At 41.7% G+C, this 225587-nt stretch overlaps 18 protein-coding genes across 30 annotated transcripts; 11 read left to right on the top strand and 7 right to left on the bottom strand.

Moving 5' to 3' along the window:
- Positions 1-700: 700 nt before the first annotated feature.
- ephx4 (epoxide hydrolase 4) lies at positions 701-11050 on the top strand. The gene is made up of 7 exons (XM_028404364.1): positions 701-943; positions 3166-3251; positions 5221-5378; positions 7497-7625; positions 8051-8154; positions 9313-9461; positions 10810-11050. Exons 1-7 carry the CDS (start codon positions 701-703, stop codon positions 11048-11050), a joined length of 1110 nt encoding a protein of 369 aa, XP_028260165.1.
- A 1854-nt stretch (positions 11051-12904) lies between these two features.
- On the top strand, positions 12905-32484 carry btbd8 (BTB domain containing 8). 2 transcript variants are annotated; one of them, XM_028403618.1, is made up of 19 exons: positions 12905-12986; positions 13709-13827; positions 14951-15130; positions 16562-16686; positions 17025-17142; positions 18010-18099; positions 18735-18815; positions 18908-19004; positions 19307-19395; positions 20622-20724; positions 21195-21377; positions 21462-21629; positions 23369-23498; positions 24369-24430; positions 25029-25572; positions 26144-26231; positions 27430-27554; positions 27847-29733; positions 31681-32484. In XM_028403618.1, exons 2-19 carry the CDS (start codon positions 13724-13726, stop codon positions 32178-32180), a joined length of 4674 nt encoding a protein of 1557 aa, XP_028259419.1. In that variant the 5' UTR covers positions 12905-12986; positions 13709-13723; the 3' UTR covers positions 32181-32484. The 2 variants fall into 2 exon arrangements, with proteins under 2 accessions (XP_028259419.1, XP_028259420.1); XM_028403619.1 differs by lacking the exon at positions 12905-12986 and adding an exon at positions 13060-13229.
- Positions 32485-32800: 316 nt separating this feature from the next.
- Positions 32801-60844, top strand: c4h1orf146 (chromosome 4 C1orf146 homolog). Of its 2 annotated transcripts, XR_003670470.1 has the most exons (7): positions 32801-32896; positions 33140-33233; positions 33381-33552; positions 33665-33743; positions 33901-34018; positions 60042-60104; positions 60806-60844. XR_003670470.1 is itself a non-coding variant. In XM_028403076.1 (5 exons), the coding sequence occupies exons 1-5, from the start codon at positions 32831-32833 to the stop codon at positions 34006-34008; spliced, it is 519 nt and encodes a 172-aa protein (XP_028258877.1). In that variant the 5' UTR covers positions 32801-32830; the 3' UTR covers positions 34009-34050. The 2 variants fall into 2 exon arrangements, 1 of the variants encoding a protein (XP_028258877.1); XM_028403076.1 differs by lacking the exons at positions 60042-60104; positions 60806-60844 and having other exon boundaries at positions 33901-34050.
- LOC114434116 (glomulin-like) lies at positions 34207-39211 on the bottom strand. Its single transcript, XM_028403074.1, has 18 exons — positions 39170-39211; positions 38919-39044; positions 37799-37909; positions 37609-37717; positions 36916-37165; positions 36721-36811; positions 36475-36641; positions 36320-36373; positions 36203-36233; positions 36014-36103; positions 35752-35793; positions 35581-35654; positions 35395-35479; positions 35177-35286; positions 34828-34891; positions 34615-34750; positions 34407-34501; positions 34207-34324 (listed from the first exon to the last, which is right to left on the bottom strand). The coding sequence occupies exons 1-18, from the start codon at positions 39209-39211 to the stop codon at positions 34229-34231; spliced, it is 1773 nt and encodes a 590-aa protein (XP_028258875.1). The 3' UTR covers positions 34207-34228.
- gfi1ab (growth factor independent 1A transcription repressor b) lies at positions 49062-54256 on the bottom strand. The gene is made up of 7 exons (XM_028403075.1): positions 54198-54256; positions 51816-51929; positions 51231-51419; positions 50470-50846; positions 50201-50338; positions 49892-50057; positions 49062-49773 (listed from the first exon to the last, which is right to left on the bottom strand). The coding sequence occupies exons 2-7, from the start codon at positions 51925-51927 to the stop codon at positions 49595-49597; spliced, it is 1161 nt and encodes a 386-aa protein (XP_028258876.1). The 5' UTR covers positions 51928-51929; positions 54198-54256; the 3' UTR covers positions 49062-49594.
- On the bottom strand, positions 54413-80226 carry evi5b (ecotropic viral integration site 5b). Of its 4 annotated transcripts, none has more exons than XM_028403071.1 (21): positions 80041-80226; positions 74778-75010; positions 71075-71264; positions 68358-68582; positions 68075-68149; positions 67837-67962; positions 67611-67754; positions 67181-67270; positions 66859-66956; positions 66507-66567; positions 66365-66418; positions 65360-65392; positions 64808-64960; positions 63907-64038; positions 63667-63807; positions 63358-63516; positions 62934-63080; positions 62660-62755; positions 58028-58123; positions 55899-56167; positions 54413-55717 (listed from the first exon to the last, which is right to left on the bottom strand). In XM_028403071.1, exons 2-21 carry the CDS (start codon positions 74927-74929, stop codon positions 55684-55686), a joined length of 2475 nt encoding a protein of 824 aa, XP_028258872.1. In that variant the 5' UTR covers positions 74930-75010; positions 80041-80226; the 3' UTR covers positions 54413-55683. The 4 variants fall into 4 exon arrangements, with proteins under 4 accessions (XP_028258872.1, XP_028258871.1, XP_028258873.1 ...); XM_028403070.1 differs by lacking the exon at positions 80041-80226 and adding an exon at positions 79353-79570; XM_028403072.1 differs by lacking the exons at positions 74778-75010; positions 80041-80226 and adding an exon at positions 72757-72908.
- A 3108-nt stretch (positions 80227-83334) lies between these two features.
- Positions 83335-88073, top strand: rpl5b (ribosomal protein L5b). Its single transcript, XM_028404162.1, has 8 exons — positions 83335-83435; positions 83915-83984; positions 84076-84191; positions 84272-84406; positions 84518-84720; positions 87117-87294; positions 87672-87760; positions 87918-88073. Exons 1-8 carry the CDS (start codon positions 83433-83435, stop codon positions 88015-88017), a joined length of 894 nt encoding a protein of 297 aa, XP_028259963.1. The 5' UTR covers positions 83335-83432; the 3' UTR covers positions 88018-88073.
- A 345-nt stretch (positions 88074-88418) lies between these two features.
- Positions 88419-95909, bottom strand: dipk1ab (divergent protein kinase domain 1Ab). 4 transcript variants are annotated; one of them, XM_028404173.1, is made up of 5 exons: positions 95736-95909; positions 89761-89898; positions 89568-89675; positions 89308-89484; positions 88419-89233 (listed from the first exon to the last, which is right to left on the bottom strand). In XM_028404173.1, exons 1-5 carry the CDS (start codon positions 95787-95789, stop codon positions 88421-88423), a joined length of 1290 nt encoding a protein of 429 aa, XP_028259974.1. In that variant the 5' UTR covers positions 95790-95909; the 3' UTR covers positions 88419-88420. The 4 variants fall into 4 exon arrangements, with proteins under 4 accessions (XP_028259974.1, XP_028259975.1, XP_028259977.1 ...); XM_028404174.1 differs by having other exon boundaries at positions 89761-89895; XM_028404176.1 differs by lacking the exon at positions 89308-89484 and having other exon boundaries at positions 89761-89895.
- A 5178-nt stretch (positions 95910-101087) lies between these two features.
- Positions 101088-102632, top strand: LOC114434525 (coiled-coil domain-containing protein 18). Its single transcript, XM_028403836.1, has 2 exons — positions 101088-101418; positions 101491-102632. The coding sequence occupies exons 1-2, from the start codon at positions 101238-101240 to the stop codon at positions 101706-101708; spliced, it is 399 nt and encodes a 132-aa protein (XP_028259637.1). The 5' UTR covers positions 101088-101237; the 3' UTR covers positions 101709-102632.
- Positions 102633-106240: 3608 nt separating this feature from the next.
- On the top strand, positions 106241-111384 carry scinla (scinderin like a). Its single transcript, XM_028403835.1, has 17 exons — positions 106241-106375; positions 107105-107294; positions 107385-107539; positions 107896-108057; positions 108143-108292; positions 108366-108452; positions 108536-108668; positions 108751-108839; positions 108923-109135; positions 109235-109368; positions 109445-109535; positions 109880-110050; positions 110137-110311; positions 110384-110499; positions 110594-110671; positions 110746-110806; positions 110888-111384. Exons 2-17 carry the CDS (start codon positions 107117-107119, stop codon positions 111058-111060), a joined length of 2166 nt encoding a protein of 721 aa, XP_028259636.1. The 5' UTR covers positions 106241-106375; positions 107105-107116; the 3' UTR covers positions 111061-111384.
- A 306-nt stretch (positions 111385-111690) lies between these two features.
- LOC114434728 (retinol dehydrogenase 8) lies at positions 111691-113892 on the top strand. The gene is made up of 6 exons (XM_028404092.1): positions 111691-111787; positions 112494-112655; positions 112734-112913; positions 112988-113081; positions 113288-113471; positions 113565-113892. The coding sequence occupies exons 1-6, from the start codon at positions 111691-111693 to the stop codon at positions 113799-113801; spliced, it is 954 nt and encodes a 317-aa protein (XP_028259893.1). The 3' UTR covers positions 113802-113892.
- A 537-nt stretch (positions 113893-114429) lies between these two features.
- Positions 114430-117913, top strand: dr1 (down-regulator of transcription 1). Its single transcript, XM_028404793.1, has 3 exons — positions 114430-115310; positions 115437-115600; positions 117159-117913. The coding sequence occupies exons 1-3, from the start codon at positions 115091-115093 to the stop codon at positions 117303-117305; spliced, it is 531 nt and encodes a 176-aa protein (XP_028260594.1). The 5' UTR covers positions 114430-115090; the 3' UTR covers positions 117306-117913.
- Positions 117914-118491: 578 nt separating this feature from the next.
- LOC114434795 (protein wntless homolog) lies at positions 118492-121703 on the top strand. Its single transcript, XM_028404198.1, has 12 exons — positions 118492-118597; positions 118701-118964; positions 119057-119181; positions 119247-119402; positions 119486-119622; positions 120003-120171; positions 120240-120337; positions 120411-120474; positions 120551-120694; positions 120780-120863; positions 121143-121308; positions 121418-121703. Exons 1-12 carry the CDS (start codon positions 118492-118494, stop codon positions 121516-121518), a joined length of 1614 nt encoding a protein of 537 aa, XP_028259999.1. The 3' UTR covers positions 121519-121703.
- A 628-nt stretch (positions 121704-122331) lies between these two features.
- gng12b (guanine nucleotide binding protein (G protein), gamma 12b) lies at positions 122332-143701 on the top strand. Of its 2 annotated transcripts, XM_028404677.1 has the most exons (4): positions 122332-122537; positions 125866-125920; positions 141930-142050; positions 142139-143701. In XM_028404677.1, the coding sequence occupies exons 3-4, from the start codon at positions 141958-141960 to the stop codon at positions 142262-142264; spliced, it is 219 nt and encodes a 72-aa protein (XP_028260478.1). In that variant the 5' UTR covers positions 122332-122537; positions 125866-125920; positions 141930-141957; the 3' UTR covers positions 142265-143701. The 2 variants fall into 2 exon arrangements, with proteins under 2 accessions (XP_028260478.1, XP_028260479.1); XM_028404678.1 differs by lacking the exons at positions 122332-122537; positions 125866-125920 and adding an exon at positions 141641-141761.
- A 2456-nt stretch (positions 143702-146157) lies between these two features.
- gadd45ab (growth arrest and DNA-damage-inducible, alpha, b) lies at positions 146158-147635 on the bottom strand. Its single transcript, XM_028403603.1, has 4 exons — positions 147483-147635; positions 146894-146995; positions 146566-146773; positions 146158-146371 (listed from the first exon to the last, which is right to left on the bottom strand). The coding sequence occupies exons 1-4, from the start codon at positions 147530-147532 to the stop codon at positions 146258-146260; spliced, it is 474 nt and encodes a 157-aa protein (XP_028259404.1). The 5' UTR covers positions 147533-147635; the 3' UTR covers positions 146158-146257.
- A 692-nt stretch (positions 147636-148327) lies between these two features.
- On the top strand, positions 148328-172003 carry sec16b (SEC16 homolog B, endoplasmic reticulum export factor). 3 transcript variants are annotated; one of them, XR_003670531.1, is made up of 25 exons: positions 148328-149247; positions 149429-149511; positions 149594-149696; positions 150366-150568; positions 150658-150809; positions 151230-151291; positions 151419-151557; positions 151645-151875; positions 151996-152093; positions 152610-152691; positions 152769-152886; positions 152975-153086; positions 153201-153306; positions 153384-153521; positions 153597-153710; positions 155268-155352; positions 155444-155594; positions 155700-155863; positions 155953-155981; positions 156104-156169; positions 156250-156342; positions 156415-156529; positions 156841-156871; positions 165994-166056; positions 166790-172003. XR_003670531.1 is itself a non-coding variant. In XM_028404562.1 (24 exons), exons 1-23 carry the CDS (start codon positions 148979-148981, stop codon positions 156855-156857), a joined length of 2730 nt encoding a protein of 909 aa, XP_028260363.1. In that variant the 5' UTR covers positions 148328-148978; the 3' UTR covers positions 156858-156871; positions 165994-172003. The 3 variants fall into 3 exon arrangements, 2 of the variants coding, with proteins under 2 accessions (XP_028260363.1, XP_028260362.1); XM_028404562.1 differs by having other exon boundaries at positions 165994-172003; XM_028404561.1 differs by lacking the exons at positions 165994-166056; positions 166790-172003 and adding an exon at positions 157027-158031 and having other exon boundaries at positions 148329-149247.
- znf648 (zinc finger protein 648) lies at positions 158410-161238 on the bottom strand. Of its 2 annotated transcripts, none has more exons than XM_028404564.1 (2): positions 161046-161238; positions 158410-160957 (listed from the first exon to the last, which is right to left on the bottom strand). In XM_028404564.1, exon 2 carries the CDS (start codon positions 160858-160860, stop codon positions 159400-159402), a length of 1461 nt encoding a protein of 486 aa, XP_028260365.1. In that variant the 5' UTR covers positions 160861-160957; positions 161046-161238; the 3' UTR covers positions 158410-159399. The 2 variants fall into 2 exon arrangements, with proteins under 2 accessions (XP_028260365.1, XP_028260364.1); XM_028404563.1 differs by having other exon boundaries at positions 158410-160860.
- Positions 169195-171714, bottom strand: LOC114435049 (glutamine synthetase-like). The gene is made up of 7 exons (XM_028404565.1): positions 171423-171714; positions 170975-171157; positions 170734-170895; positions 170505-170651; positions 170296-170423; positions 170019-170218; positions 169195-169942 (listed from the first exon to the last, which is right to left on the bottom strand). Exons 2-7 carry the CDS (start codon positions 171138-171140, stop codon positions 169624-169626), a joined length of 1122 nt encoding a protein of 373 aa, XP_028260366.1. The 5' UTR covers positions 171141-171157; positions 171423-171714; the 3' UTR covers positions 169195-169623.
- Positions 172004-225587: the final 53584 nt, after the last annotated feature.

Genomic DNA, 225587 nt, shown 5'->3' with positions numbered 1-225587 from the left:
ATTTCTGCCCATTGAGGGGGAAGCTCCCAATCTGCTCTGGCTACATACGGGATTACAGTAATCTGTCATTACTGGCTCCTGTGTGTTATCTCGGCTTCTGTGTTTCCTAACAGAATAATTGACCTGCTCGGCTTTGTGTTGTTTACGTGACCTGACAGTCTCACACCTGTGACCGCATTACAGCTGATAATAAACATATCAGTGCGCAGTCACACCTGCTTATTAAATCCCGTAACCACCACTTATATGGTTAAAGAGGCTGCTCCATGAGATGATTTCAGATAACTATAATTATTCCACTGATGAAGTGAATGGTGTTTCCGCTGCGGTGTCGTTGCCATAACAGCAGCGTGAAGCCGCGGAGGTGCCTTTGCAGTGATCGGTATCAGCAGCGCCTCTTAGCTGCGCTCAAATCTCTGTAAAGCTTTATTATTGCTCCATTTCGGACTTGCCTTGTATAGTCAACAACGCCGTCTACTGCTAAACAAGCACTGCTGTCACACGCAAGCGTGAAATCTGACGTGATGCTCTTGCCACCGTCCCATTCAGCCGTTTGTTGGGATCCTCCCTTCAGACAGTCGTGCGTATGCGCTGGTAGCGAGACAACGGCATTGTCAGAGCGCTGTTTAAACAGACACGGCCAATTAACAGAAAGAAATCAATAACGTGATCTGGATTGATTTCCTGCGGCAATGTAAAGATGGCGAGAGTGATCCACAACTTGCTGTTATTTGTAATCAGACTTGCGCTGAAAATCAGAGTTTTGGGGTATTGGTCATTGATATACGCGTATTGTGCTCTCTGCACCATCGTAGCCCTGCTGAAACTTTGGTGGAACATCGTCTTGAGGCCGACAGCAACCTTCCAATGGGTGATCCGTGAAACTCCCCCAGCTTGTCTGAATGACACGTCCTTGGGAACCCACTGTTATGTTAGGATCAAGGTAAGACACGCACACAGACAGACACACATGCACTTGGACATGAAAGGTGTCTGTTCCCTGTAAAGGGGAAAACCCATTGTGTGTGTGTGAGAGAGAGAGAAAGGCACAGCCTCTGTCCTACAGGCTCCGGTGTTCACATGTTTTTATTTATTTTATTTTTTCCACACCTTTTTTTCTGTCATCGTAAAAAAAAAAATCCATAAACCAGGGCCCGATGTTGTCTGTTTATGTTGGATATTTATTTATTTGTGAGTGAGGCGGTGTTTCGGCGGAGTCACGGTTTGCTGGCGCGGAGCTCAGGTGGTGCTGAAAGAACAGCTCCTCCGCCTCGTGTATCTGCAGCCTCTAACTACCAACCTACTGTGTGTGTGTGTGTGTGTGTGTGTGTGTGTGTGTGTTCATCGTTATGTAATTAAATACCAAGGCAAGTCTGTCACTAAAAGCACAGCTCTAATGTGAGGGGTGGGAGAATCCTTCACTACAGCAGAAGTCCTGCACCTATAACAGGCAGCAAATGTGCTTAAAGTAGGCTGCCATGTAATGTAGTAACATGCTACTGAACAAACTGTGTGCATCATGTTGAACAGGTAAATCACCTGTTTTGTATCAGATCTATTATAAACGTTTTTGTGCAGGGAAATATAAGCATACATGAACACGAAACTAATAATGATAATTATAACTTTATTTACCATTAGAAACAAGGCTTGCAGGGGGTAAGAGCCAGATAACACATATAAAGCAAACATGAATAAATGGTTAAAGATAATTAAGATTCAATATATTTAAAGAAGAAAACATCATAAAAGCTTTTCTGTAAAAAAAAAAATGATTCTCAGAAGTGATGTGAAAGACGTGGAGCCTCACCCCCTTCAGATGGGTTAATTCCAAAGTTTAGGGGTTTCACTATGGATCTGTAAAACACCACAGGTAATCCATCACCTCATCATTAATAAGCACTTACTTGACCTATTGTTATGCCAACTTCACATTTATGGTAGTGGACATAAGTGAGAGAGTTATTAAAACATTAGCTTCATTATGTTATGTTGTAGACACAGCAACTCCATGCAAGTACCAGAGAGTTGTTTTTTAAAAAATAAAAGCCTGTACAAATATATATGTATGAATTATATGCATTTAATATGATTTTTATTCCACTGTATTCAACTATTCAGCAGCATTTTTTTGAACAAGATGCAGCTCCTGGTGTTCAGCCCTGAGCTGTATGCCGGCAGCTGTCCTGCACCTCTGAATTCTTAATGTACTGTATCCATTACTGCTGATGTGTTTATTTTGCTTCACCTGCAGTTTCATCCTACATTTAGCTGCCTAATCAAAGTGACAGCGTATCAAGGATGACACAAAAAAAATGTTCAGCCCACTAATGTATGTTTTTGCTAATGTGCGGACACCTGATATTCGCACTAGCAACTATGCACAGTCAGGTGCTATATACAGCTTAAACATATGTATAGGACCTCCACATACAGTATATAGTGAATAGACTTTTCAGGGAAGTAGGAGACATTATGTGTCCTCATTATCAGGTTTTTTCTGATAACTGTGTGTAACTAAGGTTGTAACATCATCTTCTGGTCACATCTTATCTGTGTTTGTTATCAATATGTCAGCCAGTGTTTATACTTGTTATATTTAGGCCACTTTTATCTATATATATAGATTGACAAAATAGCTACCTTGCTGAATGATGGTGCCAATGGTGACCAGTGTCATGAGATGCAGAGATAATTGCTTACAATAAAGTTGTAGCATGCACACACAGGGCAATGGCATCATATCTAAAACACCGAAAGTATCTTTTTTACATGTGCTATACTAAAATAGATATCTTTATAAGCTGATATCAGCAAACAGGCACTGCTTTAAAGGTCTTGTTTACCTGACAACCCCTCTCTATTCAGCCTGTCATGTGACACATTCAAGCCTCCACTTCCTCCATCAGGAACATTTAATTTGATCTTCTATATGTCACCATTTTCTGTCATTTTTTCCATTCAGCCTGAGGTGCCCTGGCCACTGCTTGTTAGGGATGGGGAACTTGCATATCAGACACACATCAGTATTCAATATACAACAAGGTGTCCCTGTTTTGTTTTTCTGTATCCCTCTGTACTTATTAGCTCCATTAATAGTCATTCTGCAGTGCTGACTTGCTGTTTGTGTTTAAAGGTGTTCATGTGTGTCGTTTCCCTGTGCAGGAGTCTGGCCTCAGGTTCCACTATGTTGCTGCTGGAGAGAGAGGAAAGCCACTCATGCTGTTTTTGCACGGCTTCCCCGAGTTCTGGTAGGTCAAGGGGAAATCAGGGTTGTGTGAACAGCGGGAGCTCGTCTGCACTCGCAGTGTAAGATTTAGTTTTATGTGCAATTGCCTGAATTATGCCTGAACTGTAACATTTTTTGCAGCATTCTGCAAAAGCAAATCCATCAGCAGCAGAGGAGTCCTCATTCACAGATATGATTTGCGGTCAGGGAGGAGGGGAAATAGGTCTAAAGCAGTCAAGATCTCTTCCTCCTGATATGAAATGAAAAATGATGCCGATTGTTGCGCCTGGATTGGGGCCAAAGAGGCTGTCAAGAGCTGTAAGCCTGTCCATATCTCTCACATACTCTCCACACTGCGGACAGGACAGGGATTAATTAACAGTAGACGGTAGCTCTTTCTGCCTGACTTGCCATTATTCTTCACAAGAATGATGAACCGTGCAGAGTGAGATGGTTGGAAGGAATGTTTAACGCTTTCTTAATATGTGCTAATTCCCTCTTAGAAATGAGAAAGAGGAAAGTGTGTATGTGTCAAAGGAGAGGATATGGGGTCCAAAGGGCTTACTAAATTTCAAACCTCATCTATATTCTAAGTTCGGAGGGATCAGTGCTGGTATCTTATCCTGACTCATCAGAATCACAGGCAGGGAGGCCCATCATTCAGCCAAGGAGCAGGAGGAGGAGGAGGAAGAGGAGGAAGAAGGGAGATTCAGCCCTTGATGTATCTACAGTACTGCAGAAAAGATCTTCAATTATGAGGTCACCCTAGTTTACATGATCAGTGGGTGGATTAGAATCTAAATCAGCTCCTATTATCCAGAGGTGACCTTCACTCAACCAGAAAGAAAGCTGAGCTTTAAGGGAAAAAAAAAGTTGGGGAACTTGCCGTCTTAAATTTGAGCAGACTAATGAGCATTCTAACGGAGCACGCCACCAATTTTGTTTTGGGTGCTAGTCAGCCTGTGAAAAACAGTTGCATAATGTCATATGTTCGACAGAGCCTGTGTTACAAACTGAGAAACAAAACGGATATAGAGGAATTAAAGTTAATATGCTTTTTCATTGCATCATGGGAAATGTAGGAATCTGTGTTTTGGGGTTTAAAGTCATAGATGGACCATTGGGTTTTTAATATGACTCTAGCAAGACTCCCAACTATATTGAAGAGTAGTATTGTAATGTTACTGAAAATGTTTAGATGTGTCCATTTACACAGCTGGTTGCATCCTTTGCAGCCCAACTTATCCCAGGAATCATTACACAGTGTTGATGGTCGGATTATTATAACATTACATACAATACAGTAACAGACTCCACAAACTAACCTGATGGCTGAGGAGTAAACTTCTGTGTAAAAAAAGTGTCATCTGCAGGAAGTCTTCCTAGGAGCAGATCATCAGATGTGACTGGTTGGATTGTGCTTTTTTGGCATGACTGCTGCCACCATGAAACCATGAAGACCATAATAATCATAGTAAAACATGAACATCTATCCTTCTATGCAGCTACATTTGTGTTACCGTACTTAAGTCTATCTGTGACCCCTAAGGGTCACATCAGCAGACTGACTGGATAAGATGGGTACAGTAAGAGATTGCACCTACATGAGTATAGAAGTGTACAGCATCTGGTTCAGGGGCTCTCCCACTGTCAGTCTCTGACTATGACTGCAACCTTGGGATGACACAGCTGTCACTGCGAGTGTGTTGCTGCAGCCATGGCTGTGTTCTGGTTGTTATGGCTGTGGCTTTAATGTGGTTTTTAATGAGCTTAACACTGATGACATAAAGGGCATTCCTAAAGCATTGCAGGTCTATATAATGCAATATGTGGGTATATCCACAGCACGCTTCACCACCTGGGTACTATTGCTCCTTCCTGCAGTATCTGCAGAGTGAAGTGTATAAAACCTGAAAAGTACAGACTAAGATTTAATATTGTTTAGTGTGTTGTTGTTAAGTGAATTTCTCCAATCTGTTTGTGTGCCTCAGGTTTTCATGGCGCTACCAGCTGCGAGAGTTTAAAAGTGAATTCCGCGTGGTGGCCATCGACATGAGGGGCTACGGTGAGTCCGACTTGCCCCTTTCCACTGAGTGTTACCGCTTTGATTACCTGGTCACTGACGTCAAAGACATCGTGGAGTACCTAGGTGAGAATATCTGTAATCTTATAATTAGAGTCCAGGATTGGACGGTGTTTTGACATTGTCGTGGGTCAAAAATAAACTTGTTTATCAGTCTTAAAGCTGTGGACAGCCCTCAGGCCTGCAGCACAGCATGACAAACTTCCTGTGACTCATTCTGAGTGAATACAGGACATTGTGCAGATACAGAGACTGTAGCCTGCTGACTGCATGCTCTAACACTAGCAGGGAGCCTGCCTGAGGCTTCCTGCACATACCAGTTAATGATTATCTGGCCAGAATTACATTTCTTGCTCCTTTCCTGGCCAACACCTCAGTTATGCTCACATGTTCTATAAGAACATGCTCTATATTTCACATCTGTCACCTTGTCATTACATTTGTTGTAGAAGCTGCTTTAGTGCCAATTGTTTTAGTGTCGTTTTTTTAAAGGTGATGTTGTACTTGGTTAAAACATGCTATTTATGGGCATGACATTTGATTGGTCAGATGTTTGCGCATCTCCAGATTATGGAGGACAATGGCTAAATTACTGTAACAGCTGCAAAATAATCCAAATGCTGATAATACAACAATCTTATTTCTACCACGAACGATGATTAGCAGACTTCAATAATAAGACAGCAGGTCCGTCACTTTTTAATGTCCCCAGAAACAGCTGTGAGCATTTGTAATTATGTATTTCAGCATCTGTGCTATTATCATAGCCAGGAGGGGCTGGGCAGGAAGGAGAACAGTATTAACAGTGCAGCGTAACTCATTGTGTGTAAGTGTTCATTAAGACCTGCCTTTAATACATATGGTTTACTCACTAATGAATATTATGCTGCACTGTTCAAGAAGGTCTGCAAGAGAGCCAGTAAATATGAATATGATGCTCCAAGTCAGGCAACATTCGAATAAAAATGTGTCACATTAATAAGTTCATTGTTTTTCTTTAATAAAATCACCTGTGTGGAATAAGTATCCACTTAGATCCGGACCGATCCTGTCTTTGTGTGTGGGAGAACTAATAAACTTCCTGCTCTTCTACCGCTGTCTCTTTGGAGACTTCTTGCAACACGATGTGTTTATGAAATATTCCTAAAGTAAGAATAAAATTGTGCATCAGTATGCCCCTCATATCTATGTGTGTGAGCTTTGACCATGCATCCTTGAAAATTCTCTGAATGAAGGACTTCGGTAGTCTTTGGTACGACTTCGCTGTTCCCTAGGCACAGGATCAGTCCTTCAGTGGGACATAGCATCCTAGAAATGTAGCCTAGAACACATCTTTGACTTTGAGAAACACTCATTATCTCTTTTATTAGGAAACTGACGTTTTGTTTTATTAACATTATTGAATGATAGTCCAATTTCTTTCGATCCCAAGTCTGTTTTTGCTCTCCTGAGGGACATGTTTGATTCTCAGGCTGCTAATTTGTACTTGAGAAGAGGTCAAGAGAGAGGTAACACCAAAACACACACTCTGTGCCTTTATCACAATTTAACAGACAGATTGTAAATATCAAATGAACACCTTCCTTATAAAACATTGATATTCTCTCAGAAAGTGCTCTTCAGATCTCAGTTGATGTTTGGTAGTTTCTTATGATGCTTTAGCTGTCATAGAAAATTTCTTAACAGGCTTTCAGGAGCTGAGCGCTCAATAATGGATATTGCTGAGCAAATGGTTCACTTAATGGTCATTTCAGTGGAGGGAGGCCTGCACTGATTGCATGTTAACTGCTGTTCTGTGAGCTGACGTCTCAGAGCCCACATGGTCCACAGGTTGCAGTTGTCTGTGATTTTTCTAAATATGACTGTTCCTCTTTAAGAACAGCAGGGCCTGCTGGGTGGATATAAATGGTGCTTCCACAGGTAAAAAGGGATTAGTTTAAAGTGACAGTAATGTTATCAGACTGATGCCTGACCTTGATGTATTTGGCTGTATGTCATGATATACATCCATTTGATAGGTGTAAATGTCCTCTGAAGGAGAAAACCTGCAATAAAGAAATGAGAAGATTATTGATTTTTCTGGCAGTGACATGTTGAAACATCAGCAAGGACATCTAGATTCTTCTTCTTTGTCGTTTGTGACAGTGACGGTGTTTTATGTGTGTTTGCTTTTTTTCCTCTAAGGATACAACAGATGCTGCCTTGTTGGCCACGACTGGGGCGGGACCATCGCGTGGCTGTTTGCCATTCATTACCCAGAGATGGTGACCAAACTCATCGTCCTAAACTGTCCCCACCCCTCCGTCTTCACAGGTAGGAATTCACTCCTCAGACAGTCGTTGTGAAGGCAAACCAATTTTCTGCATGTTAATTAAAGAAGCTCTGGTTTACCTCTTGGGTTATTACCATAATTATTATCATTAATTAGGAAGTATTATTACTTCAATTCAATGTTTTCATCCATCTGGTAAATCCTCTTCTGCCTTAAGGAGATGATGATGAGAAGCTAATTACAGGAGGCTAATGTGAAGCTGGAACAGCTGGTTTAACTGGTGCAGGCAGACAGGCAAAGTCAGTGAGAGCTGTCACGTCGACGACCTCACGGTGTGTGCAAACTTGCCTTCTAATTACTGTTGGGAAACTGATCTCTCCTCTCCTCTCCTCTCCTCTCCTCTCCTCTCCTCTCCTCTCCTCTCCTCTCCTCTCCTCTCCTCTCCTCTCCTCTCCTCTCCCCTCAGATTATGCTCTGCGCCATCCGAGCCAGCTGCTGAAGTCCAGTCACTTCTTCTTCTTCCAGCTGCCCCGCTTCCCGGAGCTCATGCTCTCCATCAATGATTTCAAGGTGGCGTGCTGTGTGTGCATGAGCGTTTTCAAGGTCAAGGTTGTTTGTGTGTACGTGCGTGTTCGCACAGTATTCATGTGCATTGGTGTATGTTTCACATCAGGCTATTTTTAGCATGTGCATCAGGGTTATCTCTAAAAATAGCCAGCTTGAAAAGGGATATTTATAGTATAAAACACAGCCAATCCCACGGGAAATGGACAGATTCTTTTGTCAACAATCAAATAGTAATTCATGATCACCATTTTTACAAATCTGACTGAAATTTTACAAATTTTGACTGTAGTATTTTGCATCAATGAATATAAGATGCTCTTCGCAATTTTTAACCTTGTTAGCTTAAATATGTTTCAAATAATAATAATACAGTAATATCAAGCTAATAACAAACAACAAATCATCATTGACATCTAATAATATTTCTCCTCTCAGTAGCTGGACATGTTCTGCCTCAGTCTTTTGATCTATGCCGATATATAGTAAAATATGCCATTATCAATGGACCAATATTCTTTCAAAAAAAAAACTGTATTTACAGCATATGGACAAATTATAGCCGCTGCTGGTAGTTGTCAGGGACAGGGTTATCTTAAAAAGGAAAATGTGTCTGTGTGTAGTCAAACTACTACAAGCTACTTATCATGAAGACATCATGTGACTCAGGGCACCACCATCTGCTCAGCTGTGATGCTGCTTCATCAACAGAACTGAGGCAACTCAAATGACGTGATCATGCATAAATATATCTTTCTTATATTTATATTATATTATATATATTATATTTTTCTGCATTGTGTTCCGCGAAAATGTTCGGCAATTTATGTACAGTGAAAATTCACTGATACTGATGTGATAGGCCTATACTGGGGGTTTGTTTAGACCTCCCTGTAAAATCCAATATTTCTTTACACCAAGTAGGCTCTTGGCTTTTAAGATTTAAGTTGCAACATTCTTGCTGAAGAGTTGTCTAGTATTTCCGACTTTTGCTAGTGACACAGAATGTTGCTGTAAGTCAAAGAGGCTGAGCTGTGTCTGGAGGTCATCAGAGTAGATTTCTTCACTAAAGAGCCTTTTGTGACTCATGTAACAGTGACATGGACGTCCTTTTGTGAATGTTTTCACAGACTAGCTCAGGGTTTGTTTCTGTGTCTGCTGCAGGCTCTGAAGGCGTTATTCACCAGCCGCAGCACGGGCATCGGGAGGAAGGGCCGATGGCTGACTGCAGAGGACCTGGAGGCCTATCTGTATGCACTCTCACAGCCGGGGGCTCTGACAGGAGCCCTCAACTATTACAGGAATGTCTTTAGGTGGGGAAGATTTTTTTTATATATATATATTCTATAAAGGGACTGAGAAATACCAGGTGGAAGTTATACTTTGCAAACTAGAAGTCAGAGCTGTTGTGTTCCTGTACAATTCAGAGTTTCCCTATCTTAACAATACCGCCAATGCACTACATCATCATCATCATACGTAGCACTACCATCCACATGTGTATATATTGGGCCGCACTGTGTACCATTAACTAAATGAGATGAGTAGACCTAAGTGCTACAGTGTAACACTAGCGTTCTTACCCATAGCAGCCATCTTGAATTTTGAAGTCAGGGTTGTTGAGGAAAATTTGACTCACGGAGACGTTCCTTTACAACTTCATGTCAAGTAAAAGCATAATGTTATGTAAACAGCTGTGATACAAACAGTCAGAGAAAACATCTAGTCACTGATGGAGGAGGGATGCTGTTGCCATAGGAAACAATTAGTTTGTGGATAATGTAGGTTAATGTATGATTACAGTCACTTTTAATTGTGTAGTATAGGATACAAATATAGTAGCGCCATCTACTGTCAGAGCTCTGATGGGACAGAGAACCAGAACCATAATACTATCAATTATTTATATTCACTTACTGTTCATTCTTACATGTACAATTGGCCAGCTGGCCAACGGTGATTGGCACAAATCGGATCAAAGAAAAATAGTTTTGACATGTGAACTGTGCACACATGACCGAGCACACCATCTGCTCCACTCTCAAGCAATGGTTCATATCTCGGAATAGCTTTTATTCGCTTATATAAAAGGAATCTCACTGACCCATGTCCAATTAGTCTCTCAGTGCATACTGTACCTACGTACCGGGGACGCAGGGATACATACACATGCACATACACAACAGCCATCCATCCATCTGGTTATTTCATATATATATATGCACTCACCCTGTTTGAGACATGGGGATGTTCACGTGATTTTATTAAAAGCTCTTAAGTTCTTCATTTTAGTTGGACAGCAGAGAGACAACTTGTGTTTTTTTAGATTTAAAATTGGGGCATCCGAAAAATACTTTTTTTTTTATTATTCTCCACTGAGGGAGAGAAAACAAAAAAATGATGCAATAGACGTAGGCAGAAACAGATTCCTCAAATAGTGGATGTCTCAGAGCCCAGTCTTGCTACTTCTCCTGTTAATAAGACATACATGTCACGCTGGCTCTCACCATGACATGTCCTTTCTTGGAGGAAAGAAGCACAAACAACACCACAGTGTCCAACAAGAGAGAGCACTGATGCCATTTTAGGTTGCTGAGTTCCAGACATTTCTTCATTATCTTTACTTTAAAAAGTTTTCTCTTTACTGTTTCCTGTTCCTAGCTCACTCCCTCTGAGCCACAATCATGTCAGGTCGCCGGTGCTGCTGCTGTGGGGAGAGCGTGATGCGTTCTTGGAACAAGAAATGGCTGAGGCCTGCCGCCTCTACATCAGGAATCATTTCCGTCTCAACATTATTTCTGGGGCCAGCCACTGGCTTCAACAGGACCAGCCCGATATTGTCAACACCCTCATATGGACCTTCCTGAAGGAGGGAGAGGGACGTAAAAGCTACAGGAACTAAATCCACAGCGAGGCCTCCTCCTCCTCCAGCACTCCCTCCTCACTCTTTCCGTCTCGCACCCGCCTCTCCCGGAAGCCTGGAATATGCCTGTGATACCAAGCGACATAGTGATAATGCAATTATTCTTTAAATCTTTCACATTTCAGATATTTTTTAAAGGAGTGAGCCGTAAAGGAAAGAATTAAAGCACACTTCTCTGGAGAGGACACTGGAGAGGACACTGGACAGTACGTATGACACATACACAAGATATTTTTTGCACATTGACATCCGCCTTAAAAGTTTGTCGGTTACAGCGTTACAAATGTGTGGCAAAATCTCCTTGTGACTTGTATTGTGTGGTGCCTTTTTGACTTTTTGAGTTGTCGCCGTGTAAAGATGTCCAGACAGACTGGGATGTGGAGTTGTCTGCTATACTTGTGTGTCTCACTGGGTCGCTCCACTCTACTTTGGGCACAGTCCTCTGAGAGCCATAACTCTCCCACTTCCCTTTATCAGGTGATGTTGTCAAAAGGAGCTTTCTGTTTTGTATTTGACTCGCTCAAAGGTAGAGAATGTTGTTCTTTCTGTAGAGAAATGTCAGTGATGGTTGACTATTGTACTATTTTGTATCTCTTCCTACACACTGCATTTTGAAATTCACTGAGCCAGGTCTACACCATTTGATTTTATAAATAAACTGAGTAAGTGTCAATCTGTTGGACCTCACTTTCCGGCCTGTTTTAAGATAATAATAATAACGTGTTTGAAGCTTTAAGCAGAGAGCATCATGCCCCCATGTGTTTGGCGCTGTCTCAACCAACAGTCACTCTGTGCTTTTACACAGAGGAGATGAAAAACACCCAGAAATAGCAAGAGATGTCCTGATAAATATAGCACAGCACTGAGTGACACAGCAGTAAGTTTACATCTTCTCTCTTAAATAACAAGATGCTTTTCAGTTTCATATTTCTATTTTCACTAAATAGTTACATGCATATATGCATGCATATAGAGAGGATGATAAGGTGTGTGTTATAAAAACAGGTTTGAATGCTGTGGCAGCACACACACACAAACACACATTGCTAATTAACAAACCCTTGATCAGCGCAGCAGTCAGATTTGCACATCCTTTGTGTTTCTGGCACTTATCTTTGCTGATTCAAACCTTCACAGTCACATTTGCACTGACCTCATAGGATAAGATTAATACTAAAGGTTGGGACAATGATGTCACCTCTGCTGCCTTCAGGGCTAGTCAGAAATATGATAATACATTTAATGAAAGAATTTAAGCAACAACAATAATTATGGACACATTTTTACTGACTTGTGTGATCTATTGATACACAATTTTACAACTTTTGTTGTTGCTATTGTTTTGTATAGATTGTTTGAATACAGCTAGAAAGGTTTGTCCTTTTTTAGTGATCTGTATTCATGCATATGTTTAAATATTATGCCATGTGCCCATCCCATTCTTCCCTGCTTCTCATTTTGTGATCCTGCAGCAAAAACATAGTTAATTTCCCTCCAGGTTTTGTCACCTGAGCCTTCCAAAACAATGTGGAAATATATTTCTATCTTCACTTTAAATCTCTTGAGTAGATGAGATGCTTTCCTTTGTTCATCATAATGTTTGAAACCCTCCCTTTTTGAAATGCTATTTTTAAAAATATCAAGTTTATTGGAAACGTTTACTGCAAAAACAAGAAGGGGAGACAGTGACACCACTAGAGGGCGCTTATAATATATCATCATGAAACCCAACGTGTATAGCAACTGATCGTTAGAATTCCGAGTATCACGTGAAAGCCTCAGAGGTCTGGCCGTCCTGCTTATACTGCGCATGCGTCGCCACTTCCTGGCTGTGACGGCTGGTCTGCTCCTTCGTTTGGCCAACCGCGTCCAAGTGGGTGGTGAACAGCGTGCAGCAGTGATGTCAACAACAACGGTCAGTGGGTCAGCCCGTTTTTATTGTTATTTTTTTACCATGTCTCTTTAATATCAGCCGCAGCTAACGTACACAGGTCTGTTCTTCAACACGTTTAGGTTCCTAAGAAATAAGTGACTGTTAGCAGTAACTCATCTTAGCTAGAGCTAGCATGCTAGCTGCGAGAGGAAAAAGAGTGATAGTGACTATCAGCTTACATCACTGACCGAGCCGAACCAGACGGAAATATATCTATCAGTGAAGGTATGCTCTTTGTGTGTCGTCTTTTGGACAGCTGGTAATGGAATTTAATGCACTTAAAATAGGGAGACGTGATGATAGTGATGCTATCTGTTATTGAAAACCATAGTAAGCAGGTGTGTTATTACCGTGTGTAGTAATGGTAAATAATTGTATTTTTCCGTCACGAAACACAATGACTATGTGCGGTTGCCGTGTGTACATATTCCCATTTTCATTGATTTGGCTCAAGGCGGTTAAACAGCGCCACTCTGGAGCACAATGGCAGGTAACGCCAAGTCAGTGTGAGTGGAGGAAGATGGTGACAGCAGAGGTCACTCAGAGAAGACAGGTGAAGTTAGCAGCGTTGTGTATTGTAAAGGGAAACGTGCAGGCACATTGGTCATTTTTTGAGATACTTGGCTGACTCATTGTTGAGACAGAGAGAGCATGCATTTGGTATAGATGTTATCTAATGTCTGTCTGTCTTACCTCTGTCTTAGAAAACATAGTAAAACATGATCACCACCGAGGCTGCAAGAGAGTTCCAGGCCAAAGAGCGCAAATACAAAGAACAACTAAAGAGATGTTTATCGTCAGCTTTGTCTGCAGATCTTCACAGGTAAGCCATGTGACAGTATCCACTGACCTACTAAGGCCAACAGGGGGAATACTGATTTTTGACAAAATATCTTTCAAACAAAACAAATGTTTTGCAAAGCTTGCCTTTTCTTTTCTTATTAAAACACTTGAAGGACCTGTCATCACCAAGCCATATTAAAGCAGCGTACACTATGTGATTGCACATACCTGTAGCCTTTTTTCAATAATCTGCAATATTTGTATATAATCTATATAAAAAAATGAATTGTGGTCAGGCTCTTCCTTGAAAACTCCTAATGACCAGTGTCCACCTCTCCCAACCTGAGTGCAGCTGGGACTTGGACCATACTTGCTGTTTCTGAGTCTAGCTTTACTGTAGTTACTGTCATTTTTAAAATGTTTTAAAGTATTCAACTTATGTTGAAATGTTTTATGGATGACCGGTTTGATGTTGCTTTTCCCTGGGATATTGTTCAGCCTTTCAGCAATCGAATCTAGGATTTTAAACTGTTGAAGAAATGCCATACACTTACATTTGACAAAACATTCTTGTCTGTTTTTGGGGAACATGTTATTTCAATGATTGTTAAAAGGACACAAAGAAAATAAGAGATTTTGGAATTAATGGATAAAAAGCTGCCCTAATTACTAAACAACCTCGGATAACAGGATCAGTGGATCTGAAATAGAAAACTTTGCTCACAGCAAATTCACACTTAGCTCACAAGTTTCAAGTTCACATGGATTTGAGCAGTTCATGGGTGTGATTCTCACTTTCGCACGAGTGACTCATCAGTTTCCCACTCTTCATCACAGAGTAACACAAAAGGACACAGCAGCAGCATTTGAACTCTTAGAACCCAGTTGGCCGTAAGCTGACTGGATTCTGGGTCACCCAGATCAGTCAATGAGGCGGGGCGAGATGCAAGGATGGTAAAGAAGTAATGTACTGCCCCAGGACTTTGCTTCTGTTCTAAAGTGGAAAAATAGGCCATCAGATTAATCTGTGACGATCTGGCCTTTCTTTATCATCTATATTCTGTGTTGGCTTTGAGGAAAACACAAACAACAGTTTATTGTTCAGTTGTTCAAGGGTTTTGGTTGAAGTGCCCCTGATAAAGTTTGGTAATGTATGTCCTCAGGTTGCTGCAGGAGGAACTGGAGGCCGATGTTTCTCTGTACGCTGGCTCGGGCTCAGTCCGAGCACACAGGGCTGTACTGTTGGCCAGAGCTCCTCACATCCTTGGTGGACAGACGCACAAAGATCCCATCATCATCCATCTGCCTAGCTTTGAGCTGTCTGCACTAAAAGATTTCCTCAGGTAAGTGCCAGACACTACTTTTCTTATTTATTTAGCCAACTGATACAAACACTACTTTGTAGTTTTACCTAAAACCTTTACACAGACTTACACTTGTAGTGTCTGACTGACAGGGGGCGCCATGTGCACCATGTTTTATTTGTGTTGGTGTTGAGATATACACGTCCCACATTATCAGTATTTATAATCATCTGCTCCAAGTACAGTACTGAGTAACAGTGCAGTCTTTGTGGCATTTATTTATGTTTTTGTCTTATAAGCAAACTTTAATCAGGACAAGAGAAAAAAGGCATCTTTGTTTGGTCTTAATACTGTGGAGATAAACTTCATTTGCTAGATCACATGGAGTGCATGCAGCACTGCTGGTTGAAGGTTAGATTAGTTTTTGTCAAAGAATATTTAAACATTGGTCCTAGAAAAGTATTATAAATTTTAAACTCTGCTTCTTCATATTAACTGACCTGAAGGATTGAAGAGTTTTCAAATTCGATGATGGGTCATGTCCTTGCCTCAGTTTTGGAATCAACACCAGAATTATGCCTTATACATTCCCCCAATTCTGAGGACTATACATGTGAAAATGTTTTTGGTTTTGCTTTAGGTTGTTGTTGTTGCTCCTTTTCTTACTAAAGAGTTCTATGTAATGTGTTAATAATTTAAGTAAAGTGGAAGAAAGTAGGTCTTGTATAAAAAGAGCTTATCGCTTTAGGATACGTTATTTAAATCTATTTTTTAGCTTTCAATTTCTGTGGATCATCTTCTAGAGGGGAGGGGGAGAACAGCCAGTGCCAAGTGGTATACATTTGGCCCCAGTTACTTGCTGTGCTGCTATTAAACACCCATTGTAGGCTCTTCGCCTCTCTTCTCGGGTCTGTTATTATTTCTTCAGTGTTCGTTGTGCTAATGTCTAGGTTTTTATGTTGTGTCTGTGAATTTCAAGATGGTTGAATGGGTACAGGCAGCAGCACTGTGAAGAGGGGAGGAAGCTGTAAGGGTTAACCTTCTCGCCCTTTTGCTCATGTAGTGCCACAGGAATGAAGTCTAAAACCTACAAAAGCATTAGAATTTTACCATTTCTGGTGCTATGGAAAAAAAACTCTCATTGGCTTGGATCCCATGAGGAGGCGACCTACATAAATACCATCCCTGCTGCACTTTCATTTGACTGTGACCTCAACAACATGTATGTATAGGAAATTAGTGTCCAGTGCTAAATAAGTCATTTTTTAGAAGCAATCAGACCTATACCTGGAGGCCTCCTATACAGAATCACCAGTCACTTATCAAAAAGCTTCACTGAGCAGAAACCTGCACATGTCAGGCTGTGGTCAGCTGTGTCACTGAAGTCACGGTGCATCCACTGAGCCTGTGATTTTAAAAATGGATGAAACAACCAGATATAATTAACTTTCAGTCTCCCCCTCCCTGCAGGCGGCTGTACACAGCAGACCAGAGCATGCACTCAACTGAAATAATCCCAGATGTGGAGGGCTCATTGCCAGAAAGTGTTCTGCCTGTTCTCGACGAAGCAGACCTTCATAGTTCCACTGACTCAGGTAAACAGATCAACATGCTCGCATCTGGATGGTTTGTTCTAGGTTATGTGATGTTTTAGTGCCCCCCTCCCTCCACTTTCCTCTCATCATGTTATCTCTGCCATAATCCAATTAAAAGCTAATCACATTGGGATCCATGTTGTTGTTACTGTTAATTACAGCAAGGCAATTCTGCAGAGCTGCTTTTTTACATATATATTTATATATTTACAATATTGTGAATAAATGTTTTTGTTATTTTACACAAACACACACAAACACACACAATACCCATAGGGGCTTCCACAGGTTAATGTATACTGTAAGCCTCTGTCTTCTTCACTCTTCCTTCTGTTCAGGCGCTGTTGTTCTTGACCCAGCCTCTGGTCTTGGTGCTGACTTGCTGGGTCTGTATCAAAGGGGTGAACAGTGCGACATCACCATCCAAGTAGCAGAGCAACTCTTCTCCTGCCACAGGTGTGTGTTTATTGTCTTATTGTAGGCTCTATTCAGTGCGTTACAGCCACATTTCAACACTACAGAGTTGGCACATATGCTCTTTGGTGGTCATTCAGTGATGCAGAGGTAGTAGTAGCAGCTGGTAACCATGGAGACAGGTTTCTCCAGGCTTCTGCTCAGGGGAGAAGCCAGTCAGCCAGTGAATGCTTATCAGAGAGAAGTGGGACTGTGTTTGTTTTTGTATGTTTGTTTCGCTACTCGCCAGCAGTGATGTGTATGACAGCAAAGTGTGAGCTGCAGAAGCTGGGCTTCACAACCCATCACTTATACTTGTACTTTGCTATATTATTTGTCATTATTCCTTTACAAAAGATAATGAGTGTAGGTACTATACTCTGTACCGTAGTATCACAGTCACAATCCTATCACAATAGGTTACGATGGATGCTTTTCCATTTCAAAGATTGAAAAACATAATGTGTTTCAAAAGTGGACATTGAAGGTTTAGAAACTCTTGATGATCAGTGGAATTTAGCTGATAGCACTTTGTGAGAGGGGAGACAGGAAGATTACACAGAAGGGCCTTTTAAGATGGAAATGTATATACTTTATGGTTATTATATTTTCAATCAGATCCATCCTGTGAAAACACATCACAGTACAGCAATGTCATATACTGTAGTTTCCATATCAGTAACAGCACAATCAGGTCAGAGAGAATAAAAATACAGCCTCCAGAGATAAAAAAACACACAGTGTAATTTATGTCCTCCTTGCTTGTCACTTCAAAGCCACTTAAGTACACCCAGTCCCAGCAGATGACAAGTGAAATATTAAACGGTGGGTGGATCTGACATGCAACTGCCTGCTTTACTGGTTTTCTAGGGCAATCCTGTGTGCGCGGTCTCAGTACTTCCGAGCCATGCTTAGCGGGAGTTGGATGGAGAGCTCCAGACAGTGCATCACTCTGCAAGGGTAAGACTTGTACATAAATGTCATTACACGGCAGGGAATAGGGATCAATAACACACCCTCCTCCTGCTCTGACCATTCCAGACATAATTCCTGAATGCTACAGCTGTAGTTAATTATTCATGCCTCACCACAGAGGAGGATCATTACAGTATGGGGTTTCGCTGACACTGTTTGTGACTTCACATACCCAACAACACACACAGTGTAAGCTCAAATAGTTTTTGCAGATTTTTACTAGCACGATTTTTGTCTGCAAGGCACATTCATCGCCCACAATAGAGCCCCCACTACTACCCACCCCCTCACTACCACCCACAGTCTCGGTCTTTCAGATTGGCAAATGAAGCCCACTTCTTTCCTCCAGGGAGTGATGTGTCACTTGTCTTAGTATTACTGATCTGAGGGTAACAGGAGGTGACACGGCTGTCAGAATGGAGAACGCCTGAGCTGACATGTGGGGGGAAACCCTTTGAGGTCACGTGAATGGAGTGTTCTATGATACTGTATATATTTTCTTTTTATTTGTAACCCTTATGGAAATAATATGTGCTATATAGTACCCCTGCACTAACACAAAGAGCAATAGGCTGAGATAAGGCGACTAGTAAACATGTTTATTGTATTAACGTTTTAAGCTTAGGGCCAGATGAGATGGAGATATTGCTCCAGTTCATGTATGGAGCCATTGTGGACCTGCCTAGCGGAGCCAGTGCCAGGTACAGTATTAGAACAAACAGGCTTTATAAAATTAGAACACATGACTGCAAAAAAACAAGCTGAATTTTACGTGATGCCTACTCTCCTACAGTCAGGTCGTGCTGGCTGCAGACATGCTGGGTTTGGAGGGGATGAAGGATGTAGTGGAGATGGTTCTGACCCGAGACTACTGCCGCTTTTTTCCCAAGGTCAGCTATAGAGAAGTAGTGAGCTAAAGAATGGGTTTCGTGTACACTGTGGGACATGAACTATATTTGACTTTTCATTATTTATTACAACATCTTTTACATTCAAAATAATCTTTACATTATTTACTATATGGTAGCCTTTTCAATCAACAATTAACACATGTCTGTCTAGTCTCTAGCATATTTTCTTGAAGAAGTTGTTCACATGACTCTGAACAGACATGGATGTGAAGTTCCACTTAACTAGATAACCAGGCATACAGCCACAATGTGGTAATGTTGGGTTCTCCATGTGTGTGCAGTCAGCTGATGGGGTTCAGAGAACGGTCCTCGAGTGCCTGTCCCTCACACATGCCTTAGGCCTTCAAAACCTCCACATGCTGTGTAAAAGGTAAGTGGCTACAAACAGTTTTGTATTACAGCTTTGAAATGTATGCAATTACCTTTCTTGCCATTGCAAGGTACAGTGCCCCTTCACTTCATGCACTCTATACTGCAAAATCTTGTTGCTAAGTAACCAGCATGTGAATTTCTGTATAATTAAGCAGCCAGAAGCAAGGGTGATGATGCAAATTGCTCTATTGAGAAACATAACTCTTCTGAACAATATTAGTATTGGATAATATATAAATTAAATACATTTAATAAGGCACAATTATTATTTGGTTAAAGTCCTGCTTTCAAAAGAAAAGACCACTCCTCTAGAAAGTAAAAGGCCTTTCATTATACTATCTGGTTGATCTAAGATCACTGTTGCTGGTACTTTTATTTTGCATTTCATTAGAAGTTGAACCTGTCCATATCAGAATATGATATCATTTTGCTTTGTAACTTCAGGAGTTCAGGATACCTTCGGTCTATCCACATTTACCACTATCATTACTTCGTAATCAATGCTTTACTGAAAACCTAATGCCCACCTATATTTATAAGAGGTGAACAGTGCATGTATGCATTAGATTAAGCCATATGTCCATCAGATTCACCTAAATGCTGCAGTAGATGGACATGAAGATGTTTATAAGGTCAATGACACTGAAGTATCTGATGTAGAAATAGTGCAACTTTTCGGTGTGGAATTTTCTTCTGTTTTTAATGAATTCCTACTTAACAGAATAAATAACATAGCAAAATACAAGCATTTAGACCCTGCTGTAAATGCTGTCATATTTCATTGTGCTGCACATTCATTTATATACTTGCAATCTCAGATCTTCTCTTTCTGAGTTCTCCTCCACTGACTACAGTTTTGCACACTGCAGTAAATGGGCAAGAAGTGTGTGAATGTAGGTCAGGGAAATAGGATGTGTTGAGCGAAGCTGTGAGCTGGTTCTCATGGTTCTCATTTGAAGTGGTGTGTGCATGGGTGTGTGTATGTAGATGTGGTGGGGGGGTGTTGCGCTTGCCGTGTTGTCTCTGCTGAGTCTGATGAGTCACGCGACTATGATGGTGAACTGAGCAGGGCTGCTCTGTGCAGCAGTGCATCACTGAGAGTCTTAGCCTGGCTCTGCTGTTCCCTCAAGCGGAGCCAGGCTGGAGAGGCATCCAGGAGTTTGTTGCACTCTGATTGGTCAAATCAATGAACTCTCCTGTTATCTCTACTATGTGTATTTTCAGGTGGGTTGCTGAACATTTTGTGAAGGCCTGGTGTGAGAGGAACTTTTCCCTCTTGTCCCCAGAGCTCCACAGAGCCTGTCTAACTGCTGTGACTGAAACCATGGTAAGGTCCTCCCTCCCAGTATTATTCATGTAACAGCACAAATACCACAAAGCTGCTCACCAGTGTTTTTCCACAGGAAGGAAGTTTGAACATGATCTAATCAGAGATGACCTTTATTAAATTCACAGTTATTAAAGACAGTGTAATTAAGGCGTATGATGTGGCTGCAGAAAGATCCCGGCTTGTAATTGATAATTGAGTCTTGAGCATCTCATTTTTTTTTTCCGAAATAAGGTGGCAGTTTTTTTTCTCTGAATATAACAAGACTGTTGCTCAATCTTGGCAAGTGCTGCGATATAGAGCTAGCCAAGAACTATGTTCAGAGTACAGGGAATCCCTCCACTGATCAATAGGTCCTGGGCAGGAGTGAAAGGGTGATTTTTATATACAGTAGGATTGAGATCGCTTGACTCTATTTTGTGTTCTCATGTAGACACAGTCTCTTTAGACTGATAGATGTTTCCATTCAGACTGTCCAGAATGCAGTAACCATGCTCTGTGGCACTGAGCAGTTGATTGACAGTCTCCCTGAGGTCAAGTGGGCCCAGCAGGTGAAGAGCCTGGCCACAGAGTTACAGGAGGAGAGCCTGTGTGTCATTGTCCAGCACCTCTCCAAAGTCACACACACTCAGGCCTTCCAGGACCTTCGCAGGGTAAGGTGGGGATGCAGCAATAATGATGGGAATATTCAGCATGGATCCTTAGGATGGTTTCTCTCTGTCTGCATTGTGTTACAGAGGGAGGAGTTTACAACCGAGCCTGCGTTGTTGAAGAAGTTGTGTTCAGCCGTCAGGGAAGGTGTGACTGTGGATAACTGCTGTGATCTTTTCACTGCCGTTCACTCTCTGTGTGGAGATGACTTTGTGGAGGATTTCTACCTGGAGCAGCAAGGGCAAATACGAGAGGTGAAATTAAGCTGATTCTTATTACATCACACTGTGAGCATCAATTTTTTGAGGATTAAAGTGGATTCTTTAGATCAGGCTTTGTAGCCTGGTAAGCCAGACACCAGACAAACCTTCTCTGGATTGGACTGCAAACATCTTAATCTTATGGCATGTTTAAACAACGCTTTTCTTCTGATAAGATGATAACTGTCAGATTCACAGCTTGATAGTCGTGAGCTTTACTTCACTCTGAATACAGGATAGCACACAGATTCTGAAGGCCAAGGTCCTAATGCACTTGCCTTATCAAGAAAAAAAACTGGTATGTGTCTAGTGTTGGTTTGATTTAGTCAGCAATGTAATGTAGGTGTGATGCTGCTTGACTTGAGGTGGAGGGTTATAAAAATGGCTCTTTAGTCCTGTTGGTTTAGACCAGTTTTTTTGAATAGCAAATGTCTGTAGAAAAATGCATAAAGTCCACTTTACATATCACCTTAAAGGATAAGTCTGCAGAACTGATGGGACAAATCATTCATGCCTAATGCAGCGGTGTACCACCAAGACCTGGACTGAACAAGAATTCTAGAGCCCCTTTTGTATCAGTCACTAAGGTGTTAACAGACTTTAGAGAGTGTGGATCGTTGCTTGTGGGGCAACTCAAGCCTCTGTTCATAGATACTGATGGGGGTCAGCCCACATGCACACCCAATTTGGCTTCAAGTCAAGGTCTTACCTACCCGAGTACCCCTATCCCTATTGGAGTTTTTTGGACAGCAACAGCTCCTTGCTATTTGTAACTGATCATGGCTTGTTAACTCCCCTTTTATTAATGGAATAATTCAGCATATTTGGTACGACTGTTTATTACATCACCCGCATGTCTGTGCATGTGTGTTAATAGCACTAATGGAAGAAGTCCAGTAACTCTTAAGTCTTTAAGTCATGCCATGAAGCACCAAATGTACCGGTATATGAATCTGTATATGATTTTTTTTTTATTGAAAAGTTAATCCCCTCTAAATGGACAGTGTTTTCCTGCTTAGGTCACCTTTGCCAACAACTACTGTATCTAGCTGCAGCTATTTTTATTTGTATTTTTTTTAAGGCCAGGCGGCTGGTCCTACATAAACTTTGTGTGTTTTGGTCTTTTAGTGGGATTTGAAAAAGGGGTGGAATATCACTAGCTTTATGTTTTATTCTGTGTTGTAGCATCACCAAGCATAGCAGTCAATATTCAGCAGTCACAATACATACTGATAAAACCACGAGAGCAGGCCAGTTTAGCCTGCAAGATGACTTGCAGAAGAAAGTGACCTGGCTGAACAAGTTAAAGCGCATAACCCCTGTAAATACTGGACAGTATGGCAGAATGGATTAGTGTGAGGGAGACAGTGACGTGAGCCAGCAACCTTCACTAATCTGGCTGTGTATCTGCTGCTGAAGGGTGTGTGTGGTTAGGAAAGCGGAAGAGGGCAGGGATAGCTCCTCCCCACCTCCCAGCCCTGTTTTTCTAATCAGGCGTGGTAACAGGAGAATGGGCATCAGCCAGTGACATCACAGATTTCGCCCATGAGAGCTCAAGTGGATTCTGCAACACAGCCAGACGGAGAAGGGAGGGACAGAGAAAGGGAGAGCGAGGAGGAGGGAGGGGTATTTGTTGCCATGGTGAAAGGTTCTTCAAGCAGCTGCTGATTCGCTTATGCTTTAGCGCACCCCTTCCATTCTTCTCCTCCCTCTCTCCTTGGTATTATCGCCAGTCTTTCAGGCAGGAGATTTGTACTCTACGCGGGCGGCTCTGGACCTTCCTGCTTCAGACTTTTTATGCCGTTCGCCACACGCAGGGATGGGAGACTCTGTCATCCAAACACAGAGAAAGGATACTGGCAGGTAAAGAATAATATCTTAACATTTAGCCTTTTTCCAGTCAGCATGATATTCATACTGCAGTACGTGCAGATGTCTGTGATTTTTTTTTTCCTTCTGAACCCAGCCTAGTGAAGCAGTGGCTCTGCATCATTAGAAATGGACTGAAGCCATTGTAACATATGCTGTTGCCTGATTTAACATTCAGCTTCTTCCTTCACAGCCACTACTAACCCATTTATTGTCCACTGGCTCGCATTTTGTCTGAGCTATTTTGTCTCGGGCAGATGACTGCACACCAACATGGCAATTGCACCAGATGCGACATGCTTGTTTTTAATGGGTGGGAGTGAGCGGCTGGATTGCTGTTTTTATGCACTTGCTCTGCACTTTTTAAACCTTCACAGATACAAATGTACAGCTTTCTTACTGTTGAACTAGTAATGTGTTGAAATGCACTGCATGAATAATTTATTTGCCTGGTATCAGTGTGTGCATGTGTGTATTCTGATTTCAGACCATACATGAGAACATAACATACCTTTCAGCAAACAGAGTCAATTTTACCACATTTCTTTTAAATTAGATGAGATCAAGTGTTAGCTTTAGTATAGAAAGGAGCTTGCTTTGTTTGCCAGAGTGTTTACCAGAAATGATTGATCAATCCATTGATTTCAATGTTTGTTTCCTTACGGTCAGCGGGTAAACACAGGGTGGGGGGGAATAGGAATTTTGTGAATGAAAAGAATGACTACTCTGTTTCTGATAATGAAGGACTCAAGTAGCAGCTTGAGGCATAATGCTGCTGCTCTTTTTGTGTTGGCTCAGATTGGAATAACTTGATTTGCAAGGAAAACACAAAGAGTTCATATTGCTTTTATCCTGTTTTATCAGATGCTATTGATAAAGGGGACAACCGAAGACTTGGGAAAAAGCCTGTATTCAGTAGCTCACAGGTAATATTCGACCGCTTTATTTATTTCTTATTTAATGTTTGAAAAAAAAATACACTTGGAGATTTATTTGTTAATCAGTACTTATAATTTTGACCCAATTGATGATGTGAACTTGATTCCAAGGCTGTTTTAGGCCAGAGAAATGTATGTAAATTGTGATCCCTCTCAGTCAGTCATTACAGTCTGTGGCCATCAGATGCCATATGTCACAGTTGCCCAACTCTCACAGATAAGAGCTATAGTATGAAATGAACAGCAGGACCTCTCTAAACAGGGGCATAGCTAAGATAATCCTGGCTGACATGATCACATGGGGATTGCAAAGATATTAGGCCTGAGTGGTTCAGAGCAGAGAAGCTCCTGCAAAAGAGGAATTCTATGCTTTCTCTAAACCTGCAAGGTAATTTCTTCATGTCATTGTTCCTCTGACACTTAAGGATAATTAGAACAAGGAAAGTAAAGGAGGCGAGGAAAGAAGCACAATTTCTTTTTCCCATTAATATCAACTGTTAGGCAGTCAAGATGGGTTTAGTAGCTTTGCTGGTTAATCCAGGAAAATTATACTGCTTCTTGACTAATGTAGTTTTTCTTCCTGCAGCCAAAGGCTGTAAAATGCCCTTCATCTGCACCTGAGAGTCCTCCTGTGCAAAGGGCGCTGAGGCTGTCTGAAAACAGAAATTCCTTCTCCCGCACTTCTACGTCAGCCATGAAGTCTGATGGACTGGGGACGGCTAACAAAACAGGAGATGGTCACGCATCTAAGTCCAAGACTGTAAAGAAAGTAGGAGACAGAAGTGTAGCAGCGAAAGCTAAGACAGCATCAGCTGCCGCACCAGTTGTCAATGGCACAGGGGCTGCAGGGACCAGACGGGATACAGCCAGCGCCAATGGCCCCAGAAGCCCTCATGGGGCAAAAGAGCAAGAAAGGAAGCCAAACCCAGGTGCAAGGCCTAAAACGTCTCCTGCGAGCTGCACAGCTACAAGCCAGGCAGTGGTAATGAAGGCTCAGAAAAGCTCAGCAGGAAAGGCTGACAACACTGCTGGCACCACCCAGGCCCAGCCCGCTGCTTCATCCACATCAGGCAGTGCCTCGCCAGAGAACGGTGCCAGCAGCCCTCGCAATGACACTCACTCTATTCCAGGTTTATGCTCTTTATTGATTTCTTTACATTTGGTTATTGTGACTGACAGCGATTACAATGTAGTGCATCACTGCAGCCAAGAAGAAGTGTCAGCGAGAGGGATCGAGGGATCACTGTAGCTGAAATATGGAAGGACCTGCAAGCTAATTAGTGTGATGAATGTTGTGTTGTGGCCAAGAGGGTTTTTTTTTTGGAAGACAAGGGTAGTGTCATGTATGAATATTGATTTATCAGGAAACAAACCACATGGGGCTGTCCTTGGCAGCCTGCTGGTATCAAACAGTGAAACGGCAGAGGTCATAGCCCTGTACAGCTGTCACATAGGGTGGTGTGACTGATCACCTTTGTGTTTAGTGTAGCTTTAGAAAAGTAGAGTTTACGGCTCGAGTGGGCCTCAGCTGTCTGTTGTGCTGGCACAAGAGCAGCAGGTGTCCATGTGCTCCACCCAGAAAGTGACTAACGACTGTAATGTGAGCACACACTGAGAACACAGCATATGAAAAAGTACTCCACAGTGATTGCTCTCAGATCCAATTGAGTTTCAGCAGTTGGTTTATGTTGTGTATTTTAGGTGCAAAGCCCAAACAGCAGGCCAAGGCAGTGAACAAATCCCCACTGACAAAACCTCCTCAGAGATCCGATACAACAAAGACCAGCAGGTGAGATTTACTTCCTAACATCACAGTGTTATCAATTTAGTTATTCAGTCAAGGGCAATAACTTGACTCTTGGGTGAAAAAGCCATACTATCTCTAATACCGTTTGCAAAATGGTGAACACTTGGCAGGCATTAGAAACCTTTTGATAAAAATAGCTGTTGTATAACCCACATTTCTCAAATCTCTGTTTTGCTACAGTAGCATATATTTCTGGGACGTTTGCCTTGCTACAGTAAGGGAGCACTAGAAATAGTTGTGTAAAATGAAAAGGAGCAACTTTCAGAGTATTGAAGATGTGACAGAAGACACAAACACTTTAATATCCAGGCTTATAACAGACAACACTAATACTGTGAGTTAAGGAAACCATTCAAGAAAAAAAAGAACTAAATTGAAGATTGAACTTTGATTTATTCACAAAACAAATATGTACAATTGAATGTTTAATAATGTAAATGCAAGGCAAATACGAAATATGATGCAACACGGTATCACCTGTCATTTTTTTTAGGTTGCATGTGGTTGTCAGACAGGATGAAATCGGCTGTGTAGCTGACAAGCCTCTTATGTGTCTTTCAAAGATGTTAAAAATACCTGTTTCACAGTCAGTATCCATCCTGGGAACACATTATTATTAAATTGTTTCGCCAAAAAGGATGCTTGTAAGTTAGCCAATAAATAGCTGGTAGAGTAAATAATTAGACAAAACTCTTTTTAATGAAATAGGGTACAGATAAGAATTCATCTATGCAGTGTATACATTTAACTGTTCTGGATGTCTATCAATGGCCATGACAATCTAAGGTAGATAAAACTCCAATTTTAAGAGTTTTTTTCAAACTCTTTTGACCTTGAGCACACAGCAAGTCTCACGCTGTTAGAATGTACTCTCTGGTTTCTTGAAGTTGGCTTATTTAAAACACAAGGGAAGAACATCCTCAGCAAGGACACAAGTAACAATTTGAAATTCTTTGCATTGATAAACAGCTCAAGCCTTAGAAGCTTGCCCTTGTCAAACTGATAGGGGGAAAACCATTGCTGCCCCCCACTGGTGTTAAACTGAATTATTTCACTTTCCCTGCAACTCTTCTCATAATTATTATGATGATGTGAGTCCGTTGTTTTAATTACCCGGGCAAATCATTTGTGGTTACTTTATTGTCTTTGTGGTTTTTGCCCATCTGTGTCACTGTTACAGTCCTACCAATAAACCAAGTGTCAGAGAAACTGGCAAAGCCAAGACTGCTGCATCAGACAGACCTGCAGCCGGGGTGACGACAGCAAGAGCAGACGCCAAGGGAAGAAGCACACCAGACCACCATGGTGAGATGCCCAATACAGAGGGTACCACTGGAGTGGGTTTTTCCACACCATCCCCAGAAGAATTGATCCAATTTTTGTGTTAGAATACAAAAGATAACAGAATAACTCATGCTGAAATTGAATGAAATAGTGAGCTATTGTTATTGTTCCTCTCCTACCCGTTACCATTGTCATTAAGTGAAATCCAATGACCGAATTTCTGTGATGACAGGATTCTAAACAAAACTTCGTACCTCCACAGTCAATATGTTGCATAGTAATAATGTTTCGTTCTGTTTTTGCCTTGGTTTAGTCTCCAAACATGGATCGTCCATGAAAAAGCCAGCTTCCCCCAGGAAAGAAGACAGCAAGGATGGGTTGAAATCAGCCTCAGCAGCAGACAAAGCAGCCAGTGAAGCTCCAAAAAAGAAACCCACAAAACCTGTATCCACGACTGGAGTCTCAGCTAAATCCAGTGCTAAACCTGGGAAAGCCTCTTTGGCCCCCTCCAAGCAATCCTCAGTAGTAGCTGCCAAGTCTGGACCAAAGCCAAAAAGTACTACTGAATTATCTACAGAGAAAGCCTCACCAAAAGCTGGAGGAGCATCCAGACCTTCTGCTGCTTCCAAGAAGTCAGAAACTAAAGCAAGAGAGGCAGTGGATGGTAAAAAATCACATTGTAAAACTGAGTCTGGTGCAGAGCAAAAAGATCTTGCAGAACAAGCGCCCTCTGACCAGCCTGCATCGCTAAATACACAGCCAGCAAACCAGGGCAGAGGAGACTCACTTCATCTGGAATCAAGCCCGAAACCAACGACTGAAAGCCTGTCAAGAAACACTGGTGCAGGAGATGAGGGCAGCGACACACCAGCAATTAGCAATATCCCCCAAGTCAAAGCTTCTAAAATAGACTCTTGCAAACCAACTGAAGGGACTAAAGTGAAACCGCCTCAAAGTGGTGTCATCCCTGCTCATATTAGTGGTGGACAAGCTCATGAGGTCAGTTCACCAAATTCCCCAAGAGACACTGAACACCCCATAGACACTCCCTGCAGCATTGGAAGCACTGATACTCCTGTAGAAGACTCCTGGAGTGGCATTCACCATCAGGTCAGCCCAGAGTCTGAGACTGGCAGCACACACACCACTTCCTCTGATGACATCAAGCCACGCTCAGAGGACTATGACGCAGGAGGCTCCCAAGATGATGACTGCTCCAACGACAGAGGAGTGTCCAAGTGCGGTACCATGCGCTGTCATGACTTTTTGGGTCGCAGTAGCAGTGACACCAGCACCCCAGAGGAGTTGAAGATGTACGAAGGTGGGGCAGGGTTAAGAGTGGAGGTGCGGCTGCGCGGGAGAGAGGCAGAAACCACCAGTGAGGAAGAGGGGGTAAGACAGCGCCCACGCTCCTGGTTGCAGAGAGATGAAGTTCCAGTGGAGGAGGAGCACTCAGAGGTTGAAGCCACTGTGACTGTAAAAAGTGTCCCTGACCACCAGCTCTTCTCTTCTGAGGAGGAAGACGATGATGAGGAGGAGACAGAAGATGAGAGATCAGAAGTTGAGGTGATTCCAAGTCAGGGTCAAGCGCCGCCAACAGAACCCTCGCCACACTTTCAGGGAATCGTCAACCTAGCGTTTGATGATGACGGTGTAGACCAGGAGAATGACCAGCCTGACTACCAGTCCAGTTCCAACTTCCGTCGGTCAGTGCTGCTCTCTGTTGACGAATGTGAGGAGCTGGGCTCAGAAGAGGGCGGCATCCAAACTCCACCTCAGCAGCAAGATGATGCTTTGACTCCCTGCGATGTTTTCGAGTCTGACACTACAGCAGAACACAATCACCTGCCCCGCCATCTTGAAAATACAGATATAAGGCACAAAAAACCGGCAGAGGAAAGAGACGAAAAATCCTCCGTATTCCTCACAGAGATCCAAGAGCCCATGCAGGAGGAGAGTAATCACATCCAGATGGATGGAGTGAAGTCCAGCTGTCCTACCCTGGACCCTGATACTAGAGACCAGCCCCCCCAAGAGCGGCCCTGCCACCTGGATCTGCGGCACACTGAACAGTACAACGGAGGGATGAGCAAAAATCACTCCAATCCCTCCGAACGCAAGAAAGCTGATTTACATCTAGACTTAAATGAGCCTCAGCTGACAGGGGACTCTCCTGTACATACAGCACAGTCTCCAGCAGGTAATGTATGATCTACAGACCCCAAACCCATTTTATCTCCCCAAACTCCATCAGTGAAGGTAGACTTTACCTTGCAAGATTCATGCTCCTTTTATTCCTACACCTTTCCCTCTACCAAGAAACACCCATCCCTTCCTTAGAAAAAAGGATATCATTGAGCATACTAGTTTTATAACTAGTTACAGTTCAAATTCAAACCGATCCTGCGCTCATATCCTCACATAGCTTTCTTCTTCTCTGCCCATTGATTATGTAGCTGTTATAAATTTGAATTTGCAACATGAATATCCTTTTAAAGATGGAGATTGGTCTCACCAAAACTACATTTTAAACAACTGAACTACCTTTCAATCAATCAATCAGAGGCATTTAGTAACTCAGTTTACACACAAAAAGGGAAAGCAGTGTACATTTCGATATTAATCCATCTAATCTGCCTTGTGACAAGGCCTGTGACATAGTTATACCAATGCACTTTTATGTACATAAAAAAAAAAATAGGATTTTTGATTACTTTGTCATTTATTTTATGCAGTGGCGTCTCTGGCATTTTAAAGCCATAGATTATTTGACAATGGTGCTATAAACAGTATGTTAACATTGATGTATCATTACTAAATTCATTTGAATGTGTTAGTAGAATTACTAGGACTGTCAGGCCATTTCTGACGTAAACACATCACACTACTGATCGTCATATTCTTCTTTCTGTTGCCTTTTCATTCCCTACACTCCACAGACTCAGATTCTCAGCGAAGTTGTTTCTTTACAGTGATTTTACTAACATTTAAAAATGATTTGTTGATGTTAAGATGCTGTAGATCTGTAGCACCTTTAAATTCGTTCAGGTAAATTACAAGACACCAAACTACCACTGCACATTTCTCAGAAAAAAAAAATGTTATACTGGGGAATTTTTCCCAAGCATCACCTTGCAGTTTCTTTTTGTTTCTATTCAAGAATGTACCTGTTCCTATGTTTTTTGTTTTATTTTTGCACTGCACACATGCATGCTATTATTGCTTTGTCACCCCATACCATCCTTTATTTATGTCTACGTTTTTGATTTTTTTTTCCCCCATTACCTCCTGTCACACCCAGTAGACTTGTGTCTAGATACATAGATGTCCACCTTTTTTTAAGAAAAGTGTTATGTTTTGTTCAGTAGGTTTTGTGTAGTGTCAGTAGCCTCCTCTGTAAAGTATCTGATATGTGTCTAGAGCAGCTGTCATGGTTCTGCCATGTCTCTCTTTCTTCACGGTCATATTTAGAAACAGAAATCCTGCTGCACCATTACCCAAACATGTGAATTCTTTTCTTTTTCACATCAAACATCACACAGTGATTAGTCGTTTGCCATGTTATAAGTAGAAAAAAAAAGAGAGAAAAAAGAGAATGTTAAAAGAAACATGGTAGTGTGCCATCTTCTGTGCTAAAGCACTGTTGCTTGCTTTTAGGTTTTTTTTTGTGATAGTATTTGAGTCTGTTAGGTCTGCCTGTTCAAAGACCTGCACGTAAAGCTACAAACATATCACTGTTACTTTACTGACAAATGCAAAGTTCACTGGTGCTGGCAATGCATGGCTTACTCTGTTTGAACAGGTGGATAAAGAGATGCATTCAGAAGAGCATTTCTCTGTACATTACCTTTAAAGCAGCTGTCTGCCCTTTCATACACACATTAAGGAGTGATGGATGCATTTTGAACCGATGACTTTTAACATTGTTGTGGCTAATGGTATTGCCATTTAACTGATCATGATGTGATCATCAGTGTCGCCTCCTACTCACTGAGTTGGCGTCACTGGTATTGTTTAAAGGGCACAGCTGCATTAATGGTAAACCTTCAGTTATCTCTGTTTTAATTTAATAGCCTCTACAATGAGGAAAAGAACTGCAGAGAAGTTATTCAGTTTGTCATTTTGCAGTATTGTCAATTGTTTTTAGGGGACAATGGTTGTGACAGATTGGATCAAACCTGCAAACATGACCGCCGACCATCCAAAGCCCTCTCTCCCATTTACGAGATGGATGTGGGAGAAGCCTTTGAACACTGTTCGGACAAGGACAGGATTGTTAGACTGCAGGCAGAGGAGGAAAAGCAACGAGGGGACGAGGACAGTAGCAGTGAGTTTGCAGAGCGGGACTGGAGCCTGCTCCGGCAGCTCCTATCAGAACACGAGTCCAATCTGGGCATCATAAACCCCGTGCCCGAGGAGCTTAACCTGGCCCAGTACCTTATCAAGCAGACACTGTCCCTGTCACGTGACTGCCTAGACTCGCAGGCTTTCCTGTCCCCAGAGAAGGAGACCTTCAAACGCTGGGCGGAGCTCATCTCGCCCATGGAGGACTCTTCCACCAGCATCACTGTGACCAGCTTCTCCCCAGAAGACGCTGCATCTCCACAGGGTGAGTGGACCATCGTGGAACTGGAAACGCATCACTGACGACACAGGGGAGAGCCTGCGGGACAGTCCGAGCCTTCTGTTTGAACTTTGAATGTTGCTACATGGAATTTGTCTTAATTTATTATAATTTATGATCACATCTGGTCTTTGTGGCGTCCTTTTTTTCCCCCCTGGACTCTGCAGAACTCTGGACTTTGCAGCAGTTTATTTGCATTCCCCATTACGCCCTTAGTGGACTGTTTCTTGTCACAAACGGGCTGTTGTGCATGCTGATATTTTTGTATGTCTGACTGTTTAATTGGTGTTGCTTCTGAAGCTGTAGAGAAAGCTCAAGATTCAGAAAAAAAAACATAATTTCTTTCTCAGAAATTTTCTCTTTTGACAGTCTCCTAATTAGTTGGTTGACTGAAGTTTCTTAAACAAAAATTACATTAGCCTATTGGCTTGCATTTAGTGTGATACTGAAAATAAAGTTTTGTGTTTCTGAAATAAGTTTGTCACCATTTTCTCGTCAAAACGGTAAATAAAATATGTATCAGGACTTGTACTCAGAAATCTGCTTCGTGGTGCTGTAGCGCCCTCTGGCGGCTTCATGTTACCACATCTGGCGCTGGAGCCGGGCCCCGCGAGCCTGAGTGATTAACAAGTGTGAGGGTCTTTGTAACTGCGTCATCAACCACCAGCAGAAAATGGAAACACACAAAGAAAGCACTCCTCAGTGGAAAACAACGATTATAGTCAGCACATCACTCCGGGTAAGTTACGATAAACACGTGTACTACATTTTGACGCTTCATTTTGTGTTGTCTGTGAGGGAATTAACCAAAAAAAGATGCTAATCATTTAGCTAACGCCCGTTCAGCCAGTTCGTGGGTAATAGTAATTATTTAAGTTGGTAAATACTAGCTACTCAAGCAAATTGTTGGTCTATTTACTGGGTTAAAGCTGGGTTCATATAAATTTACTTTGTTTTGCGTTCTTTGGTTTTATTTGACCAGAACCATGAAACACACAGGATGCTAAGCGCTCAGCAGCACCGCATTAGATGTTCAGACAGCCTGGAGTCCGGAACCTTTATCTTCCCCCTGTCAGGTAAAACCAAATCCCTCGGGGCTTCCGTAGTCCGTAATATTGTTTTCAATAGGAAACAACTTGGGAGGTGCCAGAAGCTGTTGTTGAAATGTTAAATACTTTTCAGGCTGAATATAAAATAACAGTTTTTATGGCTGACTTGTCTAGGTACTGCATTTCTGTTGGTTGACCCAGAGGACCTCCCAGAACCTCTTGAAGGATCAGGACTCATTGAAAGAATAAACAAGTTTGTGCAAGTCCACAGGAACTCCTTCCTTCTCCTGTATGCCCCCTTTAACAGGCAAAAAGAACTGGAAGTATTGGCTCTTATTCAGAACAGGTATATAAATGAAAGGACTTGTGCTATGTCTTTACAAAAGACAGTTTTTTCCATGCTGTGTACCTTTTTTGTTTTGTTGGACTCTGATTTTTTTTTTTATCCATCCTTCCAGATTCTTTGGCAGCAATCTGAAGATCCTGCCCGTACGGAGCAATGCTGAATTAGTCAAAGGAATTTTGACAATTGCCAAGGTAAATTCAGAGGCAGTGCACAGGAGGCGTTGTTTTACACAATACATTTGATATTCTGTTGGTCTGCCATGTAAAATAAAAACTCAAAGTAAGCTCATTTATTTCATTCCCCCTGGGATTAATAAAGTATTTCTGATTCATTCTGATTTCTTCACAGGCCACCAGTAAACCCCATGTGGATAAAATCCGGGACCGGATGTCTCTGGCTCGAGCTCACATTATTGAAAGCAGTCCTGTGTGGGAGATGTTAAGAGACATGCTGTAAAGCTCAGCAGGTGATCCAGCATGTTTCTTTTTATTTAATGCAAACCACCACATTCCGTATTAAATGCATGTACAAAAGCAGAGGTGAAGGACATGTTTAAACATATTTCACAGTGTGAATTCCATAGTCCTCACCTTTTTTTTTAAATAGTCAAACAAAGAAAATAAAACAAAGCTGTATTTTTTTTAAAAAGTAGCGGTCAGGGATGGCATGAACTGCCTCAGGTTGATTTACTCAGCTTTTCATCTGTGATTTCTTCAATACGGACTATGAGACTCTCCATCAGGTCAAATGTCACCAATGCACTCTGCAGCACCTGACAGACATAAGAACAGTCAACTTCCCTGCAAGACAGACTCCAATCTCAAACTAAGAATTAATAGGATTTTTTTCAGTACCTGGTGCTGGACTTCTGGGGACATATTGGAGACATTCTCATGTTTTACTGTTATGCTTTTGATTAATCTGGTAGATCTTGCAGCATCTCTGGCTTCTGAGGAAAGGACAACAGAGAGGGTTGACAATATAAAATCAAACTGTGTGCCATCTGTGCAATGTTATTATTTCAGTGTAATTTAGTCGCACAGATTAAAGGTTGTTTCTTACCTTTTGCCTTCAGCTTTTGATCCTCCTTCAGTGCTTTCAGTTCAGCAGAATAATACGCTCGTGATATGCTGATACACACACGCAGCATTTTTAGATATTCGTCTTTGATCTTGCACAGCTCTTCCCACACATTTGCCTGTGCCGACGAAGAGTGGATCATTAGCTTTCTGCATTAACTAGCGAGCTGTCAGACAAGTGAGAGTGTTGACTTACATTGTTCCTCAGCTCTTTGTCTCTGATCAGCATATAGCGTAAAAGATTCAGACTCTCCATTATCCTGGATAACAAAGACAGCAAGTCTCAGTCTGGATGAAGCAGACCTTTGTCTGGGAGTAAGCATTATTATCTTTACATCTTACTTTAATTTAGCCCTATATTTTAACAAATACAGCCCAAAATATCTATATAGACATGTGTGAAAAGGTTGTATTATCTTACATGAGAGAATTGGTCAGGTTCACCTCAGTCTATAAAATCCATATGTTGAAATATCTCTTTTGTCTTGAGGCATAAACGTAACAACTAAGCAGGCAACTCTGTACTATTTATTGTTGTTACTCACTTGTCCATACTGTTGAGTAAATCTGTCGCTGTGCCTTGTGGTAGACGTAGCACCAGCCCCAACAATGAGAGGAGCTCCATTCCCATGAACCATTTATTAGTATTCTCTGGCTGTAAAGCAGTTTTTATACATTAAACATATTGGGATAAAAGTGTACAGGCACAGGTCAAATACAGAGGCAGAAGGCTTGGTCCCACATCTGTTCTCCCTGGACTCACCTTCATGGAAAATTCAATTTGATTCCTGATGTTTTTGATTATGTAACTTTCTACTCCTGTGTGATTGCTTGTTTTTAACATGCACCTGCAAAAGAAGACTTTTATGTCAGTTTTATTTTGTTGCTCGGTGAAAGATAAAAACAGAAGACTCTGAAAGAATATAAAAGAATTTGTGACAATTCTCACCTGAAAAACTTGTGCTTTGCTTCAGCATCTAATTTATTGATAAATAGCTGGAAAACCTGCAGGCCTGATTCTCTCTGGAGCAGCAGTGATCACACAAATTTAACAAAAATTTATTAAAATCATGCCTTTTATAGAATCACAGATTACAATTCTCTAACAAAGCATACTCACCAAATGGTGTATTGGGCAATCCGTGAGAAGTTGCCTCAGATTCTGTGAAATTCAGAGAGAAACGGTCACTCTCACTGATGACGTAAACATTTCTCAGCTCTACAAGTACTTGTTTTTGATCATGTTGTACAGATAAACACCAGACAGGTGCTGTTGCACAGGTAGAATTTAGTTTTAAAACACCTACAGCTGAAAGCAGACTGATAATAGCAGTCAGACCCTTATTTTCACATAATCATTGTTACTTTTACACTGGTCTTACCTGTGGTACACTGTAGAAGCTCTTAAGTTCCAATAGATTCACAGGAAGACTGTTGTCCTGCACACACTCCAAACTTTTTGCAAACAGTTCCTGAGTAAACACACACAATTTGAACCTTGGTTTACTGATTTTATTGTATTTTTTTTGCATTAACCACTGAAGTTTTTCTGCACAAAGAATGGGCCTTACCAGTCCTTTGAGCAAGTGTGATTCCTTTTTGCTACAGAAGAAACAAAACAGCATCATACTATCTTAAATCATTTTCAAACAAATAATACAATCACTTCATAGTGTTGGATGGCATACCTACTGAGGAGTTGATTAATGTATTCCATGTTGCACTGAAGAACAAATACAGGACTGCAGGGAATGTGAGAAGTTGATGTACATTTCCAACATACACTGCATAGTATAAATATGAATAAACACCTCGACAGTTTGATTAGATTGTGACCTCTCACCTGAACACTGCTGGGAAACTGTCTATAGTTATGAGCTGGACAAACAGCAGATAGGCCAGACATGCTCGTGACTCCTTGGACTGACTGTTGTTCATCACAGTGCTTCTTCTCAGTGAACTGAAGAACAGCAGCCCTGACAGAGATTCTTTGATGGCAGGTAGAGTGACCTGCAGGACAAGCGTGTGACTTGGGGCACTCTCAAAGTCTTCTTGGTGAAAAATACCAAATTGAGATTTTTTTTCTTACCATTATCTCCACTGCAAAGAGCCACAGTGGTGATTGTCTGTCTTTGTGTAGTTCAGCCTCGAGCAACGGCTCTCTCAAGCTCCTCATGCAGCTGGATAAGGAAAGAGGAAAGTACAGTTTCAGTCATCCTGAACATGTCCAAACACACAGTAAAGCCAAATGTAATTTAAACGTAATGTTAGGACAGAAACATACAACTTCAGAAGCTCAGTCTTCAGCTCCTCATCTTCAGTGTTACAAACACCATTTGCATCTTTTCTCTTCACCTCCTCTATAAAAGGCTTTGTAAACACAGCCAAGGCAGTGCAGCAGCGGCACAGTCCGTACGCATCAGCATCCTCCTGCTTCTGGGTGTAAGGTACAGGGAGCCGGGACAGCTGCTTATGCACGGCTGACAGAGCCATGCCCACACAGGCCGCCTTCTTCTCATCCAGCCGGAGCAGGACTTTTAAAGAAACGTGTTATCTGTTAATGTTATCGAACAGCAGGGGGAGCCAAATACTCGTGGATGTAATGCAACTTACTGTCTATTATTTTATATTTCGGTTTATATTATATTTCGGTGTAAACCTCTGGTTTACTAACTGCATTGGTTTCCATGCACCCATTGAGCCCCATGAAGGTTTATGTTTTTAGACCTAGCAATTTTTAAAGCACTTTCATTACACTATAGATTTATATACAGTGCATGAAAGTGTGTGAAATTGCAAGTAAAAGTGTAGTGTAATGTGTAATAGTTAAACATTTGTTATCGGATATTGGCATTGTTATTTTAATATTTAAACATCTTGGAGAGGTATCTAAGCATCATAGATATTACAGAAAGTGTCTTCTTGCAGATTTATAGCATATTAGTTTGTAGTATTATTATATATTATAACATATTACCTGTTTGAAGATGTGGAAGCAGGGTCAGTATGGTCTCAGAAATGGCACCTGGATCAGTGTCTTCAATTAGTTCATGTAAGCTACACAGGAGTTCATTTGGCCTGCAAGTCTATAGACATAAGAGAAGAGATGAAGCTATAAATACAACAAATGTATATCTCATAATATGTAGTAGACAAATAGTACCTGCCTTGGTCAGATGTGTGATGGCAGCCTGGCAATGATCAAGACTCTTGTCTTTTTTAATCACTTCTTTTACAAGAGGTGCCAAGAGAACACATCCCATAGACTTCACAATCCCCTATGTGCAAAAGAAACAATCAATAGTAACCACACAAATGGACTGGCATGGACAAGCCTGGCATTTCCTATCCATTTGCATGAGTTGTTGCATAAACGGATGCATGCAGCACATGAAGTTTCACACTTGTGCTTTGCATCTGTACAATCAGCAGCAGCTTATAGTGTGACTGAAAATAAACATTTGATATAAGTGTCACTTATCATCACTTGATAAGTGATAGCATCGGCAGGCCTGCGTACCTCCAAGATGGAGAGAGATGTGGCGTGTATATTTAGCCTAATAATGTTGAGCCAATATTTTATTGAAAAGAATTCATCTTGCTTTTTTCTATTTTCCTCTAGTCATGTACTGTCTACTTAATGGAAATCCCTGCAGGTTTTTGTTTGACAATTAGTATCTAATGTCTGATATTATAAGCGTGGGTAGTTCTTTTTGACAGTAGTTTGTGTAGTACTAATCAGTTTACCAAAATTATATGTTCCTCTACAGATCACATTTCTTTAAAACTTGTTATTTGTATATGTTGAAAGCCTGGAATTTTTCATTTAATAATCAATCATTGGAACCTCTTGAGATTGTTTTTGCCCTAGAAAGAGGAAGGAGTAGGATGACACGTGCTTCTAAAAGTATACTACACACAGCTGCATGAAGCGTGGAGAGATGGGACAACCAAGGGCACTTAGAGGAGTGCCGTATTGAAGACGGTTATCAGTGGAGCGAGAAATCTGACTGAATATCTGCTTGTTTTCCCTCCACACCTCCAGGTCAAGAGGCCAGCAGGCAGCCAGTAGCAGCTGCACCTTTATGTTTAGCATCGTTGGGTAGCAGGGAAGTGACTACTCCTATTCGCTCCAGTAGATATGTGGCTGTTGTTGCTAATGAGGCTGCAATGTGAGTTGGTGCTATATGACAGATTAACACTGTCAATATGTTGTCACTTCATATCTGTAAGGTTCACTACAGTGCTAGTGGGGACAGAGGATAGAGCTGCAGGAAGAAACAATACCTGGTTTTTCTCATCCTGTATGAATTTCAGGAGTTGTTCACTGTCACACTCAGAGAGACAGGTGGATCCCAAATTCTGGAACTGCTTGTAGTCCTCTGGCTTCAAATCTTCTTCTTGAGTATCTCGCTAAATACAGGATGGAGGATGATCTCATATAGTTGCACATCTCGAACATACCTCTCCCTTCAAAATGCCCCCTAAATCTTACCTCAGATACACTCTATTATAGTGACAGAATCGTGTCCACTTACCCATGTCTGGATAATGGCATTCACCTGATCTTCATTCATCATTAGCATCTTCCTCAGACTCACAGAAAATCCTATTAACGATATGTCTGTTTTTCCAGTGCGCCACAATAGAAGCTGTGACAGCAGTGTCAGTCGCAAAATGACCAAATGTGTAATGCTCCTGATGTGTCGACTGACAGAGTAAGAGAGATTCAGTCTGTAAGGAACCCAAACATAAACCTCTTATCTCCCTTGTGCTTCACATGTAATAGGATTAAACCAGAGCAGTTCTATGTGGTCATAGAAAAGGTGGAAGTCTCTGGAAGGATCAGTCATGTTGATTCTGCAATAGACATTGAATTCAACCATTAGTGAATTGATTATGATCTCACTCACTTGACTATTCATTAGCTTCCTGCAGTGTAGGTGGGGATGTGCCACTTGAGCGTAGTCTGTGACTAAAATAACTTTCAATAAACACATGCACACAGGCTAGTTACTTCTGAATTGTAGGTGCATTTGTAGCAGCGAGCTCATTGTTTCTGAGCTCAAGGAACATCTATTATCTCTGTGTTATATATTATATATATATTGAGTGATTGCTAAATCATGTTTTCCAGCACCATTTTTCTGCCCCCATACTTGAGTATGTAGCTCCATTTAAAAGTAGCTAGACACATATAATATGTAATACCAAATTTGTAGATTTGGACTAAAAAACTGGCCGTGTAATTTGACAGTATATTAGACCAATAAATCCGCCCTGGTGCTCCAGGCTTTTCTATATAATTAGAGCAGGCTGTTGTATACAGAAGCATGGGGATTAAGAATGCTTTTCCTTGATTGATTAATGACAACATATTGCTCCTCTGTGTAAACACAAAGGCTTTGATCCCCTTTCCCTCCGGCCGTCGTGAGTGTATGCGTGTAATATAATAGAAGAACAATCACTGACTTCCTGCTCAAGGCTGACAGCTTTAGCTAGAGGAGCAGCTCAAGTCCTGATTTCAGATGAATAGGTAGAGAAGTGTGTTTGAACGGTTGGATTTAGCTGACATCTGCCATTCAGGGTTTCAGTCCATATTGCCATGTGATGAAAGCCTTAGACAAAAGCCACAAAGCAAATACAGTACACAGACTGCCGCTCACTCCATGTTTGTCCTTGATTTTGTCATTCTTAATTGCTGGTTGTTGAGGTTTTGTTTTGACAGTGCTCCTGGTGAATGGAATACTCCATCCAGGATTATGATCAGTCTGTGTTTATGATTTTTTTAGACTGCTGTGTCAAGGAAAGACATTTACCACTTTACGTTTATATAAGTGAAGTTACTATATTTTATTTCCAGATTCCCAGATTTGTATTTTTCAGAGCAAAAAATGTAGAGTGAGTCAAAGCAGTGATCAATTTCCAACTGAGGAGGGCACTGTTTGTCTGGAAGGCCAGACTGAAGGTGTGGATACAATAGTTTATGGTTACAAATGGACTTCTGTGTTCAGAAGTACAAATACAAAAAATGTATAGATATTTTACTACAAATAAAGGTCTTGCATTCGGAATGCTAAAACTAAAGCAAGTAAAAGTCTAATTATTTAAGGTCTTAAAAACGAGGCTCAGTCGATTCATGGTCATATACAGAACTAATATTATTCATTAGAATATTAATGAAGGTTATCAGTGTAGTTTGGTCAATTTTAAATAACAATGACAACTACCCTGATTGTCACATCCTTCAGTAGTTGGATCAGACTGATGCATGTCACTTCCCTTTGCCCACTTCAATCAGTTAATTAAATATATGTAATGCACATATTTTGTCATCTCTCACAGCGTGGGGGAAGACTGTGATTCTGAAGTCAGTGTTCCGCACAATTGTATGAAGAACAGTTGTTCAATAGATAAATGCAGTGCAGACAATTTCAGCCTATACCACTTCTCAGGATGTATTTGTTAGTGTAGTGTAAGTGTTTTCCTGGCAAAGTCTTCATGTTAGATTTAGTTTGATTGGAAAGACAGCGGTTCAGACTGATCATTTCTTCAAAGGATCTCTGAGTGTATGTAGTTGAGTTTGATTTGTGCTTACGGTAATTTGCCAGGAAATAATAGGTGGATTAATTATGTTTCTATAAATGTGTATAGCCCATATGACTGTATCAGGAAGTGTGCTACGCCAAGTGACAAATGAATTTATTTGGATGCCTCAAAGTATCCGTTAACATCAGGTACTTAGGTACTGTATGCAGTCTGTGTACTGTCAAGGCATGTGGGGAGCGTTCAGCAGTGTTCAGAGGCATATCTCAGGTCACTGATATCACATATCCATGTATATTTAATTTGCTGGACGACAGCAATGGCAGTTGTGTAACAAGATGTGCAGAGCCTTAATCCAGTACGGGCAGACTAGTTCAGGCACATAGTCTAATGTTTATTTGTACTTTTCTGCTATGAAAATTGGAGGTATGTTTTTTGAGGACTGAGTAGATTCCTAAATGAGCAGGATTGAGCGTATCATTGCAGTGGTGCAGCAGATGCGTGCAGTATTTATGGAGCAGTTTGGTATACAAACAGGCAGCAATCCTATGAGAGTGGGATAAAGCCTCTCTATTTTCCCTTTCCATTCCATATTTCCTTGGTGACCTCTTACAGAGTGAGAGGTACTAAGTGAACTATTTATCCAGCCGCCTTCCCCTGGAGGCCTCTGCAGACTGCTTCAAGCTCTTGTGTCTGCCCCAAACCTCCCCGGGCCCCGCTGTGCTTGTCAAGAAAAACTGGCATGTTTAGGGTCTCTCCCACGAGTCCTGCCTCAGCTACACTGCTGCTTTCTGAGTCACAAAGTTGTGTTTGATTTCAAGATATTTTTCATATGGTCCAGATTTGCGTTTGTGATTTCTGCTTCACTGTTTGATCCGAAGATTCTTGTGTGCTTTTAAAGGTTTTAAAAGGTGTAGTTCACTCATATTACACAAATTTACAGTAAGTGACCAAGGTATCAACATTCAATGCTAGTCTTTTTTAGCAAACATAAGGAAATTAGGGTAATATAAATACACCTTTGGTGCTGTAGGCAGTATTTTTAGCATTCATTTTTTTGGCTTGTGGGACTACACTTTATAATGAATATGCGTTTCAATCAGTATGGCTCAATTAAATACGATGTAATATATGTATGTAGTGTGAGTCTTGGTAATGTATAGGTGAGACATTATCATTGAATTCCTTTCCTTATTATTCTGTTACCGATGGCACTGTTTAAAAGTGAAGTCAGTGTACTAAGAGCTAATGGAGATGGTGGCCTCACCAGGGAGAATCTTGACCTTGGCCCCTTTTTGTAAAAGCTTTGTCCCTGTAGCAAACAATCGCAGGGAGTGGCTGTGCGGGCGCAGTCTGAGTGTGTTTAGTGAACATCTGTTTGTGCTCTGGCATAGGCTGTTGTTGTAGTGTAGTTGAGTCTTTTTCACGTCATTCAACAAGCCATGAAGCCGCTCCATCTACCAGTGTACTGTGAGCTGAAAGCTCCCAAGGTGAGACAAAGGCCCATGCAGGCCAGACGCCTCCGTCTTTCCTGAGCTGTAGCATCTGTCTGGTATCGAGCGATGCCTTCGGAGCTGCATCGACTAATCCATACCGCCTGGACCATGCATGTGGACTTCATCACCGCCTGCTCAACCTTTTGTAAAGCGGCATTTTGATGACAATTCCCTGTGTTGAGTTGTTGCTAATCAATACACACAGAACGGACAACCTTAATAGACACAGATAGCTGCCGCTTGCCCACTGTATCTCTGGGCTGTGGAGACTGACACCCTGTCCGACTCTAATCAATAAGTGCTGCGTGGCAACATGCACAAGCTCGACCCTGCCCATTCTACTACAACACATGGGGCCCGGTTTCCCCCGGCAGCGGAGTAAAACTGCCCAGCAACTCCCCAAGGTGGATGAATCGGAGATGTTACATGTGAACTGGCTGTCAAAATGATTTTGTCATCTCCTCTTCTCTCCTGTGTTTAAAGATGCTGACACTGTGTTTTGGGTACCAATGTCTTGTTGGAAGTGGTGGAGGCTTTTAGCCTTTTTTCCAAACTCCCTTTATCCATTTAAGTGTTCACTCAAGTGTTAGAATTTCTGTTTCACCTGCCACAGATGTCTCCTGGCACCTCCTGCCCACTCATGGCTTCCTTTCAGGTCATCTGATCTGGACCCTTCTTTACTGGCATCACAATTTCATTTTGAGTCCTTTATTTTATTATGATTTTTGTTTGTAAATTAAGTATTATTTATTAGTGTCTTAGTGTATTAGTTTTCTTCCTAAAGTTACATCAATTTTTCACAGATAGTAATATTTAGGATCATGTTATGTTTTCTTGGGCAGACTGCTCTGGGTTCAGATAAAACACTGAGTAAAGAAGGCCAGATCAGATTCAGCTTGGGGTCATTAATGTTTCAGAGGATGCCAGAGGGAAAATGGGAGAGTCAGTGCACTGCTGGGATCCATTTCCTTTATCTGTGACTTTGTCAATTTGGATCAGTCCCACCTTACTCAGTTCTTTTTTTTCCATGTAAAGTGATGGGCAACATACTGGTGCAATGCATGATAAAAAGACCTGGAGATCTTAGGTTTGTGATCAGTGTCAGTGGCAGGTGGACTATGAGCCTGAATGATTTTAATTTAATTTAATTTAATTTATAGATTTAAAAAAAATAAACACTACCTAGAAACAGTGGCTTAGTGTAGACCTCTGGGGCTGTGGAGGTACTTACCATCCTACTCTTCTAAGCTGTGATCCCCACACTGCCGTTCTCTACTTTGATCCTGCTGCAGTCTGACACATGACCACACAGACCCCTGAATGGGCATTAGTGCAGGCTTCAGCAAACCCAACATCTGTGCCTCCCAGCACTGCCACTGCTCAAATCATTCATTAAATCAGAACACAAAAAGTAACTTTACTTGAATGCCTCAGCATAAATATTTGATTATGGCTGAGAATAAATCTTTGTCATTTTGTTCTCCTTGCTCAGACTGCTCTTATAGATCTACCTCGTATTGCTCTCTCCTTGCTATTTAGATACAGGCACATGCTCGGCTTGGTCATTTGTGAAATGGATCTTATGAATTTTTTAGAAAGATTCATAGCTACAATCAGGCCTGGTTAAGGGGATGGCAGTATCACAAAGTAACATCTTATGCTGCCATGCTCGCTCACAAATCATATTCTGTTTGCATAGGTTGGAAGAGTTTCCTTTATTATTACATGCCTTACTATTTAGTTAACATTTTGGTTACACAGTCTGTCATAGTTTGTACAGGAGAGTGCTTGTAAATGTACTTTCGCTTTTATTTAGAAGTTTCAGTGTTTTATTGTTTTGCATTTAAATGTGAGAACAGATCTTTACAAACCCAATCAATTAGTTAAAGAATGCAACTTGGGTGGCAATTTCAGCCGTGAGTCTGAATTAATACGTCTCTATCCCATCTCTTTTTATTATTCAAACTGCTGAACCTCTCTATGTATCCCTTAGAATGGGTTTATGGGAATCTTAGAGCTATTACAGCTAGCTAAGAAAACATTCATTAATTTAATTTTTATACATTTATATATGTATTTATTTATTTATTTATTACAGCTGGAAAAAGTATGTATGTAGTATGTGGTTAGAAATGCTGGTCTCAAAGTGGTGGAGATGGTGCTGGTCTAAATATAAATTTGTGTGAATTCAATTAACAACACACACAGAACAAACAGATAAACTTAATGTCATTGTTTAAAAAGGGTCCATCATGGACAGGTTTACAAAATCTTTTGATTCTGTCCTAAAAACAAATCACTGCAGAATTTCTGTTAAGAGAACATGACTCAAATTAAGAGAGGCATTTTACATTTATCAATATTACCCACCAAACGAGATTTTGAAAGACAGACCCCACTTACATTATAAAAGCTGCAGCCAGCATAACTAAAGCATTATTTTTGGCATGGCTGAATCCGTCTTTCGCTATCAAAACATGGTGGCTGATCCTTTCATAGGAATTGTACGTCGGAGGTGCATGTCCTCGAAATTACTTTTTACTAGGGGGGTCATGGTTGTTCCTCCACTGCTGTATCACACACACTCACACACAGCAGTATTATTCTCTCTTATTTAAGTGTAGCATGCAAAGATTTGTGCATGTATCTTACTGCTTTGTGCTTCCATTTCAAATTCTCGGTCATGTAAAACCCTTTCTGAGTGAACATGAGTATCACCTACTAAAAGGCTGCAGCGCTCTCTGCCTTGTCACTTATATGTTCAGAAGATTTCTTTTTCTTGTGTTTTCTCTCCCCCCAAAGAGAAGAGAATGTTTTGTCATCAAGCCTTTTACCTAGAGTGAATCCTTTTAATGTCACCTTCAGGATTCATATGTGATTAGACGCGGCCTCGGGTATAGACGACAAAACCAGGCCAAGAGGTAAAAGCATGTTGTAGCAGCAGATACAGTAAAAGGATTAACACAGGTTCACTTTGTACAGGTACAGAATATGAAATCAAATGTGTAAAACTGCCCAGAGAGGAGGGGGCTTTCGACAGAGCAGCATGAGCGGCGCCTTCAGTTGAGTGACAGCTCATATCCAAATAGTCTAGTGATATATAATGCTAAATGAACCGGATAAACATGTCTTTAAATGAGTGGGCAGCCTCACCAACCTTCCTGCCCTTTCACCCCCCCAACACACACACACATGCTCACCCATCTACCCCTCCCCAGTCACCCACCCCCAGGACTCATGCTGTTCAGGGCCTCAGACCCTCAGAACAGAGCCCAGCTAATGGAAAGCTTTCAAGGCAGCCGGAGAAAAATGTCGGCTCTCATTTGGCCTCCACCATTTTCTGATGCCAGTGGTGTGTGTGTGTGTGTGGCCTTAAGCATCACGCTCAAAACACCTTGGGACATGCCATTATAAACAGTCCTGAAAACAGCAACACTGTCCACACCCTTAATCCCCTGCATGATGTGTCAAAAAAAGTCATCACTGTCTGTTTCAGTTTTCTCAAAACTTAGTCCATGTCACAATACTACCTTAATATCACGATGACAAAAAGTTAAAATGTGTTAAAACGAAGCCTATTACAGTAAAATTACCTGGACTAGAAAACTAAAAAGAATCGCTGTCCTGTGCAGGTTTTCTTGATTTTTTTTTTCTCCAATTATTAGTGGTGGAAATCATTGTCAACATGATTTCTTGTTCTTGTCACTCTATAAAAGTCTTCAGTGTATAAAAGCAGTCTAGTGGAAGTGTGGCGTAGCAGCGGCTGGCACTCCAGGAGGAACCTTGTAAGCCTGAAGAGGTCGGTGGCTCTCCCTGCACGTGTTTAGCCTGTCAGCTGCCTCGCTGATGTCTCTTGTTATTATTTTCCTCTCATTTTGCTGCCTTTTCTTTGCCGAGTCATGAATAATTTGTGTCTACGCCTTGTTGCTTGATGACAGCTGTGCAGTTGGTTTGCAGTCTGTTTTTCAGATCAGGTGAATAATGAATAAGCCTGTGCAACAAAAGAGCTGTGTCCTATATGAGCCCTGCCTCTCTTCATCTTTCCCAGCTTAGTTTGCGTGTCAACCACCGGGGAGAGGACAGGTGAGCAGGGGAGTCTCTCTAATGCAGGAACTTTTCTTTATTAAAAGCACAAACAGAAAGTACGAAAGCAGTTTTTTATCTCTTCATCTTCCAAGAAACTTCTGCCCCCCCCCCCTCCTATCCCAACATATTAATCAGTGCTTTTTCTTCAGAGCCGTGTGGAAGAAATCCTGCATCTCTGTCGGGTTATCTCACTTTGTAACTTGTCAAACCTGTGGAAAATCTGCTGAACGCAGCATGAGAGCAAATACTGCATTATTATTACAATACACACAACAGGTCTGCTCACCCTCAGGGAAATAATCACATTAGCTCTCTCTCTGTCTACTGCCATGAAAATAAACCACCATACACTAGATATTTTCCAGATATTGACATCTGTCAGCCTTTTTTTGTAATCTACGATGTATGTTATACATTATACTTTTTTCTGCATATCACAGTGGTAAATGTTCATAGTGTCTAGTTTAAAAAGCTGTTGTCGAGCTAATTTTAAAGGAAGATTCTGCTTATAAGTGTTTCTACATTTATTGAAATCTGTACCCATAACTGTTAATGTGCGCTTTGTCCATTTCCTACTGCTTTTTTTTTTGCAAAAAATCAGAATCCAGCTCCAAAGTGTGTCTCTAAAATCTCTCTTTTATTATTCATGTTTAATTTGAGATTAATAATAGATCACTCAAAACCACAAGGACCAGACTCTGAACTTTCTAATTGCGCAACTATGTCTGTCAGGAGCAATTAATGCAGCCATACCTCCACATGTATACACTTTGCATGTGTGGTTGTGTGCGACCGTCTCCACCATATGCACATACAGGCCAGGATGCAGGCCTAGATTTGAACCTCAGACTGCAGTGTTCTGATTACTCGCCCACTCCAATCGATCCAGCCGTATTCTATTCATATTTGATATGCCTTGGGGCAGTGGGGTAAAGCTTTAAAAAAAAAAAAATCCACCCGTGCCCTTGGAGGAAATCTGGTCAGTCTAATGGCTCGTTTGAAAGTTTTTGCTTGAAAAGCTCCTCTCTGAGATTGCACTTGAAGAGCTCCTCTCTAAGGGAATCATGCAATACCTGGTGGTGAAATCACCAAGTATTGCATGTTGGTAAATAACTGCTAGTGTTAAACAAAGTTATGAAAAGAAGCTGGATATCATGAGTTGAGCTTAAGTTTCTACCTTTCTGTGTCGCACCTGAAACAACCGCCTGGCTGGCTCGCTCTGAGGGTCGTGGTCAGGCTGGTGGCTTGAGGCTGCCTCAGAGTGTTAAAGGCACTTAAAGGAGAACTCAGCTTCATTCCAACAGAAATAGGTTCCCCAGTGACCAGATTCAACATCACTCAGTCTGAACAGGGAGTGTGCCCTTTTCATACAGCAGCATCTGTCTCAGTAATTTATCTGACGCTTAGGAATTTCATTTAGAAGCCGCCCTTACATGGGAAATTGTTTGCTAAAATCATATTTAATTGTAGATTTTTAATGTTTTGCTAAAAGAATATGACTCAGTCTGTACCTGAAGGTGCACAGCTCTGGCTTGCTGTTAAATGAGCAGGCCTTTTCCTGTTCTCCTTTAGTCTGTTCGTCTTGGGGTTTAAAATATTCATTATTTTCGCAGGCCTGGATGTTGTACAATTTTGGGGGAAGTGAGGCATAGAAAATCCTTGTGAGTCAGTGATTTCAATCAATGTTCAGAGAAGGCGACTAAGTGATTGTTCTTTTTTATCTCTTGTAGATGGAAAAGATGAGATAGTACAAGAATCAGGTTTTAATAAGACAGGGTGAGAATCAAAGATAAATCCACTGCCTCAAAGTCATCCTGTGTGTATAGGGTTAATCTCGCCTTTCTAATCATTTGTTTAGTCATTTATACACTTAAGCCAAGCACCAATTTTTTTTTCTCAGGACTCCAGCTGCCACATGTGATACCTCCTCTGACAAAACTGGTTTCCCCCCTCCCTAAAATAACAGCCATAAGGGTTAAAGGCATTTTGTTAACGGTTAAATCTGCTCAGATTGTTTAAGGTCCAAACACATGGCTGCAGTGTCAAAACAAACAGTCGCCTCTGGGCAATCGCAATCACAGCAGCAAGATGGTTAAACGTCCTGACGCTTCACTGGGAAAAAACAAACAAATAAACAGAAAAAGAAAAACTTCAAACTTTAAAAAACGTTGTCTTTGGGTAGAGTATCAAAAACAAACAAACAGCCTTTAGAGAAAAATCTTCTTTTAAGAAAATAAATCACATTAAACCATTATTTTTTATTATTATAAAGACTTTTATTGTAATCTTATCGAAGGCCTACATTTAGATACTATTCAATTAAAATCCGGTACAATGGGAGGAAATATTCATTTTGTAAACTTTTATTCGACATGAAAATGTGCAAAATAAAGTGATATAAGATGTCCGTGAGTGGAGCAGGGACCCTCCTGTTTATGAGATCCCACGGTCTGAGGAGGCTCTGCTTTGCCAGCATCGCTGCCAGCTAAAAAAAAATAAAAATAAATAAAAATAATAGTTCCGTTCTTTGGAGAAGCGCAAATTTCCATCTCCCCGGTGGCCTCACTGAAGTGTGAACACAAGTATCTGGAGTTTCAGACACACAATCTTATGAATATATCAGCATTTATTTTACAGCTTATCTCTGGTTGTCTGTACTTATGGGATGGTGTAATTAGTGTTTGTCGATGCACTTTTACAAAGCTTTATCTTGATTCAAGAAATGTCCTCAGGCTGATTAACGGGACATGCCTCATGTCTGAAATGTCCGATTTGACTCGCTGATCGTTGTAAGGCAGAGTACATTAGATAAGATGTGCAGTGCGCCGTTCTGCTTCATTTCAGTCCGTGCTGCGTCTCCTTGTGTCTCCTCAGGTCCACCTTTCTTTGGAAACCTTTGCCGCAGAGGTCGCACCCGAAAGGTTTGTACCCGGTGTGCTTCCTGCTGTGTGTGATGAGGTTGGAGCTCTGGCTGAACGCTTTCCCGCAAACCTGACATTTGTGCGGCTTCTCCCCTGGAAGATAAATACAAAAAATATATCAAGTTGTAGTAAGTTAAATTAAATGTTATAAGTAAAATCCTGACTTTTGCGCACAGGATCAGTCCGTATTTTCTGCCCATTCTCTCCTCACCTGTGTGGATGAAGGTGTGTTTCTTCATGTCTGACTTCTGGTGGAACCTTTTGCCGCAGTACTGGCAGGGGTACGGCCGCGTGTCGGAGTGGATGAGCAGATGAGTGGACAGTGTGGACGACCTCTTAAAACTTTTGCCGCATATTTTGCAGTCAAAGCTTCTTTCCTGAAACGTGAGCAGAGGCAAGATTTCGAATCAGCGCATCCACGTTGACAGGAAGGTTAAAAACGAGGTGCAAAAAATCACACAACCAAAAAAAAAAAAGGTGAGAAGTACGGGATGTGGTTTCGAAGTTAAAATGTGTTTACCTGAGAATGCACGGCTTTGTGTTGCTCCAGGCTGACTGCATGTCCGAATGTTTTGCCGCATATTTCACAAGCGAACGGTCTGGTGCCACTGTGCGATCTGCGGACGTGGACTTCCAAACCATGCGGGGTGGAAAACACCTGATGGGTAGACGACAAACTATTTTTTAGAATTAAAAAAATGCAAAGAAAAACACCTTGGATTAACCGGAGGTGGGAGGTACATTCATCTTCCCTACACAGATGCAGTTGTGTATAATCTCCCTCCTCACCTTACTGCACTTGACACACTTGTAGGCCCCGTTAAGGATGAGACTGGAGCACAGCAGGTCAGACTGGGCCTTCACGTCGTGGGTCTTTCCGTGCAGGCCTGTCTCTGGGAACAGCAGAGCAGCAGCGTGCCTCCTGTAGTCACCATACGTGTCCTCTGCCAGAGCGCGGTCTGCGTACAGCGCAGAATGGACACCACCATCCCCATAAAAAGCCATTGCTGCCTGGTCTCTGCCAACCTCCACGCTGGGACGCATGCTCTGCTGAACCATGGGCCTTAGCCCCGGACCCGGGTAGCTGCTCCAGGCGTACGGCCGGAATGGAACGGTAAAGGGCTGGGTCTCATCCACCAGAGGAGACAGGGATTTCTCCGAATCCACTGCAGAGGGGAAACGGATGAAATGTTAATGGCAGCTGTGACATGGGCCAAACGGAGCGTCCCCAGGCCCCCGCAGGGCCTCAGGGGGTTGGTGTTAAGGAGTCATGCAGTGTTCTTTAGATAATCCCCAAATGATGATTGGTGGAGAAACCAGGTATGTAGAGGTTAAATCTGCTTCAAGTCTCAAAACATATATGTATATAAACATAGGAAATCACAGAGAGGCTTCATAATTCAAATGGCAACTGTGACAAGTTCTCATTTTAAACGTTTCACCAAATTATAATCTCGCAGATTAAGAACTTCAAAATATTAGAGCCGTGTCATATCATGGATAATGTAATTCCACTACAGGATCAGGAGTGGTGGTGTGTCTGGTCATACCTGGAGACGCAGAGGGGGACGGAGGCCTCCAGAAGTCCTCGTAGTCCGGGGAGCGACCGCACAGACTGTGGGCGCAACTCAGAGGAGACTTGGGGGAGAAGTCAACAGCGTCGCCTAGGTGGGAATCCGGAGAGAGGCCGTACCTGTCCACTGACACATCGGGGTCTTCTTCTGTGAGTTTATCCGTTTCTGATAGGACAATGGACAGACAGGACTCGTCAGCCCACTTTGATGTTATTTTAATACTAAATGACCAACTTATGAATTGTCAAAATATATAGCAGGATATTACAATGAGCCCGTTATTAGTAACAGAAATCCAATATTGCAATAAAGAAAAAAACATTCATCAAAGTTGAATCGTTTTTTAGGGAAAAGTTTCAGGCCTTTAAAAAAAGCTTCAGTTTCTTTTTTGTTTCCAATACTTTAATAATCCTTTTATCAATAACATGATGTCGCTTCTATGCGTTCTGCGATCAAACATGTAGTTTACAGTTTGAAAAAAAAAAATCATTTTCCACCAAAAAGAGGCGCAAACGTGTCAATAAATGCGCACGGAATAATATAATAATGATTTTCACCTACCTGAGCAAATGTGCGCCAGGATCGTGTCCAGCTTGCTGTAGTCATCCTCGAAGCTCCGGGGCTGGTGGTAACTGTGCGCCTTCTTACTCTTCACCAAGAAGGAGCGAGGCATCTCTGGAGTGAGAGGCACAGATCAGGGATGATGGGATAATCCAGCTGCAGGAAGAAAGTCGCTTCTACACACGGCGTTGCTCGCTCAAAGGTTTGATCTCCACTGATGGGAGAGACGCGCGTCCCAAGTGCTTTAAGAGAGTTCAACCTGGCGACGGAGCATGCGCGCACTGTCCGTCCCGCCTGCCAGGTGTTGCTCTGACAGGTGTCCCAGCAGCTCTGCTCTGTAGCTCAGGGCGCCGCAGTGAAGGTCTGCCCTGCGGTGCGTTAGTCTTCAGTCTGCGCGGAGTGCGGTTACAGGTAATGGGAAACAAGTCTGCAGCGGGGGCGACTTCTTGTCACAGCTCGTCAATGCAAATGAATTCATCTCACAAGTTTACCTATGACGGAGGGGTTCACCTCTGTCCTGCTTCTGACACAGACGCGCGCTTGGAAACAGCGGCAGGGACTTTTGCTTTTAAAAATAAAACTTGGACAGTGAGTCTGCAGACTTTTCTCCCCCCTCTCAGATCAGACTGCAGCTCGTGTCTCCTGAGGAGCCAATAGCAATCAGGAAAAGTGATACGCGCGGCACCGGCGTCTCATTTAATCTTTTAAAGGGTGATGGGCGAGAGGAAGCGCGGGGGCGCACTCCAGGGTGTTATACTGATGCTGAACTATACCACGCAGTGGTAAAAATAAAGGGGTGGAGGAAACGGAACGAATTAGGCCTGTGGTATGAGCCTTATAATAGCGACAAGGTCGTCGGATGCTGCAGATTGTTAAGGTCGAATTAACCTTAGAAAATAAATTAGGTACAAACTCACAATAATTGCATTGTGGTCAAAGCGTGTTTCGGAACTTTGTGCCGGACTGCTGTCAGACCACACACTGTTATTATGTGACAGACACTCGCCGTCGTCACGCCTGCGGTGACAGTTTCACATTACCGTGCGCATTGTGCCCCATAGGAAACAGCGCACGGCGGCAACAGTCGCCCTCTGTTCTCTCCGAGCGCCCTGAATGCGCCTTTTATCCACAGCAGGTGTAACATGTGAATCTTGAAGCTAATTTAACGCGAGAGTGGATGAACTTTGATTGGCAGCAATAGGCTAAGCAGCCCGCGTGACATCACAGCACGTGAGTTAGAACGTTTAATAATATCGATAAATAGATTAAAAAAAAAAAAAAACATTTTAAAGCGCGAGTGGTCACAATTATCTCGCTTCACGTCTTAACATCCGCCCGTGGGTAAAAAAAAAACAAACCAAAAACATGCGGGAATTACCGTAACTCACGAATGGTTTGCGCTATTGACAAAATTAAAAAACCGCAGGAGCACTTACTCACAGGACATTTTCGTATCCTGTTAAAGACGAAATAAGCTGATTTATCCAGGCGGAAATTGAATCAAATCATTTATTTTAGGTCTAAAATATGGTTCAGTTGAATTTGTTCGGTCAGTTTGTGGCAGACTGTTATCAGTGATTGAAGGACAGGAAATCAAAGGGCCACATGTCCCGACTCGATTAGACGCCTCACGGCAGCAGCATCCGGATACCGTTGCAGTGCAGATACGAAGCCCGGACCGATAAAAGCAGCAGGTCCGGCTGTCCGCAGGCCGGTTTCGTAACGCTGCACAACACCCGCTGTGGCGACCTGGCGTCACAGCGGGATTAGACAGATTATTTAAAAAAAAATATGTGTATACTTATTTTATTCATAAATGAAGCAATACAAATAATAAAATACTGAGAAAGAATGCATCATTCAATGTTCTTGAAAGATGTTTTTATTTATCTAATGGTTGCTCTCAGTTAATACCGGATTTATTCTTTATTTTTTGCTGAATTTATTTTAAATGTTTTTTCTGCACTGGTGAAAGTGAGCCTTAAAAACAGAGCCAAATATGTAAGAAGCAAATGATTCACGTCCTCAACGCCACACAGCACAGCCTCACATTTGCATGAACACTTCAATAGCCTATCAGGACGCACTTTCTACTCTGGTCAGATGTAAGAGTCACAAATATTAAATATAGCCTGTAGGCCGTATTAAAACTAAGCCTGTGCTCTAGGCCTAGAAATGCATAAATCTGAATATGTGCTGCAAGGCAGCCACCAAAATTTTCATTTTATTTATCTGTATATCTAGTTTATATATGTATAGGCTATATATTCATTTTATTTATCTATATATATATATATTGGGAATGATTTCTACAGCACATGGACACACAAGGTCTAATAGTCTCACCTTCATTCCAGCATTTATATAATAATAATCACCTACCTGGTAATGGTTGTGTCCGAAGAGATGCTCCTTTAAATGTGTATGCAATGATTAGTAGCTGAGGCTCATCTCTGAAAAGAAATCACTTCCTGAAAGCTGTCAATCTATGCAAGAATCTACAAAGGAAGGCAGCCCGAGACCAAAAACACACCACGTCACAGTCATCTCTGCACATTCAAAAGACACTCTGCTGCCCTTTAAAAAGACACAAGGTGAAGAGTTTATCAAACATTTTATTGTGAACTCATCTGTCCCACACACACACACACACAACAATCTCATTTAGTTTTCAGAGTATGCTGACTGCTCCATAGTGTTGCCATGTGTGTCCTTACTGCATCACAGATTTTAAAAAGTGCCATAACATGTTCCTCTCCCATTAAACAACACCTTCAGTGAAAGGACATTACCACCACTTATAATCGTTTCTGTTTTTTTGGGCATGACACATGGAATTAGTGTTCAATGTGGACAGTCGGAGGAATTCAGGTTTACACATCCAGGTCCTTGCCTGTGAAATGGAGTGGAAGTGGCTCATGGTTGAGCACACTTCAGAAATTAGTGCTTGCTTTGGTAACACCTGGCCACTGATTACCGGCATCCTGATTCATCTCCAGATTTTTTTTTTTTTAAATTTGTCAGCTTTTATCTCCCAGTTCATGTTTCGTCAGACTGACATACATTTGTGTGCAAAACATGAAAAACGTGACTCATACGTGACTCATCAACAAATGTGCTGACTTTCTCCTCTTTAAAGTAAAGTCAAGATGATTCTAGAAAACAGCAACAGTAGCTCAGAAACACACCTGCCCTCTTCAATTCATGTTAGCTGCTGAATGATGGAGACTAGTTATTCACCTCAGGATCCATGTTACCATATTCAACTAACTTACATATCCCTTTTTTTGTACAATTGTACAATATACTGTCGACATCAGATATGCAATACATACACATTTTCAAGTTCAAAAGGAAAAAAAAAACATAATACACATTTACATATCTACATATATGCAGATGTCACACCGACCTGGTGAAAGGTGTGTGTCATTTGCTAAGGCCAAAAAGTCATCGCTGGCTGATAGGAGCGGCTTTGATACCAGGCTCTGACCAAGCTCATCAAGACAATAGATATATATAATATTTATATTTACATACATACACACGCGCACACACTCGCTCATACAATTCTGTCTCTGCATGATGGACACTTAGTAGTAACGGCATCAATACCTTTTTAATGCTAATTTATAAAACGCTTTAAAAATATAAAAAGTCATTGAATGAAGTGTGTAATATAGCATAAAATGTTTTATTGCACAGTCTCTTTCTCTGTGTTGTACCAACTGGAGGGGTCAGAGGGGTGACCCCTTTAAAGCCTTCATCCTCCTCGTCTGGTCTCAGTGGCCCAGTAGAGTTTGATACACCCCACATTATTTAATTCTCTGCTGCGGTCCGTGCCGACCTGTACTCCTGTCAGTCGAGCTTAGACAGACTGCTGCTTGCTGCCACCGAACAAACTACAAAACGGAGGTAAACAAAAAAAAAACCAGAATCTATAAGCATGATATGAAATGATGATGCATTTCCTTTCTGAAGATTTGAACTCCCAAGTCCAGGTCTTCTAGTCTGAAATGGCTGCAGGAGACACCCTCTCTTCATTAGCGAGTGCCGACAGCCTGTTTCAACCCTGCTGCTTACACAGTGGTTGTCTTATGGCTGCTGCTCTGAGGCACAGAGAGCCGCAGGGCCTCGCCATCCTCTTCCTCGCTGTCAGTGTCTCCGAGGTTCGGGTGCAGTTTTATACGGCCTCCACTCCTCTGCTGTGTAGCCTGGAGGGTGGGGTCCTTGGCTGCATCGTCGTCTGAAGACTGGTAAGACTCATCATCCCCCACATAGTGATTGACAATGTGGACCCCATCAAAAGTGGCCTGACTGGCCAAGCTCCTCTGCCCTTTCAAACAACGAATCTGGGAAGGTAAGCAACACACACTCAGATTTGTAAAGGCTGAACACACACACACACACACACACTTTCTGCACCTCTGCCTTTGTTTACTGCCGACTGTCTTGGCCAGATCTCTCATTAAAAAAGTGGAACTTTTACAAAAAAAAACAAACAAGTGCAACAAGGACAGACTATTTTAGTCTTCCCACCTACAGTATATAGATTTGACTTCTGGTTTTCAAATCATGAATTGAAAATATAGACAACCACGCACAACATTAGTCATTTCTGGCATAGTAACACAATCTGATAGACAGGACCGTCTGTGTCTGTTAAAAATCTATTATACAGGTAATCAAAAAATAAAAGAGTACAATACAATGTGAGCCTTTTCCACACTGCACTGTAATACACATTTAGTTAATATGTAATTTGACATTCTGAACAGTTGTATCAAGGAACTCAGTGTACACTGTATTCCTTGTATGTTGGAAAACAAAATGTTTCAACAACCTTTTGTTTTCTGACATTTATATGGAGCTATTCACCACCATCCACAGTCACCTTGTATTGTTTAACTAGCTGAAGCCCCTGCATCTCCAATTGTACATTTTAGGTAAATATAGTTTTTCCGGTGTAGGTGCACAAAATATGGAAAACTGAGAAAGTTTGTAGAATAAATCTGGGACAACCCACTGTAGGATTCTGTGTGTGATGATTGTTTGCTCCATATAAGGGGAGATGGTCACAGATGATTCCTGTTGCAAAATTCAGGGAAGTGGCTAATGATTGAAGATGAGCATTATTTTGTTTCCTCCCACTAAATAAAGTTCTAATAAGTAATTTCCGGCCCCATTAGGCACACCAGGGAGCAGGAAAACCAATCTGAATACATTCAAAAAGACCTACAGCTACTCTTAAGTATGTACTAACAAAATTATTTCAGTTTTCATTTCATTTTAATTTCATAGCTGTGGTCTAATCTGGCAGGCTAACTTCACCTTCCCTGACTTTTTTTATAGAAGCATTCAGGACAATCTCCTTACGCCATGGATAACACAGGCCCACACAGGGCAACACAACCAGTGAGGTGAGGGTCAACACAAGATGAGATCTGAAGTAATGGGAGTTTTTTCTTGGCACATCTGAAACGACTCACCTGTGTTTGCCTGCCATGCAACAGACATGTAGAAAAAGGCATATTTAGAGGCCAATTCAAAGCACAGTGAGCACAATAAGCCTACATTTACCTGCACATGTCTAAATTTGGCAGCTTGCCTTCCTGTTGCCATGTAAAAAGGAAATCGTGTTCAAATCAACATCTGAGTGATAGCAGTCAAAATTTCCAGCAATATGATGCAGGTTTATGTAAAGGGAAGAGGTGGGCCTTAGTGAGCCACTCTACTTTCAGGTTTACTCACCGAAGACACATAAATAACCAGGATTAAAAAAAAACAAAATAAAATGACCACTGGGCCATTTTGAGAAATGCTTTTTGATAAACTGCCTTTTTTTCTAATTAACTAGGCATAAACTAAAGTGTGAGGTTATGAGGCTTTCATTTAATTCATTAATTTGTGACAGTCATTGGGTGAATCCGTCTTGGCTGGTATCTTGGCTCTATGCTGTGATTAGCTCTCTTCAGTCCTGGTGTTCTGCACATTTCATTTGTAAGGGTATCTGCAGGCGGCGTGTATGTCAACTCCGCACAGGAAGTCTCTGGGTGTAGTTAACACTTCGACTAATCTGTAAGCCTCAAAGTAAAACCATATCTGAAGGAATGTTGAGAAATCGTGTCAAAGGCTAGATCAAAGAGTTGACAACAACAAAATCTGAACTTCTAGAAGAAATAAGGCAGTGTGATTCGTGGTGGATCTGTTACCTCATGTTTTAGCTCTGCTATCTGGTCTTTGAGGTCACGGATGTACTGACTCGAGTCTGTGTGGTTTAGCTGGCCTTGGACCTTTCCCTCTTCTTTCTGTAGAGAGATGAGATGGGACACAAAGTGGCTTTTTAAATACTAACGTTTTGAGCTTGCATATACATCATTGTGAACTGTTGTACAAGCAGGACTAACAGATAACGGAGCACGCTGCTGAAAAAGTAGCATTGCAAAATGCCTCGCATGTGTGGCGGGTGACCAAAGTGACAGATGTGTGGGGAAACACCAAAGAGTGTCATTTGTGCTTGATTTCCTCAAAGGGCCCTGGGGATGAGGCTGGTTGTTAGCTCCAACAGTTAAAACAGCCCATGTGATGTTTACCTTCCTGAGACAAGACATCTGCAGGAATCAGAGACAAACATATCATTCTATTTCAAACCTCAATCACACCCTTCAACCTACCAGTTCTATATGTGACCGGTGACAGGAACGCTGAAGAGTTCAGAAAACAAATGCAGACCAAAAATGGAAGTGTGTGTTCAGCATACAGCGAGGGGTGGGGTGTTGAACTAAAGAGGTGAGACTGAGACTGGCTGGCCAACAACCCAAAATACAGATAGGCTTAAAGATCCCTGTGGTAAATTTGGCAGGTCCCAGTAGACTTTTTCTTTTTTTGACAATGAGGTGTCTAAACAAGTGGGATTAATCCAAGGATGTGTTGTTTTTGAGGTTTTGCTACTCCAAAACACAGTAGCCCTAAGGGCAGACAGTTAATCAGACTTCCTCGTGTTCAGCTGTGTGAATCAGCAGGTGTCAGGTTGTGGCCGGACGTCAAACAAACAGAAATGTTGTCTCTTCACTCACAGATTACTGGCTCTTTGCTTAGTTCTAGCAGTGGAGCAGTGGTGGAGAGTTCTGTCTGTAAAAATTATACTTCTTTATGACTACAAATGAGATGTTTTTACTGTGTAGACAGCGATGAACTGAGCATCTGATAATCTGACAGCACATCCTTTCATTGGAACAGATGTTGTCATCACATCATGAGCACAATCACAGCTCAGAGAAGAGGCTGATATGAATAGCAGGAGAGTTTCATTTGCAGTGTGTGTTATTTCAGGCAGCACATTTTTTTAATGCATGTCTATTGTTGTAGCAATGACGTATTGGTTAAATCTAAAAAAAAATGTGTGAAAATTCAGTGGTAGCATGAAGAAATCTTGTCATTAAAGATTTAAACATTTGACTACAACCCAGCTGTTTCTTAGTAATAAACAGATATTTCTCCAAATGCCAGGGGCAAAGGTTGAACTGTAGTGCTGGTGCAGGTCATCCAAAAAATAAAATAAAGAAAAACAAAACTCTGGACTTTCCTTTTTCCCCATTGTGATAAAGACCAGCAAAATACCAAAAGTTCTCTTTTTATAAAGGTGGTCAGACTCAAGTTGTAATCAATTAATCAAGGGTGTCTCATTAGCAGCATCTCATTGCTACTTAACCTGTTAATTCCTATGGAAGCAGGAGTGTACTCAATTTTTCAATGCTCCTCCAGGCCATGTGTAATGTCATGGCTGTTGTTCAGGACCTGCTAAAGACAATGACTTTATTGTAAAACCTCAGAATTCAAAGAGGTTTTCTTTTTTGCATTGTTGTGGTTGGCTTTTTTTAGGATATTTAAAGTGCGAGATGTTAAATATACTAATTTATTGCCTACATTAATGAAACAAACAAAAACAGAATGAACAACAGGGATGTATTTCAACAGACTAAAACATTTAGTATAAATCTCTGAGCAGAGAAACCTCAAAATAAACCATGCATGTCACCTTTGGTATAGTCTCTGCTTCAAGATGAGAAACCACTTCCTATCAGGCCCAGAGACAGTGAAGCTGTGGCAGCCATGACTGTGATAGTGAAAGAGTCCTTCACAGAAACCTTTCTAGACATCATAGTTTCACAGAAAAAAATTCCAACATTACTTAGTGGTTGTTATCATCTTTATGTGTCTCTACAGGATTATCGGGGTGCATGCTGTTGAAAATGACTGACACTTGATTGGTATCTGCTACTGCTCTGAGTAAGTATGGAAAGTCAGACAACATGTGTCGTCATCTCTGACAAGAAAGCCAAGAAACAGATTTTTTTTTCTCTATTTGAAACACAATTTTCACCCACAGTAGGTATGGCCTGGTAACCAAACCACAGACCAAGAAGCCAAATCTGTTACAGTGATTTATTACACAGATCCTCCTGACACCAAAAACGAACCCACAAGAACCTTCTTCTAAAGAACATCCTTTAACAAATACAGAAATATAATGTGCAAGGCTTTTTCATGTTATCGACATACTCGATTCAGCTCACTACGAAGATTCTGAACAGCATGAGGGCGGGAGTGGTGAATTCTCGGTGCAGCATGTTTTTGCTCTATCACTTAGTAACCACACCTCAGACCACACTGTGCGATTGAGTTTGCCTGTGAGGGGATTTTTTTTTGTAGGTGTTATATAAATAGCCTGTGTTACAGCTTAAATTAGGTAAAATGCTTTAAACTCAAAGGTAAATTCTAGACAGTGCTTTGAAAAGTCTACACAGTCAGACGTCTTTACAGGTAGCCTCTCCAGCATAACCATGATTACAATAAATCCATGAGAGTAACCCATTTAGCAAGTAGAGAACGTATACATGTAGTAGGGTGGCATCCTCATTGTTTAATAATGTACATTATTTGTCAGTATTCTAACTTGTTTTATTACTACTTTTACTTTTTAAAAGCAGAATCCAAGGATTGCTGGACACTCACCCTACACTACAGCCCAAATGTTTGGAACAAATCTGTACTCTTGTTTCTTTCTAGTCATTTCTATGGTAGTTTGCATGGACACAGATTTATTGGGATTTTTGTATGCAAACTCTCAAAAGCTTAAGTGAATAATGCAAACTGTGATTTGTGTTTTACTCTTGCACTTTTGGCCTGTAGTGTAAAAACCTGCAGCAAACACATTAAAAAGGTCAATTCTTCCAAAATTGGTCAATGCAGTGCTGACGGAAAAACCTAAAAACAATGAAAGAATGTTTGAAAGAGTAATGAAAGTGCTTCCAGCTTGGTATTTCCAATGATTAAAATGTCAAAGAAAGGAAACTTTCAAATAAAACTGCTGCAGGCGGAGCTGCAAGAACATCACTGTACTGTTCCACTGCGCAGTGTTAATACACATTATCTTTACATCTTTACAGGTTTACATGGAAGAGTTATCAGCAGGATGTTCTGCCACCGCTTTAAAGGCAAAGAACTGAATTTAAGACAAAGACCTGAAACTCAAGAGAGGCAGCTAAAAAGATAAAAACAAATCATTCTTAGATAGATATTTCAGCTTAAAGATTTCTGAGACTTCTGATTAGCACAGACAACTAAGACAACTTAAGACAACTAAAACCATTGTACTGTTGTGTACAGCAGATACACACAATGTGGACTTTATGGATGTGACTGCATTGTGATGTGACTTTATTTCCAGTTAGCAGCAGTACTAACTGGAAAAAAGTACCAGTGCTACTGCACCGCAGATATATTTTTCACTACTCAGTCAGCACCGAGTCTAACTCAGATTTTCCCATATTACTAGATGCAATAAGTCATGAACTCTCCTAAATATTACTATGTCATAAACAGATAGTATGTGGGTGCATTGCCAGGTACGTAAGTGTCAGACTCTTACTCGCTTATGACTAAAAAACAAAGCCTCAGAAAATAATCAGAAAATAAATCTATTTTCTGATTATTTTTGTTGCTTCTAAAGAAACCATAATAGATCCATAGGGTGCTGCCTGTATGCACAACTACAACAGTATTTTTGACATGCTGCATGTCAAAGCCATTAATCCTCTGTTTGCACACAGCGTTATCTGCCTGTTGGTATACTCACAGTTCATCGGTTAGCTTTACTCATATGAAAAGTATGTGAAGAGTGTTGAGCCCACAATCAAGCCTCAACTGAATCAAAACTGTTGTGCACACTGTCTTGGTTCAGTAGCCTGTATTTGTTTTGGTCACCCTTGTTGTTGTGCAGCATGTTACATTTGTTTAGGGATAAATACAGCTTCCTGCTTGTTTAGACTTGTTCATTTTGAATTTAAACAGTGTTTGTATTGAGAGTTCGCACCTAAATGCAAAGTAGCTCCACATTACATAATCAAGAATTTTATTCTCTTAAGAGCAGCGGACTACATTTAGTTAGGGCAGATTTACATATTTATGACTAAATATGCAACAGTGAGTCAAAGTGAGCTTCATCAATAAAAGGATGAGGCCATATTTAAACCAGATTGACTGACGCCAGTGTCTCCTTGGCAACACAAGAAAACAAACACATCAACTGTGATCACATACACAGATTTGTTTTCCTGCCAGTTTTAAACCAGAAAACTACTATAGATAGTGTGTCCATATAGTCGTCCATATAGCCGACATCTCGTCATCAATAAATATAAGAAAATCAGCTTTGCCATAACCATATTATACAGCCTGGTATGGGGTATTTCCCTCTGTGGCTGAAGAAAGTTTGCATGTTTTTTATGAGTTTTTGAGGGAGTTGAGAACATCAAATGCTTGAATGTGAGTTGGGACTTTACCTGAATCTCTAGCTCAGAGATCTGTTGCTGGAGTTCAGCCATAGCAGCAATATTGTCAGCTTCCCTCAGCCTCACAGCCATCACCTCTTCCTTACTCTGCAGTAAACAGAGAAGAGCTCTCAGGCTAAACAAGTTCAAGTCTCCAAGTTGTGAAATCAAACTTTGACATTGTTTTGAAGGTCTGGGGGGTGTACTTAACAGTTAATGCCACAACAGAGCAGTGGTGGTTACCCCAGCAGTGCTAGGTGCTGCAGATAAACAACACAGTTTGTACCTTGCATTCAATCTCAGCTTGTCTCCGCTTGATCTCTTGCAGCTGCACATGCAAATCTTTATTTTGCACTGTCAGGGTTTGTACACGCTCGTGGAGACACCGGCTCTCCTGCTCCGCCCGCCGCAGCTGGTTACTGTGAATTTGATTCTGAAAGAGAAAGTTGCATAAATAAATAAGATAGAAGGATTATCAGTAAGTGTCCAGTGGTGAGGCTAGATAGATAAATAGAATGAACAACTGCTGCCCTCTAAAGGCTACTGTGTGACAATACAGATTATTACAGATACTGTATATTCACTGTACTTACAGATATCACCATTCATAGTGTACTCAATTACTTATAACCGATGGCATTGTAGACACATACAAAGTCTGATTTTAAATGAAGGATAAACAATAACAGGAACATGATGTAACCTCTGACCTGTGTCTCCAGCTCCAGCATTCTCTGTCGTGTTTCTCGGAGCTCAGCCTGAGCCTCAGCCTCACGCAGCCTCACGCTCATAAGCTCATCCTGCAGCTCACTCAAAGTGTTTTTCTTGGGGCTGTCCTTCCAGCGACCAGCAGTGCGTGCCAAGTGACGCTGGGAAGAGAGTGTACAGTCAGTCCCCTTTACCTTAAATAAATAAACACTTCTAGTATGACGTGTGCGTGCAGTATTTGCATCCTGAGACAAGTCTTTCCTAGTCAAGATAATAATCAGATGTTTGATCTTTGATATGTTTATGCTCACCTGCCAGTGCTCTTCCAGATCCCTGACCTGCTGTCTTAACTCTTTCAGTCCAGTCAGAGCCTCAGCCTCCCTCAGCTTCACCCCAATTAGCTCTTCTTGAAGCCGGGCCACATTGGTATCATCTGGTAGTGATGTGTTCCTCTGGTGTGTGAGAAAGATACATTTTAAATCCAGTTCGCAGGGGAGGCAGTGTGCATCACATGATAATTGTGTAATCAATAAGTGTAGGGAGTCTCTCACCTTCTCTATATCAAGGATCTTATCTTGCATTTCCTTGAGGGCACACTGGGACTCTGCCTCCTTTAGCCGGGCCTGCACAAGCTCTCTCTCCAGCTGCAGGACCGACTCCTCAGAGAAACGAGGAACCCCCTTCTACAACCAACAGGAAGTGTGAGTGAATAGAAGCAGCAATGTGGCAGCATTTACTGAATCCTCGTTGTACTTGATGTGAAATTCAAGTCTATTAAAAACTGTAGTCCTAGTAAATTCCTATGGTTTCTATAGAGATAGAACAGACTTTATTTTCTCTCCACACCCCTCTTCAAAGAATTGAACCTTAATCCCAGCTGAGGTAATCCATTTAGCTTTTTACTTTCACATAAATCATTCAGGAGCACTCACAGTAAAGCAAGACAACAAATTATGTAAAACATGGTGATGCCTGCATATTATCATCTGGAATCCAACCATCAATAATTAAGAACGTTAGGTCGACAGATACGCAAGGAGAGGGTTCTGTGAACAGTGGCCATGTGTGAGATCTACCAGCTTGTAAAACAACTGCTTACAAATTCATGAATGCATTTCAGAGAATGCAGAAGACTGCAAATGGTGGCAGAAACTGTGTAGTACTCTGTGTCCCGATTTGCATTCATGCATACCAAAAGAGATCATTACCCAACGCTGATGTGCAAAGTGAGAAAAGCCCTGCTCATATGTTGTTGCTAGGTGATAATATGAAGGAGAAGATGGATACCTATCAGTTCTGCTGAAAACAGATTCTTATGATGCGTCATTTGTAACACACCTCATGGCCAGGGTCTTCCTGATGTTTTAAGCACTGGGAGATATGCCACTCTTACTGTCAGTCGGCAGGATCTGAACTGCACCTGCCAGCCGGGAACTCTGTGGCCCTCCTTACCGCTTGTGGCTGCTGCTGCTGCTCGAGTTCCCTGATGGTTTTCTTGGCCTGCTCCAGCTGAGCAGTGACCTCCTCGCTCTGTTGTTTGACTGTGGCCAACTCCCGCTTGACCAGGTAGTTTTCCTCCGCCTCTTGAGCTCGAGTCACTTGTCCCTTTGGACATAACCAACCGATGAGGGGTGGAGTGAGCACGACAAGAAGTGAAACGAAAAGGGCGGAATGGGTGGGCAAATCAGAGAAGATGAAGGATTGGGTTTTCTAAGGACATGCTGGTTTGAATTCTATTGATCTGTGGTTTGTATTTTAAGTTCTAATTTTTGATTCTCTTACTTTGTCTAACATGCCACAATGTAGAATTCCATGCATGTATTAGACACTGTGATCAGCTACCATGGACTAGTTCTTGATTCATTAGTGTCCATTGCTATATTATTACTTCTACTATCCTTCACTCTGATAATCATAAGCATGCAATGCTAAAGAGACAGAGAGAGGTGGAAGGAGAAAGGTGCAATATAAGTTATAAGGGCAGAGAGAAAATAAGGAATATACCTGGATCAATCTATCTGCCAAGGAAGCACTTTCCTACAAAACAGAAATATCAACAAGAGACAGCAGAGAGAGAGAGAGACAATCCAGAGGACAGTTTAAAGTACATAAAAGAACAACTGATTGACTTAAAGAGGAAAAGCAATGTTCATTTTCCCTCCAGAAATGGTTGTTAACTGTTCACATTCAGAGGTTGAAAAGGAACATTGCATGCACATGTGGTGAAAAGGGTGCAAATAGCTGGTGACAAAGAGAAGAGTTAGGTGGTGCTGATAACACAAACAGGTGTCAGACAGGAAAAAGCACAGAATAGGCCTAGTAAAGCTGAGCTGAGTGAACAACAGCATAATGACGTTAAAGGGCAATGTGACTTTCACTGAACAGAAGCTTTGGGCTTCGATGGTTTATCCAAGCTTGCACATGGTTTCAGTTAGTGAAGAGTTAAAAGGTCCATGGAGTTATGTGATAGATGCATAACAGAGCAGCAGCCTCGAGCTGGTTTCAAGTAATGAACTGTTTAGACCACAGCGTTCCGCAGGCAACATGTTTAGCGGACACCATTGCTAGATCTCATGCATGGTGCCTTCACCTGGCAGCAGAAGGGCCCATTCAGAGAGACACAGTACAGTGCAGAATGATACAAACAGTGCAACCTGGCATGCAGTGCTTTGTATCGACATCAAGCAGCCCCCTTCGCATTCCTGCTACGGTCTTTGCTTCAGTCGGTGATGTCCACTAAATTTTTAAACTCTACATCCAAGTACTGAAGCCACAGAGGCGGTCACCATGACAACCTGATACCCAGGAATGTTTCTGACATCAGAACATTCCCCATACAGGTCATCAACAGTTTATCATATAAACGGGCGACCACTAACACAGCACAGTAGGTGAAAGACAAGCTTCCATTAGGAGAGATGCATAATGTATTGACAGCTGGATGGGTTAATGTATGGTTGATGAGCTGAGCCTGATTGGCGCACCTGTTACAAACATTCATGCACTCACTTTTTCTAGTGTGTCTATCCTCTGCTTCAGAAGCCTGTTCTCTGTCCGCAGTCTCTGCAAAACAAGGAATTATAAAAATCACAACAAGTAAAAAACAGACAGCAGCTTTGGAGCCTTTAAAACACTTTTTCAAACGCCCAACCTTTATCTCCACCTGCTCCTCCATCTCTTTTGTTTTGATTGTAGTGTATTCTTTCTCTAACCTGTTAAAAAAAAAAATCACAAAAATCAGAATCAAAGCCAAACATATTACTGTGACACAGTAAAGATAATATTAAAAATAGCAGTAGGTTGATGTACTGAAGAAATGGCAACAATCAACTTATTTAAAAAACACTTTTTTAAATACTTTTTTAAAAGTCCACCTGCAGTGTAATTTTCAGATAATTCCAAACTGATTTCTCAGAAAGGCCTTAGACTGTAAATAGGAAATAAACAGGAGAGGTTGCCCTATAGTGTGTCCTGTAATGTAATGACATGACAGGTGTACCTACTTTTTCATCTTCTTGGCGTTGTATTTAACTTGATAAGCAGCCTGAATGACCTTATCTGGTCCACTGTCAAGCTGGTGTGGGATGACCTTCTGAAAATGCTGAAGCACAGTAAAGAAAGAGGGGCCGTGTAAGTGCCACACATCAACCTCCCTGACCTCAAAGCACTACATCAAATGTCAGCATGTCCACGGGTACAAACTGGGAGACAGCATGTATAAATTAACTAGGTGTGGTGGAGGCTTTTCTCTTGATGTTGCTCTGACATTCACCAGAAGACGGAGCTTTCTGAATGACAAGTTATGTGGAGGCTATGGTGATATACCTGTAACATTCCCTCCATGTCGAGCTGAATAAGTTCTGCCTGGTTCATCTGAAGGATGGCCAGTCCTACACGAAAAACAATCTCCAGACCCTAAAGAAAGGAAGTGGTATTAGGGTAAAAAAAAATGATGGCACCACTCACAGTACCTGCTATATTCCAACAGGTGGCACTAATGCATAATGTTTCCATCTGAGTTACCTTTATTTAAACTAAAACAGTTTTTTACATGTCGTCTTAAGTAAAGCAGTAGAAATGTCAAATCTTTTCACATTCCTTTTCTATTGTGAGGAAAATGAAAGTAATAGCAGCAGTATGCCAAAACACAAAGATACTTTCTTCTTTTTAGAATGACACATTTACAGTATGTGGCACATTTAAGCTGATGTTTCTCATTCAAAGCAGGTGAGAGCAATGATTCCCTGTAACTGACCTCACACATGAAGATATCGAAGATCCTTGTGGCAACAGGCAAAGGAAAGGATGTGAGGAAGACGGTGAGGAACCAAGAGGAGGCATACATGGAGGTATGAAAGCTCTGAGCCTGGAAATGCATATGCAGCTCCGGGAGATGCTCCTGTTAGGTGGAAACATTTAACATTACTACTGTGAAGAACAACATTTTGACAAACCGTTGTCACAATATATAATCTGTTTACCTGGATCATGCATTCAAACTGGTACATGCAAAGTCCCAGCTCAGCCATACTGGGTTTGAAGAGCTCTCGTAATCTGTAGTCCTGCATCAGCTTTACAAACACACAGAATGCTTCCTCTTCAGGCATCTAGAAAAATAATAATTAATGAAATGTCACTCAATTATACAGCACATACCCTGCTACTTGGTTAAAGCAGCAGAATTGTAGTTTGTTTGCAGCCATGTGTTGTGATTATTACCTGCATAAGTAGGAGTCCCACAATGAACGCACTCCCCTGACAATAGCCAACCTCCCGGTCCACCAGAGAATATGCCTAAGGAGGCAGAAATTTACAGGACTTTTACTGAGGGTCAAGAGTTTCTCAGGTTCAGTGTTATTAGGGACCATTGTGACTTTACTCAACTCAGTTTACACCTTGCAACTTTTGTTGAAGGCAAATACCAGTTTTGTTATCTGAACATACGACTGGCAGCTTATCTGCAATCTGCAAACTGTTTCCTTAGACACAAAAGGAGACATACCTTCATCACGTTGAAGAGCACTTCCTGGCCCAAGCTGTCCTTCTCCTTGAAGAACTCATGTTCAGGATAAGTACGAGCAATGTCCCGGCGAATCAGCTTCTCACATGGTGATGTCATCTTCAGGAGTTCAGAGTACTGATCCTTGATGGGCATATTCTGGGCATTGCAAAGCAGCTGCCACACTATTGCCCTGAAGTGGTGAGGAATCCCTTTTCTGACAAGATCCTGCAGAAAAAAAGGGTCTTTTAGGGTCAAGAAGAAGTATAATGTCCTGAAACAGTCCTCAGATAGTTTCTATTGATTGCACAGTACATGACACAAAACAGTATTACTGGTAGCGCTGGGTGATAGAACAATTTTTAATTTTTATTCGCATTTGCTTTTTAGAATGATGAGTTTTTCATGAAAATCGATTTAACATCCACCGCCGACACACCCCGCTGTGCTCCCGTACCTCAAAGTGGATTCAGCCCTTCCTCACCTGTATCCTACAGAGACGCACTTAAACAATATGGCAGCCGGCAGAGAAGAGCTTGCCCCTAAAATAGGCAGTTTGGAAGCAGAGTCAGAGCCAGAAGCAAGTGTGCCTTTCAAAAATGTTTCTATCATCTATCCTCACAGTGCTGCAAAGATCTTTAATAACACAGATGTCCCACTCTCTCCAAATCGCCCACGTCACTGTGTGTTTGTGTGTGTATGTAGTGGCATGAATGAATGAATGAATGAAATAAAACCATAAATCGGGTTTCATGTGGAGAACGCTGAGATTTTTTTTTTAAGTCATATCGCCCAGCCTTAATTGCTAGAACAAGGCTTACAGTTACTGGATTACTGGATTATAATAGTAACATTTATCAATGTGCTAAATTGTTACACACACAGCAAATGTGTGTCCAGCCCACTGCAGGTGTAGGAGCACTTCAGTTTCCATAACTGTAACTAATTTATCTTTATTTAAAGACTTCAGATGCCAGCTTTCTCTGCTTCATCTGAATGAGGACAATGGGGAATATAAAGGCCTTCATGGAAATATAAAAGCAGACAGTTGACAATTTCTGGATAAAGCCATGCCAAGGTATGCTTCATGCTGTAACAATGTAATAACTTTCTGTCATTTCAGCACAGTGTAAATCTCATAATAACACAATTTCCATTGCCAAATATAATCCTGTCTGTGAGGCACTTTGTAGAAGGATTTGTTTTCATATATTACTGCTGATACTATTTGATTAGGCAATTTCCTGTGCTGACAGGGAACATTGGTCTTTCCTGCTGTGATGAGTGTGTGTGTGCATCTGGTCAGTCCAGGGTGCATCTGGAGCAAAGGTCCACCCACACAGGCTTTCAGCAGGGGATCCCTCTCCCCACTCAGAGGTTAGACCAGACAAGCTGTGCTTTGTTCTGGACTGGAACAATGCACCATCTCATATCATGAATAAAAAGCCAGTGAGCTACACCACTGCTTTAACCATTTTCTGTTCCCACCAGTAATTAAATTGATATAAACTAATCAAAAATGCATTTAAACATTTTTCTAAACTAGATGTCAATTATACAGCATAGCACTGTTTGTGGTTAATTTCATGGGAAATATTGAAAAGATGGACACATCAACGTTTCGCTGACAACACAGAAAATCAAGGTTCCTTCCTTCATGCAACAGAAACTGGATTTCTCTGTAAGCCGAGGGGAAGAAAACATCAATTTTGTGGAGGCCTCAGCAGTTATGATTAATATCCCAGGCTGGCTGCACCCATCTGCTGATTACTACTTCTGTTAAATTACATAATAACACCATGCATGTTCACAGGTCCTTTGCAACACTTCTCCATTTACACACCAGAACAACAGAATCCCTGCACACCCCTGCTATTTACATGAGCAACTTCATCAACCTTAATGCCACATGCATGTTTTTGTACCAGTTCCAGTACCAGTACCAGTGTATCAGTTGTGTGAATAACAACAAATGCAATGAAATAATGTTAAAAGCTGAAGCAGAAAGAGTGTCTAACCTTTACATCTGCACCAAGCAGGGTGCACATCATGAAAATGCAGCCTGCCTGCTGCGTCAGTGCCATGACTTGCTGGTCCACCACTGTGCTGACAAGGTTTTATAGTGATCATTGTGTTTACACAAATGTCCACCTTTCCTATGCAGTTTATATCAGACCACAACAGACAGTGGCTGGGCATAGGGTTATCTTCAGAGCACAACTGTAGAAACAAGCAAGCTAAAAATAACTTTAGGTGTCAAGAGCTAAAATAACAAGTTCAGAAACAACACCACAGGGGCACCCCTACACACAGGGGACAAAGATAAGTCTTGGAAATGATTACTAGACCATGTAAACACTCACACAGAAAGAGCCATAGTAGCATTTGAGCCAGCTCATGATACAAATCTCAGTGATTCATGCATGTATACCACAAGAGAGCACATGTAGGTAAGACATGAATAACTTAGAACCATGTCAGTTCAGAGACAATGAGTTCCTGTTTTATCTTTGGGATCGTGTGTAATTGACGCTGAATAGTATTCTTGTCAAATCAACAAAGCAGACACAAAAATCTGTCTTACAAACACGTCTGAACCTTTTCACTAACAGCTCCAGTATACTTCAGTGAGCTAATAATGCAGTCATGTTTTAGTAAGCTCTTAAGCAGGTCTGCACGAGACCTGTCACTTCACAGGTAGTCATGTGCACTAGTCTTACCTTAAGCTGCTTCTCCTTCTTCTTGCGCACCTCCTCCCACTCATTGACAATTCGTCCCCACAGGATCCATGAGTCCTCTTCCAGGTGGGAGAGGTTGGAGGAGGCGGAGGAGCTAGACACCAGGGAGGAGCCACTATTTCGCCTGGATCCATTCATGGAGCGTAGCGACTTGCTGTCAGTCTCCAGCAGCCTGTAGTGCAGGTACGAGGTGAAGTGTTAATGCCTGCTTACTGTCACTGGTGGTGCTGTGAAATGTCTGCGCTAGTACAAGGGTCAGTCAAATCCATCCCATGCAAGGATCATAAAGTCTGAAGATCAGCATGTCAATAATTGCAAAACAGGCCAAAATGTTTACTTTAGTCACAATAACATTTCTCTTTTGAAGTCTGTAGGAAAGCCATGTGTACAAATTAAACTTCACTCGTGCAATGATATGCATGCAAATTTAGCAAAAGTGGAAAACTTTTAGACACGCTGACCAAAACATGTCAGGACTCCTGAGAGAGCTGCCACACATGCGTTTAACCTAAACCAACATCATACCTCAAGAGCTACGAAAAACACACTAAAGTGAGCCTGCAAATCTTCTAGATCAACAATCATTGCCAAACAATACAGAAACTGCAATTAAAGCAAACAGACAGACTGCCCACATTCTGCAAGCAGTGCTAAAAATGAAACAGTTATTTAAAAAGTCACTTTGTCCTAAAGTAGTACAGCCAAAACATAAACCACTGCTTCACAGTGTATCAAATCCATATAATTCATAGGTAATCAGACTGAAGGATCAGACAAAAATGTCAATGCATAAAACATATCCACTAAGAAAGAGAGATGCCATCCATTTATTTTAATTCTATTAGCGAGGCTACAAGTGAAGTGAAGCAGTTTAGTGAAGGTCAGGAGAATATTTCGTGACTCATTATGCCTATATCATCAGGTGTTTTCATCAGCATTTCAGGTGGTCGAACAGCTTCAGCTATGTGTTTTTCAGCACGTTACTCTTGCATTGCATCCCTGTTATCAATGATGACTAAGCACCTGATCAAGAATCAGACATGGAGAAAAGAAGCCATGACTCCAATCCTGTGTGGCACTGAGGAGCTCATGACACACAAACAAAGGCTCAGACACCTGATCTCGGAAAAAGGCTCTGGCCTCTCCACTGGAGCCGACGACGTCACCGAGTGTGATCCCAGAATGGCTTGGGTTACAGCCCAAGTTGGGTTATGTGGGAGGGAGTGAAATGGTCGGCCTGAAAGAACAGCCTGCAATAGAGCTTCTTAGTTGTATACAGCATTGACGTGAAGCTAGAACTTCAAAACAGTGTACCTTGTAGCTAGAATTTTGCATAAATTGACAGCTTTTAGGGCATTTCAGTTAACAAATCACACAAATACTCCAAATGCTGAAACTTATACTACAAGCATTCAAGTATTCAACATGAAACCAAACAGAGCGCAGCTAATAATTCACCACTAGTCAAACACATTTCTGAACACACAACACAAAGCAACTAAAGACATATCGTTTTGATTAGACAATATTTGTAGTGATTAAAATTATATTTTGATTTAATTTTGAGCAAAAACTAAAGAAAAAAAAAGACATATTTCTCTCAAGTGTGTCATGACTTCAATTCTTCAAACAGCAGAACAAGCCATGAAATACTACCACCTTACCAAGATAAGCTCATGATGTGCTCCACATGTCTGCAGGTTTCTAGGAATTCTGAAGCGTTGTCATGTCTGATTTACAGGTTGTAGCATTCAGTGCGGGACTTCCTTGTCCGTGTGACACGAGTTAGCAAATGCTCAAACCGTTTATCTGCTCTGTAGGGTACAAAGGCCTCACCAAACACACACACTTAGTGAGCAGTATCATCAATACACACATGAATACCAAAGTCCTCCCTCTTGTTGTTGCACCTGACTTGTAAACACCTTGATTACTAAATAATAAGGTTTGTGTATTAGGTGCAGGTCAGTATGCTGTGCTAAAAGGGAGGTAAGAATGGATCAAAAGGGCAGATGAACTATGAGATCTGTGACATAGAAATGTTTCTTTGCTAGATGCATGTGCTCAGTGCTTCATGAAAGATTCTTGAAAGAATGTACCTATTTTTAATTGATATTTTTTCCATTTACTACTGAAGAAAAGCATCACAAGTGCTTAGCATTCTATAGCAGTAGCTGTTATGTGTGTGTGGTGATGAGTCAACAACCTCTGCATTTAAACAGAGCTTTGCTGTCTTCTTCACTAGAGCTAACTGTGACACAATCCCTACCTCCAAACTGCCTGGTTTCTATGCTGACACAGACAGTACGAGCCATGGGTGAGAGTGGCAACAGAGAAAGAATTCAGTAAGCTGGCAATAGAGGGGGCGTTGCATGATCCTTCAACAGTACTTTAATCTAATGTGAACAATGAGCACCTCAGGGAGATTGGACAGAAGTCTCTCTCTGATCCAACATTCAGATAAGCTAATCTACAACCAGAATTAGGGAGACCACTACTCCAAATTTACTACATACAAACTTTTAAAAGCAGTGCTAAGACTAATGTTTTAAAGAAATCAGTTCAACCATGTGTGTATTACTGATTAGCTAGTGGAGTCAGTGTCAAACAGGCTTGAGCCTTTCTTGAGCCATCACACACGTGTACATTCACCAATCTGTAAATATACAGTCTAAACTTTTTTCCTTATGAAACTACAATTTTAACAAATAGCAAATTCTCAATACATAAAAAGGTAAAAACGTTTCTTCACCAACCATCTGACTGTTAAAGACACCAAAACCTGTTAAACTGCAGTCTCTTAAATTTCCCTACCCTATGCATGTTTCAGTTAGCTACTTTGCAAGTCACAGCCTGTCACTGTGTGTGTGAGTGTGTATGGGGCTTAAGAGGGGGATGGTGGGGATTTGCAAAATGATTCCTTCCCTAATGTCACAATATTGTAGGAGTAGAGACCCAACCACAAAGTCCCAAACACAAAACAATCACAGTGAGATCATGACCATGGATTTGAAAATTTGAAATGTTTAATCAAATAATTTGATAAAGATGTATTGGTCAATCCATTAATTAAGAAGCACTGGAGGTAATAAGAATTAAAACTTCAGTCTGACACGTGGTAATATCACTGTAGCATCTGTACTTCCCGAGGAAGTTATTCAGCATCAGCTGGAAGCAAATGATCCCCTACAACTCTGAGGATTACTACCTGTCTAGTGCTTACAAAAACAAACAGAGCACACACAAAACAACATCAAAACAGTTAGTTTCCACTTATGATGCAAGACCTCATTGCCACTATTATAAGCATGGTGAGTATTCATATATACGTATACAGTCCTACCTCCTGCTCCTATTCCTGCTCCATATAAAACAAACTTTAAAATTCTACACTAATGAAGAGAGTAATGGTCAGGCTGACCGCTATTACAGTAATAAGTTGTAAAACAAAAACCTCATACTTAACCAAAGGATAGATACTACATTTACACCATAGAGTGGAAATTGATTGTACCATTGCACAGTTGGAAAACCCAAAAACACAGTCCGTCAACGAGTCAGATTATGTTCGCTACTCCGTAGCGACAGTGTACATGGTACTTGAGGAAAGTCTTCTCTGGATCATGCAACCGTAAATCACAGTGAAGTTAATGGACAGGAGAAGCTTCAGAGACAGACAGCTTACCTGTTCTGCTCTTCGAGCTTGGCAAGCAGCTCCACATCATCAGGGCTGAGCTGCACCGGTGAGGACGGTGAGAGGGCAGGCGAGGACAAAGAAGTGGAGGAGGAGGTAGCAGTGGTCTGCAAGGATGTGGGCGTGGCCACCTGGCTAGCCATTTGACTGACCGTGTGGGACACCGAGTTCTTCACCCATGAGAGAGTAGAACTCAGCTTACCAGCAACCTTGTCTGTCGCCACCTGCAGAAGACAGAGGAGGAGCAGGGTTGAGTGCCAACCTTTAGTACCAGATACAAAATCACATTATTTAACGTCTCTTTTCCACCCAGACAAAGAGCAGCCAAACTACTGCTTACCAATATTTTCAGTTTTTATTCACAGTGAATGCATTTTTACCCACTCATCTCGATCCTGCTATGTACACCAGCACCATTTTAGTACATTATTAAGATTAAGAAACCTTTATTAGTCCCACAATGGGGAAATTGCATAGTTTGCATCAGTTTTGTTGCAGCAGCACCAGCTGTCAGTATTGACTGGATCGATAGGTGCATAGTTTTCAAAGTCAGCAAATGAATTCACCCTATTCTGATACTCTAATCAATACTTCAAATGACTTCCTTTATTCAAGAGGAACTGTGTTGAGTAAGGACTGCAACACAATTAGCTTCTTTTAAAAGTCAGCTACATATTCAAAACTGTTAGCCAAGCTAAACAACATTTCTGAGCTGTTCAGTTTCACTGGATAATACTATCAACAGCATCAACACCATACTCAGCTCAGCACTTAGAAATAGAAATAGGTATAGATACTACTACACAAAGTGTTTCTAAACTCCCCCTGAAACAGCATAAAAAGTAACTTTAAGGCATCTTTTAAATATTCCTACCTGCTATTCCAAATAATCCAAGCTCTTCAGCTGCACTCCATGAGTAAATACGGTATACATTCGTTAAATAAGCAGCTTTAAAAATACATTCAATTTAACACACTTCCTCAATTTATTCCACTCATCTGAACCTTCGACCAGCCTAACGTCACACAGTCATATGCTGATCATACTCTGAGGGGTCAAAGTGCTCCACAAAAGATAGGCATTCTTCTCCTGCAGAAATCTGCATACAGCAGGAAGTCTCTGTACCTCTGTCTGTACCCAGTGGAAAGAAAACCGCCTCACACCTGAGAATCAGTCTTGCCTTTGCTTTCACCCCAACAGGAAGTCTGGATACTCCAGAAAGGAAATCGATCATTCCAAGCACTACACTGATTAAAATGACGAGGCACTTCTGTGTGTAGAAGCTCCATAAAGCACCAGACATAAAAGAGAAGGACAGAAAACAGAGGAAAAGACTGTGGGCAGTCTGGTGGTAGTACATAATGAAAATGTTTTTCCCTGTCTATACAGAGACACACCGACTGACAGCTTTCATTACCATCGTTAAACTATGTGAGGTTAGGTTTCTTACTAATTAATCACTGTTCCCAGTGTCAGATAAAATAAGTCTGACGTTTGCATTCAGAACTGTTTTAACAGCTTTTATTTATGAATCATAAAAGACACTGCATACATAGTATTACAGAGACCCCATGCCAAGGAAATTTTGCAATGGCTAGAAACAGGAAGTAGATATACACACTTTGTTATTTTTATAACAACACCCAGATCATGATCTGTGACCATGGGGGGCATTTTATTTACTGACCATCATCTACAATTTGACAATACTGCCCAACTAACAGACTCTCATCCTGTAGATCTACAATGGTGGCTGCATCAGCTTGGATGGAGCATCGTGCTGTTTATTCTACATTAAGTAACTTTAGCCTTGCTGGGAAAACATGGAAAGAGCAACAACATTCTGTCAGCACCCAGTAAGGTAGCCAGTAAGGTAAACCTTATAAAACCCATTTTATTATCCCATTGATTTAGCTGACCTACAATGCACACTAAATATTATAAGATTATATTACACTCATCATACACAAATTAAAATAAACCTGTAGTGAACACAAACACGGTTACATTGTAAACTGGCCCCAGAAAAATGTATTGCCCAGTTTTATCCTGTGTAAATGGGTCTTTTTTACCCTTTTCACCCTGAGCTTTGGGCAAAAATTAGCCAGGCTTGTATTGTCTCTTTACTATTTCCCTTTGAAAGCCAAAAAACAGAATTTAATGCCATGTGGATTTTTCAAAGACTGACTTTCAATGTAGAATACCATGCAGCACTACCTGGGGAAAGAAAAGATGGGTGTAGTGTAAACATCAGGATGATGTTTACACTACACCCAAGAGACCTTTAATATCTTTGCTATGATGATGAATGTTACTGATTTTCTAATTCATAAAACCTAAATCCTATCCACATGTATTTTATTGCAGTTATTTTTAAGGCTAAAAATGATCTTAAGCAAGATCTTAAGGCCAGAAGTAGATATGATCTGACAGATGCCAATGTCCAGGTGGCCTGAGAGAAGACATTCCTGCCAGCAAGCCACGCCAACTGAGGCAAGGCTTCCCTTTTATTCCCCAATACAGAGATTGTTGCTGCTTTTGTTTGCCAGAGAACTCAAAGGGGCCCTGAGATGCAGTGTGCATAGTTAATGAAGCCCACAGCCATGCAAGAAGAAAGCCCTGGTAAAGTAACTTCAAGGCAATTGCGGAACTGAGAAAGACCAAAGGCAGAACTGAAAAGCATTTCCTTTCTAGCCCAAAAATGCACATACTGTATTTCACAGTGCTCTAAAAAAGGCACAAACTTTAGGCAAATGTAAAACTTTGAGTTGTTTCAGATTATCCTTTTCTAGGCAAAGAATAAGAACAAACTTCTCTGGGTCAGCAGGAAAGACCATATTCATGGAAATGGAACGTCCATGTGCTGTGTGAGGGTGTTAAAATCCAGAGGCCCAACTTATAAAAACACCCTCCAGAGGTGGAAAGGCCTGTCAGTACACATGCGGAGGGAAGCTCATATTTTCCCAGTGTAAAATCAGCATTTCAATAGTCTTGCTGAAGGCTATTCCTCCACAAAGCAAAAGCTACAAATGATATATTTGAGCCCACAAGAACAAGCCCTACAGTAGCATAAGAAACTAGTGTACAGGCATATCTTCTTGCATTCTGGGCCTTGGCTTGTATATTCTGTTGGAGAAACATTGACGGTCTGCCTAAAACAACTAGTAGCTTTTGTGCCATCACTATTGTCTACATTAGCACCAGGCGTAAGATCTTCCACTCTGTGCCCCTGGCCCTGACTGATAACAACCAGGTGGAGAGCAAGTCTTCTGTTCCTCCTTACAGGTATGTTCATCAGTGTCTCTCCCCCCCACACACACACACTAAAGCTTTCTGTCCAAGCAGCAACAAGTACTGACAAGCATATACTTTGACATGGCCATCTCTAGACTCACAGATAGTGAAAAGCTGTTCAGTGCAAAACACGGAAGCATCTGGCCATGAAAGTCACACTCACAAGTGTCAAAGAAGTTGCTAATTTAGGCACAGAGATACCAGAAACAACAACATTCAAATAGATGAATTCTCAGAGGTGTAGTGAAGCTGAATATCAGATGATGAGCTAAAGTTTACTTAACCCCAATCATACACTTACAGGGCCTGAAAATAACACACACTGCACATCCTGTACTTGGCTAACACTACTTACACTTACATGACAGGTCCATCAGGTGGTCTGATGGAACATTTAATACAGTAACTTAATTGTGGTCACTGGTAGTCTGCCTCTGTTAGAAGCCCACATCCATTTTCACCCAGTTTACTAGATCAACACACCAAGCTAACATTTACTTGCACCACATCATTAAGAGTTTTGTTGGCTCTTTTAAAAGCTTACCTCACATATACTTATCAAACTGGCCCTTCCTCTATTCAGCAGAATACTGTCAGCTTGTAGAATCAAAGGTGTCCGTCCTGTACTGCATCTCTGGTGCTACTTGCATGTTGCTCATGTGCAGTTTGAGTTAAAGATAACCTTGGCTTCGACACAGCCAATGCCAGCACTGAGTAGTTTAAATCCTTTGCTTAGACTACACATTATGCCCTCGGTTTTCAAAGATACGTTGCACTTCATGCAATAAAAACAGAGGACCGACGCATTAGATACAGTCTCTTGTTTCTATTCCTTTTATGGTTAGCTACTGTAGTGAGCTGAAATGGAGACCTAGCATAAAATGCAACAGTATGCATTGTTCTGTATGTCTTCCAGAAGACTCGACGAGTTGGACGACACCACATAACGGTTAAATGTTAAACGAATTGAAATTATCTTAATAATAAGAGTTAAATTAACCAATGTTTTAGTTCCAGGTGATAGCCGGAATCTTTACAAACCAAGTTAGATGGGTTCAGTAACAAGTATTTAACAACAGCGACAACACTGACAAGCTGCAAGCTAATGATGCTACTATCTGTTAAGTAAAGGAAAGCTCTACAACTTAGATGTTGTGTCACTCTATCGCACTATTCACTTGACCAGACACAGAGGGATAATAAGAGTGGTTTATAAGTTAGTGTTGATTCCAGTGATTAGACAGAGCCCGAAAAACAGACCCATCTCTTACCGTGAAGCGTTTTTTGCCACCCGCAGCAAACGTCGCCTGCTTCCCATGCAAAAAAATATTGTCCCACTATTACAAGATAAAATGGGATATTTAAATACTTTATTAGTTTGGTTTAAATTACCAAATATAGCCTAGCTAGGTGTCCCCTTAAAAGCTAGCCAGCGTTACGTTAGCTTGTTCCCATTGACTGTCTGTCGGTCTAGCCCATGCAGCCGTAATACGTGTACACAAATGTCTGCAGAGCTCAGACACGGCGGCGGCCTACCGACTGTTTACATCGCACAGAGCATGCGCCAACCTGGAACAACACTGCCACCACGTGTTTCCGGCGTGGAACTGCATCGGCTTCATTCAGAAAGTAGAAAGACTTTTCAGAAAACAGAGGTACTTGTGATGAGATCACGGGCGAAAAATCAGTGTTTCTTGTTTACAAAAACCACCATGTCTGAATACTTAGAAAAACTATTCCTCAGGAGTCTTTGAATAGGGTCACAATACAATGTAGCCTACAATACATTAACAGTAAATGCCACTTTGTTCTTCTCACAAAAATATGAGTAGACACCACACCACTTATATTCAGGATATATTATATATTCAGGAAATTGTCACAGTTTTCTTGTGTTTCAGAGCAGCATGGTGCTTAAGTCAAAGACTACACATAGTGCTTATCTAACCAGTATCTTACCTGAAGTTCATTGATGAGGGGCTGTCTGGATGTTTGAACACTATGGTGTATTGGAGCTCTTTCACTTCAGATATGAAGGCAGATGATAAACCATAGATCCTTTACAACGTAGGTACAAATCTAATCCAAGTAAATAGTTAAAAAAAATCCTGTAATATGCTAGGCGGTCCAAGAGTGTGCTGACGAAAATGTGACTAAACCGACTGCATTGATTCACATACCAATCCGGCATGAAACCTACTTTTCAGGTTTCACATGGTAGCAGTGACTCATATCTTTTGTTGGCTTAGACACTCCTCTCATAGAGGAAGCTAAAAAAGCAGCTGACACTGTAGGCTACTCTGGCAACACCAGCTGTAGGCCTCGGATTCTGATACACTGTTACAACAATCACATCTCGACCTGTCAGACTCAAATAATTAGAAAGCTCTGAATGTCCTGCCAAAAGGTTTAAATAGATTCAGCAGAAGGCCACCAGTAGGAAGTGAGCTAGCATTTTAGGAATATGTCAACATTAAGATAAAGACATATAAAACATAAATCAATTAAGCAATTAAGATAATGGGGTACACACACACACACACATTACAGTCATTCTAATATTTTAACAGGCTCTGTGCAGGTATGTTGGCTGTATGTTGACACTAGTATCCTGCTTATTCTAGTGAGTTTTTCCTGAAGAAAATGCAAGTTTGATTGCCGCAGCTAACAAAGAAAGAGACGCTGCTGAAGACAAGAACAGTATGAAGTCATGACATTAAAGACTAGCCTGTGAATATATGAAAGGTCTGAGGCTGGAATAATACATAAACTTATAAGAAGCACAGGCTGTGTGATTTGCACAGCTGCTGCAATCAAACTTGCATTTTCTTCAGGAAATGCTTTTTCTAGTGTTACTTTCAAGTGCATGTTCAGGCAAAACCCATTGAGTTTGCTATTGTCAAATCATCATCCGTCATCAGTCAACAGCTACTAATACATATTTCTGAATGAAAACTGGTCAGAGCTGCATCTGTGGGTTATTATGACATCACAGCACATTGTTTAAAAAGAGACACTGGATATCTCAGAACATCATTTAAATTCCATTCCCCTCCTTTCTATTGTAGTGAGTTCTCTACATCTTTAACACCTCTCTGGAGTCATGCCATGTGCCAGCCTGCTTCAAATCCTCCACCATTGTTTCAGTTCCCAAGAAACCAAGGATCACTGGTCTTAATGACTACAGACCTGTGGCACTGACGTCTGTAGTCATGAAGTCCTTTGAGCGCATGGTACTGTCCCACCTCAAGACCATCACAGCCCCCCTCCTGGACCCCCTGCAGTTCGCCTACAGAGCTAACAGATCTGTGGACGATGCTGTCAACCTGGCTCTTCACTACATCCTGCAGCATCTGGACTCCCCGGGAACCTATGCTAGGATCCTGTTTGTGGACTTCAGCTCTGCTTTCAACACAATCCGCCCAGCTCTCCTCCAAGACAAGCTGTCCCTGCTGCATGTTCCAGACTCCATCTGCCGGTGGATCACTGACTTCCTGACAGACAGGAGACAGCATGTGAGGCTGGGGACGAATGTCTCGGAAACAAGGACCATCAGCACCGGTACCCCCCAAGGCTGTGTACTTTCCCCTCTGCTCTTCTCCCTGTACACCAACTGCTGCACCTCCAGCCACCAGTCTGTCAAGCTGATTAAGTTTGCTGACGACACCACCCTCATTGGACTCATCTCAGATGGGGATGAGTCTGCCTACAGGATGGAGGTGGACCGTCTGGTGTCCTGGTGTGCTGACAACAACCTGGAGCTGAATGCCCAGAAGACAGTGGAGATGACAGTAGACCTTCGGAAAGTGCCAGCTCCATCACCCCCCCTCACCCTGACAGACACCTCCATCTCCACAGTGGACTCTTTCCGCTTCCTGGGTACCACCATCACCCAGGACCTCAAGTGGGAGCTCACCATCAGCTCCCTCATCAAAAAGGCCCAGCAGAGGATGTACTTCCTGCGGCAGCTGAGGAAACTCAAGGTGCCAGCCAGGATGATGGTTCAGTTCTACATGGCCATCATTGAGTCCATCCTCACCTCCTCCATCACAGTGTGGTACGCTGGGGCCACTGCCAGGGACAGGCACAGACTGCAGCGTGTGGTGCGCTCTGCTGAGAAGGTGATCGGCTGCAGCCTGCCATCTATCGAGGACCTGTACGTCTCCAGGACTCTGAGGCGTGCAGGTCGGATCACAGCTGACCCTTCTCACCCTGGACACGGACTCCCCTCAGGCAGGAGGTTACGGTCCATTCGGACCAGAACCTCACGCCACAAGAACAGCTTCTTCCCCTCTGCTGTTGGACTGTTAAACTGTAATTAATGCACTGCTCTGCACTGTCTTCAGAAGGTCACTTTAGTATAGTCACTGCACAATGACGACTATTTGCACTGTTTACTCCATCTTGCACTACTTGCACACGAGTACCACCTCACCGATCCATGTGGTACCTGTTACATTATTACATTATTACACTGTTCCATTTGATCATATAAGGGTCTATGTTTACCATTTCATCTGCACAGTATTTTATGTTCTGTTCATTGTATGTCTGTTACGCCATGTCTGTCATGTAAATTTAGCCTTACTTTAGTTTATTTACTTAATTTTATCTTAGTTTTTATCTTATTGCATGTTAATTGTTATATGTTCTTTGTATGCACCAATCACTAAGGCAAATTCCTAGTAATGTGAACCCCCTTCACTTACATGGCAATAAACATGATTCTGATTCTGATTCTGATTCTGAGTTCAGTAGAATTAGTGGTAGATATATTTACACATCACCAATGCAACGGTCTCACATCTTTGATAGAAAGACATTAATGTCAAAGTACATAGCATATGCCTCTCCTTAACAGCTCCTACTGATTGCTAAATATAAAATATAGTATTGAGTTAAAATAATTCAAAATTTCCTAGAAAAGAGAAACTTCATTTTAACACAATATAAGACATATATGCTATGTGCAATTATTTACACCAGTACCTCTCTACTTTCAAATATCTAGGGTAAAAAATGTCTCTCTAAAGTTTTGGTTGTTGTTTTTAATATTTTTGTGCGCCCTGCAATAAACAGAGCCTATCCAGGGTGTACCCATTGACAGTGTGCCCAGTCTATTGCCAGACAGTTGAGGTAGGGACTAGCCGGAGCCGGCAATGGCCGCCCCAGCTCGGTAGGGGGCAGAGTGGTGATCCACCGCAGCATGGCGTCGCTGGTCGCTGCGGCTCATCCTGTGACGCGCTATTTACGGAGCATGCGCACGGCAATCTTCCTTTTTCCAGTGCAGCGGAGTCAAGCCACAGTCTTTGGCTCCGGGCTCCTTCATAAGGAGACAAAAAGACTGCAAAATGGTTTGTAATTTCCCCAAATATGTTTCGACATGCATACCTAAGACATATATGCTTCTCTGCGTGCTGTAAAATGTTTAAAAACATGCCGCTGGTGTTCAGATGAAGATAGATTATGTCCTGCTAATGCCTACCCTGGTCTGCTTAAACGTGGCCTAACTGCTGCCTTCACTAACTTACTGCTTCCTGCTGTCTGTCACCGGTTTTGCTGTGGTATTTGTGTTGGCGTGTGGCCAGTTAATCTCTGTCCTGACACTCCATATATTTCCATTTCAAACAACTTCATAGCTTCGTTAGCATACCGTTAACTCTATATAGCAGCTGTGCTAACCCCTCTCGTTCAATTTCATTGGCTAGGCTTGCTAACATTAGCTGAGTGTACATTTACTCTCTGACAGTGACAGCTCAGGTACCATGGACTAATGCTTAGCTAGCTTGTGTTCATTAAAGTCTGCCTCATGCCAGCTCGTGTCCTTTTTCAGGGTTTTGTTAAAGTGGTGAAGAACAAGGCCTACTTCAAGAGGTACCAGGTCAAATTCAGGAGGAGGAGAGGTGAAGCACCCCACGACATTATCCACCATTATGTCATGTGTAGATTATGAGTGTATTATGTATTCTGACGATCCGTTTTTGTACGTTACAGAGGGAAAGACTGACTTCTTTGCTCGTAAACGCCTGGTCGTTCAAGATAAGAACAAGTACAACACACCTAAGTACCGGATGATTGTCCGTTTCTCAAACAGGGATATCGTCTGTCAGGTACACTACAATCAACCTCTTTTCATCTAAATGCAGTTTATATTTGTGACCAGTGATATGCAGTCACTTTGTCGTTGCAGATTGCCTATGCCAAGATTGAGGGTGATATGATCGTGTGTGCTGCCTACTCACACGAGCTGCCAAAATATGGGGTCTCCGTTGGCTTGACAAACTACGCAGCAGCCTACTGCACTGGTCTGCTGCTGGCCCGCAGAGTATGTATAAACCTTACGTAATAGGGGCAGTATTGAAGTCAAATAAAAGAATGATTTCCATAGGCAACCATGTGGTAACCTTCTTTTTTTATGGCTTATTTTTGTCTTCAGCTTCTGAACAAGTTTGGCTTGGATAAGGTGTACGAAGGCCAGGTGGAGGTGACGGGCGATGAGTTCAACGTAGAGAGCATTGATGGTCAGCCAGGCGCTTTCACCTGCTACCTGGATGCTGGGCTTGCTAGAACCACCACAGGCAACAAGGTGTTCGGCGCTCTGAAGGGGGCTGTGGATGGAGGTCTGTCCATCCCACACAGGTAACAAATCACAGACATTGTTAGGGAAGCAGAGATTCAGTCTGTTCATGTAATACTGGTGTTTCCAATTTGACTGGTGGCCAACAAAGTCAGTTTTGCCCTGAAAGTGGAACAAGCGTATCTCTTTACTAAGCCCATTGCATCTTGCTAACAATTTCTCTAACAGTCATAATGGTTTGATTAGCAGCTACTCTCCATGACGCTTAATCAGACATGATCACTGGGGGTGTAACAATATTCAGCCCGGACCAAAAAACGGTGACACATGCCCTGCATGTTGTTGTACGTACTTATATTTGACTGACTATTTTCATTGACTTGATAGTTAATATGTGGCTGCATTTGCCAGCATTCATTATAGGAAATTTCTTATTTGCATACTTCAGTAGTTGAGTAGTTGATTTGAAACGTAGTCTGAAGTGTTAGTGTACTTGGTTACACAGTTGATGTGATGCCGGTGTTTACAACGAACGAGTCATTATCCAAAGTTAATCTAGTATTCTTTAGCATAGCTGATGCCATGCCATCAACGCTGTTCCCACAGGAAACTGACCTGTGGCTCTAACACTGATACAAACCAAACCATGACACTGGTGTGTATCTTTAGATTCTAATTTATGTCCATGAGGAACTATTGTCAGTCATTGCTAGTAATTTCTGTGGAATAACTGAAGAAAAGATGGTAAGACTAGCTGTAGTAGAGTAATCTGTAAATTCCAGGTTTATTGTTACACCACTCTACTTTTGAATGAAGGCTGAATTCCATTTAGCTTTAGTTTCAGGAACCAGGTGGTGATTGTCGTCACTGCTTTAGTAATACCTGTGAGTTAAATGCTTTCATTTTGTAGTTTACTGGAACTGATTGGCCGATACTATACCGGTACCAGAGCTCTGTTTGCTTCAATATTATCATTATATTATAACAATTATTGTTGGTTTTATATGAGGCTGTAAAACTCCTCTACAGGCAAGTATATGTACAAATGTATGCATATATTTCCCAAAAGGCAACTTGAGGTAAGTATAAGGTCAGAAAACCATGAAATCCTGGGAAAAATCCCAACCTGAAAACAAATATGCAACATTTATAAAATTCAAGACGAGAATAAAGAAAAACACATATAGCCCCAAATGGGCCCTTGAGCAGTGGTGGTTATTAGGGTAAGAGTCCCTCTCCTGATGGTTCTCTTCTTCCTCCAGCTCATTTACAACATTCAGCCTTCAGAGCATAGGTCCGGGCAACAAGAAATTCTCTTTTCTGATTGTCCGATAAGTCGCTAATTTCAGACGGCTTTGTCAGCGTAGGCTGCCGCTGACTCATTTATAGGATAGTCTATATGAATTTCTGTGCGGTGACGTTCATGTCATGTGGCGTGTGAAGACCTGGACTTTAAGTTGTGATGAAAAGTTAGTTTGCCACAGTGCTGCTAGCTCGCTGCGAGCTGTGGAATGGATTTCTAGAACGGAGGCGTGTCTCATTACTCCACTTCTCGGTGAGATATGCCGTTGAGGAAATCCATTCCACATTTTGCAGCCAGCTAGCAGAGCCGTCAGCAGGTAATCACTTGTAGAGTAATTTCAGCAGACATTAAAGCACAGACATGCATCGGAAATCCCTCCACTGAGTGAGAATTGCAGTAGTGAATGCAATTTTTGAATGAATTGGGCGTTCCATTTTAAATCTGTCCGAAAATTTTCTTAGCACGTGCCGACGAACAGGCTTTGTTAAATACTGAGCTAAATGGCTGCTAGATGTTACTCGACTTTCTGAGTTTGTAAATGGCTAATATCTTTTTAGAGTTACAAGTTAAGATTGTGCTTTTAGGCAGTGAAGGTCCCTTTTCAGGGTTCTGAGTCAGTTTGCATTTCATAATTTGCTTGTCACATCATGTGTGTCACCTCACATCATCAGGCTTGGCAGTGTAGAATTATATATGGCTGTGAATCCTGGAATAAGTAGCCCGTTGAGTTGTCTTATGCCTTTAAACCGCTTTGTAGTGTTGTAATTACCAGTAAAAGGGGAGGGAGGGCTTTTTCTCATCCATTACTGTACACTAGACAAAACCTTAACAGATTGCATATAGCATATATAGGTCTTAATGAATGAGTAACATGGTCAAGATGGCTGCCCTAACTATGATGCCCTGATGTAGTAAAGGGATGTTATGTATACAAGTAGTAACGACGTTGTAGTAAACCCATGTGTCTGATGTTTGGTTGAAAAGCTCATTTCCACATGCCAGAATACATGACAAGAATAAGTTCATACCCACTATTATGAGCCTGATGTGCTAATAGTAAAAAAAAAAAACCTTGTGTGAAAAACAAATTGATGTCATCAATGAAAAGATAACACCGGTTTGTATTTTTTTTTTTTCTCCCCACGCACTTCTCAGTACCAAGCGCTTCCCTGGGTATGATGCTGAGAGCAAGGAGTTCAATGCTGAAGTCCACCGCAAGCACATCATGGGCATCAACGTGTCCGAGTACATGAGCTACCTGATGGAGGAGGACGAGGATGCCTACAAGAAGCAGTTCTCCCGCTTCATCAAGAATGGAGTCACCCCTGACTCTGTAAGTCTGCATTATTAAACTACCACTCTGCTCTGTGTCTGTAGGGAGATGAAATAGTTTTTGAATCGATTTGGTCAGGGATGTGTGTGTACAGTGTGAATATGTAGTCATCTGTTTTATTTTTCTTTTAAAGGCATTTTCTGTAAGGTAACTTTATATAATGCAGCTGCATCATCAGAATTTGGCCTAGATGAAGTGTCCTGTGCCTTTTCATCAAAAAACTTATTCCAACCTCTGCACATGCAGTGTTTTGTTGTATCAGGACAGTACCCACACTTTTTTTTAAGTGTTTATCACAGTTGGTGTAATTTTTAACAGTACATTGCTGGATGTGAAGTCAATTTGTGGATATGAGATTTACCAGTGCCTTCTGTTAGATCGAGGAAATGTACAAAAAGGCTCATGCTTCCATTCGTGAGAATCCAGTCCATGAAAAGAAGCCTCCCAAAGAAGTCAAGAAGAAGAGGTGAGATGTCCTAATGGTTATCAATTCTTAGGTCTTTGAATTGTAATTTGGATGAGAACCCAACATGGAACAGGGTTACTCTTGACTTTAACAGTCTGGTAATTCCCGTACTCTATTACAATTACAAATGCTAACTGTGTGCCTTTCTGTGACAAAGGTGGAACCGTGCCAAGCTCTCTCTGGCCCAGAGGAAAGATCGCGTCGCCCAGAAGAAGGCCAGCTTCCTCCGGGCTCAGGAACAGGAGGCTACAGATTGAGGTGTTGGTCTACTGTGTTCCTGCAGAAATTTGTTCTAATAAATCTAATGAAAAGAGTTGGTGCTCTTGTGTAGTTTTTCCACATCATTTTTTTTAGCAACATCAGGTTCCCCAATACCATTTAGTAGTGTCTAAATGAATCTAGACTGCAGGTTCATAAGTTAAATTTATTTTTCCTAGTTTCAAAAATTGCACTTTTCTTAGTTTACTCCAGTAATGCTAATAAAGTTTGCTTGTTACATGATATAGTAAAGTGATATATCTGATAGCCTTTGAACTAAATCAAAATACAGTTATACATTTACAGTTGAATACAAGAGGTTATATCTAGTGTTTCCCCAGTGGACATGATTGTCTGTTGTACTGAAAAAGTCAGATACAGGAATGGTTTTGATGCTAACTTTTAGGAATCTTTTGTATGAGAGATCTTCTTCCATAACAAAGTCTTGATATTGTTCAGAATGAGCGAGTGCTCGATTTCCATCTGCTCTGCTGAACCTTTCAGTGCAATGCAAGCATACAGCTGCTTCTCCAGCTCCTCACTCACATCAGATGGTGCTCCCCTCAGAATGTAGTCCTTGAGTGTGTCGCAGGCTTTGGCTAAGTTTGGCCTGGTGACCTCAGGTGTACAGCGGTGCTTGGTGAGGTCACAGGAAGTGAGGCAGTCGGCACCAAAAAGACAGTCCTCGTCCACATCGCAGCGCTGCTGCCTGATTATTTCTTCAAAGATTGCTTCAGGTACAATGTACCTTGCGTCCATCACTTTCAGGTCATGACGTTCGTTGTAGCCAAAACGCACTGCGCTCACGTCACACATAAGGAAGCTGCCAAAAGTGCCATGGAAAACGTCCTCAACTAGCTCCAGCAGTCCTATGGAGATCTTGGCCTTGTGTGGCCAGGAGGGGGTGAACCATTGATCCATGCTGCGGCGTAGACCAGCAGGGATCCACACCTCAATGATCCAGGGTAGATTAATCCCATATAGAGGGGAGTACGCCACTTTCTCCATCACATACAGGTCTCCACAGAAGCCCAGTAACTTGGGCGTGTGCTCTCTGTCTTGCAAGACTAATGCTAATAGGAACTCATTGAGCTGCAGCAGTGCCCATGTGGAGCGAGCCTCTGGCAGTGAGATATGGCCATCCTTATTGGCATCTGCAATGGACAATACTTGGGTTGCCAAGTCTGCGAGGTTGGCCTGATCCCCCACTTTAGCCTGTAAAAAAAGATTTTAAGACAAATCAAGGCTTTGAATTCAGACTCCTCAGTGTTTAATGAAGTCTTCCTGACCTTTAGGTGGTTTAGGATCATCTCTCTGAACTTTTCCACTGACGTTCCTTTAGTGGGTTTGTTGAAGGCGGCAGCCTCCTTCTTTGGCTCCATCTCACCTCCAATATCGTAATGAGGAGCATCCTCCATCTGGCACTTAATGACCCCCTCCAGGTCTCCCCAGCTTCCTGAGTAAACCTAAAATAAACATGGCAGGCCTGAGGTGCCGCTGCATTAATAACAAACCCACCGGAGAGGAACATGGTTTAAAAAGGACTCACCTGGCTGTGGGGGTTGACAGTGAAGCACTTTGCCAGGTAAAGTGTGTCTTTCTCACACAGACTGCTGCAGGCGGAGCCGTCAATGACACCTTTCCTGTATTTGTCACACTGAAAATATGTCCAAAAAAGAATTAAATATAGCCACAGTAATCATCAGAAAAACGTTTATACACATGCGAAATTAAATACTTACTATTGCATTTTTGCAGTCGTGCCCTCGACACAGCTCTGTGTAGGAAGAGTACTCCACATACACAATCCAGCTCCCCACAAACACCGCCAGCCAGGAAAAGAACAGGTACTTCATGTGTAGGTAGGAGAATCTGGTCTGCTGGCAACATAACATTCACTGTCAGTGTCAACATCAGCTTTAAAACAAGACTCTTATTATCTTATTTGTGGATTTTTTTAGTGCACTAAAAACCTGGAAAGATGCTTCTTGTTCAGATGACACATAATGGAGATTAATGAGGGTCATGTTTGTAGCTGCAGGCCTGTTCATCAGTCCCCTCTTATAGTATCATGAGCACAGTGACCTTTGCATTACCCTGAATATTCTTAGAGGCAGTTGATGACAAATAACACTAGGAAATAGCAACATTTAAAGGACATTTCTGTAAAAGAATTTAGCCTGATGGTCAGCTCACTCGTTCCAATCAGTGATGGAGCAGAAAATACTATTTTAATCTTTGATCACTTGGGGGCAGCAGAAACACTTGTTATAGCACTTATACAGCAAGTTATAACAAGGATACAGATTTGGTTTTACATTGAAGCTAATCTGATTAGGGTGACTGGCACTGGACTTGAGTCCTGTGTGTCTGAGATGAGAGACATGGACATCTCAATCAGTAATAAGCGTGAAATCATGCAGTAGAGTGTGCATGTAGTTGGCAAAGCTTTGGCACATTTAATAGCCAGATGTGGCTACAGCCTCACATGCATCTGTGTACCACATTTGAGCAGATGGTAATGGACAACAGTTCTGGACAGGAGCCTGGATAATTGTAGGGAGCATCCTAAACAAGTAATATGATGAACTTGGTGCACTTTTTCACCAGCATGTTGCTAAGGCCTTGCCATGGTTTGCCATATGGTGAGGGTTGTAACACCCTGAAAAGTGCAGAAGGAGACATCAGCCGAGTGATAATTCTGTGTAGGTTTGTCACCAGGAATGACCCCTTTCACAGCACAATGATTCAATTTGTGAGAGAGATGAGAGTCAATAAAGCAATTTCTAATTTGTGTTTGTAAAACGTATTTGTTATGGGAACAAGACTGTAAGTAGAATACAAATTAGGTCCAGACTGAGTTGTATCATGGAGTGCATCATTAGTTCAATTGCCTCTAAATAGGTGCTCAGTAATTAACAGTAAACGGTGCTGTGTGGAACATTTAGAGGCTCTTCTTTTGAGTTTCTTTCTAATTTCCCAGTGGATAAAATACATGGTGTACTCAGATCCATAATGGCACAGCTCCAACTGGAGAACATTAGGGAAAAATAACAGACTTTTTAGCAGTGCTACACCCCAGTCTGTTAATGACTCGTGCACTCAGAGCTTGACAGTGATGGACTCCCCCTGCATCCACCCTCTGCTCCTTTCACTTTATTTATTGGCATAAGTCTGTGCGTCTCTGACACTTCTCTCCCCCGTTTCCTTTCAGTAAGAGTCCACTTTCCCATCTAACAGTTTAATACATTTGTCTTATCTTTTTTTCAAATGGAACTTATCTATTTGCAGCTTTGAGCACACATTATGCAGAAATGTGCACTCAGGATGCATCTATATGTTACAGTGTAATCTAAATTACCCATTGGCAGTAGCCTGTAATCCCATGTTATTTTATTTTATCCTATATCATGTCTAATAAATAGTTTCGAGGACAATTACAACAGTGACATGTAATATTACCACAGGACAATATCCTTATAATATAAATCTGTGTTGTTTTTAAGCCTCATGCTGGCAGAGTGTCAAGGCACTGTCACATAATTATGTTATAATGTTACTATGGTACATGATAGCAATCTTTGTGCAGATTTTTCGAACAGATATGGAGCAGCATTCATTTAGAGTCGTGTTTCTGGCCAGCTGACAAATGTGAGTCCACTATTCACTCTCCTTTTAGCTGCGTGGATTTCCAACAACTCTCGAGAGAAATATCTGCCTCTCAGTGTTCCATTATGTTCACCAGCTGGTTGCTAACTCTGCCTTTCTGCTGTTTGGCATTTTCAAAGTAGGTTTTATGGGAGTGTCTTGTGCGTTATCTCAAATACTGATGGCACTGAGGCGCCTGAAGGTGAACATTAGTTGTAAAAAACTGAGCTGAAGGAAGTTATGTAGCTATAATTCCTTCAGCTATCTAGCAGCTGAGTTAATGAGAGAATATTTGATTTATCCTACTGCAAAATTTGTAGCAAAACAATGGACAAATAGTAAATAAAATATATGTATTCAAGAGCAAGAGTCACATGCAATAGCCTGTTAGCGTGAATGCAAGACACTAGGCAAGTTTACCTTAGAGCTTTGTTTCCTCCTACTTCTACCTACAGCTACCCTGTTCTAGCTGATGCTTAAAGGACTAGTATGAGTATGTAAGTGCCATCTAGTGGTGAAGATGCAGATTGCTGACTGTGTATCCTGAAAATCTCCTTTCCACACAGAATAAGGAGGCGCAACCATAACAGGTATGTGTATTTCTTCAGCTGCATCTCATGTTCATGGGAGCGGGGACTCGTCCTGATGGCAGCTGAAATGGCAGCCGCAGCGTTCCTTGAAAAATGAGTTTACTGTTATAGAATTATGTGTTTTAGGATGACTTAACCCCTTACCCTGTTTTGCATGCATAACCTTAAGCAGTTGTACTTTATGGCAAATCCAGCTGTGATTAAAAACTTAAAGACTTACAGCAGGTGAAACAAAACAGCTTGCAGAGTCAGGGGGACTCGAACCTCAGACTCCTAAGTGAAAGTCTTCAACCATCCCCAGCCTTTTTTTTTACTGTTTTACATCTGTATCAGTCCAAAGGTCAGAAGATGTCAAGCAGTACAATAATATCTTCTGTTAATATATGACTATATGTCTAGCAGTACATCCATATATTCAGTTTGCATAATCATTTGTCATATCTGGAGGATCTGACATTACTTTCCTGAAGATACATAGGGTGTGACCACTTTGAAGGACAGGTGGAGGGCTGTCTCACATGTCTACCTTCTCTTAGCTCCATTCCATCACTTTGCCCACATTTGGATAGTCTTTGTGTATTTTTCCCTCCATTACAATTGTCTACCATCATTATTTTCACCTGTGTCGTGGCTCCCAGTGTATTTAGCTGAAGTGTCACTTCATCTGTTTCACCTGCTGTTTCCTCTTACTTGTGTTCAGTGTTTCTTTGAGCATTCTTCTTCTATGTCTTGTTTCTGCTCCAGGCAGACTTGGGCACTGCCAAGATGGCATCATCCAACATCACACACGGTTCATCCATCTCTCTTTAACTTCCATAAAATAGCATTTTCATGATTCCTTTCATCCATAGTTTTAGCCCTTTTTATCTTACATTCGGGGGCTGGAGCCTATTCGTGCTGCCGAAGGGCAAGTAGCAGGGGGTACACCTTGGATAGGTCACCAGTCCATTAGGGGCCACACAGTGACTTTCACACTGAGACAGTGGAATCATTATAACTGGCCTCAACATCTTCAGCTGTGATCCATTCACACCAACGTTTAAATACTAGAAATATCCTCTACATTAACACATGACGTTGTCTAATCAGGATGTTGATATTACAGCCTACAGTGCACACACAGGCCTCACAGAAACGTAAGCTGATCCTCTCATCATCCTATCATTAGAATAAGATTTCTGTTGATTTACCCATTGATCAGTTTGCTTACAAACCTGACCACACCGCCCCCCAGCAAATTTAACAACAGTGACCACACAGATAAGTGATGCATCCCTCCCATCAATGTTTCCATAGATGAAATGCATCTACAGCAAAAGCATTATGGAAATAACACTCCACAGGGAAAAACAATGTATGGTTGCCCTTTTTCTAATCGATAGTTTGTGGCTTTCATTTCAGGTTTACCCCATGTGTTTCTATCCATGGGATTATGTATCGACCCTCTGTGAGCAGAAAGAGTTACACAAACATGGCTAATGAGGCGGTATTGATTGAGGCTGCTGTGACAGCTATTAATTAGAGACTGACTGGGAACTGTGGCTATAATGCTGAGCTGGGTGGAAAGAAACGGTCTGTCTTTATCCGAGTGAACTCCGTCCTCCGCACCCGCCCACAGCACTGTATTCAAAGCACATTAACCCTGAAGGTTCTGTGAAATTGCACACAGAACAATCGAGGACAGGCTGTGCTGTAACAAAGTGCCACCTGATTTAGAAAGTGAGGACAGAGGAGCTAATCATGAGCAGCACAGTGCTGTTCTGACACTTGGTTTTTGCAGTCTGTGCACCATTCATCCATTATGTATGATTATAAAGCTATCCCTCAGAGGCTGCCATGTAATGGGCTGCAGAGCTGAGAACACACGAGCACAGGGAAACAAAAGATGGTGATGGAGAAGGATGGAGCATATCGCCGACACTGTGCAGATAAAGACTGACCCACAACCACCTGAGAGAGCGCCACTATAGATCTCCTCCTTCAAACTCCGTGAAGGAAGAAGGATGCCACACTGTCTAAAAAGATCTGACTCATCCCAGACCAGAACGCAGGCACCCCCCCCCCCCCTTCTTCTGTCACACTGACTCTATACTGCAACGTCAACCCGTGACACTTCATCAGCAATTGTTCTGTCTGTCACACAGCTGGAAAATTCAAGCACAGTCAATGCATGTGCATGGTACTTCCTCTCATATCTGGAAAATCTTGGGTGAATGTTGCTGCTCTGTGTTCTCCAGCTGCAATACGGACTGAAAAGTGTCAAGTAGTAGTAGTATCAGTAAATGGAAAAAATGTTGCCTCCAAATCAGAGCATTTCTTCATGATCTATTTCAGAGAGTGATTTTGAAAACGCTGCAGATGTATCAAAGATCAAATACACAATGAGATAAAGTGGAGATTAGGACATAACTGCAACTGACAATAAATCTGTATACAACGTCTCGAATAGTACGGCTAAAAGTGTCCTCAGACTAGACATTTGATCGTCTTTGTTCTCTAGCTTCTGTGTGTGCACAAGAGCAACATTTCAGGCTTTAGAGGACTTTAAGAGTTTTTTTGTATTTCAGTGGAAATAGCTTCTCTCCAAGGATCACTCAATGACACTTCTTAAGTTGTCACTAGAAGGCTGTGCTGGCCTAGAAAACGGAGCAATGCTGGTGGCTGTCCCCTGAGACCAACTGTCTCTTCCTCCTTTCCCCGCTCTTGACAGTTTTTTTCGTCTCTAACATGCAGGAAGCAAGTGGCAACAAACAGCTGAGATAAGACCAAAATTAGTTGAGCAGAAGCCTCCTGTTAATATCGTTGAATTAAAAAAAAATCATCAGTTACAGTATGAGGGAGGCATTTTTATTCTCAAGCTGCCAGTTTAAAGTGACAAGCGTGTGCGTTCTGCTTTTGGGTTTCTGAAACCTCCACCTGTCCTTGAGGGGCTTCCCCAGCAGTTTAATTTTACTTATGAAGAACAGTGGCCTCTGTGGACTTCACCCAGTTTCACTTACATCAAACTGTTACATAATGTTCTTCAACAGCTTCCCAGATGAGCATGATCAGAGCACCACGGTGCTGAGGCAGCCCATAATGCACACACGTACACCAAATACAGATACACGGAGAGTAAATGCCTGATATAAAACTTTTGCAGCCACAGAAACAGGCTCTTTTCCAGCGTCTGGCTGTGCCAGCTAGGTGCATGATGGAAGTGGTTGCTACAGCAACCGACATCCAGAGGATGGTTGAATCTTTTCGACTCGTCGTGCATCAAGTGACTTCGTTGTGGAAGCCCCTAAACAGCATTCTGCAAATTTCCACAAATGTTCGAGCAAAAAATATGAAGGTCAAATGATGAAACAACAAAACAGTGATCAGTCGACCCGCCGTTTATAAAGGCTACCTGTAACATCAGCAGTGCGTGCAGTCAGCCGGAGCCGGGTCCGACTGGACTTTCCAGCAGAGTGAGGAGGGATTTCCCAGAAGCTTACCTGGATGTACAGAGGCTTTCTGAAGAAGCCCCATGGAAACAGACCCCTTGCCATGGCCAATGCAGAACATCTCACACCAGCTGCCGGAGGAATCAATGATCGGCTTCACATCAGGCGACGCCTATTTGGGCGGAAAATATCCAAATATAAAACATCACTGATTCTGTCCGCGGCTCTGTGGATGCGCGTTTGGACGCAGCGAGGCAGGCACACTGAGCTGCGCCGCCGAGTGCGGAGAAGTCGGACTCATATTGGGCCATGCTCACTTCTGGGGGGGTGCGCGTTGACCAATTAGAGAGAGAGGATGGCTACCAGTTTGATTTTTATTAATAATGTACTCATATAGTGAGCATTTTTCATTTTGAGAGCATAAAATGCCCAACGACATATTTTAAAATGTGACAACATGATAGGGTCTATTTTTAAAAAATAGGATATACCATATTTAAGTGTTGTGTTGTCATAGCTGAAGCTAAGAAAATGGGAATAGCGAAAGACCTCCTTCCTTCTAGAGTTAGATGGAAGTGTAAGAAAATTCCCCTGCTACTTGGAAATGATTACACACATTGCATCAGATCCTACAGGGTAAAAACTCAGGGGAAGAATAACAAACATGATCAAAACACCCTACAGTCAGATCGCAAACCTCCCTGGTAGATGAGGCAGATCTCTGAGCTGTTCCTGAGGCACAGGTCTCCCAGCTCAGAGGGAAGTGGAGGCTTTCAGGCTGAGCAGGTGTAACAGGTGTAGATCATTTTCTATAGTTTATATTTTCACTTGAATGATTTTGCAGTAATTCTTTCCAAAAATGTGTCTGTTGTTGATTTTGCAGTGAGATGAGAGTACTCTGGATATAGCTGCGTCTGCAGGGAGCACACCTACCAGCAAAAGGTAATGGGCTCTCAGTTATATAGCACATCACAGCAGGTGCAGCGCAGGCATGATCATCCATCAACACAGTGTGTGTGATTGTGTTGCATGAAAAAGTATCAGTGTGCAAGAGCATTGAAGAGCTGTTTGTCCCTCACATGTAATTGAAAAGAAATAAAGAATTCACGCATCACAAATGAAAAATTTCTTCATAGAGATGACTTTACAGCAGACAGCTGCCATCACTGCTTGGATGCATGCACAGTTGCATGCAGTTTCTTGTTACTGTCTGTGTCAGGGAGAGAATTATGCAAACAATTGCCACAAACATAACCTTTCAGATCCTCTTTGGAAAACATCTGCAGTTCTTCTATATGTAATGATCGCTAAATGAGATTGACCAGTCATTAATGGACAGGTGTTTGCTGTTAGAGTCTCACAGCCCACACCTGCTCATTACTGCCATCAACATCCAAACCCAATAAGCAGCCTACACAGGAAGCATCATCATCATCGCCCAGGTCAATCGTCTTTGATGTTTGACATCATTAACAGACATCAGACTGGTGTTATCCTGAGCATGGACGTTCAACTGCCTTGTTAAGATAGAGCACGCACACCCCCTCATGGTGAGAGGGATGTATTACACATTCACTGCCTGGCTGCTTCACTCAGCACAAGTGCTTTTATCCTGGCAAATATCCAATTTACACAAGAAAGTGTGTGTCTAATATCTTTGCAACAGCAACACTTTTCTGACTTTTACAAAGGACCTCAGTGGGTGGGTCTGTGTTGAACTCACAAACAGTAGCTCTAAATGTCTCCATACTTCCCTGTGTTGGTCTGACTGTCTGTGCCAGGTGTGTCTAATGACTGGCTAATGACTATGAGGCTACAGGGGGGAGGAGACAATCAGACACAGGCGAAGCACATTCGGGCGGGCAGGTAATCAGCAGAAGGAGGGAGCACATGAGGAAGGAAAAGACAAGACACCTGAAACCAGAGGGGGGTTAGTACTTTCAAAATAAAACAGGAAATAAACAAAGTACTAAATAAAATGCCCTGGCCCAGAGATGGAAACCTGACAAAAACAGTCCTGAATATATGCACTTCCTCTACTACTTATTTGGTGAATGTTTCCTTTCACCAAGGAGCAATTTGGAGTTCAATGTCTTGAAGTGACTGTATGATTCAATGAAATTGTGTATTTTTCACATTTGTTAGGGTTTTGCTGACACATTTTTGTTAAGAAGAACAGTCATTATAACACTGATTACACAGTCATATAAAATGTCATCACCATGACGACAGTGACGTTAATGAAATGTTGAATGAATCTTGACCAGTCAATCAAAATACATCCTAACATGCCACATTCAAAATGCCAGATGTGATTGTCCGCCTGTTCAAAGAACATTGTTGTTCATCGGTGTGGACGATCTTTTGTCATTGCAGTGTGGACGTCCTTATTCTTTCAATGGATTGAAGTCACCCTGTGATGAACTGGTGACCCGTCCAGGGCCCCTTGTGACCCTGCACTGCAGGACAATGCAGGTTCAGATGATGGATGGACTGTTACTGTTATATTTAGGTAAGACTATTGATTCATGAGGGGAAATTAAGTCAATACAGCAGCGAACATTTAGCAATGCAAGATGGTACACAGGGTAATGAAGCAAAACTAATATAGAATAACAAAAAGTCTATCTTTAAGGTGTAACGTTATTTAATATACAGTTGCTGACCATATAGAAATTGATGTGATGTGATATCATGTTATCATTTGGTAAATGACATGAGTACAGCCCCTCGTTCATCTGCACTGACCCCAGTTAAACCTGAACACTGCAGGACAGCCTCCCTCTGAGACACACATGTCTCTATCAATTCATTCAGACTCCAGTCAGATGTGTCTGATCCTCTCCGAATATTTTATACTGCACATATGGAAACATGGATACGGATCAGCCTCTCTGGAAATGCTAGTTCTAGTTTAAAATTACATAACAGATGGTGCCCATGGCTCTGAGTGTATTTTATGTAAATGTGATGACTAATGTTTTCACAAGGAGCCTGCGAAATGTTGCTGCGCCATTTATATCACATGCTTATCCCTCTGATGTAGATTTTAGAGACTATGACATCATTAAATCAATTTATTCATAAAGCACTTTCAAACCTGTGACCCAAAGTGCTTTCCAGACAGTGATGTATCGACAAAAGATGTGTTGTTGTATGCTGAGCTGAGATGTGGGGTCGTCACCTGGTGGCCTGGTGCCTCCTGCAGGCAGAGGAGAAGCATCAGCCAGATACTGCTCTCAGAACAGGGTCAAATGTGATCAGGGTCTGTATATGTGCTTTTATGGAGTTTGTGTCATGTGGACACACAAGGACAAAAAGCTTCACTGTTCAGAAGTCACATTTAACACAGTAGGTTTTTCTTAGGTCACTTGTCTAAACGAATTGCCCTGAAGGAAGAAAACCACCATACATTTTTATCTGTCTCATTTTTCTTGAACAAGTAAATATTAATGAGAAACACTAGATATCAAGTAGGAAATGCATTTAAAATAATGGGTTTGTCAAAGGTTATATTTCCTTTCTATTCAGCGAGCTGCTGTTTTATTCAGAGCATGTCAGATCCTGATTCTCCACAGATCTTAGCTGTACTTTATTACACCATTTTCATAAGATCTGGGTTCATGTTTTTCAAAATAAATAAATGGTTTGTTTCTGCATCTGGCCTGCCCAGAGAGGAGAGGAGGTGGCTGCAGAGGAAGAACAATAAAAAGAATCCCACAGAACGCCTGGGGAGGGACATGGAGTCATGCAGGGACATGTGGCACACTAATAATAGCACAGGATAAAAAAAAAACAACTCAACACATTGAACTGGAATATTGTATTGATAATGGAGCAGTCTGCGATTATTTTTAATCAGGACAATCAGCTACTGATTAGCTCTGCTTGACACCAGAAGCATGTGTATATCTGTGCAGAGCAGCACAGGGATCACAACAACACAGTCAATGTGCATCACAGATGAGTGTGGAATATAAAGGATGATAAAAATGATAAGTTAAATAAATATGCAAGCTGCATTTCTTCATGTTTCTATGTTTATTTAATTCTTTCTAAATCATTTTTCATCCTCTGTAGCTGAGGATGTAATGGTAAACAGGCTCAAATCCCACTTCTTAATGCTGTGTGTGCTGTTACTGCTAAATTTCTGACAAACAAAAAAAGTCATTTGTTCTTAACATATCTGCACCATGACAAAAATGTCACTCATTCCTTTAAATGTTCTGCAACCAGCCTGTCCACTTCCAATGTATACCTGTATGTAGTGTGTAAACTGTATGCTCATCTACACACACTTTCTAAGTCTGCTTGACCTGCTGTTTGATCAAAAATAAATCTTATGCTTTGTTGTTCTCTAACAGTTCACTTGAACAAGCGATGTGAACAAGAATCACTGCTTAGAGCATCTCTGGGGTACAGTGTTAGATCTACAGCATTGGTGCTTGTGGTTGTGTTTCAGTGAGTGTGTGTCAGCTGCTTGGTGGTGGTAGTGGCTCAGAGCGGACTGCCATCAAGTTACACAGGCAAACATTGGACTATGTACCCTGAAACTACTGACACTGACCATGTATATCTAAATGTATTTCAATAGTAGGGAGTAGTTAAACTATTACACCAAACATTATTTTGTGATGTGATTCAATATGTTTCATAAGCACTTGTCAAGTCCTGCCAGTGACAGGTAGTCAAGCAGGGCAGGCAAACCTACAGGCCGCTTATTATTTACTGTCATTATAGAAATGTGTCTTAGCATTAGCTTACATGCTCCTGATCATCACCTAAGTCCCTGCCTCTGTCCAGGGTGCTGATCTCATTAAAAATCTACGCATTCTCCTACCATCCTTTGTGGATCTGGTTTGAAATGATAAGCTGCATCTTTTATGATTTGATGCTGAAAGACTCACATCTTACTGTGTAGCAAGAACAAACCTTTCAAAGATGCTCAGGCTGTATTTGTGTGCATAATGTCTTGCCAGTTATCCAAACAGCAAAAACAAGCTGGTGAGAAAGGTGAAGCAGCAGCATCATAAGAACTTGATAAGTACTGGTTGACAACAGCAGTTTGATACGTCATGTGAGATGCAATTAGATTTTATCTAAGTGTTCTGTATGAGGTCTAAAGAATGCCTGCAGGCCATTTGGAAGAAGCGTGAGCTGATAAGGTCCTCTATGTGTATTGATGTTGTATTGAATGAGTACACAGATGCTGTGAATATGTTTTGTTATTGTGTGAGTTCCTTCTCAACATTTAAGTTGCTTCACATATTTTGCTCCTCCTCAGAACTTTGTTAACAGTGAATAATTGTGAAAACAATCCCTTTTTCCTAAGGGGCTTTGTGGAGCCAGTCTTATGACTGGCTAATTGTAATGGTGTGTACTGAGAGATCTGTCTGCAGATGACTTCTGGGCGTGTGCTGAGGTGGTTTCATGTGCTACTCCAGCAGAAAGAGACGTCTATGCTGCTCTAGGGATTGAACCGTGGAGCTTCAGAGGCAGTGTCATCCTGCCTTATGGTTGTGTTGCAGGTCATTTAACTTTTTAACCATCGACATGAGTAAGTGTCACAGTGAGCTGACGCAGAAGGAGCAGGAGTTGCTGAAAATTCGCCGAGACAGCGACACAAAGGCCGCCGAGCTTGTTAAAATGGAGAAGATGCTGCAGCAGACTAAGAGCCTGCTGGACAAGAAGACAGAGTCTAGTTCAGACAGCATGGGCTACCAGGAGAACATGGGTCTGTATCATAAACAGCAAATCAAACCTTGGTGTGTGTGTGGTGTTATAAATGTTCTGTCTTTGGATGCAGTGGAGGACCTGGAGGAAAAGGTGCGCTCCAGCAGGCGATACAGGAGGAACTCCCTCCATCACACACAGATGCTTGAGAGTCAGATGAAGACGGTGAAGGGTGAGCTGGTGGGCACGCTGGACCACCTCCAGGAGCTGAGGAACATCCTGCGCCGCTCGCAGCAGAAAGCCGAAGAGCGTAAAGCTGCCATGGAGAAGCTGGCAGCAGAACTCAGGTGAACAACCTGCTCCTTTTCAACCAGATTGTAGCATTTCCAGCTCCAACATCCTCCATCCTGCTGCACGAGGCTGTGCGTTGAGTACAAATAGCCTCCTTTTTTGTCTTTATTTTTAGTGTTATAGATTAAAGGCCATAGCACAATGAATTTGACAGTATCTTCTTTATATAATCCTTAAATAATTTAAATAATCCAAAGATGGGAAATCACAGAACAGTCCATTTTTAATGCACCCATCCCAGTCAATGAATAATCTGTAAGTAAATCCTGAAAATCTGTACTCTCATTCAGTTATGATTTATTACATTCTTCTTATATATGAAACTTTGCTTGTAGGAGTAAAAAAAACAAGTCATGTTGCAGTGTGATAGATCAGGAAGGACACAGCTGTATTTCCTTTAGCGATATAAAAGTATGCTGAGTGTGACTCTCTCTGGGATCAATAGCCTGTTGTCTGTTTCCTGTGGTGAGTCATCTGAATGCTTTATTTGTATCTTCCCTGCGGCTGCGATGTGATCACACCTCATTCAGTCCGGCTTGTTTCACACAGTGTCACATGCTGGGGAGCTATGTGAGGGTTTCTTCCACTGACTACTGACCTATAGACATTAAACTCTAACTGGGGCAAATCTGCTGGATCTTGATCAATGCTTCCTGCTTCCTTGTCCGTTCTTTTTGTCCTCTGTAAGAGATGATTGTTGCGCCTGTATATGGAGTGTATATTTGTGATCAATAGAAAGTGAAACAAGATAGTGGGACCACAATAAACACACAAACATGCATCAATACTCCCTGACAGATTCATTGTTTTGAGAGGAACCAGTGCAGAGGCAGATGCAGGAGCTCACAGCTAATGAGTCCACAGGGGGCACTGGAGCTTCTCAGAAAGCAGTGTAGCAAAGAAAACAATCAGCAGGCTCTTCCTTTATCAGACCACACACCGCTTGGATTCATTTGATTATATATAAGCAGGTACAGGTTAATTAGGACAATTATCTTTAAAATCTTACTGTCCTTTTGAAAATGATGATAACACACTACTGGCTGTGCAATTCTCACATCTACAACAGTTAAATCAAACTCTCTTCACTGTCATGGTGACTGGGCAGTAATGCTAAAATGTGTTTGATGTATGGCAAGTTTGCTTTTTTGGACCAAAAGAAAAAAAGATAAAAAAGTGAGTATGACCTACAAATTACAGCCTGTGTGCAGTTACTTCCTGTAGTCTCTGCTGGTTGCCTGGCAACCTCACATGGATGACAAGACACCAGAAAAGAGCAGCAGCAGTACCAGAATTAGTTTTCACAGATGCATGCTTGCGTCACAAGAAAACTACATATATGTTTGTGTGTACAAAGAGATTATATATTATATACCTTACATCTCCTATATTCTATAATAGTCTATAATAATGTTTGATATTGTTTTTTACCTTTATAGATTAAAGTATAGCATGCTTAGTGCCTGTACATCTCTATCTATCTATAATATATATATATATATAGTATATATTGGTCTTTGCACCAACCAAAGTTGGGTGTTTGCAGTTTTTGTGTAAAACTAAACTAACCTGGCTCTCAGGCTGAGCTGCTATTTATGAGATTAAGCCAGTTTAAGTAATGCTGCTATTCAACTGTTCTTGTCACACATTCCCACATAAAGAAGAAAACAGGTTAATCCGCCTGCCAACAGGTCTCTTTGTTCAGGTGTAATAAGGTGTTAATAAGGACACCTGTGCCTTTAGCTACAAAACCCGTGCAGGTTAGCGACATCTGTTGAGTGACATGCTTTTTACACTTTCTAACTGACATTTATTCTGTCATCTGTTTATATGTGTAATATAATAATCCACTGTAAAATTGGGCAAGCACTGGTGAAACAACCCAGACAGATTTACTGGTGTGGATTTGTTTGTGCGAGCTGGTATTAAGTTTACTGCATGTGCACAATGAAAACAAATTGTCTAGTACGGCCATGACAAACGTTTTTGTTATGACAGTTTCGAACCATTCACTAAAACCAAATGCCCCAAACATGCATCATAACAATGAGTGTGGTGATCTCAGACATTTGCTTTGTAATCACTGAATTTTTGAAATTTTTAAGAAGTGAAAGTGCTGATCTGAGAAGGAAGGCAGTACTTATTTTCGTGACTAGCTGAGGATGAGCCACTTTTGCAAGTGAGTGTGGTAATTTGATATGTGGAGCACTGATGTGTGTTTGCAAAGTGAAGACATATTCTGATGTTTTAATAAAATCCGAATCATTCAAGTTACATTCAAGTTTTTAGAGCACATAGTTCAGAAATTTTGAATCCAGCCTCTCTTTCTTTAACTGCACCAACCACACTCCCGTTCAATTTAACCAACATGAGTTACACAACAACATGAGTTTTCACAACACATTTAATGAGACCACCTTCCATCTGCCACAAGCTACTCTGTTGTTTTCTTGGCTACCATGGTGACAAGTCTTGCCCCGACTGGTAGACTTAGTACCACTTATTTCAGTTGTCAAGAATCAGGAAATTATTGTCTGGTGAACAGAGTAGAATTTACTTGTAACACAGAACAAGACCAGTGAATGACACTCAGACCCACAGTTGTAGTCAAGGCTATTAAAAATCGTAATCTATATCTAATTCCTGTTACAGAAGTGTCTACAGCCACCGCCATGCAGTCGAAACCGTCCTTGTACCAGGCTGTAAACATGTTTACCTCTGCTCTAAAGTTGGAAATTTTAACTAGGAGGTCTTTGGGGATTGACTCACTTTTGGACCCACCCCCACAGGCCACAGGATGTTTGTGACACTTCCATGTTGGCTTCATTTCTAAGCCTCAGAAGTTACCACCACATTGTTATGGTTGAAAATGAAGCTGTGAATAAAGGGTATACAGTAGAATGCAATCTGCAGCTTCACCAGTAGGTGGCATTGAAGCCTACAAACTGGTCCTTTAAGCAGGAATAGGGAAGATAAAGAAAGCAGCAGGAGGGAATGTGGCTACCTTCAGCCTTCATTTAAAGCTAACAGACCATTGTGTGTGTGACTTTACACTGCTTACACAATACCTTTAACCATATCCTTTGGATTCAGGCTTTTCCAAACCAGCTAAAACAGATCCTCCACAAGTACTGCTGCAGGAGGGTCAACCTGGGACGCACCTCAGTGATTCATTTTGCTGCATGCTTGTTAGCCAGGAAGAAACTTTGGTAGCAGACTGTGCCATATCCCTCACAGCAGTGTTACAGCAAAATGCTTCTGAGAGCTGTTTATGTCTCTGTGTGAAACTTTGCAGCCCCTTGGGTCATGCTAGGCGCCCACATCATTTTTAACGGTTATGCAACATGAAGTGCAAGAGCTCTTCATGTCAGAACAAGTAGCCTGTAGTTGGCAGCCTCTGTGGTCAGGGATTGTGTATGTGTTTTGTCTTGTGGAGGCGAGGCGGTATGTCCCTGAAACCCACTGTGTTGAGTTGTGTGTACACTGCACAATGAGGCAGAATGTGCTGATGCAGCTCCAGTAAGTAGGAGTGATGGAGCCAGCCCTAACCTGAGGCGACTGCCGGAGCTCAGAGGAGAGATTTGTGCCTTTGCTTTCTGTCAAGCTGCCACATGGGAGTCAGAGCCGTCACAAACTGGAGCCGCTGACAGGCCTGTGGCAGACAATTGCACCCCTTACTCAAAAGGCGTGCTAAAATAACAACAATGGAATTGCCAAATCAATTGTGCAAGCAGGGGAGATAAGGGATTTATCAGAGGGAGTACAAACTAATGACTTCTAAGAGATAGGTAGCTGTTCCTGTTACCTCAGAGCCACTTCTTAGAAAAAACATCCCCACTTTAAATCCTCTGTTGAAGAAAACCTGATCAATAAATGTGCCAACAGGGTCCTTCTTAGGTTCTGAAAAGCTACAAACATACAATAACCACAAGTTTTTGACAGTGTTGCAAACTAATCACCAGCTTTAAATGGCCTTCAGCTATGGTTGGTTTTTATTGAGATAAACAGAAGCTGAAGAAACTCGCAAAAACACACAATGAATACAACAACGAGAAAGTGTTAGAGGATGGAGGAAGGACGACTCAAAGTAAATGACATTCATTCAAATCAAGCACAAGTACGTTATTATTATCTAATCACGTGGTTTGTATAAAAGCTGCATAACATGCAAATAAAAACCAGTTAAGAGGAGAGACAGTAATCCTGATGAAGGAAATGATCAAGCAGACAGCAAGTATCTAAAAACTGAAATTGTTCTTCTTTGCACTTTAATGCTGAACAAGGAATAAATAAAAATTTTTAAGCTTCATGAATGTTTTACTCTTAATCCACTGGTACAAGATTGAGGCTGAACATTTGCATATATAAATTATTAATTTATTAATTAATATATAAATTAATGCTGATTTTATAGCGTGTTGTTTAGAAGCAACGTTTCATACAACCTGAGGAATTGCCCCTGTGTACGTGTACTCAGCCAGTTGTTTCCTAATGTTTGGTATGTCGCTGGGTGGGGTCGGGATGCGGCTGGAACACGCCTCTCCTTGTGAACGCGGATGTTCGCGCGGCTTATATAGGAGCCCCGCGCGCAGGCTCCCGGTGCGGACCACTGGAAGAGCAGCTGTGCAGCTTCTTCACATCCAGCATCTGACTTCTGTTCTCATCAGGTAATGGAACACTTTCTTACACCATGCGTGCTGCGTCTTGTTTTGAAATGTCTCGTAGCGCAATTGTGAAATAGCAACAAGTCTCTGCAAGGCAGGAGACACAGAGGCAAGGGCTCTGTCTGACTTTAACTTTACATCAATGGAAAAAGAAAATAGTTGAAAGTGTAGTTGAGGGTGGTCATTGATAAGACACCAAACATTAAGTACGATGCAGAGTATTTTGTCTCATATTGTGGGCAGTTCACCTCATCACCTGAGTGATACTGCCTTTAGTCTGGCAGCACTTGTAGAGGACACACCCTGCCTACCACACTGAAATCAGTAGGAACACTTGCCTTATGCAACAGATGCTGCAGAATAAGAGAGTACAGAGAGATGTGTTCTGATGAAACTGGCATCAGTTTGAGGATCAGCAGCTTTTTTCCAGTCTGATTCTGACAATTTCAGATTTTAAACCAGCATAAAACAATAAACACATGAGTCTGACAGATACATTGCCTGATGAAAGTAAGAGTCAACATCACAGCCTATCACATATATATCAGTATATTGGATATATATTGATCAATATCAATAACTGCATTTTTTTTACCAAATTTTGGGCTCTGGTCTTTGGTCTATCGGTTGGCCTAAAGGTCAGACAGTAGACGTGTCTGAAAGTGGTCGGACAGCTCTGTTTCTAAACCCTAAGCTGAACTATACAATGTTTTTGTCTAACTGTCCTCTCAGGCCCTGAACACCATGGTACACAAAGAGTTCCAGAATGCAGGGAAGAAGCCCGGCCTGCAAGTGTGGCGGGTTGAGAAAATGGATTTGAAACCTGTCCCAGCTGAACTCAATGGAGACTTCTACGTTGGAGATGCCTACATAGTTCTCTTCACCACCCCGGCTCCGTCCTACAACGTTCATTCATGGATTGGTATATAGGATATTTTTGGTGTGTGGTCTGTTTTTATTCTAATTTCATTTACAAACTCCCATTTTTTTTCTTTGCTGTTATGTTCTCCAGGTGACGAAGCTTCCCAGGATGAGAAGGGCTGTGCTGCCATTTTCCTAACTCAGATGGATGGCCACCTGGGCGGAGTCCCAATACAGTTCAATGAGTTTCAAAATCAAGAGTCCAACACCTTTCTGGGCTACTTCAAATCAGGCATCAAATACAAGGTGAAACTGCATTTGCATGTCTTAATGTTGATACAAGAACTCAACGAGATGAATTCATTTTCAAAATAAAAGCAGCTGAATGTCTGTGGTTAGGCTGTGTGTTGGGAAGTGGACTGTGCTGCAGTGCTATTTTGGGAGCTGTTTGGAGTCATGGAACTTTTGCTCCCTCAACATTTCCGTGGAAGGTTTCCATGGAGAGTTAGAACCAGCAAACAGAGCGAGCAGAAACTTCCTCACCAAATGCCAAAAACACCGAATAGCTGTATAAGATGGTGTTTCAGTACCATACATGTCATAGACCTAGTAGGAATGTATCAAAAGAAGGAAGTTAAAGTGGTTTGTATGTGTTTTTACAGAAAGGTGGAGTCGCAACAGGCTTCCAGCATGTGGTGACCAACGACATGCCTGTCAAGCGTCTGCTGCACGTTCAAGGTCGTCGGAAGATCAGAGCCACAGAGGTGGACCTCAGCTGGAGCAGCTTCAACAAAGGGGACTGCTTCATCATTGATCTGGGAAAGGTGATCCAGAGTAACGCCTGAACCCTGTGATGGAATGTGATGGAAGTGTTTTACTGTCTCTTTCTGTCGCTCTTTCTCTGTGAAGGACATCTACCACTGGTCTGGCAGCGACAGCAATCGCTATGAGCGTCTCAGAACCACGCAGATGGCCATGGATATCCGCGACAATGAGCGAAACGGCCGCGCCACTGTGCATATGATTGAAGAAGGCTCTGAGCCACAAGCTGTCATTAATGTGAGTTTACTTATTTGGTTCAGGTGTCTCTGAGAAACAAGAAAGGGATATTAAGTGCAGTCTTTGTGTTTAGGAACTTGGACCCCTGCCCAACCTGCAACCTGGAAGCTCTGATACAGTTGCTGAGAAGACCAGTCACAACCAGGCCTCTCTGTATCTGGTAAATACACACATACAGATGGGGATTCATTTCACCATTATTAGATGGAGATGATAAATGTAGATGTCCTCTCTTCGGTTTAGATTTCTGATGCTGCCGGCTCCATGACCATGACTTTGGTGGCTGAGAAAAACCCATTCAAACAAGACATGCTCTCCCAGAGTGAATGCTACATCTTGGACAATGGAGTAGACAATCATATTTTTGTCTGGAAAGGTATTCCACTCTTCCCCCCTTCCATGTTGACCTATTGTACTGTACTGTATGTGACATCTCTAACCACACACCCACACTTCAGGGCGGAATGCAAACCCAGAAGAGCGCAAAGCAGCACTGTCAGCTGCAGAGAAGTTCATCAAAGACAAAAATTACTCCACAAAAACTCAGGTAACGATCAGGTCAAACAGTGTCATCCTTCCTTTTGTGTCTTCCTGCTTACTCTAACATCTTTGTGTTTTTGCCACGGATAGGTCCAGGTGATACCAGCAGGGAGCGAGACCACCCTGTTCAAGCAGTTTTTCTTCAAATGGTTGGAAGGGGACAAGACAGGTCCGGGTCAGGTTTACACCGTCGGCCGCATCGCCAAGGTAGAGCAGGTGCCCTTCGACCCCTCCAAACTCCACAGCAACAGCGCCATGGCTGCTCAGCATGGCATGGTGGATGACGGCTCCGGAAAAGTAAAGGTACGGACACTAGCTTGACAGAAGTGATGACGTACATTCAATACATATTAATGAATATGTGACAGAGTATGCTGTGTGTGTGTGTGTGTGTGTGTGTAGATTTGGCGTGTGGAAGGAAGCAACAAAGTGCCTGTGGACCCGTCCACCTATGGACAGTTCTTTGGAGGTGACTGTTACCTGGTGCTGTACTCCTACAATGCTGGAGGCAGGGAGAAGCATATCATCTACACCTGGTGGGTGCAAGAAGTTTAAACAACTGATTTTCAGATCTCATATGAATTCATTCTAAACACCGTGGCTTTGCTGTAGGCAAGGACGGAAGAGCACTCAGGATGAACTGGCAGCTTCGGCCTTTCTCACTGTCAACCTGGACGATTCCATGGGTGGAGTAGCTACACAGGTGAGGTGTTCAAGTATTCTTATGTTTTTCTTTAAAGCAGGACGTTTTAGGAAAAAAAACACATGTACTTGGAAACAGAAGAAGCAGGTTAGCTTGGACTCAAATGCACTCAAAGGAGCAAGATAATTACTGATTAATGCATAGATGCTTCTCTGTTTCCAGTCTTTATGCTAAGCTAAACTGACCAAATGCTAGCTGTGAATGAATAGGCAAGCGTGGTGTCAATCTTCTCATCTAACTCTTAGCAAAATGCAAAACTAGTGCTTTACAGATCCTACCATTCAAACGTCAGCAGGAATAACTATGTTAAGCATACGGGTTGAGCTGTGCTGCTGTTTCTACAGGTCCGGGTCACTCAGGGCCAAGAGCCCCCACATCTTGTGAGCTTGTTTAAGGACAAGCCTTTGGTCATCCACCTGGGTGGGACATCCCGTAAGCTTGGCGACAGCAAGCCTGGCAGCACGCGGCTCTTCCATATCCGCCAGAGCTCCACCAAAGCCACGCGAGCTGTGGAGGTCAGCCACTTTTATCACGCTGAATTTGCATGAACTGATGCTTTACAGTGAACAGCTGACTCAGTTTCCGTCTCTCTGTCAAACAGGTGGTGCCCAATGCCTCCTCCCTCAACACCAACGATGTGTTTGTGCTGAAGTCGCCCGACTCCCTGATCCTGTGGAAGGGCAAAGGAGCGACTGCAGAGGAGATGGGTGCAGCTAAGTATGTCGCCAGCCTGCTTGGTGGTGCTGCCACTGAGGTGGAGGAAACCAAGGAGCCAGGTGAGTGCTCAAAACAGCATCTTTGTCACCTGACATTTCCTTTGAGAAACTGACTCTTCTCCTTGTTGCCAGCTGGTTTCTGGACAGCACTGGGAGGAAAGAAGGCCTACCAGACCTCTAAGACCCTGCAGACAACACTCAGACTGCCGCGGCTGTTTGGCTGCTCCAACAAGACCGGCAGGCTGATTGTGAGTACTCACAATTTAACATTCATTTTTTTATTTTAACATACTTTTTTGCACTAATTAATTTTTTTAAATTCTTTAATTTGTGGATATTTAGGCAGAGGAGGTGCCTGGTGATTTCACACAGCTTGATCTGGCAACCGATGATGTGATGATCCTGGATACATGGGATCAGGTACCACTGATTTTTATCTTTCTGTTACCATCTTTCCTTGCTCTCAGTCTCCTAATGAGTACTTCTCCCCGCAGATCTTTGTGTGGATCGGAAACGATGCCAATGAGGCAGAGAAAAGTGGATCACCCAAAATCGGTGAGAAAAACAGAAATAAATAGAAATTCAGAGAAGAGATTACAGTTTACATAATCTGATGAACTCTCGTTCTCCATACAGCCCAAGACTACGTGAATTCAGACCCGTCAGGCCGCCGTGGTATCTCTGTGGCCATTGTGAAGCAGGGGGAGGAGCCCCCCTCCTTCACTGGCTGGTTCCATGCTTGGGACCCCAAAATGTGGGAAAAAGATCTTCTGAAGGTCATGCAAACCTGTGCCAAAAAGAACAAGTAGAGACCCAAAGAAGCATCACAAAACATCTGCTAAATATCTGAAATTGAGCAATGAAGACTTAAAATAGCAATATGATACAAACAGCTAATGCTCACAGTATGACAAATATATATATATATGCTTTTATTTTTTTCATGGCATTAAACTCTAAAAACCACAATGTCCTCTGAGTTAAGTGTGCCCTTTCATTTATTTTGATGTTTTATAGAGGTACTAGCATTTTAAAAGTAGAAGAATTGTCATTATATTTGTACCTAAGTGTCTCTTTTTACAGGCTAGATTGCAACATTTCTGATTATAATTTTAATAAAAATGTCAACCTTTTTTGTGCGCACATGTTTTATTCAAACAGCTTATCAGTATATTATTATTTTCTGTATCTCACAATTCACTGCAACATTTGGAGTAGCTATCATTAGCCTAAATCCTCACCACGCTGCTGGGCCATGTGTTCGCCACGCTTGTTGATAATCTTAAGGTCATGTGCACTTGGCTTCTGCTGAGTTGCAGCAATGTGGATTAAGGAGCAGGCTTTAAAAAGTGCCTTCACACAGCCTGCTTGTCTTCCCTGCCTTTGTTCTTTTTTATTTTCTGCTGCTGGAGCTGCAAGACAAACACTAACCCAGCACAATGAACCAGAAGGTGGTACTCATCACGGGCTGCTCCTCTGGGATCGGCCTCGCTTTGGCTGCACGCATCGCGAAAGATGAGAAGAAGAGGTTCATGGGTAAATTTGCTGACACTGACAAATTTTTTCATGACAGGTGCAGTTGTTTATTGTGCACGTTTTTACATGCGAACTGAAAGAATTAAACAGTATGAAGTTTATTAATAATAATATATGTGTGAAGTTATTATTACTCAAGAGGCCACAATTAAAGTGCCTTATCTATCTGTAAGAGGAAACTTAAAGGGTTAATGTCAGATTATATAATAGTGACTAATAGTAATAGTCACTATTGGTAAGCAAAAATAATCCTTGTTTATGTTTCCTTCATTAAAGAAGTTTTTAAAGAAATTTTTACTGTAAACAGAATATAGACACATTAAGTTAATGGTCCTTTTACAAAAAAAACCTTTTTCTATGCCATATAGAGTCTTTTATTTGTTTGATGTCCATTGTTTTAAAGTTTTTACCTGTAAAACATGTGCTAGTACAAACTGGACTGTAAGCTTCTGGCTATTTTAAATGGTCCTCACCCATCACTGTCAACTAGTTGTATTGTAACTACTTCCTGTGGTCATAGTCCATTAAAGTTGGTGGATTATTCTGGGGCATTCATGGGTCATGGCTTTTTTCCCTGAAAGAAGGTTGAAAGTTGGTTTTAACTTCTGCTATTTCATAAAAAAACTGCTTTACCTTCCATTTTTTTTCTTGGCTGATGATGTCCAACCTTGAGCAGCATTACTGATTCATTTACTTCTAATTACAGTCTATGCCACCATGAGGAACGTGAGTAAGGCTGAGCCTCTGGTGGAGGCAGCCGGTCGGACTTTGGGCAGGACCCTGGAGATCAAGCAGTTGGACGTCTGTGATGAGAATTCCATCAAAGCTTGTGTGGACAGCCTGCCAGAGCGCAGAGTGGACATTCTTAGTAAGTCTACAGAAGAGTCTTGTTTTGGTATCATGTCTAATTTTTCCAACATATAACAATGGTGACTTCCTCTCACAGTAAGCAATGCTGGGATGGGTCTGATTGGACCCATCGAGTGTCAGTCCATTGATGAGATGAAGACCGTCATGGACACCAACTTCTTCGGGCTGGTGCGATTACTAAAGGAGATCCTGCCTGACATGAAAAGGAGGAAAAAAGGCCATATTGTGGTGATAAGCAGTGTCATGGGCATTCAGGGTCAGCATCTGTTCTGCAGGACAGCATTTGTTTGTGAGACGGTGTGTCTTTAATGATGTCTTTTTCCATTTTAGGAATTTTATTCAATGACGTCTATGCTGCGTCTAAGTTTGCAGTGGAGGGTTTCTGTGAAAGCTTAGCAGTCCAAGCCCTGAGGTTCAGTCTGAAGTAAGATTCTTTTATTTTTACCTGCAATTCAAAGTCAAAATGTGCCGCAAAGCTGCTAATTGTGCAGTCATATTGCACAACGACTGCCTCAACATTAAGAGGAAAATATGAGGAAATAAGTGCAGCACACCCTGGTTTTAGGCAAGTTCTAACACAGCATTCAGCAACAGCCAGGTGGTATAGGTGATGTGTTTTTACTTCTTCAGCATCAGCCTGATCGAGCCAGGTCCAGTGATCACAGAGTTTGAACGGAAGGTTTATGAGGAAGGCTTGAAGATTGACCTCAGCAAAGCTGACAAAGTGACAGCTGACATGTTCACCAACATCTACTTGAAGAACTACAACCAAATTTTTGAAACCTTTGGACAGACTGCAGAGGACGTGGCAGAGGTAAAAGAACTGCTTACTCAGTCATCAAAATGCAACACAGTGTGTAATATACACTGTATATACTTTATGTTTGTCTTGTGTTTTTCCTTCTAGCATACCCTCAAGATCATCACCATGGAGAATCCTCCTTTCCGTCACCAGACAAACACTCTTTACACTCCTATGACCACGCTCAAATACGCAGACCCCAACGGTGACCTTCCTATTGACACGTTTTACAAAATGGTATTTGAGCATGATAAGGTTTTCAACGCCAGCCTGAACTTCCTCAAGCTTTTGCGCTGGAGGAGTCGAAAAAGTTTCACCTTGGAAAAGGACAAGAGTAACTGAGTGTTTTTTTAGTGAAATAAAGATAACCATGTTAGTTGTGTGGCTTTCCTTTTATGATTACATTTTCGAGCAAATAAAAAGTCATGAACAACCATGTGTTCGTGTGTCAGATCCTTCTGCAGGATATAAACCCTTGTACACTCAGCTGAATACCATATCTGTCTTAAGAAGTTAAGCCTCTATGTCCCATGTTACACAATTTGTTAAGTTGTCAAGTAAGCAAAGAGGGCAGTGACATACACAGTGATCACATCAGATAAACCAATTCAAATGCTGACTTTAAAAAATATATGTATATTTAAAATCAATTTTAAAGACTTGTTCTGTTGGTGGCATATTGTGTCTGTGACACTAGATATATATATTTATATGAAGTTTTACACATGACCTAATTCAGATGTTTTGCTCTGATCCTCACACAACGTGGAATTTAATTGTAAAAAAACTTTTGAAAAACATATTTAGAAATTCTTAATATTAAGGCTGGAACAGCAAGTATATTATATGAAATATGGTAGTAGGCCTTTAGGTATGTTATTGTACCAAGGGACCGGTAGGGGGCAGTAAACATTAGTTAGGATACTTCAAACACATCCTGGTGACAGACGGCATCCGGGTCTTTGTGTGACGTCATATCCGTACAATTATAAGCTAATGTTGCACAGAATAGAACATTGTAATTACATTTCTACTAACTTTAAGTTCATTTCAAATGCTTGTTTAATTTTTTGATGCAAGGCAGAGCACCCGGCAGCGTTTTGGTTATTTTATACTATTTGTCGGCTTAGTGCAGTTAACTATTTAGTATATACAAGGGGCACTTCATTGTTAGCCTAGCTTTAGCCATGCTCTCAGACTCCGCTTTCACTTGTGTTCTGCGTTCCGGCTTGCCAGCGACAGGGACCACGGCTACTAGCTAGCTTGGCAGCTAGCTAGCTGAGCATTTTTCCACTATTAGCGTGTCTGTGTTCTCGTATTCGTGGATTAACTTTTCTTGGACGTTTCATTTTCTGGCACATTCCGTGTAAGAGCGCCGGTGGAAACGACAGTTTCTATTTGTTTTAACACGCACAATTAGCTACTAGCTTATTAGTTAGCAAGCTAGCCAGCCGGCTAACTTCAGGAAACGTTTCATTGCTTCCATGACATTTATTTTTATGTTGTCGTCGTGTTGAACCGGGTGGAATACTTTCACTCCACTGATCCAATAAGGCCATTGTAGTTCTGATTTTTACGACTTAGTCGAAAACTCGAGTTTGAGTTTGGTTTGCGGTCATTTGCCTGTCACAATGGCTTCTTCCTCTGGAAACGACGACGACCTCACCATCCCGAGAGCAGCTATTAACAAGATGATTAAAGAGACTCTCCCTAATGTAAGAGTGGCCAATGACGCCAGAGAGCTTGTGGTGAACTGTTGCACGGAGTTCATCCACCTCATCTCCTCAGAAGCCAATGATATATGCAACAAGTCCGACAAGAAAACCATATCTCCTGAACATGTCATTAACGGTGAGTCCTGGTCACAACTCTGTTTTTAATGTATTGTTGGAACACGTAGTGGTGTGTTTATATAACTGTTGAGTTTTAAACCACAGAGAGTAATCGTCGCACTTTCTTGTCTTGTTTTTCATTAAGCCCTTGAGAGTCTCGGTTTCGCATCGTACATTACGGAAGTGAAAGACGTCCTGCAGGAGTGTAAAACTGTAGCTCTGAAGAGGAGGAAGGCCAGCTCTCGATTGGAGAACCTGGGCATCCCGGAGGAAGAGCTCCTCAGACAGCAGCAGGAGCTGTTTGCCAAGGTATGGTCTGACAGGACACTGTTGGATGTGCATGTCATAAACATAGTTCAGTTACCCATTAAAATAGTTTGACATACATACATTATAAGTTTGAAATGTGTGTAATTAAAGAGTAGAAAATACTGCTAAAGTTTACAACAACTAGCTGTTTTGTGTGCAAGCAGGAAACAAAGTGGACACTTTGAAAAAAAGTGTACCTATGATTACTGTATTGATGGTACATAAAGTTAAGTAAAATCTAAATGGAAACATTGAAACCTAAATATGCAACTGAAGTCACAGTAGTTAATTAGATGTGTTGATGTTGTAATTGTGGTGTGGATTGTTTTAAAAAGAAAAGAAAATTGCATACACTTTGAACCAGCATGGAAACCTAGTCAAAACTGTTAAATATCTGCAGTGTTTCCCACAGACCAGGTAGCAATTTGTGGTGGCGCCTTGGTGCCAGCGTGGGATAGTGTCGCGACTGTCGGTGGCGTCAGTCATTGGGGTTTATACAGAGTGTGTGCAGGAAGCGGGATTCAAACTTTCTGAAGCTACTATAGATTAAATATACACCTGTATGCTTATCAATTCTCAAAGCTAGAAGAAGCAATTTGAATTTATTCAGTTCAATCTTTATTCTTTTAAGTTAGTTCTGACGGATAAAATAAGACAAATACATTTTTACTAGAACCCTGCCTGGACCAAATACCCTTTATATTGAAGAAAGACCCGTCTTCATGTTATGTTTCATGAATTACTCACCAAATTGAAATTAAAGTTGAGTCTTTACTTGAATTTGTGCCTTTTTTAGTTCCAATCTTTAGATCCAGTGTCGTTTAAGGAATGTATTGCAAAAACAGCTGAAGCTGAAGGTTTTTTTTTATTTCGCAGTGTAAAAGTGTGAAGACTGACCTCAGCCAACATGTCAATCTGGTCTTGTGTTGTCTTCTCTGTGCAAAAATGTGTCAAATTTTCTTCAATAGGTTATAGGTATCAGGCATTGCGCATGGAGAGGAGGAGGAGCGGGCGAAGGGTTAGGGTTAGGGTTAGCTGTCAGTATCTGTGCATGCGCGTGTGTGAACGAGAATGAGAGGGAGAGAGAGTGTTGAGCGGAGATGAATGAACGGAACTATAGTTACATTGTAAAATCACAATTTGGGACAGTGGGCGTTGATAGTGTGGCAGCCCACCACACATTGATCTATGTATGGGAAACACTGATTTGTACAAATGTAAAATAATGGGAGTATGTGCCACATAAACATTGCGGTGCCTTTGGAGTTCAGTTCCTTAGCAGTGGCTGTGTTGGCTGGCTTGCAAGGGGTCTTCTTTAAAGTGAGCTGCATCACTTTGTTAGGCTTTTATGTAGAAACTCCCAGGAAACATTTGCATAATTGATTTCCAATGCTAACTATCGGCTTGCTTAAACCACATGCGTACCATAGGCATGTTATAAATGCCCAGCGCTGTCTACTGATGCATTGAGCTGATCAATCTCATTACAGCATCTCATGTTGTTATGATCCAGGCTAATCAGCCTTTTCTTGTCTCATGTCTCATCGTGTTTCTACAGGCACGGCAGCAGCAGGCAGAGCTCGCCCAACAGGAGTGGTTGCAGATGCAGCAGGCCGCCCAGCAGGCACAGATGGCAGCAGCATCTGCCAGCGCCGCCCAGCAGGCCGGTTCCTCTCAGGATGAAGATGAAGAGGACGACATGTAATCCCATGACACCATTCGACTGTCCGAATTCCTTCCCGGGGACAGTGTTGGCACGCAGATCTCCCAGCGCTGTCACCGGCAGAGACATGAGATATATGTGAGAGCTGGTTTATGACAGTGGACAGTGCACATTTGAAACGGACAATAAAGAGAAAGACGAAGGGGGATTTCAAGATGGCCACACGCTCAGCCACCTGAAAATGATTCGGATTGAAAAGGCTGTAAATGAAGTTTTGGATTAATCTCATTTCCCCCCCCTTTAAGTTGCTTAAGTTTAAGTCTTGATATTCTGTTGTAATTTGTAGATCTCTGGATGTGTTGTGGACACACTGAAAGCAGATGCTGTCTGGCATATGTTGATGAATTGCACCAGGTAGCGTGTTTATGTTATCCATAGCACTAAATCACATTCAGTGATTTGGGAGAAGTGCTCTTGAACGATTCCAGAGCATCCTATTTCTCCTTTTTGGTGTTTGACGGCCATTTTCACAGAAAAGGTTTTCTTTACTCCCCTTTACTATATTTGTTTAACAGTGGCTTGTTGGAAGGGTTGTGAATATTAAATTTGTTGTTAAGTAGACAAATAAATGGACATTTTGTTTAATTTTAGCTTAAGATACCTTATGCTGCATTTTTGTTCAACCTTAAACCACACACAGTATTGGTAATTAGCTACACCTTTGAGAAACTGAATATTTTCGTCTCTTGGAACCAAAGATAGAGAAGAGACTAGCCTAGAGCTTGTTTGTTAAAGGTGTAGGTGCTATTGTGATTCTCACTCCTGACTGCAGATCAGTGTAAACAATGTTAAGGATTACCTATAACTTTGTATGATGCTTTGATATCCAGACCCAATTTGTAATTTCTCCTTTCTCCTTGGGTGCACTGTCAGACATTTGCATTGTGACTGTGGTCAATCCTCAGTGTAAAGACAAGTAACCTAGTTGTGATACACATTCACTTGGCCTGTTCTATAAAATTGTATTCTTTAAGCAATAAAGGAAACATGTTTTTTAGACGGTAGTTCGGTGTTCTTTATAATCATCTGAACTCACGATGGCTGCGCCTCCCAACCCCCCACTGCACACGCTCTGTTTGTGATGTCTGATGTGTCCGTGAGGAGAGTCAGAGTGGGTGAGCAGGTAGAGTGAGTGACAGTGTGCTGGGATCACATATTTTCTCTCCAAATGGCAGGCGCAATCATAGAGAACATGAGCACTAAAAGGTTGATCCTTTTTGGCTTTTTTATTCTTGTCTGCCAGGTGTTTTCCATCTTAGTGGGAGCCTTGATTGGTAAGTAGTTTTTGTTGTAACAAATAGGTCATATTGTTTTGTATTTGAAGCTTTTCTGATTTCAGCCAAATGACTAAACTTTGACTGTTTCCATTTCTCATAGCTCCCAGTCCTACCAGTGCCATCCGGTACCTGGCTACCAAATGCATTAACCGCTACAGGACGCACGCCTGGCTCATGCCGTGGGGTTTGACTCGATGCCAGCAGATTCGCAGCTTTGACGAGCCTATGGCAAAAACGCTGGATGCCAATGATATTGTTTTTGCTGTGCACTTGCCTCTTCCCAACCATGAGATGAGCCCCTGGTTTCAGTACATGCTGGCTGTCCTGCAGTTTGACATTGCTTTTAAAATGATCAATCAGATCGGTGAGACAGGTTTTATGGGTTTTATGTATGTCAGAGATTTTCCAGCCCCTCTCTTGTTTTTACAGGTCTGAATTCTGTTCCTGTTTATGCAGAGGATGATGTTACCATCACTATCGATGCTCGTCTGGCATACAGGGATAATGTGCTGTCTGAGTGGACTACACAGTTTGACTCTGTGGAGCAGAGGCCACTCAGGTGTACACTTGGAGTCCCTAAGGTAAACCTGAATGACTTAATACATGCGGCCATTCACTTATCTGAGTAACCTCCATGCTTTTGCAGACGTATGAAAATGAGGGCCGCTTTTATCAGTGTGACCCTGTACCGTTTTTGGAACTGGGCAGCGTGGCCCACAAGTATTTTCTAATCAACATGCGCTTGCCTGTGAATGACACAGTGAACATTGGCATTGGGGAAATAAAGGACATCCATGTCGTGGTGAGTTTTCTTTCATTATTCTATATGAATGAAACTCCGGCAGCTGAGCGTCACATTTCACTGACATGTTTACTTTTTCAAAGGGCATCCACCAGAATGGAGGCTTCACCAAAGTGTGGATGAGTATGAAGACTGTGTTCAGCTCCTGGATGTTGGTGGCAACCGCTTGGTACTGGCACAGGGTCAGCCTAATGACGAGGCCTCCAGTCCTCCTGGAAAAGTATGTAAAAAAAAAAAAAAAAAAAAAAACATCTAACATTACTTAATCCACCTTGTTGCCTTTATAAATGTTCCATATATTTTTTAATTTTCAAATAATTGTTTCATATTTTTTGCAGCCTGAGCACAAACTAAGTTATACAACAGGTCACTTGCTTTGTAGTGCATCTCAGGCTTTTTAAGCTCTCTCAGAATACCACATAATGTCATATATTTAAGATGTATAAAAGGCTTTAGGGTAACTTGAACCCTGTTTAAAGTGCACGATTGCTTAGAACTAGGTCAGTACTCTTTCTGAGTTATCTAGCCTTTTACTGCAGATGTAAGTGCTTCCATTAGTTAGAGCACTGCTCTGGCTGTTCATGTGTCCGCCTTGCTCAGGGTGATCTTGGCTCTGGGAGTCTCGATGACCTTCCTGAATGTACCGGTGCAGTGGTTGTCTCTGGGCTTTGAGTGGACATGGATCCTTCTGTTTGAAGATGCCCAGCAGGGTGTGTTCTACTCGGTGCTTTTCTGTTTCTGGATCATCTTCTGCGGCGAACACCTCATGGTAAGCATTCCATTTGTTCACAACAGTATGTTATCTGACAGTTAAGTTTTATTTTTTTTACCGTTCAGGACCAAAGCCAGAGGAATCGGCTGTCGGCGTACTGGTGGCAGGTTGGGCTTGTGCTGTTCGGCTCTTGTATTCTACTTATTTTTGACCTGATTGAAAGGTAAATGACTTTAAGGGGTTGCTTCTCTCTGTGGTATATTTTGTATAGTGACCTGCTTTCTCTCTTTTACAAGAGGTGGTCATTTACACAATCCTTTCTACAACGTGTGGGCTTCAGAATTTGGGACAAAGGTTTTGGTATCCTTCTATGCTGCGTTATAAGAAGTAATAGGAACTGGAGTCTCTTGAGCTTTTTCTTGAACCACCCTGACAGATTACCTTCATCATTGTGGCGGGGATTTCCTCCTGTCTGTATTTCTTCTCTCTGTGCTGCATGGTGTTCTGTGTGTTCAGAACCATCGGTGGGAAAATGCAACAGCTCCCCACAATGCCTGCAGCCCGGAGGCTGCGCTACAAGGTTGGATGATCCAAATCAAAAATAAAAAAGCAAAACGCTGGCAGAAAAAAAAAATGAAATGACATCCTATCTTCTCTTTTGCCAGGGTATAATCTTTAGATTCAAGTTTTTGATGCTGGTTAGCCTTGCATGTGCAGCCATGACTGTCATCTTCTTCATCTTAAATCAAGTAAGTATCAACATCAGAGTTTTTATTGCTTGTTTTATAATAATTATTTACTTTTGATTGCTGGTAATGTGATGCTGAATCAAAGTCATAAACTGGATAAATCTGTAGAGCAACCTTTTTATTTAACCTTCAAAATAACAGTCATGTAATTTAGTGTTGACTTCATTATCTGCAGTGCTGGGAAAAAACTTGAAGCATGTGACAATCAGATGCATTTTTTTTCAGTAAACAAGATTTCTATTTTTTTTGACACATTTGTGTTCCTAATTCTAAACCTAGGTCAGTGAAGGTCACTGTTACTGGGGAGACTACACCCTTCAAGTCCACAGTGCCTTTCTCACGGGGATCTATGGCATGTGGAACCTGTACGTCTTCGCCATCATCTTCCTCTATGCCCCTTCACACAAGCACAGCAGGAACAAGTCGGCAGACAGTCAACATACAGGTGTGTAACATTGCTGCTGTTTACATAGAATCCACCTCTCGGAACAAATTGAAAGAGATATTCGCTATGTAAATATAAAACTGAAGCTTATTGTGAGGCTCTGTTACAGATTTAACGGAGAAGCCAGAATGTCAAGAGACACAGCTGACATGTGGAGAGCATGGGCCCACAGAGGCCTACAGGATCACTGGGAAGGTGGCTGAGGAATAACGTCCACGCTCAGTGAAGGGTTAATACACATTTTGATAAGCGTTATGTGTGTTCACGTTCAGCCAAATGTATCAAAACTTGCTGGACTGCATCTCATCAATTGGCAACACAACAACCCTTAACACACATGATCAAAACAATCAGAGTATTCTTAACTGATCTGAATCTGAATAATGTGAAACATTTAAAACAGGCAGGCTGCACTGAAGGCTTGCATGTATCTGTCCAATTACTTTTGAACACTAAGGTTTAGTGTTGTAACACATGTATCTCTCATTGAGCTCATTGAGTCGTGTAATCTGAGTCTGATTAAATCTGAGACTTTGCACCTTAATGTTGTCTTGTTTTATTCCTAAAACTAGTTTGTATCCATGGCACGAATGTCTCAGGCAACAACAACTGCAAGATATTTTAGCATGGCATGGCGGGTCTATTTGTACACTAGCATAGACATCCCAGGGGCAGATGTGCTCCAACCCACTATAGCGGAAAATGCAGAATAAATAACAGAACCACCTACAATAATAGTGAGCATCAATACCAATTTACAAATACTATATCTTTGGTGAATACTATTACTATACTAAGCTAAGCTTTTTTTCAATAAAGCTTTTGTTTTATGTTTCTGTTCATGAGGAATAGAAACATAAAACAAAAGCTTTATTGTTTATATACAGTTACTAAATGATCATTTCAAAAACACTTTATTTTGAAATGCATCTACACTTAATAGCTATTGTGAACGGTATGAGGAGAAATGTCCAGAGCGCCCGACAGAGGGCGCTGTTGTCCTTCCCTAAACATACAGAGGGAGCGTGAGAGAGAGAGAGAGGGGCCGGGTAGTCCAGCCCCACAGCTCAGGCGGCGTCTCCCTGTTGTCGCTGTGCTTCAGCGATACACGGCTGAATGTTTGTTTAATCCGAGGGGAAAGTTTTCAGTCGATATTTCATTGAAGTGGGAGCTATCGGGATTATTTCATGGCTAGACGTTAAAACCTGCTTTGGATCCAAAGGGGCCAAGTGAGTATCAGCACAGAGATTACATGAATAATCTTTCTTGATAAGTGTGTGTGTGTGTGTGTGTGTGGACAGTAACGCTGCCAGACGGTAAACTGTGAACTTCCAGTTCATTAACACAGCCCAAAAAGAAGGCACGGTAACACCATGTATCAGTGTGTGTGTGTGTGTTGTAATAAATGGACTGCAGCCTGTCAGAACAGCCAACAGGCAGGTTTCTTTCCTTGGCTGTGAACAGGTGCTACAGTATGACTGGCTGCTGTAAACACAGCATCTGATTCTCAGTGATGTAATTTTGAGGCATTAACAATATCATCATATTTATTTCAGGTCGCTTGTGTGTAACTAGAACTAGGCCTTTACAGCTTTCTGTGAATCATGCAGTAAATCAGCATTGAGCATAATGTTTAAACTCATGTGAAGTTTATGTGAAATCAGAGGACACTGTGCCACTTTATTGCCAGTGTGGGAACATTTTTGCTCTGTTTTACTACAAAGATAAAACACTGACCTCCATTCATGTGTTAGTTTGGAACTTGGTAGGCTAATACATGGTGCAGCAACCTTAAAATATGTAACACAACAATAAGATTTCTGTCATTTTTAGGGCCCCTGAAACATTTCTGGGGGACCTTTGCCTGTGTTGTTAGCACCGCACTGGTCCCCTTAACAAGAAACCAACAATATTTTCCCATTTGCTTTATTGCTTTTTAAATGTATGCTAGACACACTTTACTATTCATATGATATGAGCAGGGGTCACAGAGGTTTGGTGCATCCTCTGTACAGGATGTGATGTTTATTACAATGATACAAACAGGGTAACAGGTGCTAACATTTGAGATGCTGGAACCAGGCATGGTAGAATAAATAACCTCTGCAATATAACAGTATTACGTGGGAGCTGAGCAGAGACTAAACAAACAAGGCCTGACCCAACGTACAGTATACAGTCATGTTAGCCCCAAGTGGTTATTGTAGAGAGTGAACTGGTGTTTGATCTGATGACATGTCTGCATGTTGTGATTCATTTTTAATATCACTATGTCTCAAACTGGACAAGCTGATGTGCTTTTAGGAGACTTATCCTTTCATGGCTTCTGGCAGTCTGACTCCACCTGAGTGGGTTTTCGGTGCTGACGTGGGTTTGGCCTTGTTGCCTAGTTACCCCCCACACTCACTAGTGCAGACCTTGGCGCGGTTTAATCTCATGAGAGCGTTGCCCCCCCCCCTCCTCTCCTCTCTCCCTCTTCTATCCCTCGACTCAAATTCCACGCTAGGCCTCTGGGGAGCTCGTCTCTGCGTCACAGCTCTGGTCGCAAAGAGAATACTTCCAGTCAACGTAGCGGAGCCACCACCACCGGCCCCGCTCTGACTCTGTTAGTCCACAGCCATATTTGCTCTCAGCCTCCTCCTCGCTGCAGCGTGTCACAGTGATGAAGGTATTATATCTTCTCGAAGAAGAGAGTATGTCTCACAGAGGAGGGCTGCTTAGCACACAAAGCATTAACTGCTTATCCACAAGTGATGGAAGGCTTTCACAACAGGCTTTCATGGCTTCTCCCCACTGATAGTTTCCATTTTTTTAAATGGAAACTGTTGTAAACAGTGATGTTGGCAGTGCATTCACTTCTTACTTTATGAAAGCTGCTGGTATCTGAAGCTTAAAGTAACAATAACACCTGCCAATATACCTGACTCATTACTGGCCTTTGCCGTATATTCCAGAAAAACAGACACAAAACACACATAGACTATAAAACTATAAAATGGATTTATAAAGCTTGTTATTCTCTGAGTGGATGTTATGGCAAGATTTAAAAGACTTGTAATAGTGGTCTTGTCTGAGGATGCATTTTTATAAATAAAAGCAAAAGCATCTGTTTGACTGGGATGGGAAGCCGATGTCAAAAAGTGAGTGTTGCCATGGTTACCTGGCAGCAGCGAAGAGCCATAGATGAAATTAGGCCTGCATGGCTGTCCTCATCAGTGTTTATTGGTTTGCAGACTGCTACACCAGACACTGACTGCACATAAACCTGCTGTCTGACACTTTAAGGATCAGTTGCATAATGACTTCCATAAGTCTCATGAGCCTTCCTGGAAAGCCTCTTCATCAGACAGTGTGAGCACAAAGGGCCGCCTCACCGTTGTTGCAGGATGTCCCTGCAGGCAGCACCTGGGTCGTTTCCCGCTTGCAGAGTGACATGCGGGGCCCTGCATGACAGAAGCCAGATCACCTGCTGGTGTCACCCTGCGTCTGCTCTCACTGACATTGTGGAAGCTGTCATATCGTTGCTGTAGGTTATTTATAGACACGTGCCTTGTTGTGAAGTCCCGCATGATGTGCGACACAGCTGACACAATTACACAAAGCAACTCCAGGTCTCTGCGGTGCATCTGTGTAGCATCGAGGGACTGACTCACCTAATAAAGATGCTGTCGTTACATTTAATTACCTTCTCTGCTTCCTGTGGGTGAGATACTAATTGGTCAGTTGGGTCGCACTATTTACAGTATATCCCATTGTGTTTTAATTGAAACATGTGAGTACTATAAATACAAAACCAAAGTATTACATTTAAACTGATTTTAATGACGTTTGCTCCCCAGAATTGTGTCTTCCGCTATTATAGCAAGAATAAACCTTACCAGGTTTGTGTTCGACAACAAAGCAGTAAATCAGTAATGACACGCATGTGTGTGAAGAAGCGGTGTCATTACCTTGGTGACACCTTTAAATAAGTGCAGGTGATGTGTTGTTGCCAGCACAGATGTGTGAGTGCTTATCATTTAAAGGTTAATGACACTGTGTTTAGTTTCCATCACGATTTTACTGACCTGAAACCACCCTTCACTGATAATGGACAGTTCTGTAAATGATAAACCAGTCAAGGAAGTGAGTGTCTGTTTAGCCACTGAGACACGGCAGGTTATATGGTTTTATATTTTACAGTGAAAGTGCTGTAAAAATGTTGATCTTTCTTGTATTTCCATCTTATAGTTTACTGTTTTGATAAGTTCTGTCCTTTAGATCTTTTTCTCCTCTTGGAGTGTCTGCTCCCCCCCCACTCAGCTGCTTGTGACAGACACACAGGAAGTTTTCAGACCAAAGGACTGGCCATCTAACTGGTTTCACTGGAATGTGGTAATGAATGCAAATGCAGTAGAGGGGAGAGCATACCCCACCCTCAACAGATTCGGCCTGCCATTGCTCCATGTTTTTGCCTAGATGATGTGGGACTGCTCTTCATGGTACTGTAGCGTCTGCTGGAAGGAATGATTTGTAGTAGCCAGGTTCAGATTAACTGTTTTTTCTTTGTCTTTCCAGATTGAGGAAGGCAGGGACACCAAACACATGCTCCTGAAGATCTGTTCCCACACAGGTCAGTGCCTTTTGTCTGCACATTTGAAACAGCTGTTGCCGCTGGCGTCTTCAGCCTTTACAGTAATTGAAAGGTGGCTCAGATTTCAAACACTGCTCACCAATCAATCCATTATTGATCCATTATTTTCTTAGCAGTCATATCTCCAGTCAGACCATGTTGACTGACTGTGAGGTGCTGCCCTCTTGTGGTGGAAACACAGTTTACAGTGATGATGCAAATGGCACCGGCACAATTTTAAAGAGCCACCTTAGCCCTAAAGCCCACCAGCTGCTCATTATTTCACTTGGATATGTCATTACCACCACTTAATTCTACAAATCTTAATATTTGCTCAAAATAAAGTGTTTACACTTTTAAAAATTATGTTAAATATGTATTTATATATTACTATTTCAGATATAATTGTTTTAAACAGCAAGTGCATTGAGAGAACAACACTTTTATATATTAAAATGTTAAAAAAGGACGGTGATTCACCTGAAACCTGACATTTTTTTAAGTTAATAATACTTAATTTAAATAAGGCAATCGTTTGCCACCATTTTTTTAAGTTTTATGGATATGCTTTTGAGTTTTATTAAGTCAACATTTTGCAATTTTGCTTATTTTAAGTAAAATATAAAAAATATTTTAAGTTGTTGCAGTGTATAACTTGTGTGTTTACTGTCCGATCTGTGCCAGATGTCACATGTATGATCAGAGTCTGACCCTAAACACATCTATAAAACCATATTCAGAGCGCCACCTACTGGCAGCAGGAAATGTCTCTTATAAACATGTTTTGGTGTCTGTCTTGAAATGAGAGGAGACTATAATGCTGCTTTTGCATTTATTGTTGCTGATATTCTCATATTTCATTGACACCAACCCAGCGTCACTTATTGCAGCCAAAAAGGTCAAACATAAAAAATTAACGATTAAAAAACTATGTTCACAGACTCCTATGTACAGTTATCTGAATGGATCTGATGAGTTGAAAAGTGGGGTTAGGTTACAGTCTTGTCTAAAATACAGCCACCATCTTCTTTTCTTCTTCTTCTTCTTCCTCCTCTTCCTCTTCTTCTTCTTCTTCTTCCTCTTCCTCTTCCTCTTCTTCTTCTTCTTCTTCTTCTTCTTCTTCTTCTTCTTCTTCCTCTTCCTCTTCCTCTTCTTCTTCTTCTTCTTCTTCTTCCTCTTCCTCTTCTTCTTCTTCTTCTTCTTCTTCTTCCTTCTTTCTTCTTCTTCTATCCCCCCTCAGTTGGAGGATTTCATGATCTCTCTGTGCGAGTTCCTCCTTCTTTTGTGCAACCTCTTGTTGGCATTTCAGCAACTGAGATGAGGCCTCTTCTTGAAGGGACTTATTTTTTTGCCTCTCGGCCACCAGCAACTGTCTCATCTGCTCAAGTTGTTCTTTGAGGGTGCTCTCATTGTCAGCAGAGGTTTCTTCTTTGCTCTGCTTCTTGAAGTATTCGTCCCAATGACAATTCTTCAGCTTCAGCTTCTTGTTGACAGCCAACAGTCGGCTGTTTTCGTCCTCCAGATCTTTGTAGCGGCTGAAGAGGGAAGTGTTCCGGTCCTCCAGCTCACGGACGACCTCCTGGTTTTGCTGAGCTTGGACTTGCAGGTCTGTCTCAAGTTTAGCAATTTTTCTCATTGCATTTTCCTTGGCAGCTTTGCTTATGTTGAACTCCTCGGTCTGCTGCTTGGATTGTCTTTCACTTATCTCCATAATCTTCCCCAGTCTCTCAGAGAAGTTCAACAGTCTGCTGTTCTCATCCTCAAGGTGGTTGTTCCTGGCCCTCAGCTTGTCAAGCTTGCGGATGATGGAGTGTGTCTCTGGAGCCTGAAGAGGACCGTTGAATCCCACTCTTGTGTTTTGTCTCTGGGCCATGACAGCAAGAAACAAAGCCTATGTGGAACAGTAGTAAGCAATGTGTTCACAAGAGTGTAGACAGTATTGAGTCTGTAGACTAGTTTGTGCTGGTGTTTAAAGTTGTTCTGTAGACTTACGCGATGCGATGTTGATTGTCGATGTGTAGTGACTGTAGATCCGTGTGTCGCGGTGAACCGTGGATGTATAGTCAATAACTGTGTGAATGCCTCAAAGCTCCAAATATATAGCGGGAAGATCAAAGCAGCTATGACCAGCTATCACCTCTGACATCACCAGCTGTCATGACAACATCCACCAACATGTGAGCTTCAGTTTAAAAAAAGGCAAAATTTAAATTTCAACTAGAAAAGAGCATTTCCTAAAGAAAGTTTGATTGCTGCAGCTGAAGCATTGCTTTGAATGCTGATGTGAAGGATTGCTCTGAATTGCTGGAGAATCAGAGCAATTCAGAGCTTTGTATGCCTCTGTGTGTCAGCCTGTCACCATGGTAACAGCAGAGGAGACCTCAAAAACCACTCCAACTTTGAGAGCCCTGCGTGCGGAAACGATTCGGAATTAGAAAATTCTGAATACAAGTTTGATAGAGCAGCATCTAATGAGCGTTTTAAGACTAAAATGGAGTCTGTAGCTTGAAAGATGACCCTCGTTGAAGGGCTCTCTCATTGACTTCAATGTTAAAAATGACACCGAAATTGCTTAATATTTAAAAAATTATAATTTTTTGAGAAAAACTTGAAGTTGACCTGGAATGTCCTCTGTGAGATGAACATTTTGGTAGTTCAATGGCCTTGCAGCAATCAACCTAAATATAGACTGTATTCTACATTTCCTCCACATGATGGCAGTATAGCACAGTCTGTCAGTTTGTGTGCTTTCTGCCTCAGATGACACATTGCCTTTGTAAAAGGATGATCAGATATCTTTGGTGTATTATTTGAATAGCCTCTTTTCTTTCCATGTTTGGTAATGCTATCAAATATGATCATTTAAGGATATATGACAGGGTTTCACGTGTGAGCATAATTAATGTATGTGTGGTGGCACAGTGAGCCATCACTGTATTACATTAAGTAGCTGTGCAGAATGATTAACACATGCACAGAAATAAGAGCAATATAAAATAAAAGCAGTAGATCTTTTTTTGTTCCAGAGAAGGGAAAATATATATGTGTGTGTGCATGCAGTCATATTGATTAAATACAGTAAGTGAGTAAAAGAAGTGGCCCAGGTGTTAAACAAAGGCTCTTTTTCCAGTGTGCAGGTGTGTTGATAATTGGCTTCAGGGCCTCGGTTTATCCTGTGCGACAGAAACAGAAACCTGCTGGATCAGTAGCTCAGTGGAAATAATTAATATCCTTATTACCTGTTTTAATTTCCCACATTTGTCTGTAGGGATAATTGCATAACAGAGAGGTTCCAGGTAGGATGTTTCCTGAACACAGAGGACGATGGTGTAAGTGTCAGATTCAATGAAAGTCTGGGCTCGGTGCAACTTGAGCTTTTTGAGTGCCAGGGTGTGTGTTGTCTATCTGTGTGGGAGGAGGTTTACACATTTACTGCATTATTGTTGCACCCGAGGGAGATCCCAGGGCTCTTCAGGCATGTCCTCCATCCTGTTTCATAAGCAACTGTTCATATATGGGCATCTTCCTTCCTTCTGCTCGGTTGCACCGCGTCCGCTTCCTGAACAATCACCCTCTCCAGATCACACGCGCACGCATACACACACTCCTACTCATGTTGGTTAGTTATGGGCAGAGGCGGGAGTGGCTGTTCCCTGTGCAGGAAATAATGTGGTTAATACACATTTGATCACCGGTTCTGATGGCATGCCCTCATGATGAGCAACCTAGCACTGGATGAACTGGATGTTGCCTTTTTTATTGTTTGGTGGGAGCAGGTTACTCCTGCTGCCATATGTTAGGAGGAAAGTAGCTCATCTGTCTGCATGTGAAGCTGCCTCTGTCCCATAACACTCTCTTCAAGTTGCTCATGAAAGACAAGTGAAAAAAACTGTTTGATCTAGATAGAATTAAATGGATTCAAGACTTTTGTTCTCATGCAGACTCCCTCTGAACTGCTGCGTGGCTTGCAAAAATAAATCTTTGCCTGAGAAAGATTTACCTTCCTAATGTTATTTATATAGCTCTAATTCTGGGAATTCAAACCAGGATTGGTGTGGGCTGGGTGAACTCCAAGTGCCCTGGATGCATGTAGATAGCACTTGAGATTATCTGTCCTATCTGCACAGCTATAACACACACACACACACACACACACACACACAGCTTTGAGGCAGGACAAACAGCTTCATCAAGTTTTTGCCTCGGGACAGGGAAAGTATCACAGAAGGTGTACAGCTGGAGCTCCTCCAGTCACTGTGTCTACCTGTAAAAGATTTTACAATGGGAAATATGCATTAGACTGAAATCATGTGATGCTGTGTGGGAAGAAAATGGAATGTCCAACCAGTCCAATCATATGCCTGCATAAAGCCCTTGGCATGAAAGAATTATTAGTGCAGCTTCAGATGTGTAATAAATATGCCTCCCCTCCTTGTTGTGACATATCAGCCGACACAACAACTGGGTCACTGCAGATCCTGTTTCTATGGATAAGATTTTGACAGAACTGCCTGCCAGGCATTGACTTCACCTCTGTCTGTGAAGGTAGTTGCAGGTAGGCTATTATTATGTGTGCATTGTTTTTAGTCTCAAGGGATGGCAACAGTCACTTGGTGGATAGGCTTGAAACCTTGGTCCTGAGAGAAGGAGTGCTGGTCCTCTGGTGCATTCAGGAGGTTGATATTTGTGTGTTGAGTTAATTAAATGCACAGTATGCATATGTGTAAAAAATGTCACAAACCGTTGTGGCTCTGGAAGCTCCTGACTTCTGCTTGCAGCTAGAAGCTACATTAGCAGCTATGATTACATATCACAGCTATCTGTATCTGAGTTGCATGGTGTTTTTCCTTGTCTTGTCTATTTAGCAGACTAGCGATGGGTCCTGAGTGTATTGATTCCGATGGTAGAAATGAATGTGATCTCTGATTCTGAACCATTCTGTCCAAGCTCCAACCTCTGGAGCTGAGAAATATAGCTGGTGCAGAAGTGTCAAAAACTGCAGTTTTCCTCACAGCCTCTAGGGGCTGGTACCATAGACCTCCATGATAAATGTGCAACTTTACAGCAGAAATAAACATGTTCACACCCTGGTACCAAAACTTTCTTACAGGCAGATACCATCACAAGCATTTTGCTTCTGTGAATGCCCACTTTATCTCCATTGTACCTTTTTGTCTGTATTTGGATTAACTATGTGTTTAGGTGGACTCTGGTGCTGCCTGCATGACAACAGACTCAAACCTGCTCTTTGAAACTTCTGGGTGGTCACAGAAATTTCCTCCATTATCACCTAATGTTTTCTTCTTAGGGAAAGAAAAGAAACTTAATGTAAAATGACTTATATGCATAAAAAATGGTTCCTGCTGCTTACACAGCCTGCTCTGGTTTAATGCACTCAAAGTTTTTTCATGCATGCCTCTCCAGTCATTGTGTATTGACTGTCTGTGACGCCTTTACACCTCTTGTAGATGCAGGCAGCAGCTGCTTGCTGCAGTATGTTTGTGTCACTATGAATGCTGGTGTTCAGGAGGTGTTAGAAAGTGTCTCTGCACAAGCAACAGAATGTCCCCTGCTAGACAAACTCTAATCATGTCTGCAGGACCTGGACAATAAACAGTCCACACCGCTCACTTTATCTGTCTATGTGCTGCTGTGTCCACTTCGAGACACTTCTGTGCCACGTGTCTGCCAGACAAGAATTCCAGCCACCCTGATCTCTGCTGCGGGAGCCGTCCAAACATAAGGGTCTGGCAGTTGAGCGAGGAAGAGCAAGCAGCAGTCAGGATGTCACCCTGCCCAGAAAGTTTGCCCAGCCACTAGTTACATGCCTGGGATTCTTTTCTACAAGCTGCTCTTTCCTGCTTTGATGTTTTTTTTTCCTTCACCAGACAGTGGCAAAGGAAATATTTTCCAGTCCAGAAATAAGTTGCTTTTAATTGCATTGCCTTGCGAGTGTACACTTGGTGGTCTGTGCTGCAGTAAAAATGCACCTTTGATTGATGTTCATTAGGGGCGAAACAGGGTGGTATGCTGCTCGGCATTGCAGCTGCGTTCCATTGGAGTTACACTGTTCTGAAAACAAACCGCTCCAACCGGCCCGCGCATATTTTCCCTGTGAGATCCTGGTCGGTGCTTTGAATGAATACAGCATTATAACGCTCCAAAATGCATGACTGAAAAACGACTCTGTCATCATTTGACCTCTGTGCACCATGCCAGGTTTGGATATCATATTATGTAGGTTAACTGAGGTAATGCAATCCTTTTCTTTGAGAAGAAGTTCCTCATTTTGGATAATAGATGTGCAGTAGACAGCATAAAGTGGTGATTCTTGTAAAGGATTTACTGCTACATCCTCCTTTCGTACTTCCAGACAGTGACATAGATCCTTTAGCACAAACCGAGACGAACTAAGTGACATTAAAAGTCTTGCAGATCCTGTTGCTGGATTTCTAGGACTGTAGTAGCTGCTATGCATACAGACATTTGCAACGTAAATGCAAATATGCTTTGCATCATTCCTTCTTTGTAATATGCGTTTTTGACGTGTTGTCACTCGTGCTGCTGAGTGCTCTGCAGGCATGAGCCTATGTGTCTGCTGTGAATGAGTGACTGCACCACAGAAGACACAGGGTCTTGGCTCTTGCACCACACTGTCACACCCTGTTAATGATGGAGTCAGTCCCTGAGCAGTGGTCTAGACTTAACATACACACATGGTTCCACGAAGGCAGTCAGATTCTCCAACGGCTCCTTCCTGGTTTTGTGCCTCAGTGGCTCCCTCCTTCTGTGTTGCTACTTTGCCTTGTCACAAAACAAAAGTACTTTCCCTGACGCTCTGAGATTATTATTATTTTCTGTTTCATAGAAATTAAACTTTGTTACTTTGTTTGTTCTTAGAACAGGAATTTTAGAAGTACTCAGATGTATATTGGCTAAACTGATATAGAATAGAATAGAATAGAATAGAATAGAATAGAATAGAATGGAAGTACTTTATTCATCCCAAGCTGGGAAATTCCACTATTGCAGCAACAATATGCAGGCATATTCCTATAATACTGCTGCAGACTGCTCAGCATTAAAGAGCGAACTGAAATAGAGGCACATAATGGTGCATTTAGCTCCATATAACAGAGTTATAAGGCTGTAAATCTATCTAACTGATGATGTGTTACCAGATGTATTTAAGATGTAATTGATAATGCATGTATAACACCAGTCTCAGGTATGCATATATGACCATGTGGTGTAAATTTTGTAAAGAACAGATATATTGCTGCAATTGTAGCCACTAGCTGCAGGCATGTGTTGCAAAACATAAACAGAGGCTATATAGACTATGTTTCTACTGTACATCTGGCTTCTCCACAACCAGTAGCAGTACAACACATTTACAGTAAATCCTGCAGGATCACTAAGTCAAAATGTGTGTAAAAATATGACCCTGCAGCTTTGAAATGCAATTTCCTAGATCTTATCTTGGAACTAATGGCCACATTGAGCAGGAAAGAAACTCTCACGTGTGCACTTTGCCTGCAGTGACCCTTGTGCAGAGCTGGGTAAGGTGGATGTTTGGGATTCTTTCTCAGTTAATAATACCTGTTTCATTGCTGTGATTTTCCCTGTGTGTGCAGACTCTCTAGTAATAACGTTTAGGGCCAAAGGGCAGGTTGTTAATACGTCAAGACCGCAGGCTCACAATCAGGTGACTTCCAGACAGAGAGTTGTCATGAGACAAAAGCTGCAGCCACTTGTGGATCCTCCCTATAAGGAGGCACACACAGCAACAGCCTTCTCCTCCTGCCTCCCCCGTGGCTCCTCATTATGTTCAGTTTAGTGCTCGCTCAGCTCAGGGGTGCTACAAAGTTCACAGGAAGGAGGAGAGGGAGGTGGGAGAGTCATTTCTGTTGGTGAGGTCAGAGAGCTGTGTGTTTTCCCCTCCTCCTCCATTCTCTCTGTCTTTGGTTCGTCATGATAAGCAGTCATTTGGCAGCGGGGAAGAAGTCCCCTATCACCTACCACCACCTTCTCTAAATGCAGGGCTTGTGTTGATTAGATCAACCTCTTTAACCACAAGACCACTCTTGTTTTCTCCTTATAGATTCAGTGTTGCTGATGCAAATGCAACTATGAGCTTTGTGTAACAGTCACTGCCACTCCAGGAAAACCTGATTGAAAATCTCTCTTCAAACTTGGTTTGTTCATGCAGCACAAAAGACATTCAACATAATGTGTGGACCCCAGTGTCTGTCAGACTGGGTGTCCTACTGGTGTCAGTTGCATAGCGTCTAAATAGCTGATAGCTGCAACTTCAGACTCCAGCCCACCTAAACTGCTACTTTTTCTTCTTCTTCGTCATTTCACTTCATCATTCAGCCAATAACTTTAAGTAGAATTGGATGGAGTGTGCTGGCTGGAGCCTCACACTGCTGGCATCGCTTACTACTTTCCTTAACTGCTCTAGTTACTCTGTTACAAACATAATGCCTTCATAATGTCTCTGTACAAACCTAAGCCTGCTGTCAAGAGGTCACTGTGACATTTGGGACACAAACAAAAACCATTACCAGAGCTCTGCACAAAAAGTCCTTGAATCCTTTTTGACTGTTTAACAAAGTCGCTTTACTGAGTGTTCCTGTACATCAGTGCTATAAGTTAAGTGCAGGACATGACATGATGAGTAAACCTTTCATTGAGACGGTATTGATAAAAGAAAGAATACAAAGAAACATCAGCATATCTGTGAAGTGTGTGTGTGTGGGGTTCTGCTAGAAAGACGTTTGTGTGTGTGTGTGTGGAAGTGGGGAAAAGGTGAGCGCACTCTCTGTTAATAACCTTGGAGGAATGGCATGAAAGCATCAGCTATAGTATGTAATGGTTAGACTAGGGAGGAAGGGTGGCTGATGTTTATCCTTAAGCAACGGACCGTGGAAAAAAAAAGAAGAAAAAACAGCATGTTGGCCTTTTGGATGTCATTCAGTTCTCCATGCCCTTCACACATCAGACTGTCTACATCCCATATTACTGGTTTTGAAAGCAACAGGATGCAATGAGCTGTGCAGGGTGTGCTGCAGGCGGAGGTGGAATGAGAGGAATTTTCTTCAGCTCAGTTTAAGGGCTGATTTTTATGCACAGAGTGCACACTGTTAAGTAAAATGCACCAATTTCTGTTCCATCCCTGAATGACCGGGTGGTGCAGTTAGCTAGAAGTGTAAATGCTGGATTATTGTAACAATGAGAGCTGTGACTTGGTTCTTTGCTGCCATGTGAGAGGAGCAGGCTAAAGGTGGTGTGAGAAAGAGGGCTTGTGGGTTTACTGAATTCCTATCCGCTGAGCGGAGCATTGGTTTCTGTCTAGACAAAGCTCAGTTGTCGGGGAGACCCGTGCAGATCCAGGACTGCCCCAGGCTCCAGGAAGTATTGGTGGGAGAGAGAGAGTGGGTTTTTTTTCCCCATCCTCCTCACTTTTCCCTTCGGGGATTTCAACGAATGCAGTGCATAGCTGAGGGTGTTTTTGTTTGTTGTTGTTGGTGGTTGTGGGAGTTTTTCTCCCATGATAGGGTGGAGACAGCTTAGTGCATTTGTAAAGTGATATCAACGAAATACAAATCTCTCTGCTTTCATGTCTCCCACTCAGCAGGAAATAGCAGCAATGACCCACCTTGCATGCAGAACATACACAATGCCCGCCACACACACAGGTACAGTGTACTATCCCCCTCACACACCACAAATGCTGAGCTTTAGCTCTTTGCTTGTGGAGCCACTTTGTGTGGCTCTATTGTCTCTGAGTGACTGTGTGCTGCAAGATAAGGCAAAGACAGGCGGCGTGACAGTTCACACAGCGTCAGATCAGGGAGCAGACAGGGCTGACTAAGGGTCCATTAACTGTTACATTCAGCTGCACCCTGAGGGCTCTTCCTTGGAGCCGTTTGTGCCGTTCCACTGGAGCCCAGACCACTCGTCGTCTTTGGAGGATTTGTGGTGTTGACAGCAGAGTTATGAGGTGTTTCCAATATCTAAGCGAGGATAATAAAGTCTGGGGAAGACAGAAATAACACTAACACTAACCCCCACCCCCTCAAAACTTGTGCTCGGTGAACATGGCTCAGAATATACCTGAATAGCAGGATATCCAGGAGTTGTTAATGCACAGTTAATGTCACATAAAAAAGCAGTTAAAAGGCCCTTTTCAGCAATTGAATGAATTGATTTACAGATTTTAAATAAGACCTTTTGTATTTGTATACATGTGCCTGTAGAACAGGTAGAGGAAACCAAACTCCTTTGTGGATTATTAGCCTGCAGACTGAAAACACACAACAATGTCACCGTATATAGCCACTCGTAAGCTTTTCTCATAAAAATAACTAAGCTGCATTTGCATTATCCTTGCCATAGTAAACAAAACATTGTGTTTGGCTGTGCCATTAGTCATTATTATTGTCATTATTCCTCTGGGAACACTGAATATGCAGCATCTGCCATATTCAGCCTCCTGGCGTTCCAGCGAATGGCAGTTAAAATAATCCCAAAGAAGAAGAATGGTGTTTTGCATGAGAGCTGCTTACAAAGCTCTTTTTTATTACACTTCAAAGTTGGGATCTGCATGCAACAGGTTTGCACGAGAACCCCCCGCCCACATTCATCTGTATGAGTTGTGTTTGTGTATTAAAAGAAGCAGCTGGTGGCACATTGCGTTGCATCTGGCTGACCAGATTCAGCTCCGTGTCTCTGTGTCAGCCTGTTGCATCTGTGCATACATGTTATATTGAAGTAAAGCTTTGTCTTTATGGGGGGAAAAACAATCAAAGCCGGGAGGAAACTGAGCACATGCATGACGATGGTGAATATGAGAAAGCACCTGGTTCGGGGCTTTCTAGCTGCTTTGTCTTCTGCTGAATTCCAAACACATGAAAAGAAAAGTTGCCACAACTTCAAAGAGAGCCTTAATCTATGGATGTTATTCACTACACCTCTCTGCAGGGAGGATATGAAGGGCTGCAGATGAACTTATTTCTCATGGAATCAGGAGCACATTACTCACTGCTTTGAAGTGTTTAACGGCTGTGACTATCTGCAGGCTCTGTGATCGTACGCACACACACACACACAGGAACTTGTTTTTCTGCACATGGGGCCCAGGTGGGAGGAAAGGACAGGATGACAGAAACTGGAGTGAGAGACTGTTGTCCTGTCACTGACCTCACCTTTAGCAAAAGTGTTGCGAGCGGCTACAGAGCTCAGGGCAAAGGTGCACAGTGACAGAAACTCTGTCTGAGTGTGACTCAGCGCCTTGGATGCTTCATCTCCTGTTTTAGTCAGCAGGGCAAACACCAGCGCCTCCTGTGTTTCTTTTCATGGCGGCTGACTTCACACGGATTGTCTTCAAAGCATTAACACCTTCATAAAATCAGTAACCATCAAAGCTTGTTATTGCTGATGTTCCTGCACAAGTTTGAAATGTTAGTCATACAGTTTGTCTCCAGTCAGAGGAGACACTGTGTGTTTGTAACTCGTTGGGAGGCCTCTGTCTCTCTTTCCCCTGCACGCCTGACTGGACAGGCTGGCTCCCTGATAGCATCAGGCTGTCTGAGATTAACGCTCATGAGGGCGCAGTTAAACTTGTAAAAGCTCTGGAGTCCTGTCCCGGTCGCCTCTGTTCTACACAATGCACAAATAGCGTTGTGAATGTGTTACAATACTGATAGCCTGTCTGCATTGTTACCATGCCTCTCAAATGTGCCTAAGCCTCGGAGCTTATTGTAGAGGCTGCCACAGATCCCGGCCCAGGAGCGGACGGTGGGGTCCACCACTGTCGTTGCCAGGCAGTTTAGCAGTGTAACAGACAGATAACAGAGCTGCTCTGTGTCCCATGGACCAACAATTTTGGATTTCCTTTAACTGTAAAGAAACTTATGTGAGTTGTGTTTGTTAATCCAAACGGACAAAGAATAAAGATGGACAAACCTTCACCTGATAATCCTAAGCTGTCTCATGTCGTAAATCACGATAGATAGCAACCTAGGTAGTGACCTATAGCAAGGCTGCTAGCTGCAGCTTTATCCTTGGCTGACAAGGTTACTGTGTACTCTTTAAGAGAAAAAAAATCCAATGAACATAAATTTTCCCTGTTCACTAAGGCTGTGCAAACTACTTTTCCAAAACTGATTTTGAAATTTGGCAAATTAATATTAGGAATTTTTGCATGAATATTTTTGCATAATGCATTAATGCACAACCCCTTTGTGGACTTGTCTGAGATGAAATAGCTGGTGTAAAGCACACAATGTTTCAACATGCCGTACGATACAATGGTATTGCGTGTTGTCCCTATTGAACTGGTGACGTAGGAGAAGCAGATGATTTCAAAAGTTAGCTGAGCTTCCACTGCAGAAGGATTAAAAATAGCAGCAGAGATACTTGCATGTCTCTTCTACAATTTTCAAAGAGATCTTTAAACTCTTCCCTTCTTCTGCTGTGTTTTAGTGTGACTCTTCAGGACCAGTATGACAGAATAAATGCTTTAAAAGCAAATGATAATATCCTTTAAGCTTATAAACCTGAAGAATACTTCAGTAGTGTCTTCATGCTGGTGATGTGAATCCAGTACGTTATTGGAGTATTTGATCAGGCAGCAGATCTAAGCAGTGAAACGTTGCTGTCATAAACTCTGCAGGACCTCTCTGCTGGCACTGTGAGAGCCCACCTGTGCAAAGCCCTGCAGCCACATCAAAGACACATCTCTGCTGCAGCAGGACCTCAGATGTATTCCTCTGTCAGTGCTTTGAGGGTGCCACATGTTTACATTTACGCACGCTACATGCACACAGGCGCACCCAGCTGAAGGCATTGCAGACATACTTTTGGCTGGTAGGAATCTGAAGGCTCAGAATCACACACGCTGCAGCCATAAACCCTCTGCTTGTTTGTGTCAGAGCTCCTTTGACTCTGTTTAACTGAGGTCTTGTTTCAAAAATAAAAATGCAATTAGCTAATGGCTTAAGTGTATTTTTGTGCTTTCTAAAAACAGTGCCAGATTGCAGGTACTCTCATTTCTGTTTGATGTATCTAGGAGACTAGAACTAGGACAATGTTAGCATAGCTCATTTAGCTTGTGTATGTCAGTCTGATTGCTGGGATGCATTAATATAGTCTGTCTGATCCCTGCTGGCCAAATAGAGTGGACTATTTTGTAAATTCAGCACATTTGAGGCAGAGGCCTCACTGGATCAGACCTCTTCTTGAGACGAGAGTCTGTGTGTGAGAAGTGTGTGTAAACTTGTTCACCTCTGTGGCAGACGATATGCCACATCTGGCACTGCTGGCCTGAGGAAGAAAAAAAATCTCCACAGCCTCCACTTTTCTGGGACTTCTGGTGGAGCATGTCACAGCAGCTTCTGTTTCTGTGGAGCTGACAGTGCTGCAGTTTTCCTGTGATGCCAGGGATGTGTGTCACATGTGTCATTTATAAATGTTCAGTGGGGTTGAGGTGGGGAGGGGAGGGGAGGGGAGGAAAGTCCATGACAGTCAGCGCTTCTTATGTATGGATCCTTCTCTACTAAGATGCAGAGGATGATGCGTGGCGAGTACTGCTTCTCCTTGATCAGAGCATGTTGAAGTGATTCAGTGGGACCTCAGTGGATGCACTGTGGGTGGTTTCTATCTATAAATTTTTTTTTCCAGTACACTGTTAGAGAGTAATAGTAAGAAATGTAGCTCTATGACTATATTGGTTCCATTCATTTCTGTAAGTTTCTACAGGGAGCTGTATTCTGTATTTTTCAACTACTAACACACTATAGATTGTTGCTTTTGGAATCTCAAAACTCCAATAGTTTCCTCCTCTGCGCTCTGTAAGTGCCACTTTCAAGGCTTTGCAGCAGCAGTGGCGTCACATTGTGTCCGTGCAGACATCGGGGGCGTGATCTGCAGCCCTCCTGTGACGCAACTCTCTCTTTTTTTCAGCGTCCACTCATGTCTGGCTGGTGCAGCTGTGTTGACAAGACAGGCACAACATGAAGTTCCTTGGAACAATAAGTGCACTGGCCCAGAAAGCAGTTTGCAGTGAAGAAGTGCAAGTGTGGCTTGTTTTTCTGTCAGCATGCAGTGTTTAAGACCCTTAAGTCTGCAGGAGCCTTGCACTCTATATAGCAGCTACTCTTTTTCTTTTCCTTTGTTACCCCCTCCACTGTTTCTATTTTTAAAGCCTCCACCCCATATTTAATCATTTATACTTTACTGGCCGTACTGCTTCCTGTGGAGGAAGCGGATGGGAGTGGGTGGGGGATCAGAGGGGTGCACGGTCTTGTCTCCTTTCTGTAGTCAGTTCTGCAATTGACCATGTTTCATCTCCCTTCCGTTCCAGCGTGTTCCCCTCCTCTGTAATATCCTGCACCAGAGCACACAGCAAACATTTACTGCACCACATGCCAAAGATTATTTTAGTCTGCCCCACAGAGCCACTTTCTGCTGTGCTTTCCTCGTTTGTTCCTGGAACAGACGCTGCGCTGTCGTTGGCTACACAGAGGGATTCTTATGTATTTCTCAGCAGCTTCTGTGTGCACTTTAATACATAATGTCCTGTTCCTGTTGCATTAGATGTTCCTTCTAAGAAATGATGTTTATGTATAGAACAGGGCATGCTTGCTTAAAGCCTGCTTCCCTTCTTTGGTTTCTGCACTTCTCTTTGGACAGAGTGAGACTGGGCAGCCTCTCCTTTCTTCAAGCAGCCCAGGCAGTGACGTAAAAGCAAACCATTGTATCCTGGAAGAGGGAATTGTGAAACAGGAGTCCGTTAGGTGGGGTCATAGCTCTTACGTATATTGAGTCAAATCCAGATTAGGTCAACTGTCACTTCTGAGAAGTTGCACAGCTGCAGAGATCATACATGTCTTCCTTCACTCCTAGATTTACTGTCATATTGTGCAAAGATGTTCATGTGTAAACATGCTGTAATCAAAGAGTCTTTCTTAAGATGTACTAGATAGATTAGTCACCAGCATAATTAGTGATGTGCTTTTATAGCAAAAGTAATGGATTTAAAATAAATAAATATATGGATGATTTTAGCTGAACGCCCACATCATTTGCACCATGCATACATGCACCAGGCTCCATATAACCACAGATGAATGCGAGCTTTTGAAACTTCTGCATGGGCTGCTTGGCAGCCTCTGCTATTCATGTTTTGTTCAGCAGAAAGAACCTTTTCCAGGTTTTCAGCGGTATGACGCTCTAGAATTACTTTAGTCTACAGAACAGCACTCTGTGTGTCACTGCAGAGGAGTGCCTTCACTCTGCAGTGACTCTACTGTGAAAGATCTAGCCACATGCTAGCTTGAATCTAATTTATTTTTTCATACAGATCTTCTCAACAGCTGCATCGTTGTCCCAGTTAATGTTGCAGCACTCGCTCCCTCTTCTTGACCCTTTGTTGTGTACTTGCTTTGCAGACAGCCCTTTAGCGCAGTATCACAGCTTTCTAGTGATCATGATACATCAGCAGCAGAACTCATTAGACACTTTTACCTTTTGATTATTGGATCTGGGGATCAGCACAGTTTTCCCCCATTAGATGCACATAAAGTTCTAAAATACCTGCTCATATCAAATATAGATGCTGTATTACACAATAGACAATGACCGGTCACTATCACGCTGCATGCATGGCTGTGTTGTATTTGAAGGTGGGTGAGCAATGGAGATAAGGGTTGGGTGGTGCACTTTTTGCCTCACAGCAGGAACGTTCTCACGAGTGAGCGATCGCTAGTTACAGTAAAATCCAACATCAGATCTAGATCAGCTTGGTTGGTCAATATTTGGACTCTGAGTAAAGGTAGTATTAAAAACCTTGTGTGTTTTTAGCTGCTGCATGAACTTTGTTTGGTTTCTTTAATCACTCAGGAGCATCTTTTTGCCGGTCAGCATTTCAACTGAGTAATGTTTTTGTCTTCTGTGCACCTCTAATTAACATGCATGTTGCGTGTATTTTTTTTTTATACAGGTTTAAGCACCGCTGTCCTAAAACTGCAATGTCATCAAAAATGCAGAGCTCCAGCAGCATAGCTCAGGCCAGGCGGACAGTGCGGCAGCTGAGGATAGAAGCCAGCATCGAGAGGATAAAGGTGTGTGTGTGTTTTCCTGCCACTGTCAGTGTCCAATTTTTTTGTATTTTATGCATGTATTTAGATGATATTACTCTTTCATTCGCAGATCTCTAAGGCTTCATCAGACCTGATGCGCTACTGCGGAGAGCACGCCAAGAACGACCCGTTACTCATGGGCGTCCCCGCTTCAGAAAACCCTTTCAAGGACAAGAAGCCGTGCACTGTTTTGTAGAGGAACATCTAAATTGTGGCTGTGCTTCTTGTGTGTAAAAGTGCTGATATTAATGCTGTTCACATCTTGCCTTAAGGCCAGTATACCCCTTAACTTTTGCCTGCTGTGGTTTAAGAAGGAACGCAGTGCCTTCTGCCTGTCAGTCAGCTAGCAAGGACACCAAAGAAGTCTGGCACTGTGGACTAGGATCAAAGTTTTAGCTCAAACAAAGATGATTAAAAAGTTTTCGTGAGGGCTCGGTGGCAACTTTTGTTCCCTTTGCGCTGTAATCTGACAAGATCTAGAAAGGCCACAGACTGCTGTGCCATCAGTGGGAGAGCTGATGACTCTGTAATTATCACAGTATGCATAAACATACCCCCCCCCCCTCCCTCTTCTTTAGTCATTGGTCCAAACAGATTTAAGCTTTCAGCTTTCACCTCTTACTTTCATCAGGCTTGCGGAAACAGTTGTTGTAGTTTGTGTGTGGCTGATAATGAGCAGCCGAGATAATGACATCCTGTCATTGGACAAGTAAACTGCTCTGTCCATCACAGGAGAACACATGGCCACTGATGCACAGCTCTTGTAGTCAAAGCCTTTACAATCATCAGTAAAAACACAGAGGCTTCTTATCAAATCAGTTCGACTCTATGAAATATGAAACCTTGCTTCTAACCATAGCACGCTGTCATTTTTAGTGAAGGCATTCTCCAAGTGATCTAAACAGTTATTCTGCCATTACTGCAGGAGATCTGCCGTCTGTGCCATCTGATCAGATCTGTTTTCTCTGCTTCTGTCTGCAGACCAGACGCTGATGCAGGCACTGTGAAACACTCAATGACTGTTAAACCTCTGAAACATTCCAGCTGCTCTGATGCTAACTTTAAGCTTTTATCACGCGGACATGTGTGTTGTGCTCATAGAAAAAAACAAACAAACAAAAAAAAACTTCTGCATTTTTACCAGCCAGGGCCTTAATGATGAAGTGATCCTGCTTCAACCTCTTGACTACCTTTCAGTCACACAAGTGCTGTCGTCTAATACTGTGAATAATAAAGGCCCTTTAGCTAAGTTAAGGGAGTATATCTTACTTATAACTCTGTGGATAATATTTCAAAAATGATTAATTGCATTAATATATATCTCATATGCCTGTATGTGTAGCGCAGTATGTATGTCTGTGTACCACAGTATGTGCTTGCTTGGTCACTTTTAAGTGTCTGTCTTGCGACATGAATCCAGCATTTTGAATTAAAACTAATTGTTGTGGTTTATTTTTACATCTAATTTTTGTTTTTATCGCAAAAATAAATGAACGTCTGTGTGGTTTTTCACACGTGGTGAGCGTGGGTAGCAACTTGCTGGCATATTCTGCCTTTACCTGTTTGTGGTGATGATGATGATGATGATGATGTGATTGATGCTAAAAGCATTAAAGTACACATATATACTCAAGCAAAGAACTGGGATATTCTTCACAGTCAGTCACCTGATCTCCACCCAATAGAGCTGCTGCTAACTTAACTGAAGACTGAAGGTCATTGCTATTGTTTGTAATTATGGTCATTATGTATACAGTATGAGCCACCAAAATGTATGTGTATGTAAATGGCTACAATGCCTGAATGGTTACTATGGTAACCTTTGTCAAAACTCTGGACATCTGTTCTGATCACTGCAGTGTATGTCACATGTCACACTACAGTGGCATGTTTTGGCATGTTGTGTGATGATTTTAAATGCACTGTATTGTGGAAAAACTTGCAGCTCTACAACATGGCTTGTTCATTATATAATGCAATGGTTTACTCTGATTACATGTTATAAACACTTTGGGAAAAGAAGGAGCCATTCAAAGAATACTTGGCAGGTGACTGTCAGTATCACATTCAAACAAGTAAATGAGCATTTTAGGTCAGGAGGACAAACATCCTTGTTTGCTCCAATTTCCCAGCGATGGTGTGTATGTGCCCCCGAGCCACAGCCAGCATGTTATGCAACAGAAGCTGGATCTGAACGGTCCTTTCCCTCTTTTCTCAGTCTCCTCGGGTGTGATGTTACATCCACATTCAGGTCAGGCCATATTTGTTGGCCCACATTGATGTAATCCTGACTCGGGTCAGATGATGGATAGGGCTGGCTTTGTCGCTGCTTTATTCGCAGTGATTGTGTTGCACCGTCGGTGCAGTGAAGAGGCCTTGGGTTAAGCTAATAATCTAATATCTCAGTATCTCACCTACTTCCAGTGGTTCCAGTGGCCCCTCCCCGTGTGAAGCAAAACCTCTCTTTTAATTTGCTCTTAGGTATCACTTTTCCCTCGGGCATTTCTGGCATTATTGTGAGACTCCTAAGAAAAATGGCACAGCCTTTTACTAGACATGATGATTGGAATGTTCCCTGGAAAGAAAAAATTATGAAGCTGTTGAGTCAGTGAAAAATGTATCTAGGGTGTTATTTCTCTGCAGTGTGTGGGACCAATCACTGACATTATCACATTTGCTAACTGCTGCATCAGTTTAACATGACCACAAACCCTCCGGCTGCGATCACACCCTGCATTCCTCCCTAGTCTTCCCCCTGTAGTCCAGTATTTTGACCCATTTTTTTCATCCCCATCTGCTCCCCTCCACCTAATAACACCACCAGAGGAGCTTCTTGTCTTCTTGAGTTGCAATCTGGCATCTCTGCAGCAGGTCTGTGCGTAAAAGCTGCCTGTTAATTACAAGTGCTACTATTGTTAGTGGTCAGGGAGAGGGAGGGGGGCACCCTCTATTCATGGAGCTATTTTTAGCCATGAAGCTAAAGTACTGTACAGCTCTAGCAATAGACCTGAATAGCCCTGACTCATGCATCCATTGTCTCGTGACACTCATGTGTGGAAACCTTTGTCCCTCCCCACTCGACACAAGCACCAATAAGTTCTAGTTTTCTCTTTTTGCAGCCTGAAATGGGTCTTCAGCTGCTTTTTGCTATTTTTATTCCACCCAGCAGTAAATTTAGTTCTGAAGAAAACAAAAAACAGCTGTGTGGAACAGGCTCTCCGCTCACACTCAACTACAATGGGAACTCTCCTCCCCTCAGTGTAAGAAGATCTGCAAAATATGTAAAAGGTCACGTTTTACAAGAGTTCCCATGAAGCGGTAGAGGTAATTTCAAGTAACTTCAGCAGAAGAAGAAAAGGTTTCTGTTCCAAGATGGAAGAGAAAGTATGCTGACTTCCCATTGCTGTGCAAGCTGCAGCAATGTGGCAGAATGACATTTAAATCCTGTTTGGCAACGTAGTGAGCTTAAAGGCTGTAATAACTGGAAATCACTGAGGCAAAGCCAATCTGACAACTGTTAGTTATTTATTTCATTCAACTTAACAAGGTAGAATCTCATGAACTATCCACAATAAATATAATTCATTAAATTAATAACATAAAGACATCAGTTGAAGGACAGGTCGAAGCACTGCCTTAATAATATTAACAATATTTAATAGTAATAATAATATTAAAACAACTTTCCCTTTTGAGGTATCAAAGTGACACATCTTAAATACCATTAAATAAATGTGCTGTGAAACAAATGCTCAAGTTTGGTCAATTTTTTTTTTTTTTTTAGAAAGAATTCTGCGAGCTGATTGGTCCACTCCAGCATGGTCCAGCTCTCGAGGCATTTTCTGCCTGCTCTTCCTCAGTCCCTGCGCACATGCTCGCCACCGTGTGTGCTTGTCCGCTCGTCCGCTCACATGATTCAGTTTCCTCTCAAGGATTCTTTCTCGGCAGAGAAGGCCCAGTCATTTGTTGGAAATCCTGGAACCCAGACTGCTGAGTCATACTTCCTTGGCCCACAAGTTCACCCTAACCTGGCAAATTTGTTGGAACGTTTCTCCTCCTCGTGTTCTATCTCTCTCTCTCTCTCTGGGGTGCATTCCAACGAGTCCAACACAGACATTAACACAGGCCTCGTGTAGTCACTTTTTCCTCAATGCACAAAGACTTTAAGACATTAATACTCCAAACAGTTTCATCGGTCGGGGAGGTTAATAACGGGCACCCATTGATCCAAACAGCGGCTGTCTCTGCAGTATCTGTTCACTTTGTTCAGTGCAGGATCCTTCCACAGGGACGACTGAGGATTCTGCAGGAAGAGGAACAAAGCTGTTAGTGTCTACTGATTTATGAAATGTGCAAACAGACTGCAATGATTGAGCTTGCACAACCAAGTACAGTCAATGACACTGAGTAGTAAAAGTCCTGTGACATGTGACTGCTTACAGGAAATGAACAATAAACAAAAGTCTACAGTAAGTGGACATGAGTAATGACACATACGGAAACTAGAACACAGTGCAGGTCCATGGGCTCGCCTCCTGGCTTCACTCCACCAAGTATTTCTGCCAGACGCCTCATGTTGCTCACACGCAGGATGTTGATGTCATTCTCACAGCAGAATGCCTGGATCAAGGTGAAGTGAATCTGCAGAGCCACATCCTCCTCATCATCTGTGGCCAGTAGACACAACACCACATTGTCTGGATCCCTGAGAGAAACAAAGAAAAAGAGCTGTGAGGAAAAAAGGGGAGGAAACACGCAGCCATCTCAAATTTAGCAACAATTCTTTTTTAAGAGCTCAGGCTTGAGTAGAAATCTGTGAACTTACGCATTCAGTGACTTTGCTGCCTCATACACACCGACAGTGATGCAACCCTGAGGCAAAGCAGAGCTCAGGACTTCCTCCAATGCTTTAGCCACCGAGTCCATTCTAAAAGAGAAAGACAATTAGCAAAACCCATGACACAGTCAATGAGGCAGTTAGCTGCTGTTTCACAAGCCCAAGTTTTCCTGTACTCTCACTAATATGAGGTGGAGAGCAGCTAATGATGCAACGCTGCACGTATGATAGCAACTGCTACACGAACCAACACACTGCTGTACGCAGCAATAAGACAATGTTCCATCACACATACACATTTAAAGACGTTATTTATTCAAACAACACTTTAATATTAGCAAGAAACAGCTAACTAGCGTAGCACGACTACAGTATAACAGACACATTTGACGTAAGCTGAACGTAAAACGTCAAAACTGACAGTATTTTACAAAACTTCACATAAAACATGTTTAATTAAACATAAACACAAACCAGTTCTAGCCCAAAAAACACATCTGAAATTCATATCAAAAGAATTAAAATGATGTTAGGGATATTTGTGACATAAGCAGAGAGTTGAATAACATTTGCTCACCTTTCTGTTGAATTATCTCCACTGGTTTCTTCAAAAGTCATATTGCACATCCAGACGGTTCGTGTTCCTGTAATATCCAGAATGAAGTGAGTCCTGCGTGCCGACCTTCTCACTGTATGCCCGCTCACTGTGTTTCCAGTAGTAAAAGACAGGCTGCCCGCAACTCATTTACATAGACACCTCCCATTGGAGGATCCCGGTCACATGAACACACGCTCCAGATTCAGCTTCGCTCTGTGAGTATACCGCCACCCTGTGGCCAAAAACAGATACAGGTGGTCAAAATGGCCTGTTTCTGGGAACACAGAGAACCAACGTTAAGTCATTATTTTAACCAATCTTAGACTTCAATCTCATTTTCCATGAAAATATAAATGTTAATGAAGAAAAATAAATATGAAGATATTTGCCCTTAAACTTTATGCTCCTTAGATGAGTATACTTCAAATTTATACATCAGTCTTCAGACTTTTACTGGTAAGCTGTCATAAAAAATATTCGTTGCTTTTTATGGTTTGCTCCTAAAGTGAGAACACAGCAACACAGTATTTTTGTCTTTATCCATCAAGTGCTTTAAATTTTTAACACTTATTTTTCTTATTGTGTAGGCTATTATTAGGTTAACACAGTCTTCTTTCTAACTAAAATTTCAAATGCATCCTACAGTACATGTATTACTGCTCTCATGCTCATACATCTGCAAACATGGGAATGAATCAGTGACTGAGAAAGTTCCCATGGGTTAGAGCGCCTCTGGTGGTAGAATGATGAATTGTCTTTTTTCCTTCTTACTGGCAGCCAGGCAGTGATTCAGCGCTGACTCCAAACCAGTTTCCACTCACTCTTCTTCCCCCAACTCATTTGTGAAGCTGACCGGAGACCAGTCGAGTCTGAGGCACCGACTGTGACCGTCATCTGCATCCTCTCTACCGGCAACGTGGCAGGACGCAACACTTCAAAGTTTTACTTTGCTTTCAGCAAATACGAACTACAGTCCGAGGACGCGGTTAGTCATGCCAGACTGGCAACCAGGAGGATGTCACTAATATTTTTTCTTTAGCCCGAGGATGGACGTGATTTTGTCTTTTCCAGCTTTGTGGGACTGCAGCTGTCAAACTCGTTAGGGCGTGAGCCAGTGTTTACCTTCAGCTGACAGCACAATGCAAACACAGCTGCGATGAAGGAGTGCGCATGCACACGCTCAACTGTATGATTTCACTTATTTTTTAGTTAAATACTAGGTCTAATGTTTTTATTTAACAAGTTAGCCGTCCTATGTTACAGTGTTGTGCACATTGGTATGGGTCACAGCAGGATATGAACTTTACCCTCTTGTTATCATGCTGACTTGTTATCAGCTGCTGTGAGTTTTTCATGAAATGATGTGGCAGTTGTGGATGTACTTTGACTGGCATGTCTGAGCTGAAAACAAAACCTGCATGGATTGACAGTGAAGACACTTACCTTGAGTTTACCTCAGGCAGTAAGGGGTCATCATGGATCACAGAGGTCACGGCTGGCACGACTCTGGCCGCCACTCCCACAGAAACAAAAACAAAGACAGAGATGGCTTTTTGAGGCACTATCAGCACGAGCAGGACCAGACCTACACGCCGCCGGACCCAAGAGAGAGGGACAGACACTGGGGTCATCGTGATGCAAGCTACGGCGCTCAATTCTCCAGTCCTCCTCCCAGATCTGAGCAGTTTCCTTACAACGCTCAGCACTACCCATACGGCTACGGACACCAAAACCCACAGCCCAGGTGAGTGCATCTGAAGGTCTGTATAAGAAAAAGCCGTCATGCTTTCGCACTGTATAGTGTGTTGTTTTGTTGCAGGGACTGCAGGTGGTGCAAAAGCCTAGCGTCAGCCTGCTGACAGTGCATGCTGGGATATGCAAAGCATCAGAGATAAGGAGAATGCTTGTATTCTTTCTTGTTCCAGGTATGGGTATGACTATCCTCCCCACAGTCAGTGGGACAGCTACGCCTATTATGACTACTACAGAGGACAGGATGGACGACAAGGTGAGACGGGTATACAAAAGTTTTTGATTTATATTTGAAACAGTATTATGATATGATGCTGCATGTTTCTCTGTTGATTTAGATGGGGTCCAGTGGGGTGCACAAGACCCATGGAGAACAGATCAGTACCATGAAAGAACACAGCAGCAGGAACATTCAGGGAGCCACCATACAGAAGACTACAGGTGAGTCACGATACTCCACCTCAGTGTGTCTCTTTACATTATGCTATTTTTACTCTCATTCTCTGTCAAAGACTTAGAGATAGTCATCATCTGAATGCCTTAAATGTGTATTTGAAACATGACAAGAAGCCAGTGGAAGTAGGCTTCCATGTGGCAGGGACTGGGTCTATGGAAGATAGAACAAATGCTGTAGGCAGTTCAGTGTCAGTAATAATATCTAGACTCATGTGCTCTGTATTGTTGAGGTAACAGAAAGAAGCATCAAGGCCATCTGTTGGTTTTTTAATCACATGTACCCAAAGGTCACAAAGGTCACAGCAAAAGTATGAGTAGACTTCTTAACATTGGACAGCTTCCTACCATTCTTTTTTAAATCATACACAGCTTGATGTTCACACTGTTGTTAAGACTGAATGTTAAGTTGCATCCGCATAACATGAGAGATTGATATTATGCTTGTGAATGATTAAAAACCACCATGTGTGAGGTGGTCTGTGGATGACAAAACCTGCATCATTACCATAGAGGATCTGTCAGGTAGGTCGGTGTAGTCAGTGGCTATCTAACCATGCTTCGCCCACTCGGCTGGGTGCAGGGGAAAGTGTTCTTCCCTTGCTGATATTCCCAGAATGAAAGGTAACAGAAAGGTTACCAATGTCCTCCTTTCAGGTATGAGCAAAGGAGGGGCAGCTCCCAGCATTACCTCAGTGACTATGTGGATCATCGTTCCAGAGACAATGAAGAGATTTCCTCTTACAACCCTGGGACACTAGAGAGCTCCAAAAACTCAGGGTTATCATCCAGCAGCTACGAGCTGAGTCAGTACATGAATGCAACTGAACAAGCCGACCCTGCTCACACGTCTGATGACGGTGAGTGCACAGTTAAAGCTGTTTATTTTTTCATATCCACTTGACTCGGTGTTTACTGCCTGCTTCTCTTCTGCTTCACATTTTCTCAGAACTTGGACGTGCGCATCAAGTGTCAGTTCCTCTGAAGTACTCGATCCCTCATGCAGTGGTCAGCTTTGGGCCTGCGGGCCAACTGGTTCGAGTCACTCCACAGCTGTCAACACAGGAGAATGTCAGTCAGCTGGAAATTCACAGCCTGGAAGTAGGTTCAAAATTAACATGTGATGAAAAGAGATATTAATGAAGGTTTATATTTAAGGATGATACTCGTAAGCAGCAGCCAGAGCTCCAGAAAGGAATTACACAGGTACAAGGAGAGCTGAATGAAAATGTAGTCAGTCTATACACAATGTGAGGACCTGTTTTATTTTATGAACATATATGTTCACAGATTCTTCAAATGTCCTCATCATTTCAAATTTCATTTCAATTACAAATGAGATGGTATTTATCTGTAAATTACAAATATATTCTAAACATTTTAATTCCAAATATCAAGGGAGCTGCATTATAAGAACAATATGGATTTAATTTCCTCATACATAAGGTTAGCTTACATGTAATGAGTGTGTAGTTGTAATTATTATTAGCACATTGATTCCTTTGTATAACATCTGCACAGGTCATTCTGAGTGAGACAGAGGAACAGCAGGAGATGAGGAACTTCCCCGGGCCTTTAACCAGGTACTGCTCCCCCACCAATAAATCCATTCAGTTGTATGTCTAATCTGCCTGATTTATATATAAAACTTTATTATTGTTTTATATACAAAAATCCATGTTTGGCTGTGGCTTGTTCATGTTTTTGTAGAGAAGATCTGCACAAAGTAGACGCTATAGAGTTTGCCCACCAGAGGGCAGGCACCTGCCTGAGAGATGATGAGCTGCCTGATAAGAGGTCTGCTGCCCTCTTGTGGAATCTACTGATACTGCTCTGCAGACAGAATGGAGTAAGTGGATAATGCCTACCCAGCCCACAGAGATGCCACTTGCATATGTCATGGTAATTACTCAATAGTTTTCTTCCAATGTTTCAGCAAATAGTGGGGTCAGATATTGCCGAGCTGCTGATGCAGGGCTCACATGCAGATGGAAGCTTGCAGTCCGAGACTCCCACACTCATTGACTTTAATGAGGAGACAACCGCCGAAGCAGCACCTCGCAAAGGAGAGGACCTTCTTACAGGAAACTGGAGCAGCTTCACCTCAGAGACCTCGGAGAAGGCCCTTCAGAGCTACACTCAGCTGCTGCTAGCTGGAAGAAAGAAGGTCTTTAAATTGAAATTTCTTTAATTTTAGCCTGTATGAAACATTTGCCTACTTTCTATCTGCCAGACTATGTGAGATAATTTTAAACTTAGCCAGGATTTCCCCCCATGTGGTTCCCAGGAGGCCCTGGAGTCGGCTATGAACAGTGGCCTATGGGGCCATGCACTTTTTCTGGCCAGCAAAATGGACAACAGGTCGTATACCACTGTGCTGAACAGGTGAGAAAAGCCAAGGCATGTGAGACACGACAGCTGTGAGAAATCAGGACACTACTCTGCGCACGAGTGGTAATCTGTGAAGAAATGCCGCCTCTGACTAAACTTAGGCACAGGCTGTCTGAGCTGTATGCTTTAAACTCATGTTGCTAGGAAATGTGGGTTATTATTCCTCATTTATCTAAAGGATATCTGTGATGAGGAGCTGTATAAGGAGCTGTATTAAGTGTATAGAAATGTTGGTACTAAACTGCAAATTGTGTAAACCTTTTATCATGTAACCTAATCCACTTTGTAGAGACTGTTTTGGAATCAGGGATATACTGCACTGTAACATGTCAGGATGTCATTGAGTCTGATTTGAATGTGTAATTGACAACAGGGGTCAGTTTGGTATGTCATTACTTCTGTACAGGGTACACTCTTTAAATTAGATGGTTTTAGCACAGTAGTTGAGTTCCTAGCCTGTAGTAAAGCTTTGGTTAAGATGTGCAATGACAGACACTGCTTTGTTGGCAGGTTTACAAGCCAGCTAACACCTAGTGATCCCCTCCAGACTCTCTTCCAGCTGCTGTCTGGGAGAATCCCTGCTGTAGCCATGGTAAAATATGATGAACCCAATAAAAACTCATATGATTTAGTATTCTATGAGTTGTAATAGTGACATTCTGTGCTCAGTGCTGTGGAAATGAAAAATGGGGAGACTGGAGGCCCCATCTGGCTGTGATGCTCTCCAATGAGACAGGAGATCCAGCCGCCCAACAGAAGGCCATCATCACCACGGGAGACACACTCGGTAATACACACACACACACTGACTGACTGACAGGCTGTCATGCACAAACATACAAGGTGATGTTTTTGTGTTGATTGTTTCCGCACAGCCTCCAGAGGCCTCATACATGCCGCCCATGTGTGCTACCTGACAGCCAGCGTTCCCTTCGGGGTGTTTACACAGAAGGCAGAGAGACTGGTGCTTCTCAGCAGCAGCCACAGGTGAGCTGTGCCTCCAGCTTACTGCCACTCATCAGTCTAACTGCTGTTCAGGTGCTCATGCTGAGAGCAACAATTTCATTTTCAGCCAAAATGTCTTATTCTTTCAAATCACAGACAAGCTTTTGAAGACTTCGCCTCAAACTCTGCCATCCGGTGCACTGAGTTATACGAGTACTGCCAGACTCTCAGGGGCAAATGCTTTTCAATAGCATCCTTTCAGGTACTTCCAGGCACTGCCTTCAACAAAGACACTCAATGCATTTGAGTCTAAGCTGATGATCGCTGCGTTGTGCTCAGGTGTATAAGTTCCTGTATGCCACTCGGCTGTTGGACTGTGGCCTTCCCTCTCATGCCTTCCACTACTGTGAGGTCATAGCTCAGGCCATCCTTAGGCAGAGGGAGCCGTTCTTTGTGCTGACTGGAGAGGTTATTAAGGTACACACGTTTATTTTGTATATACCCAGCTGACTAATTATCAGAGTTATACATACAGTATGTTTTCTCCTGCAGCTGTCAGACAGACTCAGATTCTCAGAGGGTCAGTACAGTGAAGCAGGCCTTGGTGGTACCTACCAGGAACCAGACTGGCTGAAACACCTACGTGCCAGGCACCAGAGTCTGCAGGTGATCGGGTTTATACACATATAGTTCTATACAGTAATATATGTAATATAGTGATTTTCTTCTGCTCATGACTTGCTGTGCTGTTACTGTTGGTTTAAGTGAAAAAACATTTTTCATCCCCCACCCCAATTTCCATAATGAAGCCAAGCCCTAAACTAAAAAAAAAGAAAAAAGAAATGATCAGTCTCAAATTTCATTTGTAGGTTTATTTGAACATTGAGACATAACAATAACAAAGAAATCCAGAAAAATGCATGTCAAAAAAAAATTCATTCACATTTTCATGAATGAAATAAGTATTTGATCTCCTATCAATCAGCCAGATTTCTGCTCCCAGCTGTGTTTCATACAGGTAAGGAGCTGACACTGGGAGCCCTCTCAGCTCCTTACCTGTGTAAAAGACACCTGTCCACAGAAGCTATCAATCAATCCAGACTCCAAACTTGTGAGCATAGCAGCTGTTGCTTATGATAATTCAGTATTCTTCCAGCACAAATTTAACTTCTCAATTTATCAAGCAAATTTCCCTTTCTGTTATCTATAACCACTGTAGGTGAAAATATGTAAATACATCCATATCAGGAATTGACAACATAGCATCAAAAACTCAATATTGTGCATTTTTAAAATGTTTATTGTGATTTTGTGGACTTTAGGGTGCATATTAAACACTTATTGTCAAGGTTCAGCGGCGAGGTGAGGACACAAGTGCAGGACAGGAGTGGTTCACAGTCAACAAAGTCTTTATTTTCTCCAGGCGGAGTCAAAAAAAAACAAAGATAATTCCTGATTGTGGAGTTAAATACAATGGTTCTTCAAGGCTTGACTTAACTAAGAGTTCAAGATAAATACAAAAGTTCTTCAAGGCTTGGCTTAACTATGAGTTCTTCATAGCATGGATTTTAAGGCGGTTCCAATGAGACAAGGTTTTTCCATGGCTTGAGGATTTAAGTTGTGAAGGCTGACAAGGCACAGAGTAACTTCATGAACCCACGAAGACACAGAACACACTGACACTGAGTGAAGGGAAGACACACAAGATATACAGATGATCAGGGAAGACAATGAGACGCAGGCGGCACGCATTAGGGGGGAGCAGGTAATCACCAGGAACACAAGGGAATCGAACTCACAGGGACACAAAGGGAAACACCGACCAAGGACTTTCAAAGTAAAACAGGAAGTACGAGACACTGAAAACACAACTAAGATGAACATTACCTACAGCTAACAATGACACAATAACAGAACACAGGTACACCCAGAGACCAAACCTAAGAGGACAACATACTAGATCAACATAAAAAAAACAGAATCAATTATTTTTTGTTGTAGCCAAATGTATCATTTGTGCTAAGGCAATATGGCCAAACATGCTAACCACGTTTGTTAACACCAATACCAATATGGTGTTAATCGAGTGATGTTGGATGAACATGGACTTATCATTATCATAATGAGCATATTAGCATGCTAACACTGGCATTTCCCTTAAAGCGCCACAGTACAGTCATGTACAGGTTTTAATAGTTTGGATTTTTTTAACTTTTTGCTCAGACAGGGAATTACGACTGCACTGAAACATACCAGCCCACTCCTAGCAGCACCGCTCTCACCTATGAGGACAACAGCGTGGGCTCAGGTTAGTTTTAGTCCCCGCACTTCAAATGAGCCATTATATCGCCACTCTCTAACTAAAGAGCAGTGGGTCCTTCTCCATTGTTTCCCCACAGAATCTGATGTGAATGATGTTCACCATGACACCCACAGTCCAGAACCTGAGCTCCTGTATTACAGAGGCACTGAGGGTCAGGAGAGCTTTGAACATCTGGCTGGAGGAGACAAGGAGGAAGTGATGTGGGGTGTCAGAGGAGCTGAGGACCGGTAAAAAAAAAGTGTGGTTTTATCCATCTGTCAGTTGGACAGATGTAAAGACGAGTCCTTACAGACACTGTTATGTCACTGTTCTCTCTCTGTTGCACTGTCTAGGCCACCTGCCAGTTCTCCCTCTATGCCAGTAATGGTGGCAAGTGTTCCCCCAGCAGCCACGGTGGCTGGGAGCCAAAACTTCAGTTATCATAACACAGATAGTGCTGAGGTTAAAAGTGGCTCTGCACATTGTCCTGGGAGTTATCTGCCGTCAGCAGCAGTGGGTGAGAACCGAATGTCAGTCATGCCTGTCTCTAGTCAGATATTTACTATGACATGTTTGATTGTTTATTTGGTTTGACTACTCCTACAGGCACAGAGATGTCCTCTGGACAAAGCATGGTGAGACACAATCAGTATTCTGATGTATTTATTAGATATTCATGAATGAAAACACATTTGTAGTGCACTGATTCAGAGAGTAACCCAGATGTCTTTTTTGACCTTTACCAATGGATGCTCAGACACAGCAGCAGCACCTCCCTCCAGGTTTTGAGGCCTCTGAGCAGAGCAGCGAGCCTCCCAAGCAGGTGTGAAGAGCCTCTGTCATATCCTCCCCTGTTACAGAAGCTTGAATCATTTCACATGCTTTCTTCTGTGTTGTATGCAGAACACAAAGACGGGGTGGTTCAGTGGCTGGTTCAGATCAAAACCCAAAGACTCTCCAACGGACAATTCAGAGCAGGGAGGCCCAGCTCAGACGGTAAGATCCAATCACTACGGTCAGTGTTTTCATTTGGTGATGTAAAATACATATTTGTGTTGTGTTTCCCAGGAGCCATCACCCACTGCTAGCCTCTGCCCTCCTCCCCCACCTGCTGCTGTCCCTCCCGGCATGTTTCTATCCCAGCCGTCCTCTCCAGGGATGAATCCTTTTTCAAGGAAAGCAGGTGAGTCACGCCACGGATGACGTAATATTCAATTATCACAGTTTTAAAATTGACATCAACAATGCAAGTCATAATAGACATGTTCCACATTCTTCTGATGCTTACGTTACATACTCGCTGACCCTTGTGAATCCTCTCGCTGCCATTCACTTATTTACCGACCAGTGTGTCCGGTTTCACATTTGGCTGAAGCACATTCATGATAGCATTTTTTTAATTGCTGAAATTTAACACATTGCAGCAGTTGGCCATGTTCATTAAATATATGCAAATGTGATAGTTTTCTATAAATATCTATGTCTTCTTTACAGGTCAGCAGCTGGGGTAGAGACGCTGCCACAGGTAAATCCAATCATTGACACATTTCCACTGCATTATATACATTAACATTAATGGAATGTTGTGCAGAAGGATATCCCAGTTTGGCAGCATAACCTAAGCATGGATAGATACCAGTCAGATGCATACTGCCATGAGTGCCTGCATTTCTTTTTTAGGTATGCCCTTTGGAGCCCTGCACAGCTTTCGCACCATCATGTTGCATGTCAGATACAGAAATACCCTGGATGGACTGGCACAGCAACTCATATTGCAGTGACTGAAACAGCTGAGGTGTGTTTACTGATAGCTGACAGCAGGAAAATTACCAGTGGACATGTCTACAGAATGAAATAGCTTAATTGACCTAGATTTCATTTATACATGAAGGAGACCAATGTGACCAATGTTGCCTTTGTAACAGTGAAGCATCTTGCGTTGCCACTAGGGGACTCAGTGTGTAGTTAATTAAGGCATATAAATCTGCTGGTCACATTTCTTTACCTTGTGTAATCTTAAATCACTGCACACAGGAAAGTAATAACTGCCGAGCTCACTCTCCCTGTTTTCAATGCCGGTTTTTCCTAGGCCAGTAATTGACATCACAGTGCGGCCGGTGTTTGATTATTTTTATGATCTGCAAAGGGCAGCAGTTTTACTTTTAGTCATATAGGAGGTGTGTGGGAAATTGAAACGGGGGAACGTATACACTCGAGCTGTCACGCTGCCAAGATTGATGAGAACACCTGGTTGGTGGGGGGTGGGGGGAATTAGGGGAAGACCTCTGCCCGGCAGCCAGCCAATACTCACAACACCATGGCTTCATGTCCTCACCCAGCACAGCAGACACTTACTGGACCAAGCTGTTTATACTGTTTACGTGTTAATGGCTTCATTTCAGCTTTATTACTAATACTAGACAAAGGTCTGTGCGTCTCGAAAGCTTTATGTAAAACCACAGTAATATATGTTAAAATTTCAAAGCCACTTTTTATTGCTTTAACCTTGTAAACGTGTTTGTAATGAGATGGTTTGACTGAAGTCATTTTTGCTTAACTACAGTATTAATGTGTATATAAATGCGTTTTATTACCTCTGCACCAGCACATGACATGTATTTAGTGCCAGACGATCAGAGCTTTTTGCTTCAGAATTAGTGTTATAAAAAAGTATATCCACATTCATGGAGTTTGTTTTTTTTTAATCCTCAGAAACTCAATAGATTATAAGACTTTAGACTTTCTGACGTGACAAACACTTCTGTCAGAATGTACTACAAAACATTTCATCACCACTCCTTTTGTGCTTCAATTAAAAAGTAATGCTAAACATCTGCCACAAAAGAAAAAACTAAAATAATTCTGCACTCCATAGCACAAATTGAGCACGTTTCTCTGTACAAGATAAGTAAGACCCGCGGCACTAGGATAAACGTTTCACATACTGATGGTCATTTATTTACTGTTATATTACACAAATACATATTTGATTGATTTCGCTCTACGTCACACCATAATGGTGCTGAATTCATGATGAAAAATTAAACAGATAAACTGTATAAATACATTTGAATAAATAATTATTGAAAAAGAAATAATTGTGATTCCAAACCAGAGCTCTCACTGAGTGCAGCACAAGTGACAACACGGCAGGTGCAATCTCCTTTTACGATTAGTCTGCAAGAGCCAAGTGTGACTCAGAAACACTAGCTGGGAAACACACACACACACACAGACACACACAGTATGGGAGTCACTGCTTACTCTTACTGCCAATAATGTGTCACAGTGTAATCGCTTTGAGCTTTGATAGATTTATGAAAGAGTGTTTTGTTAACATGAACTACAGTAAAGGCATGCATAGAATTTTGTGATCATAAGTGATTTTCCTACAAAATAAAATCAACCCTTACATATCAAACACATTAATGTTAAAAAAAACTTACACAATGGATAAAAAATAATGTGCTACAGACACACTGGCAAAAAAAACAGCTGACGGATAAGCCAACATCCCTGATTTCACTAAAACTGGACTGGCCTAATAATGTGGTCAATTATGTGTCTCAGGAGCAGAGGTGTAAAGTATACCACACAGATTAGATTATGTTCCTGAGGTAAAAGTTACAGATTATAAAATGACAAACCTAATCCAGCAGCCTGGGCTGTGGGGAGTTAAAATCCCTGTGTACCTATAAACTCCGGTTGATGAAATGCCCAATATGACATGAGACAAAGTGACCTTTGACACCAGATGACCTCCAATCATGATAACACATTAGCATTTTTTAAATGCATGTGGCGTATAATTAATTAAAGTTGTGTTCTCATTTTACATTAAGTTCACTGCCCTTGTAACTAGTTTCATATCACAGCATTAAACTGTCAGCTCCAGTGTCATGCTGTGCTGGGGGTAATTTTTATCCCACCGCATATCCTGGGAGCCCAGCACTACGGTGGAAGAGGGGGCTTCTTTTACAACTCATGGTGCCAAATCATTATAAATAAATGAAAAATTTAGCATGTATAAACTGGTGCCTGATGACATTGAGCTCAGACGCTGTCGTCCCTGTGTTTCAGAACATGCTGTGCGAGCTTGGTGGCACACTGGAAAGATTTATCACACTGCACACAGACATAGATCCTCCCCGCACAGGTCTGCTCCTGGTGAAGCTTCAGTTTTGTAATTTGGCTGAAGTTCTTGCTGCAGCCGGTGCAGCTGTGTGGTTTCTCCTTATTGTGGATGAACTGGTGACGCACAAGGCGGGATGCCATTGCAAATGCCACACCACATTCGGTGCACTTGTGGGGCCGCACTCCACTGTGAATGGCCTCGTGTTCAGTCAGGTTGGAGGATTTTGTGAAACATTTGGAGCACACGGAGCAAACATAGGGACGCACTCCTTTATGGATTTTCTGGTGCTCTGCCATACGGCTGGCCAGGGCAAATGCTTTCCCACACTCAGGGCAGGAGAAAGGCCTTTCTCCCAGGTGCTTACGCTCATGACGCTTTAGTGAAAGGGGTTTATTGAAGGTCTTGCCACAGTGCGTGCAGGGGAAGGGCTTGTCATTGGTGTGTATGTTCCGCTCATGCTTTCGCAGGTCAGAGGAGCGGATGAAATCCTTACCGCAAGTGTCACAGATGTAGGGCTTTTCGCCTGTGTGTGTGCGGATATGCTTGCGGTAATCTGAGGACCAGATATAGGTTTTGTCACAGAAGGGGCAGTGATACGGTCTCTCGCCCGTGTGCAGGCGCTTGTGCTGCTGCAGCGTGCCCTGATGAGAGTAAGCCTTGCCACATATATCACACACATGTGGCTTGAGGCCTGTATGTGTTTGTAAATGACTCTGCAGGTTGCAAAGCTTCTTGAAAGCCCAGTGGCAGTGTGTGCATTTGAAGGGACGGTGCTCTGTGTCCACTCCACTGCGTTTTTTCATTGCTACTAGAATCTGAGAAAGCTTTTTGTCTTCACGTTTTCTAAGCAATTTCTTACCAGCAGGATTTTTCACATTTTTCTTTTTGGTCTTATTCTCACCAACACTTGGAGAATATTCCTCAACATTTAGCTCCTTGAGCCTAGATGTCCTCCGTTTGCCTGAGACTTCTCTTTGGCTCACCAAGTGTTTGAAGCAGTTCCTTTCTTTCTCTTGCACGTCATCTAAAAGCACTTTATTAGGATCATACGTGTCGTTGGTCTCTGTACCTTTAGTGCGCTGCGACGCTTCACGGCTGTGTTCTTGGCCATGGTTACTTTCCATTTCTTCTCCTTGTGAAAGCTCTGCAAACTTCTCCACGAGAGACCATTTTGGCGTTTGAGGGTTCAGATAAAGGATTTCCATTTCAGTGTTCTCTGTCAGGGAGCCCACACCTGCACAGACACTGCCAAATGAAGAGTCAGTCTTCACATTATGAGAGGCACCTATGATATGTGCGTCTGGAGCACAATGAGTGACATAATGTCTTTTTTGGTGTTTGTTTTTACTTCTTTTTTCACCATCTGTCCTGTTAGACATCTGCAGGACGACAGAGATGATTTGTCAAACCATATATTCCTTCTTTCTTGCTGCATTTACCAGGATCAAGCTTTTACACCTTGCAGTTATTCGACACCTGTATTCAACAATTCCACTGTATTTTACCATAAACATAAAAACACATTGTAAATTTTGCTATAAACATTTTTAATAGAGCAACTTACCCTTGAGAGCTGATCAGGTCCAGGAGATGCCTGAGAGTTAAACTGGCTCCAGGGTCTAGTATAACTGAAGGGAGATGTTCAGTGGCGTTAACAGGCGGAGTTTTGGCAGCAGCCATGTGTGGGTCAGCATCTATGCTGCAAGTCAGCAACAGCAATGATATCCTCTGAGCAGGGCTCAGCTGTCCTTGCACTGACTTAGCTTACCAGCCGTGTGCATGCTGCCTGTTGAGTAACAGTGCCACAGGCAGACACCTTCACATTTACTTTATGCTATATAAAAAACATGTTCAGCTTTTGCTAACGTTAGATTGTTTACTGTGTGTTAAAACAACTTTTAGCTTATTACAATAGTCGTTGAGAGCATTTTTCTTATTTAATAATTAAAAACTAATCTTTATAAAGCACCTCCAAAGCAAATTTATTCTCGTGTTTAAAAAATAATCATAAACTATTCCGCCATGTTGTCTGAAGCTTGATTGCGGCACGCATTGATACTTGAAAATAAATATTAGTTATAGGTCACGTGGGGAGACAGAGCCAATTAGGACATTGAAAACAATACATTGTCATTTTATAAAGAAATAGTTCATATATCCCCACCTAAAATATGTTAATTATTAAAGTAATTTCTGATTCTGATTCTGAAATATGTTAATTATAGCCTATGTTTGTAGTGTTGTTCATTTATGAACTATATTTGGCCTGGAATCAATTATTTCTACAAGAAAATAACATTATTGATACATTATGATACTATTTGAAATAAAGCAATGAAAAATAAAAGCCTTATAAATGCAGATTAAAAATGATAAAAACACATGGATGCTAAAAATTTCCTAATTTTCTCATTTCCACTGATTTATTTAGTATGACATTAGGAGATCGCATACACAAATTCAGTATCACACAAATGATGCCTTTCTTGTCCCTGGGATTCTTTTTATGTGGATTTTTGGTTGATTGTACATTCACGATTTGGCCACTAGATGTCGCTGTTTGCTCATTTTATTTTTTTCAGCTTAAACTGTGGAAAATCACCGGCTCTATTTAAATGGCAGAAACCTTATCTTAGAGCACATCTTATTGTAAACACATGTGCTGCTTGAAAATAACAGAATGTTCTCATTTTAATCTCAAAGTATAATGTTTTTAAAAAAAGGGAGCACCAACACAGGAAACAGTGCCCCCCCCCCACGTTATGCTTAAAAAAGTTAAGAATGGCTTTAATTCAGCGAGAACACTGTATCCAACATGATAAATATGTTTCAATTTTTTTCTTTAGTCCTTTACTGTAAACGAGTACAACCAATTCTTGCTGTAAGAATTTAGTGAGCAGTACGGGCCTGCACTGATGCTATAAATGATCTATAATACTTTTATACTGGAAAAAAATCCACTTATTGGACAGACATCTGTCAGTCGCTGGCCTACAGCAGGGATGGAGCTCATTCTTTTGACAGAACACTGGCTCTTTATTTGACGCAGTAGAGAGAACAGCATTGAAGCAGCCAGCCTGCGTGCATTAGGCAGTTGAAAGGTTAATTAAATGGACAGTGCTACTGTGCGCTCTGAGCCTTTTTCCCAGGAGAGCAGATCGTAATTGAACCTTCAACAAATCACCTTCACAAGGCTGCATTTTAAACTCACTTGTATCTTGTTCGTCCACGCATATCAAGTTTTTATCTGTGTGGAGTTTCTTCTCTTTGCAGTTTCCCACACATCAACATCACAATTACACTTGTAAATTGTCTTATTTAAGCGTTCAGGTTTACATTAAGTGATGTGATACCTCACAATAGGACAGTGTGACACAAACAGGTAAAACAAAAGACAACATTTGACTGACGTTATGTGTACAAATTGTTTAAAATAATTGAAGAGTCCATGAGTGCGTCTTTGTGTTTGGAAGCTGTCACAACAAAGCTGTGGTGGACAATGCGTAAGTGCCTCACAGTGACGTACATGAACCCGGATGCCGAAGCTGTACTAACAACCAGCTCAGAGAGCGTCACCCAGGAAGTCCCTGTTGGGAGTGAAAACAAGTGCTGTTTGTTAGTTTGCTTTGTGTTTGTGTTTCTTTCAGACCCTCAGTTAGGATAATGTTTGTCTCTTGTGTCCACTCCACTTGAAATGAAGACATGCTTTCTCACAATGAAGAGTGACCTTTAGAACCATCTGCGCATTTAAACAAAATGTACATGCTTCGTTCAATAGTTGAGTATTTCATTGATTTAAACCTATTTTAACTCTGCATTCTTTGGGGGGCGGGGGGGGGGGGGGTGTTTCTTCAGTTCAATGGTGGCGCAGAGTGTTCATATGGGAACTAACCAGATTAGGGAATTTTCCACCGACTTCCATCTTCTTCATCTGTAGAAATGGTTGAATATGCTTTGCTGTGACATCACATCAGCCAATATGGTGGTTCTTAAAACTGCACATGAGAAGGCTGTGTCAAACCAAACCTCCTTTACACTGGACTAAAAAACACACCAGCACCTCGGTGAACATAGGTTTGTGATGTAAACAAAATGTTTGCCTGATTATTATAAATACAAAATTACACAGGCAAACACACCAGTATGGGCTTTTGAGCGACTGCTGTACCCACGGTACAATAACAAAATAAAGCTTTAATTGCTCCCTTATCTTAAGCCTTAAACTACTCTAAATCTGAAGCTTTCAAGGTAAAAGCCTGCACATATCATGTGCCTTCACTATCAATTTGCAAATGGCAGATTAAAAAAACAAAAAACAAAAGTGAATCACAAACACGTTCGGACTTGCTCTCAACTTTGAACAGGCGTCATCAGGAGGACAGCAATGAACAAAAACAGGTAATCTGAGAATGTACAGGTGTGATAGGTACAACCTGTCCAACTGTCTTTTGTAAATACTGTAGACAAAGAGGCCACAGTACTGGCTCACACAGCCATGGTAAACAGTGCTCATATTTACAATTCTAGGACAGTGTACAGTTGTTAACTTTCTTTTAACATGAGCACATTAAAACTTTGCAACTTTGCTAAACCAAAAGGACGAGGTCAGCTAAAGGCAGGATGGTGTCAGGTAAACAGGAACATCCTACATTTGTCCAAGGCATAGAACAGCAGCTGAACCTCCCTGTGTACGCAGTTATTCCATTATATAAAAAAAAGAACAATTTATAACTATTTGAATGTATAGAATGTGTTTAAATAGTTTTACTGTACAAAGCCTGATGCAGGGCTATAGCAGTGCATGCTCCCTAACTTTTCAGAGTGGGGTGCTGGTCCTGGTTAAACCACGCCCCGCTGACCCTCTGCTTTCTTGTGTGACCTTTGTAAAATTCCATTATCTTTGACATTGGAGTGGGGGTGGTGTGGCCGTTACGCTTCCTGAAGTCTTAGAAGCCATTGTAAACATTTTTTAAACCTATCAATCCTAAACATTCACATTGATAAGTTCATTGATTAGTGCGTGTTTGATAATATTCACAAAAACAAAGATAGGCCAATCAACAAGAGGTTTATTGCTGATTAGTTTGTCCTGCAGGGCAAAGACTTGTTTGTTGTTAAGAGACAGAAGTAAAATAGTCAAATAAGGCTTTTCAATAGTATGTTGCAATTTTTTTGCAACTTTCTAAAAGAACAAAACGAGGACACGGATGAAAAAGGACTGAATGTTTGGTGCTAGCCTCCTATTAGAAACTTGATACCGGTGAATTATGTCAGGATGAGAGTGTGAAAAAACGTGTTGGGGAAGAAGTGTCGATCATGTTCTGTAAGCTAAACACTACAGAGAAAAACAGATTAACAACTGACAAAGTGTTTACCACTTCTCATGTTTTGCAATGCCTCTGCAAGCCAGGTGAGCTTACTGAGCTGCATAAAGTATATGCTGCTGAGACAAACACAACATAGTAGATACACATCTACATAATGTAAAAAGAAAAGTTTAGAAACTGACCATCTTTAATCTGCGGACAAACTGACACCTCAGCTGACGGACAATTTGCATGTCAAACTTCCACTTTAACTTCTGTAGCCTTCTGCACTGCTGTTAAACAAATATTCTAATATATCAGCTTTAGAGCAACAGATCTTACTCTCAAGATTAAGAAAAACTTAAGCTGAAGGCAAGGCAGGGCTGTTTAGTATAAAGACTGGATTTAATGGGAACTAGCTGCCAAAAAAGCTGCTGCAAACAGAAAACCCACCTCCGTTCATGCCTGCCTAATGCATGTATGTAATGTTGTAAAATACAATAAAAAATAAAAAACAATAAAATAAAAAAAAACATTAAAAAATCAATTTTATTTAAACACTCATTGAAAACTAAATGGATCCTTTATATACATCACTGTTCCAAAGTTTGGGGTCACCAGGCCAGTTCTACAGCTTCTCTGCTCAGCAACAGTTCAGCTGTGCTAACATAAAGTTTTCTAATCATCAATGAGCCTTTTTAACACGATCAGTTAACACAATGTTCCATTAGAACACAGGAGTGATGGTTGCTGTAAAGGGCCTCTGTATACCTTTGTATATATTCCATTAAAATCAGAACAAGAATAGTCATTTAGCACATTAACAATGTCTAGACTGTATGTCTGACCCCAAACTTTTGAACGGTAGTGTATATTGAACGCTAATGCACAGTTAACACATAATATTATTGTTGTTTACATTTTATATTATGTTTGTTTACATTTTATGTAAAATTGTACAATACAAATGGTGGTTTTTAGGTTTGAATATACCCTGTGATTTGTCACTTGGGCTGACAAAATAAAGTACCCTTGTGCTAAGCGAAGCATGATGTAGCAATTACAGCAATGTATACAGATATATATTCAAAAAGTATTCAAACGTATTCGCTCATCTGCCTTTACATGCATATGACTTTAAGTGACATCCCATTCTTATTCCATAGAGTTTAACATGACATCTCTGACCCTTTGCTGCTATAACAGCTCCGGCTCTTCTGGGAAGGCATTCCACGAGGTTTAGGAATGTGTCCCATTTTATGAATCAAGGTGAGTTACGCAGCATATGTATGTCACCATGCTTATTCTTGGGCTTGTCACTGGCTTTCCTCCTCTCTCATATTTCTTGTCAGCGTGTCAGCTGCAGTGCATGTGCAGCCAGACAACATCTTAATAGGACACACACGCAGGCTCATAAAGAATCTCCTGTGCAAACAGTATTGACTTTTTGTGCTATATGTGGATGCTCTGGAACTCGAATTGAGCCATGTTGCATCCCATTATCATGCTAGAGAAAGTATTTCACTATCTGCTTTAGATTGCGACAGTTAGGGGCAGTTCTGATTGTGTAACTGCCCTGTGTGTTTGTTTGGAACAACAGTGATGTTTATCACAATTGGTGGTCGTCCGTCCGTGCTCCTTCGTCCAGGGCTCTTTAACCTTTGTGTCCTGCTGTGCAGCTCTGCTTTCACAGCTGCAAACATTTTCCACTTTATGTCCCCCTAAAACCCACCTCCACAGGGGAGGAGGGTCCCTCCAGAGCAGAAAAGTCTGAAAGACTGCACTCATCATGTGACAAGATTAGACTTGGAGACTTGGATGGTGATTCTGGGGATCTGTTTAGGGGATATGATTACTAGCTCTGGACCCTGTGATTGGAAATGCAAGTCATATGTTTCTATACAATGAACAGCCTATAATAGATACTACACTTAAAAAAACAAAAAACAGAGAGCCAGTCACGCTTGGTAAACTATGAACCATACATATTCTTGACCTGCAGGTTGTTATGTAATGGCCTGGAATGGAGCCCAACCCCCACCCCTATTCCACACAACAGATTGCTTGAGCTCAGACTCCGGCTGCCATGGAAACAAGGCTGAAGGCGTTATGTTTTTCTTCATGAGACCTCCTCTCTGTCCACTTTATCTACCTAGGTTATCTAAGCTCATAATATCACAGTTAAGCTTCATATTGTTAGGGAAAAAGCTGCTTTTTACACACAGAACAATGGAGTCGGATAATACAGGAGAAACTGAGAAGGCAGCTAACGCAGCAAGAAGATTCAATACGGGTTGTGTAGCGGTAAACACGCAGTTGTAGAAGACGCGCACACACAAGCAACTGCATTTCAATCAGAGGTCCACCTCCTCAGGCACGGCTGTGGAGGAAAACATGTGAAGGAAAGGATTCCTCATGTTTTGTCTCTTTGTCAGACTGAATAGTGTATGTGTTACCAGTGCAGGAACATTTCCTGAGTTTGGCTGCAGGGCACGATGATAAGGAGTGACATTTTGGACTTCTATGCTTTCCAGTAAAATCAGGACCAAATTGAATTTGGTGTGTTCTTAAACTGATGTCAAAAAAAAAACCCTGGAAGCAAACCCCAGTACACACACTCCTATTTAAGAACATCCACATTAAAAGAAACTCAGGCTAACCAGAGCTTGTTATTTTAAATTATAGTGGATGACAGGGTCCACACTCCACAAAATCTTAGAATTAAGCCACAATTGCAAGAATTAAGTGCGACTTCATAATTCTGAGGAACAAAACAGAAATCCACATTTTCGTGGCCCTAAACCTCGTTCGTAGCAATCACATGTGACATGTCCACATGAGAACAACCTGAGTTTGATTGTAGTTGTGTCCCTATAAAGAAAACTCTCCTCAACCTGGCAGTGTGCAGGCCTATATCTGTCCCGTCCTCTTTAACCTCAGAGTAGGTACAGCAGCTCTAACAGGACACAGCACACTCCGTCATGGTATAATGTTGTACAGATCATCCAGTCAAGCTTGGCATGAAACAGCGGCGCCACCCGTCCTTACTCCGGGATGTCCAAATGCTTTGATTTTGTCCCTCATGCAGACATGTTTTTTACTATAATTTTTATACTTCACGAGCTTTACCTAGTTTTTTAGGGTAGCCTTATTTAGGGTAGACATTACCTACTAACAGGTAATGTCTAGCCCAAGGCCCCGACTAAACACAACTATGGAAAACAGAGAGAGACATACTGGTCCCACTGACACCAGTAAATGCCGGGTCACAGCCCCAGAACTAAAATACACTCATGGAAAAGTAAACAGACTCAATCCTACACAACTGTTTTTAATTAAAAAAGTATAGAATCCACAAAAGTGGATTGGAGTGTGAGCTGAAAGCCTGAGACTGACATGTTTGATGATAAAAGGATGCATATTTATCACGAGGATCTAAGCCGACATGTCGTCCTCTGTAATAAAATACCAAACTCGGGCATGTTTTCCGATCTTTGTTTCCGACTACAAAAAAAAACCTACAATCCAGCATCCTTTGAGAATCTGATGCAAAGTACAGTTACGAGTGATTTGTGGTAAACATGAAATGGACGGTTAGAGGTCGACTTGCAGAGCTGTCTTGTTTGCATTACAATTTCTGGATTTGAACCCTCAGTGGGCATCAGGTTCTCAGATTTTTGGCAGAAAAACATGTTGGGCCTGTGTGTGGAGAGTGACTCACCATGATCAGCTCAGTACATAATGTACTGTACATTTACTGTAGATGACTTGTTTTCAAATCACGTTTTTTTTGCAAAGCTTATGAAACAAATATGGATGTTTAAAGGGGTATTTCACACACTTTTTGTTACGTGATAGGTAGGTTTTTTTTAGGTAAATTGCATGACAAATGTTTAAATGGTTTTCTAAACCTTAAACTACCTAATACAATATGTAAATAGTACACGACTGTTCAAAAAAAACTCTAACCCCTGTTCCATGGGCCCTCTGGTCTTCACACATATACTTTACTGGCCTATTTCTAAAAACAGCCCATTCATTATCAATGGTAATGTCAAAACAACATACCAGAAAGGCTCCTTTTCTTTTTTTGGAATGACCTTTCTCACAGATAAGCACATCCTGAGGATCCAGCTAGTGCTCACACGCACGTTGTTACCGGCTTTACATGACAACCTGTCTTCTAAAGCGTTGCCGGCCTCTTCATTTGCCAACTCCTGCGCTCCAGCATGCTCCTTTGATTTACAGGAGGATGTCACTCATCTAAATTTGCTACCGTTTGTTAATCATTACAACTCGTTTTCGCTTAACGCCGGTCACATTTCAGAGATTCACGTCAGCTGATTTTGGTTGTGACAAACTGGGTTTTGGTGCGTGTGAGATTAAACTGAAGACACAAGTCAGATGTAAAAATGTTAGCTGTTTTATTAAAGAGTCTGACAACACATGAAATAAACAAAACAGACATTATTTAAAAAAACTCATACAAAAGTAGATGGATTACATAATGACCTTACCTATCCACAACATCCAGTAATAAAAACTGCTATTGTGACAGAGGCTAAGGCTGGAAAACATTCAAATGCCTTTGGAATCCTTTGGACGAGAGTTATACAAGAGGAGCAGCAAATTTCTGACTGTTTACATTAGTACAAGTTAAAGACGAGATAACAGTGTACGTCTATGCAAATGATCAGCTACTAAATAACGGCAGTGATTGCGTCAGGACTGAATACACAAACAATGCAGGAATACCTCAATCATTATTTCATCGGTCAGCCTGTAGAGTCTGGACACAGACACATGTACAGCACTGATATTGAGCTCAGGACATGTTCATTTGCTGTAATCCGTGGGCTCCTCTCCTTCTTCTTTTAGCAAACACGTGCGCACCAGCGCCTCGGTGACAATGTAAGGGTCGCAGTTGGCAGATGGACGGCGGTCCTCAAAGTAGCCCTTTTTGTCCTGCCCTACCGAGCGAGGGATGCGGATGCTGGCGCCACGGTTAGCCACGCCGGCTGAGAACTCGTCAATGTTTGAGGTTTCGTGGTGACCGGTGAGGCGTCTGGCGTTGTCGAGCCCGCCTTTGGGATCATAGGCCCGGATGTGGTAACTGTGTCTCTTCGCGAGCCTTTCAATGGACTCCTCGATGATTCTGTGATAAGAAGAGGGTGTTAAAGAGACCTACATTTTCATCAATCAAATTTAGGTAACTTTGTCATCATGCTTACTTCAGGCCTCCATCCTCTCGCATCTCCTTTGTGCTGAAGTTGGTGTGGCAGCCGGCACCATTCCAGTTTCCTGAGATAGGTTTGGGGTCAAAGGACACTATCACACCAAAGTCCTCGCACACTCTGTGAAGGATGAAGCGAGCGACCCACAGGTGGTCCCCCATGTTGATACCTTCACACGGCCCGACCTGGAACTCCCACTGAAGTTCAACACAGATGGTGTTATTACCATGAGTATTAACTGATATCAGACAGTGTTCAACCTCTCAAAGGGTACCTGAGCTGGCATGACTTCAGCGTTGGTTCCACAGATCTGAACCCCAGCATACAGACAGGCTCTGTAGTGCGCCTCCACTATGTCTCGCCCGTATGCCCTATCTGCTCCCACTCCACAGTAATATGGCCCTGATCAGGTAGACAGACACTCTGTTTTAACACCATTATACAGCAGTAAACAATGAATGTGCTCAGAAACCTGACACTCACCCTGTGGACCTGGGAAGCCATTGGATGGCCAGCCAAAGGGATGTCCATCTGTGCCCAGGAGAGTGTACTCCTGCTCCATACCAAACCACGGGTGATTATTCTCCACCATGCTCATAATCTGTTTACAGCTGTGGCGCAGGTTGGTCTCTGTTGGACAGTATCAGAGATTAGATTAGCCCAAACATAAGAAAGGTGCCAGCCGCAGTTACACCCAGGCCAGCTTACTAACCTGCTGTCTTGCGGTTGTACTTGAGCACTTCACAGAGAACCAGCTTGTTGGGGTCTCTTCTGAAAGGGTCCCTGAACATGGCCACAGGGATCAGGAACATGTCGCTGTTAGAGCCCTCTGACTGGTAGGTGCTGGAGCCATCGAAGTTCCACTCAGGGAGTTCTGAGAGAAAATAACCGATCTTCAGGATCTGATTCAAAGTGTGCATTCATTTGATGTTATGCTTTTTTTTTAATCTTACCCTCAATGGTCTTGGGCTCAGAATCCAAAGTCCTGGTCTTGCACCGCAGTCCCTCTCCAGACCCATCAACCCAGATGTACATGGCTTGAACCTTGTCCCCCTGAGGGAGATTCAGGTACTGTTGCTTCACAGCTTTGTTCAGCTTTGAACTGGCTGAGGTCGCCATTTTCCTGACCCCAAAACCTGCAGAGTGATGAGGACACATGATGATGGGCTTCACTGAATGATCAGCTGTGTCTGGATGCACGGTGAAATGATAGAGAGGAGAGGAGGAAAACCTCCAACAACACCGCCAGGGATCGAGCTGACCAACCTGATATTTATCTACAGCAGAGTATCGATAAACAACATACACAAAGGAGAAGAGTAAACATTCCTATAATATCTCCCTGCAGCAGTGATAACCTGTAATTAACCCATCAGCCCGTGCCTGCAATAATAAACTTACCTTGTGTTAAGTGTAGAAAAATATCAACAGATCAACAGAGTCTCCGAGCGTGTGGTCACTGAATAGCTTTCTATTGTTGTTCATTCCTGCTGCCTGCGCTGCTTCCACGTTGAATTTATAGCGCAGCCGAGCATCCCCGCCGCCTCTGATTGGTCGAAGGAAAACGTGATCAGTTCGCTGATGCCGGAGAGCTTGTCACGGAATAACAAAAGAAGAAGCCCTTCTTACCTCTCAGCAATATGTGTTTAGGAGCATGAAGCTTTCTGTGACTACACAACAGAACTGATTAAACAATGTGAGAGAAGAAACAGTTTGATTGGTAAAGGGATCACAGGCTGATTACGGTGTAATAAACAGACGCTGCGCCCTCTAGCGGTGCTTAATCCGATACATATAGACGCAACAACATGTTCTTGGTTCCACCAAAACAATAAGCACCCAGGTTACACAATCCATACAAAGACACACACAGTAAGAGTGTGTAAGGTGACATGTTGATGAAGATTCTCAGTCATCCAGGTCATTTTCATTCAGAAGGTTGAAGCAAGGCATCTGGAGTTGTAGAGTTTTGAAGTTTCCTCCAAAAAAAAAGGAAAATAGAGAAAAATAGAGAAAAGTGACCTCAGTGAGGTCCTCCACCATATAAACCAAGTTTCCCCACCAAACAGATAGAACCGATGAAGCTGCTTGGAGGAGCAGAGAGATATCTTCAAGAAAACTCTACAAGTCCAGATTGCTTCAACCTTCTGAACTGTGTATGGTTGGATGTTGTAAAGCTCATGAACCTATTGCTGTGTAAATCACTATACATCATTATATTTCCACATTGACACATATATGCTGAGTATTCCATTGCTTTTTCAATGATTTTTTAGGGATTCAGCAAAATTACTTAATGATTTTTGTGCCTTTAACTGCACTGTAACTGGTCACATTGTGACCTCTAGTGGCCGAAACAGTGCAGTTGGTTGAGTTGTTTTTCACACTATGGTATAAAGTCGTCAAAGACCATAAAAATAAATATTTCACCTGCTGAAATATAAAAGTTTTCATCATCTCCAATTGTGTTTGTAGCTGTGAGGTGGCAGAAAATGAATGTTTCCATTCCACAGTTTTATGATGACAAAAAGTTTGCACAGTATTTTATTCTTAAGGGAATGATTTTACTTAAATAATGAACAATTAGTTCACTAAGGCTGCACTCTAAAGTCCACTACTAGTTCTGAATGCAAGAAAGTGAGATGTTATGGCCCCAACACACAGTTTGTCATTTGTATCATTGCAGTATGCATGCCAGCATAGCATCCTTGCTATAATTACCCACAATCCTTTGTGCAGAGGATGATATGTTATGGCTGAGCTCCACAGTGAGAACATATGGGACATTAAATTGGACATTTAAAAACAAATTTTATTCACACTTTGTTAACTGTGTTAACTAAAGGGTTAAATTCCCAGGTGTCCAGATTGTATGTAAACTAAATCCACATTCATGCATCAGCATGTACTTTTTTTTTTTACAGGTATAGGCCAGGTAGGTCATGTGATGTGATCATCATTACTGCTGTCAGTAAAAAGCCTCCTTTCACAACTAATCAGTAAATCATGCATTTTCTTTTCAGTGCATTTAATGCCCTCCAAATCCTCCCACTTAAAGACAAGCTTGAATAGGTGGGGGGTGGACACAGTCTTTGTTTTCTTAATTTGCTGGCTTTTGTGATCTGATCACAAGTAGACAGCCTTAATCACAGGTGTGAACGCACCCAGGGTGCATTGTGACCAGATGGTGGGCTGAGCCACTTCTTTTAGCAATGTGTGAACATTATGACAGAAATATGATCCCTGATGTTGCACTGCAATTTATCAAAAAATATATATATTATATTAAACTGCAAATCTATATACAGTCTTGAGTAATAGAACAGATGTGGTGTTGGAAGAAAAGTTACAAATAATGTAGTGAGATCAAGACGTGATTGGATCAGGCATGTGGCAGCACAGTGGTGCAAGAAGCTTCCTCCTTGGACTCGTACTACCTGTACTGCAGAACAATAGGGTTAGAAGATGGATCAGGCGTCACCTGAACAAGAGAGAATTATTATTTTTATTTGCCACAATTTGTCACAAAGAGACAAAACATAACAGTAAAAGACTGAAAACATCTACACAAAAACACAAAAGGACACAACTGACAGAGACTTTCATGTTGCCAAACATGGCAGCAACAGAAGATCGTTTACATCTCATGTAACACCAAGTCAATGACTTCCTGCCCAGAAAGCACACACAGGCAGAATATCCTGCTTTATTCTAAACTGATGGTGTATAGTTTATGCACAGTTGTAACTGCATGTAACCTTTTTTTTGTTTTACAGTGATTTGCAGTGATGCCCCTCCTCAAAGCGAGGGTTTATTATTCAATTTATTTCAAATTCGAAAAATGTTTTATGTTTTAAAGATTTCAAATCGGCTTGTTTTAGTGCATTTGTATTTCTCCTGGTTTATTTTGCCCTGTTGTGGTGGTTTCCTGTTTTACTTTGAAAGTCTAGTTTCCTGCTGTGTCTGTGTGTGTTTGACTGTGTTCCCCGGGTTTATTCCTTGCACTGCCCTGACTGTCATCACCTGTGTCTTGTTAACCCTGTGACCTGTTCCCTTTTGTCTTTGTCAGTTTATGTGTTTTGCTACCAGTCCTGTTCAGCCTCTGAATGAAGATACATAATAAAATATGTGGGAGTGATGGTGATTCAAATATCCTACAAGGTATATTATATATTATGTTAGCAGAGTGCAGTTTCCTGCCTCACTGTTCTCAATGTCAGAGCTCCCTGAACGTGTAGATCCAGGCGGTACCCCTCAGGAGCAGAAAGAGAGAGAGAGGCGAGGAGGAGAGGAGATGGCAAGTTAAAGGTATGTTTGCATGTCTTGGTAATGTAATGTTTGGTCTTAAGGGTTTTAAAAAGTTCCCTTAAGCTAGGAAAGTGTTTAATTAACTGCTAACGTTAGCTTTCTTTTTCTGCTGTGTTGCTTTTTGGAATCAAAACGTTTTGCAATATGTTTTACATGAATGTAATAACATAGTTAACTTGTAGTTTCAGATGTGGTTTGTACAAATGGTTTTCTGCAGAGCATAGTCATGTAAGTGTGTAAGTAAACATGATTTTAACATTTACCACCTACTGTAGGAGCACTGGTAAAATATTTTGTTGGAGGCACTGCTTCAGCCCAGGGCCGGTCCACCACTGATGCAGGTGAGGGAAAGCTGTCACCATATGTTTCAAGTCAAATTATCTGAAGAAGATATACAAATATAAGATATAATCATATGATAAGGGGCATTATTCTTTTCTTACTATGAGCTATTTTATTTTGAAAATAAGCAGCAAAATTTTTAAGGGTAATATGACATCTAACATGGCTAGCTAACCCTAACCCTTTTGTTGTTGTTTTTCACCTCAGGTCCATCTCCATTCTCTGCCTCCTCCACTGTCCCCTCTGTGTCTCCTGTAAGTTCAGCTTTACCTGGTAAGTAAACAACAAGATAGCTTTTGTAATTGCTCAGTGTACTGGAGAGCATTCTGAGGTGAATAATTGTGGGACTCACACAAGACTTTTTAAGAGGGAGCTGCCTATAAAGAACAGTTTCATATTCCCAAAAAGACAAAGTGTCCACCACCATTATAAATACACTTGGCACTTGGTAAACAGGGAAAAAGTAAAGCGGAACTGTCTTATATTCAGAAACTAAAGATGCAGTCTACTGTATCTGTTCTTTAACATCATTATTTAAGTTTGATATCTATTTTATTTAGTGCTGTTTTTGTTTACTTTAACAGTTCTTTAGCAGGTTGTGTTCACAGTAAATGCATGGTGTATTTAGGTAATTTTAATTTGCCCAAATGTTGTTTGGTATCACACCTAATACTACTTATCACTTATTATATTAATATTAAGTTAAAATCAAACCCAGGCTGCTCTTGCAGCTTTAAACTAAAAAAAACATTGAGAGCTGCTGGAATATGAATTGAAAGAATTTTTTTGTTTGCAAAACTTTCTAACTACAACAAAAAGTTCTTACACCTGGTTTTCCAAGTGTATTCCTAATGAGTAGAATGTGAAATAAGTTAGTACAGTAGGTGTGTAAATGATCAAAACACAGTATTATTGCCAGGAATAGATAGATTCAAATTAGGAGGCTTGGATGCAGCATGCAGCTTCGCATTAATGTGTACCAAGCAGACAGAGACTGCATTGCGCCCGAGTGACGTGTCTGTACATGTTTGGGTCATTCTTTACCCCTCATACATTTACACTCACTCATTTTCTCATCTTGTTTGGCTATACTGTAATGTTGCACTTTCTGTACATACGTATGTATGTGTGCCTGTCATGCAGGTCGCTCCTCAGTTCGCCTTTATTGAATGTTTATTATTGTTTAGAATTTATTAGGTTTTATTTTTATTTTACTCTTACTACTTTACCTTATTTTATATTTCTAACCTGTTTTTTTTAGTATAGATGGAGCACCTGGAATGAAAGCAATTTCACCCTGGGATCAATAATGCGATTCTGATTCTGATTCTGATTTTAGGGTCAGTATACTGTCAACTGAAACCTGCAAAGCCCTTTAAATCATAATATTGTGCTTATGTAAATAAAGCTGGAGCGCTGCCATTCTGAAGTATGAATGAAGATTTAACAGACTTGAGTGCATTTGGCAAAATGAGGTTTCCTTCACTATGCCATGTTTACTTCAACCAGAGGGAGGCGCTATCACTCCACTGGAAGATACAGTAATATTTTATTAAGTATTATTTTTAATTTAAAGCTGAATTAAAAACGAAAAGGATTTTGTAAACAACATTTCATCCTTTAACACCTGATAACATAAACATTTAAAAAAGAATCTCATTGGATGAAAACTTTAAAAATTATTAGGTTTTTTTTTTACATTTTGTTGACAAACATAACAACAAACAACACAAACACATAATGTTGTGTAATTGATGCTGGAAGGAGACAGATTTATTGTCCTGGTAATTTGCTGTCTGCTCAGTCTTGGAGTACTTTGACGTGGAATACTAAATATTTGGGTGTTGAGTTTGGTGGTGGTGGAGGTGGAGAGGGGGTTAAAAACCATTAAGTGGGACACATAAAAGAGTGGCAGGCACAGTGATGGTCATTTCACCCCTCAAACAGAAATGGTAATTGGCTAATTTCTGTTCTAACGTGCGCCATAAAAGCCTGTGCAGCTCTTTTAATTACGCTGCCGTGAAAAGACTTGCTTTGCACAATAAAAACGGTGTCAATTAGTATGCAGAACAATGTTTAAACATATCAGAAAATTAATCTACACAGCACTTTGAATTAAAAGTTTTCTTTCTGGAATAACTAGGGCAGGCCAGCTGAGAATGCTATTGTATGTGGTCTAAATTACTCCTTTGTTACCGCTCTTGGAAAGCAATTAAAACAGGGATTCGCGTGTGGTCGTATTCTCCACAAACCTGTCACTGTTATATACAGGATGGAAAGGGGGGGGGGGGGGGGGGAGAAAAAAGCTCCATGTTTGCTATCTGTTCAAACTACAGCTCAGGCTCATTTATGTCGTGCCTTGAAGTGAATTGGATTCTGAAAGGATAAAGTAAGGAGAAATTGGAAGCTATAACAAGAGTCGTGGATCATTCTTGCCAAAGGAAGCCCTGTTTACTCCTGTTATTGTTATGGAAGAGATGAGCTTATCTGATACCTCACTATTATTAATGATGAAGGACTGCACGGCCTGAATTTAAAATCTGCCTGAGGCCATGTTTTCTTATGCAGCTATAGACCACATCCACACATCCTCCGGTTGCCTCGTTTTAAAGATTGATTTATCGCTCACTTCTTGTTATTTAGCATCTCATGTAACCATTAATCGGATTATCAAATACATGACTAAAACAATATTGTTTTCCACCAGGTCTCAGGACTGTGTCAGCGTAATAGCTTCTCCATCCAAATGCCATGCAACCCACTTCCTGGTGGTGGGAACCACCCCAAGGGTGGCTGGCAGCAGCTCATTTCCCTAAAACACACTCTTTTAATTAAACAAACGAGCATAATAAAGGAGAATAAAAGGAAAGGAGACGTTCCTGTTATTCCCGCGTGAGGGAGAAGTTCATTAATATTTAGAGACCCTGTGGGCTTCCAGACATTTTCTGCCACTGTGCTCGGCCTTTGCCAGTAATAAGGCAGAAAGGTGCTGTGTGCTGGTGCAGCAGTGTTTAAATGACTCTACACAAAGCTGTGTGTGGAAAAAGGGTGAAATTTCTGTGTGACATTTGAACGAATGCAAGAGTTAGGTGGGAAAATAAATTCTACTTAATGTCTGTCAAACAGGAAGCCTCACATTTGGAGCATTGCTAACCTGGCTCCCACCAAGGGTTTAACCTCACACTGAGTAATTAATATTGGTATGATAATTGTACTGTGTCATATTTTTACCGGAGCCACCAGAGGACCACAATTAGCACATGCTAACAAGTGCTTTAGTTTAAATTAAAAATAACTTTGTTTTTCCTCCCTTTAATGACGTCATACTAGCTGAAAAATGGCTGTTTTGTGTGTGTGCACAAAAAAGTGACCATTAAACCAAACAAAGGGTTAAATTAAAGATCCAGTCTCCATCCAAAACACAAAGACCAAAAGCTAAGATGATGAGCATCTAACAGTTCAGTAGAATTAATGCACACCACCACCTGATATATGCCCTGTGTGACTCCACTGCATCCACTGTGTTCCAGCCTTAGCCACGCTTTGTTTTTCAACTCTATCACTTGTCAAGCTGCTGACCATGTTTGTTAACTACCATGGAGGGGACAAATTATTGTAGCATCTATAGTGAATATTGTCTGATAGTGATGATTTGCTTATTTAGGTGACATGGCTTTGACATGCCATGGAGACTGGTCCTCATTGCTGCCTGCAGGAGGTGGCTGTTGGAGGGGGTGTTCCAGCAGACAACGTGCCTGGAGGGAAGGAGTTTGGTAATAAGGTGTGGGTGATGGACAGAGTTTGAAGAGTTCATAAAGCTTGAAGCGAGGCATCTGGACATGTAGAGTTTTCTTGAAGACTTTTCGCTGTTCCTCTGGTCAGCGTTATCACTTTTATGGCTTTTATGTGTTAGAGGACCTCAGTGGGTGGATCTACAGCTCTGAATGTGTCGTTACCTGTGTTTTTTGATCTGACTGCTGTTTGAAACTCAGGTGTGACTGATTAATGACGATGAGACAGCAGAGGAGCTGAGGTGCTGGGACTTTATTGTTACTGGACACATATGACTTGGAGTGAAACATCCTAATGGATGGAAGCTGTGTTGTATGTGGTAGAAAGATGATGTCTGAGGCCACCACTTTTTTCCAGCTTAACATAGATGGCGTCCTTGACCCATCTTAAAACCATCTGTTCTCTCTGTCTAGGATGTGGACATTGTTGTCCTCAAAAGAGTGTCTTTCTCGAGGTGTATGTAGATGGACTGTGGAGGTGGCTCTTCTGTGTTGTGCCATTCTTCTGTGAGGTGGTTGTTTAGTTTCACCAGTGTACAGTTCATATGATCATATGAAATTGTTATGTTTTACTCTGCTTTTTTTAATTGCAAACTAAACAAGCATGTTATAGCACGCATAAATAGCTTTACTATTTAGGGACTATTTAACTGAGGCAACAATGACACACTGTGGAGAAGAATTGACCTTTTTATAACAAACATTTTACAAATTGACCTTTTATTAAAAGTGTAACTTCATTACTTAGGACTCAAGTAAATATGCATTTTATTATCTTATTTATACTGACTAGAAATATGTCAGTTCTATATGAAGCCCAGTGTATAAAAGCAGGTTGTTGTTGGAGTTTTGCATGCATATCACTAATAATTTTCTGGAGGCAGTTCTAACTCCAATCTATCCTTTAGGAGGAAATAGTTTCATCCTCAGGATGAACATTGGATGTGTATATCAGAATATTAGTACAGCTAAATGCTAATGCTAGCTAAATGAAAGGCACATGCAGCAGTTTTTTTCTGTTTGTAAGCTATTTTGGGAAAAACACTGAGGTTAGACATGTAAAAAAACACTTAAGCACACATTTAATATTGTATTTTAATAGTGCAAAATTTCTGGGGATTGTTACTCAAAATAACTCTGCCAAAGCTTGACAATGAATTTGATGACAGTTTTTCCTCTTCCTCTGGGGCTCAATGCAACTTTTGAAAAGCTCTGCAGTAAACCTGACTTTGACATCAAAGGAAAATGCTGGGTGTGTTGGGCTGCTGTTCCATACTGTAGGCTTGTTGTTGCCTTTGTAGTCATCGTGTTGCTTGTCTCTTAATTGACAGAGAAAGTAGACCACAATGTTATGGATTGTGGGTGTTATCTCCAGTCTAGCATCCCCTCAGCGCGCCGCACAACTCATTTCTCACTTTGGTTGCAGGGGCTTGGAGCACATCTCTTTCATACAGCCCTCAGAAGTCAGGTGGCCCTCAGCCATTCCAGCTGTCTGTCGGGTGTCATTGTGAATCAGCGTCACGCAAGGGGTGTAAAAGACAATCACACAGTTTTACATGCTACATTTGCCTTTAATCGAGGGGAAATTGTGCGCAGAGCCAAAGCCCCAAAAAGAAATCTCCAGCAACACTTCTGTGCATGTGTAATTAGCACAGTAAATCTCCTAATTAGCTTGTTGCATTGTTAGCGGTTATAGCAGCATCCGGATGGGGGGTTGTGGAGGGTCTGGTGTGTGGTGGTGGTGGTGATTTGTGCTGGAGATGTTGGTGGTGGTGGTGGTGGTGGGGGGGGGGGGGGGGATTCAGCAGATGGCCGCATGCTGTCTTGCAGGCACACAGTCGTGGAGCGAAGAGGCTGAGGCTGTGTCAGACGATCCTCTGTCAGGCCACTGCCAGGAGCTCAGCGACCCCCCCCCCCCCACGCTCCAACCCTGCCCCCCCTCCACCACCCCAGCAGCCAGAGAAGCAGAAGTTAAGAATAGAGGAAGTCTTGTCACATTGCATGTAAAGGCATCCTGTGTTCTGAGGGGTGATACACGCTGGAAACAAACAACTCAGCTCCGCAGCCCCGATGTTTGTTTCTTTACTCTAGTTATTAGTCCCTTTTGGTCAGATTCTGTCACAGATCTGCACCGCTTACAGCTGAGTTTTAGCCCCAAGCTGACATCATCCAGTACAAACCCTACTTATTGAACAGAGTCTGAATACGCCACTAGATTACAGTACTTGATGTCATTAAGGATATGTAGTCAGATCCTGTTTTCTCTGTCAGGAGAGTGTGGACCGATGTGTTTTAATGAGATGACCACGACTGGTGGTGTGTGACTTAACTTCAAAACAAAAGATAACAGTAGAATTTGGATGTCCTCTTGTTTAGGATGGAAATTCTGTGAATGAAGACAGAGGCTGTAAAAGTCCTCCTTCTGCATGCACCAAATTTAGGACAAATCATTACAGCTGCCTTACATCCTGCCTGAAATCTGTTTTGACGCAGAGAACAAAAGCAGTTTCGGGGACTTCTTCCTCCTCCAGATGTTGAATTTGATTCGAAAAGAAAAGGTGATTTTGAGGGGGTTGGGGGTAATACGGGGAGGAGGAGGAGGAGGAGGAGGGGGAGCAGCTGCTGCAAGAAAGGCAGCAGACAGGGATGGAGCATTACAGTGAAGCGCCGAAAGGTGAGACACAAACACAAAAACATTTCAGGACAACAACAGCACTGGGCAAGGTGTGCACTTTGTGTGTCACATGTTGTTGAGGTTGATGGATTTCTCACTGCACCTTGTTTTTCTCTCCAAAAATCACACAATTAATCCCACACACAGTACAGCCTGTACAAATATAATAATCCGGGAAGACTACTTATTGTTTACTAACAATAATATGACTAAAGAAATCATTTAATATATATTTCTACTCAATAAGTAACATTTTAATATGTTAAAAAGGCTGTCGTGATAAGTGACTATTTATTGGTGTTTATTTAGCTTTTTTCTCACATTTTAGACACTAAACAATTATTCATTCACAAATGAACAACGTGAGACTGACTGATAATTACCGTACTATAACTGTATGTTGCAGTGTTTTGTTACTGTGTGGTGCATTGTCCATGTACAAAGAGTGTAGATTACATTAACAACCTTTAAAAAACTGGCTCTGTACAATTACTGCAGCATTCTATGCAGTTACTAACTTTCAAAATGGAGATTTAAAGAGGACCTAAACTTGATTCCTGAGGGACACCACAGCATCGTGGAAGATCCATAGTGTTTTCATTCTGGATGTTGTTGTACCTGTTAATAAAAAGAACCCTGCAGATGTTTTATTTTTACGTCTGGCTTTGTTGTATGACTTAATGCGCTTAATGTCTGGTTTAACCTATATGGCTGGAACAAAGACATAAGCACCTTGGTTACAGTTCAGGGTCATTGATGTCAGGATATAATCAGCCTTTTTTAATAGACTTCCTAATGACTTTGTAATGTACAGTTTTGAACTGGAGTGAAATTAAAAAAAATAGGTTTTCAAATCTCACTCTGGCCTAGTTATGGAGACTTTTGTCATCGTGACCTTATATACGTATATATATAGAGAGAGAGATATGTTATGTATAGTGTTTTGCTGCTGCAGCAGTGACGTAGGAATTATAACGTGCAGCTATCTATTGTTATGGCTTTCTGGCTGCAAACAAATAATGAGTGTGAGATTAATGAGTTTAATTAAGTGGATTTTGAGAATGAACATTTAGAGTAAAAACAACTAATACACAATCCATGATAGATGTTGAGTTAAGAAGTAGACGTACACATTTTCTTTTCAGAAGTTTTGTTTTGATCTGGAAATCATTTCAGCTGTAGTGTAGCTGGTTTGTCGTTGTAAATAATGAAACTGTGATCGATCACTGGGCCACACATTTTACCAACTATGAACTAAGGAATAATGAGTTGAGGTCCTGTGCAGCAGTCGTTCATAAGAAACAACCCATAGTTCATATTTGGCACAAAGCCATCATTTGACAAGCAGAGTTGTACAAACATTTATCGTCATCTGAAGACGAATGAAAAAAGAAGTATTTTGAAATGTTTTACCGTGTCGAAATGTTTGGAACATGTTTTCTTTGCTAGCATGTCCGTCTTTGTGTTAGCTCCTGCTTTTGATGGCTGGTATTTTTAATCGTCTTTATCTTTTACTGTTAAAATTACAGGAGCATTGTTATATAAATACAGATTATTATAATGTAACTGAAAATGTGTTGTAACGTCCCCATTTTAATACAATTAAAACGATTGACGTGATGATGTGAATATTATTCTGCCAGATGTCAGTTTGCCAAAGGCACAAATACTCAGAAAGTGTCAAAAACGGAACAATTTGAGAGTCTACATGTCCTATATAGCTCTGATATAGTTTAATTAAATGACATCCAGTGATTGAAAAAAGATACAGTTTCAATTAAATGGCTTTAATTGAAAAAGGTCATTTCAAAAACTAAATGTTCTATTAGAAATTCAATTACCTCCCAGAGAAAAGGAACGTAATATAATTCTTCATAATGGACTCTGAGATGTAATAAGTCGGCCAATTAACTATTTTTTATTTGATTTAGGTAGATTTTATGATCTTTGTTCACAATATCAATTACATGGAGAGCATTGTGGAGGCAATGTTCATAATGGCTGCAAATGGCAGAGGAGGAGAGAACCCTTGACTAATTAATGCATCCCTAACCAGCTTTCAATTATAACGCAAATCATGCACTAACACACATGTAGGTCAGGATTCTCAGCCTTTGTCACAGAAAACTTGTCTTTTTTCAAAGTAAATCTGATAAAAGTAGCAACATTAAAACCTAAAAAAATAAAAAATGCACTCTTAAAAGTCCCGGTAGCTCCTGTGTCATGTGTACTTCTAAAGGTTCGTCTGGCACTTTAAACGCTGTCAGGTGAATCTCTGCTCCGTCTGGCTGCTTTTCCACTTTTGACAGATATCAATCAATCCAACAGATGAGGTCAGCTGTTTTAATTTGCTCACGCTGCGTCCTGGGAAATGAATATTCAGCACTTTGATGATAGAGCTTTGCTGTTTATGCACATTGAAGACATTAATTTGCTGGCACCATTGCTTTTCCCCCCCTCTCAGTGTGTGCAGGCCATAACAGGAGGATCTGTGCTGAGAGGGTTTTTAAAAGGATAAAACATTTGTTTTTTTTTTAATTCGTGGTGGTCTGCTCTGCTCTCTCTGTAATCTGTAAGGATGAAGCTGATGTGATGAGGTCACACTCGAATAGGGAGACACTTAAACTGAACATCTGACTGCTAATGTGAAGACTTATTGTCACACACACACACACCGAAATGAGCTCAGGGTTATTGCGTCAGCCAATAAAGCATCAGATACGATAATCCAAAAACAAATAATTAGGCCTGTAATAATTGTTTATGAAGCTAACAGCCTCTCCTGAAAATAAAGGTTTGAGTTTCAGTGAGTAAAACTTTTGTGCACAAACATCAGCAGTCTGCTATTGCTACTTATTACTAATAATGCTTTTATATATCACAGAATATGTATTTATTCATTCTTCAGTATGTTTGCAGTCCTGTAAGATAAGCAGCTGGACGCCTCATCTATTTTTCTCTGTGTGCAAAATACAATCAATGTGTATAGGTCCTGCACCAGAACTATATATATATATATTGTACCCCCACTGTCTTGTCCTGTTTAGCTGCCACACATACATATTCCATTAGGGATCAGTTAAATTTGCATTTAAAAGTATTTAAGAATTGTTACCACTTTCATGTAAATTGCTCAAAACATTTAGCAGCTTCTGCTTTAGCCTTCAAGTTAACAGCACTGAATAGATAAAATGTTCATCACACTTTGATACTAAGGCTTTCATCAGAAGCCTGAGTCTAATTTTGTTTTGGCTCTCCCAGAATGAATATTCACCTGAACTTATCTTTTAAATAAAGTTCATTTTGAATAATTTGTATCATTTAAATAGTGGTAATGGTCATTTCTTTTTTTTCTTTCTTTTCATTTCTTCTTTTGTTCCAGCTGTAGTTGCTTGAGAAATCAAGCAGCCTGATATCAGCACTGAGTGACATGTTTTGAACATTTGGCTGAATGGTCCCAGTTTTTGCTGCATGAAGCTGCTTCACAGTTAAAAGGTGGCAGCTTCTATTGTATTCCAGCAGGGGGCACTATTAACCAGGCAGGGAGGAGTCGCTGATGTAAACTGAGAACTAAAGAGAGGATTTGTCACTACAAACCAAAACAATAGAGTAAAACTACACATTTCATGACGGTATTTACACCCCAATCCTGGAAAAAAACAAAATGTTTTGGCGAGTTGAGTATTAACATTGATCTCTGATTACAATATGCAGTTTGACAGAATGGAATAAAGTGTTCCTCAAAATCCACCTTAAAATGTGTAACTGCTGCCGCAGAGCGACAACTGCTTGAATCAATCAGACCCCCTTTGTGAAAAGCACAAAGTAAACAAACACCTGATTCACAGGCGAGAGGCGCTTTGATACCAGATAAACTGATTTATGTTTCACACAAACCAACTTTATTACACATTTTGTCTCAAATCCCCAATGTGAAAATTTGCACACACACACACACACTCACACACACATAGCTACACACACACACACACATTACAGGAGCTGCATAATTTCATTGTGCTTCTACATAAGCAGAGTGGATTATTATCACTGCATAATGTGTTTTCACCTGAGCAGCTGCAGTGAATGTGTTGTGCAGGATTGTTACAAAAACAGAGCAGAAATGCAAAACATGACTTATAATTACATGCAGATAAAGGAGGTGACACAGGCTGCTGGCACAGAAATAACTTAGTCTTAACTTTCTGCCTCTCAAACTCTGTGTGTGGCTTCTAGCAGGGTATCAGTTTGAGATACTGTTTTATGGGCACATGCGTGATGCCAGCTGGATGACAGTAATTTTATCAAAAGGTTGGGTCAAAGGTGACGGATGTAGTGGTCACTGGGTACTGGGAAAATATGAAAACACATCATATGTGCATGTTTCTTTTTTGTGTATAAAAATATGGTCACTGGCCTTTAAGATGCTTCTTGTCCTGCTCACCAGATTTAAAAGTAGCTTACTTAGCAGCATTTTGATTATATTTATTTTTTCAAGGCACACATTCAGATATGATCATGTGCATGCTCACACATAAGTTAGTAACGTGGCAGCCAGTTGTAAGCTAGCTCAGCCATCACATTGTGTTATTCTTTATATTCTGGCCAGTCCGTCTGTTTTTTTTGCACCATCTGGTTAATGTTTGAGTAAAATGGCCAAATTACTTTTATTGGTGGCTTAATTCTTTTGGTGACATTGACAGTTTAACTGCCAGCCCACCCTGGGATGTGGCTCATATACACAACATGACTTTAATCAGAAATCACTAAATTCTTGAAGCTATATAGTACTGTATATATTCTTTATACTTTTGTACTTTTAAGTTAATTGTTTGATGGTTCTGCACAAACAATTTTAGACTAAATGCATCTTCATATACTCACATGTCTGTCAGAGTCACAGCTGCAAGTGTTTTGAATTAAAGTTTAGATAAAACAGACCTGATAATGGAATCAAATGTTAACACTTTCATAATGATAACCCGAAAGACCCATGTAATGTATTAGAAATTCATTAGATCAAAATAAAATGAATGTATTGTTAAATTTATTTTTCAAATGATGAATAAAATAAGGAAAATCAGTAACATCAGATTGTAAGTAGCATCAAATTCACATTTTTTGTGTTTATTTTATTGTTTCTTTTTCGATCAGCCTGATGTGAGTGTTTCAGTCAAGCTATGGGGTGTCTGTCAGAGTTATGCTGTGAAGGAGATTAAGCCTGTGTGTGTGTGAGTACACTGTGTTTGTGTACTTGTGTGCATGCGTGTATGAGTGAAGGGTTGGGGCAGCAGCTGGCCCAGGCTTTTTTCAGTGCAGCCGCCTTGGGGAGCCCCCACTCCAGCTGTGATTGATGCGCTCCTGTTGCTGACCGTGCAGAGGCCAGAGCACAGGGACCCGCTGAGGCTGATGTTTATTTGTGGTCAGAAACCGCCTCGGTCAGGGGGCCCTGGTCGTCAAACATCTTAATCCTCACAAACACAGCTCTGGGTCTGATTTTCTCTTCGGGCGGGACACATCAGGTTCTCTTTTTGCTGTTAACTGTGGTGCAATGAGCTAAAGCTCTGCTGATTGTTGTTCACCTCAATCATCATGTGAAACATGCTTTAAAAAAAAGTAAAAAGCCTTCACATATCAGCAGTGAAGTCGTGATGTTTGTGTTTTGGAAAAGCAAATCTCCATATTTCCCTTGCAGGAAAAATCATTTGAAGAAATCACGTGTGTGTTTTCCTCTAACACAGCCTAATATAGTAGTAGACAGAGAAACCCAAACACTCAGGACTTATGTTTCTGTGGGAGACTGTGAGAGTGCCAGAGACACTTGCGCCTCTTTGATCACAGTGGACGTTGGGGTTTTGGGCGCTGAATGAAGAATGCTTTTTGTATGTGACATTCTGGAGCACTTCAAGGAAATGATCGGTCAAAGAGCAATCAACAGGCGAAGCCGAGGCTTCATACCTAACTCCCTGCGGGGCCCTGAAGGTAAGACCGCAGAGGTCTGAACTCACTGACGGGGAGGGGGGGGGTCGGCGAGCTCAGTTTGTTTTTGTCTGAGCTGTGTCCATTATTATTATTACTGCAGAAAGCTGTTACTTAAAAACTGTAATCATTCACTTGATTGCCTTTGGATTATAATGGAAAATAATTTAATTGGCATCTCAAACAACGAGTAAACAGACTCATAGCTGTTTGTCTGAACATAAAAAGTTCAGACAAGAGCACAATTCTGCTAAAAAACCAGTCACTCAAATACAATAATGATTATTATCACTGCATGAAGGCCTGTCTGTGTCTCAGTGGTAAGTAGTTGTAGGAGAATAATTTGACCAAACATTGTAATTTTCCTTCAACTATAATTCATTTGTAATTTTTATTTCATAATGGCTTTTCACATAAAGATACACACTCACCAAGGCTAAACAACAGCACATTCAAAATGTACTATTTGTTGACAGCTAGTACTTTACACCGAGGTTGTAATAGCATAAAAAGGGCCCCATGTTATTAATAATACAGAGTTGTAGGAGGAAGGGGGAATTAAAAAAAAAATGAAATAAATAAATTGTTTTCAGGATGTATTTAAAGTGTAAGTTCATGAAAAGTAAGATTTTATTAGAAAAACATTGATTTGACACTAATTTTGCAAGAAAAATATTATTTTTTTTTTCATTTAAAAAAAAACTTATTTGACTTAAAAATGTACATTTATGAGAAAATTATTACAAGGTTATTATTATAGATTCATAAAAGTTCAGTAAAAAGCATAGTGATATTATTGTCAAATCTGTTTATAACGTTAAAAAAAACAAAGAAACAAGGTCATAAAATAAATAATAATTAGCATATTAAGAGTATTCAGAAGATATAACACCACCAATGACAATACCCCAACAAATTTCAAACTGCTTTCTTCATAAAATGTCTCCACTGTGCTGAAAAGCCCCAACATGTGCAGTGTGTGTTTGTTTTTATGGGGACCTGCCTCACTGCCTCTCTCATCCCATATTACACTGCAGGTTAATGGTTGACTTTTAAAATTAACGACCCTTAAAGATATACAAGCACTTGAGGTTTAAAGGCACCGTGTACAGTCATGTCATCACTGGGCACAGTTGTCAGGGTTTGTTATGATATAGTGGAGTGACACAGACAGGCAGCACATACAGTACTTTTGCTGCCTTAACTTTAAGTCCCACAGATCCCCCCCCCCCTCCTCCCCCAACCCTACCTCCATGTTAAAATTAAGCATCCAGCTGGAGCATGACAGTGATGTTCTCGCTACATTGTCCAAGACATTCAGTGGATTACCAGGAATAATAAAACCAACACCCAGCACTTTAAACGGGATGTGCCTATCTGATGCAAGAGGTGGAGATTGATCTCCTATAATGCTTTGTCTTGATGAGACAATGAAAAATGGCCCTAGCCGGCGACATGTCAATATCAGGGCTGGAGATGCGCAGACGGTCCTAGGTTCTTATTTAATCCGGTTTCCTTTAAGATGATAGCTCTTGTTACATTTTCACTGCCTGTCTGTCAGCTTGACACGGCAATATTCCCCCTCTCCTCACTTTCCTGCTCGGTTTCATTTATTTTAAAACGCCATTTCACACACGGCTGACTTTAACAAGGCATTATACAGCGCTGAGGGAAGGTCTGGGAGATAGAATTGTGACAGATACAACATTTTTTATGGTGAAAATACAGAATATTGTAAACAGCGGAGTGTATAAACGTGGCAGAGTTCAGAGAGGAAAGCTGCTCATGTATGTATAGATGTCATTCAGTCTCCTCTTCCCTGTGGAAATTATATCCACTGTCAGGACTCCTCTCATTCAGGCTTTATAAGCAATGGCAGCAGGTTTTATTTATTAAAATATAACATTATAATTCAGGCGTTAATGATGACTTAGTATTGATTATGTGTCAAGTGTGTTATTGGAAAAACATAAGCTGTGCTGCACGTATGCAAATAGGTCATTTCAGTTGCAAATATTGAATGACTGTTTTTTATTTCAGCCAGTTTGCAATGGCAATGATTGTGAGGTTTGTGTATATATATATATATATATATATATATATATATATATATATATATATATATATATATATATATATATATATATATATATATAACCTCACAATATTGTATATATCTACTGGATAAAGCAGATCATTACATGGAAAAAAACCTGATATTAAGAGTTTCCCTCTGTGCCATCCAGATGTAGCCACCGTGGCGTTTTTGCTGTGAGAGTGCAGTGACAGTATGGGTGCAGTTGCTCGCTGCACCCTCCACGTTGCAGCTGTGGGTGAAACATGCCGTGGCTGACATATCAGTGATGTTTATTAAGAGACGAGTCTATCAGGTCTCATAAGCCAGTTCTCGCAGGCGGCAGATCTTTTGTTTCTTCCGGAGGGTGTCATCAATCTTGCGTGGCTGCGCTCTCCTGAGCGCTTGATGGGAGATCACGGATTCCTCCCTCCCATTGCAATGGGTTCAGTGGTAGAGGCAGGTACACACACACACACACACACAGAGATACACACAGAGAGGAGACTACATGCTCTGCAGAGCACCACCATTCTGGGATGGAAAATACAGAGGGAGACTCAGCAGACATGACACTGTAATTCTCAGTGTTACTAAGAGGGATGAACTCACTATTAAAAGGAGTAAAATGAGCAGCATTTGTATATTTGTTCTGAATTTAACCAAAGGAAGGTTTTATTTTCTCATAAATATGTGACTTTCTTTGGCTGCATGACTTCCATTGTGTGTATTACATGGTTGCCAGTTTAGGGCATTCATCTCCAAGGACTCATCTGTCCTGTCAAAATCTGGAATAACAGTGGGATTTTCAATGTGTGTGCATGAACCTCTGCATTGTCCTTATTAAGGAATTTGATCTTCATTTGGTTCATTTAGTGGCTGTTCTCATGACCATGGAACATAATCTTCAATGAAATGCTTAGTCAGTTTTAGAAAATCTAGAAAAGTGCTTTAACATCTAGGTGGTTTCTATGGCAACATGATAAATCCAGAAAAATGGAAATTCAACGCAGACAACGCAGAAATGTACAACAGTAAAAGTAGTATATACACTACCATTCCAAAGTTTGGGGTCACCAGGCCAGTTCTACAGCTTCTCTGCTCAGCATAACAGTTCAGCTGTGCTAACATAATTTCACAGGAGTTTTCTAATCATCAATCAGCCTTTTTAACATGATTAGCTAACACAATGTACCATCAGAACACAGAAGTGATGGTTGCTGTAAAGGGCCTCTGTATACCTTTGTATATATTCCATTAATAATCAGCCTTTTCTAACTAGAATAGTCATTTACCACATTAACAATGTCTAGACTGTCTGTCTGGTTACTTTAATGTTATCTTCATTGAAAAAAAAACATTTTTTAAAAAAACTAAAGACATTTCCAAGTGACCCCAAGCTTTTGAACGGTAGTGTATATATATATGTATGTATACAAGAGTTTTATTGAGTCACTTTTGGAGCCACTTTTAAGGGCAAGGTGGCTCAGTGGTAAAGCAGGGTTGTCCAATAACCAGAAGGTTGGTGGTTCAATCCCAACTCACAACACAACACATTGTTGTGAGTGCACTGCCTCCAGTGCACTCACTGGTGCAGCGCACCTTGTGGGTCATTGTATGACACTGCTTGGCAAAATAAAAAAATAAAAAAATAAAAAAATAAAAAGAGGCAGCGTTGGGTACTACAATGTTTGACACTTTTTGACATTTCTCAGCTCTGGTACTTTGTGTTTATTAGGTGTATTATCTAGTCTGCAGGTAGGGGAGTCCAATAAAGAGCAAGTCACACAGAAACGTTTGTTTGTGTTTCACTCATTTTGTGCTGCTGTGTTTTTCAAGCAATCGGTCACTACTTGGTTAGGCTGTAGCAGCAAAACTTGGAAAAATCCTACCGGTTTTTAGTCTAAGGAATCATCAAGATGCCAGCGTCTGGGTTGGGCTGCAAAAATACACCTCGCTGCTGCACTCTATATCTGTTAGATACTTACTATACAGAGACTGGTCTGGGCTATTGTGGGAGTTCACAAATTTCTTTATCATACATTTGTTTCTGTGCAATCTTCCAAAGCTCCTGAGCTGCTTCTAAATGGAGAATGTGGTGAAATTTTCATCTATTTAACAACTACTAACGATATATATATATATATATATATATATGTACTATTAAAGATTATATTAAATACAAAGTATGAAAATAAAGACAGTATCAAGTTAGACTAAATTTTAAATTAGTCTTAATTAGCTAATATTCAAATCAAAGTAACAAAAAAAATAAATTAAGACCAGCATAACAGCTGACCCTGTCCATTACCAGTGCAATAGAAGCACATCCACTCAAAGTAAATACGTATTGAATGGTTTTTATGGTGCGGCCCTGCAGTAATATGAAATTGATATACTTGGCATGCAGAGACTTGGACAGAAAGTGCCCTCTGCACCAGCTAAAACCAAATGAAAGTATATAACGGCATCGACTCGCAGTCTTCTGCAGTGTCATAACTTGTATGTAAATCTCAGCAGCTGGGATCACAGACCTTCATTAAGTGCGCTTTAGTAGATTTATGAAGTGATCTGTGCAGGAGTCGTTTGTAGACGCTGTTCGCTTTAGACCCAGACATGATGAATATACTCCACTTGGCTCTGGCTGGACTGCTGAATCTGAAATTGGTGCTGTCCAGAGAACGCAGCTTGTTGCCAGAGCGCCCCTGTTTATTCTGTATCTCTCCTCCACCGTGCTGACCTTTAACAAAATAAGGCACCACTCCTGCAAAGGGCATTCATTCCTTTAAGTATTTCTTGCCATTATGATTCTTTTACATCCTCTGCAGCTGCTACTTTTGTCAGGATTATTAACTGTTTAAGCAGCTCCCCATTCCCTTATTACAAATGATATTCAAACCACATAGAAAGGTTAGCATACTCTGAAATGAGTCCACATGTCTCTTCCAATAGTAATGAACTGAAGGGAACATTTCATACTAATTGCCTTTTTCAGGATGATAATGTGAGGAATGTGTGAAGCGTCAGACGTCCACAGGGAAATACAAATGAAATAAACTCACGTTCACTTTTGACTGGAATCATCTCAGCTGCAGAGCAGAAAGAAGGCGAGGAAGTTTGAATCAATATTTCCTATTAGAGACGCTGATGTTTAAGCCAACAATGACTCGCTCTGAAAGAGGTCCGGAGTATTGTGTGTTCAGGTGTGTGGAGTAATTGAATTCTCCATTGAAAAGGCTCCTCTGATTAAACCAAAGAATAAAAGGAAAATGCAATCAAAGAGATGGCTGCTTGGGACAAAGAGTTACCTTCAAAGTTTGTCATGGAAGTTATTTTGATTAATGTGGACTCACTTCCTGCAGCAGCTCTGTGAGAGAAAAGACGCCGGATTATAATGACTTTTTACATAATTGTTTTCTTGCAAGTTTGATCCTTTACACACCACGCATGCACACCCTGTGTTCTTATTCCTGTGTGTTTATGGCTGCCAGGTGGGGTATTGTGTTAATAGACAGATAAAAATCAGCGAGGAAATGGCCCTCCCAGCGCTGACCCTTCCACCACCCCGACTCTATCTGTCAAGCTGTCCTCCCTCTGACTTTTCACCCTCTGATCCCCATCTCCTGCTTTGGAGTAAGAGAAAACAGACCAGCACTCCCTGAGCACATTGCAGGCTAGTTTAAGACGGCTGCAGAAAAACCAACCGGCGCAGGGCAGCACGTAGAAATCTACAAGCAGAACAAACACTTTTTTGCTGAAATGGAATTTATGTAATTTATGAAGTTACAGTGTATATTTCCTCTCTGTTTCTGGACATAGTGCAGTTTTTCCTCCTCACAACAGTGAGTGACTGACATCTGACAGAGGGTGTTGCTGGAAGGACACACTGTCAACAATAGCGTGCCCCTTGAGTGGATTAATGTTTAAATATGACATTTAAACCCATTCTAACAACCTTACAAATAGAAGCCTACTAGCAGGGCCATTAAAACCCTTTAAGGGACATTCAACATTTGGAAGAGTTTTCAAGCATAGTGTAGAAATGTGAAAACATTAAATTAGTGCCAGAGGACCACGGAAAGCAGAGAAGAGCTCTGTTGAACAAGCAGAGTAACTTCAACACCCATAGTGCACTGCACTCATTATCCTCTTAGCTCATTTCTATTATGACTGCTGTACAGCAGTTGTGACTACATGATCACAAATAAACAACACATTTGTCGGATAATTGCCTACCCAGAAATCGTTAATGTCGGTTGGACCAGTGTATTTAATCACAGGAGTGGGGTTAACTCCTGGAAACATGGACCTGTCATATTATGTTTTCTTGGTATTGATGAGCTTGTGTTGGAATTTTCCAATTTCTGATCATATTATATCATCAATATTTAAAAAAAAAGATGGTTTTGCTTTGAAGAAAGGTGTTGTTTGGTCTCATGTGCGCTTGATTAATCTGATCTTGGGCAAATTTCATACCCATTAATGTAAATTTGAGGTTGAACACTATCCTTTGTATCCTTTCTTGTCATGTCCCTTGTTTAGTGTTTTTTTTTCCATTTTAGTCATTGGTGGTTTGTTGGTGTTCCGTTTTTGCCAGTATTTGTATTTTCCTGGGTTTTGGTTATGGTAACGTGTGTGTCCTTGTCAGTTTTACTTCCATTGTGATTGCTTGCCCCGCTCTAATGTGTTTCACCTGTGTCTTGTTATCCCTCATGTTTCTATAAGTCTTGTGCTCCTCTTTCTGTTTGTCTCTTTGTACCGTGTTGTTCTCATGTGATACCTGCCTGTGTTTCCTGGGGATTCCCTGTGTCTGGTGTCTTTCAGTTTTTCTATGGACACTTGTTTTTGGATTCTTCTTCACTAAAGCTCACTTTTTGTTGACTTATGTTGGACTCTGCCTTTTTTGTCTGTGTATGGATCCCAACATTTCTCCAGCTCATAACATTTCTACAAGAAAATCACTTGATTTTTCTCCCAATCAGAAAGCAAATACATCATTTTTACACAGACCCCTACTGTCCAAAAAAGATTCTATGCATTTTTTAAGTGATGTTTTTTTCTGACCTGACATAAAAAAGTTAAGTCTAAAAGCAGGCATGGTACCACATGTAGCCTGTACTGCTAGGCACAAAGTTCAAATTGAAATCAAACTCCAAAGTGTCTTTGCAGCTTGCAGTGCACATAAGCTGCACCACCCTCTCCTCCTCCAGACAACTTCTCAGCGCTGTCTTAATTTGATGCTGCAGAGAGAAGCTCCTCTCTGCCCAGAACACCGACAGCCACAGTCCCGTCAGGGTAGCTTGAATAAATAAACACTTTGCTAGCTGTTGCAGACGTAGTGCTGAGAGCTTCATGGATAATTTGACCTGTATAATTTTAATTAAACATTTGATGGGTAACTGTATGTGATAATTACTCCTTTAACTTCAGTTTAGGTTTAAATCTGGACTCCAGTATTAATATGTAGTAAATATCTGCTCTGATCCAGGTGGTATGTTTTGGTTATCTCTGCTCAGCTCCTCTGCTATCTCAGTATCAGTGGTGGATAAAATTTGCTGTGATAAAATGCTGGTGCAGGAGAAAAGTAAGAATCGGTTGCTGTGCTGATTGCTTTCCCCTGCCTGAGTGTCAGATAGTGATCAGTGGGGAAACTCTTGAGTGTGCTTCATCCCATCTGCACCTGCCCGCCGCTGTCCGCCCGTCTGTCTGCGGCCTCTCATTCTGTAGGCCGGGCAGAGCTGAAGCACTGAATGGATGTCTCGAAGGCTGAGGGAGACCTCTCTTTTTAAACTCCCATCTGATAGGACTGGCACAAAAGAGCCAATCACGCTTCTGCTGAAGGCAGTATATTGGAGACACATACATTACAGGGTTAGCAGGTGAAAGAAAGTAAAGCTGAGACACAGAGAAATTAGACGGGCTTCTTTTGTAGCTCTTTCGGGTTGATTTCACCTCAGCAATCCCTGCAAACTGAAAGTGATAGGCAGCTAGAATTTGATTATTTTCTTCTTCTCAGCTCATGCTCTGATGCTGCCCTGACAGCAGCGCAGCCCTGATGAAAACGTAGTGACATCTTCATTCAGTTATTGTCTGGCTGTGTCCTGTGCATTGGCTTCAAACTGTGACTTGAGTGGAATACAAACAGTATATGTTGAGAAAGGAAATCCCAACTTTTTATTAGTATGTTAAGCACATATTTATAAGTTGAGGGCTTGAATTAGTTTTTTTTGATGGCAACAAAACTCACAAAAAGACAAAGTCCTCTAATGGCCTCTCGCCATGTTTTATGTGCCTACATTATATTTGTAATTTAGACCTGGGGAGATTTTTTGATCTTTTTAAAAAGAACTTACAGGTTGAGAAAAGACTGAATGGTATTTATAAAATGATGGTGTTTTTTTATTAGTTTTTTGGAAACATCAAACAAATAGGGGTAGACTGAGTAGCCATCCTCCATGTTTAACTCTTTAAATTTAGTGCAGACATGTTTACATACAGTTTTAGTCTCTATAGATAATTTCCTAATTTAATTCAATTCAGCTCATGTTTTAATGATATTAGGAAGTAAAGGTCTGTCGATTTTTCTTTATACTATGCAGTATAGATGTAGTAGTAGATGCAGTGTATGTCTCACCTTTTTTCCAAACTACACCAGGCACAAAACTCTACAGACCTCACAGATTTTCTGTAAACCACTGCAACTGGACTATTATGTCCTTTATGTGTGAGGATGTGCAACACTCTGTTACATGTGTTTAGCCAAGCACTAGATGTTTGCTATGAAAAGCTCAGTTTTTACTGAACCAGCCATTGCTATGGAAACTGTACTGGTCACTGGGGGGGGGGGGGGGTCAGGTCCAATCACAATTAATTTATTTAGTAAACAGTAGTGATGATGAGTGAGATAATGTGCCAGAAGCCAAAAATGTAACGTGTCCCTGGATGATATGAAAAACTGCCCCTTATCACTTTTTGGCAGCATATGGAACACTCTCAGTAATCAAAAGTTTTAAAATAGAAACAAGTAATATAACTTGGCCCTTTGAACATGTTTTATGTGATTAACTTTTCTTATGAACATTTATTTATTCATAACAGCGTGCTCTCATATTAAAAGTGAATAATACCTACATGTAATATTTATTTAAGGTATATTTTTATTTTAATTATCACTTGTGATAAGTATTTACAGCTGCATTGTGAGGTACAGCAGCTATATTGTGGTTCAGGAACATCAGTTTTTATGCTAATGTATTTTTAAATTAGAATTCAAATGATTTGAAAAAAATAAAAAGGCTGAATGCTCCACGACTCTGTCATAACTGAATATTTCAACAGACAGTCATCCAGCGTTCCCTCCCAGCCGAATTCGAGCTGCCTCTGTGAGGAAATATTAGGCCGAAACATCTCAGGCGTGATGTGCCTATTAGATTATTCCAGAGACCAAACAACAGAGCTGGGAGAGGAGGCAGTGGAGAGGGTGGCAGACTGGGAGCAAAGCCTCTCTGAGCGCTGGCAATCAGGTGGTATTAGGCTGTACCAGTTAGAAGCATCAGTGAGGCAGACACAGCTCGGTGTTAGGCGTACATGTGTACATACTCCCTGCCATCATCCCAGACACAATAATGGAAAAGCAGATACCTTATCAAGCTCAACTGTCAGGCTGGGGGCCGAGCTGTGGAGATTAACAGTGGGATATGTGTGACGGTGCGATGCATGTGGTCTGGAATTGGGCAGGGAGGAAGTGGATGTGAATTTGAGAGAGGAGATAGTTTAGTTGCAACTTCCTGAGGTTTGGTTGCAGAAGAGTCCCAACTGTATTATGTCTGCTTTGTTACAGACACACTACAGTGTGGTTTTGTTCTCTTTATCCTACTGGGAGATCCTTAGAGTGGTTCTTGATTGACGCCGGAGATCCACCCACTCCGGGTTGCTAATGAGAAAAGCCCCGAGGACACAGAAATTCAGCAGACATTACTCCCTGACCTTTGAGAGGTTTGTTGGAGATGCGGCAGCAAGGCGCTCATGCAGCCACAGCGTCGGCCTCGCGTCAGGCTCCTCGGGGCTCCGCTCAGGGACAGGGAGTAACACTAGGGAGCCTCGTTATGTGCGCAACATCAAAACGAATCAGGCTCCGTCCGCCACCCCTCATCTCAGGCCCCCACTGCGGGCTGCAGGGTGAGCATGTGGAGGTAATGAGACCATGGTGTTCCACGGCCCCCACCGCCACCTCCACTGCGAGACACTAACAACTACTGGTGCCCCGGGGATGTCCGTGAGATAGGCAGTGAGAAAAAGAAAGAGTGAAATAGGGAGGAAAAAAGAGTGTGAGAGAGAACGAGAGAGAGCTAGCAGTCCACCTAACCAGCTGAAGTGGAAGTTATCCTCATGAAGTGTGTGTGCGTGTGACTCATGCACTGCCAGGGGTTTTCAGAGGTCTCCAAGGAGCTGTGCCAAGTTGTGTGGAAGTTTCTCTTGTTGCCAAAAGGCACTGAGCAGTCACACAGCCAGCATGTCTGAATCTGCTGTAATCCATGGGCATATATGATGATTGACTTTACAGTATTTTTGAACACATATTCTGTTGCAGTGATCACTTAAGGCAAATGATTTACTATTTCACTTCACATACCTCTGGAAAGAGATTTGATGCATGTAGTAACAGCAGCCTTGATTACTTCAATGGTCCTCTTTATGGTTTGGATTACCTGCAGATCAGCTGAAATGTAGCAGATGGTTTGCCAGCCAACCCCACAGAAGAATGGGCTTCTTGTTATAAATTAATCTAAACTGTTGCAACATTACCAGACAATAGCATCCATGCTGGAGGATACTGATGACAAGGATCAACAAAGACTGGTATTATAAGTCCTCTTAAACAATAGGAACAGATTGTGGATGCAGCTGATCACGTAAGGGTTCGCAGCCAAATCCCAGTGTACACCCATCTACCATAATGGTTTCTGCCTTGCCTTATAAAGCCACTTTTATTTCCTGGTACTTGACCCCAGCTGACTAGCTCTACCTCTTACACAACAATAGATCATCATTTGTTAACTGCAGTCAGTTATAATAAGTATAAGGTGTGGTGGTCAATATATGCTACTCAGGACATAACTTGTCACCATGGCAAGCAATAAAATGGCAGAAAACTGTTTTGAGTTAGGTCAATGCTGTGACAGGTTTAGAACAAATTCCTGTGGAACAACAACTTAAAAACTAAATTGTAACTACACAAAAAATATGTTAAATATCAAGAATCAAAGTTTGTTGGTGTGGCTCAGATGTGAGGCCGCTATTCCACAAACTCCTGATGTCCTCTATTTTTAATCTAAAAATGAATCCTAAAATAATTGGAATCAATGCACTGTCTATTGTCTATTAATTCACATTACTTTACTAACATGACATTTTACATAGACAATAAATGGGAAGCATCTAAACAACAGTTCCTGTGGACATTAATGGTGTTGATTTAGCAGTTCAGCACAAAATTATACCTTTTTGTTGATTGTGTCCCAGTTACTGTGGACAATGCAAAGACTTTCATGTCAGCTGACCTTTTTCCAATCACACTGTTTGTTTACTGTTAATTAGTTTTTTTATTTATTGTTACCCCCTCAAAGAGCAATAGAATCCTCTGTGACTAAACCTTGGCATACTGTACGACTGGTGCTTTTGTTGTCATAATTAGTGGTCAAGAGTCTGAGAGGCAGAGAAAGCCGTCCTTTAAAAAAAATCCTCCCACACATGGTATGTCATGCGTTTTCCCAGGGTACCACTTTGCTCATCTGATATGTCATCGCACTTTAAAAACATCTAAAGGCATCCATAAGTCACCATTCAGACTATGGCATGATTGTATTCGTCAAATGATTGATTTGAGTGGGTCAGATAACATATTACTGTATGTGACTATCACTGTCACAATATATTATATTATATGTATGATATCAATTATAATATGGTCATCTACTTTATTCAAGCTTCAGCATTTGGTCCATTATTATTTAGTTTGTATATTGATGACCTACCTGTCACCCTCAGTGATCAGTGTTTCTGATAAACTGTAATTACTATAATTTTTAATACTGATTAAAAATTCATGTTTACAATACAATGTATCGCATTCAAAAATATTGTAGGTATTACAACAGTTTGACAATAGCCATAATAATAAATTCTACACTAACATTTAGATCAAACATTTAGGTCAAACCTCTGCCATAACTCTCTCACATATCAACCAGCTTCACACTAATACTAATTACCAATTAGTAGAAACCATCTATAAGCTACCTTTGAAAATATTTTTTATTTGAAAAAAATCGAATTAAAAAGAATTAAGAACTATCAATAAAAAACATGAAGGCAATTTTACATCAAGATTTACACACTAAACTATTAATCCAGGAAGATGTCTTCCATTCTCATTTTTTAAGCATGAACATGTTAAGGTAAATTATGTTTGCAGAGGGACTGAAATGCCTGATCTGAATGAAGCCTTGGATGAACCCATATTGAGCTGTAAAACAAAAACCATGGTTCAGTTCCATCACTGCCTGTGGGTGAGGAGCTCTTCCTGCCTCACAGTAAGCAGTAAGGGACAGTGACATGTTTACACACTTCATTTAGTCGGTAAAGAGTAATGTAATTTGAGTTTAACCGTAACATATATGCACAACAAGCTAGGGTCCGAATAAAAGCATATAAATGAGGTGGACTGGTTCTGTACAGCTAATTCCAACACACAGATTTGCTTATTATCTATAAGTTTCCAGTGTGTGCTGCACAGTATGCTGCTATAATAGATTTCAGTTAACTTCTGTTTTTCTGTTTGTTTGTTTTTTGGGGGGGTCCAGCAGCTCATTTTAAACCAGGGAGATTTTGGCTGTGCTCTAATTTCAGCACAAATTAAACTGGTGAACAGGAGGAAGCGTCTCTGGCAGCATGTGGCACAGCAGCTCAAGCTGTTAGCAGCTGAACAGGCGCAGCTGAGGAGCAGTCTCTCTGGGTCTCAGGGGGCTCATGCAGCAGTCTGTCTGTCCTTACCTATTTCCCTTCTTCTCTGCTCTCTTTGGGGACTTCTCCTGTTAGTGTAGTGTTTGCTGTAAGAGACACGTCTGCCTTTCCATCTGTGCCCAGTTTCAGAGTGAGCTAAACTGCAGTCAATGTCACACAAGAAGTTGCTGAATTATTAAGAGTTCCAGATTTGCTGTGCACTGCACATCTTTGATCCATCTGTTGGTGGAGCATTCATATATGGCAAAGTGTACCTGCTGCAGTTGCCGGCAATCTGTCGCGGATCAAATTTTGATGCTTCATACATTTGCTGTCACCATAAAGCAGGTTATAGCGCACACAGCGTTAGCTAGCTCTGCTCCCATCTTCAGTGGTCCATGCCGGGACTGGTACTGAAATTCTCTTTAACTCTGAATATTTTAGAGTAAAAGATCATTATCTCACCTTGGCCAGCACTTATTAACAATTTGGTTCTTGTAAAAAGGAGAAAGAGATAATAAGACAGACAGAAAGGAAGACTGAAATGTAAAAATAGCAGCCCACTAACACCTTCCTAATCATCTGGCCCATTTCCTCAAGGTGATATGGTATAAAGGTTAGTGCTGTGTGTCCTCACTGAGAGCCAGGGAACATTGTGTCACCTCTGCTTTAATCATCACAGCTCTAATCAACAGGTTTTTATTAAGAGAACAGTATGAGGAAGACCTGAGGGGTACAGCTCAGTTGATGTCATTTTCTGACCTTCAGTCAACAACTGTTTTATTTAGAATGTCTCTATTTTAGATAGAAAAAAAATGCATGCACCACACAGTGTCTTATGCTGCCTGCTACTGCACAGACATATTATTAAAAATAGCTTTATTTAAATAAAGTTACATTAAGTGTATATAACTCCAGGACTGAGAAGGCCAATACAGACTTCCAAAAGCTGCTTTCAGTTAAGTGACCACATGAGACAGGCTCTAAATGCGAGTCAATCCCCATAGACCTCCCCGTTACAATGTCCAGCAGAAATAAAGATGTTTACATCCTGGTGCAAAAACAACTTCCTGTTCATGAACACTGCACAGAGGGTTTATTTTTTAAATGTTTTTGCATATTTAACGGCCCACCCACCTCATTTTTTGCACTCCACCTATTTGCCTGTAATTGAAGTTAAGGTGGACTCTTAGACACTGCCAACGGTGACAGGCACAGTCTCCCACACAGGCTGAAAACTGCTCTTCAGAAAAGTCTGGGTGACGTCACAGCAAGTCTATACTTCTTTACTTACATTATGAACGCAACTCGTGATCCACACAAAGGCAAAATACTGTAAAAACTAGAAAGGTATGGTCTTGTATCAGCACATTTTCCTTCCTAATCAAATGCTTAACTAAAGCCACTAAGCCATACCCAAACAGGAGAGGAGGGGAGAAAAGATGTAAAATGTTCATAATGTATTTATCCATAAAAACATTCTAAGAAAAAATAGACTGTCAGTGGTCAATAGAGGCCAAAAAGCCATTAGTTTTTCCATCACAACCTGAATGGCTAATGAATGGTGTTTCTGTCCTCGCCTTGTTTGTCTGCATTTTGCTGATTGTACTTATTGTGCATGCATCATTAACAGAAACAGAGATAATTATTGATACACCTCTGCTGATGTCAGTGCTGTGCTTTATTGTGCGGTGCTCACTGCCTCCCAGTGCAGAGTCTCTTCGCTGTTGTTCTGTGGCAGACTTTGTACTTGACATTTTCATGATTCATGCCTGGTGTGATGGCTGGCCTGGAGGCTCGCAGAACCTTTACTGAGACAGAACCAGGCTGCGTCTGTCTGCACGGCCACAAAACACCAATCAGATGGCAGCATACGGCGTGCAAACATCTGTCTTTTAAAGCTTATCAATGTTTTAAACCCTATACTGTTGTGATGCAATGTATATTTACTGTAGTTAATAGCTTAACACCCGCTCTCTGTTAGGGTTGAGCACATGCAGTTCATAGTGAAGTTTTACTTTGCAGAACTTGTGTTCATAGCGGCACTCTCTACTTTTGTGAAACCCACACAGTGTACGCTCTCTTTTCATGTTGCAGAGAAATCATGAAGTCAGCTCCACATGCATATGTTTTCGGTGCTTTGGGGAAATGATAGTGGCTATGAATAACAAATAGATGTGAGTCAGTGTGGTTGAAAAGCCTTGGCTTTGTTGCCGTTATTAAAGCCGTGGTAGCTGGAGAAATGGATCCAAAGTATGCTGTTGATCTTTCTGCAAACAGATATCAAAGCCTGGACAGCAAACGAGTGGTGAGTACTGGGGGACAGGGGGATCCCTGGAGCAAACCAAGGGTAAAGATGAAGGGATGTGGAAGAGATAAAAGAGGGAGAGGAGAGAGAGAAAATAGAGGAGGAGGAGAGAGAGCCTGTGTGCCTTTGTGTGTCTATATACCAATGTCTGCTGGAGGAAGGACTTCAAAGACCCAGCAGAGCAAAGGCTGCTTCGCTTTTTCACTTTTTCTTTTTTTTTCCACCAAAGCTTCTCCCACTTTGGATCCCCCATCCCCCTCTCTGATTATTCATCTGTCTCTCCTCAAAGGCAGCCAGGCCTATTGGATTCTGTAGGGCACCACTGACATGAATATTTCTGCTGCATCAGAGACATTTGCTGTCGGTGCCTCACAGTGCTTCAGCTGTAATTGAGCGCATGATCCCTGAAGCTTCCCACAGAGTTTATTGACTGCAATATTGGCTGTGTTAAGGACTGCAATGCTGCTGTCTGGTACATCCAGCTAAAAGCAGAGCCTTAAGTGTCGAAATCACTAGCAATAGTAGCATTTTTGAAATTGCATGTCTTCTAGAAAATGTAAAGTGTGGAGTCACTTGCCCATTTCTCTCCATAATCCAATGTTATATAAGCTCTACCAGCCTGTATAGTGAGTTAGACAAACTGCAAAATGGGCTCTTAGCTGTGTTCAAAAATGATATGGGACTTCTAGTATCTGTGTCACATGATCCTCATGCCTCAAGAGACTAGTGGCAGATCTTGAGTATGTCAACGCCAGACAATGTGAGCATGAGCACAGACATGTTCCAATACTGGACCTATTTTTCAGAGAATCTTCCAAACATCCTGCCCGGGACCATGCAGGCTGCATTCTACAAAGGGTTATTTCAAAGCCCACACCCTGGTTACAGGATGCTGGATCGTAGGTCGGGTGGATTTGAGCTGAGTGTGCGTAAAGTGACACAATTCCCAACACACTGAATAGGAGATGCTGTCTGAAATTTGGAGTCACATTTTGCCGTGTCCTATATTTATTCAGACCTTCAACCCATGCCAAGACAGCACTCTAGTGGCAGAATCAACACTGTTCTATTCTCTGTGGTAACTCTGTGACCAGCTACCTAGCAAAAAAACAATATGGTGGTGACTGTAAATAGCTGATGTGTTATTGGAAAATGTCAGATGTGGATCTGTTTTATACTCTTTTGTTTAGTAATGCTGCGCCCTGTGAGCCAACCTTTTAGAGTGCACCAATTATATAGACTGTAACATGCTAAGTGGCTTAACACAGTAAACCAAGCTACGTACATAATGTTTAGTAACTTTAACTCACCAACATACTCTTTGTTTGGGCAGAAGGCATTACCAAATTTGCCGGAACCAACCCAACTGTAAGTAAACTAACTCATGCTTTGCTCAATTTGTGAATTTATTTTTACAATGCAACAATTGATTTTGTCATTGCAAATATTGCAATTGGCTCAAACTTTGTGAAGTACTGAAAATATTTGTCAATAGGACGTGTTTTTGTATTATTGTATATCAATCCTTGTATTGTTTTACTATAACCTTGCAGCATTGACCAGACAAGCATTACAAAAGACTCACAGATCATGCTTGCTCAGACAAACTGTAACTTTTTTTCTTTTTAATCAAGGATTGTGTATTGTATTTGATTATAACGACACAATTGTTCATTGTAATCCTTTATAAAGCTGCTGGTGCACTTCATGGCAAATAAGGAGAATGAGTTGGTGACAGTAACAGGACAGAATGCGTTTAAAGCTCTTATGGGCTCCCAGCCTTGCTGTGGGTGTCAACGTGCCTTTCTCTGAGTGTGTCAGTCTTCCACTGTGTGACTGATTTACTCTCTCCAGTCGTAGAGTCGAGTCTTTCAGATGCCATAATGCCGATCATGTTGCTCTTTGAAGAAGAAGCAGCTTCCCTGGAGGTACAGATGGCTATGTGCCTTCTCAGATTGTGTTAGGGGAGACGAGGGGCGGCGGGGTGGAGTGTGTAGCTGTTGTTCTGCACATAGGAGAGTAGGTGGGCGTAGTGGGGTGGGGGTGGGGGGTGGGGGATTGTAGCATTAGTTTTTGGGGGAATTTGAGGAAATCAAAGCTTTGTTTGTGCTCAGAGGCATAGGTGAGTGGGTACAACTGCTGTCATAGAAAGAAAGCTGTCAGAACTCATGATGGAGCTCACGCTTGTCTAATTTTGACTGGATCTCCTTTGCGACACGCTCAATAGTATTTGTTTCCCCTCACTTAAAATGACACTTTTTATGTCTACTTACTTGACAATCAAAAGGGGCCCACAAAATCAGAAAAGCCAAGTGTGTTTTTTTAAAGGGTGTCGTAGCCAATTAACACTGAATTCACATGTATGGGCGTTCAGAGAGGCAGCCTGGCTAGTTCTTTCTTAACACAGACAGCCAGATTTTATGGAATTATTGGTAATTTCAAACAATTTCATGGCTGTTGCATTGGTTAGCAGTATTTGTTACAGTTTCATCAAAAGTCAGGTTTTACAGAACTTGCCATGCTTCCCACATTGATGTATGCACAGTTCCATACATCAGTGTCACAATACTGCCTTGTTCAAAGTGTTTGACAGATGGATGTTCTCGCATATGTTTTCAGGGCGACTGACTGACTGACTGACTGACTTGTGAGGGCGGTATATTGGCCCTATGAATTTACCTGGTTGTCAAGGTGAAACGCTCATTACATGACATGGGCTCAGATTGTTATTATATTGGAATCCATGAAGATGGGGATCATCACTGTGGTGGATCAACAAAGAGGACGGGTCATATAGTGTTGAGTGCACAGTTGTTAACATTTAGAGGTGTCAAAATAGTTACGAGCCTATAAAATTTGATTGCCCCCTTTAGAGAACTTAGCAGCAAGTGTAAAGTTTGCACTCTCTGGGATCAATGGCTCCCTTTTTCTATTGTACACTATATCTCAATATCCGTCTGTTACCTCTCTCTGGTGGGTTGTAGATCTGGGTTCACGTTGAAGTAATAGCTCCCTCTTTCAGAAATACTGTCTTTTGATGCTGCATGCTTTAGATCCACACTATATTTATTATGATGACAACACAGTAAAACATATATTCTGGGAGTAGGGAAAACCTCTTCCTAGTTTCTAATATCAGCCCCATTCAACACCTTAATATCAGTGTGTCAAATGACAATAATTCACACTCATTGTCTATAAAGTGATAACTATCGTTTTTATGACATGCACACGCCACAGTGGTGAAGTGCATTGGCGCAGGATTGACGAACGAGGCCCTGGAGTTTTGTAAAACGCACCACTGCAATGCCAACGTGGGTTTGACGGAACTCCCTCCGCCCCACATAGGTCGTGTAACATTTTTATTTGGGAGGTTGGGGACTGAACACAAAGCCTGTGTGAGAGAGGAGGGGTGATGTGTTAATGTGTGAGTGCTAATCGCCGCTCGGCCGTTAACCAGACGCCGGCACCACTGGGCTCATTCCAGGGGTTAACTAAACTGAGCTGTGACACATGGCTGGGCTTTATGGGGTCTGAGCAGGGAGAGGAGGCCCACTGATGACGCTAAAGAGCCCATAATAATGACAGCAATTACCACAATCCGCTTAAACAAATGGGAGCGCGCCGAAACCTCATCATACTCTGATCAGATTGGCCCTAATGAGATAAAGATGCCAATTAATCCTGTGTTAATTGCTGTGGCGCGTTCTCAGGAAAACACTGAAATATGCACATGCAAATGCAACACAGGGCCTGCTGTGCCGTCCAGGATCCAAACTGCAAAATGCTGAGAGCATATTTACATAATGATTATGTTGATGATGATGATGGTGGTGTGGATAATGATGATGATGATGATGATGATAATGTGTTCATATCTGGGCTGTAGATGTGAATGATGACCTCTCCTAACTGATTGCTAGTTGTTCTTCCTCCAATCCCTGAATCTCAGAGAGTGATGAGCTACCACAAGACAGAGACATGCCCAAAGTCAGACTGACATTTGCATTAATGTAATGTTTGGTGACTGATGCTGCCTTCTAATGAATCAGAATGCTGGTCAGGTAACCTCTCTCAATACCATGTCTGAACCCCAAAGTGCTGAGATGACACTGTACAGTTGGTGACCTCATTATGGCTATTACTGCAGTCAGGAAATTTATAACATACATGTCCATGATGACAAATTCAATAAATCACCACATTAACTCCTGCTCAGAAGTCCTTTGCTGTAACGCTCTCCTCGGTGGCACGATCCATTTTCTTTCATGTTCTCTAATTGCCGTGCTCATAGTTTTGCTCTTTTTCTTGCTGGTGTTGACGTGCCATAATAGTCGGGACACCCAAAGTGGCTCGTTGTCGCTTCTGCCATTATATAGGCCATTTTCATTTCATCTGCAGAGGTCCTGGCTCCTCACCACAGTGACAGCATCCCCTTAAATCATCCTCATGTGTAATTGCTCCCTACTTACCCAAATGGCTATGGCCTTCTATATTTGCCTAAGAGCATTTACTCAAGCTTCTCAGGAATTCACGCTCTTGGTTCAAGCCCCTTTGACTAGTTCTTTATGCCGAAACAGTGTCAGTTGCTTCATCACTCACTCTAATGTGTTGTTTTTGCATTCTGGATCTTGAAATGTTTATGTTTAACAAGGACCAATGCATTAGATTTAAAAATCTCGGAAAAGTGCTAGATTTCTACAACGTAGCAGAAACAGAAGTGCATTACTGCAGTCATTCTTCTCTTCCAACACAATTATGCACTACAGTATGCTGGGCTACGAGCTAGCTAGATAGTTACGGTACTGCAGCTCTGTCTCAAATCATATACTTGTATATTAGTTCACATAGACTGTGTACACTATCTGCTTAGTGCATGAATTTCAGCAGGGTAGCACCAATAGCAATGTTAGCAACTGGCTAATCTACAGAGCGCTTGATGCCAGATTTTGCAATGGTGGCTCATTAAATGACCCCATAAAGCACAACAAGAATACTGATTACAGTATACTTGGTGAAATATTTAACCCTTTCATCTGACAGCTGCAGATGACCCTGTTGCTGATTTCAGACATTGGTCAGTTGCCCCTCTTTGTCTGCTATATAGCCAAGTTGGCAACCATTGAGGTTGTTAAGGGTTTCCATCAATTCACACTGAGATTTCTGACCTTCATCGGTGGCCTTGTTAAAATGATCAATATCTCTAATTTATTACATTTTGTCTCAAATGTCCAGTAGAATTCAAGGATCAAGATGATATCAATATTTTTATTCTGTCAATACCGGTATGTGTCACGTGCTTTTGTTTGCATCTGTTACACAAAAACAGACAGACTAAACATTTTTAGATTCAAGTGTGGTATAATGACTTTTGCCTCACCTTATCAACTTTGTTGTCATTTTCTTCGGTGGACAGTCGTGAAATGTGCCATGAATATTGTCGAGATCTGGATTTAATGTCATGAAAATGTTAAATATTTTAAGGATTATTAGGGATTATTGTAACTTTAGCTCCACTGACACTTCCTGTCCAGCTGACATTTTGGAGGTTTTCGCCTGACAGCAGTGATATTTGTCCTGTGTTTGTGATTATTCATTAGATAAAAGGTGACATGAGGGAAGAGAAAAAGATGGCCCTGACACACACACACACAACAGCTGGCAGATTGTGGATGCCCTATTACAATGATAATAGGTTTGTGGTGCCCCACTTTTTATTTTTGATTTTGGGAGGTGAGTGAAGTCATTATGTTGCAGCCCTTCCTTGGCTCTGCACACACACACACACACAAACAAATAGCACAGACAATAGCTAAGCGCACACACACGTCCACACAGCCCCTTTCCCCCCCTCCCTCAGTGATTTGCCCTGTTATTAGGCCCCACAAGTTCCAGAGAGCTGCAGAGCGAATGGGGTGTCCCAGACCCACTCAGCGTCAGAAACACATCACTTAACCCTGACGCTCTCACCCGCCTTCACTCGCCATGAAAAGCCAAAAGCCTTTTCCAGTTAGACCCTGCCTGTCTTGCCTCTATTGATTTTGTGACAATGGGAAAGTCCAGCGTCAAATCAAGTAGCAAATCATTGAGAGAAAGTTTCAATTAGTTTTTTTTTTCCCCTTGCTGCTCCTGAAATTAAAGGCTACAGCGGATTCTGCTCTGTCCTCCTCCGCTCCGTCCTGTCACGGGTAATAGGCTGGTGGCAGAGGCTACACGGGGAGGAGAGGAGGTAACAAGCCTGCAGAAACAAAGCCTCTGGTGCTCAAAAATGTTCACATGCATCAGTGTAGCCAACAGGAACTTGTCACTAAGAAAACAATCTAAAAATAAAAGCAGCAGGAATTCATGGCATTACTGATGAAAGAACGAGCCAAGTAAAATATAGCCAGTCCTGATATGATGTGGCTAAATCTATTTTGTGCACACAGATGATTATTTGTCATCCACACATGCACATAATGAGGAGTGTGGGTTCAGCAGTGATTGGATTAGTTGAGGTTCTACGTCTTTTGACTTCTACACACTTCTAATGGAGATGGAAGTGGCTCTAAAGTGATTAGTGTCTTATTTAATCATTTCAGGAAAAAAAATTCTTCTAATCAATTCTGCAAGTGTGCAGCCAGATGTTTGGAGTTTCTATAATTGAGTTATTTCAGTCAGACAAACAGAGATGTGTTTGGTCTAATTAGACTCCGTTGTCAGTGAAATCAAAAATTCTTCAAGCGGGAGCTGAATGCTTTTAATACACCCATTGAGTGATGTATCATTTTTAGAATTAATTTCTGATGCAATAAAAACTTGTCTGATCTTTGGATGTTCCTGTTCATCAAGAGCTGTCAGTTATTTCTGTCATAATTCTCTCAGAACAAACTGTTTAGAAAGTACATTGTTTGTCTCCGTTTGATCTTCCCAGAGCAATCAGGCGGTCACAGATATTTATAGCACTCTTCTTCAATCTCGTATTGAATTAATATTTGTGCAAATGAATCGGTTCTCCACTTCTGTCAACATATGTGGGCTCACAGATGATTTGTGTTGGTAAAGTGTATCAGAGCATCTTATGGTTTTCACGTCATTTATCTGTGTATACATGCAGAGCTTTGAATGGGAAAGTGGCTGATTTTCTTCCTGGCAGCGCTCAGCCTCTGTGACTTCATTACCCCCGTCAGGCCCGCCAAGCACATTGGCTAATTACTCAGTGAGTCCAGCATTGGCAGGTAGTCGCGCACTTATTGATCAAAGTGCTTAAGGCTGGACACTCAAGCAGAAATTAATCAAGCATTATTTTCGCTGAGGAAAAATATTAAAATCACAAACTGCTCCATGTTTGAGGCTATGTGGTGTTTACAAAGCAAATTTTTTAATACATGTGACAACATAAGGGAAAATCAATCACTGTGCAGTCACATGGAGACATCCATGTGGGTAGGTTGCTGTAATCACAGTTCAGTTCAGTGATGGGTCATTCAGAAGGTTGAAGCAAGGTATCTGGACTTGTAGGGTTTTCTTAAAGATGTTTCGCTGCTCATCCAAGCAGCTTCATCAGTTCTGTTTGGTGGGGAAACATGGCTTAAATTAAATTACCGGTAATTGAGAAACCTTTATTAGTCCCACAATGGGGGAATTGCTTAAGGCAGCCCAGCAAAGAGCACCATACACCAGTGAGTACACTGGAGGCTATGCAGGTAAAGTGTCTTGCCCAAGGACACACAACGATGACTATGGAAGAGTTGGGATTGAACCACCAACCTTCCGGTTACTGGACAACCCTGCTGCCCTTTATTATATGTTATTATATGTTTATTATATGTTGTGGAGGACCTCAGTGAGTGGGTCTGGGTGAACCTCACTAACAGTAGCTCTAAATGTCTCCATAGTTACCTGTGTTGGTCTGACTGACTGTGTCTGCTGTGTCTAACGACTGGCTAATGACTATGAGACTACAGGGGGGCTGTGGTGGTGGGACAGGTTGACAGTTCATTGTTCTTGCTGTGAGCATGTGACTTGGAGTGAAACTTCCCCGGAATGGATGGAAGCACTGCATTGCATGTGGTAGAAAGATGATGTCTGAGACCACCACCTCATCTTTCCTCTCTGTCTAGGATGTGGACATTGTTGTCCTCAAAGGAGTGTCCTTTCTCTTTGAGGTGGAGGTGAACAGCATAGTCTTGTCCTGAGGAGGTGGCTCTCCTGTGCTGAGCCATTCTTCTGTGGAGTGGTTTGGATTGGAGTTTCTCCAATGTACATCACAGAGCGTTCCTCACTGCACTGGGCTGCATATATCACATTGCTGTGTTTCTCCCTGGGAATCTTAACCTTCGGGTGAACCAGTTTCTGTCTCAGTGTTGTCATAGGTTTGAAATGGACTGGGATGTCATGGTTGTTGAAGATTCTGTGGAGTTTCTCTGATAATCCTGACATGTATAGGATGACAATATTATTTTCCTTTTTTGTTGTTGGTGGGTCTTGTTTTTGTGGCTTTGATGAGTGCCCAGTTGGGATAGTTGTATGTTTTCAGGGCTTTACTAATGCGTCGTTGCTCCTTCTTCTTCCCCTCTGAGCTGGTTGGTACAGTTTGTGCTCTGTGCTGCAGGGTCCTGATGACTCCCAGTTTGTGTTCCGGTGGGTGGTGGGAATCAAACAGCAAGTAATGGTATATTGAGGCTCCTGTCCTCCAATGTGGACTGTGCAGTCGAACAAGGCCAGATTGTTGTGTGTGTTTTATTTCCTCCTGTGTCTCCCTCCTTGTTGATTACCTGCCCCACCCTAATGTGTCTCACCTGTGTCTCATTTTCCTAGTGGATATCATATCTATCTTCCCTTCACTCCCTACCAGTTCGTCTTGTGTGTCTCATCAAGTTTACCAGCCCTCCAAGTCCTTGTGTGTTTTCGGACATCGTTTTGTGCTAATGGTGAGTTTAGCTTAAATCGTTTGTACCCTTACCAGTGTTACCAGTGTTAACCCTTTTGTACTGTTGCCTATATTGACTGACCACTCGTGTATCGGCCTTAGCCAGGAATAAAGAACTTTTGTTACCACTTCACGTTGTCTGTTCTGCGCTTGTGTCCTCGCATCAAACCCTGAGAGTCTCTACCTCCACTATGTAGAGGTTAGCTATAATCGGCAACACAGGTGATCCCATAGCACAGCCGTGCTTCTGTCTGTAAAAGTTCCATTATACTGGAAATAACCTGTGGACAGGCAGAGATCCAGCAGTTCACAGATGTGGTCTGGCATGAGGTTGTTGTGAGTGTGCTGTTATGTGTGAGGCATCTCGTTACCATCTCTGTGGCTTCTGAAGTGGGGATGCAGGTGAACGAGGTGATGTCAAATGAGACCATGGGGTCATCTGGGTCCATTTGGATCCACCTTGTTCACAAAGTCCTGAGAGTTGTGGGTGTGGTGTGGTGGTGTTTCCCACCAGTGATGTCAGTAGTTCAGCCACGGTTGATGATTTGGTCCTTCTCCAGTTTCTGTAGATAGCTGACTAGCTTTTTCTTGTAGTTGCCACTGGGATCTCTCTTCAGTGTTTCATATGTGGCTGTGTCACTGAGAAGATCTGCTACTTTAGAGTGGTAGTCCTGTGTGTTGAGCATTACTGTGCTTCTTCCTTTGTCTGCTGATAGTGATGTCCTGGTCCTTCTTTAGTGAAACAAAGGCCTTCCTTTCCTCTGTGGATTGGTTGGATAGCGGTCACAGCCACACACTCCAGTGCCAGAGTACCGCAATAAAGTGTGTTTGTAGCAGTGAGCGCCATTAAAACACCTTCATTCATACTTTAAAACTCAGAACCAGCAGGTTTTTCTTCATAATGCCAGACAGGTGCATTATGGAGAAAAAAGGGGTCCCTGATGAATGTACATTGTAGCTGAACTGAACAATATAAGATTCATAAGCACAGGTTTTATTTCAGCTATGTTGTATAGGGATATTTTGGACACCTATTTTTTGTGTCACAATAAAAACCAGCTTCTAAAAAAATGTGCAGACATGAGAAATATTAAGATTTAAGGCATCAGATAGCTTTAGACTGAGAATGACCCAATTAGTATACAGGACACATGAACAAATGTGGCAATAAATAGATACATAAATAAAAAGCAGTGCTAAATACATGTAACAGTAATGTCACAATAATTACTATTTCAATTCCAGAAATATGTCGATTTCAATGACCAACACCTTCTCTTCAGGTCCCCTGTTGTCTGTATTCTATGTGCATCCATCCTGATGAGTTTTTGGTGTGTAAGTTTGGTTAGTGTCTGGAGTTCAGATGAAAGTATGCTTTCTGATTTATCTGAGGTCATTTCTTCAGCTTGGTGGGCTGCCAAGAAGCCTGGATTGAAACGTACGTCAGCAGCGTGATTAACGGATAATGACAGACCCGGGTGTCGATATGTTCTGCACTCAGATTTGTAGTGTGGGCATTATCACAGGCTGAAGCCCAGTATATCATCCAAAGAGAGTCAGCTGAGAGTGCAGTGGGAGAGCAGCAAGGAGGCCACAGCTATTCTCAGGAAGGGAAAAAATGAAGAGAGAAGGTTCCAGGCTCCCCCAGTGCCCTGTGGAACTTATTTCTCATTTTTGTGTGCAGACAGTAAATACCTTGCTTTTTTGTCAGTGCTCCTGACCTGAACCTGTGACCTCTCCTTCAGTCTCTGATGATACTCCCATAGTCCCCTGCTCAAGGCTGCAGAGCAGGCAGCGCGGCCAGGTCCAGGCCTTGTAATTCACAGGCTTCTAGATCGCCTGCCACAGTGTATTGATTTTTGTTTCCCCAATCTCCAGGAGAGAAGCAAAGAAAAGATTAAAAACACTGTCAGTTTGAAGTTGAATAAGAATCCTGCACAAGGGAGATACCTTGGAGAGCACGGGGTCACAGCTGAGGTTCGTATATCTCTTTACAGGTTTAACCCTTCAGTGGCCTGTAATCCAATTATCAGTACACACAAACAGCATGGGAGGCAGGATGTTATCTGCATTTTACCGTACTAAGGAAAATACAAGGCCATCATTAGTATTTATATGATAAAAGACTAGCCTGTGAGTCCTAATCTAATCCCATTGTAATCTCATATTTTATACACTTTTACTGAGTCCATTTTAGCAATAGTTGAACGGATTGTATTGTATTGGATTTGAGTTCTATTCATAGGAGCATAAAACAAGCAAAATATATATATATATCAAGTGTTAAATTCCAACTTTCATCCTACATCGACTGTCTGGCTTTCTTTAGCAAGATGCCAAATGCTTACCAGTACTTTCAGTTACCTATTGTCTTTTGACATGTGAATCGTGTGATGTAAATATCATCAGAAGACGAACACACAAACATCTGCACAAACAGTCAACCCAAAAAACGCTTTGAAAAGCTGTATAAGGACCATGGCTGTGTTCAAAATCCCTCAATCACTCCCTACTCCCTATACGGGGAGTTCAATGTAAGGCACCATATAGTGAACTCATTGTCAAAGCATTTTCTTTAATTACGTCATTGCTGTCGCAAATTAAACGTGTCGCTCTCTGCTAGCTAAACAATCTCTGTTGTTAGCAATTATAATTTGTGTCTTTATGGCAAAACATTAATCAATAAAACACAACCGGTCATGCTACATTCTTTAAACGACCATTATATTTATAAGACACGTAACGTAACTTCCTTTCCTGTTCTTTTCGCTGGTCTGTGCAATGCATGATGGGACATGTTGCTAATTGTAGTGACCATCGGATGGACACTACTTTTCATGATGCATTGTGGGATACATTGAGGGCCCTATATGGGGTCTATAATTTCTCACTAAGAATTCGGACAGCACTACAAAATGGCGAAGGCGCTATATAGAGCCATATATAGTGTTTAGGGAGTGATTTTAGACACAGCCCAGGATTTGGTGTCAGTATTCAGTTTTTCTTTGTTTTTTTGTTTCCAATTTGCCAATGTCCTCACCACATCCAGTATTCCTCTACATACAGTGAGAACACGGATGTGAATGAGTGAGTGTTTTTGGACACAGGCACTGGCCACAAGGTCCACCCACACAAGGATGGTTAGTTGCAACACAAAGGTGTCACTGGGTTGCTTCCCTGCACATAATACTCACAGGGGTAATCTCACATGTGGACAAGGATATCTGTTGCATGCACAAGCCTCGCCCACATGCACAACTCACCTCATCAATTGTGTTTGTACACGCATGGTTACAGTAAGTTATGCACCTGTGCACATTAGTACCTACACCTCCCAGGTCAACTCCAATGCTTGCATGCACAACTGCACGAACATGTGTAGTTTAGTGACTGCATGCAGAGCATTAATGTGGTCGCTCATATTTGTACATGGTGTCACACCTACAGATGAACAAATCTTGATCACACGCACAAAGGCAAACACAAACTTAAGTAGGTCACAGGTGTATAATTAATTTCAATAGGTGGGTTTTAAAACGTTTGTTTACATAATAAATATTTACCTCAATGTCATATATGGACTGAAGAAATCTATGAAGAAGTCTGGAAATTGGAGTAGCATTTCCAGTAGTGTTTCTGTTGTTAATTCATTCTGGAGGCTGTGCGGTATTTAGGCCACATGTGTCCTTTAACTAATATGGTAACTGTGTCTACTTTAAATAGCTCCTGAGAATTCAAAGAATATATTGCATCATGTTCTTTGTGTGACAGTCCTCTGCTGTTGAATACTGGATACCATATTACCCATACTTGGGTCCTCTTCAGTACCTGCCAGCACCTCTGAGCTCACATTGTTCACAACTTTCTGTTTTTTTTATTCTCTCCTTGATCGCTCAACATTTAGTGAAATCCACAGTGAGACCATGATTTTAGTGCACGTGGCTGCATTTTAATTCTAATTTTTGACTGTGAATTTTTTGTCTTTCCAAATTAAAGTACATAGTAGCTAACATAAATAGACTTTGTACTCCAGCCCTGACCTACATATTTTCTTGAGCTAAACAGTACAACAGCAGGCTAAAATAGGAGTCACATTAGTCAAACAATCCCATAAAAGAGCATCATTACATTTATTTCTATGCAGGGTGCCGAATCTGTAATGAAAACAGTATTTTGGGAAGCCCCTGAAGAGAAACTCTTCCACCTCTACTGCATTACACTGAAGAAAGCATTATTGTGTGTGTGCTTGTGTGAGTGCTTGCCGGCATTTTGATCATGGCAGTCAGGCCCTGTTCATCTCTGTGGTGTTGAAAAGGCTCCTTATTGGCCCTGACCCTACATGAAATATTGTGTTATCAGCTGAGCACGAGTTGCCATAAGGCATTAGGGCTGGCACATTTCTGCGGCTCCCCTCCCCAACAATCCCCATCCACTGGAAGGAGATCACAAATACAGTGCCGTCACTCCCTGTCTGCTCTGTTTACTTGATTTCTATCTATCCATGGTCAAAGCAAGGATGTCAAATCGACTCAGGCTCTGTGGATGTCTTTTTAAAAAATCACTGTAGTTTTTACTTTATTGGAATTTATCCTGGGATCTAACTCAATTTTCTGAACTAAGTGGATATACATATAGATACAGTAACGACAGCCTCACTGTAACTGCGACTCATTTCAAACACAGGTGATAACTCTAATAAAAGACGACAGAAGACATAAGAAAACAAATTACAGGGTGACAATTTCCTCAGATGCTGTCACCCAAGGTTCAAATGGCAGCTACTGTGTTCTATTATTTATTGAGTTAGTTGATGAAATGTCATCTTTGATGATGCGATGTTCACAGGCGAGGCTGACGTCTAAGAAGTTTAACTGACACGCATCGCCGGAGCCTTGCCAAAAGCATGTACTCTTCTTTAAATATTGAAGGCCTACATAAGGAGGAACATGGAGTCCTTTGTGCTGCCTGTCATTATTATACACATGTCAGCTGGTGCAAATTAATTGGCTGATCCTTTCCTGATTAAAGGATACCTTTCAGAAACAACTTTATCTACACCTTTAAAGCTTTAAAAATCATATAAATGTGCATTTATTATTTCATACAAGGATCATTTTATAAACTGTTGCAGACAGGAAACAGACACAGCCATAAAAAAAATACAAACTCCCACAATTTATAGAGCATGATATTGTATTTTATGTTATTTATAGGAATTTGCCTCCAGGCAACTTCACGAGCTTAAAGTCTTGCACAATATGCCCGGCCTCCTCAAAGGGCATATTAGTACGTGCTGTTGCATATTAATTTAGCATTCAGAATGACTGACTGGATACAACCCACTATGCTCCTTTGTGCCTTATTCTCTTACCCTGGAGGGGTAATATTGCAGGATTATGAGTCCTGTGTGTTATATTTATACACCTACCCCCCTTTTTCTACTCCTTTTTATCTCAAGCAATTATGTCTTTCACCCCATCAATCTGTCACTCAGCATCCACTTATACCTACCGCACAGTTTTTTTTAGCCGGGAGACTCGTCTGTTCATTCACAGCTAAACACCTCCGTTTGGTTACACAAGATTTTGACTTTTGATACATTTTTGGTACCACTAGCCAAAAGCTAGAATAAGCAACAGCCGCCTTTTTTTATTTTTTTTTAACGTCATGCCCAACTATCTCATTGAAAAGTTATTTTTTGCTATGTTGACGTGCCTCCATATGGCTGTACAGGTGTGAGGAGGGGGGAATATGTGAGGAATCTATCACTACTGTACCGCAGCGGCACCAGTTATTTTTGTTTGTCCCGTCCTCTTTGGTGGCTCTGGGAGCACGCTGAGCAGAAAATGTGCGAGCGGAGGATCAATGGAGGAAAAAAAGAGAAAAAAACAAAAAAGGCCCATGTGCATAAAAGAAAAGAAACATCATAAACACACGCACACATGCAAACATTATAAATACACAGCACAAACCCAGGTGGATTCTGTGCAAGCTGTTTTCACAGGCAGCCCCCCCCCCCCCCCCCCCCCCCCCCCCCCAACACACACAGACACACAGACACACACACACACACATACATCCCAGCCCTGTTCAGCAAAGCTGTCACAGCGGCAGCACTCATAATGAAGGGTAAGATATTTTATTCAGATTTATTAATTTGAAAATGAAGCATGCCTGTCGACAGAGGGACAGTTCTTCTCAATCTGTCAACGCGGAGCCACTCCGCACTGACACCAGGATTCATTTGTCTTGTCGGCTCTGACAGTCGGATTCTCCCAGTGCTCTGCAGAGAGGGATCGCCCAGGGATTTTTTGAGCTGGATAAAACACATTCCGACAAGGAACAGCCTCTTTATTAATGCAAATTAGGCCAGAAAAATTCCAGCAACAGCTACTTGGCTCCAGAGTCCTGGCTCCATTCTCTCTGTGTGTGTGTATGTGTGTGTATGTTTTTTGGGGAGGTGGTGGTGGGGTGTTAATAAAAGCAGCCTTGCTGTGTTTGTGAGAATTGGGCCTGCAGGAGGACCTGTCACGCTGCAGCTGTGACACTCCAAATTTTGGAGCCCTTCCTGCACTTTTAGGTGCCCTTTCCAGGTGTAATTGCTCTCATCACAACAATGAATATTTCTTTGATTGTGTTGCTTAAGCATTAATTAGGGTTAACCTATTGAATTACTTTGGTATAATGAGTCTGAATTAGTCAAGCCTTCTGGCTTGGATTACCATTTTCATTGGGATGTATGGATGTTTTTCTGTGTGTCTCTTTAGACCAGAGGCCAGGGGACTCACGAACTGTGGCTGACTTGTGTTTGCCTGGATGAGTGCAGGCGAGTTGTTGTTTTATTTCGCCGAGAGTCCTTTGACATTTATCTCTCTTCACCTGCTCTGTGATGCTGACTCCAAGTGACAGGGTCTCCTCTCTCTCTTCCTTCTCTGTCTTTCTGTTTGCCCTCCTTCTCCTCCTCCTCTTCTTCGTCTTCCCTGTTTCCCCCATCCCCCCTCCTCTTTCTCAGAGCTCTTCTTTCTTTCTCCTCCAAGCAGCTACGGTGAATCCTAACCCTGGCCGCTATTGTAAATTGAACTTGGTGAGCTGGGGGACCCTTAAAGAGGAAACGCACGTCAGTCAGAGACAGCGAGGGTGAAGACTTGCATGATGGGATTGCTCCTTTATAACGTTTAAAATAGGACAGCCTCCTCCATCCTTCAATTACTTAAATGGACAAGATAGAGCAGCCTGTGGCTGCCACTGTAGCTCTACAGTAAGGCTCAGATTAGTTAATTGGTTATCCTCTGGAACAAGGTAGAGGCTGTATTTTACTCAGGCAGACAGGAAGCATCACTTATTCAAAGTCCTCCCACTGTCAATATACTGTAACACAGAGGGGCTTCTCTCTGGCCTCCTGCAGTGTGGCTACTCTCTCTGGAAGACAGATGTAGCCTATATGTGCACCCACCACAGCTATTTCTGCGAGGCTCCGCTGCGGCTCAGGCTGCAGACTAAAATGTCAGGCGGAGAGGTGGCTGTTTCAATTTGTTTTCATCCTGTGTATTGGCCAGTTCTTCTGGGAAAAGTCACCTTAATTGCAAAGGCTTCAATACTTGACCTCACCATCAGTTCATTAACCCAGCAATAAAAGAAGCCCTCATTCTGCCAGAACTGCACCCGGTTCCCCCCATTTGAAAACCATCTCACTCCGACAACCCTGTTTTACCCCGGGAATAAAACAGCTCCGCGAGCCACCCACTTTATCAATTGCCTTCATAATTTTAAAAGCCTTTTTTATGTTGTTGTTTTTCTCTCATATAGTAAATGGAGCCATAATTTAATATTTTAATGCATGTTAATGTGTTGTTTAACCTTCTAGCAACAATCAGGCGTCTCTAAAAGGTTAACCTTGAACGTGAGCCAGTGCAGACAGCAGCACAATAACGCGTCAATCTTTGAAAAACATCTCTGTCTAATGGATTAGTGGTTGATTGCACAGCCCCATCTCGAGGTAGATGCCGTATATATTGGATAGGCATTAAAACGAGCATTTCTCAATTTTCTCGCTGCAGGCCCTCAGGGTCAATGGATCGCTGGGGCAACAAAACGCTGACTCAGCGCTAGCCTTTTAATTTATCTCGGGTTTGATTATAGCTTCATTTACGTCTCCAGCAGCAGCAAGTTAAACAGGTTGGATTTAAAAGAAAGGAGGCGTCTGCTCAAAATTTGGCTTCAGAGATCCACTTTAAAATAGATGACCGTTTATTGAGAAAACACGCCAGACCTGCACTGACATCAGGAGTAAACAATATTGTAAGAAATATGACAGGTAGCTGGGAAAAAAAGAGAGAGTTGTCTTGAAATGAATGAAAGAAAGGGCATGCAGCCACTGGTGTGTGAAGGGTAACTAGACTGTCAGTAACCTTTACGTGATGGGCTGACATTGTATCTATCATATTAAGGATTGGTCAGGTGGAAAAGCAGGCACAGCTTAATATCCTGCTCTAAAAAAGTGGGATTCAATGGAAGTAATTTCAGTTAGTTCCTATGACCTGAGACAGGTAAGAATAACTTGTATTCATTTAAAGTCATTTTAAGGTCCTAAAAGTGCACAGCAGTGAAGAAAGCAGGCTTTATACTAACCGTGCACTTTGTATGATTAATTGCATTGACACACAATTCAACCACAGCCAGAGGTAGAAGGCGGATGCAAACACCAATCACCACCTAAAACCCCAGCTTACAATTAGTGACAAGATTTATTTTACATCCAAAACCAATAGTTACCACAACATCTGCTCATGGAAGCCTCAGTGTGGTTAATGTAATGTAGTATCTAAGACACAAACAACACAAACCACATCTGCATTACCACTAAATGTGGACAAAAGTGAAGACAAACATGAAGCTGTAACGAGCAGACACTTCTGTAATCACAGCAGAAAGAGCGCAAAACCAGGGGAAGCTAGTTTGCTGTTCCAGCTCTGACCAAAAGAAACCTTGTTATTATGTCATATCTCATTTGTGTAATCTGCTTGTATTGTCACACTAAAAATAAAGCCAAACATACTGATTAAACATACAAAATTAAAAATATGAAAGATTAAAAAGTGAGGAGAATTAAAATAAGACCACTTTAAGTGACAGGTGGGTGTTAGCTGCCTCATGTCGCCTAGCTCCACTTCCTCCCCACCTCTTTACTTGTATTTGAATTAACAGAGCTCTAAACTGGAGCCTCCCACACTGAACATCAAACCCGCTCTTTAAAAAAAAGTGTGATGTCACAAAATGTTCCATATTCACTAAAGGGACCAACGGCAGACCAGAAACAGCAGGTACATATATGGAAAGATCTGAGCTTAAAGTAAAACTGAACTATTTATGAGCAGAGATCATTGACACACAGGCCAACAGCGTAATGATTAGTCATTAATCTGCTCTGCTTTTTCAGTCTTTGTTCTCCAGAAGAGTTCTGCTGCTTATCAGGCAGAAAGCCAGCGGTTAGATGCAGACCAGACTGATGTTCATTTGGACTGGATACAGGACTGGAGTCCGTTCAAGGAAGAAAATCACAAAGACAAATCCCCTAAATCTTCAAGTAACAGACCATGACGAGGACAACTAACTATACAAGTAATCACATTACACGCAGCATAAGACATTAATTCTAATTTAATAAATTGTTTCTCAGAACCATTAGTTAATAATAATTTATAATGCCTAGAAGTCTAGAAGTGCTTGTACCAGCAGTGGTTTATCTGTCTATCTGCTGGTTGTGTCCCAAGTTTCCTTTAGTTTATCCACACATCCTCACATTTGTCTTTATCCCACACTCTGTAACCGGAGGCTTCTGCTCTAAAAAGGTGCATGTGAGATGCCTGTGATACACTACAGTGACAGTAGTTGAGCAATGGGCCTGTCTTGTTCGGGGGGCCCCTGCTGAAGCACAGTTCCCCTTTGTTCTGTGATGTATTGATCCATTCAGACCTCCTCCCGAATGTACTCCACTGGTGCTCAAACCAGCTTGTGCCATGGATCTTCCTCTAATGCTCTCCCGCAACAGACACAGCAGACTTTATTTTCACCTTATATTAAAGCGACTTTGTTGGCTAATAAAAAGATGTAGGTTCTAGCTTTTAATATGCAAAACATCAAGCTGTTAAACATTTCACTGTCTGCCACACAGATCATTTGATTGTCTCCTCCATGTCTGCACACAGAGGAGAAAGCATCCAAAGCAGCTAATGTGTTTATTGCCAACTCATTAACATCTCATCTCACCTGCAGCCATGATGACTCAAGAGAAGTGTTACACACAGGCAAAATGGGAATTAATAAAAACAACACAGAATCACCTTCTTGCCTTCTAATAATTTTCATCCTTCGCTGCTGCACATGTTTGAAAACAGAGCGACCAAGGAGCTCCCATGCCGTGGATTCTCAGTCCAAATGCATTACAGTCAAAGAGCATGAATCAGTTCCATTAGAGCAGCCTCTGCACAGGCTGAAAGCACTGCAGGATGAAAGAGAGGATTTATCTGCGCAAACTCATCACACGATGTGACCCGGGGTCTGGAGCAGAAAGGTCTCTGTCTCAGGTACCATGGAAACCAGCCCACCTCTGGCGGCTCGTCCCTTCGTCCTCCACATACCCTCTGTGCTTTTCCTACAAAGGCTACTCAGGCCTGTTGAATGTCTGAGGATAGTTTTCAAACATTCAACATTTGACATCTAAAGCTAAACACTCATATTATCATCCATGCAGTACAAAAATCTGTATAATCACACTTGTCAGGCCACTTAACATTTCAGATATGTATACTACTCTGATTTCTACTGTTTTTAAAAATGTGTTTCTCAAACCTGGGGGTTTCAGCTGAGTCAGGACACCAAAACATGAAGCCCAGGAGCTGGTGAAGAAAAGACCATGTTTAAGAGACCACAAGGAACATAGAGCAAACACACTTGACTCAACTGACTTACATCCTCCCTATGGTAAAGCACGGTAGTGGTAGCATCATGTTCTGGGGTGTTCTCAGCAGTACTGACAAGAAGACCTGCACCAGGATGCAGTGATCTGAGATCTGATATCCGTGTGAAGAATAGAGGTTTAAAGTCTACAAGAGAAAGACAAAAAGAGTTATCTTCTGTCCAATGGAGCCATGAGTGTATTTGCATTAAAGTTTTCTCAGAGGGTGTTATGGGTCATAAAGGGGTCCCTTTACCAATATATTACAGCTCCTCTAGACCAGATGTCTTTTCTTTTAAATATTTTTTTTGTTGTAAATTTTCATTTATATCATGTCACTCCCTGATCAAACCATAACATAATACAACAGTCTTTCAGAATAAGAGGAGAATAAGAATCTTTTAAATTGCCAGTGCTGGTCAGAAAAGATGGACAATAAGCCAAATCTGGCCTGTGGGCTCGTGATTGGGCACCCCTGCTATGAGACCAAGTGGACCCACATTTGACAGGTGCAATAAGATTTATGATGAAGCTAACAGGGACAAATTATTTCCTCATTTGATCCAGATAAAAGATACTTAAAATCACAAAGACCAAAGACTTTGTGTCAAACTCACAACCTCTTGACCTTGATAAGAAACGAGGATAACACTTCATTTAACAAGGTGACATTATTTAAGGTGTTTCTTATGATTTATATCCAGTCTGCTTTTGTCCTCTGCTGGTGCCCTAGAGGATGTACAGAGCATGGAGGTGTGAGGGCTGAGGCTGCTGTCGTGTCCTACACCTGGGCGTTATATTTGCCACCACTGTTAGAGTCTGCCTTTGTTGCTTTTAATAGCTGTGACGGCCTCGCAGAATCCCACCAGGGCGGATCACTATTCAGCCCTGCGCTCCATAATATATCACTTACGCCTCCACTGCAAATTAAACATTTTTACAGGACGTGTATTAGCATTTCCTGTTTTATCACTACTGAGTGGCCGATCATGCATCAGCCTGGCGATGAATGGATGGAGATCAATGCCAGCTCTGTGATTTGTTTGCCTTGCCGTGTAGCCTGAAAGTATCAGCATATATTTAGATTTCTAAATGCCTTGCTAACATAACTTAGCAGATGTTGGGGAGTCATATGGATGTTGGTGTAACAGAGACCCCCTCAGGTATTCTCATTATTCTACTACTGAGCAGATGGTAGGGAAACTTACCACACTTATCATACATATTCTGCTCCCAATTTACATAGCCGGTGCTTCACAGGAGCTCCTACAGGGAGAGTACCCAGCTCCAGGATCGCACCACAGCTCCACCTGAGGCTTAGGAAAACAGTCTGAGATGTCACTGCCTCTACGCCTCAAACTCAAATATGCTAATGGTTGTACAGAGGAATTCCAATGGGTGCATCCCAGTTGTATATTTTGAACTGCTAGGGAGAAAAAAAATCTGCAGGTTGATGATTTTTATAAAGTTTAATATCATTCAGGAAATGTTTTACTCTGTTACATGTCATGGATTTTTGGCAAACAGGAGAGATTGCATAGAAATTGTGTCTGTTATCAGGTCCGCGGGTTTCCTTTAGAATGCCCTGAAAACATATTTTCCTCTTTCAGCTTCTTGCTAACAGCCGCAGATTCGTGCTATTCTCTGCCAAGAACTGTGTTGATATTTTACATTTCTGAATGTGTGTCTCTTGATAGTTTGTAGATGAGCCTCAGTTGGAACATGATCATGATGCATTTGAAAATGTCTGAATCTAACTGTCATAACATTAGCTGAGTTTAATTAATAGGAATATTTCTCCCCACTTTGATAGTTGTTTATTTGCTCATGAATATTTAAACCCAGTGAGATTTTTTTTATCACTAATAGTACTTTGATGCAATGTTTTGCAAAGTACATCCACATACCACTCACACAGCAGATGCCAATGGCTTGTCATTTTTACATTGATCTAGAAGTAGCAATGCAGCAACAAATGCAAATGTACATTGCAGTTCCTTCAACAGCCACTTGAGGATGACTCCAAAAGTGAGTCAATACCCATAGACCTTCATGAATAGAACATGGAGTTCTATAGGGGATTGATTTGCTTTTGGAGCCTGCCTCACCTAGAGCTACTCAAAGAACTGCAGTTTTTGACATTTCTGCATCTTACTCCTTGAAGTTGCCACCCATGACAGCTGAAGCTGCTACAATGAGCTTCAAAACACATGGATGGATATCTTTATTTACAATCTGGGGTGTAAACAATGCTAATGGTCAGCACTAAAATGTGCAGTTCCTCAACCGGCCACTTGAGGCTGGCCCTGAAAGTGAGTGGATCTCTATAGACCTCTATGTTAAAGTGAGCCATTTAACTGAGCTTAAAGAGTGTAAAATTATGCATAATTTAGGGAATGGCCACTTTGAGTGACAGGTGGGTGCCATTACACAGTGCTAGCTGTCAGACTCGCCTCCAACTCTTGCCTGTTTGTGGAAGTATATGCAGACTCAGGTGGAGTGATGACACCTATGGGTTATGTGATGGAGGTTCCATTCAACTATTACAGTCTATGATCACAATTCTGTGTGTGCACCCTTTCAATGTTACTGTCTGTAAAGGTGAAAAGAATATTCTGTGTGTGTCATCAGCTCTTGAAGTGCAGGGCATGGGTTCAAATAAGCAGCATGAAGTGAATTCACAGGAAAGTAGTTAGGAAGTCACAGGTTCAGCTCTTTCAGCTCACTCACACAGTATTTGCATAGACTCCTTTCTTTGTGTGTGTCACACTTGTGTACATCGAGGCTGGTGATTCGCACAACACTGTTGATGTTCGTTTCCACAGTGGAGTTTCCCCTCCCTCCTTCCTCTCTCTTCCCTATGAATGGCTTTCAGTGGTGGAGGGAAGCACGCGGCAGTGAGGCAGCATTGGGCCTGAAGGGCACTTTTCAGCCTGGCCAGACACACTCGGGCCTTGCTGCTTGGCTGCGCAACATGGGTCACCGCCTTACATTAGGAGGACCCTGCCAAAGTCAGCCAAGCGGAGCCCTGCAACATACCTGAAAATGAATGAACAAAGTCGATGTGCCTGCTGCAGGAAAACAAGCTCGTCTCTGAGAGAGAGGAGAGAGAGGAGAGAGGAGAGAGAGCAGAATTCCTCAACCTGAAAGGTGTGTGTCCATTACGTCTCATCAGAAGATGGATTTTCAAGCTATAAATCTGTATTAAATATTTTTAACAAATG

The sequence above is a fragment of the Parambassis ranga genome, chromosome 4 (genome assembly GCF_900634625.1).
Source record: "Parambassis ranga chromosome 4, fParRan2.1, whole genome shotgun sequence".
Classification (NCBI taxonomy): Eukaryota; Metazoa; Chordata; class Actinopteri; family Ambassidae; genus Parambassis; species Parambassis ranga.
Note: the sequence above shows the minus strand (reverse complement) of the source record. Positions and strands in the feature narration are given on the sequence as shown.

What these genes read in the sequence shown, in the direction of transcription:
- ephx4 (XM_028404364.1), top strand. Translation starts at nt 701, where the DNA reads ATGGCGAGAGTGATCCACAACTTGCTGTTATTTGTAATCAGACTTGCG. An exon ending in ACTGTTATGTTAGGATCAAG is followed by an intron (nt 944 to 3,165) that starts GTAAGACACGCA and finishes TTCCCTGTGCAG; the next exon opens with GAGTCTGGCCTCAGGTTCCA. An exon ending in TATTACAGGAATGTCTTTAG is followed by an intron (nt 9,462 to 10,809) that starts GTGGGGAAGATT and finishes TCCTGTTCCTAG; the next exon opens with CTCACTCCCTCTGAGCCACA.
- btbd8 (XM_028403618.1), top strand. Translation starts at nt 13,724, where the DNA reads ATGATCACCACCGAGGCTGCAAGAGAGTTCCAGGCCAAAGAGCGCAAA. An exon ending in AAGCACACCAGACCACCATG is followed by an intron (nt 27,555 to 27,846) that starts GTGAGATGCCCA and finishes GCCTTGGTTTAG; the next exon opens with TCTCCAAACATGGATCGTCC. An exon ending in TACAGCACAGTCTCCAGCAG is followed by an intron (nt 29,734 to 31,680) that starts GTAATGTATGAT and finishes AATTGTTTTTAG; the next exon opens with GGGACAATGGTTGTGACAGA.
- c4h1orf146 (XM_028403076.1), top strand. Translation starts at nt 32,831, where the DNA reads ATGGAAACACACAAAGAAAGCACTCCTCAGTGGAAAACAACGATTATA. An exon ending in TAGTCAGCACATCACTCCGG is followed by an intron (nt 32,897 to 33,139) that starts GTAAGTTACGAT and finishes TTATTTGACCAG; the next exon opens with AACCATGAAACACACAGGAT. An exon ending in TTGGCTCTTATTCAGAACAG is followed by an intron (nt 33,553 to 33,664) that starts GTATATAAATGA and finishes CCATCCTTCCAG; the next exon opens with ATTCTTTGGCAGCAATCTGA.
- LOC114434116 (XM_028403074.1), bottom strand. Translation starts at nt 39,211, where the DNA reads ATGATGAATGAAGATCAGGTGAATGCCATTATCCAGACATGG. An exon ending in AGTTTCCCAGCAGTGTTCAG is followed by an intron (nt 36,374 to 36,474) that starts GTGAGAGGTCAC and finishes CATTCCCTGCAG; the next exon opens with TCCTGTATTTGTTCTTCAGT. An exon ending in ATTAATCAACTCCTCAGTAG is followed by an intron (nt 36,234 to 36,319) that starts GTATGCCATCCA and finishes TTTCTTCTGTAG; the next exon opens with CAAAAAGGAATCACACTTGC.
- gfi1ab (XM_028403075.1), bottom strand. Translation starts at nt 51,927, where the DNA reads ATGCCTCGCTCCTTCTTGGTGAAGAGTAAGAAGGCGCACAGTTACCAC. An exon ending in CCTGGCGCACATTTGCTCAG is followed by an intron (nt 51,420 to 51,815) that starts GTAGGTGAAAAT and finishes TTGTCCTATCAG; the next exon opens with AAACGGATAAACTCACAGAA. An exon ending in AGTGTGTCAAGTGCAGTAAG is followed by an intron (nt 50,339 to 50,469) that starts GTGAGGAGGGAG and finishes TCTACCCATCAG; the next exon opens with GTGTTTTCCACCCCGCATGG.
- evi5b (XM_028403071.1), bottom strand. Translation starts at nt 74,929, where the DNA reads ATGGCTAGCCAGGTGGCCACGCCCACATCCTTGCAGACCACTGCTACC. An exon ending in TGGGACTCCTACTTATGCAG is followed by an intron (nt 67,963 to 68,074) that starts GTAATAATCACA and finishes TTATTTTTCTAG; the next exon opens with ATGCCTGAAGAGGAAGCATT. An exon ending in TGCTGGAGCTGGAGACACAG is followed by an intron (nt 63,081 to 63,357) that starts GTCAGAGGTTAC and finishes TTTCTCTTTCAG; the next exon opens with AATCAAATTCACAGTAACCA.
- rpl5b (XM_028404162.1), top strand. An exon ending in GGTCTGTCCATCCCACACAG is followed by an intron (nt 84,721 to 87,116) that starts GTAACAAATCAC and finishes CGCACTTCTCAG; the next exon opens with TACCAAGCGCTTCCCTGGGT. An exon ending in ATGGAGTCACCCCTGACTCT is followed by an intron (nt 87,295 to 87,671) that starts GTAAGTCTGCAT and finishes GCCTTCTGTTAG; the next exon opens with ATCGAGGAAATGTACAAAAA.
- dipk1ab (XM_028404173.1), bottom strand. Translation starts at nt 95,789, where the DNA reads ATGGCAAGGGGTCTGTTTCCATGGGGCTTCTTCAGAAAGCCTCTGTAC. An exon ending in ACGACTGCAAAAATGCAATA is followed by an intron (nt 89,676 to 89,760) that starts GTAAGTATTTAA and finishes ACATATTTTCAG; the next exon opens with TGTGACAAATACAGGAAAGG. An exon ending in CTGTCAACCCCCACAGCCAG is followed by an intron (nt 89,485 to 89,567) that starts GTGAGTCCTTTT and finishes TGTTTATTTTAG; the next exon opens with GTTTACTCAGGAAGCTGGGG.
- LOC114434525 (XM_028403836.1), top strand. Translation starts at nt 101,238, where the DNA reads ATGAGTAAGTGTCACAGTGAGCTGACGCAGAAGGAGCAGGAGTTGCTG. An exon ending in GGGCTACCAGGAGAACATGG is followed by an intron (nt 101,419 to 101,490) that starts GTCTGTATCATA and finishes CTTTGGATGCAG; the next exon opens with TGGAGGACCTGGAGGAAAAG.
- scinla (XM_028403835.1), top strand. Translation starts at nt 107,117, where the DNA reads ATGGTACACAAAGAGTTCCAGAATGCAGGGAAGAAGCCCGGCCTGCAA. An exon ending in CAACGTTCATTCATGGATTG is followed by an intron (nt 107,295 to 107,384) that starts GTATATAGGATA and finishes TATGTTCTCCAG; the next exon opens with GTGACGAAGCTTCCCAGGAT. An exon ending in AAGCATATCATCTACACCTG is followed by an intron (nt 109,369 to 109,444) that starts GTGGGTGCAAGA and finishes GCTTTGCTGTAG; the next exon opens with GCAAGGACGGAAGAGCACTC.
- LOC114434728 (XM_028404092.1), top strand. Translation starts at nt 111,691, where the DNA reads ATGAACCAGAAGGTGGTACTCATCACGGGCTGCTCCTCTGGGATCGGC. An exon ending in GCCCTGAGGTTCAGTCTGAA is followed by an intron (nt 113,082 to 113,287) that starts GTAAGATTCTTT and finishes TTACTTCTTCAG; the next exon opens with CATCAGCCTGATCGAGCCAG. An exon ending in CTGCAGAGGACGTGGCAGAG is followed by an intron (nt 113,472 to 113,564) that starts GTAAAAGAACTG and finishes TTTTCCTTCTAG; the next exon opens with CATACCCTCAAGATCATCAC.
- dr1 (XM_028404793.1), top strand. Translation starts at nt 115,091, where the DNA reads ATGGCTTCTTCCTCTGGAAACGACGACGACCTCACCATCCCGAGAGCA. An exon ending in TCCTGAACATGTCATTAACG is followed by an intron (nt 115,311 to 115,436) that starts GTGAGTCCTGGT and finishes TTTTTCATTAAG; the next exon opens with CCCTTGAGAGTCTCGGTTTC. An exon ending in AGCAGGAGCTGTTTGCCAAG is followed by an intron (nt 115,601 to 117,158) that starts GTATGGTCTGAC and finishes GTGTTTCTACAG; the next exon opens with GCACGGCAGCAGCAGGCAGA.
- LOC114434795 (XM_028404198.1), top strand. Translation starts at nt 118,492, where the DNA reads ATGGCAGGCGCAATCATAGAGAACATGAGCACTAAAAGGTTGATCCTT. An exon ending in TAAAATGATCAATCAGATCG is followed by an intron (nt 118,965 to 119,056) that starts GTGAGACAGGTT and finishes CTGTTTATGCAG; the next exon opens with AGGATGATGTTACCATCACT. An exon ending in ATTTTTGACCTGATTGAAAG is followed by an intron (nt 120,338 to 120,410) that starts GTAAATGACTTT and finishes CTCTTTTACAAG; the next exon opens with AGGTGGTCATTTACACAATC.
- gng12b (XM_028404677.1), top strand. Translation starts at nt 141,958, where the DNA reads ATGTCATCAAAAATGCAGAGCTCCAGCAGCATAGCTCAGGCCAGGCGG. An exon ending in CCAGCATCGAGAGGATAAAG is followed by an intron (nt 142,051 to 142,138) that starts GTGTGTGTGTGT and finishes TTTCATTCGCAG; the next exon opens with ATCTCTAAGGCTTCATCAGA.
- gadd45ab (XM_028403603.1), bottom strand. Translation starts at nt 147,532, where the DNA reads ATGTGCAATATGACTTTTGAAGAAACCAGTGGAGATAATTCAACAGAA. An exon ending in GGAGATAATTCAACAGAAAG is followed by an intron (nt 146,996 to 147,482) that starts GTGAGCAAATGT and finishes TTTCTCTTTTAG; the next exon opens with AATGGACTCGGTGGCTAAAG. An exon ending in TGCACTGTGTTCTAGTTTCC is followed by an intron (nt 146,372 to 146,565) that starts GTATGTGTCATT and finishes CTCTTCCTGCAG; the next exon opens with AATCCTCAGTCGTCCCTGTG.
- sec16b (XM_028404562.1), top strand. Translation starts at nt 148,979, where the DNA reads ATGGATCACAGAGGTCACGGCTGGCACGACTCTGGCCGCCACTCCCAC. An exon ending in CTTCTCAGCAGCAGCCACAG is followed by an intron (nt 153,087 to 153,200) that starts GTGAGCTGTGCC and finishes TTCAAATCACAG; the next exon opens with ACAAGCTTTTGAAGACTTCG. An exon ending in TGTCCTCTGGACAAAGCATG is followed by an intron (nt 155,982 to 156,103) that starts GTGAGACACAAT and finishes ATGGATGCTCAG; the next exon opens with ACACAGCAGCAGCACCTCCC.
- znf648 (XM_028404564.1), bottom strand. Translation starts at nt 160,860, where the DNA reads ATGTCTAACAGGACAGATGGTGAAAAAAGAAGTAAAAACAAACACCAA.
- LOC114435049 (XM_028404565.1), bottom strand. Translation starts at nt 171,140, where the DNA reads ATGGCGACCTCAGCCAGTTCAAAGCTGAACAAAGCTGTGAAGCAACAG. An exon ending in TGAGCCCAAGACCATTGAGG is followed by an intron (nt 170,896 to 170,974) that starts GTAAGATTAAAA and finishes ATTTTCTCTCAG; the next exon opens with AACTCCCTGAGTGGAACTTC. An exon ending in CGAGAGGATGGAGGCCTGAA is followed by an intron (nt 169,943 to 170,018) that starts GTAAGCATGATG and finishes TTCTTATCACAG; the next exon opens with AATCATCGAGGAGTCCATTG.